The sequence below is a fragment of the Carettochelys insculpta genome, chromosome 2 (genome assembly GCF_033958435.1).
Source record: "Carettochelys insculpta isolate YL-2023 chromosome 2, ASM3395843v1, whole genome shotgun sequence".
NCBI classification, from domain to species: domain Eukaryota; kingdom Metazoa; phylum Chordata; order Testudines; family Carettochelyidae; genus Carettochelys; species Carettochelys insculpta.
In genome coordinates this window covers 132,057,001-132,345,358 of record NC_134138.1, presented here as the reverse complement: position 1 = coordinate 132,345,358, position 288,358 = coordinate 132,057,001, and the positions used below count along the sequence as shown (strand labels likewise).

Genomic DNA, 288,358 nt, shown 5'->3' with positions numbered 1-288,358 from the left:
GCTAGTCTATACACAGCCCAGGTTCAGTAAGCACCTTTGTACCAAACAAATGGTTCAGAGGATGATTCGCTTAACCCAACTCTCATAGGAAGTCTTTAGAGCTCTGCCATAGTAGAATCAAGGTCCCTTGACTCAGTGCTGTAATTACACCACTGGAACATAGCCTTGTTGATTCTCATTCCCTACAATGGTAGTTGCTTTTTGTGTTGCAGTGGGGCGTGGAGGAGAACTCGGGACCTGGCGGGTAAGAGGAAAGGCAACATTTTTAAAAAACTTTTAAGCTTGCACCTGTATTTTGTCTGTTTCTTAGCAATCAAACTAGTCGACATATGATCACATATCTGTGTGTGTAAAATATTGAAAAAAAAAAATCTGTGGCTATTAACTGCACACAAATAGAATATTGTGTGTCTGGGCACTTGGATTGTGTTTCTATCTCTGGTAGAAAGAAAAGTCATCTTGAGCTACTGTCTTGAGGAAAAAATCCTAGCAAAGATGAGGTAATTTGCTGTCTCTGCAAGTTAGCAGGTTGAGATCAGGACCTAGGGACAAACTTTCTACTTAATTTAGCTGAGATAGGCACTTAGGGAGATTTTCAAAAGTGCTTAACTTTAGGCACCTAATTTCCATTTATACCAATGGGAGACGGGTGTCTCAAATGTTTTAGGAAAACCCTCTCTCTTCAGCTTTAGACGCCTAAAATATCTTTAATCATCTAGCCCTAGCAGCCTCCCCTGTGGTCTTTTTTAACTCGTGTGGCAGCTACTAACTGCTATATTTTCACTGTGATTTTGTAACTCAAAATAGTAATGTATCTCTTGCTAGCAAGAACGGTGCCTTAGTGTCTGGGAGGAGTTTGAGCTATGGATAGAATAGGGTCTTAAATCATAGACTTCCCTCTTGTTTGTCTTTTAATAATGCTTGGTGTTTAGATAGCATCTTCTGGGGTTCCAAATACTTTTTCAAACATGGTAATGCAGGAGCAGCCACATTTTGCAGACAATGATACAACCCCCAATATGGATCATCGTCATGGTCTGCATTATTAACCTCCATGTTAGCCAAGCGCACAGATTCAAAATGAGCATGTCAAAAAGTAGTGCATCTAGGTATGTGAAATGGGGTTTCCATTTTAGAGACATGGCTTCTTACCTCAAATCGATCCAGAAGTGACTTTGTTTCTCTGCTATCCCCTCTAAAATGTGTGACGAATTCTATGCTTGTGTGCCTCCCAAAGTTGAAGTGTATGATCTCGTTTGTAATAGGGGTTATGAAGTGCACCAAGTTAACATGGCAACTTGTGGTTTCTTAGCTCACAGCCCAGTATTTCTTTCATTGATCTAAGGAGGAGAGGAGGTGCTAAAGATTCCACTGCAGTGCACCTTTCTGGAAGAGGAATTAGGGAGATTAATTTTGTTTTGTCTCACCTGAAATTTTATAGCTCTGTTTCAGGGTGTGCCTAAACAGCAAAGAAAACTCATGACTAGACGATGCCAGACAATTTGGGCTTATAGGACTTGGGCTAGTGGATTTTTTTATTGTTGTGCAGACTTCTGGGCTGGAGCTGAAGCCTGGGCTCTAGAACCCTGTGGGGGTCTCTACACAGCTCCAGTAAGCCTGGGGTTTTGTTGACAAAACTCATGGAGTGTCCACACCTAAAATGCATTCTGTTGAGAACCAGTCGACAGAGCACAGCAGTTTTCTCGGGAGAGTTGTCACTCCTGTACAAGGCATCATGCCTCTGTCGACATAAAAATTGCATAGACGCTCCAGGGAATCCTCTGTCGACAGAGGGCTTCTGGTTCACCAGGCAGCCCTGTTTGCAGAGCTTCTGGTCAGCCATTCTGTCGAGTGGATTCTTTTGTTCCATTGGGCCCATCTGTCAAGTCAGTTTTCTATCCCTCTTACAGTCCATATATCCAATCCCTACTTCCTTAACTTATGGGCAAGAATATTGTGGGAGACTGTATGAAAAGCTTTGCTAAAGTAAAGGTATATCACATCCATTGACTTCCCCATGTCCATAGAGCCAGTTACCTCCTCATAAAAACTAATCCGATTGGTCAGGCACAACTTGCCCTTGCTGAATCCGTGTTGACTACTCTTGATCATTTTTCCCTTTTCCAAGTACTCCAGAATGTATTCCTTGAGGATCCCCTCCATCATTTTTCCAGGGACTGAGGTGAGGCTGAGCAGTCTATAGTTCCCTGGATTGTCCTCCTTTCCTTTAAAGATGGGCACTATATTTGGCTTTTACAATGATCCCAAGCCTCTCCCAGTCTCTTGAAGTTTTCAAAGATAGTAGCCGAAGGCTCTGCAATGGTATCTGCCAATTCTATCAGTACCCTCGGATGCATTAAATCTGGACCAATGGATTTGTGTCTAGTTTTTATAAATAGCTCTTAACCTGTTTTCTTTCCCAACCAAGGGCTGCCCACCTCTTTCCCGTACTGCATTACCCAGTGCCGTGTTTGGGGAGCTGACCTTGTCTGTGAAAACTGAGGCAAAAAAAGCATTGAGTTCTAAAGCCTTTCTCACATCATCTGTCACCAAGTTACCTCACTCATCCAGTAACGGCCCCACACCCTCCCTGATAACTCTTATTGATAACGTACGTGTAGAAGCCCTTCTTGTTGCCCTTCACATTCCGTGCTAGCTGCAGTTCCAACTGTGCTCTCGCTTTCCTGATAACCCCCCCAGCATTCTCCAATCATATAGTTATGCTCCTCCTTACTCATCTGTCCAAGTTTCCATTTCTTATACACATCCTTTTTTGAGTTTAAGGTTGCCAAGGTAGATGACAATTTTCAGAGATTCAGAACTGACTAACTCTGGATAGGTCTTTCCAGGGACACCAGAAATCCTGCAGCTGGAGACTGCCAAGCTTCCAAATTTCTGTTCCAAACTATGCAAATAGTAGAGCTCGTCGAGAATTTTTGGCCCCTAGCCCATTCTCTGTGTTTTTTTATAAGCCTCCTTCCAATACCGCTGGACTATTTTTGCTCCGATTTTGAAGGAACAGTTTGGAAAACAAATTCAAGCTATTAATATGACAACTTTTTGGTATTATAATAACACCTCTACATACACACTAGTAAATAGAGCATTTGATTAGTAATTTGGGCTCTTAAGAGTTTTGAAAAAATGCTTATGAATGCCTCGTGGCTTCATTTTTATATCAACTTCAAAGCTTGTGGCTTTTATTTTTGGCTGCTTAGATTATATCATTCAAATAGTAAAGCTTTAGATTTGAAAATATTCAGAATCCATGAAAGAAAAAGGCCTCACTACATGATACCTCTCATTTGCTCTCTTCATTTCCATATATTATTTACCCCATATTTTTCAGTGTCTTTGTTTATAAATGCATCTAATTCTCTTTTGAACTCATTAAAGCGTCTTACTTCAATGACCGATGTAGGTAACCTATTCCACATGGATGTTTTTTCTTTTGTTTTGAAATGCTCTTAGTCTTTCTTTGACAGAGGTCTACGTGCAGAAAACCAGACATGTTCAATTGCTATTCTAAAGTCTAGGAAGCGCCTTTTAATTCTAGTAAACATTAATTATGTTCAAAACGCATTTCTCTTTGAGTCTCCTGCTGCACATAATACTACTTTGATTTGCTTAGGTATTTGCATATTCTGTGCTAATGGTTTTAGCACTGACAGTATGTTACTTTTACAGCTGGCCATGCCTTTGATATAAGGCTTCTGAAGGAGAAAGAAAATGATGGTGTGAATCTATGCATTTTGGCGGTATTCCTGACCCTATGAAAAGATAAGGGGGAGAATTTCTAACCCAGATCTGTAACTGAAATGGAATGGTTCTTCGGAAATCTAAAAGATGGAGTTGGAATTTTTCAGTAAAGGAAAAGAGCATGAAAAATACAGACCAATGCTAAATTAAACGAGTCCAGCTGGTATCCCTGGATGCACTGTTTATGGTACAAAAAAAATCTCTCCACCCTAGTGCATGATCCTTTTTGTTCTATGGAACTGCTAATTTCTTAGTAGCTCTTTATTGCGTGCGGCACCAAATAGGAGGCTAGAAGTAAAAGTGGATATTGAAAACAAACATGATCAGCAAGTTATGATCAAGAGGGAAAATTAAAACAGCAAAGTAAAATGCTGCCAATTCAGTCAGCAGATACTATTTTCTTAACAACTCCACTGCAGCTCTGGGCCTTTTTGTTCCAACATCAAGTTACATCAGTGAGAAACTGGTGCATTCAGTCTCCCCAGTGAAGCAAATGGTGGTCTGTAGGTACATTGAGTATGTATTTCTGCAGCAGCACAGTAGTAATTAAATTCTGTGGTGATGTTTCAGTGCCCAGCTGAGATCTATTAAAGCAAAGGCACTGCATGTTAAGGCTGAGGCAGTAAGATGAATAGAGGAATGGCACCTTAGCTATGGGCTATTTCTGCATTAGGAGAAAACAAATTAAATGCACGTCTGTTAACTAAAAACTCCTCACTTGTCACATCACAATGCCTGAAATGCTAAGTTCCCCTGCTCATAGGAAAATACAGTACAAATTGCATTTGTGCCAGTTTACAACTATAACTGCAAATGACTTTTAGTGGTGGCAGTTGTTTTCCTAAGCATTTCATGCTTGCAAGCAAATTTTGAAGCAGTACCTTGTCGCCTCTCTCATCTACTAGAATGGGGAGTTTGAGGAAGGGAGGAAGCATGGCGTGCACTGTAATTAGCAGAAATGAAGCATCTTGGTTGGGGACCTCCAGCTGCTGATGTTTGACAAACAGTAAGCAAAGTTCCCTGTCGGTCTACCACCATTTTTTTTTACAATGTTGTCTTCTCATATCTTGCAGTTACCCATTGTTTCCAAGCCATCCAGTCAGTCAAACTGTTGCTTTGTTTTGCTGTTAATGTGTTGTATTCCGTCTGTCAGCTTCACTCTCCCTGCTTTTTTCAGTGCAGTCACCTTAAAGTTCTCAGTCTCACACTTAATGCTGCTGTGCAAACATCTCTCGTGATTATTCCACATTCTTGCTTCTTTATTTTGTTACCTTTATACTACAATGTTGATAGACTATAGTTTTCTTCATCCTTTCTTTTTAAATTCTCTTTTCCTCCAGCCAGCTCTTTGTTTCTTGTGTTGCTTTCCTCATAAGCGCAGCTGTATGGTCTCTCTCCATGCTACCTGCTTCTGCGTGATATATTGCTATATTCTGCGGCAGATGGACCCTGCGCTCTGATTCAAGATACTGGCAACTGTACAACAGTGTAATGTGGGGTGATGGGGGGGGGGGGTGCACAGATTGGAAGAGTGGCACCAAAGCATGGGTGTCATTCTAGCCTGTACTTGGTAAAACTGATGAGAGGAAGATGGATGAGAGTGAGGGGATCAATTGCTGAAGGATGTGGAACAAAGCAAGGCCTCTGTCTCTGAGGGTAAGACTACACAGCAGCTCATCTGGAATAGCTTAATTCGAAATAACGCTGCTACACACACAATGCTTTTCAAAATGGCACTGCGCTATTTTAAAATCAGTGTGTAAACATAATAGAGCCTATTTTAAAATAACACTATTGGATGCGCTATGGCTTATTTCGAAGTGCCCGTATTGCCTGTCCACACAGCCCCTATTTCGAAATAGCTATTTTGAAATGGGCACCATTCCTCATGCAATGAGGTTCATCTATTTGGAAATAAGTCAACTGCTATTTCAAAATAGCGCTTGCATTTTTGCGTAGAGGCTAGGATAATTATTTTGATAGAAAGGCTGTCATTTTGCAATAACTTTGCTGTGTGGTCCTACCCTCAGAAAGTAGCATAAGCATAGAAGGAAACTGGGTGGCAAAAGGAGGGGCAGCAGCTAGCTCGGCAAGAAGTAGGGATGTATTGTATTCTGGGTCATAAATACAGTCTCAGGAGTACATCCATGTGTGGTTCAAATGGTCTCAGGCTGGCAGCATAACCAACACTGAGACATGCTGATAGTTGTACATGAAAGGGTAAATAAATCTTGGATTTGAGGTCAAGCGGGTTGCTATCTGCGGTTGGGGACAGTGTCCTGAACCAACTGTCATCCTCTGACAGTGTCTAGGTGGGTGAAGGGCTGCTCCTCTAGCAGGAGCTTTGATTGTTTTTTACTTTGTAAAAATTCAACAAAAAACTTTGTCAAGTTGAGAAGCAGCAAATTTACTTGTCCTGGGTCTCAAGTCCATGTCCTCACTTGGACAGTTGAAGAGAACAATAGAGCAGTATGAATATGACAGCAGTAGAAGTAGTCTGAAGAACCTAGTTACAGTTCATTTCCCTCCTCTCCCATTTTAAAGATCTATAATGTGCTGCACTGGAATGGCACCTTTCACCTTACCCTTCATACATCGTTTCATCACCGCACTGATATGAGGAAAGTAGAAATTCATCCCATTTGACAGATGAGAAAAGTGAGGGATGGAGTTTGAAACTTGTCCAGGGGCAACTCAGGGGGTAGATTATCTAATATTGTGTCTACTCTAGTCAGTATCTCACCACTCTGTCTTGCTGAGTTCTAAAAACCCACAACACTCTCTTTTTGTCAAGGCTTCCTGACAGCTTCTCTGGTCCAGTTTCCCATTGTTATACCCAGAGCCTGCAACCTAAAGAAAATGTAAGGGTAATGTCAAATAAATCTGAACCTGATCTCCAGTGGCTGACCTCAACTGGGGAATGGAGCTGTGAGTAGGGGAAGGGCAGAGAAATGTGGGAGCCCATCCATGGAATTTGTCTAATGTGACAAATAGGACATGGAGTCTTGATCAATATACTGGAATGTACATAGAAACCTGTTTCCTTCTGCAGAAAAGAAATGGGTCCAGTAAGTGATTTAACAGTTCTTAAGTTCTCTCAAGTCTGCATTTTAAAAATATTTTCAGTGTGTTACTCAGGTCACATGTTTTTGGAAGTTAACTTAAAGTTGATGATTGTTTTGTGGTCGAGGGAAACCAGTTTTCTCACAGGGCAGGAAGAGACCTTCAGAGGTCATCAAGTCCAGTCCCCTGCAGGGCCAAGCACCATCCCTGACAAATTTTTTTAATTATTTGCCCCAGACCCCTAAATAGCCCCCTCAAGGATTGAACTCACAACCCTGGGTTTAGCAGGCCAATGCTCAAATCGTTTATCACTCCCCCTTCTGCTCTTACTTCAAAAACTATTAGAAATCCGTATTAGCCTCTCCCTGTACCTCATGGTTTTCATAGTTAGATCTTTTTACTTTGGTTTTTAACAAAACAAAAAAAGGCCATGGTTGCTGCACAGCCTCAGCAATGGCTTTTTTTTTTTTCTCCTCACAACATTTGGTGTTCTCCTGGAGCAAAGAAGTGCCCTCATGGCAAGAGTATGCCAGCAAGTGCAAGGAAAGATTGGGAGGCGCAACTAAAGGTGCTACTGTGGGAAAAGTCCCTGTCGTTCTGAGAGGGCACCTTTATAGCCCTGTGAAGGCTCCCAAAGGGTATTGTATTGGGTGGTGTGGAGAAACGCAGGTCCTCCTCAGCTAGAGGTTCTGAGGTGAGCCACATCAGTTGGTGCCATTGAACCATCAGCTTCTGAAGAGCTACACATGCCTCCACCAGGGACGTGTCAGCCACGATCAGTGATGCCTCAGGGGCTCCCTGGCCAATGTCAACCACCTGGTATGTCCATGTCTCTCGGCTGGCCCTACTGGGAGCCCTGGGTACCTCTCTGAACACACCAGCAGCAACGTCAACATGCTGCTCAGCCCTTTTGAGGCACACTTCAAACACGTCTTTGGATGTGTCTTAAGATTGAACTGCGTCAGACCAGTTCCTCAGTGATGATGACTGCTATGATTCATCATACACACCATTGCAGCTCTCCTCCTCTGAGTATATTCTGATGCCACTGCCTCCCTTTCAGGCAATAACTTCAAACTATTCCAATATCTTTTTAGGACAGCTGACGTTAGAGATTCCACTAATGCCGTAGCCTGATAACCAACAAAGTCACCAGCATACTCCATACCACGCTATCAGTAAAACGGGTGTTGCCCTCATGGATCCAGCTAAACATGTGTGACAACACTTGCCACCATTTTGCCAGTTGGCAGCAAGGCAGATGGGAAACATGTTGCCTTGCAGGGTGTGGAATTCCTTTTTGCATACACCTCTGCTATTCCCTCGTTGTTGCTACTGCCAACTGGAGGGCTAAACAGATTTTGATTCGCATGGTTAGAAAGGCCTTCTCTGCTTTCCTCCAGCTACGTATATAAAATTAGACAACATAGCTGGCAAAATATATGCACCACATATTTGAACAAACATCTACCTTTATTGAATACATTCCGGATCATAAAAGAGAGCAATTCACTGCCAATACACCCCTTCCCTTGAGTCTGCTGACACTGCCTCACGTCCCCTGGCAATGGTTATGAGGAGAGAGTGTCATGGTTCCATGTTTCTGGCTTCTCAAAGTTCAGGCAAGGGTGGAAGACCTCCCCTTCAAAGGTCCAAAACTCTTGCACAGTTCACAGACACTTCCTTGCATTTCCTGAAAGACTCCAGAGCCACCAGAGCATTCAGGTCCCTGTGCAAAAATGGAAGCAATATAATAACCATAGTTACACTATAAAGCAGTTATTCCACTTCCAGCATTTCGCTGCTTGTATTGTACATATGGTGATGTTAGATAACGCAGCTGCTGCTGTTCCAGCTGCGAGCTCTGCAACCTCTAAATAATCTAAGAATGTACATGCAGATGGTAGCAGGGAATCCCCCTCACCCAAGAGAGGGCGATCCCACAGTTCCAAGCCTGTTCTGTTCCCTTTGAGGGCTCCAGACAAGAGATTTACCAGGGCTACTATCACCTAACATGCCCCAGAGGTTGAGACCTGGCTTCAATGCCCAAGCAGCTGGGCAAGCCTCAGACCAATGTGGCTCAAAAACCTAAAACCGTCGCATCTCTGGCACAAACACCGTGCCCTGCTACTGGCAGAATAACGTGTCTAACAAAGCCCCACACTTGACCCTGTCAGCCTGAGCAATTGTCCTGCTACATGGCAAGGTAGAGGGTTCACAGCTGCAGTACAACTGGCTGGTGACTCACAACCTTCAGGACACGTACTTCCATGTCCCATCCATCCCCCATACAGGAAATAGGTCACTTCTATGGTAGGTGGACAGGACTTCCAATACATGGTACTTCCCTTCAATCTCTTCTTTGCACCCAAGGTGTTCTCCAAGGGGCTGGCAGTAGTGGCAGCTCATCTGCTTGAGCAGAACATACGCATCTCCTTGTATTGGGACAACTGTTTCATAAGGAGACTCCCTGCAAAAGACACAAACAGCAGTTTGTAAACATATGTAGCAACGTAAAGTAAAACTTTCCTAGATACGCTTACCAGGCCACCCTTTGCACCACTAGTCACTATGCCACCACAGCACCTATCTGTGGAGGTGGCTTTCAAAGTGGCAGTAACATCAGCAAGAAGGGTAGCAAAAATTGTGGCCCTCATGGCAGACTCTCTTATCACCACTTTCACCAGGGACAAAGTGATACTCAGGCCCCATCCAAAGTTTCTCCCAAAAGTTATAACCCATTTTCACTTAAAGAAACCCATCGATTTACCTGTTTGCTGCCCTAAACTACACGCCTTCTCCATTAATCACCCTTGATGCAAGATGGGCAGCTCCATTCTAATTTGGGTGAATTAGAGCAACCAGAAAATCAGATTTTTTGCGGCATGGTCAGGGCCTTGTGCTGGACCGTCTGTTTCAGCACAATGCCCGTCCAAGTGGATTGCAGGTTCCATATGCACCATGTACCAACTGATAGGCAAACAGCCACCATGGACTATCAGGGATCACTCCACATAGGTGATAGATGCTTCCTGAATAATGTGCCTTTAGTTGACCTCTGTATGGTGGCCATGTGTCTTCATACCATATGTTCACACAGCATTACACTTGGGCAGTTGTGGTCCTGCCTACTACATAAGACTCCAATACCCACCTCCACCAAACAGGTACTGCTACAGAATCACCTGCGTGGAGCACCCATGCAGACCACTCGTGCAGTAACAATGGTTCTCTGAGATGCTCCACTGCCTCTCTCCCCAGCCTCCCTTCTGCTTGGGGTCTTCAGGGACTTCAGGTAGAAAAGGAACAGACGAGGGCTGCACTGCACGCACACGCCAGCAGAGAGACATCAGCTCAAGATGGTAATTGCGCAGATGTGGTGTGGGGTTGAAAGTTTTCCAGTCTGCAGTGCCAGGACATGCTGCTTCCTTATCCATTATCTATGGAATGTTATCTGAGGGGATATTCATCTGGCTCATTCCTTGCTTTAAATCGTACATTGGAGACTCGGCACTTTAGGTTTGTACTGGTTAGCAGCTGTTTGGCTGACTATTGTAAAGGGCCTGGCTCTATGGCATTGGGCCTCCACCAGACAGAATGAAGGAGAGTTCCTGTAGGTTATGAAAGTATTAACATGTGGTGATGACATAATTCATCCTCTCCTGCTCCAGCTGATTGATTGATTATTTACACAAACAGAAGCTGACTCAAACATGGCTTGTAACAGCGATCCTCTCTGTTGACAGAGAGCAGCCACACAGGCCAGCTGCTCTGTTGACAGAACGGGGGCAGGAAAACTGGAGACACGATCATATAGCCAGCAAGCCCTTCTGGGGCTGCTGGCCCTGCATGCCCTTATAAGGCTCCTACAACTGCCTCCTACACACTAGAGGCTTTGCAACGCCCAGAGGGGGCAGTGCAGCCTGTACAGAGAGTGCATACAGCCTGGGTGAGACTCCCATACCATGCCGCTGTCCATAGACCCAGAGCAGCCCCCAGCCATGCCCTGGACAAGCTGCCACTGCCGCTGCTGATTGTCACAGCAGACATGATTCACCAGCTGTGGGAGGCTCTGTGCCACCCCACTGTCAGGGTCCCTGTCCCTGCTGTGCTGGGGTGCCACCCCCCTGTGTCATCAGGTGGCTGTGACTTTACACGACCAGCGCTGACTGGTAGAACCACATTGTCATGGGTGAGTGGGATGACCAGCAGTGGTTGCAGAACTTTAGGATGAGTAAGGCAACATTCCTCAAGCTCTGTGCCTGGCTTGCCCCCGCCCTCTGCAGACAAGACACCCACATGTGTCCCGCAACGTGTGGCCATAGCCCTCTGGAAGCTTGCTGCCCCAGACAGCTGCCGGCCCATTGGGAATTAGTTTGGGGTGAAGAGATCTACTGTCGGGACTGTGCTTATGCAAGTAAGGCACTCTCAGTCTGCAGATGCCACGTGGGGGTGGGGGAGTTCCTGCCATGGGGGACCCAGGGATGAGGGGGAAGCCCCACCCCCAGTGGATCACATCGTCCCACCCTTGCACAGACCCACAGATGGGGGTCATCGGGGGAGGCCTGGATGGCTCTGGGGGCAATGGGGGATGGGAAGGGGGCAGGGATCCCCCTCCAGAACCTGGGCCCATCTCCCCCATCACACTCACCTGCATTCAGTCTTCTCCCCTTGCAGGTCATCAGGGCCATCATTGACACTGTGGTCTGGAGGGTTGTCCACGTTGGGGACATGGATGTGGCGGGGTTTGGCACGCTGGGCTTCCCGCAGTGCTTCGGTGCTATCGACAGAATGCACATCCGAATCCGAGGACTGGAACACCGTACTTCCCAGTATATAAATCGCAAAGGCTACCGTTCTATAGTTGTGCGGGCCCTCGTAGACCACTGCAGCTGAGTTGTGGACATCTGTGTGGGCTGGGCCCGGCTGGGCTGGCTGGGCCCATGTTGCTCGGGTTTTCAGAAACTCCATCTTCTTCCAGCAAATGGAGACAAGGACATATGTCCCCCACTGGGAGCTAGTCATCGGGGGACACCAACATGCCTCTATGCATTGTGGGTGGTGCAGCTTACCCACTGCTGCCCTGGCTCATGTGGCCATACACCTGTTACCTGGACCCCACACAGAAACTGTTTTATGGCAGCCTTAACTGGGCCCTGCTCCCCTTGTGCATTTGCCTTGTCAGGGCAGGGTAGCTTGTGTGCTCTTACAGTTCCAGGAGCTATGCTGGTGGGAGCTTAGTGCTCCTGGTAGGTTCAACCAAGCCAGAAAGGTCAAGTGGGGAGGACCCAAATTAAGCATGCACACTGATCCTCCAGGATTGGGGGTTTGGCTCAGGGCTAACAACCCTGACCCAGAAAAGGCCCATTGTTGTGGAAACAGCAACAAAGAATTCCTCCTCAACAATGTGTGATGGCCTTTCGGAGTGACTTGTGTGACTACCAGTGGTGAAAGCAGAAATGAAGCTACTGACGTGAAGATGGAAGTCCTGAGTACCAAGACCAGAACTGGATTCTGGAATGTACGTATCATGTATGAAACAGGAAAGCTAGTGCAGATCACAAATGAAATGAGATGCTTCAAGCTACATATCCTTGGTATCATCCTGAAGAAAAGCATAGAGAAATGCTTGCTGGAATCGAAACCACTCAACAGTAGACTGATGAGAGCCAGAATGAAAGGTAGACATGCAAACATTACATTAATCTAGTGCTACGCCCCAACTAATGAAAGTGAAGAAGAAAAGATTCTACAAACACCTTCAAGCTGAAATAACAGCATTACGTCATGATCTTATAATACTCATGAGGGATCTGAATGCTGAAGTTTGGAGGGAGAATATCCACAATGATAGAACCATGGGGGAACATGGGTGTGGTACCATGAATAAGAATGGAGAGAGGCTAGTGGAACTCTATACTTTGCACAATCCTGTCATCGGAGGTACACTCTTTCCTCACAGTGAAATTCACAAGCTAACATGGCACTCATCAAACGGTAGGTATAGTAATCAGATTGACCATTTGATGATCAATGGAACATGGAGACGCTCGTTACTAGATGCCAAAGTGAAAAGAGGGGCTGATGTCAGTGATCACCACCTTGTGACAGCATTCATAAAGTTTAAGCTAAGAAGCACTGGTCGCAAGATACCCATGCAGAAATACTTTGATGTAGAGAAGCTACAAGACCCCAAAGTTAAGAACGCTTTTGTCCTTAAGGTGAAAAATAGGTTTGAAACTTTACAAGAGCTTGAAGAAGAATGTTCAGCATCAAAGAAAAAATAAGAAATGGGAACAAATTACAATATACATAAAAAGCACTGAAGACTGCCTAGGTTTCAAACAAAAACAGAACAAAAAAGTATGGATCATGCGAGACACATGGAAAGCAATCAATAATAGACAGACCTTAAAGAAGAAACTTAACAGATGCCAAATCAGGAAGATTGAAAGAAAGATACTAGCAGCAATACCAAGAAATAGACGAGCACGTCAAGAAACTGATGAGAGCTGATAAGCGAGCTTACATAGAAGAACTAGCAGCATAGTTGTATTGCATAACATCATTGAGCAATGCATCCAATGGCAGAGGCAGTTGTTCATCAACTTTGATTTTGAAAAAGCCTTTGACAGCATTCATAGGGATAGTCTTCAGTGCATTTTGAGAGCATATGGAACACCACAAAAAGCAGTAGAGCTCATCAAGAGTTTTTATAACAGTTTTACTTGCAGTGTGGGAAACAATGATCTGTGCTTCAAAGTTAAGACTGGAGTAAGGCAGGGATGCATCATGTTGCCAATGCTTTTTAACTTAGTCATAGACTGGGTTATGTGATGCACAATAGAAGATGAGTCAAGATGCATCAGGTGGTCTGTCTTCTCCACACTAGAGGACCTTGATGTTGCCAATGACCTCATGTCACTCTCCCACACACATCGTCATATGCAAAAGAAGACAAATCAACTCTGCGCCTTTGGAAAACAGGTCCAACTTAGAGTTAACCAAAAGAAGACAACAGTCATGACCCTAAATGCTTAGGCACCAGCATCAGTCAAGATCAACGGCTATGACCTACCTGCCACAGAGAGCTTTACATACTTGACTAGTATCAGACAAGATGGAAGTGTAAGAAGCAATATTCAGAGCAGACTCGGTAAAGCCAGAAATGTCTTTGAGTCTGAATGCTGTATGGAAGTCATCAGAGTAGAGCATCCACATCAAACTTAAGTTTCATCAGAGCTCTATCTTATCAATTTTATTATATGGATCAGAATGCTTGTGGATGAGAGTATGACCCTGGTAAACTGTTAACCTTTCACACCAGAAGCCTTTGGAGGATCCTCCCTGTTTTTTGGCCAAGACTAATTTAAAATCAGGACCTGCTTGCACCGTGCAAGCAAGATGACATGGCCCCCATCATTATGAAAAAGTGCTGGAGATGGATGGGGCACATGCTCAGGAAAGATAGAAGCTCCATCACAAAAATTGCTATGCACTGGACTCCTGAAGGGAAGCAGAAATGAGGACAACTGAAGACAACATGGCGTCAGACTGAAGTAGAAATGGAGAGCATGAATCACACTTGGGGCACTATTGAAAGGCTGGCTAGTGACAGAAGTGGAGGACCTTTGCTGTCCTACATACCAGTAGGTGTAAAAGACGATGATGATGAACTGGGCCCAGAACCTGGTGGAGTGTGCCTTTGGGTATTTGAAGGCTCACTTCCAATGTCTCCTCTCCCATCTAGACATGGGAGAGCTGAACATCCTGCACATGGTGGGGGAGTGTTGTGCTCTCCACAATATTGTGGAGTGCAAGGATGAGGCCCTCTCCCAGAGTGGCTAGCCAATGCCACTTGTGGATACAAGGACCTGGGCATGGCCCCTAACCAGCAGGCTAACTATGAGGGGCTGTGCATCAGGGAGGCCCTCTGGGACAGCTTCTCCCATGGCCCCCAATTGTGCTCACATAGGGTCCACAGCCAAACCTTGACCCCACTCGTCCCCAGACGCCCACCTCCTACCTCACCGCTTTCCCCAAGAATGAAGGACAAGAGGGTGTTAGAACCATAGGTTTTTAATATGAGGGAGTGTCAGGATAGCAGCTTTTTGGTGCACAAATATAACTAGGGGTATCTTGGGAAATAAGCATTATTCATGCTAATCTATGCAGTCAGTGCTTAGGAGAGAGAAACTGTATACAGTGGAGACCATGGTAGCTGTGAGATGCCCTCCTGCCATGGGTATGCAGTCCCCACTGGGGCTGGGATGGGGCTGGGAGCGAGGGGAGGGTTTGACAGGCTTGGGCTCAGCAGGTATGGTGGGCAGGGGCAGCTCAGGGATGGGTTCAGCAGGGAGGCAGGAGGGAGGGGCCTGGTGCGCAGCCAGGGCCATAATCCACCCTGCCAGGTCAAGGACCACTGGGGGATAGCATAGGTGGAGTGGGGCCAATGTGATTAAGGATAGGTTGTAGGTCTTTAATGATGTGTTGCAGCGTTTTGAGGTTGCAGGTAATGGGGGCTGTAGGTAATGACCAGTGGTGTTCTATTGTTTGGGTTTTTTGGGCCTATCTTGGAGTAGTTGGTTTGTGGGTATTCGTCTGGCCTTGTCAATTTGTTTTTTTACTTCTTCCGGTGGGTAATTCAGGTTTATGAATGTTTGGTAAAGTTCTTGTAGTTTTCGGTCTCTGTCAGTAGGATCAGAGCACATGCGATTGTACCTAAGGGCTTGACTGTAAACAATGGATTTAGTTGTGTGCGCAGGATGGAAGCTAGAAACATATAGGTAAGTATAGCGATCAGTGGGTTTCTGGTAGAGTGTGGTACTGATCAGTTCATCCTTGATTTGTACTGTAGTGTCCAGGAAATGTATCTCTTGCATGGAGTGGTCAAAGCATAAGCTGATGATGGGGTGCAGATTGTTAAAAATCTCTGTGGAATTCTTCTAGAGTCTCTTTACCCTGGGTCCAAATGATAAAGATATCATCAATGTATCATAAGTAAAGGTGGAGTAATAAGGGTAGTACTTGCGTATTATTTTGAATGCCTACTGTACTATTATTTGTGGTAAGTCATAACAAAATTATTTTACATATATTTAATATGCATTTAAAAGTGTAAAGCCCCCCATCTCCATTTTTGAGAAGGGGTGTGAGAACATAACTTTAAGAACCAAAGGGGTGCAGGCTACTGGAAGGGTTAAGAACCACTGCACTAGAGGAAGGCACAGTGTCGGAAAGCTAATTCCCAGCATGCCCAGCAGCAGGTGCTGCGGTGATAAGTCCCACACTGTTACAGGTCCCACAACTCAAGACGTCTCCATGAAGTCTCTGAATGGACATAAATGTTGCAGCATGAAAAAGAGTAGTTTGATTTAAAGAACTTTCTGACATCAGCTCCAATGCTGCAGTTTTTTGAACCACTGATACTCATCAACCTCTCAAATGCCTCAAAAGCAGGGCTGGGAGCATTGTTTACTGGGACTGACTGACTGCCCCTTTCATGCATCAAGGGCTCTAACCATTGCAGAGATGGTGCACGCACAAAGTGAAAGACACACTATGCCTGAAGTATGGGATATACATGATGTTCTCTCTGGTTTAGCTTCAAAGTAGACAGGGAGCACAAACCACTGATGACAATACACAGCCCAACTATCAGGAACAAGACGTAGGCATGCATGTGAGCGTAAGAGTCACGTGCTGTCTCTCCAGGCATGCGGGATGAATTAGATTGAAGGAAACAAATCAACACTTCCCATCTGCCTGTTCCCACTGTATGAATGAGCTTTCAGGGATCTCATAAGCAGAGGTGCTTGAACAAGTTGTATAACAGGGGTGCTGAGAGCCATTGAACCAAACTGTAAACCCTGTATATTACAGAAACTATTTTGACCAAGAGGGGGTAGCAGCACCCACCCTGCACCTGTGTCTAGAGCCTAGACACTCATCCCTCGCCATACGAACAAAATTGGTTCCCAACTTTCTGCTCGTAGGTGAAAACTCATAAGAGGGACGCTAAATTCCCATTAAAATACATGTACAAGTCTCTGATTGGTTCCTAGTGCTTCTAACTCGGGGAAGGAGTGGCAGCAGGTGGCGCTGCTTTTGAAAGGTAAGTGAACCTTGGGTTTAGGATGGGGTTGGGGAGGGTTAAAGGCTGGGGGCAGTTTGGGGGCCATGCACAGGTGGGAGGGTTAAAACCTGGTGGCGGGTTGGATCCGTGGGGGAGATGGTGGGGTGTTAAAGCTGCACCACGTTCGGTCCATGGGGCAGGTGGGGGTGGGGGTTAGGCTGCTGCAGATTGGGTCTGTGAGGCCAGCAGGGTTTCAGGTTGCAGGGGGTTCAGGCTGCAATGGGTTAGAGACATGGAGCTGGTGGGGGGTCAGGCTGCAGCAGGTTGGGGCCACGGAGCCAGTGGGGGTGGGGTTAAGGCTGCAGTGGGTTGGGTCTGCAGGGCCGGCGGGGGGCTCTGGCTGCAGCAGGTTGGGGCCACGGGGTTGGCGGGGGGAGGTCAGGCTGCAGCAGGTTGGAGCTCCAGGGAGGGAGGTAGGGCTCGTATTAGCAGGGGGAGTTCACTCGTCTAGTGAACAAAGATAGCTACATGTATTCCTCATTTTAGCAAGTACTCGTAAGTAAAGTACTCATTTAATGAGGGATGAGGGTAGTCGGAAGTTTCCTTGAAGGACACGCAGATTGTGGTTCCCACAGTGATGAGAAGACAAACATTGGAACAAAAACACAAAGAGCATCTGGGAAGGACCAAATAAAAAATGAGAGCGAGAGAAATTGTATTTTGGCCACAGCTGAGCAGCACTATTAAAGAAATCATGCGTAGGCATGAACTTGTCAGTACAGAATCCTAGCAGAAAGAATCAAGCCTATGGCGTTCATGACCTGAAATTCCACAGAACACAGTTGGAACTGACCTGTTCAGCCTGGGGAGAGGTGATCAGACTACTTTACTAATTTCCAGAAGATACTACAACAGCAACAATTGTCAGGCACATTCAGTCTGTTTGCATATCATGGAATTCCAATGCAGTAACAAATGGTAACGGTCCACTCTGACCCTGAGCATCCTTTACCCCAATGTCCAGGGGTTTCTGGTATGTAACTGTAATTCTTCAAGTGATTGCTCATGTGCATTCCAGTATGTGTATGTGCGTGCCACAGCACCTCTATGGCACAGTATGTAATCCCCTGCTGACCTGGCTCCTGCTCAGTTCCTCCTTCCTGCCAGTGACAGTCGTTGGACCTTCTGACCTCTTGCTTTGCATATTGTTCATACTAGTGCATATAGTTGTTCTTCCCAATGTAGTTGTATTAATATAGCTAGAAATTAGGTTTTTTGGGGAGTTCCTGCCCTTTTTTCTACGAAACTTTCCCCCTTTTGGGACATGCGGTGACCCCAGGGCTTCAAACAGTGCAACATGTGGTCTGCATATGTTCAGAGTAGACCTGCATGCTGCTTCCCTTAAGTGCAGGGGAAGGCCATTTACAAGACAACTGCAGTGGATTTAAATTAAGTAAACCTATATTAAAATTAGGCCTTAAGCGCTACTGGGATTTGATTTAGCCCCCAGTTATTGCTATCTCTAAAATGGGTATTTATGAAATGCTGTGAAAAATCAGTTCTGTAGTTTGGGAACATAAGAACAGCCACACTGGGCCAGACCAAAGGTCCATCCAGCCCAGCATCCTGTCTGCTGACAGTGGCCAGTGCCAGGTGCCGCAGAAGAGGTGAACCGAAGACAGTGATCAAGCGATTTGTCTCCTGCCATCTATCTCCAGCCTTTGACTAAAGGCTAGGGGCACCATACTTTACCCTTGGCTAATAGCCATTTATGGACCTAACCTCCAAAAATTTATCAAGCTCTTTTTTAAACTCTGTTAGAGTGCTGGCCTTCGCAGCCTCCTCCGGCAAGGAGTTCCACAGGTTGACTGTGCGCTGTGTGAAGAAAAATTTTCTTTTATTAGTTTTGAACCTACTACCCATTAATTTCACTTGGTGTCCTCTAGTTCTTATATTATGGGGAACAAGTAAATTACTTTCCAATATTCACTTTCTCCACACCATTCATGATTTTATATACCTCTATCATATCGCCCCTCAGTCTCCTCTTTTCTATACTGAAAACTCCCAGTCTCTCTAGCCTCTCCTCATATGGGACCCTTTCCAAACCCTTAATCATTTTAGTTGCCCTTTTCTGAACTTTTTCTAATGCCAATATATCTTTTTTGAGGTGAGGAGACCACATCTGCATGCAGTACTCAAGATGTGGGTGTACCATAGTTTTATATAGGGGAAGTATGATATTCTTTGTCTTATTCTCTGTCCCTTTTTGAATAATTCCTAAAATCCTATTTGCTTTACTGACTGCCGCTGCACACTGCGTGGATGTTTTCAGAGAACTATCCACTATAATTCCAAGATCCCTTTCCTGATCTGTTGTATCTAAATTTGCCCCCATCACATTGTATGTATAATTGGGGTTATTTTTCCCAATGTGCATTACCTTACACTTACCCACATTAAATTTCATTTGCCGTTTTGCTGCCCAATCACTCAGTTTGCTGAGATCTTTTTGAAGTTCTTCACAGTCTGCTTTGGTTTTGACTATCCTGAACAGCTTGGTATCATCTGCAAACTTTGCCACCTCACTGCTTACCCCTTTATCTAGATCACTGATGAACAAGTTGAACAGGATTGGTCCCAGGACTGACCCTTGGGGAACACCACTAGTTACCCCCCTCCATTGTGAAAATTTACCATTTATTCCAACCCTTTGTTTCCTGTCTTTTAACCAGTTTCCAATCCATGAAAGGATCTATCCTCCTATCCCATGACCACCTAATTTACATAAGAGCCTTTGGAGAGGGACCTTTTCAAAGGCTTTCTGGAAATCTAAGTATATTATGTCCACTGGATCCCCCCTGTCTGCATGTTTGTTAACCCCTTCAAAGAACTCTAATAGATTAATAAGATGCGACTTCCCTTTACAGAAACCATGCTGACTTTTGCCCAACAAATCATGTTCTTCTATGTGTCTGACAATGTTATTCTTTACTATTGTTTCTACTAATTTGCCTGGTACTGACATTAGACTTACTGGTCTGTAATTGCCAGGGTCTCCTCTAGAGCTCTTTTTAAATATAGGCGTTATATTAGCTGCCTTCCAGTCATTGGGTACCGAAGCTGATTTAAAGGATAGGTTACAAACCACCATTAATAGCTCTGCAATTTCACATTTGAGTTCTTTCAGAACCCTTGGGTGAATACCATCTGGTCCTGGAGACTTGTTACTGCTTAGCTTATCAATTAGTTCCAAAACCTCTTCTACTGACACTTCAATCTAGGACAGTTCCTCAGATTTGTCACCTACAAAGGGCGGCTCAGATTTGGGAGCCTCTGTAATATCCTCACCCATGAAGACTGAAGCAAAGAAATCATTTTCTCTGCAATGACATTATCTTCCTTGATTGCTCCTTTTATATCTCTATCGTCCAGGGGTCCCACTGCTATTTTAGCAGGCTTCCTGCTTCTAATGTACTTAAAAAACATTTTACTATTGTTTTTTGAATTTATGGCTAACCGTTCCTCAAAATCTTTTTTGGCTTTTCTTATTACATTTTTACACTTAATTTGGCAGTGTTTATGTTCCTTTCTATTTTCCTCACTAGGATTTGACTTCCACTTTTTAAAGGATGCCTTTTTATCTCTCACTGCCTCTTTCACATGGTTGTTAAGCCACGGTGGCTCTCTTTTAGGTCTCTTACTGTGTTTTTTAATTTGACGTATACATTTTAAGTTGTGCCTCTAATATGGTGTCCTTGAAAAGTTTCCATGCAGCCTGTGAAATGTGGAAGTGTTTTTGTACAACATTTTGTATAACATTTTGGGTGCACCTACATTAGGAACTAACTTCAAAGTTAGGCACTACTTCAAAGTAGCCAGCGGAGAGTCTACACACATTTTCCCTTACTTTGAAGTAGGGAACCCAACTTTTAAGTTCTTACTCTATTCCCGGGAATGGAGTAGGGCCCTGCTTCAAAGTTTAACTTTGAAGTAGGGGGTGTGTAGACGCTCTATTTCAAAGTTGCTTACTTCGACCTAAGCAACTTCAAAGTTAGTTTGGTAGTGTAGACACAGACTTTGTGTTGTAAATGTGTAGGTTAGCTAACACGAAATGTAAGGCCTGCTCTGTACCATCTCCAGTAAGTATAGCCAAATGTTCTCTGCTGTCCAGTTGATGCTAAGAATCAAAACTGAGTCAAACATTTCTGCCTTGTCCAAACAAGTAAAAATAGACTAGATCAAAAATGACAGTTCTCAAAGATAAAACGCAACCACAACCAGTACCACATAATTGGATATATGCCTCCTGAACCAAGTGGCTTGAAACACATATAAGAAGGGGTTGCAATGTTTCCTTGACTACAGATCCATTTCTCTTCTCTAGATTGTCCTCAAAATGGGTTTCTTGTCAGCCAGAAAAGAAGGAAGTAATGAGGAGATGGCAGTGAGTGAAGGAGCATTTTCAAAGCTCACTGTGATATGCAGCAAGGTACAGTGAGCTATCCCAGTTTGTTTGTAAGTTTGTTCCTAGCTGATTCCTATGGCTTTGAGTTTTTACCGTTCACAAGAAGGCACCAGAGAAGGAGGAGGAGAGTGAGAGAAGGGATGGAAGGAGGTGAGCGCTGTGAGAGAGCTAAGAACATAAGAACATAAGAACATAAGAATGGCCATACTGGGTCAGACCAAAGGTCCATCAAGCCCAGCATCCCATCTGCCGACGGTGGCCAATGCCAGGCGCCCCAGAGAAGGAGAACAGAAGACAAGTGATTTATCTCCTGCCATCCATCTCCTGCCCTTGTTATGAAGGCTAGGGCACCATACTTTATCCCTGGCTAATAGCCATTTATGGACCTGACCTGCAAAAATTTATCAAGCTCTTTTTTAAACCCTAATAGAGTCCTGGCCTTCACAGCCGCCTCGGGCAAGGAGTTCCACAGGTTGACTGTGCGCTGCGTGAAGAAAAATTTCCTTTTATTAGTTTTGAACCCACTACCCATCAATTTCATTTGGTGTCCCCTAGTTCTTGTATTATGGGAAAAGGTAAATAATTTTTCTATATTCACTTTCTCCACACCATTCATGATTTTATATACCTCTATCATATCGCCCCTCAATCGCCTCTTTTCCAAACTGAAAAGTCCCAGTCTCTCTAGCCTCTCCCCATATGGGACCCTTTCCAAGCCCCTAATCATCTTAGTCGCCCTTTTCTGAACCTTTTCTAATGCCAATATATCTTTTTTGAGGTGAGGAGACCACATCTGCACGCAGTACTCGAGATGTGGGCGTACCATAGTTTTATATAGGGGAAGTATGATATCTTTTGTCTTATTATCGATCCCTTTTTTAATAATTCCTAACATCCTATTTGCCTTACTAACTGCCGCTGCACACTGCGTGGATGTCTTCAGAGAACTATCCACTATAACTCCAAGATCCCTTTCCTGATCTGTCGTAGCTAAATTTGACCCCATCATGTAGTACGTGTAATTTGGGTTATTTTTTCCAACATGCATTACCTTACACTTACCCACATTAAATTTCATTTGCCATTTTGCTGCCCAATCACTCAGTTTGCTGAGATCTTTTTGTAGTTCTTCACAATCCCTTTTGGTTTTGACTGTCCTGAACAACTTGGTGTCATCTGCAAACTTTGCCACCTCACTGCTTACCTCATTTTCCAGATCATTGATGAACAAGTTGAACAGGATCGGTCCCAGGACTGAGCCCTGGGGAACACCACTAGTTACCCCCCTCCATTGTGAAAATTTACCATTTATTCCCACCCTTTGTTTTCTGTCTTTTAACCAATTCCCGATCCATGAAAGGACCTTTCCTCCTATCCCATGACCACCTAATTTACATAAAAGCCTTTGGTGTGGGACCGTGTCAAAGGCTTTCTGGAAGTCTAGGTATATTATGTCCACTGGGTGCCCCTTGTCCGCATGTTTATTAACCCCTTCAAAGAATTCTAATAGATTAGACAGACACGACTTCCCTCTGCAGAAACCATGCTGACTTTTGCCCAACAATTCGTGCTCTTCTATGTGCCTTGCAATTTTACTCTTTACTAGTGTTTCTACTAATTTGCCTGGTACTGATGTTAAACTTATCGGTCTATAATTGCCAGGATCTCCTCTAGAGCCTTTTTTAAATATTGGTGTTATATTGGCCGTCTTCCAGTCATTTGGTACCAAAGTGGATTTAAAGGATAGGTTACAAACCACTGTTAATAACTCCGCAATTTCACATTTGAGTTCTTTCAGAACCCTTGGGTGAATGCCATCTGGTCCTGGAGACTTGTTACTATTCAGCTTATCAATTAATTCCAAAACCTCCTCTAATGTCACTTCAATCTGAGTGAGTTCCTCAGATTTGTCGCCTAAAAAGGCTGGCTCAGATTTAGGAACCTCTGTAACATCTTCAGCCGTGAAGACTGAAGCAAAGAAATCATTTAATCGCTCCGCAATGGCACTGTCTTCCTTGATCGCTCCTTTTATATCTTTATCATCCAAGGGCCCCACTGCTTTTTTAGCAGGCTTCCTGCTTCTAATGTATTTAAAAAACATTTTACTATTGTTTTTTGAATTTTTGGCTAGCTGTTCCTCAAACTCTTTTTTGGCTTTTCTTACTACATTATGACAGTTAATTTGGGAGTGTTTATGTTCCTTTCTATTTTCCTCACTAGGATTTGACTTCCACTTTTTAAAAGCTGCCCTTTTCTCTCTCACTGCCTTTTTAACATGGCTGTTTAGCCATGGTGGTTCTTTGTTAGGTCTCTTACTGTGTTTTTTTATTTGGGGTATACATTTAAGTTGGGCCTCTAGTATGGTGTCTTTAAACAGTTTCCATGCAGCTTCTAGGGATTTTAGTTTAATTACTCTACCTTTTAGTTTCTGTTTAACTAGCTTCCTCATTTTAGTGTAATTCCCCTTTTTGAAATTAAATGCCAGAGTGTTTGACCGCTGCGGTGTTCTTCCCAACACAGGAATATTAAAAGTTATTATATTGTGGTCACTATTTCCAAGCGGTCCAGTAACAGTTACCTCTTGGACCAGATCCTGCGTTCCAGTCAAGACTAGATCGAGAATCGACTCTCCCCTTGTGGGTTCCTGTACTAGCTGCTCCAAGAAGCAGTCATTTAAGGCATCAAGAAATTTAATCTCTGAATCCCGTCCTGAGGTGACATGCACCCAATCAATATGGGGATAATTGAAATCTCCTATTATTACTGTGTTTTTTATTTTGATAGCCTCTCTAATCTCCCTCATCATTTCAGCATCACTATCACTGTCCTGGTTAGGTGGTCGGTAATATATTCCTAATGCCATATTCATATTAGAGGAATGAATTGTTATCCATAATGATTCTATGGAACATTTTGATTCCTTTAGGATTTTTACTTCATTTGATTCTATATTATCCTTCACATATAGTACCACTCCGCCACCCGCACGACCTGTTCTGTCTTTCCGATATAATTTATATCCCGGTATGATAGTGTCCCACTGATTGTCCTCATTCCACCATGTTTCTGAGATGCCTATTATGTCAACTTCCTCCTTTGATATGAGGTACTCCAGTTCACCCATCTTATTAGACAGACAGCTAAGGGAGTGAACTTTACCTTTGCTGTTACCAAGCTTCCTGCATTCTCCTCAAAGGGGTTCTTCAGGTATAAACCAAACGGGCAATAACTATTAGAAAATCAGAGGAACCAAATTCTAATTTAGCCGAGCACCTCATGATTCCTGCTACTGTTCCCAAGAAAACTCCATGGGCCTAAAGCATGCTGCTAAGGACAGGCTGCTCAGAAGAGAAATTCAAAGTGGGCAATGCCTCTTCTGCAAGAGAGCTCTTATTTCCCAGCTGGTACACTACGCTGCAGTTCTGACTACCCCAGGTTATTACCATGACACAAGCTCCGCCTCTACTTTTCTTCATGCCTACCCACAATATCTGCTCTGCTCCGCTGAGATCAATGAAGTCTTATTTTGGCAACTATATGCTTGCTATACAAACTTCTACTTAGACCCCAGATTAGCTGAAAACCATATTGCTTCATTGCTTTGATCTGGAAGGGCACTGAATCTTCAAGCATCTCCTGTTACTGATTTTCTGCAAGATGCATTTCCATAGCAGGCTGTCCTCTGAGCCCTGGATGTTCTTTTTTTAATCCTTCAATATATACTGTTGCTGGGTGCTTTGGGTTCTGTTTCCATGTACAGACGCCTCACAAGCCCGTGGACTGTTACATATCTGCATTTCATGAGTTGAGTGCAATCTGTGAATATGCAGTTTCACAGTTAAAATGATCAGGAATCAACTTGTCATGAAGTTCCAAGATTTGTAACTGACATCACATGATAAAAGTCCTTACCTTGATGAAAGCTGCAAAAACTGCTGGATGAGTGGAAAGCGCTATAGACAGTCTCTTTCCAGATGTCTTCCACCCTGCAGAGGTTAATGCAGCCCAGATACAAGTCTGTCATCTGCAAAGTCCTAACTCTACATCCCCAGTGTCTTTACCTGTTCCCTACACACTGCATTGCTATCAGAGCTGTGGACAAGGCAACCTTGGTCACAAGGTAGACTTTCAAGGGTGAGTGCCAAGAAATCAGTATACAAGAAGTGTAGTTTGCAACAAAAAAGGACATTTTGCTGAAGTCTAAGGCTGCTGTCAGTGTTGTCTGGAGTTTGCACAGATAAGGATGGTGGTGAACTGAATTCTGATGGTGTTCCAAACATGACAGATCATCACATTCCTGCACGCTGCCAAGTTAAGTCTGCTGCTGTGAGATGAAGATATTTGTGGATTCTGGTTCCCCCACACTAGAATTCTCAACCAATTCTATGCTGTGCCATGTGCCAGCTCCACAAGTGAGCTGTATCCTCAGACATAAGCCTTGGGTGCCGTAGTGCAGCGGTCTTCAACCTTTTTTTTTGCCCAAGATCACTTTTGGGATTTAAGGGCAACCTAGGATCTCCTGAACCCTTTCCCCAATGCCCCAGATGCCACCACCCCTCCCTCACTTACTCTCCCCCACCCTCACTCACTTTTATCTGGCTGGGCCAGGAGGCTGGGGTGCAGCAGGGGAAAAGCTACTAGGCAGCTGCTTCCCTCTACTACTGTTCCCCCAGCTGTGCCAGGTGGGAAGGGGGAAAAACAGCAGCACACAGAGCTGCTTCCTGCGCCCATCAGGCAAAGCCCATGGTCTCGATGTGGCCAGTGGCTTCCCTGAATCGGGCCTGCAAGATTTGGAGCTCCCCGACCGGCAGCAGGGAGCCAGCACTTGCACTTCAGCCCTGAACGGTGGGGCTCAGGGCTGGAGCATGAGTGTGGACTCCCCAGTGCAGAGGGAGAGTTACCCTAAGCCTCACAGGCTGCCTCCAGGCAAGTGCGAACCGTAAGTTCCTCACCCCTGTAATAAACTGTACCTTGGCCATTATGAAGTTTTCTGGGTCTTCTTCAAAATGGCCTAAAGATACAAAAGTCACTTAACAAATCTGTATGATGATGTGGAATCCAAGAAACCCACATACTCAGCTGGGTCAAAGGTCCAAAGTATGTATTAAAAGTCCAGGAATACTTCCAGTTGCATCAACCCCCTCAGACGCATTAACTCATAAGCAATATCTAAGGACACGGGGGAGCGTTCTCCAACATAGTGGAAACCACTTCAAGCCAGTTAGAGGCAGCACCCTCACCCAAACTCCTAGGTCCAGCATCTCTGTCTTATATAATAAACTATTTTTGGCAAGTATCATTCTTCCTGTGGATTGACACAGCACTTAGCACAAGGAAGCCTTGCTCTTTGTTATGGTCCCTGGACACTATTGCAGTACAAATACTATGTTACAAATAATAGACTAAATAATGCATTTTAATGGTTGTCCCATCTAAAGATTTCATAGTTCTTTATTGCTAGGATGTGTGGCAGACTGAAGGCAGGGAGTTGGAGAAGCCTGATTAGAGGGCAGATACTCCGGGAACTGAGTGAGTAGGTTTTGTTCCCCGCATAAAAAATACTTGAGGCTTAGTAAGAGCTGGCTTGCAGCAGCAGCAGCAGCAGGCTGATTAGATACCTACAGCCCGTGAAGCCAACAAGGCTCATCTTTAAAAGGTTCCCCTCAGGGAAAGTTGGGGGGAAGGAGAAGAGGAACGGACCAGGAAGTGACACTGGAGAATTGAAATCTGGAGGAAACGGGAGGGTCATCCAGGCACACAGGGGAATGTGATAGACAGAATGGTGGAAGAAGTGGCCCAGGAAAAGGCTGCTGTGATTGGGACAGAGAAGATTCCCCATCAGCTGGTGCTATTTATGGTCCCTGAGTTGGAGCCCAGATTCATGGGTGGGCTTGGGCCCCCCCCACCCTTCCCTTCCTTTCCCTTCCCTTCCCTTCGAGAGCTGCCCTAGCAGAAATGCAAAGAAGTAGGGCCATTAGAGGAATCTTGCCCAGTATTAGTGATTTTCCTATGATGATAGTGGCTCAGTAAGTGAAGACCCTTGCCTCTGAAAATACCTGAGGAAGTGCAAGTGTCACCATGATCCTTTGAGGCACATGAGAAAAGCTGCGAGGAATCCAGAGGGCATGGCTGGAGCCTTGCTACAGATGTAACTGTGCTGAAGCGTGACATATGTATCTTTATGGAACACAGATACCAAACACCACCTTTGTGTTATCTCTATTTTATGTACTGTGTCTGGAGATTTCTAAGAAATTTCATTTTGTTGTCAAAATTGGACCAACTTCTACAAAGGAGGGAGACGTGCAAGCCATACTTTTAGTCTTTCCTTTTCTTAACTCTTACATTCCTTAATCTAAAATAAAAGCCATTTAGCCCAAAAGAACATGGTTTACAGCTGAAGTTTGAGGAAAACTCATCAATGCGTAAAGAGAAAGTAGTTTCAAATAGCCTAGACATCAACTGTTACAGTGCATTAGCCGACAAACACACACAGTATCCCATGATGTAGTCTACTCTAGAAGAGCCCCTCAGGGTTTCAGATCGCACACGATCTGCAGATGAACTCCAGCTTGGTTAAAAAGGCTGAGCCTGTAGTATTAACAATTTCAAATGTTTCAAAAATGCTGAGTGTGGCTCTACAGAAATATAAGAAGCTTAATCATGGGAACATTTAACCCTACATTAACTAGATTCTCTCCATTTACCTTTTTGAGCCTTGAGGGGGCACTTTGCTTACATTTTGAAGCTTTTCATAGCAGCCTTTCTAAGGTACTGGCAGGAGGCAGAGTTGCATGCCTACTTAAAGCCACTACCATGGCTTAGCAGCGAAGGGTCCTGTGGCACCTTATAGACTAACAGAAAAGTTTTGAGCATGAGCTTTCGTGAGAAGTGAGTCTGTGCTCACGAAAGCTCATGCTCAAAACTTTTCTGTTAGTCTATAAGGTGCCACAGGACCCTTCGTTGCTAAGCCATGGTAGTGGCTTTAAGTAGGCATGCAACTCTGCCTCCTGCCACTACCTAGTTGCTGAGAGTTGATGAAAGGTGATTTGTGCAGTAAGTCAGTCAAAAGTCTATGGCTCTGACCCCCAGTTGGGGCAGGGCAACTTGCAGTCTTTAGCTCAGCTCCTACCTGGAGCAGACAACCATCACAGTCAGGCTCAAGCCCTCTGCAGCACAGAGGAACAGCAGTCTGTAGCCAACTCTACTGGAGACAGTCAGCACCCAAGCACAGGTGTAAGGTGGGGAGCATGCCTTTCCAGAGGAGGGGTTGGCAGCAACGGGGTAGTGAGACTCAGGCCCACCTTATTTCACTGGGGTCCAAAACAGGCCCCTAAGAATATCGGGGAATCCTACCAATGGGTAAGTGGGAATTCTGCTGAAACACACTGACCATTGTTTTGCAATATTAATGGACTAAGGTCTGGTTTCTCTGGGCTGCTTCACACTCTGTCTGTTTGTAAGGCTTCATCACTCATGGGCCCTTGAACTCCTCAAGGTAATTGAAAGCTTGGGGTTTAAGAGCTCCTCAGGGTATTCCTTAAGAGATATGGGGTTGATACAGCTTGGTCCCTGAGTCAGGGGAAACCAGCAAGACAGAGGCTTCCAGTTGATTCCCTTGGTGCTCCCTCACTTATACTGGGGGCCCATCTCTTATTCTTCTATCCTTTCTCTCAGCTCCTAGTGCAGGCTGTGGGTTCTCCCTGGCTCTATCCACTGCAGGTGGGTCGGGGGGAGTTGCAAACAAGTTCCTCCCTGTCAGCATTAGAGGGAGGCCAGTCCACCACAGCCATTCGCATTTCAAGAATGTTGTAAATTTATTGATATAGCTTCTTTTCAGTTATGTTGTTCCTTGAATTCTGGTTTGCATACAATGAAGGTATCTGTTGGAGTATTGTGTCCAGTTTTGGGCACCACATTTCAAGAGGGATGTGGAGAAATTAGAGGAAGTCCGGAGAAGAATAATTAAAGGTCTAGAGAACATGAGCTATGAGAAGAGATTGAAAAAAATGGACTTTAGTTTAGAAAAGAGAAGACAGTGGGGGCATGATGGTCATTTACAAGTACCCTAAAGAGTGTTACAAGGAGGAGGGAGAAAATTGTTGTTCTTGCCCCTCTGAGGACAGGACAAGAAGCAATGGGCTTAAACTGTAGCAAGGGAGATTTAGGTTGGACATCAGGGTAAATTTCCTAAGTGTCGGGCTGGTTAAACTCTGGAATAGATTGCCTAGGGAGGTCATGGAATCTCCATCACTGGAGACATTTAACAGCAGGTTAGATAGACATCTATCAGGGATGGTCCAGATGGTATTTGGTCCTTCCGTGAGGGCAGGGGACTGGACTCTATGACCTTTCAAGGTCCCTTCCAGTTCTAGTGTTCTACAATTCTATATTAGGATAAGGTTATTGCTTTGTAAGTAGAGTGTCCTCAAGTTGCAACAGTCCACTCTATGTTCCTACATATAATATCCTCCATCTGTGAATCACAAAGCACTTTACACATCTTAAACGGGGCTTTCAAAAGGTGAAAAACAAAACAGTAGGCTAATGACCCAGTCTATCCTTGAAAACTATATGATGATGGATAACCAGAGAAATAATGACAAGACATATGAGAGTGAAACCTGAGCAAATGAGGGAAAAGGACTTTTAGTGAGACTGCTCAAAACTCTTTTTTTTTCTTTTTTAATGCCTATTTAACTTAAATGAGTAGCATGTTAAGAGGAAGGCAGGCATTATATGCACTTCCTGGCCACTTCTTTTGTTTATTTGTTTTCATTTTCCCCTATATTCATGCTCATCATATAAGAGCTAGTGATGAGAAGGGGGAAAGAAAGAGAGGGGAGGGTGGGTGGATGTGGGGGTGTGTGTGTGAGAGAGAGAGAGAGAGAGAGAGAGCACTTGAAAATATACAATTTAATTAACTCATTATTGGGTGTTAAATATTACAATGATTAATGCTTCATGAATTACAAATGGGACTAGGAATTTAAACTGAAAGCAACAAAGATAGATGAGGTCAAGGGCATTGTAGGGTAATGTAAAGTTCAGGTAACCAAGTTTGTTGTGCTGTATTATTCTGTACAGAAGCTGTATTGAATCAGAGTACATATTGTAATTAGAAACAACCATAGTCCTCAAGTGGAATCTGCCATTATGAGTCTGATCCACTTGAGGACTGAGTCTGAACTAAATTGGCCTCATGATTGGCTGCTTTTGGAGGGGAGTATAGTTACTGATAAATTGCCACTGGTTTGTTACTCAGTAGAGCATCCTATTGTTCTGGACAGCTAAGATGGCCCCATTTCAGAAAAAGTCTCTTTAATCTGCAGCGAATAAAGAATATTATGTAAATGAACAGCATTCAAAGGAAAGAAAAATCACAGAAAAACATTAATGACAGGCTCTCCTGCGGTTCTGAAGCAACTCTCTCTCACACTTTTTCTAAAGTAGGTTGCATAAATATTGATTTTCCTTGGGTATGCCCTACATTCATTTGCACAGACATGATAAATGTGCTTGAGAACAAGAGATCAAGCTTACTTTCCTGCACAGTAAAGATATACAAATTTTGGTGTGCATGTAGATGATGCAAATTCTCAATCCTGCCACTTAATCACTGAGGTATATAAGAAAGATATGTTGTTCTTAGCTTTTCAATTTTTTTAAAAAAGATATTTGCATTAATCCCAATAAAAATTCAAATAATATTTTAATTATAATGCCAAAGTTTCCTGTATTGTCTCTTCACATTTATTCATCTTATTTGTTTATGAAAGACTCTTTTTCTACTGAAATTGTAACCCATAACTTTAATAAAACCATGTTGCTTTACTCTCCTTATTGTTTCTGTTGGTTCAAGGCCATGGGCAGCCATCTTTGACTCCACCCAGTTTGCCTCTCTTTGCTATTATTCTCCCTCTCATAACACAAACACAAGAGAATTTTCAGTGAAACTTGATGAAAAGAGAGATTTGTTCACAGAATGACATGGCAGAACTCATTGCTACAGAATATGATTGAAGCCAGCATCTTAGCAGTATTTTTAAAAAGGACTAGATGGCAAACATACCCAGCATTACAATAATAAATATTACAAAAATAAACAAGAGTTCTGAAAGGTATATACATTCTCATGCTTCAGGAGATAAGCCAACCTCCAACTGCAGGATTATGGGAAGAAATATTCTGTGGAGCAGCTCATCCCATCATTTTGTTTCGTTTTGTTTTTTGTTTTTGTTTTGCATATTTCCCTAAAATGAATGCCATTGTTGGTGACAGGACACTGAACCAGAAGGACCAATGACCTGATCCAGTTCAGGAATTTTCTTCTTCTAAATAAAAAGACACAGTGCTTCTTTCATTCTGAATACTGGCATTCTTCAAATTCATCCCAGTATGAGCAAACGTGCTACACCTGAAAGCATCTGAAAACTCCAGATAGTGCAAGAAGGGGTTGCCCAGGTACTTTGTAATCCTTCATTACAGCCAGGATTTTCTTCTGCCACTCTGATGTACACTGTGTAAGTTCAGAAATGGTACATGCAAGCTAGCAGCCTTCAGTTTTGACTGTCATTGAGGCACAAGATTCCCAAGATCCCTTAATCTGGGATTTTACTCCTCTACCACCTCTTGGTTCACGAAAGCTAGAATGCATTGTTGTATTTCTTTACTGAGGCTCTGAGAGGGTTAATTGAGAAGTTTTTGTATGCATGAAGGGGGGTGTTGATTGTTTTGTCATTAATTGGTACATATTGATAGCTAACGTGTGTTTACTTTTTTATTTTAATTCGTTTTACATTAAAGTCCCTTTTCCTAAGGTATATCTTTTCTCTGCTTTAAGCAGCTAAACTAAAATAACTTTTGAAAATGAACTGAAGCATTTTGTCCATGCTTTTAGTTAAATACTGGAGCTTTTAGTTAAATACTGGAGAAGCAGCTGAGATGGGTGATAGGCACCTTGCACAAATGGAAAACAATAAACAATAAACAATAAACACCTAGAAAATTTTCCTTCAATTGTGCCCACCTTTGCATCAAAATTTACTCTTTTCTGACTTAAATATGGGAATCTCTAAATTGGAAAAGTCTTGTGATGCTGTAGAGAAAAACTGCTGAATACTGTGAGTCATTCCAAACTCACTAATATTTATTCAGGTTCAACTGATGTTGAAAACAACTGTGTTTGAGTCAATCAATGTGTTATGTCATATCTTTCTGAATCCATATTATACCTGTTCAGATTTAATAATGGTGAACTTCTACTTCAGGAAGCTGGAGAGTTCTGGAACCCAACAAATGTTTGAACAAGCATATAATAACATGAGGAGGTTATGAGATTCTGGTTCTTTGAGGTGGGAATCAAAGTTTCCCCCCCCTTTAAATAAACAAATACTAAAATAAACAAAGTTGTAGTTAAAGAGAAGAGAGTAGATAGCTGGGATGATGAAAACTTTCTGTCAATCTTTCATCTTAAGTCTGGGTTTAAGATTAATCCACTGCAAAGCAAAACCAAAATCTTTAATAAACATTGCTTTCATTTTAAGCTGTTACTTACTGTAATAGTTTGGAATATTTGATATATCAGTTAAGCTACTCCTATAATTTCTGAGGCTTAGTGGTTATTTTCTCAGTTTGCTTCTGCAGGTGCTATTTTTAACAGCACTACAACTCATCCTCAGTTGCTGTCTTGAACAACACAATGGAAAAATATATAAAAGGGGCCTGATTTAATTTGTAGCTCTGGAAAATCTCTCCCTATGCACTTGTGATGTGATATTGCTCCAACTGCTGATATAGGACCAACATATTTGTATGGGGAGGTTATAATCAGACTAAACTGAGGCTTTCTTAAATTTGCTATTGCACCCGCACTTCTAGACTACTTCTTGACAAAACTAACCCAGAACTTCAGCCTGGGAAAAAAGGCAGTTGACTGTACTGATTATTTAGGAAATCCTTATCTTATTGCAAACTGAATGGTCTAGCAGCTCTACCCAGAACCAGCTTCAAACACTGGTGGAAAATGTGGGACATTTCAGAAGCAGCATCCTCCCGTCTTGCCTTACCAGAGACTCCAACAATGAGTAATGAAAGCGATGAGCTTTTCAGTAGAGCCCTATCCAGCCTCCCAAGTCAGAATGAAGTAAGTGACATGAATCCAAATCTATTAATGTATTTAGGCTCCTAACTTCCACTGATTTCAGAAGAATTTAGGATTGTAATACCTAGGATCTAGGCTTTGATTCCCATTCAAAGGTCAGAGGCAAGAGCAACATATTCATGCTCTCTTACCTAGATTTTACTACTGAGACGCAGAGGGTCTGGAATCCACTTCCAGCTTTGAAAACAGATTCACTGTGAACTAATTGTGCTTATCCATCCTTTGGTAACATGCTTAGAGCTCTAGCACACTAACTGGTTTTTCTGTCTGGAAGAGGCTATGAATTTGAGAAGACCATTACCAGAAATTATTTAAGGAGTTAGAAACAGAAGACAAATACAAAAGAAAATTTCAAGATCTACTCCACACCCTTAATACATACATACATGGCACATATGTAAGTGTAGTATGTGTGTTATAATATACGGCCTAATTCTTTTTAGACACCAATTGAAGAAAGCATACGTGCTGAGGAAAGGTCTTTAAGCTGATGCTCAATGTTAAAATGATATATGTTCTCATGTGCTCTCCTGAACAATGATGGCCATAAGCACCTTCTTATTACTTTCCTAAATAGGGGCTTTAGACTACTAGATTAGCAAAACAGGTAGTGAATATATGTGTGTAATAAATGTGGCTGAACACACAATTTGAGTAATTGCCTGTACTGTCAGTTCTGATAATTTGCACACTGGCATACCTGATTTATTTTTATGCAGTCATTTTGCACATAAAGTTTAGGTGTACAGTTCCAAGTCTCGCATTTTAGAAAAGGAGGCCTATATTTTTTGAAAAAATAAATGTTACTTGGATATCACCTTTCATATGAAAACACTGAAATGCTTTTACAAACTAATGACATTAAATTGCTTTATTTTACATGGCTTCTCTTCTCCTCCTTTCCCTACTTGGATTATTTTTACACTTGTAAATGCTGTGCCTTCTTGTTTCAACATGGTAATACTTAAGTCTCTTGCCTCTTTCTCTTTAGGGAAATTCTCTTTTTCTAGCAAAACTAGGCTATTAAAAAACAGAGCTGAACAAGGCTCCAGATGCCTTACCAGAGAGCTGATGAATTTTAATTCCTCCTTTCTGAATGGTATGCTATTTCTTAGCTCCAATATTTATTTTTTCTCTCTTCACAAGTTAACTGGGATCACTTAAATATTCTCCCCATTGCTTCATATCCCTCATGTTCTTAAATGTAGGTCCTCATTAGCAGCAGTATTGAAACCTACTTATGGCAGGGAAGCGAAGAATATGATCTTTCCAGTAATATCTGTCAGCCTACATCTGCTTTTGATCCAGCACTGACTTGCCAGTAGCATTGTATTTATTTAAGGACTGGAGAATGAGCAGCCACTCCTGCTTAATGAGAGCATAATACTTTTAAATACTAAACTTAAAAATAGCATAATAGAGTAATTTTATATTCCATATGACAATAAATGTCTTGTTGCATGTAGTAGATTATCAGACTAATTATTTAACAAGGACTGCATAATATAAACTATTCTGTTCTGAAGGATAAAAAGACAAGTTTGAAATGCAAATCAAGGCATTCATTTTAGCTAAAACCAAGAACTGTACAATCACAAGTGCTATAAGTTTAATAGGTTAAACACAACAAAGTGGCATTAAATTGAGTTGACTGTGGGACATATTCTCCCATCTATTTTTGCAATGAAAGAGGAGCAAAATTGTATAGAAACCAACTCAGGCTCCTACCATGTTCCCTGTATGGTAGAAGAACCCCTCCTATAGGTTTACTTTAGGCTCAGGGCTCAGATTTGTGGGAATCACAGAGTAACTGCTGTGCTGCAGACTTCACAGATAGCTGAATCATAGTTAATAGTACTCCAAGCATAATGCATGCAGCTGGGTTCCGTTCAGAGGCGTTACTATGCATGCGGCTGATGAAAGCAGGCAGTAGGGAAGTGCAGGCAGTATCTTGGGCATGGTTTACCTTTAAAAGTTAGCTTGATATGACTGTGGTATTTAGAAATGTGAATGATTCACACCCCTGAGCACTGTAACTCAACTGACATAAACCCTGCCCTTCAGAGCTGGCTCGGTTAAGGGTCACATTTTTTCATTGACCTAGCTATTGCAGTTCAGAGAAGAATTTGCTGGATTAATTATGGTGAAGTTGAAAACCCTTCTGTCACTAGAGGAAGCATCTGCACTACAGCAAAATGGTGGCACTTCCAGAGCTGTGCTGCTGTAGCTGCCTAGTGTAGTTATGCCCTCAGTGACTTTTGACTCGACTGGGTCCAGCTAGGACATCTGAACTATCTTGTGTCTCCTTTGTTGCCTCTAATTCTCCTGCCTCTGACAGCTGCATGTGAAGGAAGCTCCAGCAGATCAATCTCAGGCTACGGCTGCATCTACACTGCGAGATAAAAATCGAGTTTCAAGCCGTTAGCTCGATATTAAAACATGGCTGTCTTCACTGTTAATACTAGTATCTTGATTTGAGCCATAATACTGATTCCAAAATATCCACATTATGGGACGGGTGTAGTGTCAAATTTGAATATAAAAATCTCAACTCAAGGCTAGCGTGGAAACGCCATATCCTTAATTAAAATTTGTTAGCCGCCAGAAGTGTCCCGTATGCATCCCACAAAGCTACACGGTGACCCTCCAAGTGTGGCCGCTTTGTTGTGCACTGCTCTCCATCCAGGTGCTCAGGAAAAAGGTCAAAGGAAATCTGCAAAGTTTTGATTGAATTGGAATTCAGCAGCCCAGCCCTGCAAATATAAAGGGCACCCCTTGTGAAAAAATTCCTTTGCCCACCACATCAAACCGCATCAGTAGCCATCGCACCGCACAGGTAACAGTTATCGGTAGCCTTCTACTGCAATTATGAGCACTCAGAGTAGTGTTCTGACTAGCAATTCTCAGGCTCGCAAGAGCACCCCAGCTTGGACCCAGCAGGGGATTCTGGATCTGATTGCCATCTGGGGAGACCAATCGGTGACGAACAGACTAAAGGTGGCAAGAGATGTGCAGCAATCTATGAGCAGATGTTGCATGAGATGACTGCCTGAAGTTACTCCCAAGACACTATGCACTGCCAGGTGAAGGTGAAAGAACTCCAGCAGGCCTTTCAAAAAGTCAAGGAAACCAGCCAGCAGTGGGAGCGGTTCCACAGACCTGCCACTGTTATCAAAAGCTGCACATGCTTATAAGGAGCAATCCCACCATGGAGCCCGGTCTGAATTGTGACATTTGCGGAGGCCGTGGTATGGAGTTTGTGGAGAGCCCAGAGGAGCTGGTGGCACAGAGAGAGAAGGAAATGAGCGGGGGACAGAGCAATTAGTGCCAGACAGCCTGGAGCTCTTCACCATAGACTTGGAACCAGTCCCCTCCACGCCGGGCTCCTCCACGCTGGTCACCTACACACCTGCCCCTGAGTCCCCTGGACCAAGCAGTTTGGGCGACTGCTTATTCTGCATGCTAGAAGTGGACTGGAGGTGGTATAGCTATAGGGTTGTGCACAGGTACAGGTTTGCCACCTGTAGTTCTGTGCCCCTCAGTATAGAGTGTTAATGTTTACTGGGATGGATCGCTTCTCCCTTTTGGGGATCTCCTCCAAGGCCTCACCCAGGCACTCTTGTATTTTTTTCACAAGGTTCTTGGGCAGGCCTGACTTCTTGCGCCTTCCACCATAGCACACCTTGCCATGCCAGGCAACCAGATTGCGATCTGCTGTCATGGCGCCACACAGCATTTTAGCAAATTTGCTAGGCTTTTGGTCACACAGCATAAGCAGGTGTTCTTTGTCCATATCTGTTAGTTTCAGGAAGCCAATATCTTCTTTGGCAACCTGCAGAAACATGAGAATTTGCATCTGTTTTTTTTTTTAAACATGCTTCCTGCCCCTTTACATTTGTCTGCAGCAGCCAGCAGGTTCCCCCACCTGCCAATGTGGTTTGCAGGCTCAGTGGGGCATGTCCCTTTCCAACCAGCATTTTTCAGGAATCCCCCACACACCGCAGCCGCTGGGCTCCACTGAGCGTTTCCTCTCCCGTGTACCTTTCCCCCAGCATTTATTTTCATTTTTCAGGACTTCCTGGCACCACACAGCTGCCAGGTTCTGCTGGGCAGTTCCCCTCCCCTGTCCCTTTACATCCAGTTTTTTTTTAAATTTTTTTTTATCTTGTACATCGAACCCCCCTATGCAGCCCTCCATGTGGCTGTAATCGAACCCTTCTCCACCATTCCCTACACGTGGCTTGATCACTGGGGAGGATTGCTCCAGGAATGGCCAAAGTTTTTTTTCTCCTGCCCCAGGATGTCCCCGAGACACCTGATGGCCTCCCCTGTTTTGCAGCCCTTCCCTTCCCATGAAAACTGGACAACTGCTTATAGCTTACAATGTCCACAAAAAAGAAACATGATGGATAAGTGATGGCAAGTGATGTATTGTGAAATACATGCTTACTGTCCCATCCTTAATAAGCCATCATAGAATCATAGAATAGTAGGACTGGAAGGGACCTCAAGAGGCCATCGAGTCCAGCCCCCTGCCCTCATGGCAGGACCAAGCACTTTCTAGACCATCTCTGAAAGCCATTTATCTAACCTCTTCTTAAATATCTCCAGTGATGGAGATTCTACCACCTCCCTTGGCAATTTGTTCCAGTGTTTGAGCAACCTGACAGTTAGGAACTTTTTCCTAATGTCCAACCTGAAACTTCCCTTCTGCAATTTAAGTCCATTGCCTCTTGTTCTATCCTCAGAGGCAAGGAAGAACAAGTTCCCTCCCTCTGCCTTATGACACCCTTTTAGATACCTGAAAACTGCTATCATGTTCCCCCTCAATCTTCTCTTTTCCAAACTAAACAAGCCCAATTCTTTCAGCCTTTCTTCATAGGTCATGTTCTCTAGACCTTTGATCATTCTCGTTGCTCTCCTCTGGACCCTCTCCAATTTCTCCACATCCTTCCTGAACTGCGGTGCCCAGAACTGGACACAATACTCCAGCTGAGGCCTAACCAGCACAGAGTAGAGCGGGAGAATGACTTCTCGTGTCTTGTTCACAACACACCTGTTAATGCATCCTAGAATCGTGTTTGCTTTTTTTGCAACAGCATCATACTGTTGACTCATATTTATCTTGTGGTCCACTATAACTCCCGGATCCCTTTCTGCTGTACTCATTCCTAGGCAGTCCTTTCCCATTCTGTATGTGTGACGCTGATTGTTCCTTCCTAAGTGGAGCACTTTGCATTTGTCCTTATTGAACTTCATCCTGTTTACCTCAGCCCATTTCTCCAGTTTATCCAGATCCTTTTGAATTATGACCCTATCCTCCAAAGAAGTTGCAACCCCTCCCAGCTTGGTATCATCTGCAAACTTAATAAGTGTACTTTCTATGTCAATATCTAAATCGTTAATGAAGATATTGAACAGAACCAGTCCTAAAACTGACCCCTGTGGAACCCCACTAGTTATACTTTTCCAGCGGGATTGAAAACCATTAATAACTACTCTCTGGGTACGGTTATCCAGCCAGTTATTCACCCACCTTATAGTAGCCCCATCTAAGTTGTATTTGCGTAGTTTATTGATAAGTATATTATGTGAGACCATGTCAAATGCTTTACTGAAGTCTAGGTATACCACATCCACCGCTTCTCCCTTATCCACAAGGCTCGTTATTCTATCAAAGAAAGATATTAGATTGGTTTGACATGATCTGTTTTTAACAAAACCATGCTGGCTGTTCCCTATCACCTTACCACCTTCCAATTGCTTGCAGCTGATTTCTTTAATTACCTGCTCCATTATCTTTCCTGGCACAGAAGTTAAGCTGACTGGCCTGTAGTTTCCCGGGTTATTCTTGTTCCCCTTTTTATAAATGGGTACTATATTTGCCCTTTTCCAGTCTTCTGGAATCTCTCCCGTCTCCCACGATGTTCCAAAAATGATTGCTAAAGGCTCAGATACCTCTTCTATCAGCTCCTTGAGGATTCTAGGATGCATTTCATCAGGCCCTGATGATTTGCAGACATCTAATTTTTCTAAGTAAATTTTAATTTGTTCTTTTCGTATTTCAACTTCTAAACCTACCCCTTTTTCACTAGCATTCTCTATGTCAGGCATTCCTTCAGATTTCTCAGTGAAGACCGAAACAAAGAAATCATTAAACATCTCTGCCATTTCCAAATTCCCTGTCACTGTTTCTCCCTCCTCACTGACCAATGGCCCTACACTCTCCTTGGTATTCCTCTTGTTGCCAATGTATTTGTAAAAAGCCTTCTTGTTTCCCTTTATGCTTGTAGCTAGTTTGAGCTCATTTTGTGCCTTAGCCTTTCTAATCTTGCTCCTGCATGCTTGTGTTGTTTGCCTATATTCGTCCTTTGTAATTTGTCCTAGTTTCCATTTCTTATACGATTCCTTTTTTAGTTTGAGATCATGCAAGATCTCCTGGTTAAGCCAAGGCAGTCTTTTGCCATGTTTTCTATCTTTCCTACGCAGCGGGATAGCTTGCTTTTGGGCCCTTAATAATGTCCCTTTGAAAAACTGCCAACTCTTCTCAGCCGTTTTTCCCCTCAGTTTAGCTTCCCATGGGACCTTACCTACCAGCTGCTTGAGTTTACCAAAATCTGCCTTCCTGAAATCCATTATCTCTATTGTACTGTTTTCCCTTCTACCCTTCCTTAGAATTGTGAACTCTATGATTTCATGATCACTTTCACCCAAGCAACCTTCCACTTTCAAATTCTCAATAATTTCCTCCCTATTTGTTAAAATTAAATCTAGAACAGCTTCCCCCCGGTAGCTTTTTCAACCTTTTGGAATAAAAAGTTGCCTACAATGCAATCCAAGAATTTATTGGACAGTCTGTCCCCTGCTGTATTAGTTTCCCAACATATACCTGGATAGTTGAAGTCCCCCATCACCACCAAATTCTGGGCCCTGGATGATTTTGTTAGCTGTTTAAAGAAAGCCTCATCCACCTCTTCCACCTGGCTAGGGGGCCTGTAGTAGACTCCTAGTAGGACCTCATCCTTGTTTTTCACTCCTCTAAGTCTAACCCAGAGACTTTCAACCCGTCCATCTCCACCTCTGTCCAAGTGTGTACGTTTTTAATATACAAGGCAACACCTCCTCCCTTCTTTCCCTGTCTGTCCTTCCTAAGCAGGCTGTACCCTTCAATACCAACATTCCAATCATGATTATTATCCCACCAAGTTTCTGTGATGCCAACGATATCATAGTTGTATTCATTTATTAGTACTTCCAATTCTTCTTGTTTATTTCCCATACTTCTTGCATTTGTATATAGGCATCTCAGACATTGATTTGGTCTTGCCTCCCAGTTTTGCCCTGGCCCTCTTTTTACTCTCCCAGTGTAGTCCATACTCTCTCCCATTTCAAGTTCATCTCCCAGGTATCCATGCTCTCCACTTACCTGCAGGCTTTGCTCTCCTGTCCCCGTCGAACCTAGTTTAAAGCCCTCCTCACTAGGTTAGCCAGCCTGTGTCCGAATATGGTCTTCCCCCTCCTCGAAAGGTGAATGCCATCTCTGCCTAGCAGTCCTTCCCGGAAAAGAATCCCGTGGTCAAAGAAACCAAAGCCTTCCTGGCGACACCATCTACGCAAGCAAGCATTCACCTCTAGGATACACCTGTCTCTGCGTGGGCCCCTACCTCTGACAGGCAGGATTGAAGAGAATACCACCTGCGCCCCAAACTCCCTGACCTGTGCCCCCAGAGCCCTGAAGTCACTCTTGACCTGCTTAGCGTCACACCTTGCAGTGTCACGCCTCGCATCAGTGTCCTTCAAAAGCAAACTTTCACTGATAGTAGACACAGAGACCCATTCACTGCACTTCAAAGCATATTATGTGAATTGTATCTTAATTTTGACCTTCATTTTCCAGAGCCTGTGCCCAGCGTACCAAAGAAGAACTGTAGATGAAAAAATGCAAACAAGATCTTATCCTGCAGCATATGGAAAAGACTGAGGCAGAGCGCACCAAGCTGACAAAGGACGCTGCTCAGTGGCATCATAGTCCAGCTGAGTGGCATCATAGTCAACCATTGAATGCTTAACCTCCTGCAGCAGCAAGTGGCAAAGCAGAGTGAGGCTATGACAAAGCTCATAGCAGCAGTTACAGAGCAAACAGAGGTCCTGGGCTCCCTGCTGTGGCTGCAGAGACACTCCCAACCAGCAGTGCAGCAGTTGATACGTGCTGGCCAGAGTCCCCTGAGGAGAGGTCTCCCAACCCCCGTTGTTGCAGTCCCCACAGGCTGGGAGGGAGGGCAAGAATAGCCTGTTGCTCCAGCCCCAAGGGCCCCTGCAAAAGGCTAGTCAAGCACCGTTGAGAAGGCTTCTTTTCTGGGCTATTTAAACATCTCTGCTTGATATTTTTAATGCATTCCTTTATGATCAGCATGGCGATCGCATCTAATCATGAAAGAGATGGAGCCTTAGCATGAAGCCATCAGGAGAGCCATGGTTTCAGTTCGCCTGGCAGCCTAGCCCCTGCCCCAACACACCACATGGTGGCTTGGCTGTTGGGACCAGACAGAGGCATATCAGACAGTGGGGTGGTATGTCCTGCCCTACGCAGGGTGAAGGCTTCTCCCATGCAGAGGATGTAGCACGAGAGGCCAAGAAACTTTTCTACACTTCACATTTATGTGAGCCACCCCCGCAAGGACCAGGTAGTCAGGGGTCTAGTACAGGTCTAGTATCCCCATTATGTGACATGACTGGTCCTTGCCCCCTCACACCACATGTCAGCTGTGCGTTGTGGACCATGCTTCCAGACAGCAGCATGTGCTGGCATGCACAGGCTGAGACTTCTGCACTTCACATTTTCTGGGTGCTCACCAAGCACCAGGGGCCTGGTTCCTCCCACAACAGCAAACATGTTAGGGGGCTGGCTGGTCCCTGTGAGGCATCATTTGCTGGTGGGGATGGCTCCCTCTGCAGGAAATATTTTTGGGAGCTGTCGCTGGGGGGATGGCTTCTCCCATGGCAAAGATTTTGGCGGGGGGGCCGGGTGGCTCCTGTTAGGCAACATGTGCCAGAGGGGTGCAGGGACAGATGGTTAATAAGACACCAGGTGACCGCACCATGTCAACAGGAGCCTCAGCTCACTCCTGCTGGCTTGGGGGGGCGGGGGCTGGCCCCTGGCCCCTGGCCACACCAATTTTTCAGGCTGCCTCCCTGCAACCTTAGGCACGCCACTCCAGTACTCTCCTTTCCCAAAGCATGTGGCTCAGGAGAGCCACAGTCTCAGCAGTGGTCTGTTTGCAGCATTTTTACTGGGTGAACACCGATGTACATTGATTCTCTCACCACCTTTCAGCATGTAATCTGGTTTTAATCCACTGTTAGCGAAAGCATGTATGATTGACAGTTTCCTACATCGTAAAAGGTGCTCTTTCACTGAGGGAAAACTGAGGTACCTGTTGACGTGGCACAGTCAGCTGCGTGCTCCTAGAGCACATTTTCGAAGAGTGCTTCAGCTTCTGAAGCCCACCGCCTATTTGGCTGTCTTTCCCTTGGGATTCCCTGTGAATAATATTAAGCCCTTTCCTAGTCACATGGATCCAGATTCATCCAGTGTTTTGTGTTCTTTCACGGGGCGGGGACAAGTTCAGCAACCTGTTGATGTGGTTTAGGCATGGGTTTCTTTCCCCTGGGATTCCCTAGTTTTCCTTCTGAAAAATGGCCACTTGCTTGAACAGGAGGGGAATGAGGGCAATGCAGTTTGGAAAGGTGACAGTGGGTGCTTTCAGGACACATTTGGTTAAAATGTCTGTAATACAGACCACTCAAACAATTTCTCTCATTGGGGAAAGCAACTTCTGAAAAATGGCTGTTTTCAAAGGGAGGGGAATGTGGGCAATGCATCATGGGAAGATGACACAACCACTTGCAGGGTACTTCCCCCCCCCCAGAGAACCAGTGAAAAAACCCAGAATGCAACGGGGCTGAGGGAAATGTGGAATATGTTCCCACAGTGCACAGCTGCAAAAGTTGACCTTTGGCTACATCTACACAAGATAAATTTGAATTTATTAAAATGGACTTTGTCATTTTGTTTAATTAGATTTTGAGTACCCTCACTTCCCACAGGCTGCCAACAAATTCAACATATCGCTTCCACACTGAAATCACCAAACTTCGACTGTTGCAACAGTGCATTGTGGGGAACCCATCCCACCGTTCCCTCAGCCCCGCGTTCTGAGCCGGGAGCCAGGTGCAGCAGCGCTGTCCATTTCCCAGGTCCCTGCAGCTTGGCAGAACTGTGAAACTGACAGTGTAGCAGCCCTGGTCAGTTTCCCAGCTCCCACTAGTAGTGAGGAGCTGGGAGCCAGGGGCAGCAGCACTGTCAGATTACCAGGTCTCTGCAGCTTGGGGGACCCGGGAAACTGACAGCACGGCAGCCCTGGTCAATGTCCTGGCTTCCTCAAGTTGCAGGACCTGAGAAACTCACAGTGCAGCAGCCCTGGTCAGTTTCCAGCAGGGAGCTGGGAGCCAGGTGCTGTACCTAGCTTTGTGGGATACATACAGGACACTTGTGGAGGCTAATAAATTTGATTTTAAGACATGGTGCTTCCACACTGGCCTTCTGAATTCAAGTTTGACGCTATACCCATCAGGTAACTGCGATATTGTAATCTCGATATAAGTGCTCCCAAAATCAAGCTAATAGCATTTACAGTGAAGACAGTCATGTGGTAATATCAAGCTAACTGCCTTACATTCAAATTTATCTTGTAGTGTAGATGCAGCCTTAGTGGGGATGCAGTAAGTAGCTTTGTTGGGAGGTGTGAATGCTCAACTTCAATTTTGTAAAACTGGGTTTTACAAAGTCAACTTTAATAAATTTGACTTTATTTTGCAGTGTAGTTTTAGCCCAAGTTTCATTGGTCTCCGGTTCTCTTCATTTTTTTTTCATGGAAGGGTATCTATGCCACCCAGTTTAATTTGTCAGAATTATTTCATAATGACAAACTATTCAGAAAATTGTCTCAGAGGGGTAGTCTGTAGTTTCACAAAACAAACCAAGCAGTCCTGTAGCACCATAAAGACTAACAACTGTATTCATTAGATAATGAACTTTTGTTGGTAGGACCACTGATTAAGTGGGTTTTGCCCATGAAAGCTCATTACCTAATGAATAAAATTGTTGGTCTTTACGGATACTAAAGGACTGGTTGGTTTGTTTTGTTCAGAAAATTCTTCCTCGGAACTGCCAGATTCTGCTGGGAAGTCTCGAGATTGTAAATCTTTCCCATTCCCACCATTCCTTCTTCTTTTAAATAATTATGACTCAAAATACAGGACAAACAAAGAAAAATGAATATTTTATTCACATGCCCTGAGCTTCAAAGATTAATCTAGAGAGTATCCCAATATAGCAGCAGTTAATTTTTATCAAAATGTCCAATTCCAAGTAAAAACAGTTAAGAGGAGAGTTAAGGTTATAAATATCTCCCAATTACTGAGAAATAAACCCTAAAGAGAACAGTATGGTTTTGCTAAAGATACAAACCTGAGTCTGAATGTGCAAAGTTAAATTATATTTTTAAAAGTACAAACATATGGGGAAAATAAAACTAGTAAAATTTACTTCCCCATGTCAATTGTAACTAATCAGACTTTATACACATGACACATCAGGAGGTAGGGTCATCAGACAGAATCTTACTCATTCACAATGTGAAGGCCCACAGACATTATTTCTTCTTTGCCCTTGCACCACCAATTCAGAGGGATCATATAGTGCTAGGGGACTTGTGTTAGTCTTTTTGTACCTGAGTGAACTGGACAGCGAGGCTATCCTAGACTCCAGGCTTCTTTCAGAGACTGGAGGCCTCTCGTCAGAAGTCTGCCATGTTGAGAGCATTCTGTCAACATCCCTGTGCAAAGAAGAAGGGATGTCTTGGCAGAGGGGATTTTCCCAACATTTGGTCCTGTGTGGATGGGCCAGATGTCAGGACAGCCTCTCTCAAGAGAACTGTTGGCAAGAGACACACAAATACAGTGGGATATTTGCATATCTTTTGTCAACAGTTCTCAGCCATCTAGACACAGCCCAAGTGGTAACCCAAACAACTTTAACTTTGATCCACTCTACCTTGTGGACTTTAGTGGTTTCCTACAGTGAGACAGACTGGAGTAACTTGTTTCAAGTTCTACAATAATGTAAAGTCAGCCTATCAACAAGGGCAAAGTATTATATTCAGTCACTACTGGTTTAACAGGGTTGTTTTATTTATGGATTTGAGTAGTTCTCTGGGCAGTCATGAGCTGGATTCACAGCTAATGTCAATTAGCATAGCTTCGCAGATGCTAATGGAGGTATGCCGTTTCACACCAGTATATCTGAACCAAGGTTGTTTAAATGACTGCAGCCATGCATATGTATACTATCTGATAGTGGATTTTCTGTATGTTATGGAGCATAGAGTAATCTTAGTTTGGAACTTCCAAGTGCTCTAATAGTTGTTGTATTTGAGCAGTGGTTCCCAAATGGTGTGCCGCAGAACCGCGGGATTCCACAAAGTGAAAATATGGGTTCTGAGGGAAAATTCCATTGCAACATCATTTTCTGATTTAAAAAATAATATTTAAGCATTTATGAATTTTATTAAAAACCATTTTCATTTGTGTTTGCCACAATAAGTGTCCCTGTGTAATGCCTGCTTAGTCAAAGAGTGGGGATGACAATGTCACACCTATGCGCTGTGTGCGCAGTCAGTGATGCGAATGCCTGTTATGTACCACCGTAAATCCCTGTAGTTGCTCTCAGGAAGGGTGGATCATGTGGGTGACTGAAAACGAATATAGTCACGTGATTTCTTGTATTTAAAAATTTTAACTGTGACAAATATAAACTGACTATGATCTGGGGTTGACAATCCGTGGCTCTGGAGCTGCATGCAGCTTTCCGAGGAGTCATTTGCAGCTCCAGATGCTTCCGCTGCTGACTCCTGTGTGGCTCTCTGCCCGGCTGCCGCTGAAAGAATAAAACTAAATGTAGCTAGGTTTAAGAGCCAAGAGAAGGAGTGTAGTAGCTGAAGTAAATTGTGAGTTTCGTTGAAAACTGACAGTATCATGCATATTAGTTTTTGAACTTTATTTTAGTGCACATCAGATGTGATTTTTGTTTTGAAGTATGTGCAATTAAACTAAATGTTGATCTCATGACCTTGTTTAGCATTTGTTTATTATTATCCTTATTTATTTGTGGTCTACTTTTCCAGCTCCATATATAAGACTGTTTTTAGGGGTTCCACAAAATTCTTTCATGTTTAAAAGAGTTCCACAGCCAAGTAAAATTGGGAAACACTCCTTCTTACTTGCCCCTAGACAGACTCATGAAGCTCTGCCTCCCATGTCCTTCTCTCTTTTCCTCCAGCTTCTCCAGACACATACGCCATTTTATCGCCACCCCACACACCTGCTGCACTTCAGATTGGGCCATCAGTACTGGGCCTGTGCTGTCTTTGGAAGGACCACACGGTGGCTCAAACTGTTCAAGGAAAACACCCCTGATACCTAAATAAATCTATTTGCACCCTTTTTGTTCTCCTACCCGCCCAAAAAAATCAGACTCCTATCACTATGTGCAAAGCATGTTTGGTCCTGACATTTTGAAGAAAAGAGATGATTAAGGAAATATATTCTAATTTGGACACAATTGTATTTATTTTGATACTATTTTAGATCTTGTGTATAATAAGAATAAAACCTGATTCTCCTTTCACTTTCATTGGTTTAAATCAGATCAGGAGTAACTCCAGTTAGATAAGTGGTATCATTGTAAAATCAGCAGAAAGGACATGAGAAGAGTGTGGAAAGAGGTGGAGAATCAGAGCCTAAATATCTGGACTGTGCTGTCCTCAGAGCTGCTTTTTATGCTGCATATTTCCCCTTTCAAAGTCGTTTTGGACATAAATCTGAACCTTTAATGGCTGAGTGCATCATGCAATTGCTGTTTATGTTCTGGATGTGAGTCTGGCTATTTATCTTAGAAAGAATTCCTTTAGACTCATATTTTACAATAGTTAAGATACACTTACATCATAAGTTCTGTAGAGAAGACCTTGAGTGAGTTCTGTGAAGTGCGCAGCTCACTTTACAGCAGTGTTTCCCAATTTTATTTGGCCACGGAACCCCTTTAAACATGAAATAATTTTGTGGAACCCCTCTTAAAAATTGTATAGGGAGCTGGAAAAGCAGACCACAAATAAGTAAGGATAATAATAAACAAATGTTAAACAAGATCATGACATCAACATTTAGATTAACTGAACATACTTTAAAACAAAGATCACGTTTAATGTGTACTAAAATAAAGCTCAAAAACTAAGATGCATTATACTGGCAGTTTTCCACGAAACTCACGATTTACTTTACCAACTACATTGCTCCTGCTGACTGTTAAATTAATTGAATTTAATTCTACTGTTTCAGCAGCAGCATGGCAGATAGCCGCAGAGGACTCAGCAGCAGCAGCCTCTGGAGCCGCAAATGATTCCTTAAGGAGCTGCATGTGGCTCCGGAGCCACAGATTGCAGACCCCTGATCATAGCCAGTTTATATTTGTCATGGTTAAACTTTTTAAATACAAGAAATGACATGACTATATTATATTTGTAATCAGTCACCCATGTGATCCATGCTCCCTTAGAGTGACTACAGGGATTTACAGTGGTCTATAACAGGCAATCGCACCTTTGACTAACTGTGTGTGCAATGCTGAGTAGTGACATAATTGCCCCCACTCTGGCTAAGGTGGCATTACACAGGGACACTTATCAGGGCAAACGCAAATGAAAATTGGTTTTAATAAAATTCATAAATGCTTACATATTATTTTTTAAATCAGAAAATGTAATGGAATTTTCTTGCAGAATCCTTATTTTCACTTTGTGGAACCCCACGGTTCCATGGAACACCATCTGGGAAACACTGCTTTATGGGATAAAGATGATAATAATGATAATGTATATATGGGTGTAGCCTGTCATTTTTACGAGTAATGAACTTAGTTTCTCTTTACATTATAGATTTTTTAAAAATTACAAGTTTTACAGTAGGTTTCATAATCAGTGTTGTTTCACTGACACCAGAGATGTTATGTAAGGGCTGTTAGCGGTGAAGATTTGTTTCTTTCTCCCATTATGTTACTGTCACTTCGTTAATTGCCAAAAGCAATTAGTTTAGTGCAGTCCGTACCATTTTTAACAAATACTTGGCAAAACATTTTACTGTACCTTTACAAAATGTACTAAGTGGGACAGATTTCAAGCAGTTAGAACCTGATCCTGGGAACATTACTCAGCTACAACTCCCCTTTAATTTCAGGAACAGTTTTGCTTTCATAAATATTGCAGGCTTGTGACCCTACAATAATATAATGCATGCTTTCATATCGTTATGTGTGTTTACCAGATATTTATGACTTTAATTGATTATGATATTTCGAACAATATACTTTGAACAGTTTTGCAGCATTATTTTTGCTACTAAGCGTTTTTTAAAACGAAGTATTTTAGTTTAGTTTTCAGGGCTTGAAATGGGTGCCAGATCAACAACAGCTTCTCTGTGAAGCAAACACACATCTGCTGTACAAGTTTTTCAGAAAAGTATGTCTGTTTCTCTCTCTTGATTCTGAAGAGATCATCCTCTATAGATGAGACAAGAAACAGGATTCTCATTTTAGATTTTTACCAATTGTGTGGCTATGGTAAATGGAATTGTAAGATTGTTTTATACAGGCCCTCAAGAAGCTATCCACTAGTAATTACTTTTGAACACTGACTTAACCCAGTTTCAAAGTCTAGGGTCGCCAGATGTCCAGTTTTTAACTGGCATGTCTGGTTAAAAAGAGATCCTGGTGCTCCAGTCAGCACCACTGGCCAGGCCATTGAAAATTCAGTCTGTGGCACAGCAAAGCTAATTCAGGCTCCCTGCCTGCTCTGGTTCCACACATCTCCTGTAAGCAGCAGCATGTCCCGCCTCTGGCACCTGCATACAGATGGGGGCTGCGTCTGCTGTCCCCAGTCTGACCGCTGTCGTCACAGCTCCTCTTGGCCAAGAAAAGCAACCAATGGGTGTTACAGGAGTGGTACCTGTGAAAGATCAGCACAGAGAGGCATGCGGCCATGCCTCCACATGAGACCTGGAGGAAGGGTCATGCCACTTCAAGGAGCTGCTTAAGGTAAATATTGCCCAGAGCCCTGCTGCACTCTAACCCGCTACTCCAGTCCTGATACCTCTCCTGCAATCTGAACCCTTCAGTCCTGTCCTGGAGCACTGTCCTGTACCCCAGACCCCTCATTCCCAGCCTCACCCCGCATGTGTACTGCCAGCTGGAGCCCTCAGACATCCCTGCACCCCAATTCCTTGCTTGAAGTCTTCTCTCGCACCCTTTACTTATTTCTGGCCCCTTGCCTGAGCTTGCACCCCCAGCTGGAGCATCACCCCCTCCCACACTCCAACACCTCACCCCAGCCCACTGAAAATAAATGAGGGTCAAGAGAATGAGGGAGCAAGCAATGTGGGGATAGAGTGAACAGTGGGGACAGGGCCTCAGGGGAGAGATGAGGTAAGGGTGTTTGGTTTTGTGTGAGTAGAAAGCTGGCAACCATATATCAAACTAATTGAAGGAGGTGCATATCGGTTTCATTATCGATGCCTTGGGCCACACAGGCTCCTCAGAACAGCTGGGTTTATTTTTGAGAAAACTCTGGAAGAAACATAATCGTTGGGTAAAAGTCAAAGTCCGTCCTGGTACACATTTTAAAACTAATCATGCATCGTGAAGAGTGGTGATGGTGATGTTCCCCTGGGAGTTCTAGCTCGTCTAGTCTTTAATCAGTTTCATAAACCTCACTGCTGTATCTGAGAATAAATTGATCTGTGTTCAAGTCATCTGGAGAAAGTGGGAAGAGAAGTTTCCCCGTGACACTGCATAAATATGAGTCTGCGGTACATAAATATGAGTCAACTGCATGACACTGTTGCAACCCACTGCATAATTCTGGGATGCATTAAGAGAAGTCTTGTAAGCAGAACACGAGGAAATTCTTCTGCTTTACTCTGTGCTGATTAGGCTGCAGTTTAGGGTGACCATCCGTCCAGTACTGGGCGTAACAATCTTGTATTTCAGGTGCCAAAAAGCTGTCCCTACTTATTTTTAAAAAGGGGCTAATTGTCCTGTGTTTGGCTCCCCCACCAGCTGCTCAGGTGCAACGGCTGACCAGAGAGCACATACTGCATGTGAGTCCCTGCTCTCCAGCCACAGGAAAAGGGAGCCAGCAGGGGGCCCTAAAAGGCTGGAGTTCCTTCTCATTTACCTGAGGCTCAGAGAAGCTGGGGGGAGCTCCAGCGGCTGCTGCCTCCTTGACGCCCCCCTCAAGGCTTGGGGAAGCCAGGAGGAGCACCGGCACCACTGCTGCTTCTTTCCCAGCTCCACAAGGCACAGGGAATAGGGAGCCCACCTTTGTGGCTGCCACCCAGTTCCTGTCTCCCTGCACCTTGGGGGAGCTGGGAGGAGCACAGGTATCAATGCTGCTTCCTTCCTGGCTCCCTGAGGCACGGGGCAGCCACCGAGGCAGCCCTTGGCAGCTGCAGCCAGGGAGCCAGGCCCACCCCCCATATCTCCGTGTCCTGGGTTTGGGATAGGGAGATATGGTCACCCAACTTCAGATGAAGTATTGTCTGCTTCTGGGCACATTTCAGGAAAAATGTGGACAAATTGGATAAATGATCAAAGATCTAAAAATATGCCTTCTGAGGGAAGATTGAAAGAACTGGGTTTGTTTTGTCTGGAAAACAGAACACTGAGAGGGAACATAAGAGCTTTCAAATGCCTAAAAGTTTGTTACAAGAAGGAGGGAGAAAAATTATTATCCTTAATCTCTGATGATAGGACAAGAAGCAATGGATTTTAACTGCAGCAAGGGAGGGTTAGGTTGGAGATAAGGGGATTTCAAAGTGTGCAGGTCAGGTGGTTAAACACCAGAATAAATTGACCATGGAGACAGTTGAATCTATATCACTGGCAATATTTAAGAGCAGGTTAGATAAACATCCAATAGCAATAACCTAGATCAGTGTTTTTGAAGCAGGGGGTACGTGTACCCTTGGGGATACACCGAGGTCCTCCAGAGGGTACATCAACTCATCAAGGTATTTACATACTTTTACAACAGGCGACCTAAAACACTAGTAAAGTCAGTATAATCTAAAAGTTCATTCAGACAATGACGGTTCTACTGTTTAATATGCCTGATGCAAGAATGTAAGTACAATATTTCTATTCCAGTTCATTTATTTACCACAGTAGTAGTCTTCTGTGGTATGTTTGCATATTTTTGTAAGTAGTTTTTAAGTGAGGTGTAACTTGGTGCTAAGCAAAATAAAAGCAACTCCTGAAAAGGGTACAGTAATCTTGAACGGTTGAACAGCGCTCATTTCAAGACCTCCCACTACCTTAAGACTAAGGTGACCATGCGTCCTGGTTTTGGAGGGAAAGTCCCGTATATAGGATGCTAGGAGGGCATCCCAATTTATTTTGTCAAAGGGGCTAATTGCCCAGTATTTTCCTGGGGATGCCGCCTGCTTCCCCCAGCTTCCCCATGTCAGTGTGGCTGCCCCGCAGCATTCCCCAGCTGGGGGAGGTGGGAGCCGGACCCACACAGCAGCATGGATGCCCTCCAGCTTCTCCTGGATCCCCTGTGGTGTCATAGTTGCCACCCACCTTTCCCCAGGTGGGGGAGCTGGACCAAGTTGCAGCTGCCCCACCCCGCCAGCTTCCCCCAGCCTGGGGTAGCTGGGAGCTCCCCAGCTCCCTCTGGTTCCCCTGCCATGGTGCAGCTGCCCCCCAACTCCCCGCCCCACTGGGAGACCCGGGAGCCAGACCTGCACTGTTGCTGTCCCCCTCTAGCTTCCCTTGGCTGGGGGAGCTGGAGCTGGACCCACACAGCAGCATGGCAGCCCCCTAGCTTCCCTCAGCTGAGGGAGCCGGAGTGGCAGCACAGTGGCCCTCACCTGGTGGAAGCCAGGAGTGTCACTCAGAGGGTGACAGCCCCCACAGGACAGTCACCGCCTGACCCCGTCAGGGTAACCATCCGTCCCATTTTGGCTGGGACAGCATCATTTCCCTTGTCTGATGTTTGGCCAGTGGAGATTTGGTCACCGTAGTTAGGACCATGTTTCTCAGCTGGTGGTAGGCACACCCTTAAGGGTATGTGAGAGAAGTTTGGGGGTACTTTATTAAAAAGGTCAAGAAAGGTTGAGTCTGTTCTGGTATGGCTATGGTATGAACAAGCGGGTCTGTCCCACGAAAGCTCATCACCTAATTAATTATTTTGTTAGTCTTTAAAGTGCTACTGGTCTGCTTTGTGTTTTGAACTGGATTGTTCTTGGTCTGCTCCGACTGCAGCAGGGGACTGGCCTTAACGATCGCTCAGGGTCCCCCCTTCCAGCTCTAGGGGCCTACGATTCTAAAGGAGGGGAGCCAGGCCATTGCTGCTAACCAGGCCCTCGGGCATGCTGCTGGAACCAACAATTGCGGAAAACTTCAGGTCGTACTACCAGGCGCTCCGGAGCTGATCAGTGCATTGAGAGGGAGGCAAATGTGACTGAGCCAAGCAGTTGTCAGCTGCAGGGGAGAGGGGGCGCAGGGGCACCCGCGGCTCCCCGCATTGCGCAGCCAAAGGCACGGCATTTGAACGAGTCAGTCACAGCAGCAGGTGCAGCCGCAAGAAGCACCCGGCGGCGCCAACAGGGCGCGAACCTCGCCCCCGCTGGAGGAGGGAGCGAAGGCTGCTGGGAGTTGTAGTGCGTGTGTGGGTGTTCGAAAATGGGAGCAGGCCGCGGACTCCATTTCCCAGAGTGCCTCGCTCGCCCCCTGGCCGTCACCTTGACTTTCGCATCGGAGCCCCGCCCCAGCGCGCCGGCGATGGCGTCAACCTGGAACGAGTAGTCACGAGCCCGCCCCCTTCGCTCCTCCCCGGATGCGCTTGTAAATAGAAGCTGGGGTTGCTTAATATTCATGAGCTTCGAGGAAGGGAGGGGAGAGGAGGGGACGGGACGGGACGCGGGAAGGCGGCTCCTCTCTCTGTCCCTAATGGCGCTCGCGACAGCTGTGGAGCGCGGCTGAGCCGAACGCGCGCGACGGAACGCCGAGACGCCGACCGACGGAATGTTCCCCATTGCTACATAATCCGCCTCTGGAACGCGGCGCCTTTCTCCGTTCTCTTCCCCCGCCCCCTCCTCCGGGCTCCGAGCGGCGCTGCCCCGGGGAGGAGGCGGCGGCGGCGGTGGCATCCCCCAACGCCGGCAATGGAGCCCGCGCAGCAGCGAGCCCGAGAAGCCCGGGCGGCTGTGCGGAGCAGCAGCGGGGAGCAGCAGAACGGCTCCCCGGGCGCGAGGAGCCGAGCATCGCCGGGCGCGGAGAGCAGTGCGGAGCAGCCGGTTGGCGCCGAAGCTGGCCCGCTAGAAGGCAAAGCAGCCAGTGGGCCACGGAGGAGGCGGGGGGCCGCAGGAGGCTTCGCTCCCCACGCTGCGCGGGTGGCCAACGGGACTCAGGCTGTTCCTAGTCGGGGCAGCAGCGCCAACTCCCTGCTGCTGCGGAGAGGGAGGCTGAAGAGAAATCTCTCTGCAGCAGCCGCCGCCTCCTCCTCCTCGGCTGCTGCCCCTGCCTCGCTGGGTACCCGCAGCCTGGATAGGAAAGCGCTGCTGCTGAAGCCACCCCGGCAGTTACAGCCGCTGCAGTCCCCGGAGCGGGACTGGGTGCGGCGGGACCTGCAGCGGGGCTGCGTTCATGTCTACGAGCGCCACATGTCTTACCTTCGCCCTGTGCTCTGCACGCTGGAGACCACGGCGGCCGAGGTGGCGGCCCGGCTACTGCAGCTGAGCCACAGCGGGACTACCGGTGTGGTCCGAGTGCCGGGGAGTGTGGTCCGGGTGCTGGGGAAGGCGAGCGCGCAGTCCCCACAGGGAGCGGCGGCCTTCGCGCGGGAGACGCACTCGGGCGCCGCGGCTGAAGCTGACCAGGGCAGTCTGACACCTTCCGACCCCCCGCCTCTAAGGCCGGAGCACGAAGAGAGGCTGAGAAGCCGCTGGGGAACCCGGCACGGTCTGGGCCGGCAACCGCCGGGAGACAGCGGGGAAGCGGCCCGCCCCAGCCATCTGGCCCTGAGCTGCAGCGTTGGGGAGAACAGCTGGGCAGATCCTCGGCCGAGTCCCTTGTCCTCCGATTTCAGCCCCAGGGCGCCGCCGCCCGCCGAGCTCTACCTGGCTGGGCCGCCGCTGTCCTGCCCCTCCCTCCTGGGCGAGCTGGGACTGGCCGGCTCTGACACCGAGAGCTTCAGCCTCAGCCCCAGCGCCGAAAGCGTCTCCGACCGCCTGGATCCCTACAGCAGCGGCAACTCGTCGTCCTCCGAGGAGCTGGAGGCGGATTCCGCTGCGCCAGCTGGAGAGGGGGTGGGCGCTGGACCGGGCAGGAGCCATCACCGGCCGGGCGAGTTCCCCTCGGTGCAGCCCCCGCCGCGGGCAGGGCGTGCGGGAGAAGAGCCCCCCGGCGTGGGGCTGACTGCGGCAGCCCCCGCCACCTCCAAGGCCTCTCACTTGGGAGGAGAGGCGGGCGCCTCCTCCCCTCTGCCCCCGGCCTTGTACGTGCAGTTCCACGGGGAAACCAGCCGCCGCCTAGAAGCACATGAGAAACCGCTGCAGATCCAGAACGACTACCTCTCCCAGCTGGGCTTCCGAGACCTGTGGAGAGTGCAGGAGGAGGGCATGGACTCCGAGACTGGCTGCCTCATCCGCTTCTATGCAGGTGAGGAAAGGGGGTGCGTCTAACGGGGCTGGCTGCGGGGCAGCTCTGCCTAACAGAAGGACAGGTATTGACTTGTGTGTGTTTGGAGGTTAAGCATCTTGGGGCTGGGACCAGAGCCCCAGCCGGGTACCCAGCGGAGTTACTTTAAATTGACACGTTCATTATAGTCATATCGGAGACATCTTGGGGTAGCTCTTATTTATTATTTGGAATTATATATGGACCCCATAGTGCCAGGTGCTTTTACAAAATCATGATGTATCTCTGCTCTAAACAATCATTATTTCCCCTCACATGTATTTACCTTACCAAATTCTGTGCCTAGGGAACACCACCCCACCAAAAAACCTGATTAATATTCTGTTATTTATGTGGCCAGACTGTCATGAAAACTGTAAGTCAACTTTGGCAAAAGCCCATCCAAAACACCCACTGTCTTGCCTTATTGAGTGGTTCTGGTGGTGATTGGGTCATGAACTGTGGTGTTGAAGAGTTTTCATTGAGTGAAATTTAGAATCTGCATTTGAGGTTGGATCACGCTTTCCAATGTATTGTCTTCTGTATTTCACAACAATCTGTTAGACTGAAAAGGCAAAAAATTATCTTCTATATTTGCATCATACAGCTATCAGTGATGTCACTGAACTGATTCTTAAAAGGGGAAGCTGAGGGCAGGGCACAGATAGGTATAGTAGAGAGAGAGCTTCAAATTGAACCACTCTAGTCTCTAAATTGTATAGGGTGGCATCGCTAGTTTCTCAGAGTTGAAAGAAGTGCATGTTGCTCAAAGCTAAATGCTGTACTTAAATTTAAAAAAAAAAAAAAAAGGTGAGTGTGTGAGCAGTTTATACCCAACAGTCCTGTCTGTATTGGAAGAATAACATGTATATGCAAAATAATCTTTAAGAGTACGTATGTGTTAAAATTTTGGTCACCTAAAGAGTAAACCTTTTCAATGAAACTTTGCTGGGTGGCTTACCAAGTAGAACTTGGGGATGTTTACCTCTTTTTATTCCACTCTAAATATGCCTTGTTTCGCATTTTGTGATACCTGTTTTAACACACAGTGCCACTTGAGTTACTGGCATAATGTAAAATGTGAGCCATATAGGTGCATAAACAGTCTGCTTCCTTGTCTGTTGCTTTAAAAATGAGGGGAGAGAAGAGAATTATCAAACATTCTAGTACTCACAGCGTATTTGAAATATATCGCCTCTAATAAGTGAGTTTCGGTGTGCTGGTCTTGCATCTTACAAGTTGATGTTGTTAGCCATTTAATAGAAAATGACACAGTATGTAGTTATTGCCACTATTGGACCTGACTGGACCATGAAACTTATTTTCTACTGTGTACTACTTAAACTTGCAGTACTGAGGCAGCAGTTCTTGTGCTAAATGAACACTTCAGAGAAAAGTCTACTAGCAGCAGTGCACCAGATAAATTCCGCTTCCTCTTTGGGTGGTCTGATGGTTCCCTTAAGTCTTTAGCATGCCCCATAGTAGTATCTTCACGGCAACACAAATGACTTCCAAAGGCTGTGTCTGCAATAGCCCCCTTCTTCAAAGGGGGCATGGTGGTCAGCCTGATCAGAGAATACTAATGAAGTGCTGCGCTGAATATGCAACACTTCATTGGGCTAATTCTGCTTGCAGCAACTTTGAAGTGCTGGCATGCCATGGAATAAGGGCACTTCAGATTTGCACGGGTACTTGGAAGTGCCGTTGGCTACACAGCATGCCAGCGCTTTGAAGCTTGTAACTCCAAAGTAGCTGTGGGGATAATTTAGCCTAATGAAGTGCTGCATATTCATCGCAGCACTTCATTGGTAATCAGCCTGATCAGAGAATACTATGTCCCGTTTGAAGAAGGGGCTAGTGTAGACACAGCCAAACTGTATTGGGAGCCCAAAGTGGGTGGTAAACCCATGTTAATGGAGTCACCAGCACTGGCTTATGCTTGCTCAGGCTTTAGCTGTGGGTGTTGGGCTGCAGGTACCCCTCCCTCTCCACCCCGGTTCCCTGGCTTTTGGGATGGCTCAGGCTTCAGTTCCCCCTTCTGGGGTCATATAATAAATTTTATTTTTCAAAGGTGTCATGGTGCAACGAAGTTCGCAATGAAGAGGACCCTCGAATATTGCTCAGTACGGGAGTTAGTTAGGAGGGAATGAATACCTTGGGATCAGAAAGAAAACATTAAAACTGTTTCAGGTAGCTGCATGCTGAATGCCTTAATAATGCAATAAGGAATTAGGCAAGTGTTTCTGACAGGAATGTCTCTTATATAAATTCATTATTTCTACTTCTACAGTTAAGTGAGAATATACAAAGTTGGTCCCAAATGGCATAGAAATGGTGTTGCAATTCTGTAGACTTCATAAACTGCACGTTATATAAATGGAAAAAGAAAAAGAACCCTTTTATGTGATGCCCTTGTTTACACCCACTCACACATTTTAATGTTGACATGACTATATTTTAATTAAAAGTCCATAGAATGCTAAAGTTCTGAGTCCATAAATCAGTTTGGCTTGGAATAGTTGTTGTGATTTTTATTCACTTGACCTGAAACTTAACGACTTGTAAAAACAGAATTTCATGGTTTTAGAAGACAACTTAGTAGAATAAATTCATACTGTGGTGTATGTGGTCAATTGCGTAACTCAAATTTAAGTTTGCTTTAATTTCAGATACTGATTTAGCATGCTGCTCTTGAGCATTTTGGTAGATTTGTATTTCTTAGGATGACCTGTTTCTGTAATCAAATTATAAAAGCTCTATAAAGTAAACCTTCAATTCTGTGGACCCTGAGTTAACAGGCACATAGGCGGGCAGGGAGGAGGAGTGTTTGACTGGTCCTGTGGTGGCAGCCCCAGTGGTAGCTACTGTAGGTACTGTTGGCTTGGGTGGTTGTGGCTCTGGTGAGTTGCCCATTTACTTGGGAGAGCTGGAGTAGGGCCACTATGGCAAATACAAGTATCGGAGGTGTAGCAGTGTTAGTCTGGATCTGTAACAGCAACGAAGGGTCCTGTGGCACCTTATAGACTAACAGAAAAGTTTTGAGCATGAGCTTTCGTGAGCACAGACTCATTTCATCAGGTGCATCTGATGCACCAGCACCTGATGAAATGAGTCTGTGCTCACGAAAGCTCATGCTCAAAACTTTTCTGTTAGTCTATAAGGTGCCACAGGACCCTTCATTGTTCTGGCAAATACAGTAAACCCTTGCATTTAACAGACTTCTGGGATTAATGAACACCTGTCTCCCCCTATTAGTCTTCTAAATCGAGGGTTTACTGTAATGTGTTTTTATAAAACAAGGGGTACATTATTTGGCAACTACTGCCATCCAGTACTAGTGACTAGTAACTATTATTTTCATAGACTACTTTAGTCAAACAAATTTCACGTAGTGGTTTTGGCTACTCAAATACATTTAATCTTCTTTTCATACCCTATTTCTCATTGGGTGGGGGGGGGGGAAGCATGGAGAAACAGGATGGCTGAGGTAATATCTTTTGCTGGACCAGCTTCTGTTGGTGAGAGATGCAAGGTTTCAAGCTTACATGGAGCTCTTCGGATCCATTAAGGGCTTTGTCTTGCACTCTGCAGTTTTTTGTGCCATAGGTGTGTTGATTCAGCCGTGTCTCCTAAAAGTCATGTGGTGTAGCTACTGTTTGTCAGTTCTTTTGCTGACAAAAGACTTCTACCCTCAGCGAGCAGCATTAAGTTTGTGGTCAGGAAAACCCTTCTGGCAACAGAGTGCAGTTCACACCATTGTTTGTCATTGTCAAAACTTTTATTCTTTTGCTGGGGGTGGGGGTGGTAGTGGTATATAAAGACTAGAGTTTTGTAGTTTTGTTGTCAGTGTGGACCTAGCCTGAGGGAGATTACCTCACCGCTCTTACATCTCTAATATTCTGAGACAAACTCAGCTACAACAATGCATATAGTAAATGCACAGAACAGAATTAACAACAGTTGGCAGAGGGGGTGTGTTTGAATTACTCCCTATGCCAGTTTGGCTCTCTGTGTTCTAGAGGAGGGTTTCCCCTAGGAGGATGGAAGGAGAAGAAACTGCTCATTTCAGGTGTTTTTATCATAGCTGAAATAAGCAGTATGGTTATGTATGGGGACTCCTAAAGACCCCGATGACGGAGGGTTCTGAGAGCTGTTCTAAAACTGTGAACCTTTGCTTGCCCTGGCTAACATTCTGTTGGATGGTGTACCAGTAGATAGACAGGTGTTAGTCTCTATCTAGTTCCACAGATATAGAAGGAATTTGTATAGTCTTCCCTGGTTGCTTTCATCTTTGCCTCCTTGGTGTACTAAAACTGTGTTACCAGAAATGTGGCTGTCCTGTACTAAGTGAACATGAGTAATAAGCTGCATGGTTAAACAGCAGAAACTTAAAAAAGGCGTAATGCTGAGAAAGGTATTACTGTTAGCACTCAGACTGCAGTGATCTCACTAGGTTCAGAACATGAAAAAACTTATTATTTTAAACACTTTCTCTCCCCCACTTCTGTGTGCAAAATGAAACCCTGGGAAAAATGAGGGGAAAAAAAATCTCCCCTTTAATAGAAATGCTCAGTGCTTCAAGGGGAGGAAGATGTTGCAACACTGGTTCTAATTTGTACGTAGCACAGTATAAGCATTCAGTATTTTAAGTACCTTTCTCTGTGTGGAATTTCAACTTTAAAAAACAAACAAAAAAACAAAGTGCAGAAATCTGTTGCTTGACATTTTTTATGGCAGTTTTATGTTCTACATGTAAGGAGTAGGAATCATGTTTACCTTAGCTCATTTCAAGATGTGGCTTGCACACTTTCATTATTTCTCCTGCTCCTCCCTTATTTTTAAGATCATGGAGGTGTTTAACTCTTGTCTTAAGCTCTATAGCATTTAAAGTTACAGAATAACTGAAGTGAAATACGTATTTTTGGGCCCATAAGGCCCATGGATTTCATTGTGAGCAGAATCAGGCCTCAATTGACTAGTCATACACAGTAACTTCATGCTCGGTGGGAATCTGTTTTTAACCGATTTTCCTTGAAGTCTGAAATATTAAATCTTAACTTAAAAGGATGTAGTTAAATAGCTTTCTGCTGAGGTATTTTACTGGATTATGGAACTCAGTAATAACCCATAGTGCAATTATACTCATGATATTTTGGCTGTGAGACTGATTAGATCAGAGTTACTAAATTATTCCTTAAACCATAAAAATCGCTTTGATCCAGTATGATTTTTTTGAACACAAAATATACTCCCTATTCTCAGTTTACCCACCCCAACCCCAAATTGTTTTGCAAAAATTATTCTCCCAGTGGACTGGACTTAAATTTCCCATAAGGGCAAAAATGTGATAGTTGTAGAAATTTTGAAATGAACCAATCAGTGTTTGAGTTTTCCGGTCAAAAGAAAGCTTAAAAAGATTTCCTTTAATTTATTTATGCTGCAGTTTGATCTGCGCACTGTAAACAATGTGCTCTCTGAAATGGTTTTTGAAAGCTTGGCTTTTGCATTTATTTTGGGGCTTCTTTTTGGCACTTGCTGAAAAGTGGTATTACTTTTGACCCTGACGCTCATTCTGAGTCATGAGGCCTCCATACTGCTGTTGTCAACCAAATACGGTTTCTCAATAGGATTGCTCATAGGCAGAATACTGAGAAATGTCAGTACTAATACAAACTTTCATTTCAAACATGCTTGTCAGATCTAATTTGAGAGAGATTTCTTGTCCAAGTGATCTTTCAGAAAGTGCTGTTGAGAAAAGTCTGTTCAGCATTATAGCAAATTTTATTTTGATGTAAAATTTCTGTTTTCCATTCTTGTCTCTCATTTCAGAAGATTAAGACATTAGTCAACTGGAATGATCTAACTGGATTAAAAATAGTCAGTTATTAAAGCAACTAAAACCTGTTCCTTCCACCAAAGCTGAAAATGTTAGACATTTCATGTTAGTTGTGACACATGGGCTTTCTGCTGTGTGGCACATATGGAATTGACTAGACTTAGATTTATATATTTTAAGCATTGGGTGGAAGTCATGATTCTGAAGTTGTGCCACCTTGTGACAAAGAGAATGAATAACTTAATACCACGGTAGCAAACTATGGACATCTTTTTATCTTCAGGACAAGTGATTTTTAAATTGGTGAACTCAAACATGGAGAATGAGCATAAAACTAGAATTATGCTCTTAAGGTATCCTCCATCTTTGGTTTTGCATCACTGTTTGTTTTCAGCTCCATTGTTTTGTTTAATGTAATACATCTCACTTTTTCCAAAGACATTATTGAGAAAGTGAACTCTTTGGTGTGTTAAGTACAACTGTACTAAAAAGTTTTAGCCTATAGTTTCCTACATATTTCCTTTACTTTTAATTTTCCTTCCTGTTTGATGTAAATTGTAGGTACCCTGACGACTTACCCTCTGGCCATACTTCAGTATCAGATCAATGATCTGTTCATCTTATCTGGATTTCTGGTAGTGGCTTGTGCCAGATGCACCTGACAATGGGAGGTTTAAGCATATCTGGAGCACGGGGTTGTGTCACTGAGGGTCTTAATGGCCATTGATGGATCTGTTCTCGGTGAATTTACCTTATTCTTTTGTTGTGAACCTGGCTGTACTTTTGGTCTTCGCAGCATCTCTTGGAAATGAGTTCTGCAGTTTGACTATACATTGTGTGAAGGACTTCCTTTTCTTGGTCTTAAATCTGTTGCCTATTAGTTGGATTGTGTGACTTGTGTTCTATGAAAGAGTAAATTACACTTACTGACTTTCTCCACACCATCCATCCTTTTATAAACTTCTGTCATATCCTTCCCTTAATGGCCTCTTTTCTAAAGTGAGCAGTTCCAGTCTTTCATCTCTCCTCGTTGGAAGTTGTTCCATGTCTTTAATCACTAGTTTTTTCTTTTTCTAATTCTAATGTATTCTTCTCCATTTTCCTCCCTCCCCGCCAACCTCCCCCCACCTTTTTGGAGCGAGGTGACTGAAACTGCCTGTAGTGTTCAGGGTGTGGGTGTACCATGAATTTATATAGTGGCATCATGGCATTTGCTGTCTTAGTGGATTAATGGTGCCTAACATTGTTCGTATGGGGGTGTGTGGCATATTGAGTGGCTATCTGTGATGACTACAAAAGCTTCCTTTGGTGGTAAGAGCTAATTTGGACCCCATTTTGTATCTGTTGTTGGAATTATGTTTTTTTGATGTGCATTACTTTGCATTTTAGAACACTGAATTTAATCTGCCATTTTCTTGCCCGAGTCATCTGGTTTTGTGAGATCTCTTTGCAGCCCGCTTGAGTAATTTTGTATTGCTCACAAAATTTTTCACCTCGGTCTTTGCCTCTTTTTCTAGGGCTTTTTTTTTTTGTTTTGTTTTTTTTGTTTGAACATACAGAACAGAACAGGTTCTAGTATAGGTGCTTGGGAACCTGGGATCCTGTTGTTTACCTCTGCTAATACTGGGCCGTTTACTCTTGTTCTTTATTTCCTGTCTTTTAACTAGTTAATGATCCAGGAGAATACCTTTCCTTTTATCCCAAGATAGCTTACTGTGTTTAAGAACCTTCTGTATGGGATCTTATCAAGGGCTTTCTGAAAGTTCAACACACACATTGACTGGATCCCCTTTTTCCACGTGCTTGTTGATTCCTTCACAGAATTCTAATAGATTGGTAATGCATGATTTCTCTTTGCAAAGATATATTGATTCTTCTCCAACATTTTGTTTTGTTTGATAATTTTGTTTGTTGTAGTTTCAAATAGTTTGGTTAGTATTGACATTCAGCTTACTGGCCTAGAATAGCAAAGGTCACCTTCAGAACATTTTAGAAATAGGTGTTACATTAGCTGTCCTCCAGTCAACTTGAACAGAAGCTGATTTAAGTGATAGGCTACATAGTGCAGTTAGTAATTCTGCAATTTTGTGTTTGAATTCCTTCTGAACTCTTGGGCCAGAACCATCTGGTCCTTCTGACTTATTTAGTTTTATGAGTTTCTTCCAAAGCAGTTTCTGTTGACACATTAGTCTGGGGTGATTGCTCAGTGCTGCAAATAGTTAACTTATTCGCAACAGCTGTATCTTCTTGAAATGACTTTTCAGCACCTTGATCATCCATTAGCCCAGGGACTGGCAACCAAAATAGCAAGAAAAGCCATTTTTATGTTTGTTTGTTTGTTTTTTTTTGAAGCTGGTAAAAAGCTCAATGATTTAAAAGCCACAGTGCATGTGAATACGAGGTGGGCCTTCACAAATAATGCCAAACTGTAATTTCTGAAACCCCTATTTTAAGAACGGTGCACACAATGATTTATAATACGATGCATGTTTACTGCTGGATGTTCAGAAACTTTGTACATGTTCTGTTTCCTCACACTTTGCACGCACGTATGTGTATGTTTGCATCACTGTCTTCCTGACTTTCACTCCTGAACCCACATTATGACAATTTTACTTAGCATTTAATTTCAGTTTTCTTTCTTAAAATGCGCATTGCTCTTCACAGTAGGAATGTTGCAAGCTTCTTTTTCCTTTCCAAAATGAGGACTTTATTAGCAGCACAGTCAAAACACAGCTAAGTATCATATCCCACAATGCACTGCACATAATAGAGTGGGCATTATTCAACATTTTGAGATTGTATAGTTTGCTATTTTGATAAGAGTTGCTCATTTTTGGGCATTTAGATGTTCACTGTTTATCAAAAATAATCAGGAAGATTTTTTTTTCCCCCCCCTCCAGGAATAAGGGTTCTTTCAGAAAAACGTTTTTTCAGATGAACCCTGTCTGCATTTTTTCCCTCAGAAAAAACTCTATTCCCAAACAGCGGTCAATGAGATTATGCAAATAAAGTGTGAAATGTGTAAATGATTTTGCTCTTTTGAAAGAGGGATGTAGTGTAGACATAGCAAAAGTGTTTACACCTCTAACTCTGGTACGCACTTGACTAGTTTGCATTATTTATGAGTAAATGTGAAGAATTCCAAATATAAATATCAAAATAAATCAATTTTAAATACTGATATATTCTTTGACTGTTTAGTACTTAAAATGTTCAAATTCTGAATATCACTACTGATGCAGTAGAGAACGTGCTATTCTTTTTCTCAAGGTGTGTGGTTTTTTTTCTCTGCCTCAATCTTTCATATGTGGTAAATATCCAGATATTCTGACTCGCCCTTTTCCAAATCCCCAAAGCTCTCACTTTTGGAATTCTGTGCATAAATCTCCTCTTGGTGATGGTATTATAGATGTACCTAAAAATCCTTTGTGCAATTAAAACATCCATCTGTTCCATTAGAACATTAGGAGCTCTAAGCAATCTGTCATAGAAGAACACAGCCTCATAAAGACAATTTCAATGGGGCAAAAAGAAACCAGTGTCCTCATTCAAGACTGTATTAGCAACTTGTTTACTGAGTATTTTATTGGTCTAATGAAACAACGTGAAGGAAGTTTATGTAATTGTCTTAAAAATTGCTGTAGTGAATGCTTCTCTAGAGTTGTCTTAAAATGGATTATTTCTGGAAAATGTAGAAAAAGTGCTTCTTACATTATTTTCCACTTTAATTCTCGAATCTTAAAAATCCAAAAGAGAAGTTCCCATTTGTATTGTTTTTGAAGTACAGTTTCACCTCAGATTACCTTCAAATTAAGTCCTCACTTCTTTGCACTTCCTTTTGATTTTTAAAGGGCAGACAATTGAAGAAATTTACATGTTTTGATTTCTTAAGTGAGCATTTTAAAAATCAAGTTACTTGTGCCTGTGCTGACTGTTCAATTTCCTGTCTTTTCATGTTCGAGACAGTGAGAATCAATGGAAAGGAGCTTTGGTTTTATAATCCACCATATTTTGGTTAATTTAATTTTTACTGGTTGTTTTATTTCATTTGTTCTTGGGTGTTCTTAATTTAAAACTGAAAAAAACCCTAAACCTTAACTTCTTGGCCAAAAATACGTGTATCTGAACAACTCTTGAACTTTTCTGTTGTTGAATAGGGAGCTGTAATGTCTTCACCATCAGCATCTATGGAATAAACTTCCAATTTCGGAGCACCGCGGCCGCCCGCATGCTAATGAAGCGCTGAATATGCATTTCAGTGCTTCATTAGTAAACTTCGAATGGCCATTTCGAAGTTTGGGGCTAGTGTAGACATGGCCAAAAGGGATTTGGAGCTTGGTCCAACTCCTGTAGGAACTGAATCTGCCCCTCAGCCAGACTGATGGGACCTTCCTCTGTGCTAACATATTTTAAAGGCTGATTTTTTTGGGGGGATGGCTAACCTGGCACCTGTTTAGAAACACAGTTCCAGCTTCATGAGTGGCTTTTTTGGAGCAGGAAGGAAATGTGACCCACTTCCACCAACAGCTGATCATTAATGTCCTTCATTTTTAAAAAGACTGCCTCCACAGAATAAATGTATTTGAGCCCTAAACAAAGTTTTAGGACCTTCAGAAACTTTTGGTAATCAGTTTAATGGTAGCTGAGCTATTATCCTCTCATGTAAGGTAAGTTTCATTTGCTTGTTCAATTTGAAACTTTTTTTATTGCTTCTATGCTCTTGGGATCCATACACTGTTTTATACAGGACTTGCCTCAAAAAACAAAAAAACAAAACAAAAAAAAAACCCTGTGTGTGGCTTTTTTTTTTTTTTTTTTTAAATGGACTGCTATAGCTAATGATTGAGTTTAAGGTGTTACGCTGTCTAAACCACAGCTTGTTTTTCTTTTGTGGTATAATTATATTCTCACCATAAAACATGTTATGAATACAAACTGCATTACATGTGTAGATGAGGAACAGCATCGCATCAGTGGGTGCTAGAATGTGACAGCTGTTTTAACAGCACAAAGGAATATTTGTGGCCTGGCAGTGACTCATAATGTTTTTTGTCCAGTTGATACCCCAGGGGGAGTTTAGCTAGGCAGTCACTACCCAAACTGTAACTTGCTGTAATGTACATGCTGTCACATCTAGTTTAAATAATAACAAAACCTCTGATCCCTCTTATAGTCTTTGTCTGTAAGATAGTACCTGTAGTAACATCCTGTGCCCCCCTTCTCCAAAATGCCATGCACAGTCATTGACTCAACCACTGGTTCATCAACTCTACTTTTGCCACAACCTGGAGTTTCTTATGGCAGCAAGTCTGACCCTGATCAGCTTAGATATTGCGACTCCATGACTGTGTATGGTGGAGCTGCAAATACTGTGCCTTGTGAATGAAGAAAACTGTCTTAAATGCTTGCTCAAAATATTTCTTTATGAATGGCATATTTGAGAAGAAACAAATCTGTATCTAAAACATCTGTTTCAGCCTTCAAATAAAAGCTTCTTGTGGTGGGGGAGTTGTTGAATTTGACAATGCAGCATGCCTGTCCTGTAGGGCTTCTATTGCTAGGAAAATAGATTTCCTCCCAACTGGCTTTTGTGACCCTGGAGTGATTGGTTTTTTTGGTTTAATTCATAGTCTCACATGACCTGCTTATAAATAATGTAAGGAAATATAACCGAGATGGAGCTACTGTAAGGTGGGTGCCTAATTAGTGGATAACCATTCTTCGAGTAATTTTCAATGGTCTAGTCATCCTGAAAGGCGTAACAGGTGGGGTTGTGCAGGGATCAGCTTTGGGACTGGTTCTGTTCAACATCTTCCTCAACAGTTTAGTTAATGGTGTGGATAATGTACTTGTGAAATTTCTTGATGATATTAAGATGGCAGGGATTACATATACTTTGTGGGACAGGATTATAATTCAAACCTATCTGGACAAACTAGAGAAATGGTGGGAGGTGAAATTCAATAAGGATAAAAGCAAATTTCTCCATCTAGGGTGAAACAAACAGTTTTATACCCTGTAAAATGGGAAATGACTGTCTAGAAACGAATACTGCTGAAAAGGATCTAAGGGTCATGGAGAACTATGAGCTAAATGAGTCAACAGTGTGATACTGTTGCAAAAAAGCAAACATTCTGGGCTGTGTTAACAGGAGTGTTGTAAGCAAGACGTGCTCTACTCTGTGCTGATTACTCCTCAGCTGGGGTATTATGGCCACTTCTGGGTACCACATTTCAGGCAAAAGATGTGGACAAATGGAAGATGGCTCAGAGAAGAGCAACAAGAATGATTAGAAGCATGACCTATGAGCAGGGCTGCAGAAATGGCCATAGACTGCAGGCCCCCACTCTGACCTCCCCAACGGTCCTGGCTCAGGATTACGTGGGGCTGTGTGCGTGCAGATGCAGGCAGCAGCAGCAGCAGGGGGTTGCCTCCCTCCAGCGATTTACCACCCACTGTACTTAACAGGTGGCGCATGCGGCAGCTTGCTCCACTCCACCGCACCCTCCCAGCCTGCGGAGTCTTGTTTCTCCGGGGGAGGTAGGGAACTGTCCAGGCTGCACTTGAGCCATGCAGTGAGTGGGTTGGGGGCAGGGTGAAGGGAAGCACCTGCGTCTGCTCCTGCCACTTATCCCTGCTGCCCATGTTCTGATGCCAAAGATCCTTCCCCATTCCATCATCCATAGGACAGATGATGCAGCTGCCATGGAGCCCCAAAAATGCATAATGGGACCGACTCTGTCTGAGAGAAAATGGAAGGAATTTTTTTAGTCTGGTAAGGAGAATTGGCAGGGAGCGTAACATCTTTCAGGTACCTAAAAGGTGGTTACAAGGAGGAAGGAGAGAATTTCCCTCAAACTCTGATGACAGGACAAGAAGCAAAGGGCTCAAATTGAAGAAAGGATGGTTTAGGTTAGACATTAGGAAAAACTTCTGAAGCGTCAGGTTGATGAAGCACTGGAATAAATTGTCTAGGGAGGTTGAAGAATCTTCCTTATTGGAGATTTTTAAAGAGAGGTTACACAAACACCAGTCAGGGATGATCTGTGGCACTTGGTAGTGTCATGGGTGCAGGGAACTGGACTTTGATGACCACTTGAACTCTCTTCCAGGTCTGTTTGTTCTATGAATTTTGCAGAAAACATTCACTTTCAAGTGAGTCCAAACGTTACTTCATGTGAGTTGACAATTTATTTACACAGGCCAGAAAACTTCCTCACAAATGTTCAGAAGCAGAACTTTTTTAAAAATTGCATCAATGTTTGTAGGGTAGGAACAGAAGAGTGAAAGTAATACGGTGTATACATGTACGCTTGTCTTCCTAGATGAACAAACTGTGTGAATTAGACGTGAAATTAACCTCTGATCTGAATGTGTGGATTTCCATTTTGGAACTTGAATTTGGTCTTGAACTTGTACTCCCTCCTGAGGTACTTAACGACTCGTGGCTTGAAGTGATTGGGACTATCTCAGTTAACTTCTTTGGCCTTTGGATCAGCTTTATAGTTATGACTTATATATTTTCTTATGAAAAATTAGTTTAGATGGTGTGCTGGTTAAACTCTTGTTTAAACCCAGTTTACAGTAGGGGGAGAATTGCATTGGTGTTCATCAGGCACATAACATCTGTTCAGTTTGAATGCGGTAAACCCTTGATTTTTTTTTTCCCCCCCCTTTTATGGACCCTGATTTAGCAGACTTTGGGAATAACGGAGCTCTTTGTTCCTAAAGTCCACTTAACCAGGGCTTGTAAAATCCTAAATACTTGTTTGCCCCCCGCCCCCCCCACCCATGGGCTTACTGTTGCAGAGCTGGAGCCACTGTCTTTCCCCAGAGTCCCCAGGCACTCCTCCTATCAGGGGTGGTGCATGAACATGGGCAGATGGCACTCGCGTATGTGTCCCACCACTGGTGGGAGGAGTGTGTGGCAGTGGCTCTTCCAGGCAGCGGTGGCTTTTGCCGCTGCACGCAGCGGGGCCACCAGCTATGATGACAGAGTCTGGCAGCTCCTCCTGTGGAGGTGAGTAGCAGGCATTTTGAGGGGAGGGGTTGGGGGAGCCTGGAAGGGGGTTGGTTGTGTTCAGTCAGAATTTACAACATGTCCAGGTTTAACGAACCCCCTGTTAATCTGTTAAATCGAGTGTTTACTGTGCATCAGTTTAAAACTGAGGAACAGGATCTGTGTATCCAAGGGCTCCTCGGTTTTTTGTTTTTTGTTAAACTGATGTCCTCCTGCCCAGAAGTGGGGCAGAGGCTCCAGGACATGAGACACAGTTTAGGTAAAAGGACTGAGGCTGGGGTGGGAGGGGAAGGAGTGGAGCTGGAAGGTGCTTCCTCCCCATACCAGGTGCTGGCTCGGCTGGCCTGCCCCCCGCCCCCCCACCAGCCATGCCTCTGAAGCAGGTGTGTCCCATATCATTAAGGACCTTTTGATCTCTGATACCTCAGATTTGCTTTTCTGCAACAGAATATTACATGACCAAAGGGCCCTAGACTGATACCCTGTAAATCTGTGTGTTCTGAGTGCTTAGTGCTTCAAGTATACAGTTCTAAATTACTGTTTGGTTTTTTCATATAATTGCATGTTTTTGGCTTTTGTTTCGATAGTATCGAAAAATGAAATGAGTCATGACATATATTATTTCCTTGAGGAAAATACAAACCAAAATGTATTCAGACATTCCACTGCTCACTGCTATATTTTAGTGGCATGCCACTGAAGTTCTGCATTTTCTTTGTGCAATCCCAAATCTCTGAAATGACTGCCTAACGTAACTTCAGTTTGGATATGTAACTAAAACTAAGCATAATATGGCATGAGTTAACAAAACAGTTTTTAAAATAGAAGATGCCTTAACCTGGAACTAATTTAGTTTTTCCTAGGGCAGTGAAAAATACAATTTTATTTGGTAAAAAGCATCTTTGATAAATAGGATACTATACCAACCCGTAGTTCTGAAAACCAACCCAATCCCCCATAGCTATTTCCTTACTACAGTTTTCCAAAGTTCTTATTCATTTACTTAACTGCCCTTCGTAGAGTAGTATGAAGTGGGGGGAAAAATTGACCAATGTGTTTAGTTTGGAAATGTCTCTTACACACCACCAGACATGAATAAGATTTCTTTACTATAAAACCAGTATTTAAAAAAAAAACAAAAAACCAAAATACCTGAAACTCCTGAGCTTAAAAAAAAAAAACAAAACTTCATCCCACTATGAGCGGAACGGAATAGAGCTGTTGCTGGATAATGTATTTTATCAAAGATCTGAGGGATCTTTCTCTTACACCACAAAGTTGGGGGGGGGGGGTGTGTGTGTGTGTGTGTGTGTGTTAAAGCTGACTTTTACCTATAAGCAAATAGAAGTGTCCATACTGCTTCTCCGGGCATGTTCCTAAATAAACTAGTGTAAAGGAGTAAGAGACTTTTTTCTTCCATCTTCATGTGCACCACATGTCTAAAATCTGGTGAAACAGTGTAGTAATTCAGTCACTAAACAAGGATTTTGAAAAGGTAAAGATGACCCCTTCTCGTCCATCTCCTGTAATAGGCTCTTTGTGCATGGAAGTCATAAGTCTCTGGTTTCTCCCTCTTCCCGTCCCCATTATGTTTCAAAGTTTAAATTGAATTCATTTAGCTCCTCTCTTCTGCAAGCATTCAAGCTGCTGGACCAACTTTATTTTCAAACAATTGGTTGGATTCCACGAGGTGCTAAGTATCTGCCTCTATTTTCAGGATCAGTCTCCAAAGTGGTAGATGATAATTTGCATAACATTGCTTAAACATAATTGTTTTCAAAACTGTATTATATAATTTGAAGGCAGACTGGTTTTATTGGTTTGTATCCCTCTTACGAATCTTCTTTTTACCTTAAGAGAATGAGATAATCAAGACCTATAACTAAAATAAATGGGTGGTCATGCCCTTTCTAATGGGTGTTCTGGTCAAAGAAGAGTTGTTGGAAAGGCAGTAGAAAATAAAACTACATACTTTGTTCTAGTGTACCCTAACCTCCACAACTTAATTTATTCAAAACAATATCAATACTGTTTTTAATTTTAGTGAGTAGAAGAGACCCCTTTTAGTTGTGCTTAAGTTGTTTAAACGGCCTTGTGATGTTCAGTTCAGCACAACTTTTCTGCTTAAGATAAAGTAGAAAAATTATGAATTAACATGTTTTTTTACATGGATTACAGAAAGTCTTCAGCTTACCAGTTAATGAGAATTTCATAGTTTTAATATTTGAAAGTTAATTAAATTAGTGGGGCAACTCTTAACTAGAACTTTATATTGTGATATTGCTTCTTTGACAAATACTTATTTTGGGCTCTTTCTTACCCTGACCCTGCAGAACATCTGAAATTGTAGTTGGATAAAAAAAGAAGCCATATGTTTATTGTATTAAGGTTATGATTCAAATATGATAAATATGGGGGAGGGATAGCTCAGTGGTTTGAGCATTGGCCTGCTAAACCCAGGGTTGTGAGCTCAATCCTTGAGTTGGGCATGTAGGGGTCTGGGGCAAATAGATTTAAAAAAAAAAAAAAAAGTGCTTGGTCCTGCCAAGAAGGCAGGGGACGAGCATAATGACCTCCCAAGGTCCCTTCCAGTTCTATGAGATGTAGATCTCCATATATTTGTATTTATAAATAAAAAGTGGATTTTGAACTTGTGCACAGGTTGCCCGTTAGCTGCATGATTGCCGTTGTAGAGCTGCCTAATCATTGTTGTTAAGATATAGAATAACTACACTGATTCAAATAGTGATGTTACTTGTCTGTGATACTTTGTGCTGTATGTTACTTGGTGCAAGAAGAGGCCTCGTGAATAACTTCCATTAATGCAGACAATTTTCTTTGCTGCATATTGGTATCTAACATTGCAGGTCTGGACTATTTTTGTGGCTAGATGTTTTCCCTCTGTGGCTTGTTTTGATGTAGGTAATGAGATGTAGAAGACAAGATTGTAAAGTAGTGGTGGTTAACTTGTGGCCCCAGGGTTCTGTGTGACCAATGAGACATTTTGTGTATCATTTGCCATGATGCAAGGGAGTCAGATTCCTTTGGTTTTCATCATACAGAGAACGCTGATAAGGCGTCATGAAATTGATAAGAAATATGCTCAAGTAGAACCCAGCTTCTCTCTTTCCTGTCCTTTCCTCCTTGTTTTCTCTTAGAAAGCTGGGTGGCTGAACCCTACTCCTGATGGGAAACTGGGGCAAGAAATCTGGATGACTTCCAGCTTTTTGCTGGTTAATCTTGTCTGTTTTATCAATTCATGGTTCCACTTTGGGAGCTGTGAAACTGACAAGACTGTCTGGTTCCTGGTGGGAAGGTGGGTGGGGGCAGAGAAGCTAGGGAAACTAGGTGCTGCTCCCCGGGAGATAACTAGCCCTGACTGGCTTCCTCTCTAAAGGGAATGGGAAAGAAAGAAGCCATGGGCATCTTCCCCACAACTGGTAGAGAATGGGGCAGCAAGTAGCCCTGAAACTGGGCTCTCTAGTTCCCCACACTGACCCTGCTAGGTTGCTGGAAGTGTTGCTAGTGAGGACAAGCACCACTGGCCCAAAAAGGATAGTGTGGATATGTACCCACTCAGTTGTTTGTGGTGACTATAAGCTGACCATAATAATTATATATTACACTGTATTAATATAGGGCAACTTCTGTTTTAATGTAGACATACCGTGGTTTCTAACCTGGAGCTATCTGTCTCTCTGATTCATAGGGTGATGTTGTTAAGTAGTCATGTTGATGTGACTTGAATGTAGTCACTTTAACTGAAATCTTAGTGGGGTTTTTTTTTTCGGTGTTCCTTTTCTCCCACTGTTATCTGGTGACTATTCAGAACTGTACGCTGTTCATGCAAAATAGCTTTCTGTGAGACTAGTGAATACACTAGCACCAAAATCAGAAGTTTCTGTAGCTTGGAGAGAAATGTTTCTCTTCAGGTACATGCAAGGTCCATTTTATGAAGATCTGACACCTGGCCCTCCTTTAGGTAATTGGAGGTGTTGGTCTTGTAGGTCGTGGAAATGTTCCCTCTGTTTTCAAGCCCTGTATGTGGATTGCAGTCTGCAACAGAGAATGCTCCCCTGTTGCCTAAGGTTGGCAGCGAATAGGGTTTTAGGTATTCCTTTTGTCCCCACTTCAGCAGCAGGGCTATGGTAACTCTAGCTGCCAGTTTACATTTGAACCTTCCTGACAGGGTTGTGACCTGATTTCATTTTTAGATAAACAGGTTGAGTATAAATAACATAGAACATCTCTCAACTCCCTTTAAACAGGAATTGACCGGCATGCTGCTCCTGTGAAGACGTAGCTATTACGGAAGCAGTCAGAAATTGATAGTGAACTTCCGCAACTCTTGTGGTTGGAGGTCATAATTTTTTAAAATGATCCTCTTTAAAACTGATGCCCACTCACTCTTTGTATTGTTGAAAATGAAAAGCTGTTTAAATGTGGGATTGAAATTAATGAATCCAGCCATGGTTTCATCAGCTGTACATTTTTGGTGGTGTGTAAGGTGCAGGCTTTGCATTTGAATAGGAGGGACCAAAAAAAAAAGTTGATTTGGAAGAGTGCATGAATAACTGGGTGCTTGGGAAACCTTCTGATAATTTGGCTCGTCACTTTCTCTTCAGTTTTTTGCTCTCCAGAGCTAATAGATTTATGGGTGGCACTCTGACAACTCACTCAAGCTGGTGAGCGCTAGAGTTGGTAGAGGGTGTCAGTGCCCCCTTGAAAGGAGCATGGCAGCGTGCTGTCCTTTAGGTAAACCAGCGTATGGTCACAATATAAGAAACCATTGCTTGATGCATGTGATCTGGCCATTTACTTACGTCTGGCTACGTCTACACTTCAGCATAAAGTCACTTTTAAGGGAGTTAAATTATGAAATTGACCTAACTGTCTTCACTACAAATATCATTAGGTTGATTTTTAAGGGGTCCTAAGGCTGACTTTTCTACTCCAGCTTTTTCACGAGGAATGCCAAATTTAACTCAACCTTGTAAAATCAGTGATGATGTAGACAGTGTTTAATTTGATTTTATTGGCCTGCAGAAGTATCCCACAATGCCCGCAATGTGTCCGTTCTGACTATTGCTTTCACCTCTGCTGCACTCCAGATGAGCAGGAATCAGCCCTGGCTCTCCAGCTGCCTTCTGCACCACACCGCTGCTAAACTCTCTGGCTGACTCCTGCACCACGTGGCTGCCTCCCCACCACACAGCTGCTGGGCTTTCTGGCTCCCTCTCCCAGTGTGCAGCTGCTGGGTTGAAGTGAATCAAAATAACGCTTTCAAAATGAAGCATTTCAACAATACCCAAAAAAAGCTTTTCCATAGCTCCAGATTGAAACTTTACAGACTGATTTCTGCATTTTACATTTCTCAGGACTGGCCCGCTAGCCTTGCAACACATATACCAGGGCAGGCTGTGGAAAAGTGTCACAAAAATTGCATTTGGTAGTTGGTTTTCAGTGGGAGTAGGGAGGGAGGGCAGTGCATTCTGGGATATGGGACATCCACAACCACTTGCGGCTAACTTTTTTTTCCCCATAACACACTGGCACAGAACCACAGAATGCAATGGGTGCAGGAACTGTGGAATAAGTACCCACAATACATTGCTGACACATTATCTTTGCTATGTTGACTTTCTAAGCATGTGGACACTCACCATTGACTTTATAAAATCTAGAGATATAAAGTCGACTTTAATTTGATATTTCCGAGTGTAGACATAGCCTCTTTCACTTAAGGCACTTGAAAAGGTTGTGGCAAGGTGGCTTTTCATACAACAGTAAACCCTCAAAGTGCAATTTCGATTTGTGCTTAACTCACATTAACATGAGTTAAGGGCAAATCAAAACTGCCCCTGCCCCCCTTGAGTCCACAGGCTCACCCAGCTGCTTGCAGCAGTGTTTCTCCCAGCTGGGAGGAACTGCCCTGCAAGCAGCTGTGTGGCTCTTCCCCACCCCCCAGCTGGGAGAAGCCAGGGGCTGTGTGGCTCTTCCCCACCCCCCAGCTGGGAGAAGCCAGGGGCTGTGTGGCTCTTCCCCACCCACCAGCTGGGAGAAGCCAGGGGCTGTGTGGCTGCCCCCCCACACTTCCAGCCAGCCAGCCACCCCAATTTACACAAAATCTGATGTGCTCAGAAGATGCCCAGGACAAAAACTCTACATAAATTGAGGGATTACTGTATCCTGATTTCTTTAGGTTTCGTTGACCTTTGTCAGTATGGCTACAAATTCATCATGGAAGGTAATTGACGTTGTTTGCATAGGTGGGTTTCCTCCTCTTGGTGACACACAAGGTGAATACCCTTGCTGATATTGGATCTGAAGAGACCATGAAGCCAGAAGTAACTTTGACTTGCAAGCCAGATTTGCAGACTTAATAAGGGTTAGGAAAGCCCATAGTGTTTGAAAAATGTTACAGAACTGAGAACTGAATTGTTGCAAAGGAAATGGGAGTTGTCCACCTTTTAAACTTAAAGGACTTGCTGGTTAGGAGCTTTTCGGAAGACCCGAGTTGGTTATAATAGACTGTGATTCTTCACACTTAAATGTAAAGGATGTCCACAGTATCCTCCTCCTTTTACTGTGTACACATCCAAAGACAAATAAATGGTGTATTTCTTGGGAGGGGTTTGAAGGTCCAGGAGCAAAGTCAAAATGTATCTTGTTTGGGAATGTGGCAGGAGTTTCACAGTGTACTAAGTGGAGTTTAAAAAATGAGACAATAAAGAAGCCTAAACAAGCTGAAAGCTCACTTGTAAGGTTCCCTCCTTGCAGGTAAAGTGACTAAGATTTCAGTTAGCTCTTTCCTAAAACATATACAGATGTGGGATAATGACATCACCTCAAGAGAAAGGGAGAATGTCAGGAGAAGTCACTGGGTCTGCTTGTTCAGCACAGCCACTTGGAAAAGGCTTTCTTTCGTATGCTGCCTAATTATATTATAAAATAAAAGGCTGAATGCATTAAATAGCCAAGCCTTTGTGAAGCTCCTGAATTCCTTTAATTTAGCGGCTACACAGAAGCTGAATTCAGAGCATTCATAGGCTTGTACTATCTTCCTGACTGGTTGCCAGGTCTATTCATGTTGTTCTGAGTGCAGGAAGTTCTCACATTCATTCAGGAATGGGGGTGGGGGAAGTGGAGGGCTTTTTTTAAAGCAAGGGAAATGGTTATAAGGAAGATTCTTCAGTGATTCCATGGGACCAGTTCACCAAGTATTAATCTACGAGTAAATAATGCGAACTGTTTATACATTGAGCAACTTTTGAGAAGGACCTAGGAATCATGAAAATTCAGTCCACACTCCCATACCTGAACACTTTTTGATTCTTTAGGATTTGTCTTACTGAGGTATAAGATCTTTTTTAAGAAGGTGTAAGTCAATGTATTCTAAAATGCTAGGGAAGATGTATGTTGCTTTGGCTATCTGGCTGAAGTTCTGTCAGCTAATGTGTCAAAGTACACCTCCCATGTCTCTGTAGAAGTTTTAAGCCAGGGCAGATTCACTAGCTGTGCTTTTTATTGTTCTAAGAAGGGGTTAGCTGAAAACTTAATTCAGCTTTTCCTGGCAGTCGCGTATGCTGTAGTGGCCAATGTTGGCTTTTCGGGGACAACTAGGGAAGTGGGGGAGGGTTAGGGTGGATGGAAGAAGAGCAGAGAAGACAAAACAGAATGAAATGATTTAAAAGGAAAAGAATTAGATACAAAATACAAATACGTCAAAAAGCTTGTTTCACTTCTGTGAACTCATCCATTTCTAATCTGTGGTGTATATAATTGCCCCCAATGGCAGCAGTAGCTTTGTCACTATCAGAGAGTTTTCAGCTGAGGAAGTGCTGTCCATACCAGCGCCGCCTTGTCATTAAAACTTGTTTTTCTCAGTAGTGTTGAAAATTTTGACAAACACGAGTGCAGTGCAGACCAAGCCTAAGGAAAGTTGTTCCACTTGTTTTGTAAAATATCTGTCCAACTTATCTGCTTCCTCTCTTTTAATCATAGCTAATTTCTGATACTGAGATTTTTAACTTCACTCATTTGCTATCCGCTCAATACCAGTAATGACTATCGTGCTACCACAGAACTTCTCTATTACCAGAGAAGTAAACTTAAAACCCCAGTATCAGAAATGAGTTATTTAAAGCTCTGAGTCTGGAAAACCCTGTCTTCAAGTGAGGATTTTGTGTTGGTTGTCATGGATGGAATATAATTCAGTGTGCCAGAGGAGTTCCCAGGATCATGGTCTGCTAAATGCATTACTTATGTACTGATTATGGGACACTAAACATGCATATAACGATGTGAAAGTACTGTCAAATGTCTGGCTTGCACCCACAAAAAATAAGGAAATGAAGAGTGTAAAATTACTGTCATTAGATCACCTCTTCACATTTGTAAAGCTGTTTTTGATTTGGAGCTGAGTTGCTTTGTGTTTCCTTAATAAAGGAGATCATAGTTCTGAAATCCTGTGGTGGTAAGGGAGCTTTTACTTTGAAGACTAGTGTTTCATAGTATCTAACAGTACAAACTTACTTGTTTTGTACATAGGAATGCAAAAATTGCATTTTGTTTTTTAAAAGCAGCTTGCCATGTTAAAAAAATAATAGAGATGCTTTGAGAGGTCACTTGCATAGTAAGACTAGAAAAATATCTAAATATGCATTCCTGTTCTTCACTAAATTAAAGATTTCTCTTTGGGAAGGGTTGCAGTAAAAACAAAAGCACAACGGCATCAGCTGTTCTACAAAATCTGCTGGAGTATTTGGGGAGGAGGGAGAATATTTAGCTTGCCATCTCTCTCTGAACCTACAACAAGTGGTGTTGCCAGACAGCCCAAGAAATGAGACTTGGCACCACTTGAAAAGAATAGTTTGGGGGATGATGTTAGTGTGGGGTGAAGGGAATACAGAAACAGAACTTGAGCAGTATTCTTCATGCATTTGCTCCTGTTTGCAAAATACTGAACCATGGAAAATGAGTTGCAGTAGATTTAATATTGATGGAAAAATAGGCAGTCTTCCACGGGGTGTGACCAATGGATGATAGAAATATGACAGTGGATCACAATTGAAAATGTAGTTCTCACCTGTTGGGGGGGGGGGGTTTGTTTTTTTTTAAACTAACTTAATGCCATAACTCAAATAGCAATTGGAAGAATAGAGTGTGCTGACTTTTGGGTAGTAGTGGAGAGTCAGTTTACTTAATCTTCTCTCCAGCAAAAATCTTGAATATTAAGATACTTTTAGGGAATCTCCATCACTTTTGTGGTGTTAAACTTTTAAAATTGTCTTTTAGTATTCTGTCTTTTAAATACAAAGGAGTCTAGCATTTAACGCAGGGCCCTGTAATATGCCTATTACTAGGTGTGATGTTTGTATGTGAGAGAGTATTGTTTTCTCAGTATGATCCTTTTGTTTCCTTCATCTTTGAAATACTGGATGAAAGCTTTAACCTGCTTGTTGAATGCCTGAAGAAATTGCTCTGTGGAATCACACTTTTGATATCCTAGGTTATAAATGAGAGCTACCCCTGCTATTAGTGCAGAGCTTGCTACAGTGCAGTGTGTGTAATTCCATTAAACATGGTAGTGCACATTTTTCATTGTAAACTGCTTATAACTAATAGTGCACTTTTATCATAGGTGCTCTGTAAAACATACTGTAATCGCATATGGAGGTGAGATTGTTTTGTAAACATTTCTGTGAAAGTAGACTCTTCAGAAGGTGGGAATAGAACACTGAATTCTCCTCAGGTTTTGGTTAACTTTCTCATTCCTATGATAAGAAAAGGTCAATTACTGTCCCTGCAACTTTCCATTACCTTTATTGGTGGTGGTATCTTTAACATTTGTAGTATTGAACAGTGAGTCAGAATATGGACTTTCTACTTTTGACAGCCATTGACATTGTGCCATAGGCGAATCTTAATTTTTCTGCCTTAGTTTTCCCATCTGTTAAGATTGTTTCACCTTTGAACTTGTTTTCTTTAAATGTGCTTTGAAATCCTCAGTTTAATCACGAAGACCTTGAAAGTACATTCTTTGTCTTGCAGTGTATAAAGGACTTGTCAAAACAGGTGTGGGGTTTTTTTTTGTTTTTTTGCTTTTTGGCTTGGATTTAATTAGATCAGGACAAAAAGTTAGTGTTATATCTACAATTTTCACTGATTTGCCTAAACTGCCTCAAATCTTATTAAATTAGTGCAAAAGCTGTGTGTAGTCAAGCCATAATGCTTCAGCTATATTTTTTGGCTGCTGTCCAGTCTGCAGAATATTTTATCTTTGCTTATAGAACTATTCTTGAAGCTTGAAATTACTCTGAAGGGCATTGACAGAGGGTTTTCATTGCAAAATTTTAGACTTGGTTTCCATGCCCTCATCCTGTGCCGTAAACCCCTCACTTCCCCACTACTAGAGGGTTGTGAGCAATGCTGTTCTTGGGCACTTGTGGTTTTCTTCCAGAAATAAGTGTTTTTATAACTTCATAATCAGAATTGTGATGTACAGGAAAGGTGCTTTTCTCCCAACGTCTCTTCTCTTCCTACCTGTTAGCCATTCATCTAGGAGATCCTAACCAGTGCTTGTCCCAAGGTGCTCGTGTATTTTGTAACAGTCCAGAATACTGTAATGAAAAGTGAGGTGATGAAAATGTTTTATGTCTGTTTTACATGTCCTTTCTGAGCACCACCAGTACGCGCAAACAGCTCTAACAGCAAATATGTGGGAGTAGGGAGAGGACTATTGGGTTGTTTAACAGCATGGCAGAATTGTGTGTGTAGTCCTGGTTTGCTGTTAAGAGAGTGCATGAAGACCATTTACAAGCTCTGGCTTTTGATGGTTATGGGAGGGTGACTGTGCCAAAGTGTATTTCTCAGTTCATAGCATGTGTACCCAGTTTTGCAATGCGTGGGATGCTGCTGAGGATGCCATATGGAAATCAGCCCATTCAAACTTTAATTTTCTGAAGACCTCTCAAAGGGGACAAACGTTTAAGAGTTGAGTGTTAAACTTCTGAATTGTTTGCTGACTGCTCAGAGTTGACAACTTGTATTACATGCTGTTGCCAGTCTCCTTTTTATACTTAATGTCCTCCAGATGTTTTCTGTGGTATTTCATTCATGCATAGTGCTTGTAGTGGTTGTATGTTGCATGTTCTGTTGCTCCACAGAGCCTTGAAAGCTTTCCTAGGATCTGCTGCACTGTACGCACTATTGGGGCTTGCTGTTTCCTCTCCTGTGTAGATATCCTACACACGCACAGCACCCTAATGAGATGTGTGACTGATTTTCTGTTGGGACTCCTGCTCCAGCATCAGCTTCCAGTTTGTATAATAGTTGGAGCTTCACCTTCCTGTGCTCTGGGACCTCCTCACACCAATCTGTGAATGGGCACATAACCCTGTCACTGAAAGAAGACATCTGATCCTTATGTATGTTTTTAAATGTCTATAGAGCAGGATGTTCTGCTGTGAATTTTGTCACAAATCACGACGCCCTCCCCATGCTCCTGGCTGACCTTTGTCTGAATTTGTCATAGCTTCTCCAGCTTTGCATTCTACCTTACAAAATTAAATTTAGTCCTGAATTTTTGTGGACATAGTTCCTCTCAAATTAACCTTCACCCTCTGCTGGTTTTATTATAGTTATCTGCACAGAATCTGTTTGTGGTGGGCTACAAAAGGAATGAATGACTACTCTTGCTGAGTTTCACCTTCATTGGAATGAGATGACTATTTTTGTCTTTTTGGTAGAGATTGTGTCTAGGGACTTTAACTTTTTTTTAGATGTTAATTTTCTTAGCTGAAAAAGAAAAAAACCCCTCCAATCTGTTTGTATTTTAGTAGAAGGTGAAAGTTTCCTGTAATCCTTTTTTTTTCCCCTCACAGGCAACAATGACATTACACATTTCTGTCTGCTATCCAGGTTGAGGAGAGGGGCTGGCTGGGCAACTCCCCAGCCACCCCTGCTGGCTGCATGGCTCCCCTACCTTAGTCACCAATCTCCCACCCCCAACTCCATCCCTGGCACTGGGTCTTCTCCACATCTCCAACCCCCTCATCTCATGTGCTGATGAGAGCCATTACTTGGGTCTTGGAACCCTAATGACTAGGTGATCACCTTAAGGACTTGTAAACAGCCTCCTTTGTCCAGTAAGTTGAAAAGGTGATTGGTGCTAGAAAGACATGTGGCCACACCATTTTGGCCCACTGTTTTTTCCAGGGGGAAAGGGGGTTGTAAAGCAAAGATTTCCTGTCCTGTGAAAGAGACTGCTTCCCATTGATTAAACAATCTGTTCTTGGCTTCAGCCTGCCTTGGGAGCTGCCTGATACACCCTCTCAGGAAACACAGACCTATGAAGTAATAGTGACCCAAACCAGAGAGAACATCTCTGTTTTGAAGATTTTACCTGAGAAAAAGTATCTGAGGGGTAACTGTGTTAATTTACCTTCGAGAACAACAAGTTCCCGTGGCACCTTTATATATTAACAGATATTTTGGAGCATAAGCTTTCGTGGACAAAAACCTGCTCATGCATCTGATGAAGCAGGTCTTTGCCCACAAAAGCTTATGCTCCAAAATATCTGTTAATCTCTAAGGTGCCACGGGACTCCTTGTTGTACATGACAATAGTTATTTAGGGTAAGAATCTACATGTGATGAGTTCCTTAATGGAGCTAGAAGTAGCCATGCCTTTTTCTTTTTAATTTAGTGACTGACTTTGATCTTCATTTTCACTTATCAGTATTTTTAAATACTGCTTTTTTTTATGCTTCGTGAAAAATTAATTTATGATCAAGCCCAGTGTAAATAATTGTTACCTAGGGGTTGGGGACACACCAATGTGCATGTCTCCCTTTCTTCGATAAAGGGGGCTTACTTCATGCACCAGCTAGGTGCTGTGCCCTAGAACTGCACCTTCCCAGAGTTTGTTGGTCAGTGTTTGCATTGCTCTGCAGGGGGGGCTGGTAACCCCAACTCCATGCTTTGTCTAGGGAAGACTAGAGGATATGGCCCAGCAAGATGGGGTCTGTAGGGGAGCCCCAAAGAGGAAGATGGCAGGTGTTAAGGGCGTGATCAGCACACTAAGGAACAATCCAAGGAGGCTTCTGTGGCTGTACCCTGTCACAGGCTGCACGTAGTTTAAAAAAAAAAAATGCTAAAAGCAGCTTTGGCAGCTACATGAATTTAAAATTTTACCTTTATTTAAATTACAAATAACATCCAGTTGCATAGTGAATTCCTTTTTCTTGCCCAGTGCATAATACAGAATCTGTGCCGAATGCAACTTTTGCTGTGCTGCAAAAATACAGTTTTCAGGATTTATTTTGAGCAATTTGAGTTTTGTATGGATATCCAAAAATAGGTTTGTTTGTTTTTTTTTTTTGGGGGGGGGGGGAGCTTTCTTTTGTGTATTGTAATGAATAAGGAACAGTTAATGTGGGACACATTTTAGTGTGTCTTAGGAACTGCACCTCTATCTAGTCTGCATTTCTGCTTCAAGTAGTCAAGTGCTTAGATGCAAGGAACATTTCCAGTGTTTTTCTGAATAAATACTGACTTGGCTTTTATTGTATGTTTTGTCAGTATTTTTTCCAGTAAACCTTCTATCAGAAGCCCTTTGTATGTGTACATTTAGACCAGGGAGCTACTTTGAATTTACGCTAAATGTAAATAGAACTTTGCCCTCATTAGGTAACGATCCTCATCTCCTGCTTCATCCACTGTTCACCCTTCTTTGCTGTGTTTTCTGCATGCTTAATGAGATGGGGTTATGTGGAGTCCTGTGTGATCATGTAATTAAAAACTATTGTATAATCACAAGGAGGCATTATTAGGATTGCTTATGCAATCTTCATATGGAAGTTTAAGTTTCTCTCTTGGAGAAATGGGAATTGTAAAATACACTGCTTTACATGTATGTCTGTCGTGTCTTTTTGTCTATATAATCTCGATTTGAAACTGTTGAAAGGAAGTTTAGGTAAAGAGAAGCATGGTTTCCCATTCCCCTTCCATGAGGCTTTTTTTAAAACCTCTCCCTCTGGGAATTGAAGGTTGTGAATAAGACCTGGGTCCAAGAACACTTTTGCATGTGATTCACCTGAGTACTAAGTAATGTCCAGCAGGGTTTTGTTAACATACCAGCACGTGAGATGTTTTGAATTGAAAGAATAAAAGAAAATTAAAAAAGCTTATTCGATATTTAGTGTGCAGTGGCAAGACTTTTTCCCATCCAAGCTTAGTAGTATGGTCATCAGACCGTTCTCTTCTCTCACTCTGAAGAATACATTTAATGTTCTTCTGGATTTAAGACAAAACTAAGTTCTGTGTTACCACAGAGAATATAAAAAAAGTTTAATGTTAACATATCTCACATGGGCCTAGGGGAAAGTGGACTAAATGTTTTTCCCAACTTGATAGAAATCAGTGGCTGTCTTTCAAGAGAGCCAAAAACTTTCTTACCATTCAGTGTAATCTCTGCACTTGGATTGGGCATAGCCCATCTTGTCTTAAGTTATGTGGTTAGCAGGTGGTAGCACATCCTCAGTTGTGTCAAAACATGCATCTTGCCATTTAAAGACAATACAGATAACAGCCCCCTCTGTTAGATATTTTGGGTAGCAGGAACGAATGGTATCAGGTGACAGGGCAGGGTCTTACTAAATGTTTGTTGCTAAACCACATGCTTTCTTGGCTAGAGCCTGTGTCCAGTGAAGCTATATTCTGCAAAATAAGAACCTGGCGTACCTAATTGGTGCAGTTCAGATGTGTAAGGAACTGATGGGGTTTAGTTGTGTTTTGGGGGTGGGGTGGGGTTGGGGAGCTGGAGAGCAGAGAGGATTACACTGTTAAACAAATCTAAAACAAAAAAAGCAGGATGAGGACAGAATTGTAGCATGCACTGTGGGATAAGTTTTCCAAACAAACGTGGATCCAATAAAGATGTCCATGGCTTAAATATTAAAGGTTGCTCCCAGAATGGAAAAAAACAAAACTCAGTTCGTGATCTGTGCCAGCACCATTATCATATATAAGCCACGTCTACACGTGCACGTTACTTCAGAGTAGCGGCGCCAACTTCGAAATAGCGCCCGTCACGGCTACACGTGTTGGGCGCTATTTCAAAGTTAACATCGACGTTAAGTGGCGAGACGTCAAAGTCGCTAACCCCATGAGGGGGTGGGAATAGTGCCCTACTTTGACGTTCAACGTCGAAGTAGGGAACGTGTAGTCGTTGCGCGTCCCGCAACATTGAAATTGCAGGGTCCTCCATGGCGGCCATCAGCTGAGGGGTTGAGAGACGCTCTCTCCAGCCCCTGAGCTCCAATGGTGGCCGCGTGGAGCGGCCCCTTAAAGCTCCCCGCCCCCTCCCTTTCTGTGCAGGAAGCTGAGAGAACATGCAGGCGGCAGCCCAGACACGCGGCCAGCCTGCATGTCCCTCAGCCAGCACAGACACCCACCCCAGCCGCGATGGCCGCACGGCAGCCCCCCAAGCGCCCCCAGGGGACCCCCCCCCAAGGGGAGCCAGGGCTCCCAGCCCAGCAGCCAGGCGGGGAAGCAGCAGCAGGGCCCCTCCTGGATGGAGGCCGAGCTTCGGGACCTGCTGGGGCTCTGGAGCGAGGAGGAGGTGCTCCAGGTAATGGGGAGCAAGAGGCGGAATGCAGATGCATTCGCTCGGCTGGCCGAGGGCCTGGCTGCCCGGGGTCACTCTGCCCGCATTCCGGATCATGTCCGGAGTAAAGTGAAGGAGCTGCGGCAGGGTTACGCCCGGGCCCGGGATGCAGCCAGCCGATCTGGGGCCGCCCCCGTCACTTGCCCCTTTACAGGGAGCTCAGGGACATCCGGGGCCCCCGGCATACCACCTCCCCTCCGGCCACTCTTGATACCTCGGTCGAGGAGCCCCAGCAGGCCCCGGAGGCGGAGTCGGCCCTGGAGGCGAGCCCACCCCCAGGGCACCGGAGGAGGAGGAGTCCTCCTCCAGCGACACCGGCCTCCAGATAATGCTGCTGTCCTGGAGCTCCAGCTGGGCATCCGAGCCCCGGGTGTCCCCCGACTGTGGGAGTGGACCGTCAGGTATGTACCCCCCTGATGCACACCCCTGGGGTTGAGGGGCGGGGGTAATAGATATGACCAGGGCCCTCCACATGCCCAGATGGCCATGGCCCCAAGGACAGCAATGGCATGTCCCTCAGGAGAGTGCATCAGCCCCCACCCCCACCCCCAGTACGACAGTGCCATGGCCCATCCCCCAGGCTGGGGGGAGCGGAACCTCTAGGGTCCCCCGGGGGGAGAGGGTGGGACACCCAGCAGCAGCATGTGATGGAGTGGGAGGAGTGCAAATGCGAGACTCAGGCTAGATATGAGAAACAAGCTGAATAGTTCCCAGTGGCTAAGGATGATCCTGGGGCTACAACTGGCAGGTAACACCTCTGCCCTGAACAAAGAGGAGGGAGGAGCCGAGCTGGGTTTGAATCGGGGGCGGCAGTTAGAGGCTAGGGGAAGGGAGAGCTAGAAGGCAGCCAGCCTGAGGAGGGGGAAAGCTACACCCCAGAGGGGCACCCCTCGGGGTCTTCTCCCGAGGACGGGTTGGAAGGACTGCCTCTGACTGCTGTACTGTCACTTCTGGGAGAAACTGGGCACCTGTTGCCTAATAAACCTCCTGTCGTACCTGCTGAGTGAGAGTCACTCCTGCCAGCGGACGGGGTGCAGTGCAGGGGGACCCCTGAACCCCCATCACAGCAGCATCTCCCGGGGATGGGGAACCTGCAGCAGAGGGGTGGGGGGACAAGGGCCACGGCTTGGGGTCCACACTAACAGCTGTCTCCACTCTTCTTCTTCTCTCCCCCCCCACCCCGTGTTCCGCAGCTGCAGCATTGGAAGGACCGGAGAGTGCCGGCGAGGCATCAGTGGTCCCGGAAAGCCCTCCAGGGCCGTCACTCCAGGCCAGCCCCTCGGCGGAGGACCGACCGGCCCCACGGTGGGGAAGACGGCGGACCCAGCACCAGCAGCCGATGGCGATGGACGCCCCCCCCACCCCCAGCTGCTGGCCCTCCACCATCGGCAGCTGGAGGTCACCGAGCAGCGGCTGTGGGTGGAGGAACGCCGCCTCCAGCTGCAGGAGCGGGCGCTGGCCTGGCGCCAGGAGGCATGGGGGGGCCTACATGCAGACCCTCAACTGCATCGCGGACTCCCTGGCCCCCCAGGCTGCACCGGCCGCCGCAGCGCCCTCCCTGCCTGCTCCACCTGCTGCTCCAGCTGCTGCGCCATCCGCTGTCGCACCGCCACCGAGGGCCATTCCGCTGAGGGGGACCTGGGGCCAGCTGACACTCGCTGGCTGTATCTCCCGGTCCGCCCAGTCCCCAGCCAGCCCCGGCCAGGGCTGCGGCCGAGGCGGGGATCCTGGCCGCCCACCCCCAGCTCTGGACTGTAGAGGCGTGGTGCCCCCTCCCCCTTTGTATATATTCCCCCCAGTTTATTATTCTTTTCTTGTAAATAGTTTGTATATGTGACCCGTTACTATGCTGATCCTTACCCCGCCATGTAAATAGTTCTCCCCTTCCTTGTCTTCCCCTTTCATGTTATCCCTATTTTTATAATGTATATATATTTCAGTTAGATTTCCCCTGTACATAGTTTGTCTTGTTCATAATATTAATAATAATAATGAGTTCTAGTAAAGATGTTTGAGTTGACAAACTGTCTGCTTTCACTTTTACAAGAAAAGGGGGGGTGTGTGCTCTTGGGTGCTCTGTGGTGTGGGCGTAGGGGCAGGGAGTGTTGTGGAGGATGTGGGGGGTGTGCAGTGGAGGGCCTGCTAGTGTTCACCCCGCGGCCTCATTGAACTGGGCCCGCAGGGCCTCCCGGACCCGGCTCCCTTTGCGGTCCACCTGGCAACTGGGGGCAGCGGGTGGCTGCACATCGGCCCTGCCGGCCTCCCCCTTGCTCTCCACCAGGTTGTGTAGGGCGCTGCACGCACCCACAATCTGGGGGATGTTGGTGGGGCCTGCATCAAGGCAGGTGAGGAGACACCTCCAGCGCCCTTTGAGGCGCCCAAATGTGCACTCCACCACCTGGCGCATATGGTTCAGGCACTGGTTGAAGCGTTCCTGGCTGGCAGACAGATGGCCCGTGTACGGGTGCATGAGCCAGGGCTGGAGGGGGTATGCTGTGTCTGCGATGACGCAGAGGGGCATGGTGGTGTCCCCCACAGGGATCTCCCACTGGGGGATGTAGGTCCCCGCCTCCAGCCGGCGGCACAGGCCCGAGTTCCGGAATACCTGGGCATCGTGGGTGCTGCCAGGCCAGCCCACATAAATGTCCAGGAAACGGCCCTGGCTGTCCACCAAGGCCTGGAGGACCACTGAGTGGTAGCCCTTCCTGTTTAAGTAGCGCCCTCCACTGTGTTCCGGGGCGCGGATGGGGATGTGAGTCCCATCCAGAGCCCCGAAGGAATTGGGAAAGCCCGCGATGGCGGCATCCGGGTCCCCAAGCCTCACGAGCCTGTGGAGGAGCAGGGCATTGATGGCGCGGATGACCTGCAGGGGAAGCCCATGGGAGAGCACCAATGAGGGGTGTGCAGGGTGTGCGTGGCCCTCCCCTGCTAGGGCTGCCTCCCCCGCCCCCCCCCCGTGGGTCCTCTTACCTCCATGAGGACAGCCCCGACGGTGACCTTGCCGACGCCAACCTGCTGGCCCACGGATCGGTAGCTGTCTGGAGTGGCCAGCTTCCAGACAGCGATGCCTACCCGTTTCTCCACGCTGAGGGCACACCGCATGGCAGTGTCCTGGTGCCTCAGTGCAGGGATGAGCCACTGGCATAGCTCCAGAAATGTCTGCTGGCTCATGCAAAAGTTCTGGAGCCAGCGGTTGTCGTCCCACTCTCCGAGCACCAGCCACTCCCACCAGTCGGTGCTGGTGGGGTAGCTCCACAGCCGGCGGCGGGGTGCTGCAGGGTTGGGGGTTGAGTCCTCCTCCCCTGCGGGCAGCTCCTCCCCTGTGGCAAGGAGGTGCTCAGCTGCCTCCTGCATGGCATCGAGCAGGGCGAGCACCACTCCTACAGGGGCGGCTGGGTGGACCTCTGGCGGCGGCTGCTGCTGCTGGGGGTCCATGCTTGTGTCGCTCGAGGTGTGCGTGCCTATGGCTCTGCAGACTGCGTGCTGTGCAGGCTGCATGTGTCTGGGAGGGGCCCTTTAAGGGAGCGGCTAGCTGTTACCCCGGAAGCGCTAGTCCGCCCTGTGACCCTGTCTGCAGCTGTTCCTGACACCCTTATTTTGATGTGTGCTCCTTTGGTGTGTAGACGTTCCCTTGCAGCGCCTATTTTGATGTGGTGCTGCGCAACATCGATGTTGAATGTCGAAGTTGCCAGCCCTGGAGGACATGTAGACGTTATTCATCGAAATAGGCTATTTCGATGTCGCTACATCGAAATAAGCTACTTGGATGTAGCGTTCACGTGTAGACGTAGCTATAGTGATCCATTAAATAGAACTTGTTATAATTGTGTTAAGGCAGATACTTGAGGCTCTCCAGAGCACAGAGAGGATTCAGGGTTCAGCCACAGTAACTCAGAAGCAGTGGATAATGTAGGATGGTGTTGAGAGACAAAAAGCTGGTAAGAAGTCCCCTTCCTTACTTGTGCCTCAGGGAAGCTTCCCCACTCTGAGTAGCTGCAACTGCTTTTGGAGGTGATGTTCCTGTTCTTGGTCACAGCAGTCCTGCTTTTTATTGCATTTTTTCCCTATTGGAAATGGGACTTGGTTGTTCATTCTACCCTTTAGTCAGTACCTGGTTGGGCCCCCTTCAGCTCTCTGGCATTCTGATAGAAGTGAAGAACCCTTGGCTGCTTAATTCTTTCAAGGACTTTAAAAAGCTCCTTATTTAAGTAGGGCTTCACCACAATTTTCTTATTGGTGAACATGCATATTCCACTGTCTAGCAACTAGAATACTTCCTGTTTGTTCATTAAGATAAGCTGATATGTCAGCTTCACACAGATCTTTGATCTGGGATTGGGTAATATCACTCTTCTCTAGTTTATCTGTTGGCATTGTCTGAGCTTCGCTCCCTCTATCTCCTTTGGAAGTTAAGATTTAGTTGGCTTAAAAATTTAACATGCAGGTACTCTTGTACTCTTTTTGAAGGTTGGCTAGTTACAAATGGAAAGTTATTGCTAAATGAGGCAGTAGAATTCAGTGACATCCTAATCAGCGGTTTTGTGAATGTGCAGATGAGTAGCACCCACTGAGAGGTGACTTGTGGAATGCCAAGTGTGGCATTTTACTGGTGAACGCTTAATCAGATTAAATATAGACATGTTACTTTTACCAATCTGAATTTATTAGGTGTCGAGCTTTCATGGGACAAACCCACTTCTTCAGATCTGGAAAATCTCAATGAATCCTGAATCATTCATCTAGAATTTTCCAGATCTGAAGAAGCGGGTCTGTTCTACAATAGTTCATCACCTAATAAATTATCTTGTTGGTCTTTTAAGGTGGTACAGGATTGGTGTGTGGGTTATTGTTTTTTTTTCTCTTTGTTTAAAAAAAAAAAACAAACCGAAACCCCCGATTTAGTGGACTTCAGGAACAACGGATGTCCACCAACCCCCTCCCCCCACAGGGTTCCCAAAGGCCACTTAATTGGGGTCCGTAAAATCTTAAAGGCTGCCCTCAAACACCCCCCCCCACCCCCACCCCACCAAAAAAAAAGACAGAAAAGAGGGCAACAGACTTAAGTCTGCCGTGGATGAAACCTCCACAGCAGCCTGGAGCTGCCATGTGCTCCTCCCACCAGGGATGGGGTGCATTCACGGGCAGATAGCACTCACATGCACCCTATCCTTGGTGGGAGGAGTACATGGCAGTGGCTCTTTCAGCCACTTGGTGGATCCCTCCAGCCACAGCAGTAAAGCTCTAGCTCTATGGCCAGTCTGAATTTGACTGGTACAGGCAATGGGTATTAAGTCCTCCATTTTTCTTTCTGTTTTTGTCCTCATGCAGTGGAAGTTATCAAATGTATTTCAGGCTCCTTGTGTCCAGTGCCTGCTGTTAGGATATTCTGTAGCATTTGCCTGACTGTATGCCATGAAGCTCTATTTTGGGGGGGTTGGTCAGGCACTAGTGAATCTGTGGGGAGGAAGAAGTGCAATTCTCTCCATTACCCCAGTCTCTTTGGTGAGAGACACCAGAGCAGCCTGCTGTGCTGGGCAGGATATAATCCAGGTGGGATGTGGTCTGTTTTATCCCTTACATCCTTGCTTTCCCAGGTTGAGAAAAGAACAGCAGAAAAAGAACATGGCAAGCAGCCCCTTTTCCCTCTTCCCCACGTGGGACGTGAAGCCAGAGGCGGGACAGATTGCTAGACGGAAGATTGCACTTGAATCCCTGTAGCTCCTACCAGCAGCGATGCATCTGGCTATCCAGCTTAGCCACCACTCCCTTTGCTTCTGTGTTTGTCATGGGTGGAGGCTGCTGGACGTAGTAGGGAAGCTACTGATGCCAGAGCCTGCTATAAGAGGACTTCATGACTAACGCACTCTCCCTGTTGCTATTTCTATAAACAGGCAACCCTCTTCCTCCATCTCCCAGAATCCGCTTAATTTCCTGGGATGAGGATATCTGGGGGGAGCAGGTAACAGATCTGATTGTCCCACAGGATGCCTACGTAACTGAGCGGTAGAGCTTCTGGTGGAGCCCCTGGCCATTATCTTTGTTGAAAGACTCAGAAGGGTCCCATGTTGGGAAAGATGATGATTTAAGACCAGCCTCCTTCAATAGACTAGTTTGGTAGCCATTTTAAATATTTTTGGAGCACTCTGAGTCCCTTTGTCTCCCCATTGAAGCAAGATTATAGGGGCAAACTCCTGAAGGAGAAGTGGATGAACAATGAAATCATTGGTCATTTCTCCTGTTTATCTGTTCAGAGCGCAGCATGACAGATCAGTGCAGGCAGAGTCAAGACTAAACATATGTAGATTACACTAGGTCTACGTGCACTGCCTCCTGCCACCCACAAAGAGAAGTTTTCCTGCTGGTGGGGAGGGGAAGGGTCCACATGAGTTGAAGAATCAAATACTAAAATAAGATTTAAAAAAAAATGTAAACACTAGAGGATATGCTTTCAGGCAAACATTTTGAAGCTATTCCTTTTAGGTCTTTAGTTACTTTAGACAAACTGTTTGCTATATAGCACTCATGCCCTTGAGGCATGTAGAACAGAGGGATAGCTTGCCACCCAGAATGATTGAGTATGTACAAGTATGTTTTCCCCGGGTCTCACTGTGAATTGCAATACCACAATTACCGGGCTGTCATTTCCAGCTCCCGCACTTGGTCATCTACAGAAGGGGTGAGCAACTTTTTACATCAGGCCCCCACTTTTCATTTCTGCAATTAGCATCTCCTCCCCCACCCCCAGTCTGTTTAAAGTAATCCAGACCGATAAATTTTGGTTATGGTCCTATGAAAATAAACCTTTACCACATTTGTGAGTAAATATGTAGCATGTAAAAACATTATTAATGGGTTATGAATGTGACTGCACATACATAAACAGTAACATCTTGATATTTTTAATGAAATGGATGTGCTTGAGACACTACAGCTAATCCTGCTGCATTCCCTTCCCCCCAACCCCATGAAATGTCATGCCCCACTGGGGGGGGGGGGCACACCCCACTTTGCACACACCTGAGCTACAGCATTGATCAAATGAGTTTACTGGACTTTGTCTGGTGGGGTTACTTTATGGAGCAGTGCAAGAAATTCAGCAACAGCTTTCTCATTTCCACTCAGCAATTTTAAATCATCCTGGTTGTCTGGTTATCAGCTTCTTTTGGATCTGGACACAGTAAATAAAATGTCTGGAGCCTCTCCACATGTGAGAACCCAGGTTATGATTTGGATGAATGACCTCTTGCAAAGTAGGGGAAGGTTTCTGCTATTAGGTCTTCACTTTTTTCACTGTCCATGAGACAAAAGATTGTTACTCTGTGTTCCAAAAACATCAAGTGAACCGTTTGACATTGTCAGACCTTTCTGTTTTAGTTCTGAAGCTAAATAGTGGTGAAGCTAATGTCGCAAAAAGCTTAGGTTTTTAACGCAACTGCATGGTGTCAGTATGTTGCCATTCATGTTTCTTTGACTTGTGTTAGTGATATGTGGTGCTGATTGACGAGATACTAGCTTTGGCTAAAATTGCCTGCATTAGTGAAGAACGGACAAACTCGTAGCTGGAGACCAGACCAGCGGACCTGTATGTTTATGCACAAAGTAGGTATTAGTGACAAAAGAATGTAGAGCTTATTTTGACAATCTGAGATGTTTAAGTTGTTTCATGGATTAATTTCGCGTGCAGTGTCCATATTCCATACTGTAAGAAAATATGAAAATTTTTGCTTTATAATTTTGAAAATTGCTGTGAACTTGAGCCCACATGCAGGAGAATTCTTTTCCGTCCCAGCCATGACTATTAAAATGCGAGGGATCATTATAAAACACGACCCATAGGAGAAGTAAGTGTAGAAGGGCTGTTTCAATCCCTTGGAATCCCAGAAGAGGGACATAAAAATAACTATGAAGATTTTTATCATTTTGCTGTTTGAATTCTCCCAGGGCCAAAGAAACTAAACTGTAGCTGGAGATCTCAGGAGTTACTTACTGGGTGTGCCTTGAATGACGCTTTGAGTTGTCAGATTGCTACAACTGTGTCACTCTTAAGATTTAGGTGGCAACTCATTTGTGTGTGTTTACTTGCCTTCATCTGTAAAATAACATTACTTGTTCCTAGTTAATATTGGGCTTGCTAAAGATACCATCTTAAGATCTCGACTACCAACTGATGTGGAGGTAAGGGGTTGGTGTCTTGGGACTGGAAGCAATCTAAATATGATGTGATTTGCAGTATAAGTGACCATGTATCACTAAGTCTAGTTTTCCAGGATAACAAAATAGACTGGAGAGTTTAGGAACCATCTGACTTCACGGCTGTGGCCACACTTGGCCAAAACTTCAAAATGGCCACACTAATTGCCAAATCAAAGAACACTAATGAGGTGCTGAAATGAATATTCAGCACTTTATTAGCTTGCTGCTGGCCACGGTGCTTTGAAAGTGCTGTTTTTGAATGCATGCGGCTCGGCTACATGGGAGTACTTTTCGAAAGGACCCCGCACATTTCGAAATCCCCTTATTCCTCTCAGCTGGATTCAGGAATTCAGTGTGGCCACAGCTATGAAGTCAGATGGTTCTGAAACTCTCCAGTCTATCTTGTTATCCTGGCAATCTATTTACCATTCTGGATGGCATCCAATACTAACAGTTAGGTCTTGAGGTTGTCACATGGGCTGCAGCTGTGTTGATTGGGCTGAATGTTGGGACCACTGTGCCCTAGTGAGGGTTACAGTGATCCAGGAGTTTGCATTTGTTAGAGTTGGTGATACGTAATTATAGATCTTACTGCCATTTTGGGATCCTGCAGTGTTTGACAGTCTACTTGGAGAATGGTATTCATGGTCTTGAGCTTCACCAGACAGCATGAGAGACAAGGTTCATGGCTTCAGTCTGCCATAGAGACAAATGGGTCATCCTCAACAGAGAAATTGACATCCAAGGGCTTGAGTTTGTCAATAGGTAGAAATTACCATGCCCTTCAGTAAGATAAACTGATACTTTTTTTCACAGTAGATCTAGCAACATTTTTCATTTACAAGAGGTTTGAGTTATCCTGGCAGCGGACATTCTCTCAGCTTCGCTGAATACCAGGAAGCCAGGCATACCCTTCCTGTCACTGACCCACAGGCATGTTTTAACTCCCAATCTGCAATCAAATTGAAGCACCCATTGTGCTACGTTTGTGGACTTCAATACTCAAAATTTTCAGATAAGCACAAGTCTCTTTCTATCGCTGCCTGTTTTCAGGTTGCACTCTGGGTGTGCCTTGAATGAGAGTAGGAGCGAAGTTTGATTGTAAGATCTTTAGAGGTAAGGCTCCTGGCTCCCGATCTGTTTTGTAAATAGAGGAGCTGTGTGTGTGACCTATGGTAGAATTAATTATACTGGAAATTTCCATTACGATGCTACTTTGCATAGAGCGCTCAGGGCAGTGTGGAAGTTAAATTCATTCTCTTATTGCATAAACCTAACTGATAGTTTAAGTGCTTTGTAGCCCCGGACAAATTGTCTGGGTGTAAATATTCACAAAGATCCTGGGCACAGTAGAGAGCTGTGGCACTGTAGGCTCTAGATATAATCCCAGTATCCATGGAATGCATTTGTTTTAATTTGGGCTTTGGAAGTGTATTGTAATTAAGAGCTTTAGTTAAATATCTATTGCTACATAGGAGACACTTGTTGCTTTGATAGGATGAGCTCCCGAATCTAGCTTGAATTAACCCACCAATGTGGGTTAATCTGAATCTTGGAAGCTACATCAAAGAAATTATCTGTGTTGTGATGTATGATGAAATTCAAAAAGAGTACTTTTTTAAGAAAAGCAGATAAGCATCAGAAGTGATAGTAAAATATTGCTAACTTCCAGCTACTGTAAGAGATTAATAGTGATAGTTTCCCCTCTGATTTGTGTTTAGTTGGCTTTAAATGCAAGAAGTAATCAGAGTGACTAATTCCCTGTTTTTATTTAACCCATGGTGTAGTGTATGGATTTTATGTAGTATTAAGATAATCATAGTTCCTGAGAAGAAGTTGGGGAAAGGATAGAGCAACTTTCGAAATGATGTCTTAACCAATAAACCATGGTTGAAGCAAAGCTGCTACCTCAGCCTCTTCTGCACCAGTCATGTGTTTGACCTTTGACTTAACAGTTGCTAGAGTGCTTGGCATGTAGCTAAGGTGTGGCATGAGAACAGTAGGAAATGGAAGGCATATGTTACTCCCTTACATTTTTGGAAAAAATACTTCTTTCTTTGGAAAAAATCACACTTTTTTCACAATTGTATTTCACGTCTAAGTGCTATTTTTCTCAGCCACGTGAAATCTCACCAAACTATTTATGCACTAAGGCTAGGTCTACACTGCAAAATAAAATTTGACTTTAATAAATTTGATTTTTTTAAACCTCAGTCTTATGCGCTTAAATTTATTTGGCCACAGACATTCCAGAAATTCAGTGTACTGTTTCTCCATGTCGACTTCCTGCATCTCCATTGCCTTATCCAAGTTTGATTGCATGAGCAATGCATTGTGGGTAACTATCTCACAGTGCCTTAGCCCTCTTGCATTCTAGGGGTTTTGTCCCATTGAACTGGGGAGGGAAAAATATTGCCACAGTTTCTTGTGGGTGTTTGGTGTCACTATCCCAGAATGCAAAGCACTCTCAGAATTCAGAGCACCCACTCACTATGCAAAAACAAATGGGAGATGGCACCATTTTCGCCAGCACAGTGCTAGCACAAGAATGGATCCTCAAATGCTCTGAGTTATTGCACAGACCGTTACGGCAACTTCCTGGAATGTCGTGCACTTTCTTTCCACTACAAAGGCAGTGGGCTGATATGATGGTTGAGGGTGATGAAGATTTTGAAGAGGAAATCACTCACCTGCACCTGATAACATAGAATTGCTGGCTGCCCTGGATGCATTGCTGACAGTAGTCAGTTTTGAACTTGTGAAACCAGCACATGCTGGTGGAACCACATCATTTTGGAGTCCTGGGATGACCAATAGTGGGTTCAGAAGTTTCACATGCACAAGTCCACTGTTATGGAAGCTTGTGATTTTTCTGGCCCCCGCCCTCAAGCACAGCAGTGCAAGAATGAGGCCGGCTTTACTGGTTCACAAGCGAGTGGCACTTGCTCTCTGGAAGTTTGCAATGTCTGACAATTACTGGTCAGGTAGTCAGTTCAATCTGTTGACATCTTTTGAGGAAGAGCATGACCCTGGGAGATGCACGGGTCATAGTGGATGGCTTTGCTCCGTGGGGTTTCCTAACTACGGTGGGGCAATAAATGGCATGCACATCCCTATCAGGGCACCAAACCACCTGGTTTCTGAGTGTATCAACAGAAAGGGACACTTTTTGATGGTGGTGCAGGTGTTGGTAGGTCACAAAGGTTGTTTCACTGACATCAACTGGGATGGTCGGGGAAGGTTCACGTCATGCATGTCTTCAGAAGTTCTGCTCTGCACAGAGAGCTCCTGGATGGGATTCTTTTCCCAGACTAGAAAATAAAGACTGGTAATGTGGAGATGCCTGTAGTAATACTGGGTGACCCTGCTTGTCCTCTGCTTCCTTGCCTCGTGAAGCTATACACAGGTGCCCTGGACCGCAATAAGGCTAACTTCAGTTTCAGACTCGGCAGGTACAAATGGTGGTGAAATGTGCCTTTGGCCAATTACAAGTGAGGTTCAGATGCCTATTGACCTGTTTCGACCTTTTCAGAAATGAATGTCTCCACCGTGGTTGCAGAGTGCTGTATTTTGCATAACATTTGTGAATCCATGCAGGAGAATTTTATGAGCACCTGGAGTGCAGAGGCTGATGTTCGCAGCCACCTACACTGCCATTCTGTGATACCAGTGTGGAGGCAGCGGCAATCAGGGAGGCTTTGAAACAGCTTCATGAATGATCGGAAGACATGATTGCACTGTATTTCATTGTTGTAATACCACCCCCAACTTCCCAAAATGATTTGTGCTCCCCATCAAATGTGAACCAAATAATCAGACCATGGCTTTCACAGAAGAAATACTTTTATCTGCAGGAGAAGGGGATTAAGGGGGTTAAGAAGGAAGTAAAAGGAGGATTATTTTCACAAAGATGGGTAGCTGTTCTATATGCCCTCTCCACCCCCACGTGGGTTCTTCTCCCATGAGTCCTCTGTAGACCTTGGCATAGCAGCGGGCAGCTGTGCTATCAGCCCTCTCCAACCCTGCCTGGGTGCCTCTGCTCTGAGTCCTCTACAGATCTTGGCATAGTGGCCGGCAGCTGTGCTATTGGCCCTCTCCACTCCTGTGAGTCCCTGCCACTATTTGTACCTCCCACCACAGATAGGTATCGGTATCACAACGGTGGTCATCAAAAGAATGTTGTTTTGGCAGGGTTAGGGAGAGGGTTAAGCAGCAGGGAAAAGGGCTGTCAAGGGTGGTGGAATAACGTTTTGTAGTGGCTCTTGGGGGTGGAGTGGCAGACTGTCATCATCCTCTGTCCCTTCATTTGGGGAATGCAGTGACTTGGCCCAGGGGGTGGGGGGCGGGAGGGGGATGTGTGTGACCTGGATTCAGGGCAGTCTGGGTAGCAGGGAGTGGAGCCCACAATGCTGCATAGGGAGTCCCTCTGCAGCTCCAGCAGGGAGTGCAGGACAACAATTTGTTTGCTGATAGGTGTTATGTGCTTTGCCATGTCCTTTCTCTCATGTACTCAGATTGCTCTCTCTCTTGACCTCCAGCACAGTCTGACGCCACTGTGCTGTGTCCCTTTTGCTATCAGCAGTTTGTTTGAATCTGCTCCGGGTGCTGCAGGATAAGGTCATGCTATGACCTTTTTCAATTCCTCACCCTGTCTCGCATGCTGAGGATGCCTGCTGAAAGTGAGGGTCAAAACTAAGATACGATTCACACAAAGTGTTTACCTATAGAATGAATGGGTCTGTATCTTCACAATCAGTGAAACCTTCTTCTTTGCAAGGTTGCTTGAGGCTTCTTAAGGATGACACGGATTCAAGCTGTGCATCGCACAAGCCATAACATGGCCACACCATGTCATTGTGGACATGGTAAGCTATTGAGAACAAGAAGTTCTGTGGCACCTTATAGACTAACCCATATTTTGGAGCATCTTAGTCTATAAGGAGTTAGTCTGTAAGGTGCCACAGGACTTCATGTTGTTCCCGAAGATACAGACTTACACGGCTACCTCTCTGATAATGGTAAGCTATTGTTCCTTTTACTAGTGGTGGGGTTGGGGAGGATGGTGCATATCAGGGGAAGCTGAACAGTGTCCTGGAGAAGGTGTAAAAGTTTTTTTCAGTCATTCCCTGGAGCAATCCTCCACAAGGAAAACCCTCCTGTGCTGGACATGCCAGTGTGTGGAGCCAGGGTCTGCAGAGCCTAGCAGCCTCATAGCGAGGGGAAGGGTTCTGTTCCATCCACATGGACAGCTGGGTGCTGAGGGATCCGAATAAAGCACAAAGCAATGTGGGGTGGGGGTGGGGGTGGGGAAGCTTTCCAGCCACATAGCAGGGGAACGCTATTTCTCAGCAGTGCCCGAAGCAACTCTCATCAGGGAAAAGGCAATGTAAAGCTGCAAAAAACAGTGCTAGACATGCTGGTGTGCGGGACCAGGATCTGCAAAGCCTGGCAGCCACATGGCCAGGGTGAAGGGATAGATTCCAGCTGTATGGACAGCTGGGTGGGGAGAGATTACTGTTAAGTTCAAAGAAATGTTGGGGGGAAAGCTTTCCAGCTGCATGGTGGGGGAAAAACATTTATCAGAGCCACTGATAAAGCCAGCAGCATTATAAGAGCATGGTGCGAAGGGAGAAAACCCAGAGAGCCTGTCAGCTATGTGGAGGGGGAAAGATGGAGCACCCACCAGCCACATCGTGCAGCAGTGTGGTCCAGGGAGATGTAAAAGGACTAGGAGCATTGCAAAGAAATCCAATCCAAATTCCCGTCCTTCCATAGATTACCAAAGAAGACGATATCCCCCTAAGAATAACAGAAAGTGGGGAAAAAGAGATGCTCATCCTGTGTGAGAACAAGCCTGGAAAATCCGCTAGAATTCTGTGTCGACATGATACCAGATAACTGTCTGATTGCCTGACATGGCCAAGGTATGCTGTCATGGAAGCTGCAATAACATGGGCCTGCCCAAAAACCTTGTGCAAAAAATACAAGAATATCTGGATGAAGCCCTCCTGGAGATCTCCAAAAAGGATAAGCGTTCCACCCCCATAAGCATTATCATGCTGCTCTGAGGGACATAGATCCATAGAAAACCTATGCCCGGCTGCAACCAGCTTGTAGCATTCAGAAAAAAATACTCTCCAGAACAGCTGAGCTCCAAGAGTCCAGGGAATGGTGTAGAGGGGACCGGTTCCAGGTCAATGGTGAAGAGCTCAGGGCTGTCAGGAAAGTTTCCTCAGGCCTGCCCTATCCTCCTGCCCATTGTCCTCTTCCTCTTGGCCCCACCACTAGGCTCAGCTCCTCTTGGCTCACTCCTGACTCAGGAACAGGGACTGCTGAAGTCCCAGTTAAGAATGGGCACCATGGTTGCCTGTCGCCCCCCCGCCCCCCCACCCCCAAGAAGCACCTGCAGCTGTTCATAATAGCAGCATGTCTCTGACACAGATTGCCTGTTAGCTTCCTGGACTTTGATAGGCCTGCTGGAGTTGTCTCATCTTCACCCAGCATTGCATAGAGTCCGATGCATAACCTCTGGAGATCATCCTGCATGACATTCTCATGTTTTCATTTCACTTGGATACCTTGAAGTCTGGTCACCATTGACTCCTCTCCCCAAACAGCAAGGCCATAATCTCCTGATGGCTCCATGCTGGAGCACTCACGCGACCCTTAGAACTCAGGTCAGTACCCTGAGTGCCCATGATTGCAAAATATGGCTGCTGATGCAGTGTGATGGCTAGTGTTGCGGTGTGATGCGATGGCTAAAAGAAATTATAGCTTCTGGGTGCCCCTTATATTTCCTGGGCTTGCTGGTGATGAATTCAAAATTTGCTGGCTTCCTGTGACCTATTTCCTCCTCATCTGGAGAGCAGCAGAGATGAAAGTGGCCATAGTGTGTAACTATGTAGCATTGTGGGATACATGCGTGACAATTCTGGAGGCTAATAAAGTCAATTTGAGACATGGCATTTCCACGCTAGCCTCAATTCAAACTTCAAAATTTGAACTTTATGCTACATTGACTAGCTTCCCATGGTGTTCTCATATCAACCTTAGCACCGCCTAAAATCGACATCATGATATTTACAGTGAAGACAGTGACATTGTAAAATTGAGGTGTCTTAAATTCCACTTTCTCAGGCTATGTCTACAATACATGATGATCTGGGACTGATCTTCAGGGTACACTGCAAGATGCATCTGTTTGTGTGGGCTACTGTAGAAGTGGGTTTTGAAAAGAATCAGTTGTGTGGAGATGGAAAGGATAACATTAGGATCTGCTGCAGAGTGAATGGATTTAAATCAAAGCAACGTAAATCAACAATCAGGAAACCTTGTTTTAAGTCCTCAGTTTTAATTGCACTTTGCTGTACTCTTCAGTTCTCTTCCTAAAGAAAGATTGAGTCTCACTTGTTGCTAATCATTAAAATGTATGTTAGCATCTAAATACAGCATTTACATTGAAGTTGGCGCTCCTGCTAATCAGGAGTGTATGTTCCACCGCCACACATTTTATTAAAACAATAATATAGGTCAGATGAATTTATTCATTACTCTTTTTTACTTTTTATTATGTTAAAACATAGCAAATGATGCATTTCTTTACTAGATTTCTTTAACTTTTGGCTTGCATTTAGATGGAAATTCAAATTCAGTTAAATTCCTAAAACAGTATTTTAAATAAAACTACGTTGAATGTGCTGGATACTTTCTTTTTTCTTGTGTATCAGTTTTTATCAAAATTTTGTTCTTCATTTAAAATTAGTTTATTAAAAGAGGTATGCTCTGTAGTTAGTCATTATGTTAATGTGAATTTATAAAAGCTTCTGTAAATAGTTAAATTGTTTGCCATCTTGTTTGCTCTAGCAGGGCAAATTCCATTTTGAAAGGGGTTTCCTCTTCCTTCATCAGCGAAAGAGCGGGAAATTGTTGCTAGGCAACTTGAATCCATAACTAGTGTGTGCTCACAGAGCTCTGGGCTCTCTCTCTGTAGCCTGGTCACAGGCTGCAGGTTCTGTCATAAAGCTGCCAATAGTGGGATTGATTAGGTGACATCTGTGACATCTAAGGGTATATCCTCAGAGGGAAACATACCAGCAGTCAGGGATTCTTTTCTTAGGTAGGGTTAACATCCACGCACAACGATGCAAATGGTTTAGGGAGGTTACTTAGATAGGATACTGCCTAACCACCTGCTAGTATCCAGTGATTCCTGACCGCCATCAAGACAGTGTGCAGCAAGATAGGGTAGAAGTACAGCATCAAGTCCCCTTCCCTGTGTGTATGCTTGTCATCTGTTTAGCAGTTTCCAGACTTGGTTATTTCATTCTTTTCTAGTCCCTTTTCCTATCTTATAGCTAATAAAGAAGAATTTGGTTATCCCTGTGTGAGGACTCCTCATCTGAACGCTCTGAATAGACAGGCGAAAGGGGGAACCTACTAAAAGATAAAGTGGATCTTTTAGAGACATTCTGTTGCAAATTGAACTCATTATTTCAGGTCATTGTGTCCTTTAAGATTTTTTTAGAACTTGTAATCTCATCCTGTCACCTGGTTGTGGACTGGAAGAGGATGATAAACTTTTTTCAGCTCCCTTTTGGTTTCTTAACTTTGAGCGAGCTAGTCATTACAATAAACTAGCAAAGAAATTAGTATGAAGAAAATATTTTTTCTGAACCTGCAAAAGAGGCCACTGGTGTCAGAAGCTGTTTGGTACTTCAAACTCTGATTCCAGTTGCTTAGCCAGCGACTTCCACCAGTTCAGAGGTTTGAGGTACTTTAAAACTTGGCAGCAAGAGTACTGCATAATATTTTCCTTTAATTTCAATTAGTTTAGTAGATGGTAGTAAGCTTTGGCTAAACTTAGGACTCCTTTTTTCAAAAAAGGCTATTAATTTAAAAAAGTATATAGTTTATATTTAAAATCCATCTTTGATTTCTTTTAAAGAAAAATGAACTTGTCCAGCCTTTTCTGCTAGCTGCTGAATTTTGGTTTTTAAACTTTTTTGGTGTTCCTTTAAACTTGAATAGCTGTCCTTTCATATAATCAAAATAAATACATAAACACATTTTTTCTGTAAATAACCATGCCTTTTTTCCATCTTCCATCTATGGTCAAATTTGGCTTTACATGCTTGACTTATTCTTGCTGTATGTCTAGCTGCCTGAAAGTCTTCCAAACTCAGTGGATTTGATGGCATGACTTGTTTCCCTTCATTGGAGTACAGTAGAACTATTTGACTTAAGTAGGTTCTGTTCTAATTTAACACAGTAAGAGAAGGGGTGAAATGATTCTAAGCAACGCGCTTCAGGAAAAAACAGTAGGACTTTAAATTATCTGAAACCCACATCTGGCTTCAAGAACACAAGGTATATACTTCTTAAAGATTCTGCTTAACTTCCCCTTGTTTTTTGTTTGAATTCAGTTAAGGGTTATAAAAGCAGCGAGCTTGTCATCGCTCAAACTATACTCAAGTTAACTTCTTTCAAACAAGCAGAAGAGAGAGTGCTTCCTTCCTCATGTTTGGGTAATGTTATTTTAAAGCTGGTGTTCCAGACTCTCATCCAGTTTTCTAAAACGTGTCCTGGCAAATGCCGTTTAAAAAAGTAGAAAATAGCATGCAGCAGGAAAGCAGGAGGGAAAACCAAAAAGCTGTATATGGTGACAATATTTGTCGATTGTTAATGTGAATACAGTAGTCTATATGTAGGAAGCTAATGAAATTCTACGTGTCCTTTTGCAGTAGTTTGTTTTCAATTATGCTCATTGACACTTTAGACTGAGGCTAACGATAATAGTCCAATATACTGTGTATACACTGCTTTTTAAAGTTCTGTATCTGAAGTTCTCTAAGATTCCTGAAGTAAAGTGATTTTCCTTTTCCTGCAGCATTCTGAAAATGGTGGGTTGGGTAGCTTCAAGGGAAGTGGGGAGACTTTCAGATTTCATGTTAGTCATCTTCATGCATAGAATGTTAGAACTGGAAGGGACCTCAAAAAGCCATCAAGTCCAATCCCCTGGCCTGACGTCAGGACCAAGCACCATCTATATCATCCCTGTTGGATATTTATCCAACCTGTTCTTAAATACCAAACTCACTGGAGCTATTTTCTCCAACCACCCCAGGCAATTAATTCCAGTACTTAACCACCCTGACAGGAAATTTTCCTTATGTCAGATCTAAACCTCCCTTGCTGCAGTTTAAGCACAACGCATCTTGTCCTAAAACAGTAAAGATTTCTTCTGGGTAGGAACTCATGTTCTCACTTCTAGCTAGGACTCTGAGTGAGGATTGAGCTTTAGTCTGTATGTTGGCATTGGATGACCTTTTGAGTCATCTCATTTTTCATATTCTTCTGGTTTGTAGGTATCAGAATTTTGCAAACTGTCAGCTCCATAGTGATTTGTGTAGATCTGTTAAGCAACAGCCTGTGTTCTTATTCAAATGCTTGCTCGTGTCATTCCATTCCAGGTTTGTGTATACACAGGGCACGTCTACAGGGGAAGGTTGAATTAAGCGGTGCCATTTCAGCTACGTTAATTGTGCAGCTGAAGCTGACGTACCTGAATACAGGCTTCCATGTCAGCCACACTAACGGAGGTTGACAGGAGCCTGTGCTCCAGTCAACTTCCCTTACTCCTAATGGGGCAGGAGAACCGTGGTCGATGAGGGCATCTACTTAATTTGGTTTAGCACGTCCCTGCCAGGCACACTGAATTGAACTCCGGAAGGTGAACTGCATCAGGGTCTATCTTCTCCACAGTTGTTTGAGGTTTTGCCCTCAGTCGTATTCAGTGGACTAGCTCCAGCAGCCTCTGGAGTTACATGTTCATGTGCTGGCATAAGGGTGGCCACCAGTTTCACACCATCTCGGTTTCTTCCTGCCCATGACAGTTGCCTGGAATGATGCTTCCTGCTCTTACAAGTACATTGAATAGTTATCGTAGTTGGTGTATGTAGTTCTTAGTGTATGTCAAGGGTGGGCAATCACTTTTGATGGGGGCTACTCCAAGAATTTGGTGAGTGGTCAAGGGCCAAACTCATCTGTGATATTAATGGAGGAGGTGTGGGGTCTGGGTTGGAAATTGGTTGCAGAAGGACGCTTGGGGTAAGGGACTCAGGTGCAGGGTCTGGGAGTGGGTAATGACCTGTGACGGGGATTGGTGTTTAGGATTTGGGAGAGGAATGGGTGCAGGAGAGGATTCTGACCTGGAGGAGGTGTGCAGGAGGGCAAGGGCAGAGGATTGGGTGGGTCAGGAAGACAGGTGCTAGGAGACTCTGACTAGGAGGTGCTTACCTGGGCAGCTCTGGAGGAAAACAGCTGCAACCAAGACCTCAGTTAGGCTGTGCACAGATGACTCCTTCCAGCCCCGAGTTTGTAGCAGTCCTCCTCAGGAGTTCTGGATGGGCCCTGAGTTATCAAAAATGGAGTGACAAGGTCTCTGCTGCTGCTGCCGCCACCTCCTCTGTGTGCACCATGTTGGCTGGGGACATTTCTTGAAATGAGGTTCCAGTGCTAGACAGGATGACACGACAACTCACTTGTTGGATACCACAGAGTAAGTGTGGTGGGGAAAAGGGGTCTTGCCCATGGGGGAGGTCTCAGCCAGGCTCCAATGCCTTTCATACCCCTGCGTGTTGCTCTGAGCAGCCAGCTGGAGCTGTGAGCTGCTCTGAGTATTGTGGGCCCAGGAGTTGCAGGTGGGGGGTGGGGATACTTTTGCATGCTGCATGTCCTGCTGCAAACAGGAAGATCCTATAGACCAGAAACCAGCCAGTGTGGGCTGTGTGACATGCCTCTCTCCAACCTTCCTCTGGGCTGACAGCAGCATGGTACCATCGCAGCTGGCTTCTCTGCATGACACACAGGCAGACCGGACACTCAGGCAGGGAGCCTGGCTGGGGCTCCTGTTGCATTATGGGCCGGATCCAGCCCATGGGACATTTTGCCTGACCCTGGTGTATATAGTAGCCTGTGAATAGTTGCTTCTGTCAGAGGGACTTGTGCCCTGGTCCTGTGCTTCCAGCAATGTTCCTCCTGTGGCAAGCTCGTGTCAGGGAGTGATCTGCACCTTCGCTGTCTGAAGTGCCTTGGTGATACTCTGTTCAATAGACGTGCCAGTCTTCAGGGGCTTCAGTTTGTGCACTCTAAAGGACACATGTTCATCTGAAGGCCCTAAGGAGGCAGCCCTCTGACCACTTCTTGAACACAGCATTTGATCTTCCATGGAAATGTTTCACTGGCACAATGCTTCTCCCAGCACCCTTATCCATCCCCAGTATTGAGAAAGAAGCATAAGAAAGAGCATCCCAAGAGAGGGTGCTCTCTAGTGCCAAGGACGGACAAGCAGGGAGTGACTGGCATGGTACACCCAACTATAGGCCAGTCATCTTCCTGAAAGCCACTGTTGGCTCAAGGCACTGCCCTCAGTGTTAAGTCTGGTCTGGGACCCACTTCTGACTCATGGGAGTGGCTGTGCGACCTTGCACTTGTGGGTACCTTTGATTCTGGAGGCTTTTCAGGGAAGGAAGGACATTCTGTCTCTCCTGACTTCAACTTCTCAAGGACTCCTGCCAGCCACAGTGACCAATAACAGACAGGATCAAGGAGAGGTGAGATCAATCACTGCACCAACTACCATGGCACCCTCCAGGGTCAAACCCTCAACAGTTCCAATGGAACCATCTCCACCCTGCTGCTCACAGGTTACCTGGCACCACATGGAGGCAGAAGCGGGTACCATGCTGCCATGGTATTTTGGGGGACGAATTCTCTTTTGGCTGAGCAAAGGACTCCCCTTTGGACTCTGAAGACTCTGGTATGATATCCAGCCCATGTACCTGACTTCAGTACCAGCCTCCCAACTGGCTCATGGCCACTGGGGCGTGAAGTGGCAGTAGTGGAATTCATGTGGAGTTTCTCTTCGTACCAGACCCTTTCCCCACCGCTCTTACTCTGTGGTATCCAAGAAGTGAGTTGTTGTTGTTTCATCGTGTCTAGCACTGGAACCTAATTTCAAGAAATGTCCCCAATGGACATGGTGCAGATGGAGGAGGAGGTAATGGCAGCTGCTCCTTTGGTGAAGACCTTGTCCTCCATTGTTCCTGGATGAGGCAGCTGCAGATTCTAGTAAGCCACTCTGATTTTGATAACTCACGGCCTATCCAGAACTCCTGAGGAGGATTGCCACAAACTTGGGGCTGGAAGGAGTCATCTGTGCACAGCCTAATTGATGTTTTCAGTTGCAGCTGTTTTCCTTCAGGGCAGCCCTGCTTATGTAATGAGACTGTGTTGAGACCTGGCAGGGCACTGTGGCAGACTTCTTCATCTGTGCCCCCTACCTCAAAAAGGATAGAAAAGTCTTATGCCCCAGCCAGGGGAGGGGGTTGATTATCTTTACTTGACCCCCAGTGCTTCCACCTTGGTCCCTGCTGTTGGTGGTGGTGAATGAGTGAGACAGATGAGTAGTAAGTGCTAGCCTCAAGAATAAAGAGGCCAAGAGATTGGAGCTGTTCAGGTGCAAGTTTTATTTGATGGGCAGCCTTCAGTTACATATCTACAGCAAACAGGCTGTGCTGGCAATATATGATTTTATAGCTGGAGGGACCCATTGGACAAGTTTAAGGCCTCCCTGCTGCAGGAATTTGAGATTGCAGTTCACCACCATCCTGGAGGAAGATAAGCTAGTGATCAAGACCTCCCTGTAGATGGCTCTGCATAGGTATAACACACGTGGTCGGGACTAGAGTGTCAGTCACCATGAAGCACTGTTTGTGGCTCTAGTCATTGGGTTTTTCTCTCTAATTGCAGCAGTCTGTCCAGAACTTACCCTCAGAGGGGACAGACACCAGGCTTCATAGCCTGAAGGACTTCACTTCGTGGGCCTTTACATGCCTCTTTCTGCAAGGAAGCAGTTTAGGCCCTAGCAGCTTCTCAGGTTCATGGCACTCCCCAGGCAGGAGTCGTATTTTTTTTTTTTTTTTTTTTAAATATTCGTATAGCCTTTCCCTGTTTGCCTTCTCAGTTCCCTGGTGGGCTAACATAGATCCCCAGCAGGGCCAGGTTGTCCTTTTGAAAAGGATGCCTGAGGATGGATTACTACTCTCAGCTCCACATCCACCCCCGCCCCATTGTTTTTGGACACCTCCCTGTCACCCTCCAGGCCCATGTGGCCACACAGAATATTAGTACTATAACATTTTCGTTACACCCTTCTAGTTTTTAGCATCTTGCTCCCCATACTGTTTTTCTCTTGGAATTTCACTTTTCTGCTGGCAATCACCATGGCCAGAAGAGTCTCTGAGATGAGACCAGAGAAGGTTCAGCTGTGCACCTTTCTGGCCTTCCGCCCACAGTTGGTGTCCCAGTTCCATAACAGCCAGGATGTGTTTTTCTTCCTGTCTTACGTGTGAAATCTCATGAGATGGCTGAGGAATACCCACTTCCTACATTAGATGTTATGTGGGGACTCGCCTTCCATATTGAGAGAACTGAGTCCTTCTGCAAGTCTGTGCAACTCTTCATAGCAAAAAGGAGGAGAGGGCTGTTTTCGTCATCCCAGAGAATCTTGTCCTGGATAACCACTTGTATCCAAGCTTGCCAGGAGCAGGTGAAGGTTCCACCACGAGCTGGCTTGTTCCGCTGGAGCCCAGACTTTGTCAGCTACGTCTCTCTTGCACAAGTGCCAGTGCAGGACACCTGCAGAGCCCCAGCATAGCTGTTGCTTCATGCCTGTGTTCCACTGTGATGTCACCCAGCAAGCCTGTGATTGTACCAGCTTTGGGAAAGCAGTGTTGCAGGTAGCATGGTCGTGATGATTTCAGCCAACCTCCGGAGTGCTGCTTGTGAGTCACATAGTGTGGAATGGTCATGAGTAAGCACTCGAAAATACGATTACTAATTGTTGATAACTGATCTTCCATGGCGCTCTCTCCTTCCTCTCTGTCAGCGCTACTGGCAGGAAAGAACGGAGGCTGTGCAGAGCTGGCAGCACCCATTGTATTGGCGTGTGTGTGCACTGCTGCAGCGGGTTTTACAACCCTACAGATACCACTGAAGGAAGGGTCTCTAACTGGGCATGCAGCCTGGAGTGGACAAATGTAACGTGTCCCGAAGAACAGCACTTACAAAAGGCTGGAACCATTTTTTCCCCCCATGTTTTTGTTCTCCGATTCCCACATAAACAGTGGGTTTACTGTACAACAGACCCCAGTATAATGGATGCTTCTGCCAACCCCCTCTGCCCCTTCCATATAAATGCTGGAGACTCACCAGAGCTGCCTCTGGGGTTGGAGCTTCCGGAGCAACTGGAGGGACCACTGCAGTGGCTAGGGCAACTGGGGCCAGAGAAGGGTGGGTGGGGGCAGGGCATAGGAGCTCAGCTTCCCCAGACCCATATGCATGGAGCATGTCAGTGCCCAGCTTTCACTACCTGCAACAGCGCTGATCAGTAGCCATGGTGTTGAGGCTGCTGCCCACTGGCAGGTTGGGGACGGCCATGCGCTACCTTCCTGTGAGCACCTCGGAGCCAGGAGCTGGAAGAGCTGCAGTGCTGAGCGCTGCAGGAGGTGGAAGGAGCCAGGCCGGCATTCAGCTCCTTTTCTGGTAATTGGGAGAGGGAGATGGAGGTGTGAGGGGAAGAATGGGGGAAGTGAAGTGCAAAGGCAGAGGATAGGAGTGAGTGATGGGCTGGGAAGGTCAGTGCATCATTGTACACCATAACCATTTGGATATAAGGGACTTTAGGCATTAATGGACACCCCTTTCCCTTATTAGTCCATTAAATTTGAGGGTTTACTGTAATAAGGATCCTTATCAAAACACCAACTGTGACTGTCCAGACCTCAGGTCAAGTGGGTCCTTGAAGTCCAAAATATCTTAAGGCTAAGCTCAAAATTACCGAGGTGTTTTCTTTTTAACATGAGTAAACCATTACGTTTATCTGGAAAGAACAGACTTCTGGGGCAAGGAGAACTATTTAAAGAATCAACTGGAAAGCCATGAGGCCACTCATATTTTTCTCTACATAAAGAATCTGATAGTACCTAAAATGTGTTAGGCATGTTGACATGGAGGAGAGCAGAGTCCCTGCTCTGGACAGCGTAATCTGAAAAAGACCGATTGGAGGAATCGAGGACGTGGATTTCTCTTTATGTAAATGGTGGTTGAGTTTTTCAGTTAAATGTACCTAGTTGCCCTTGTCTTCTCCATTCTCTCTTCCTAGCTTCAGGTCATGCCTTTCCAGCTCTATACCTAACCCCCTTTTCTCCAAACAGGCACAGTGACTCCTAAATGACTGACTTGCTGGTTTCTGGCAGACCTAAGAGAATAGTGTTCAAGAGGGATTTACATTAGGAGGTTCTCTGGCTTTGTGGACCAGTGGAGGGAGGACAACTGGATAAGGACAACTTGGAGAAAGTTGTGAAGGTGGTCTTGGGCATAAATGGCAAATGGAACACTGAAGTTATAGTTGGCAGAGAAGAGTGGGTAAGAGAGTGTAATGGGTTCAAGAATGGACAGGTAGTCTTGTGGGCAGTTTCTTGGGGGAAAAACTTATTTGGAACTAGGTGCTGGTGAAAACACTGGCTTAAACCTGATTTAAACTGGGAAGCTGGCAAAAACAGTTGCATCAGTCCAACAATTTCTTGTCAAACCTTGAATGCATCTGTTCAATACTGAGGAATGGGCCCGGTCTTTCCACTAAATCCAAGTTGATCTTCTGATGCACAATAATGGCTAAGTGGAGATATACCCACAGTTTGATTGCTTTAATGCTTCAGGCCTACAAGTCTGCATTTTCATAAAAAGATGTTAAAGTATTTGATACTGCAAAATGAAATTAGTCACAAGATGTATAATTTCCTTGTGAAAACATGAACCAGGATGCCTACTGACATTCTAATGGTCTGTATTAAAAATGTATGCCTGCTGCAGTTTTTCACTCTTTATTTCTAAACTATAAATTAGCCTCTTGTAACCACAGTTTGAGTATTTAACTACAATGAAGTATAGTGTGGTGTGCTTGAACAAAACAGTTTTCAGAGATGAAAATGCTTTGTACTGGAACTAACTAGTTTTTCCTGAGACAGCTTAAAAACTCTGCTTTTTGGAATCTGTCTCTGGTGTATGCCATGCCCTTCTTGCTCATGCTTTGTCAGTTTAGAGATTCCAATGTAAATTGTGTGAGCAGATGATGTTGGCCAAAGATAGTGTGGAAAGAGAGGGCTCTGGGTGAAGTTTGCACAGAAAAAGCACCAAAAGAGAGAGAGACTAATGGTTCTCCCCTTGTATGGGGTAGCCTAAACTAAATGAAGATAAGTCAAGCAACGCAATTTTGTATATGCAAAATGACCATCTTTAATTAGTGCTGACTGAGGTGGTGGTTTTAAAAAAAAAACCAAAAAAAAAAACCCTTAGATTTGCCACAGCTTAAAGCTACCTTAAAAGAACCTCTTATCTTTACAGCTTGTTGTTAATTGTTGCTAGGTTCCTGTTTTCTTAAGCTTGAAAATCAGGGCTGCTGTGAGAGAGTAATTTTCCTACATAATCTCTTAAAGCCAAAGCTTTTAAGATGCTACACTAATTCTCCATAAAATATTTTCCCTCCAAGTTAGTCTATTGATGTTCAGTTGAAAGTCTGGCTAGATGTGCTCCTGTAAAGCTGCTTACAGCTATACTCTGTAATATGTAATGAATGTTTTTAATTTGCTTCTTCCTAAGTATAAATAGCTGTTAGGAAATGGGTCCAGCAAGACAGTTACGATTCCAAGAGGAAACTTCATCATGGATGGCCTTCCTCTAAATTCAAGGGGAGCCAGTCTTCTTAAGGATGAACTGGCTGGAGTTTTTTTCTTTAAAAAAAAAAAAAAAAAAAGGCAATCATGGAGCACTTTAAAGACTTACAAAATACTGCTGAGCTCTCTTCCATATTCAAATTCGACCCATTAACATGTGGTTTGACCCAGGATGCAAATTTTATGGGACACTATAGTGGATCTTTTGCATAGTTGGCTTAATCTAATTCTTGACACCTGCCCCTCTGCTCTCTGATTTCCTCACTTTGATAATTTTTTTTCTGATTTGTCAACCTTGATTACTGCTTTTGCTTCTCTGTGCCTTAAATATTGAGTCTGTTCTGGTCTGGCTATGGTCTGAAGAAGTGGGCCTGTCCCACAAAAGCTCACCTAATAAATTATTTTGTTAGTCTTTAAAGTGCTCCTTTTTTGTTTTAACAAAATAATGTATTAGTTGATGAGCTTTTGTGGGGCAGACCCGCTTTCTCAGATCTGGAGATAATGTTGTACTGGAAATGCAGTTAGTAAGGGTGTTAAACTGATAACATATGGGGAAGCTGAAAAGAGGGAACAGATGAGCAATCAGCACAAATCATGGTGTTGAGAACAAAATTCATTTAAAAAAAAAGACATGAAGAGAAGCATTTTTTTTTTTTTAGTTGCTTGTATGGTAATGCCAAGATGCTGGGTAATAGGAGGAATTCATTTATGAGCATAAATTCAGTAACATTACCTAGATTGAAACTGGTGGGATGACTTGCATAATTAGCATGTTCAAATTGATGGTTATAATCCACTTAAGAATCGAGTGGGCAAAAGGGGAGGAGGTGTGGCACTTCATCAGATATCACTATCTGTTTGAGTCACTGACAGCTTGGCAAAAATGATCTCTCAATGCCTGAAGTGGGAGAAGAACTTGCTGTACATCAGTGGTCCTTAATCCTATAAATAACCATTTCAAAAACTGAGGAAAAACTAGTACAAATCTATTTTCTTACAAAAGTTTTCTCACTCTCAAACATTGCTTAATATAATGTTGTATGGTGCAACTTAATACAGTTTTGGTTATGGCATACTCAATCCTTTATTTCCTTCTGAGGCCTGATGAGATGTCAAGGGCATATGAGTCAGGTAAGCAATATCCCTAAAGAGACAGTAACTTTTTAAAACATTGGAGACTTGTCAGCATGCAGCATTTGAAATCTATCAGATTTTTTATTTTTGTTGTAAGTAATTAACAGGATGGAACTAAAATTGAATGTTAAACTAATATCTCAAACTTAATATGGCTGGTAATATACATAACAGAAGATTCTAATCCAGTCATACTCAGACCTCATTGGTGTCAGAGCCAAATTAAGAATCCAGAATTGCCCCAGAGAACCACAGTAGTGTGAATTCATTGTTTTGTTTACTGTTTTTATATATCATTTTTGCAACAAAATGACTGCATGTGATCGGCTACAAGTGGTTAATAACCTATGCAAGCATCCTGATTGGCTAATAATTTAAATTGGCTAATTAAATTACCCAGAGTGTGGTAATATGTGATGCAAAGAGCTGCAGGAGCTGCATTCAAGAAGCAGTTCACAGACCTTAGTTTGTCACTTTTATAAGTAGGAAAAGGCTCTAGTATCACTGACTTCCTCTTTTGATGTTAAAATCATCTTACATTCTGAACCCAAGAACTGAACACAACTCCCTAAAATGGTATTCAGTATAACTTCCTAAGTAAAAAGTAATTGGCAGTGATTTTTAGCCCATCTGGAGATGTATAGGGACTTCCCAGGTGTAATCAGTCTGGAGTGCTAGCCCCATGCTTTATTTTGGGTTGGAGCAGGATTCCGAAATTCTGCGAATGCAAACCTAAAGTATAAAATACTCTGGACTTCCATTGAGGGTGTTTTTTAAATAGACGTGCTGCTAGCCTTAAATACCTCTTTATCCTGTATTAGGATTCTCAATGATTTTAATAAATGCTCAGATAAAGTATTTCACACAGAAGATGTCTGGGTGTCTGAATAGACTGCTTAGCTTTAAAGTCTAATCTTTTAGCCTTCAAAGTTTGTTTTTTGTAGATGATACTCTATGCAAGGTGCTTAAATTATTCCTTTTTAAAACTGAGTGAAGATCTTCAACTTCGCTACTCCAAGGAATTAGCACTGAGAGAATACATCAGTTCAGAAAGTCCCAGAGTCAGATCAGATTGAAATGGAGGCTTTTTTCTTTCTTTAAATCCCCCCAACCATATAAAATGATGCCCATATTTCAGCCCTGTCAGAATGCTTATACTTATCTCTTTAGTGGTGAATGTAATTGATTCACCTTTTTACTGTGCGGCATGGAATTTAATTGTGGTAGGAACAAACTGTCTCTGGAGATGGAAGCTTGAGTGGTTATACGAGATCCTGGCTTTTGTCCAGCAAATCATGCCACAACCTCACTTGCTTCTGTGCTTAAAATCTGGTATTATTTGGTACTTTCGTGTACTTTATAAAAAAAAAAAAAAAAAAAAAAAAAAACCCGTATTTTACGCTGTGTTTGTAGCAACACACTATCATTTTACATGTAAGATAGTATGCCTTTTGTTATAACTATACCTTTTTCAAACTGCTCCATTAGCTTGCAGGGGTGGGTTGTGGGGCATGTAAACTGTTCACAATATTTCTCACACATAGTCCATCTGCTGGAGTCCTTGTTAATGCCAGTTTCTAGAGTATAGAGAGAGCTTTGTTAAACTCATTTATTATGGAATTTGCTCTTCACCGGGAAGACACTTTGTCTGCCATTCCCTTCATTTCTTGTGTTCTTTCTTTCTCTTTCTCCCACCACTGAGTGCTGCAGCTGTTTTTGTCTCTCAGCCTCTGTTTGGTTTTTTTCTCCTTCTCCACTGGGAGCCAGATTTAGTTTCCTGACTTCAGGAATTCCAAATTCTAAATGTATTTCAGAGCAGCATATAGACCCTTGAAGCAATACAAATACCTGGTATTATGCCTGGAGTGATTCTGAGCTGCTTATTTGAATTAATTAATTCCATTAATTTCCTTTGCCTGCTCTGCTGTCCCAAAGACTACACCCAGGTGAGCAAACTTTTTTTTTTTTTTTTTTTACATCAGGCCCCACTTTTCAGTCAGCAGTGCTGCCCCGCCTCCCACGCCAACCCATCTGATGTAATCCAAACCGACAGAAATTTCAGTTACGTTCATATGAAAAAATAACTTTTTTGGCATATGTAAGAAAATGTCTAGAGCATAAAGTCTTTATGAATCAATAGATAAATGTGACTAAAAATGTTAAAAACAGTAACATTTCATGTATGTATAATGAGGTGGTTGAGTCTGAGACCTAATAGCTAATTGTTTTGTGCCCCCTTACAAAATTTCATATCCTTCCCCCCCTGTCCTGAGGGGACCTGCTGCCACTTTGCACACCCCTGCATTACATCAGTGTCTTCCAGTAGCAGAAAGGATAAGATTGTGTCCTCAATCCTTCTTGGCTCCAAAAGGTAGGCAAAAAGCTGTGGGGGGGGTGGGGCGTAGAAGCATCTTAACTTACATGGTAATGGGGGTTTCTGATGTCTGGTGTATAGGATACTTTCAGAACGTAAGCAGTCATTTATCCAGGACCCTCTACAGACTGACTTGACAACTGGTGTCTTCCCCGAGCTGTCCTTTTGACTGAATGGGGATGAGAATCTAGGGATCCTCTTACCTCTGTTCACCTATAGAAAGATACTGAAAAATGTCATGTTCCTTTTTCTTCCAGACTTTCTCTGCCTATTTTGTTAGAAATTGTCCTTCTGACAACTTTCTTTATGCTCACTGGTGGACTGTTTTCTTCCAGTCTGCTGCTTGGGGACCTTCTAGTCTCACCCTACCCCCAGGGTCAGGGGGAATCAAAGCAGAAACATAGGAGATCTCATTGATTTATATCTGTCTCATATTCAAAGTCCTGTTGTGAATCTCATAGAATAGCAACTCTCAGTCTCTCCTGAGTGCTGACCCCTTTCAGGAATCTGATTGGCCTTGCATACCCACAGGTTTCCCCTTTTTTATTAAATCCAGTGTCACAGCATGTTACTGAAAGGCTTATTTTTTCATTTTTACTATAGAATTATAAAGTAAATGGATGGGAATATAAATATTGAACTTGCGTTTCAGTGTGAACTCTTCAGAGCAGTATAAAAAGTCATTGTATGAAATTTTAGTTTCTGCTGATTTTGCTGGTGTTTTTATATAATCTGTTGCAAAATTTAGCAAATATCTAAATGAGCTGATGTGGCGCCTGGAAGATGTGTCTGTACCCTGGATTGAGAAATCACTGTCCTAGAACATGCTTTTGGAAGAGCTCTAGCAGACAACTGTCTTGCGTGCCTGGTCAGGTGCTAATGTGTACGTGGGGGTGGGTGGGTGGGGGAAGAGACTGAAAACAAAATTTGATGCTTGAGCTGAGTAAATTTCAGAAATTAGGGATTTAGCTGTTACCAGAATTCTATATGTGCTCCCTATCTTTCCTTGGTCTTCCAGACCCAGTTAACGGGACAAGATTTTCCTTTTTTGTGCAGAAACTTGAGGCATTTGGCACAGTTAGAGGCTTTAAGGAGTTATTGTGTAGTTTCCAAGGAGACTGGTGGTTTGTCATCTTCAGGTTTCTTGGTTCAGACTTTCCATCAGAAAAGTAAGACTGAAACGTTAATGTTTTAGATTTACGCCTTCTTCAGGTCCAGTAAAGCACAAAGTCTTTAGTTGTTTCCTTCCTCTCTCTCTCCCTGTAAATTGACCGCTTCTTTCATTTTGCTCTAGTGACTTGGATCATTTAGACTGTCATTAGCATCTAGGCTCTCTGATTAAACTACTGGCGATTCTGATTTCCAAACTCTGAAAATGAGGAGAGCACAGCGCAACACTTAGTTTGAGCACCCAACTTCAAAAGTTATCAGAGCTGCATAGTTTTACTGCTGGACCAGTTTGACTGTTGTTGAACTTTCTCCATTGCAATGTTCCCTGTGGTCTCAGTGCTTGGGTGGCCGCCCTAGGACAGATTCAGGTGCTGCACAGCTGATTAACAGAGCACGTACAGTTGGCGGAATGATTTTATTGATGGTGCACATCCCCACATGCCTTGGTGTACACAAAAAAATTTATTCTGCCCATAGAGGGAGCATTGCTCCACTGTGCTACTTTTTTGACTGATCAGTGGCCAGATGATGAGGGTGAGAGTCTGCACAGGTTGTGTATTAAGTCATGGTTCTCCTGTGCCAGTGGTTTTCGACCCATGTGTGGTGACACACTAGCATTCCATGAGAACTGCAAGTGTGCTGCGAAATTTTGCCTCTCTTCCCTCACTGTGGCTCTGAAAAGAGCCTCCAGGGGGTTTGTCAATTTCACCTCACAGTGGTTCTTTGCAGAACCATGCCGAGGGGAAATGTTAACTCTGCAGGAGACCATTTGTTCTGGGAGGCAGCTGAAATGCTGCTTCCTGCGTCAAACAGGCTTCTGGGGAGCACCTCCCTCCCTGTTATGGCAAGGGTAGGCAAGAGCCTGGTGGAGCTGGACCATGGGTTAAAATAACATGTCCCAGCTCCAGTGGCCTGGCAGAGAGGAGAGCCTGCTCCCTGGAGCTGCTGCCCCTCCATCCCCTGCCATGAATAGTTGAGTAATCACTGGAAATGGTTACTCCATTGCTCGGCATCCCATTTGATTCCCTTGAGCTTGTTGTATGCACTGCTATGTTGCAAACCTCTCTAAGACTAACACAAGTAAATGTGATGTTTCTGAGTAATTGATTCAGCTAAAAAAAGTGGGCATGCTGTGGAATTTTCTTGTGGAAGTGTGCTGTGTTACTGAAAAGGTTGAGAACCACTGGATGCAAATCCAGTTTTAATAAATTATATTGTTCGTCTTTAAAGTGCTACATGACGACTGCTTTTTTGTTCTGATAGAATTCAGACTAACACAGCTTCTCTCCGTCACTAATTTTAAGCATATATAAGATGCTGTTGGTTTTGAGCCTAGAATACAAACATGGAGGTCCTGGACCTCTACCTGTACGTGTCACCACAAATAAGAGCTCTGTGGTTGGGAGCATAACTGGAGACTTGCCTTCTTGCTTTTATAGCTACAGGCGGTTGATGCTCTTTTCTCTGAAGAATCAGCATTAAAACAACTGACCGCAAAAAACAGCTACAGCTCTGCTCAAGTAGCAACTGGAGAGAGCTTGGCAGAAAGTAGGGCCCCTTAGAAAATCCTATTCCACCTGGAAAATGTAAGTGTAGAAGCATCTTCTGAAGAAGGTGGTGAAGTGCAGCAGTTGGCCCATGGTTTTATGAGATGAAGTCTTGATCTTGCAATAGTCTTATCTGCAAATCCATAAAAGCATAAATTTGACACAAGTAATTCATGTAATTGGATATTACTATAAGAAACTTTTAGATGACAGGTAATAATTTTCTGTATCTGAACTGAAACTTTGAGGTGCTGAAGAAGTATTTAACGATGTGTTCCTTCAGTCAGATTTCATTGGTTTGATTTTTAACTGTGCTTGCCTACGTGAGGACGGGAATGGGAAAGAAACGTTTGTTCTGCGTGTCACTGATTTCTGAGGGCTAAGTTTTCAGACATGCACTCTGACTCCTTCATTTGCAAACCTCTGTGGTTGTGCATGCATTTGTTAGCAACATGCTCAGTTGAAAACATACGGTTGCATCTCCAAAGAAGTGAATCAAAAGAGTATTTAGTGCTTTTGTAGAGGAGGTGGGATTTCTACAGCCATGGTCTGTCTCTGTTTGTTGTTCAGTTGTATATTACATCAAGCAAAATTTTCTAGTCATCGCACCAGTCCTCCCTGCAAACTGAGTGGAGAAGGAGAATCCAGAAGAGATTCCAGTGTTGCCCAGCTGATAAACCAGTAGCCTGTGTTTCTGTTTGTGATGCACATCTGCACGTCTGGGTACACAATCAAAATTTCAGACATGAAAAAAATTGAAGGGCACGTTGCCTGATATCATCTTTATCTCCTACCATTACTGGAATCTGTTTACACTCCCCCTCCTTTACTGCACAGCTAGGGGCTTCCTCATCAGTGAATTTTGGAGCCCAGTATGGAGCTGGTATGAGGCAAAGGGAATGGGATCAGAGTTGGACTGTGGGGCTTGGAGTGTTGTGTGACCTTCACGCTCTTCCCACGGGATATTGCTGCTGCCTTGTCTTCTGAATGCTGTAAGGATCTTATTCATCTTTGAAGTGTTTTGAAAACTGAAGGACATTTAGCTTAATGAAAGAAACTAAGGCAATCAGGAGAGACGGTGTCCCTTGGAATTTCTTCATCTAGGTGCAAGGACTCAATGGCTGGCAAAACTGTATATCAAAACCATGGAATCCAGATGTATTCCAGAAGGCAAAATAATCATTGCCAGGCTGAAACTGAGTAAGCAACTAGTGATCCAAGAAGCTATAAGCTGCTATCATTGCTCTGCACTGGCGACCAACTCTTGGAATGTATTATTCTCTGGAGTATAAGTCCTTTTGTTGAAATGGTGGGCTCCCCAAACAATAAATTGGATTCTGGTCTAAACACAGTTCTTGTGATCAAGTTTTGGCCTTTGTAATGCCTACAAAATTTCCCTTGATTTCAGGGGAAATGTAAGCTTGTCAGCCTTTGCAGACCTATCATTGGCCCTTGTTTCAGTGGGGATTAAAGGCCTAATGCTGAAGCTTACAAAGACCTTCATGACTGTAAAACGCTACACCTGTTACGGATAATGCTGAGAAACAGGTGGTAATGTATCCAGTTGGGGGAAACAGAAGTCACCCTGGTTCCTGAACAGTGGCGTTTTTAATAGTTACACAAGGGACATGACTCTTAAAAAAGTCATGCGGATGTGCACATGAGGATAACCTTGTCCTGGCAGCACAAGCGGTCACCTTCAGTGACAGTCCTCTTTGAACAGGTACTAACACACCATGGAGGAGTACTTCCAGAAATAAAGGCTCAAGTCATATCCTCACAAAAGTCACTGCATTCCATCTTCATAACAAGAATGCTAAGCACAGTGACCTTCTGTGGCAACAATGTGCAACATGACCCCCTCCAACTGGTCTTTGTGTGAAGCTGGATTCCATGTTAACCTCCCACATCCCTTTAAAGAAGGCAGCTGCCAAGATGAAGACAAGGATCAGCCTGATTCAGAAACTGGGAAGGGCAAGCTGAGGAGCCTCAGCATCCAAGTTCTGGGCAATCATTAATGGCCCTTATGTCCTCCATAGTCGAGTACTGTGCATTGTTATGTACCAGACAGAACCAGCACATCTCCAGTAAACTTACAACCAGATGATTAAATTAGAAGCTTTGTGTATAACCCCGTAGTTGGCTACTTAAAACTTCTTGGGGACTGCATTTCAGTCTTTTCTTATGGCATCCCCCCTTTGTAGATTCTCTTTGTAATTCTCTCAGATAAATACTGGATTGTAATATTGATTTTAACACATGGTTTATACTGTGCTTTTGGGATGAATGTTGTCTTCTCTCGGTAGTAGGAACAAAAAAGGGATATTTGAGTTGTCATTTTCTACATATCTACCTTTGCTCTAATTGCTTTCTTTTAATCTCCTCTTTTAGAACACTATCTTTCGGATTGCAAGAACAATGAAAGTGATTTAGGAGTCTTGGTGCATTTCACTTGAGGAAATGTGGAAACTGGAATAAAATGCTTTCAGTTTACACAAGAGACCTTGATATAGTGGCTTCCTGGGTTATTCCAGCTACCTGCTGGTCGCTTCAGTACCTATACATGAATTTGATCATTCAGGGCTCCTGTCAAAAAGTTGCTTTAGGTATGATGCTTCAGTAAAGGGTATAGCAGAATGGGTAGCATAATTTCACTTCTATAGCCACCTGCTGTAACACAAGAGAAATGGAAAAGCAAGAAGCTATCAGTGGTTGGCCATTTTTTTCCCAATACTTGCCGTTTATTAGCAAGTGTGGTCTGCCCCCTGCTTTTCAGATGATTGGCTCTGCAGTAGTTCTAGAGTGTTTTGTGGTGAGAGCTAGCTATGGCAAATCTGACTGGATTTTCTTTACAAACACAACTCCTACCAAGTCTGTTTCAACCATTCTCTTCTAATTTGCATGCATGCATGCTGGCATTAACCAGAATCCCTAAAAATTCTGAGTCAAAGACTGCAGTCATGATAGTATCTACCAGAATAAGGAACTATGCTTCGTATCAGGAGAGCCTGATCTTTCAGGACTTCCACATTAGATTAAGCTAAGGCATTCCACTTTTGGGCTACTTATCTGAAACTAAACATCTGGCTGTCAATCATAACTGTTTACTCAAAAGCTCTTAACATTGTGGCTAACAACTTAGGGTAATAAGTATCAGAGAGGTAGCAGAGTTATTCTGTATCTTCAAAAACAAGAAGTTCTGTGGCAGCTCATAGACTAACAGATATTTTAGAGCATAAGCTTTCGTGGGCAATGATCCACTTCATACATCTGACAAAGCAGGTCTTTGCCCACAAAAGCTTATGCTCCAAAATATCTATTTGTCTAAGGTGCCACAGGATTTCTTGTTAACTTAAGGTAATCTTATTGCATTGTGTTCAAGACAATAAAGCATTTATTTCAGTAGGATCTAGAAGTCAGGAAGGGTAGGTAGTGAAGCATGAAATATTTTTAGCACTTCCTGTAAGCATTCATCTTCTAGCTGGAATATTGGCCTTCTCATTCTAGGGTATAAGGTATGTAATTTTTTAAAATTCGTGATATGCAATAATATAAGGTATCCAGCATGGCATCTTTGTTCCCTTTGGACTAGATAGGGAATTTTTCACTTCCCCTGTAACAAGGATGGAGTACTTTATCACATTCCATGACGAGGACGTTTTTGAGGTGCTTTTTTTATCATAGTGTCTTTTTTTTATCATAGTGCTGACTGTGATACAGATCACTCGCTAGTTTGCTCCAAGCTCAAGCTGAGACCCAAGAAGCTGTACCGCTCTAAACCTGCTGGAAGGCCCCACATTGACGCCAGAAAGATGGCGAACTCGGAGAAAGCTGAAACGTTCAGAGACACCCTCCAGGAAAATCTGCGCAGCGGCCCCAGGGGCGCCGATGTGACATCCAAATGGCAACATCTGAGGGATACAGTTTACAACACGGCCTTGTCGGTGTTTGGAAGAAGAGCTAGAAACACGAACGACTGGTTCGAAGCTAACTCCGATGAGATGATTCCAGTCATTGAAAAGAAGCGCGCTGCACTCCTGGAGTACAAACGCTCACCGAGCCAGAGTACCCAGCAAGCACTTAGAGCGGCCAGAAGAACAGTACAGCAGACAGCCAGACGCTGTGCCAACGACCACTGGCTCCAGCTATGCAGCAGCATCCAGATGTGTGCTGACTTTGGTAATCTCAGAGGAATGTATGAGGGTATGAGGAAGGCATTAGGACCCACCCAGAACAAGATGGCACCTCTGAAATCCAAATCTGGTGAAGTCATCGCTGACAAAGCCAAACAGATGGAGCGCTGGATTGAGCACTACTCCGAGCTGTACTCACGCGAGAAAGTTGTGGTTGATGCAGCCCTCGATGCCGTCGAGCTCCCACCAGTAATGGACGAACTGGATCAAGAACCGACTGTGGATGAACTGAAGAGAGCCATCGACAGCATTGCAGCAGGAAAGGCCACTGGTCAGGATGGTATACCACCAGAGGTAATCAAGTGTACCGCGGACACACTCCTGGAACCCCTACATGAGCTACTGTGCCTGTGCTGGAAAGAAGGTGAGGTTCCACAGGATATGCGCGACGCTAACATTGTAACGTGTAAGAACAAAGGAGACAGAAGCGACTGCAACAACTACCGTGGAATCTCCCTCCAAAGCGTCACTGGTAAACTGTTTGCTCGTGTCATCCTTGGCAGACTCCAGAAGATTGCTGAGAGGGTGTATCCCGAATCGCAGTGCGGATTCTGTGCAGAGAGGTCTACCGTTTGACATGGTCTTCTCTCTAAGGCAGCTGCAGGAGAAGTGCAGGGAGCAGAGGAAGTCACTCTACATAGCCTTCATCGACCTGACCAAGGCCTTTGACTTGGTCAGCAGGGATGGTCTGTTCACACTGCTCCACAAGATAGGCTGTCCTCCACGGTTACTCAAGATGATCCAGTCATTCCACGAAGACATGAGAGGAACCATCCAATATGACGGCGCATTATCGGATGCTTTCAGAATCAGGAGCGGCGTCAAACAAGGATGCGTGCTTGCTCCGACATTGTTTGGGATCTTCTTCACACTCCTCCTGAAGCATGCCTTTGGATCTTCAACAGAGGGCGTCTTGCTGCACACAAGATCTGATGGGAAAGTGTTTAATCTTGCAAGGCTGAAAGCTAAGTCTAAGGTGCGGGAAGTCATCATCAGAGACATGCTGTTCGCAGACGATGCTGCTGTAGTGTCCCACACAGAGGACCAGCTTCAAAAACTGCTGGATCAGTTCTCCAAAGCGTGCAAGGACTTTGGGCTTACCATCAGCCTAAAGAAGACGAACATACTCGGTCAGGATGTTGCTGAATCCCTACCGATCAGCATTGACAACTATACGTTAGAGGTCGTCCACGAGTTCGTTTACCTCGGGTCCACCATCACTAACACCCTGTCGTTGGACACTGAGCTAAATAGGAGGATCGGAAAAGCGGCCACAACTCTGTCCAGACTCAGCAAGAGTGTGGAATAACAACAAGGTGTACACTCACACCAAAATGCAAGTCTACAGAGCCTGCATCCTCAGCACCCTCCTTATGGCAGCGAGACTTGGACCACCCTGTATGCCCTCCAGGAAAAGAGGCTGAACGTCTTCCACTTGCGCTGCCTCAGGCGCATCCTTGGAATATCATGAAGCACAGAGTGACCAACACAGCCGTCCTCGAGCAAGCTGGAATCCCAACCATGCACACCCTCCTCGAGCAACGTCGACTCCGCTGGCTTGGCCACATCCACAGGATGAATGATGGAAGGATTCCAAAAGACATCCTGTATGGTGAGCTAGCCTCTGGCAAAAGACCTCCCGGACGCCCCCAGTTGCGCTACAAAGATGTCTGCAAGAGAGACCTCAGAGAGGTAGACATCGAGCTGGACAAGTGGGAAGATCTAGCAGACGACCGCAGCAGATGGAGGCAGGGGTTACACAAGGGACTTCGGAAGGGCGAGATGAAGATCAGACAGCTAGCAGAGGAGAAGCGAGCACACAGAAAGCACACCAAGGACTTGTCAGACACCCACCACATCTGCAAGAGATGCAGCGAGGACTGTCACTGTCATGTGGGCCTTCATAGTCACAGTAGACGCTCCTCAATTGAAACTATAAAGGGCGTGATCCATAGTCTGTGCAGACTGAAGGATGCCTACTACTACATGACAATCAGCCCAACTTTGCGAGGATTGTGTAGTGAATGACAGACTGAGTACTGGGAGATTGACTTGGTGTTAGCCTGACTTGTTTCTTGCACTTTGATCTAAAAGTTGCCGGGCTTGAAATTAACTGTGCTGACTCTCAGCTGCAGATGCCTTTCCCTAACACTTGTGATCTTTGAGATTAGGCAGATAACCAAAGCATTCAGTTACTGTAGGAGTGTCTTGGACTGAGGGTATGTTTTTGAGGTAAAATGGAATTAGGCCACTTAAAGTTTTTGCCTGAATCCTTCCCATCCTCCCCAACCCACTTTTGTGGAATGCTTACAACAGCTGTAACATGCTGTCATGATCTCTTAGGAATCTTGCATGAGTTGACTCTTCCAAGTACTGCAGTAGTGTCTTCTCAATATCAATGAATACTCAGGAATGTAGCGCGCTCAGCTGAGAGGGCTAATTACAGTCTCTTGGCCAATCAAAGATTAAAAATTTCTGGTCACCCCTGAAAAGTCTAGGAGGATCTGAACACTGAATTGCTTTGCTAGGTGGACACATGCTCCCTATAATTCTCCTGTCCTTTGAAACAGTTTTGGGGTTAATCTTACTACCATGTTAATGGGTTGCTGACCCCTGCTATAATATATTATGTTCTGTGGCAGAGTGCTGATATTTGACCTTTTGACATCTGTGTATGGTCCGAGAGCTGGTGATGCTTTTTAAAGTCACTCAGTCCCCTTTGTGAGGGTAATTAGGAAATGTGTCAGTCACAAGCTCACCTCACCAAAGAACTGTTGCATTTTTACAAGGCAGTATGTTTTGTGGCACCCTGCTGGGTATTAGCTCTACATGCGCAAAGAGCAGTGTATTTCTCTTCCTGGGCCATGAGGCAGGAGTCCAACACAGCAGGTTGCACCTTCCTGATCCAGCATGGTTGGGACCTCATAGGTCCCAGACAAGAGAATTTGCTGAACTGGGGGAGATCCAGGGCTTCTGCCCCAGGCATGCTGGGCTGCCATGGTTCTCCAGCCCCACACTCCTGAGGCTCCCATAAGGCTTTGGCAGGTGGGGGCTCTGATGCTAGTCCTATGGTGTGGCAGGGGCTCTAGTGGGGCTGGTCCCAGCCCCGGGACACTCTTCATGGGGAAAGGAGGGGTGGGACTGAGCTCCTGCCATGTGCCACTGAAAATCTGCTCAAATGCTGTTCTTAGCGTGCGTGCTGGGGGTTGCCAGCTCCTGTGTTATAGGCTATGTTCTTCTAGTGCCTTCATGTATTTTAAGGATGATGTGGTTGGACTTCATGACAGCCCTGAGAGAACAAAGAGCATTTGTTGAGCAATATCTTCTGTGATTTCACAGAAGGGAATGTATGGGGTCACTTTAAGACAGTTCTGTAATCTCTCTTCCAGGCCCTACAATCAGGTTAGGTTTTCATGATCAGTGTTTAAAGGCTACTGATAAATCTGGTAGCATTACCATGGAAATTTGGTAGCAGGAGTGTGTTTTGTTGCCTGGAAAGGAGAAACTACAAAATGATTGGCTTCTCCTTTGCTCATAGGTCAATTTTTTTCTGCTTTAATCTTCTTCCATCATGTAAAAAAGATGCTCTTTTCCACGTTGCATAAAGGCCGATCATGAAGTCGGGGTTTGCATTTTCCCTCCAATCCCCTAAGGTGAGCAAATAACAAATCTCAGTCATGCAGGCTGACCTGACTATCCAGTGAAATGGAAAATACTGTGAGCTGCTGTGAGCAGAACTAGCAGCACTGTAGGTAGAACTGTCTGTAGGTAAAGCTGTCTTACGCATGCCTTATAAGATATTTGGGGCGGGGGAGGGGACGGTTGCATATGATTTTTGCCGAACTTCAACCATTTGGGCTGAAATTTCCAAAATGGGGGGACTGCCTCAGCCTTGAGTTGTTCTGGCCACGTTTTAAACTCTTGCATCAGCGGTGTTGAAAAAACTGTAATGCAGTGGTCTCCAACCCTTTTACACCCAAGGTCACTGTATTGAATTTAAGGGCAACCCAGAATTTACTCCTTTTTCTTCCTCTGAGGCCCTACTCCAAAAACTCCATCCCCTCCCTGGCTTGCTCTCCCCCTACTCACTCGTTTGGCAGGGGATTGGAGTGCAAGCTCTGTGTACAGTTTGGGTGCAGGAGAGGGGTTCAGGAGGAGTTATGATATGCTGGCTCTTAGAGGGATAGGGGGACTGGGGGACTGACCACAGGAGGAGCTGCAGGTTGGGTTGCAGTCTCCCGCTGGGCAGCACTTCCCGCAGGCAGCTCCTACTAGTTGGTGGTAGCAAGGCTAAGACAGACTTTGTGACTTGAGTGTCCCAGCCCCATCCTTATTCCCAGAAAAGCAAGTGTGTTCCCAGAGCCATGGAAGCAGTGCATGTGGACGCAAGCAGTACGCAGAGGCCCCTGCAATCCCTGTGGGGCCACACTGGCTGCTTTCAGGAGCAGCATGGGGCTGGGGCAGGCGGGGACTTGGGAGTATGCCTTAGTAGCACCCACGCTATACCACCAGAGATTACAATCATCTGGGAAAGTCTCCAGGGCTGACCAGACAATCGAGATTGACTGGTTGGTGACTGATGCTCTAATGCTTGTCTTTTTTGGAACAGGGACTTGATATTTGGTGGTAGGAGTGCGTTTTGTGTCAGACATGAAACTCTTGCTATTTCTGTGAAGAGGCATCAAATCTGGTAAAGTTATAAGCCTCTGAAAAATCACTTACTACAGTAAACTTTCATATCAGACAAATCCAGGACTGGGAGGTTGCTGCGTATTCAAATATTCTGGATAATAGAGGTTTAGCTACTAATATATAATACTAAAGAAAAACAAATTAGATAGTAACAAACAAAAATGTATGCAGAGTACTTCAGAAGAAGTGGGTCTGCCCCACAAACTCATCACCTAATAAATCATTTTGTTAGTCTTTAAAGTGCTACGTGACTGCTTTTTTGTTTTACTGAATTTACTGCATTTGTGTTTACTTGCACTATCCTGTACTTAAGTAAATTTTGTTTCGTTTTCCATATGTTAAAATGCCAGTTATTTGAAAGTTGCAGATGATAGAATGCCAGATATGAAAGAGTTCTGTGTATGAGCAGACACCTGGTAGTTTGGCCATTTAAATTCATGGAGGGTTGCAAAGGTACTGAGAATCCTGCATCCCAGAACTGTAGCTGTTGAGCAGGATGTTTTACCCTGCTGCGGCTTGTCTTGTGTGATAGGGTCTACTGTGGTGCTGGGCACAGGCAGCAGGAGTGGTACGCTGGCAGTGCTTTTCAGGAGTTGCAAGGATCCCAGTGGCAAGGGACAAACATCTCCAAGGTGACCTTTGACCTTACAGACTATTTTTTTTTTTTTATTCATGATTCTGCCGAGCGTCAGTGTAGTGCTTGGGGTTTTTTGTATTCTGGTTCTGTGTAGCCAGGCTTCTGAAAAAGGGAATTTAAAAAGCCTTTTGATGCTTACTGGGTAGTTCTTCATATCACTTGCCTTTTGAGCATTGCCATACCTTGTTCAGTGTTATACGTGCATGGGAAAAGCTGATCGGCACAGGGCACAAGACCCAAACTCAGTCTTGCCTTCTGTGATATGTGTAAGCCCTGGATAAGTTATCCTGAATGCAAAATGTGAAGAAACAAATAAAAATAGGAGAAAACAAGGAATTGCACCAAAGTTAAGGTTGTGGTATGGCTTCTCGTACTCAATCCTCATGTACGAGTAGATAACCTTAAACTAAAAATATGTTCTCCGTTTTAAGGACCAGAGTAGAATGTACTTGCACATCTGAGCTTCTTTAGGCTAGAAGTTCTGGAGATTGTCTACCAAGAATGTGGCTTGAATTCAGTAGCAAAGCATTAACTTCCTTGGGAGCTAAAGTGTCCATCTTAATCTTTCTCCCCTGCCCTTTGGCTAGCAGAGACGCACAGAACTTTATTTCCCAAATTGGCTAGCAGAGACCCACAGAATTTGGTTTCCCAAATTTGTCCTTTCTCCTTTTCCTCACCATGCATTTATTTAATAAGTTTTCTGCTGTGTTAAGGTGTATACATAACTATCTTTATTTTGGACATGCTTTTTGGAAGAAAGACTTTTTTGTTTGTATTTCGCAGAACCTCATATAATCAACTTAAATTGCATCATTTTCAGGAGGGAGGTGATGTCTGTTTCATTAAATATTTTAATGTAAATAATCTTTCCAACAGTATCTTAGATAAAGTATTGGTCTTACTAGAGCCATTTGATTTTTCTAAAACTCTCTCACTCTGTGTGCATCCTCATAAATAAGGATGAGTTTGAGATCTCATATAATTGGGTGGTGGGTTAGGTTGACCTATATAATTACGGATCACAGGTGTAGAGTAAAGTCTGGTTTATTTGAAGCAATCAGCTGCATGTTCTCATTTCTTCAGATAAATTAATTTCTAACACGATTTCTGTTAAATTAGGCTATTGGTGTAGTATGTGGCTTTCTTTTGTTTGGAAACACATTTTGGTTACTCAGTTTAGAATAGAGGCTATTCACTTCTCTATCTAAAACAGCAGTTGAAGTCTTTAAAGATCACACCGTGAAAATGTCTTGAATTTTCTAGCAAAGCTTCATTTACTTTGTCATCCTACATCTTTCAAATAATATTAAGCATCTAAGTGTAAAAAACTGTCTACTCAAATTCAGAAGCAAGGTGTTCTATGTGAAGAGATGGAATACCTTTATGAAGAAATAACACAAGTTCACTGTTACTTATAATGTAGCTTAGTGGAACTACCAACAAGGATTTGCCCTCACTGATGGCACTTTCTTGATTATTTTTTAACCACACTGTGAGCAAATTACATTTGAGTTTAGCTATTTTCTGTCATTTAAAAATGAGCAGAAAGATTATAGGGTTTTGTTCTTGTTAAACCATACAATTATCTCTTTTTTTAAAATGTAGCTATTATAATATTGAAATAGGAATATAGAAGCCATGAGAAGAAATGAGTCAGGAAAACATATAGGTAAGAATGTTTGTGAAAATCACGGCCTTTGCTCTGCTCTGCTTTTTGTAATGTGAAAAAGCAGATTTGATTTTCCATAGACTTTTTTCATGTGTTCATAATTTTTCAGAACTTCACTTACAGAGCTGGGAAGTTAGCAGTTATTAAAATTTCTTTGTCAGATCTTTAAAAAATAGTAACTGTTTCCATCACTAAATCAGTTGTCTGGGTGACAGTGAAGGACACAGATAATATCTCAATGGCATGCAGTATATTCTCTCAAACAATTAGAGGGTGAAATTCTGCCATCAGTGTTGAAATGACGGCTTTACAAAGTCTTTAAGACTATGTTTTATAAAAAGCAAGAGAGAAACTTGGAGGAAAGCTTTAGCAATTTTTTAAGGGAATGGGTACAGAAGTGTCTATCCTCCTACTTCCCCTCCCTTGCTGATTTGCAAGTTGATAATAGGTTTGATTACTTGATACAGCATTATAAAAGTAATTACCACCATAGTCAATCAAAGAACAAGAGGTCTGACTACATGAATGGACAGTTGCTTTGCATGCTGGAGACCTAGACTGCGTTGACGCTACGAGATATATTCAGTTTTTAATAAATTCAATTTTTAACCGTGTTCTTATGAATTTGAATTTAAGTGCCTACAAACCTTCTTGAAATTCAACCCATCATTTTTCTGAGTTTCCATGTCCCCATTGCACTATGCAAGTTCGACAGCATGAGCAGTGCATTGTGGGTACCTATCCCGCAGTGCCTTAGCCCCAGTTGCTTGTGGGTGTTTCATGCTAGAATTCTAGAATGAAAAGCACTGTCACAGAATTCAGAGCACCCAGTAACAGAATTCAGCCCTACCCCAAACCTGCCCGGGTTTCTTGTGCTGCACATCCTCTCTGGACATTGGTGTAGCGGCAGGCAGTTGTGCTGTCAGCCCTGTCCACCCCCACCCAGTTATGTCAGCCACACATCCGTACCTTTTATATTTGCAGGCGTGGGTGCTGCAGAATTCAAATTCTAAGTTAATCAGAAATTTCGCAGGCTTCCTGTGACCTGCTTCCTGTGTACCTGGATGGAAAGCAGCAGAGAAGGAAGTGGCCATATGTTGCGGGTGGGGTGGGGTGGGGTGGGGGGTATCGCCAAATAGCTTTCTGGGACGCATATGGGACACTTATGGAGGCTAATAAAGTCAAATGAAAGATGTGGCACATTCACACTAGCCTTTAATTGAACTTTTAAATTCAAAATTTATTGCTACACCCATCCAGTAGTATTGACAGTTTGTTATTGGTATTAGGGCTCACTAATTTGAGCTAATGGTGCTTACATGGGAGACAGTGACATTTTAATATCAAGCTAACTTCTTTAAATTCAATTTGATCTCCTAGTGTAGACGCAGCCCTAGGAACATTGGTGTATGTCACATGCCTTCTCCCTATTCTTCCCAGTGAGAGAACCAGATTTCATAAAACCCCAGACAATGAGTAAATACTCATCTATTTTAAGTTTACATTTTGCTTATATTCAGGTACTTGGGGAGAAAATTATATAATGTCTGATTTCTTGTTTAAGGGATATGTATGCTTATGGTCCTATTTAAGACTGAAAATATACTGGGAAAGATCTTTGCATTTTGAAAAGGGAAAATACACAACTGTCCATGTAACTATATTTTAAATGGACCAGAATTTTTGTATGTACCTCTTAACAGCGGATTTGCTTTTAAAACAGCCACACTGGGGTTTCAATGTCAAGTTCTGACTTAATAAAAAATAAAATATAAAATACCTCAGCTTTGTCCGTGAGTCTCAGCAGATCAGGGATCAGCAGTTATTCTCTGCTGTTCACCATTGCTCTTTAAATTGGCACATGGAAGATTTAAAGTTCCACAGCAGCTACAGTTCTTCGTCTCCTTAAGAGTTTATAGGCCTTGTTTAAACAAGTAATTTTTTCCTTTTCTCCTCTGTCTTTATGCAGCCCAGCTATCATTTTCTTAAACACTCATTGTGTAAGCTTTGCAAAAGGACTTTCCCAAGGAAGGGAAGGAAAGTGTTGAAGAGTGAAACCTTGCTTGTTTTGAATTATTTAATAATGGGTCTCTAGCTGGGGTTTTAACGTATTAAATTTTAATAGTGGCTTCTATATCCTCTGAGCATTCATCTGGGTCACTGCCTCTCCAGCCGTCATCTCTCCATCCACGTAGAAACAGCTACAGAGAAGTGTGTGTTTGTCTTTTTTTGGCAGGGAATCTGTCCTTTTGGGCTGAATGTGGCTTGTCTTTTAAAGTGCTGCAGCTTACTTAGTTTGTATCAAGTTGTGCTGTCATGGCTCTCCAGTCATTAGGATGCTGCAGGTGGATATGAAAAAGCCACCAGTGCTCTAATGTAGTGTTGAATGTTGGGGTTTCCTAATCGCCATTCTTCATCCAAAGCCTGGGGCTGCAGACCTTGAAGAAAGCTCAAAACATCTGTGCTGAAAAAGAGAGCCCTACAGCTATCTGGTCAGCTTATGAGCTAGAAGAGGATCTCATGGGTCTTTGAAGCAAAAGAGAGATTCTGCAGCAGGAAGACTCTTGATCCAGCAAAAATAAGCAGTAGAACTTGCTGGGATTCAAAGTATGCTAGAACCAAATAGGGCCTACCTGTCAACCAATGTTTACCTTTCACTTGCTGTCCCTTCATTCCCCCCCGCCACCCCCTTCCCCCCCCCCCGCACCAAGAGAGAAACACTTCACTTCAGTTTTGGCACCATCAGCTTAAAATGTTAATGGGTTATTGCTCTTTTTGGTTCCAACTGACTAAAAATAGGCCATTTGCGTGGCCTTTTTGACAAGAGAATTTTGTCCTGTCATTTTTCTGTCTTTACAGAAACAGAGGAAGTGAGCTGAAGATGTTTTATTGAAAACAATGGGACATGCCAGCTCCTGGGTTTAAAGTGATATATTGGCTACATCTACACTAGCACACTACGTCGAAGTAGCCTATTTTGATGTAAGAACATCGAAATAGGCTACTTCGATGCGTATCATCTACACATCCTCCAGGGCTGGTGCCATCGACGTTCAATGTCGAAGTAGCGACGGAGAACATCGAAAGGAGCTGCCCCGGAAGGAAATGCGGAGCATCCACATGCACAAGCGCTCCCTGTCGAAATAAGGGGCCAGCAAAGCCCCAAGCTGCTCCCTTACAGGGCACCTCCCAGACACACTCGCCCTGCACAGCCCAAGATCCACGGAGCCAACAACTGGTTGCAGACCCTGTGCACACAGCATGGACTCCCAGCTGCAGCAGCCAGAAGCCCTGGGCTAAGGGCTGCTGCACACGGCAACCATAGAGGCCCGCAGGGGCTGGACAGAGCATCTCTCAACCCCTCAGCTGATGGCCGCCATGGAGGACCACACTACTTCGACGAAGCAGGATGCGGATTATCTACACGCGCCCTGTCTTGACATTGAACGTTGAAGTAGGGCGCTATTCCCATCTTCAGATAGGAATAGCGATTTTGACGTCTCACCGCCTAACATCGATTTCAACATCGAAATAGCTCACGGCACGTGTAGACACGACTCATACTATTTTGACGTTGTGCTGGCTACTTCGAAGTAGCCAGCTAGTGTAGATGCACCCATTGAGATACAGGAACCTGAAAGGTAAGAACTAACTCTTTTGAGACCATCCCTTGGGCTCGGAGAAATATTTCTGACAGTTGGGATGTTTCCTGTCACATCTAAAAGCATATGATGTCGTAATATCCCTTGTCATGGCACTGTATCCTAAGGGCCTTCATTAGACTGAGGAGAATGCATGAGCAGACCTGAGACAATTTGTCATCATATGTTAAGATGTCTCACAGATAAAAACTTTCCCTCTTGGCAGCCAGCTCATCAGGCATACATCATTGTTGCCAGATATTAGCTCTCTATGGCTACGTCAGGAACTGAAAATAGGGGTTCTCAAGTACATCAGCAAGTTCCCTGATCTATGGCATTCTTATAATGTGTTTTTCCTCTACTGAAAAGCATTTGTCTCCTGGGGCACTTGTCCACCTTGTTGGTGAAAGTCAACTATCTGCTCTAATAGTTCTTCTTTTCCTCTGGGGGGGGTGTGTGTGTGTGTGTGTGTGTGTGTGTCAGCTGTGGTCTGTGGCAACCTGCATCTGAGTTTCCACTGGCAGACTCACTTCAAGTGCTGGTTATCTCACAATTTTTTTAAGTGTTGTTGGAGGCTTAAAAAAAATGGAAGAATGTTTTTGGGGAGATAGCAAGATGGAAACTGTGAAAACTAATGTAGTAGGCATAAGGTACAGATATCTAAAAGACCCCGTTATATTTCCAGGGGATAGCCAAACTGTGAGCAGCAGTGTGAGTAGCGCCTCTGCCTTGGCATCTAAGTTTCGCTGTTGATAAGGTGCGTCAGCTCCCTGAGATATCAGCAATTCTGTCTCACCAGCAAATCCTTCAAGACTGCCAGTCTAAATATTGCCTGGCAGGTAACAATCTGTAAATCCCAATTCAGGTTCCCAGAGATGTCTCCCTGAAGTGTCTGTTCCCTCTTGTTGCACACTCAAAATGTGAGGTTTGCTGCCTCCAAAGGGAGCACACATCAACTTGTTAGGTTAGCTGAAGTCTCTCACTTGGCTTGAATACACAACGCTGAAATGTTTTAAAACAAGAATAAATTGATTAACAAAGAACAGAGAATTTGTCATTGTAAACAAGGGGTGGAGAGACAGGCGGATAGAACATTGTTTCTAGGGACTAAAACATTCTCTCTGCAACTAAAGCTTTGTCTAAGCACTTTGCATATTCACATCAACTTCTCAGCATCTCCGTCCCTCTAGGCCAGAGACTAAAGGTACACAGAATCAGAGTCGTGTATAGATCACTGAAGTGGCTTTTTGCTCCCTTGCTATCGCCCAAAATTCATTGTCTCTGCCTCGAGAGCCATGAAGGATTCCTAAGGTGCAGACTCGATTCCCTTGTGACCTCACTAAGCTGCTGCTAGTTAGCTTGATAATTTTCTTTACTATATATGTAAATGTACTCTCTGACTGGCTTGATTAGTCCGAGGACAACGAGAGGTAAATACACGTTTGGCTAGGGCAGGCAGTGTGTATTTACTAGGTCCCAATCACACTTTAAGACCACATTTTTGGCGCGCACAGTTTCATACACAATGCCCTAGGTGCATCACAGTGATGTTTTCAGGACCAGTTTACATGTGCCTTACATGACATCTTTGAACTACACAATATACCAGCAGTTTTGGGCATAATGCACGTGTCAGGCTTGGTCTGAATCACAGTATGCTAGCTGGCATTGAGGAGCTTACCAGGTCAGTCTTTCTTGTAATCTTTATAACGAGACACTTTTATGGAATACAAGCGTGATATCTGAATAGAATATTAAAGCCATGTTTGATGATAGTGTTCCATTGTAACTCTTCAGAGATTTATAAGTTGTAATATTTCGATTCACAATGCAAATTGATGCTCAAGGTGCTTTTACTAGAATAAAGAAAGATAAAACTCCTATCTGCACCTGGAAATCTTGCAGAGAACAGAGTAATTCAATTATGAGATGCATTTTGGAGTGCTGTTTAAATGTAATCACTGAATACAGGGTGGTCTTTAAGTGTTTCCTTTGGCTTACAATGAGTTGTGTGATCAGTATAGTGCTCACATAGCCATCTTACCTTGGGGTCTGCAGTTAGCTTCTCTATCCACCCCTTCCCCCCTATTTCTGTCAGCTATACCTGAAGTGACTTTAAGCATTTGTCAGCAGAGGCACTTATTGATGTGGTAAGAAAAGCCCATATGGTTTAAATGGGAAAAAACCATATCAGGGCTCCAGCTTCAAGGCCATAAATCTGCCAGTAAAAATTCCTAATATTACCTTATGTCACGTGTGTGAAGGAGAATCAGGGTTGCCACTTAAAATATACAAGAATATGTCCTGAAAGGCAGGAGACACAAGTGTATACGTGCATGTGTGCGCACACACAGTATAACCTGTATTTCCTCCCAGTATAACCTATATCGCCTCCCAAACTTGATATAGTTCCTTATTGAAATGATGTTGTGCTTAAATAAATTCTTAATGCAACCATGGGTCACTATTATCCAAAGATGAACTTAGCATCTCTGAATTTTTTTCACGTCTTGATATGATCATTTCACTTGGATTAAAGAAGCAGTTGATAGTACACAAAAAGCACAAATCCAGTGTCTGCAAAAATGCTAATAACGAAGTTACTGAGAGAGAGGTTTCTTTTCAAGACTCTTCATATACAAAAGCTACATTTAGAGAAAATTATTGCAAAGTCAAACATTCCACAGTTAGGAAATACCAGAATTAAGATTGGATGTATAACCTTAGCTTAGCCCTTACTGTATGTGCATTATTATAGTTTTCAGCTATGTCACATACTATCTTTTTTTCTCCACATGCAATCGTGCCTCAGTCCTCTGAAAGGATGGGCAATAAATACTCTGAATGAATCTGGGCTGTCTAGTGAAGGCGATTGTTTGCAGGATCTATTCCTCATTTGCTTATGTAATTGAAAGATTGGTGGAGAACAGAGCCAGGTCTGCAGGAAGAAAAGGCTGTATTGTAGTTCAGGCAGATTGGTTTTCCAGTGGCATCTTTCTGTGCCTGCCCATGCTACAGTCTTTCCATGTGATGCTGACCAAGTCAAACACAACTTGGTAATAGCCACTAATGGTTGGTTGGTTTTCTCAGTATCCCGCCTGAGACAATTAGAGATGGATATGAATAAGTGCTGAAGTCCATTGGGAATGGTGGTATCTCAGCACCTCTTACAATGTTGCTGGGAGGAATGTTGGGAATCATAAAATCATATATTCTAAGGCCAGAAGGGATTATTGTGGTCATTTAGTTGGACCATCTCTATCACTTCCTCAAAAATTTCTGGAGTGCGTGTTTCAGCAAAACCTACAGTTTTGATCTTAAAATTGAAAGTGATTTGGAGCCTCCACTGCAACCCTAGAAGACTGTTCCAGTGGTTAACTACATTCACCATCAAGAGTTACACCTTATTTTCAGTCTGAATTTGTCTACATTTTAGTTTCCAGCCATTGCCTTATATTAGATTTTCTCTGCTAGATTGCAGAGGCCACAATTATTTGTTCCTCATGCAGTTGCTTATAGGTAGGGCCTTACTTGAATTGCAGGGCGATTTGTCAAAAAAACTCCAGGGGAGTCCTGAACAAGTCATGGAAGAATGCAGAAAAGTAATGTGGGATATTCTTATTTGTGGTAGTAAAGTCCATGGTTTTGTGCATGTTCTGGGTGACAGAGAACCTGGCTGGTTTCCCTGTAACTTGTTTCCCCTGTTGGCTGCCTGGGGCTGAAAATGGGCGCTCTCGCTGGCAAAATTGCAGTAGAAGCTTAGTATAGAGAAATCCACAGTTCCTGCTATATGGAGACTTGAGGTGTTTTTATAGACTACTTGCTTATTAATAACTCAAGCTTATGGGAATAGAGTGCAACATGTAAGTGGAGTGATCTAGTGACGGAGGCAAAAAGTTAAACGTTTTATTTGTTTTGGAGTATTTTTTGGTTTGGTTCTCTTTCTTTGGGGAGGCAAATGAGTTGGGAGCTGGGGTGGACTTAATTGTAGTGGATTAAATGGAAAGGCAGATGGTGAGGGTGGGATAGCAGGTGGGTGGGGGCAGAGGAAAATTTTAAGGGGTGACTATGGAGAGGTTTGAAGGAGAGGGGGACTGGAGGAAGCTTTGAAACAAGAGTCAGTCAGCATAGGCACAAACCATAAATCAGTTCAGAAATAAACCATGGAAAGTCTGTTACACAGTATTATGGGGATCAAACTAATTTATAAGGGCAGTGAACATATTAAGCTGTCAGAAATGACTGTACACAGGGCAAGGTTTTTTTTCCCTTTTCCCTGTTTTCTGATAAGTTTTTTTCCTAACCTGCTCTACTTAATCTCTAATGTGAGTTGAAGTAAAAATATTTGCCCTAATTAAAAAAGTAATCCCTTTCTGAGCAGTACAAACACTGATTCAGCTGTTAGTAGCAAGTCATTATTATGTATTCCCAGGAATGATAAATAGAGATGATTAGCTTATGTGGGTCTTTTTTCTATTCTTTCCCTTTCTCCAGTTAGTCTGTGATGCCTTAAAATAACTTACCAGAAAACCTACAAATTTTATAAATGGCACTTAAAAGGGACAGATTTTTTTAAAAGCATTAATAGTGTGTCTTAATTAACGGGGGAAATTTGATCAATGTAGTGTTAAGCCAGTATGTCTAAGAACTGGTTACTGAAGTCTTTTTCAAATGGTGAAATTGATTTTCCCCACCCTCCTGTCTCATTTGTTCCTGAAGTTCAACAGCTCCGTTGAACATAAAGATTTCCCTGGAGTGTTTTCTGCTTTAAACAGACCTACATTTAAATCATAATTGTCACTCTTGCTTTTGTGGCAGTTGTGACATTATTGTTTTACTAATGACTAAATTCCAATTTGTTCACTGTCTCCTGTGGTTTACGGTAATAAGATGAGTCACATAAAATGTTGCTTAATCATGTTAAAATGTTTTAAAGTAATTTTCTTATTTAAGTTATTTATTCTGAAAGTGATGCTAATTATTTAATCTTCTGCAATTTACAGAATATCCACACACTGGAGAGCTCTGTTTATGGATGCAGATATCCAGAACTTCTTAAAGAGAAAAACAAAAGATAGACTTGCCCACTGTTTATATTTAGCCTAGCTATTCATTAATCAAGCAACTGATCCAATCCAGTGTGTTCCCTGAATAGTTCAGTATGGCTGAACTGCGCTGGAAATGATAAATATGATACTTGATCCTTAACCTTTCCATGAGTTGATAGATGAACGTGAAACCTTTTTGTGTTTTTGAGAGTAAGGAGTGGAATATGTGAAGGCATGTAGCTCCCCAACCATTCAAAGCAATCATACTGGCAATTGAGGCAGCACAAAGGCTTTGAGGGCTTCAGTTGTGACAGTTGTAGGAGGAGAGGGAAGTAGGGTGGTTTGAATTAGGAGTGAAAGACGCTAAAGGTCCAAGTAAGGATTCAAGCCCTTATTTTGCTATCAGTATGGTATTTATCTTGGTATCAAACATGCCAGCCACATGTATTTTTAGGATGGCAGGAGGTTACCTACACATCCCCGTGGAACTTCTGATGATGGTTTATGGGGAAAAAATGTGGGTTTTTTAAATAGGATTGGATGCCTTAAGGCTTGCCTACACTGCCACTTTGCAGTAGCTTTCTCAGGGTAGTGAAAAATCCAGCTCTTTCTCCCCACCAGCAAGTTACAATGCTTTAAAGTGCCAGAGAAGACAGGCTCCCCAGCACTGCAAGGTGCTTCCCTCCTGGAGGTGGTTTAACTAGAGTGCTGAGAGAGCTCTCTCCTAAGACTGGCGCCAAGACCACACTGCTTTGGCAGCACTTTACACTTGGCAGCGTAGAAAAAGCCTGAGAGTGTCTGAGCCTGCTTTATGCAGGGTGTCTTCAGTCAACCTCCTCTTCTAACAGAACTGTGTACTTATGAAGATGAGAATAGAAATTGTTGGGTGGGGGTTGGGGCCTTCTCACATGGTTTCTTCTGACTCCAGCAGCCTTGCTGTTTCACTTTTGACCCTTCCCTGAGTAGAAACTAGTTGTAGTGGCCTACATTTGGCAGGCACTGTTGTTTTAGATTGGGCCACTATACAGCCTAATACCCTTGGATTGTGAAAGATCTGGGGCATATTTATTCAGAGGCGGTACCTGGAGGAGGAGCCAAATTGCCTTCTCTAGATAAAGTAGGTGGTGCTGTGGCTGTTCAAGTCCTCTGTGCCTCATCAGTAATGTGCTATGGTATTTGTAGTTCACGTGGTTTCTTCGTAATGCAGCAGGGACTTACTGATGTGGTTCTTTGCTGCTCTGTTAATCAGTGTCAGTGCTGTTCTCAACTTTCTTTCTCTGTGGTGGGCATCTCTTGCCTGTTCTAGTCTGAAGATTGAGGTGATTCTCCTTGTCAGTGCATCCATGGGCCAGCAGGAGGAGATAGGGAGGGCATCCTGTGTCTAGGGAAACTTTTGCCGTTGGGCTGTGTGGATACTCCATTGTCTGTCTCAATAACAGTGGATGACCCAATGGGGGTTAAGAGGGGGAAGGTGGTGGTCAGCTCTTGTATATGAGAGTGTGGGACTTCAGCACGTTTCTGGGGCATGTAAGTGTCCAACAAAAGAAGCAATGTCTTGCCTGACTTTCAGCATCGCTTTGGCTCACTTTGTGGCCTACAGTCTCCAGATAGCATTGAATCATAGACTATTACAACTGGAAGGGACCTTGAGCGGTCAGCGATTCCAGCCCCTTGCCCTCATGGCAGGACCAAGTACTGTCTAGACCATCCCTGATAGACATTTTATCTAACCTGTTCTTAAATATGCTTGTCCTGGAAAAACCTTTGGAAAACCTGGTAGCCAGGATGGATGACAGCATCTGTCTATCTCTTCCCCATATATTTTTCCTCCTTCCTTTTCTCCCCTTGTGACAGTAAATTCCTTTATCCCATTTTTTCTTATGTACCCATATATTCTCAAAAGCTGTGCTGGAGGATTACATCCACAGGCTGCTGTGAAGGATGGGAGGCCCAGTATTCAAAGTCACTAACCCAGGTGAGGAGGCAGTAATCTTCTCTCCCACTCCTGAATCTGGCTGCTGGGAAGAGAAGTGGGTGTTGTGTGGGTGGTGCATAATCTCTCATTGGCCAACTCTTTAAGGCCAACAGCAAGTACCAGGAAAGTGAATAATGCCTCTGCTCCAGGAAAGTGTGATTGAATGGGGTTTAAAGATGTCTCTAGCCTTTGTAGTAGCAAAGAAGAGCTGGAATCCATGAAGACCATATTCTCAAATACCAGAAGGCAAATGAAGATAAGTTGGCTTTTTTGAAAGCTGGAGTTGACAATACTTGTAAAACGTTCTTAGATGTTATGTTACTTGCCTGGAAGTCTGTTTGTCATGGCAGTAAATTTCTAAATCTTTGCTGAATAGATGTGATGCATAGGTGCCTTTTTTAAAGAAACGAAGAATATAAATTGACAGAATGCTCACCTGAACCAAAAAAATCTGTCCCTGAATACCCTGTGAATTTCATTCCTGTTAAACCTGTCCTTTAAACTTGTTTGCAAATATTCGCTCAATAAACTTGTCAATCTGTTAGTGTTTGTTTTTAAATTTCCTCTCTCTTTTATAAACTGGTTTGTTATGTGTATCACTTCTCAGCCAGTGTGGAGGCAGGAGAGTTAACTGACAGTTTGAATATTTGTCCAAAAATATTTTTTGCTAATAGTCTTAAAATGTGGGCTCTAATCACATTAAGAATTCTTCTGAAAACTGCAGGCTTTATTTTCTGTTTATGGGGGGAATTACTGGCATCTTCCTCCAAATAGTGGGTTTTTCACAAAGGCTACATCTGCCCTTGAATTCTCTTTTGAAAGAGGAGTGCAAATCAGGATAATCGAAACTGGAAACGAGGCACTGATTTACGTGTCATGCTTCATTTGCATAATCTTTTTTCAGAAAAGATTCTTTCGAAAGAGCAAAAACAGTGTAGACAAGCCTCTTTTGAAAATAGGCAGGGTTTATTTTCTAAAGAACCCTGTCTGCACTGCTTGTTTTCTTTTGAAAGAATCTTTTCCGAAAAGAGATTATGCAAATGAAGCATGATACGTAAATCAGTACCTCATTTGCATTTTTGATTTCCCTCATTTGTGTTCCTCTTTCAAAAGAGGAATGCAGGTGTAGATATAGTCAAGGTTAGTATAGATGTCTGTGATAGGTTTTTAAACGAAGAAAATTTGAACTTCAGGCTCTTTGGAATCATGTTTTATCAGTAGACTGAATTTCTTTGTGTTTTTCACAGCTGACAGTATCATTTAAATAGAGTAGTCTCTGCTAGTTCATTGGCTGCTAGCTTGTTGTGTAAGTTTATGAATGCTGTTGCTAAGATGGACACTTTTTTCGTGGGGAAAGAGAAGGGCTAGTAGAGCAAGATGAGGAAGAAGAGCATTTTGTAGAATTTTGTATCATGACATTAGAAATAACAGGAAACTGAAAAAACATCTATATTGGTTAAGCACACACTAGGTCTAAATGTCACCTTTAATCTCTGGGTATTTCTGATCTTCATAGTACCTGTTGAAAGGTGCCATAAGTGATACAATCTAAGGATTGTATCTACATGTTAAGGATGCCTGAGGGTGTATTGGTGAAACCCTGGTGGGTTTAATTTGGATTTTGAATCATGCTGTAGGGTTAAAGTTACCCAGACCAAACATGCTTGTCACTGAAGGTAGAAATCAGATTTGGAGTGTCATTTAAATAACTTAAGAATGAGTGGCTACCTGTCATACTCGTGGTGAAAATGCAATTAGCAGCTTCAATACAAAGCTACGTTACAGTTAATAAAACATCCCTTTGGTTGTGGTAGCAGTTCATTTGGCTTTAAACAAAACACATGCTACAGAATTTTGTCTATATATTTGTGTATCTGTTGTGTATCCTAGTTTTTACATGGTGTTCTATAAATACGTTATTCTTCTGCATTGTCAAATAAAAGTTCACATTTTCAACTTGAGTATATCAAACTAATACTGCTCAGCCCTACTGGCATGTGATAATTTGATTGATTGTTCATTTAGATGTTATGTGTTAGTACATGCATGCTGTTTCATTCGACAGCACTCGACTACCTTCCTTTAGCTCTTTTGGTTTTATATTTTTAAATCTTGCAGACTGGCTAGTTTTCCTCTGCTGCCACCTCTACTGTTGATCTGTTGAATCCTGAACTGAGTGTCAGACTCATTAAGTGGTTTTGAATTGTTCAGTTTCTCCTTCTGTGCTGCTATTCAGCTTGAAGGGCAATAGTGTTGGGGTTCAGGCCAGAGGTCGTGGTGTGTGAGAAGAAAGATGTGGTTCTTAGTACTCAGGATATATAGCTGTCCAGTTAGAACTGGTGAAACTCTTGAAGCATTCTTTACCAGACTTTGCAAACTGAATTGACAAATTCATGCCTTACCCAGATTGCCAAATGCAATTAAACCTGTTTTTCTTAAAAGGGCGACCAGTTGGTTTAGTAACATTACAATAGGCAACAGAACTGTTTCACATTGGGGGTTTACCCTGGTATATTTTGGAGGCGGGGGGAAATAGGAGTCTAATTTATGTTCTAATTAAATACTTTTACATATGTCTACAGACCATCCCAAAACTAAACAGGGTCTGGATCAGGCGTGTCCAACCCATGGGCCTCATGCGGCCCTAGACAGCTAGTAATGCGGCCCCACAAGATCGTAAACTTTTAACATTATTATGTGATTTATATACATTAACTACATTATATATTTTATATGCGGCCCAAGACAATTCCTCTTCACTCAATGCGGCCCAGGTAAGCCAAAAGGTTGGACACCCATGGCCTAGATACTTTTTCACAGGGGAGCAGGAGAGAAGGGGACTAGTCAAATAGCTGTTGATTAGCATTCTCACTACGCAGTAAGCCCACAAGTTAGGCAGGGGTTGCAGTCTTGCAACCCCTGTGTAACTCAGATTTTCACAAGTCAGTGGGGAGAGGGAATCGGGCTGCAACAGCTTAACTCATGTTAAAGTGAGTTACACACAACTTGGAACTGTGTATTTTGAGGGCTTACTTTAACTGTAACAGGGTACGTCATTTTATTTTTCTCAATCCAAGAGGACTCTGATCTTGGCTGGCTGAAGTCCCTCTTTCCCCACAGATTACCAGAATTGTGGTAAATAGAACCACGTTGCAGGACTGTCTCTTGCAGAAAGCTGGTTCCTTTCTTCTGTGGCTGGGAAATTGCTCTGAAGCTAGGATCTCCTTTTCTCTGTATGCCTGGCCGAGTTTTGTTTATCAGACTTCTCCCACTCTTTGAGCAGCCAGACAGGCTGACTGTATCTCTTGTAGAGTATTAGCAAATTTACCTGGTGTTGCTTGGGTATTTAGGTAAAGTAGGAGGCTGGCACTGGGCTCCTGACGGGTGCGTGGATGGCTATGGGGGTGTGCAGGGAAGGGCACCTTTCCCTGTCCAGCCTGAACTCACAGGTGGGGGGCATTGTTGCACTTTTCCCTGGCTCCAGTGAAAGGTGCAGGGCTGGCCCAGGATTTTGTCGCTTGTCTTCGGCCCTGGCAAGACGGGCAGGGATGGAGTGGCAGACCAGGCTGCTTTCCCTGTCTCCCCTCCACCTAAGCTGAGGTGGCAGGGCCCCAGTGTCACTGAGGAGGATTGTTGCCCTGGAGCAGGAAGGAGCACGGTTCCCCCTGTGTGGTGCTCTGGCCCAGTGCTGGGAGGTTGGGACAGAGGGCACTTACTGGCTGAAGGCTAGCAGGGCGGAGAACCCTGTCTTCACGTGGCCACTGTTTTCCTGCTGTGGCTGTCCCTAGTGTTGAATCTGAAGTAGGTCGTCCATCCTCTCAGCACCCCTCCCTTTCCATGTTCTGGAAGACCATGTGATTTCAGGCACTTGCCACTTTCCAGGCACAGCCAAACCCTGACCTTGGTTTAAGTCCTAAGTAAAAAAGTTGCATATCAAATTTCATGGCCATAGCTCTTGTAGTTTGAAGTGTTCTTGAGCAAACAGAGTGCAGATGGACACACTATGTATGTTGAACCCCCCTCTGTCTGCATAAGGACTTGCATTAGGTTTAACCAGCTGCAACCACTCTGGGTTGAATCCCAGGGCCTCCGGATTAGGTCTTTTCCTCTTTCGTGTCCCCTCTACCTGTGTAAGATCCATGAGCTATTCCCACAAAAAGTTGGGAGAGGCCAAACATATGGAGCCCATGATTCTTTTGTGCTCTGCTTCTGCAGTGACTCACCCCAGACCCATCATGTCAGGCAATCACATTCCCTGTAATTAGTCTTATTTGTAGTCTTTTCCTTGTCAGTCTGAGTGAGAGAGAGGAGCCTAGTGGAGCTGCATAAGCAAAATATAAACACAGCTATTTTACTGGTGTGACCAGCTGATCAGAGTTGTTTCATTTCTTCACTCTGGACTTCTCTATAAAAAATGCAGACACTATAGAAACCCAACAGGTCAGCTAAATGTCCTTTTTACCCGATGGTTGCATGATTTTTTATTTTGCAACTGTGTGCTAATCCTGCTGGTGGCGTACAAAACCATGTTTTCAAGTTGCGAAACTGAAATCACACAAAACATGGCTGAGGTGAGAATAGAAGTAGCCATCATATTGCAACAGTTGGTTCAGTAACACGGAGGGCTCATTTCCATTTTAACTAGGATCAGTGCTGTGGCAGCCAGTCCACGAGGGGTTGGTCTAGTGGGTCTATACACTGAGCCCTCAGATGTGGACTCTGATAAGCCTCTGGAGCATGATGAATTAAGGGAGTCAACAGAAGTGTCTCCATCAACCCACCCAGCATGGACTCTGAAATAAATACACGTAAGTCACATTGACTAGGTATGCAATTAATGTAACTCAAATTACAAAGCTTAGATCAGTGGTTCCCAACCTTTTCAGTAACACGGCACACTTCAATGAGACAAACAGTTCTATGCACACCCGCTCTCTTCAGCTGAACCCATTGCTCATAAATGTCATATTTACTATGTCTATAGTCTTACTAGAGAGGTTTGCAACATAGTAGTGCACACAGCAAGCTAAACAAGGATTAAATGTAGTAATGTTTGAAATCTACCACAGAATATGTGGTCTTAGACAGCGAGCACAGACACACTTTCAAAATCTCCTCAAAGCCATGTTAGGGATGTCAAGTAAAGTAGTAACTTTAAACCACTTCCCGGTGCCAACAGACTCCCATGCTCCCTTGCCACAGTGGAGAGCAAGGGCAGGCTCGCAACCAGCTTGTTCAGGCCGGGAAGCAGCATTTCATTTTTCTCCCAGCAAATGGGGCCTGTGGTGTCAGCATTTCTCCTCACAGTGGCTGCGTCTACACTGCAACAGTTCTCATGGCACAGCGCACAGGTAGAAAACTACTGTCTTAGATCGACTTCTCCCTGTAGCGTAGACCTGCTCTAAGCTGGTTCCCCTGTCACCAGAAGCAGGAACCAAATGCCAGCTGTTTGAGACTGTTGGCATTCCTGAGGCACCTTAAACTGTCTGAATACTTTGGGAAACAAGACTTTTACTGCTTCTCCTGGCTTGATTTCCTCCTTTCCAGTAATTTTCATTATTCTGAAATTAATGGGAATTAAGTGCATGGCCATCATTGTACAGCTTGCAAGTGCAAACTCCTTTTGACTAAATACAGAGGAAGCTTTCACAGAGTAAGCTTAGATTCTCTAATTGGAAAAAGGCTTGAGAAATCGGAGAGGCAGCAAGCTGCTTCATGTCACCACAAAACCCTTATTATTCTTCAATAGACCACAAAGAATGTTGGTGACATGCTATTTTTGTTCTCTCCAAAGAGAAAAAAGGGTGTTGTTGAAAATACAAAGTAACATATGCTGTCTTGTCTGACAAGGACTTGCACTGCAAGGCCATTGTACCAGACAAGCTGAAAATAAGTCATTCTGTAGAGATGTTGACTGCAACTTTATTCAGATGCTTTTATTTGCAAGTCAGCTTTGCGCCTGATATTTCGAAGTGGCGGAGCGTCCCAGACAAACTCTCAATTCCCATTCTGAGAATTTCTGGCATAAAATTATAGTAGCTGAAACTGACTTCTTGAATAAAATAATTATGCTTCATGCCTATGAATGAGTGGATGATTTAAATATTTATGAAGTTAATTTAATTGTACAGACTAGCCTGTGCATCGGTGAGGATAATATAGATCTTGTTATGTCTACATTTACGCCTCAGTTATTGACATGGACAGTTCTATAGCAGTGTTACTAAGAGGGCAGATGCTTGTCTTTTGTGGAGCAAAGATATTGCAGTAGGAGTAACCAGGAGCCAGATGTTCTCATTTGTTACAGGCATGCATTAAACTTGACATACTAGATGCTACTGAACAATTACTATCCTAAGAATTATGCCTGAAACTATTAAAATGATCCAGGTGAGATGCTATATTTTCACACCTGAAGTATGATGTTTTATGTACCATCATGAGGTATTTGTCCAACAAAATAGACTCCATGGAGAAGCTTTGGCTTCAGCTTGAGAATTGGCTTGTATTGGGCACCACTTGCATGGTTGTACAGGCTGCAGTGGAAGACCCTGTAATGAACTCAGGTTGATGAGGTAGCAGCTCTGACTGAAGTGTCTCTTTTTTTTTTTTTTTCTTTTTATGTTCCTCTTTGATATTGAGCTCTGTCAATAAGTCCTAAATGTGGTCAATTGGTTCAAAATTCTGCAAGGGTCAGATGTTACATTAACATGTGGGCCACTCTCTTATGAAAACAACACATAGTCCTGTGGCACCTTATAGATTAACAGATATTTTGGAGCATAAGCTTTCGTGAGCAAAGACCCGCTTGATCAGATGCATGAGAGGGAGGTTCCAGAGGAGGCTTTAAATATAGGCTTATGAAAAGGAGGGAGTCTCAGTCAAGGGGAGGACCAGAGTTGACAAGGTCTGTTCAGTCAGGGAGGATGTGGCCCATTATTGGCTAGTAATGTGGAGGTGTGAACATCAAGGCTGTTTCTACACAGGCCACTATCTTCGAAAGTGGCATGCTAATATATGCCCGAAATATGCTAATGAGGCACCGATGCAAATTCCTCACACCTCATTCACAAAGGTCACAGGATTTGGAGTCCAGAAGACATTCTTCTGGACTCCAAAATGCCGTTTAGAAGTGCGGCCAGCTGCGCCTCCCTCCCCGCCCCCCGGGGGGGGGGAGGGGTGTCTTCTGGAAGGAAGTCCTTCTTCCGGAGGCCGCTTCCTGACAATTTTTGGGAAGAAGGTGCCTCTGGAAGAAGGACTTCCTTCTGGAAGACCCCACCCCCGGGGGGGGGGGAGGGGCGGCACTTCTAAAGGGCATTTTGGAGTCCAGAAGGACATCTTCCAGACTCCAGATCACATGACCTTATGCTAATGAGATGTAGGGAATTTGCATGCATGCCTCATTAGCATCCCACTTTCAAAGAAAGTGGCCTGTGTAGAAATGGCCCAAGAGTGGAGAAACTGCTTTTGCAATGGCCAGCCACCCCCAGTTCCTTCCACATCCTCCCTGACTGAACAGACCTTGTCAACTCAGGCCCTCCCCTGACTGAGACTCCCTCTTGAAACCCTCTCCCCCATGTATCTGATGAAGTGGGTCTTTGCCCACAAAAGCTTATGCTCCAAAATATCTTAGCCTATAAGGTGCCATGTGATCTGTTGTTGTTGTTGGTTTCGAAGATACAGACTAACTTGGCCACTCCTCTGATTCTTATCTCCTATGAAAGAGGTAATTAACTTCAAGCCATCTGCTTAGATGCAAAGGTTCAACCTTTTCTGGGAGCAAATACACTGAAAAATCTTGAAGTTGGCGGTAGTCGAAATGCCTGTGCTTCTCGGGAAGAGAGAACCCAGCAAAGATATTTTAAAGTATATCTGCTTTAAATTTTAAATCTTAAAAATCAGTGTGCAGAATTAGATCTAGATATGAACAGTGTATAAAATTTAGTCTTGAAGCTCTTAGCTCCAAAACAAAACAAAAAAAAAATCAGTCGTGTAGCACTTTAACAAAATAATTTATTAGGTGATGAGCTTTCATGGGACAGACCCACTTCAGATCTGGAGATAGTGCTGTGCTGGAAATAGTGCTGAAAGTGAGTTGGCATGATGGTTATATAACATACAAAACAAAAAAAGATTTGAACTGACAAATCGGGTATGTAGGACGGGGGCGGAAGGGAGAAAATTACTTACTGTGAGTGTCTGTCTGTTAAGTGACTTGCCTGAGATCACTACGAATATCAAAGATGGGGAAGCTGTCTCTGTAATGCATAAGATAATTGCTGTTTCTATTGAGGCTAAGTAGCAAAGTATTGAATCTTCACATGAAGATGCACTACAAGCAATTAAGAACCCTACCCTGATGTTACCACAGCAAATTTGGTGGCTGACCTATGTAATTTCGTTCTCACCCACAATTTCCAGTTTGGGGACAATTTATACCTGCAGATTAGCAATTTTTTTGTTTATATCTGTTACGCAATCATCAATTCACATTCAGCATTATTTCCAGTACAGCACTATCTCCGGATCTGAAGAAGTGGGTCTGTCCCACAAAAACTCATCACCTAATTGATAATTTTGTTTTGTTACGGTACAGACTAACATGGCTACCTTTCTTTTACTATTCAAGTCTAAGATGTGCTTTAGGTATATGGTCCTGATTTGGCATAATGAACTGATTTTTTTACTCCGCTTTTGTCACTAGCCAACTGTCAGTTTGCAGAAAGATGGTTGCTCAGCCAGAGCCTAATGTCAGCTGTTTTTGAAGTGGTGAGGCTGTCAATGGTACAGGCAACCAAATACTACAAATGTCGTCCCAGTACTCTACATCAGCGGTGAGCAAACTTTTTTCATCGGGTCCCACTTTTCATCCCTGCAGTTAGCAGGGCCCCACAACTTGTCTAATGTAATGCAAACTAGAGAGAAGTTTCGGTTATGTTCCTGTGGGGTGTAGGGGAGAGCCCTTTTGGGACGTGTAAGGAAGTAAGTTCGTAGAATGTAAAAACTTTATAAATCAAGATATAAATGTGAATACACAGACACAAATACTAAAATATTTCAACATTTTTAATGAGATGGATGAGCCTGAGAGCCCAGCAGAAGATCATGCTGTGCACCGCCCCCCTGGTTGCCCGCCCCACCACTTTGCACGCCCCTGCTCCACATCATATTAAAAAGTAGCTTTGATCCACAATAGGACAATCATGGTTTCCCTGGTGTATGACTTCCTATGGACGCTACGACAAAAGTGGCCTAGTGCTTAAAGATCTTGCAGCAGAACTCATTTCAAGAAACCTACAGAGACAATAATTCATCAGAACATTTTTCTTGTTTTTTTAAAGTAATTTTTGAAGTACTGCTTTTATGAATGGTCTTGTACCATGCCTAAACTAAACTCCACTTTGCTTTATTAACAGAATGCTGTATGTGAGTGTGTGAGAGAGAGAATTCTCCAGCTGGCTTTATCTTTGCTATTTTCTGATAAGGAATCATTAGTATGAAACTGTTCTTGCCTTCTGCTGTAAGCCTACTCTGTGCTCAAGTTCAAGGTGGTTTACTACTTTTAAAAAAAAAAGAAAAATAACCAAAAAAAAATCATTGTCATCTTCTCTCTCTCCCTCCAACATGCAAGTGGTCAATGCTGTGGAAGTTTAACTGCAAGGTTCTTCAGAGGCGTTTACATCTTTCATAGTGAGAGATCTGATTTCTGTCCCCATGGCTGCAAGTGGATGTTGTGAATCAGGAGTCCCTACTGATTGAAAATGAACTTTTTTTAACCAATACGATTGGATAAGCTATTCTGTTAGTGTTGCTTTGTTTTTCATTTGCACTTTGAACTTCTTAAGAAACTTAATGAAAGAAGTAAATGGAATATGGTATTTAAGCAGAATATAAATCCACCTTTACCCCAGTCTAGTTACATTTCAGTTCCTTATCAATACTTATGAACTTGTAGATGGTCTCATTGATGGCGTTGTCTTTAGCGCTGGTGGAAAATGAACTTTAATGCTGTTTTTATTGTACCTCTTCCAAAGCCAATGCAGCAACTCTTTGAAGATAGTTGTATTGTGAAATAGGAGGCTCTGTAGTGTTCCCACTTCAGTTCGTACCTTAAACTTTCATAGAGTTCAGCATATGTGCATGGAAATTGAATTACATTGTTTCTTTGTCTGCAGTATATAATTTTTGCCCTTTTCTGGTTTCATCTGTATGTTTTGTGGCTTCAGAAATCACTTAGAAAGATGCACCTATTTGAGTTCCACCTTCCCATCACGGACAGGGCATGACATCCACCTTCCCTGGTATATGTTTTCTTCCATCTGCCTCTTTCTCCCATTTAAGGACATCTTTTTTGGGAGTGGGTGGGAGAGAATTGTGTGATGTGTTTGTTTTTTGGCCACATACTGACTTTGTTCAATAAATATATTTCTAACCTTGGCTTGAATCTTAAATGGCAGGAGTTGCTGCTTTTGAGAGTGTCATTGACACTGGTTTTCTCAGTACTATACTTGTGGTACCTAGTAGTTTAACTATCAGAATGTTTGAAATATAAATGTTTTCCTTAAAGAATGAGTTGAAGTAGAAAGCAGCTGAAATCACCTTAGATATAAATCTGTCTTGCTTTGTATTTTTACTTTATCTTTTGAAGGGGAAAGTATTTAGATTGCAATCATTAAGATGTTAAATATAATTTTTACACTATATTTTGTACCTCAGTAACATAAATTAAGATTTTAGTAAGTTTAGTCCTTATTATAGGTGTTACACTTCCAAATTGAGTTTTGTTTTATATTTTGAAAATATTTTGATATGAATAAATTCTATGTAAATTGAATCCAAAATCTGATTTTCATAAATTTGTGGCTGTAGCTACAAGTATTTATAATCTACTACCTAGAACAGTTTGCTGAAGTTACTCAATAGGTGATATGTGCAGCTGTACGCTCGTAAGCTGAGTAGTTTTTCATTCTTCACTTCAGAACAATTTGAAAAAAATTGAAAAATATTTTCTCCCAATATTCTAGTACTGAAGTTGGTTAGAAGTGACTTTGTTCTCTTGAGTGTGTAGCTCTTATAGTCACTGAGCCACTGTTAAGCCAAAGTCTTCTATCAGAATTGCCAGTCATATTTTGTATTCTAAAAGTCCAAAATAAAACTCTTATAATCAACAGAGAGGAAGCTGTGCTGGTCTATACACTATCAAAACAAAAAGCAGTCAAGTAGCAGTTTAAAGACTAGCAAAATAGTTTATTAGGTGAGCTTTCATGGGACAGACAAAAGCTCACCTAATAAACTCTTGTAATCAAGCGTGTAGCGCCAGGGAGAGAGAGAATTCATAACCGCTGCCTGCCATATACATACCCCTTTGTGTCTGTTTTTAAAAAAAAAAAAAAAAAAAAAAAAATTAGAGCATTGGCCTGCTAAACCCAGGGTTGTGAGCTCAATCCTTGAGGGGGCCATTTAGGGATCTGGGGCCAAAAAGAGAGAGAGAGGGAGTGGGGGGAGGTGCTTGGTCTTGCCGAGAGGGCAGGGGCTGGGCTCAATGGCCTCCTAAGGTCCCTTCCAGTTCTATGAGATGTGTATCTCCATATATTATTATAACTTACCAAGCTGGGAACTCGCTGGCTGTGCGTTCTGATTGGCTCAGAGGCTGAGGTTGGGGGAGTTTCCTTGGCAGCAACAGCAGCAGAGGGCTGGCAAGACAGCAGAAGCCGCAGTGGGTTGTGGGGAGCCAATCCTGCTGCGCACCCCTGATGTGGAGGATGAAATACCCTGTCGTCTGTAGAATTGTTCCCTCCCACTGTGCCTTGTGTATGTTGTGGAGCAGTATGGGGAAGCTTCCCGTGAATCCGTTTTGTGGTTTGAGGATCCAGGTGGTTAGTCTGGCATTCTTCACAATCACTAAGCTGACTGTATTTAAATTGGACCGTTGTATGACCTGAAAACGTGTTTGCCTGAAGCCCAGTGGGTTGGTCAGTCACTATCGTCTCTCCAGTATCTAACACATGGGTCCATGATTTGGTTAAAACCTTTCTGTGCTGCTGCAATATAAATATTTAATAATTTGATAGACTTGTTGAGACTTTTCTGGACTGAATACTGTAACTTGCTAACGGTGTATCGTTAACTACAATGAGATCTTGCATGAGTGAGCTAAAGCACTATGTGAGGTGTTCTTCTGTGGAAAATTTTCCTTTTTAAAAAAAAATCTCAATGAGATTAAAATTTTAATTAAAGAAACATGTTTCTCGGCGCAAGAACTCTGAAAGTACTAAGCTGGTAAGTGCAGCTTTTTATGCAAAGCCTTTTTATTAGGGCTGTTGATCAATCGCATTTAACTCACGCAGTGAACTAAAAAAATTAATCCTAATTAATCACATTGTTAAGAAATAGAATACAAGGTAGAGTTTATCAAGTTATGTTGGATGTTTTCTATATTTTTGAATTTCAACAAAGAATATGAAGTGTAGAGTGCTGACTTTATATTTTTGATTACTGTATAAATATATACATTCTAAAAATAATAGTATTTTCAAGTCACCCTACAGAAGTGCTGAAAAGCAGTCTTGGTTGCGAAAGAGCAGTTTACAAATTTAGATTTTTTTTGGAGGCTGGGAGGTGGAAGGGAAGTTATGTATCGTACTCAAAAACAAAGTAATGTGGAGCCCTGCAAATCCATGGATATCTGCAGATCATTTTTAGGTTCTACTTACAAGTCCCTTCAGTCCTGATTTCTTTTCCGACAGTTGCTAAGACAAAACAAGTTTGTTCACATTGCTGGGAGAGACTGATGCCTGCTTCTTATTTAAAATCTCACCCAAAAGTGAGAACGTGTTCACATAGCACTTTTGATAGTCTGCATTGCCCGGTATTTAATGCCAGATATGCTCAAAGATTGGTATGTTCCTTCATGCTACAGCCACCATTCCAGAGGACTACTCCCATGCTGATAATGCTTGTTTTTTTATATATATAATATAAAAAAAAGGATAAAATTTGTGACTGAACTCCTTGTGGGGAGAAATGTATATCTCCTGCTCTGTGTTACCTGCATGCTGCTATATATTTGGGTCATAGTCTCCCAAACTGGGGGGTGTGCCCCCCTGGGGGTGTGAAGAAATTCCAGGGGAGGGGCACGAGTCAACCTCCCCCCCCCCCCCCAATCATTCCCCCCACCTGCAGAAAGATCTGGCCTTCGCTTCCGGCTCTGAGCCCTGCCATTTTACGTGGGTGACCTAGTGCTGTTGCTATAAAAAGCAGGCAGCCGGCAAAGACCCATGTGGAGCTGGCTGCCTTCTGCAAATGAGTGATGTAGTTTCGTGGGGAGGAGGAAGATTAGGTTAGATAGGGGGCTTAGGGGTGCCTGGGTTTGTGGGAGGGCAGAAGAGGGGCTCAGGTGGGCAGCTCACAGGGTTTGGGCGGCTGGCCAGCTTGTGGGACTCATGAGGGTCAGGCACCTGGCCCCGGCAGAGCAGGGCTTGGGCAGCTGGCCCCAGCAGCATGGGGTTTGGGTGGCTCAGGTTGGTGGCTGGCTCTGGCAGCACAGGGTTCGGGTGGCTGGCCCACGACAGTGTGGGGCTCAGGATGGTAGGTGGGCTGCTGTCCCTGGCAGCATGGGGCTCGGGCAGGCGGCTCGGGAGGCTGGCCCGTGGTTGGAGTGGGTGGCTGGTGGGTGGGCAGCTGGTCCCAGCAGCACGCGGCTTGGACAGCCAGCGGGCAGGTGGATGGCTGGCCCCACAGGTGAGTGTGTGGCTGGCCCTGGTGACATGGGGCTGGGTGAGCAGCTCTGACAGCAGAGATCTCAGGCCGGTGGGCTGCTGGTAGGAGCAGCTCTAGAGGCTGGCATGGAGCTCGGGCAGCTGATCACCTGGGGTTGCACCAGGCAACCACAAGAGGCCAAGAAAAACTATATGCTTATTTTTAATTTTAAATAACATTTTTATATCAAGCTTTTGTATTTATTTCAAATTATGAATTGAGTTTTTTGTTAAAGCAGGGGTTGGATGATGGTAAAGGAGGTGGTTGGGCATGAGGTTTCTCAAAAATCAAAAGGGGGGTGGGGCATGATGCCAAAAAGTTCGGGAACCGCTGTTTTAGGTTGTAGTGATTTTCATGTGGTGGTCCAGCACATATTTGTTTTAACAACACTTTCACTGCAGATGTGGCAATGCAAAGAAGGTACCCATGTGAGGTTTGCTAAGAATAGGTACAGCGCTTGACCCAAAGCTCGATTTGTGAATTGCTGCTCAAAATCTGAGGCATGAACTGTGGCACGTGCTTTCAGATGGCTTAAGAGTAACACACTCTGATGCAGACATTACAGAACCAAAACTAAAAAGAAAATTGATGTTCTGCTGGTGCTGTTTGACTTAATGATGACCATGAACACCTATCAGTTTGCAGTGCTCTGGAATGTTATCAAGCAGAACCCGTCACTTGTATGGTAACGCTCTCTGGAATGTTGGTTAGATCATGAAGGGATCTTATGAATCTTCAGCAGATCTGATGCACAGATATCTTGCAGTGCCAGTGCTATGTGAACAACTCCTTTTGCTTTTTGGGTGTCCTTGTAAACGAAAAGCAGGCAGCATTATTCCCTGCAGGTTGTAACCAAACTTGTTTGAGTGGCTGAAGAACAAATAGAACTGAGTGGACTTGTAAGCTCTAAAGTTTTATTGTTTTGATTTTTTTTTTTTAATTCAGTTACTTTTTTTTGTACATAATTCTGCATTTGCATGTTTCACTTTCATGATAAAGAGCTTGTACTGCAGCAGTCATACGCGGTGAATTAAAAATACAATTTGTCTTTTGCAGAGCAGATATTTATAATCAAAAATAAAGTGAACACGGTATGCTTTTATTTCATATTGTAATTGAAATCAATGTTCAGGTTGATCCTCTCTAGACTGGCAACCTTGGGACCTGGACAGTGTTGAATGCCGAAACACAGGAGTTAATGATGTCTAGCAGCATTACCAACACTTCCACTGCTTAGTGGACTCTTAGAAGACAGTTAGGGGTAAATAACAGCACAGAACACAGAGCCAAGACTCATGGCCATAAACAAACTTTATGGGGCCACAGGAAATTTGACCACACTCCTGATGAAGTGGATAACAGTCTAAAATCATGTCAGACTGTGGATCTTGCTGGATGATAGAGTGCCAGATTAGAGAGGTTCACCCTGTATATGAAAATATAGAAAACATGCAAAGATTTAAAGTAAAGGATATTCTGTTGTTCAACAGCACAATTAATCTCAATTTTTAAATTGTGGTTAATTTTGAATTTTTTTGTGGTTTGACAGCCTTACTTTTTAGCTGAACAAGTTGGAAGAGGCATGTATTTTGAAAAGGCTTTGTTTGGTGATAGAAATCACTTGCCGTAACTTATTTAAAAAAAAAAATAACCATTTGGTAGTGTGTTTGAGACCAGGCATGTTGCTATTCTTTTCTTTTCTCTTTTCCCCTTCATCCTATTCCTCCTTATTTATCCTGCTACGCTTTTAGCCCTTGTCTAGTTTTAAAATGTGGATTGACATTGCTGTGGCTTCAGGTGTGCTTTAAATGCATGCCCACGAGTGCCAGAGCTATGCTGACCTAGTCCTGCTGTAGCAGCCGTGAGGCCGACAGAAGAATGCTGATGGTCCCTCAGGGAACCTGATATTCCTACAAGCAGCTGAAGAAAAATGTTTTTCCCTATTGCTGTTGGTGGCATTTATACCACAGGGTTGTGCTGGTAATGGCAATGGTGCCATATCTGTGCTTTGTAGTTCCTCCAATGTAGATGTGGCCTTCAGTATAATAGTTCGAATCTGTCGTCTAAAACGTCCACCTGAACTTTGCTCCCTGAAGAGCTGCTCACTGCAGTTTGCCAGATGTAAATTACCCATAACAATATCCAAAACACTGAGCCTGTTATGGTTACCTTCATCTCTCATACAGAGGTGCAGAATTGCTGGGATCAAGGAGGACTGACACAGGCCACAGGTTGCACTGCTGTATGTTTTATTTTTTTTTTTTTGTTAAAAGAAAGATAAAGTGGCTATTCACAACTATGTAGACTTTGCCCATAAGCTGCACTTTGGCCATCCATGTGTATCTGATGATAAAAATGAATGGATTTAACTGCTGGTTGCAGCTGACGGGCTGAAGCAGCATGCTGTATTTTTGTAAATATGATTTGGAACTAATGAAGCATATCAGGGAGCAGCAGCCTTTTACATAATGCTATGGCTTCAGCACTAATGTGACTAATGCGTTTCGACAAGTAACGATGAACTTCTGAATGGCTCATTACAGGATGCTTGAGTAACTCTGTTGGTTGGAAACAACAACCTTTATGTTGGCATGACAATCTCCTTTTTATGTGAACAAGTGGCTAGGTTCTCTTCAGAAGCACGTTGCTTTTGTTTCAGAACACTTGGATGAGAAGCCCCAGGGCCATGCGTTTTTAAAAAAAAAAAAAAAAAAAAAAAAAAATACTCCATTATAGTTGCAGGCTAGAAGATGTTATCTGGGGCATCCTCTGTGGGTAGCACACATGAGGGTAGTAGGGGATGGGGGGAAAAGGAAGAAATGGAAACATACGAAGAAAGGAGGTTTTTCAATCTGGAATGAGTTAGATAGTGGCAATTTAATATTAAAATAGGGGTGGAATTTTTTTTTTTTTTTTACAGTCCAGTTTTTCTTTTCTCACTGAGTGTGGTGTTTTAAATGCCTGTCAGTGTTTTGCTCCGCTTCTGTCATCTCTTTAATTACCTTGATTTTTATTAGTATGAAATGGAGACTTGCATCTAGCAACAGAACATGACGTCTTTGTTACTACCCAAGAAAATTCTCAGTGGACCATGAAGAACCCAGATTGGTCCCAGGTTTGAGAGTTTGGCCTTTTTCCCTCATTTTTAGGTTTGCAAACTCTTGTAGTAAGCATTTGTCTTTGGCAGCTCTAGCTGTTTGAGTTTCTTGCATAGAGTTAGAAAGCTAGATCTCTCTATGATTGGACAGCAGATGTGATTAATTCAGTTTTCCACAAAAGGCCACTGTTGATTTGATTACTTTAAAATGTTTTAGTCCTGATTTACTATACATTGTTAATTAACTCTTAAAGTTATCTGGTCTAATTTGCATTTCTTGAATTTCTTTTCCCCTTTGATATGGTAGATCCTATTTTGCCAATATAGTAGGAACAAAATATCTGTTAGCTATGAGTCGTCTGTAGAGCAACTGGCAGACATATAGATTTATTCTAGAAGAGGAGGATGATAGAAATCATATAGCCAGGTATTACTGTCTCCCCATTTTGTGTATTTGGAAGACAAAGCTCTTGCAGATGTGCAATAGCTTTTCATATGTCAAATGTTTTAAAATTATTAATTAGAATGGCCTTAGATAAAGATAGCCTTGTCAATACAACTGTAGCTTTCTTAAATGTAGGATTGGTGTGGTGTTAACTTGCATGAAGATGGGGCAGCACATAATGGTGGGAATATTTAATATTTTTCTGTAAATAGTGTGTCTTGAGAAGAATGCCACAGGATTTAAATTGTCTTGTAATTCAGAGGCATTCTTCTGTTATAATAGACGTTAATCCCTTTGTCTATTAAAGAAGATGTTGGAGCATAGACTTGGTATGTTGGCACAGGTACTGCACTCCTAAATGCATAGTAACCAAATTTCTTGACATGGTTCCACTTGTAGTGAAGGCAAGCCTAAGGTGGCTTGATAGCAAACAGACCTTAAGTCTTCCAAGAATTATCTGATGTATTTGTACTCCATTCAGAATGTCGTTCTTCTCTGCATCAGAAACCCTGTTTAATCTTTCCCATTGAGGTGTTGTATTTAGTTGCAGGGGAAATTGTTTGGAGTTATTTCCAGGAAACACAGAACAGAGGGTACCAATGAAGAGCTGATTTCTTTCTTGCTTGTTTGTGAGTCTACCTGGATAGGAATAGTGTTCTCCAAAATATTCATTCTGAAGAGGTTCTGGCCTTTTTGTTGTATTTGAATTAAACTTGCATTACTTTAACTTTTCTCCTAATGAGAGAAATGGGTGAGCAAAGCTGCTATGCTCTTTCTGTATAGATTGTTTGTTTAAAAAGCCGTTCTATTAGTTATGTAGTTTACTTCTGAAATGGCAAACATGGCTTGAAATTTAGGAGATGCCCAGAGCCGGTGATAGTGGTTTTCATTTGAGCCTATGATACTAAAATCCAATACAGCGCATGCAGCACCCTTCCCCAATACTGACAAATTCTGAAGGAATTGGAGAAATTAATTTTAATACCTTTATATTGTGTGTTGAGAAGGAAGAATTACACCTCAATTCAGAATGTCTTTTTTGAATTATTGTAACATCATAGAAAATTGAATCTTTTTGTTTATGAACATATATCACTTCTGATTAGCGATCCCTGTGCTAAATTTAGAAAAATCTAAACTAATAGTTTATCTTGAGCCGTTTAAAATGTGGGACTAGATTCCCTGGAATTAGCTCACAGCTCTCTGGTTAGATTCCTATTTACCACAGTCTTCATGGGGCCAAGACACCTATTCTGAAGGGACTGAAACAAGTTTGCCCATCTCTGTTCGGAGGTAGAGGACAAGTACATTTTGTCCAACGATTCTTTTTTTTTTTTTTATCTGCGTTTAGGATCTGGGCGAATTGCTTTGTTCTTCCAAAGATGTCTATGAAACTTAAAATAACCTGAAGTCTCCTGTCTCTTCTTCAGAAGACTTCCAAAAAAAGACCCTCTAGGCCAGCTTAATGTTGGCTCTGGAGTCTAGGAAATAGGCTATCCTGTTCAGAGTAGTGTTTGATACCGAGTAATGGACAGATCTGATTTTTAGCTCTTACAAGATCTCATTGAGCCATGTGTGGCAAGGCAGATAATTTGAATGTAGCCCTCTTCTCCTGTTCTCAAAAAAAAAATTATTCAGTTTTCAACTAAAAGCTTTACTAATTTGTTTGTTTTGAATTGTTTAATCTTTGTGAACATTCATTTAATTATTCAACATGTTTTGAATTCCTCTGACTGGTTACCTAAGTCCCATGGCCCTATTTCTATTTCCCATTAAATGACTTAATCCCTTATAAACCAGCTCTTTCTGAAACTAACTTAGTCAAGATTGACTTATCAAGAATTGTTAGTTCAATTTCTTCTCTGCCAGCAGTTTGATGGACTTTGGGTACACTTTTCTATGAGCATTCTTGCAAGCAATTACCTGAATAGATGTCATTACGCAGATATATTTGTGTATGCATCCCTGTTAGTTGTGCAGGTTTACTTTTCAGGATGAAGCGGGCTAGAAAAGAGTTTTGTAATTTCCAAAAAGATAGTCTAAAAAAAATCTCATTTTCTTACAGCAGTTCGTGACTTCATATGTGATCTGACATAAAACTGGTTTTTATAATGTTGTTCTTTAGCTTTACTTTTCCAAAAAGGTGCCTGTAGAAAGGTTATTCTTCTCCAAAGCCATTTCTCTTGCTTCCTTACAACTAAATGTGATTGTCTCTTCTGTGGAGTGAGAAATAATAATAAAACCCATAATAAATAATGTAAACGAGCATTTTTTAAAGCAGATTTCTCATGGTTTCTCAGTTTTTATTAACAGCTCTTATCTAGCAGCAAACAGTTTGCTGACTGGCAAGGCAGTTTGTCCAAGCAGCCTTTTATGTGGTGATTGAGTATGCAGAGTGCAAATCAGATGCCGTAAACCACAGAGTCCTTTTCTCATAATTACATTCTGGGTCATTGGTTCAAATAAGCTCACATACCAGCAGGAAGCCAGTGCACAAACCCAGACTTGTGAAGTAAGACTTTGAATGAGATGAGCTGGGACAATTGTGGAGGGATGAGCAGAGGACTCTGATTTCTGTGATGAAAATACACAACTTCTCTTGAAAAAGCCTCTTCCTTCTCATTAATTTGTCCCATGCATTCCACTGTTGCAAACCCCTCTGCCCGCGCCCCCCTTCCAATCTAGAAGTAATGGTAAGCCCATCTCAGTCTGAATTCCTTAAGAGCTGAAAACAAACAAACAAAACAAAAAAATCCTAAGACGTCTCCTCCACACAGAGGAGATCCTCCAGACTTGAGGTGTTTTAGACCAGGGGTCGGCAACCCCCGGCACACGTGCCAATTCTCTCTGGCATGCAGACAACATGGGAGGGAACTGGAGCCCCCTCTGGGGCACGGGGCCAGGCCTCGAGCCCCTGCTGCAGGGCCCCCTGGAGCACCGGGACAGGACCAGAGCCCCTGCAGTGGATCCCCCTCTGGTAGTGGGGGATGCAGGGCCGAGGAGTGGGGAGGCCTAGGCAGGGGTTTGGAGGGTGTGGAAGTTAGGGCATGGGGTTGTAGGGTGTGGAGAGACCATGCTGCCCAGGGCCGGCTGGGGAACCACGCTGCCCAGCTCACCAAGCACTGGAGCTGGGTGGGACCACAGGCACCCAACTTCTTCTTCGAGTGTCCCCGTGGGTGCTCCACATTAGGTGTCGGGCTCGCCCGGCGCCGCAGATCGGATCTTCCAAGCAGTTTCTGCCGGACCGCGCATGCGCCGGTGCGCGCCGCTCCCCCGCGCGCTCCCGGCCATGTGCGCGATCCGGTCCCCGCCAGTTCCTCTTAACCGCCGTCGGCTGCAGACGGAATCCAACTAGGCTAAGGCCAAGTAGTGTATTCAATGGCTTTATCTGTTTTTTCTTAAAGTTTTTTCAGGCACTTAGGCTACTATAAGCTAGCCGTTTGTTATTTTGTAAAAATAAAACAAAAAAAAAAAACAACAACGAACAAGCTAGGAGAGGGACAGCTCAGCCAGTCCCAGTAACAAGCGCCGGAGGCCAGGAGCTAGGGCTATCAGCCCTCCGGCTAAGGCAGACCATCGGACGGGGAAAACGGCACAAAGAAGGTGCTAAGTACCCACTTAAAAACACAAAGACTCACCAACAATGTCCTCTTCAGGCTTTAAAAAAAAAAAAAAAAAAAAAAATGCTGCTTCTTGACAAGGCCCTCCAGCCAGAAGTGCCGGAGCGGCGGCAGCAGGAGGGACCCTCCGGGGCCCTTAAAAGGAAAGCTGCCTCCCTCACCCCATCAGCGCAGAAACGGAGGAAAGTATCTCCAGCCCGATCCCTGCCGGCAGCAACAGCGAGCGGGACGGGAGGAGCAAGCAGCCCCCAGCCGCAGCAACAGCTGATCGGCGGCGGCACGGAGAGCCACGTGGAAGCGGCTCAGCCTCCAATACTCAGCCAGCCGCCCCGCACCGCAGGCAGGGCGGCGGCTAAGCAAACGCCGGTACTGGCGGCACCGCAGGCAGCGGCACCGACCCCCGGGGAACCGGCGGTGCAGAGCGCGCAGGCACGCAGCCTGCTGGCACCGGAGGACACCGCACATGCGGCATCGCCCTCGAGCGTGCCGAGCTCGGTGCAGACGGGGCCGGAATCCCCTGTATGCTCCCCAGCCCGATCCCTGCCGGCAGCAACAGCGAGCGGGACGGGAGGAGCGAGCAGCCCCCAGCCGCAGCAACAGCTGATCGGCGGCGGCACGGAGAGCCACGTGGAAGCAGCTCAGCCTCCGATAATCAGCCAGCCGCCCCGCACCGCAGGCAGGGCGGCGGCTAAACAAGCGCTGGTACCAGCGGCGCCGCAGGCAGCGGCACCGACCCCTGGGGAACCGGCGGTGCAGAGTGCGCAGGCACGTAGCCTGCCGGCACTGGAGGACACCGCACGTGCGGCACCGCCCTTGAGCGTGCCGAGCTCGGTGCGGACGCCGGAATGCCCTGTATGCCCCCCAGCCCGATCCCTGCCGGCAGCAACAACGAGCGGGACGGGAGGAGCGAGCAGCCCCCAGCCGCAGCAACAGCTGATCGGCGGCGGCACGGAGAGCCACGTGCAAGCGGCTCACCCTTCGATAATCAGCCAGCCGCCCCGCACCGCAGGCAGGGCGGCGGCTAAACAAGCGCCGGTACCACCTACCCCCGGAAAACCGGCGGTGCAGAGCGCGCAGGCACGCAGCCTGCCGGCACCGAAGGACACCGCACATGCGGCACCGACTTCGAGTGTGCCGAGCTCGGTGCGGACGTGGCCGGGATCCCCTGTATGTCAGGGGCGGAGTTACCTCCTCAAGGGAGGGGGAAGACTGCACACAAGAGGAGGCATTGCAGCCCCTCTCCGCACAGGGCTGTGTAGTTGCTTTCTCACAGCCCTCCGCTATGTTGCAGACTCCAACTAGAAGGCAGGGGTCCCCCCGCTCCTTGGCCTACCCAGAGCCCCCTTCTCCATTTCTGCAACCAGCCTCACCCTGGCCGGGACCACCTCCACCCTTCCTGGGATTTGAACCGCTGGACTATTAGGCAAAGTCGCTCTCTCCAGGGTCTCGACGGTCTCCCTCCCCCAGACGCAAAGGGTATGCACCAAGGGAGTGGTCTAGGTCACCTTCCCAAGACCAGTGCTTATACTGCCGTGGTCGCCCCTACCACGCAGGGCATAGACACCATCGGCAATCTACTAGGGAAAGATCCCTACGAACGATCTCGTACCCCCAAGGGCAATTGTGACCGGGGACAGAGACTTAAGCATCTCAGGGGGGACTGGTTATGGAACCCCGAGATTTTTCCTCGCACACCTCTAGTGAGAGGGTGTACCATCATCAGCAGGAACCGGAAGGGTCCAGAAAGACGTACCCCAGCGGTTCCTCGCTTTCCTCCCCGGATGAGGCTACGGCCCCGGGGGGCGTCCATCCTCCGGACGATCTCAAACAGTTCCAAGAGCTGTTTTACGAGGGTGGCCTTCACGCAAGGCTTCCAGACAGCAAAGGTGCAAGAGCAACACCATAAGCTCCTCAAAAATCTGAGACCTCCGGCCTCCTCCAAAATAGCAATACCGCTGATGACGCAATCTTGGAGCCTGCCACTATGATATGGCAGACTCCCGCGACTATTCCGCCTGTCCACAAAAGAGCGAAAAAAAAAAAAAAAAAAAAATACTTCGTGCCCACGAAGGGCATGGAGTTCCTGTTCAGCCACCCACAACCAAATTCTTTGGTGGCGGAGTCGTCGCAACGTGGGGGAATAAACAAACATGCCAAAAAGCTAGAGCTGTTGGGCAGAAAGGTCTACTCCTCCTCCACGCTACTGTTGCCAATGGCAAATTACGCAGCGCATCTAGCGAACCATAATTTCAACAACCACATTAGGTTGACCTCCCTCATGGACTCGCTTCCAGAGGGCACGAAACCAGTGCTCAAGGCCATCATCCGACCATTTTATAACCAGTGGCAAAGGATCACCACAGACACATGGGTGCTGGAGATCATAGCCACGGGGTACGCCATCCCCTCCCAGTTGCTCCCACCGCCATGACCTCCACCCGGGGCCCCACCTCCAGGAGACCTCCCATGTAGCGAGGCTCAAGCAGGAGGTAGACCATCTCATGCTCGTAGGGGCAGTGGAAAGAGTGCCGGAGCAACTGCAAGGGAGAGGGTTCTACTCGAGGTACTTCCTCACGGGGAGGTCCATCTTAGATTTTCGAGGCCTCACCGGTACCTGCGCAAGCAACGTTTTCGGATGATCACAAACGCCTCCATCCTTACGGCACTAGACGATGGAGATTGGTTCGCAGCCCTCGACTTACAAGGTCCTACCGTTTGGGCTCTCCTCAGCCCCCAGAGTCTTCACCAAGACCTTGGCAGTGGTGTCAGCCTACCTGCACAGACAGGGGGTATTTATATTCCAGTATCTGAATGACTGCCTACTCAAAGGGGCCTCAAAGGAGGAGGTACTACGCATAATATGTGTCACAGCAGGCACGTTCTCTTCGCTCGGCCTGCTTATCAATCTGACAAAATCAAAGACAGACCCCACACAGGACATAGAGTTCGTAGGGGCACGCATAAATTCTATTACAGCGAGGGCGTATCTACCAGAGACTCGCTTTCGGGCCATCGGCTCCCTCGCGCAAGGCTTCACCTTCAGCCCTATGGTGCCGGTTCTGACGTGCTTACAGCCGCTGGGCCACATGGCAGCAGCAACGTTTCGTACAACAGAACGCCAGGTTACACATGCGCAGCATGCAGCATTGGCTGGCGAGCGTATACAAACCGGCAGCACACACTGTTCACAGGATGGCGTCGCCCACAACGGAGGTGCGCAAATCCCTGCAATGGTGGGTAAACCCAGAGAACCTGCTAACAAGGGTACCCTTCCACCAACCACACGTATTGGTTTTCCTTACTACAGATGCCCCCCTCATAGGGTGGGGAGCACACATGGGCGAAGAGGTGACGCAAGGGCTGTGGTCCTCTATGGAGCAGTCACTGCACACAAATATACTGGAGCTCAAAGCAGTGTTCAACGCCTGCAGACACTTTCGAGACCAACTGAAAGGCAAGGTAGTCGGGATCAGTACAGACGATACCTCCACCATGTTTTATATAAATCGGCAAGGAGGAGCTCGGTCCCGTGCCTTATGTGTAGAAGCAGTCCGGTTGTGGAACTGCTGCATCGCCAACAATGTAACCTTGAAAGCCTCGTACTTACCAGGCGCTCGCAATGTGAAGGCAGACCAGCTGAGCAGGCGTTTCGCACTCACGCACGAGTGGCAGATCCGTCCCGATCTGCTGCAACCGATTTTTCCACGCATGGGGTTTTTCCCCAGATAGACCCTGTTTGCTACTCAGCACAACAAGAAGTGCCCACCATTCTGCTCCAGGGCAGGACTGGGACGGGGGTCCCTGAGGGATGCCTTCGCGATCTCATGGAGGGGCCCCCTGCTTTACGCTTTCCCTCCCACAGTGCTCATCCACAAAGTGTTGCAGAAAGCCAGGAGGGAAGGAACCTGAATGATCCCGATAGTCCCAACGTGGGATCGACAGCAATGGTTCCCCCTATTCCTGCGCATGTCGGACCGGCCACTGAGGTCCCCTCCGGTGGCGCGGGATCTGCTCACGCAAGCCCAGGGGTCCATAGTGCATCCGCACCCCCAAAGCCTGCGACTACAAACGTGGTTAATCCATGGCTTAGCTCCCTAGAGAGCACATGTACGGAGGAAGTGCAGCAAGTCCTAGAAAGTAGCAGGAGGACTTCCACCAGGAAGACCTTCAAGCAGAAATGGACTCGCTTTACGACATGGTGTTCTACCAAACAGCTAGCCCCCTTTCGGTGCCTATGGCTGTGATATTAGAGTATTTACTGGACCTCAAGAGAGGAGGACTCTCGCTATCCTCGTTTCAGGTCCACCTGGCCGCCATTTTGGTGTTCAGACACGAAGAGGAAGGGCACACGGTGTTCGCCCATCCCATGGTTACCAGGTTCTTCAAAGGGCTGGTAAGCCTATACCCCCCTCAGAAACCGCTTCCACCTCTGTGGAACTCGGACCTGGTGCTTAATGCGAAAAGGGGACCACCGTTTGAGCCTTTGGCCACGGTTTCCCTCCGCCTCCTTATGATGAAGACGACCTTTCTTCTCGCAATCACGTCAGCTCGCAGGGTGAGCGAGCTTGAGGCAGTTATGGCAACGCCGCCCTGCGCTGTTTTTCCAAGGAGGCGGTAACCATACGGCTGCATCCAGCCTTTGTTCCTAAAGTTTCTTTCTGAGTTTCATACTAACGAACCTATTGTTTACCCTTGTTATCCAAAGCCTCATAACTCTAACAAAGAGGTGCGCCTACACCTCCTGGACGTGAGCAGGCGCTAGCTTTCTATATGGACAGGACCAAGTCCTTCCGGAGAACGGATAGGCTCCTAGTCTCTATCGCTCCCAAATCAAAAGGAGAATGTCTCTCTTCGCAGAGAATCTCTAAGCACATCGTATCTTGCATAAAAATGTGCTACAAACTCAAAAAGACTCCTTTACTGGCCACGCCCAGGGCTCATTCCACTAGGGCGGTGGCAGCATCAACAGTCTTTTTTCAAGGGCGTTGCGCTAAAAGACATTTGCAGAGTGGCGACCTGGTCATCCTGTGACACCTTCGCCAAACATTACGCCCTTCACAGGGTATTCCAAGAGGATACCCGTCTCTTGGCAGCGGTCCTCTCGGGGACAAGCTGCACATAATCCGATTACCCACCTCCTATCTTGGGTTACTGCTGGGTAGTCACCTAATGTGGAGCACCCACGGGGACACTCGAAGAAGAAAGAAAGGTTACTCACCGTAGTAACGGTGGTTCTTCGAGATGTGTCCCCGTGGGTGCTCCACTACCCGCCCATCCTCCCCGCTCCGGATCTCTGTTTAGTGTTTTGCAGGAGCATCCGAGGCGGTTGGTCAAGGAACTGGCGGGGACCGGATCGCGCACATGGCCGGGAGCGCGCGGGGGAGCGGCGCGCACCGGCGCATGCGCGGTCCGGCAGAAACTGCTTGGAAGATCCGATCTGCGGCGCCGGGCGAGCCCGACACCTAATGTGGAGCACCCACGGGGACACATCTCGAAGAACCACCGTTACTACGGTGAGTAACCTTTCTTTCTTGAGTAACAAGATAGGAGCCTACATGTTTTGTGGCCACACAGCACAGGGTGCTGGCAACATTCAGAGCCCCACCCCTATCCAGGCAATGTGTTATGGGTAAACTGCACCAGGACATGCCGGCTTTTTCACCTTAGGGGAGAGGGAGATCCCTGCATATAAAATCCATTAAATCCGCAAGTGTTTATCAGGGCTGTGTGTGAAAACTAAGCAAGTGTGCCTGCAAACAGCTGTTTAGGTACTAGCCACTGGCTAACAGAGCTATACAATTTGCTTTTCAAATTGTGGCAAATGTGCATGTGGTATGCGACTATTAGTAAAACTCGTCCTATGACTTTTATATACAAATCTGATCCTCACTTTGAAAATTCTGACATTTGACTGTGGTGAACTAGAAAAAACAGGTATGTATTCTGTAATAATGGGAAGCCTACATGCTAAACAGGAAAGCTCCCAATATTAATTTATTTACTAATGAAGCTGTTGGAAGTAGGACTTTAAAAAGTATCATCTGATGCTCAGGCTGAACATAAAGGTCAAAAGGTCACATTTCAGCACTCTCCTTCGGAAAGGTTGCTGACCCCTGGTCTAGAATAAACTAACAAGTATTCCACAATCACTGCAGGTAGTTGTAACCTGCTTAAATCTCCTACACCTCTAAGTAATTTCTTGGCATTCTCCCAGTTTCACAAGGTATCTGTGAAGTAATTACACCTGAGATTTTCTTTTCCATCTTGGTGGGAGTTATCATCAAAGGTTGCTGATACAATAAATATGAGTATGACTTTCCTGCAGTCTTTTTTCCTGTGGAAACTGAAACTTGTACGCCATGCCAAGTGAGGTCTGTCTTGCTTGTCTATAGTACTAGCATTTTTTTTTCTCTTCATTTCATGCTCTTTTGATGCAAAGTTTAAACAAGAGTGCTCACAAGCACATCCCTCATCTTCCTCAACTGTTCACATCCAGCCTCTAGCCACCCTAATCCCTTTCATGTTAGTTTTGGCAAAAGCTTTTGAATTTTGCAGTGTTTCAAATTTAAATCTTGTTTTCATTATTTACAGCCAGATTTAATCTGCTTGGTTATGGGAAAGCTATTCATATTTAGGTTTTTTGTACATCAGCAGTTTTTTATTATATCAGTTCATTTGACTGTGCAGCAAGGTGACTTCAAAAATAAATTTTATAACTTGCACACCACTAATTAATATGAAGTAAATGTGGTTATATGGACTCAGCTGTGCATAAGTTTTTTGCATTTTGTTGCCATTTCCAGGAAAAAAAAACTGAATAGTAACTTCTAAAAATTGACATTTTAATTTGTTCCCTGATATTATAAGAAGGAAGTGCCTTGGATGGCTTTTTATTTTGGTTTTTTTGTTTATCGTTCTGTAGAAACATAATTTAAATGTTGAAAATCCACAGAGGTTTTAAAAAACATCTTGTAAGCATAATATATCTTTGACCTCTCCCTTCCCTTTCTTGCCTGGGTGGAGATGTAGAAATTTGGAACATAAATAGATTGTGTCAAAGTAAGATCTTTGAGTTCCAATCTTCCTAACCCAGATGAAAGGAAGAACCAGTAAGATTGTTTTTATCCAAAGGGCAAGGATTACTTTATAGTTCTATTTGAACAAAAGCATGTTAAATGGTGAATGTTGCTGAATTTGATAGTGCTAGAATCTCAGTATAGGGTAAGTCCAGCACAGACAGCAGTACAAGCTTCCCCTTTATTGTCCTGCCAGTATGCTCCATCCAGTGCTTAGTCTGTACCAGGACTGAGCCCTGGTACCGCTGGGCTTGGCAGTCATAGCTGCAGCACCTCCTGGGCTTTCCCTATCGACTATGAAAGGTTGTGGGGTTTTTTTGTTTTTGTTTTTGTTTTGTTTTGTTTTGTTTCAGGCTTGAACACCAGCACCTCTTTCATTCCAAATTAACACTGGCTTAATTCCAGTTATGGAGGAACCATTTCTAGGTAGGAACAGTTTAAACTGAACTATTCATCTTGAGTAAAATGATTTATCTGAAATAAGACTAAAAAAAAAAAAGGCTATTTCAACCTACTGTTCTGTAGCTTGCTTATTTACTTTAGTAGTATGGCATTTGGGACACTAATTGAAGAGAATTCTTACTGCTAGGACACCTACATTTAACACTCAATCCTTGAAGTGTTATGTACAGAAACTGACAGGTAGTGCTGGAGAGGACCCTGAGATAAAACTACTGTAGTGGCTGATTTTGATGAATTTAGGGAGGCTGTGTTAAGAGTTTATAGCATGCAGATACTATGGTATGTGTATCTTTCATGTGACTCCCATATACTGTTTATGCTTTGTCCAGCGCCATGCTTTGGGAGAAATAACTATAGGCTCATACAGACAGAGGTGAGACAAAGTAGCGTCACACTTGTAGGTGAATGTTAGTTCTCCCCCAGCTGACGTTTTAGAGAATGGAGAGAGCATCAGGTCTATTCCTCTTTAAATTTCTTTATGGTTCACCTATCTCTTCTCCGTCCTCTCGATTTTTGTCCCCACTCCCATCTCTTCTGCTTTCCTTCTTGATATGCAGACTTTCCCATAGAAGTGTTGAAGATGCAGCTGGTGGTGGGTGAAAGCTGACAGATAGTGGGACAGATAATGGGGAAAATAATGGAAGGGATCCTCAAGGAATCCATTTTGGAGCACTTGGAAGAGGGGAAAGTGATCAAAAGTAGTCAGCGTGGATTCACTAAGGGCAAATCTGATTAGCTTCTATGATGAGGTAACTGGCTCTGTGGACATGGAAGTCAGTGGATGTGATATACCTTGACTTCAGTAAAGCTTTTGATAGTCTCCCATAGCGTTGTTGCCCATAAGTTAAGGAAGTGTGAATTGGATACATGGACAATAAAATGGGTAGAAAGCTAGCTTGACAGTCGAGCCCAATGGGTAGGGGTCAATGGCTCAGGATCTGGATAGAGATCGGTTTCAAGCAGAGCACCCCAGGTCTTGGTTCTGGGGACCGTGTTGTTCAATATTTTTATTAATGATCTGGCTGAGAGACTAGATTGCACCCTCAGCAAGTTTGCAGTTGACTCCAAGATAGAGGGAGAGGTAGATACATTAAGGTTAGATATAGGATCCAGAGTGACCAAGATAAATTAAAGGATTGGGCCAAAAGAAACCTGATGTGGTTCAACAAGGAGAAGTGTAGAGTCCTGCACCTGGGATGGAAGAATCCCAAGCGTTCTTATAGGCTGGGGACCAACTGGCTAAGCAGCAGTACAGCAGAAAGGGACCTAGGGATTGTAGTGAATGAAAAGCTGGATATGAGTCAATAGTGTGCCCTTGTAGACAAGAAGGCCAGTGGCATATTGGGGTGCATTAGGAGAAGCATTTTGGGCAGTTCTAGAGAGGTGGTTGTTCCCCTCTTTTCAGCACTGGTGAGGCTGCATTTGGAGTATTGTCCAGTTTTGGGCCTCCCAGTATAAAAAGGATGTGGATGTGCTGGAGCAGGTTCATCAGAGGGCAACAAAAATGATTTAAGGGGCTGGAGCACTTGACCTATGAGGAGAGGCTGAGGGATTTGGGGTTATTTAGTTTACAGACGAGAAGAGAGGGGTGATTTAATAGCAGCCTTCAACTTCCTGAAGGGGTGCTGTAAAACGGATGGAGAGAAATTGTTCTCAGTGGTCACAGACAGCAGAACAAATTAGTATACACTTCCTCATAAGCGTGTCTAAACGGTCTGCCCTGTGCAATATATGCTTTTGCTGTTTGTGTTCTTTTGGTTGTTTGTCTCCTCCTTTGTACAGTTTAAATAAGGCTGACTTGTCCATTTCACTTTCGTTGAATAATCCAGTTTCACTTTTAGATTTTTGCATAGTAACAATATTGTGGTATATCACAAACTGCTAGGTTCAAATCCAATAGAATTGGAATTATGGAAAACCAAAAATATGGAAACACTTCTTTGGGTTTTGTAAAAGCTTGTTATTTCAAAACCTTAATTTTGGGTTGAGCTTGACTGGACAGCCTCTTTCAAAACTTGTTACATAATGAATTTCTAAACATTACAATATAGTGCTGCATTTTTCCCAGCACTTTCATAGCATTTAAATGTTTGGGAGGCATTTTAAATGAGAAGTAAAGTAGATATGCTAGTCATGGTCTTCCAAAACTGCACAAAATAGCTCTGACCCAAATTGTTCATCAAATAAATCCCAATACATAAAACTTTTTCCTGATTGTGCTGTAATGTTGATGCAGCACTGCAGGGTATATTATTTGAAAGGATTTAAATTACTAACCTACTTTAGAACACAAAATATGTTTACTTTTTTGAAAGAGCACAAAAATATGAAATCATAGCTGTACATACACTCAGGTATACTGTACTCGGAACTCTAAACCAGTGGTTTTCAACCTTTCCAGGCTACTGTACTCCTTTCAGGTGTCTGATTTGTCTTGTGTACCCCCAAATTTCATCTTTCAAAAATCAACGACAAAATCAAATATGAAATGCAAGTGTTGCAGCATGCTATTACTGGAAAAAATGGGATTTTTTGTTATATAACTATAAAATCAAGTGCTATATATTATGCTTACCCTTCAGTATGTCTTCTATAGAGCAGTATAAATGTCACTGTATGAAATTTTCATTGGTGCTTTTTTATGCAGGCTACATAGAGTATGTAAGTAGGCTAATATCTAGATGAGATGATGTACCTGCTGGAAGACTTCTGAGTATTCCTAGAAGTACACATACCCTTGGTTGAGAACATCTTTTCTAGAGGACTTTGAATGGCCAGATGATACACTTACATAAAACAACAGAACAAAACAGACTAACACAGGTACCTTTCTGTTATATAAAACAAATTATCTTGTAGTATACAAACATCAATCAGGTCTATTACCCTGTTTTATTAAATTGATAGACGCCATTATAACATCAATGTAACATTTTAACATGGTGGTGTCAGCAAAGAGAATAGTTTTCAGGAGAGAAAATATTTCATAAGGTTTGTAAAGTTCTGGGGGGGAAGTAAAGGGTGAGAGTATCTTTGGGCCTGAGGGGTGTGGGGTTTTTTTGCGCTAAAGCAGCATGCTTTTGTGTTTGTGATCATTGAAATACTCCTCCTTTTTGTCTGAGACAAGCCAGATTGTGATGTGTCTTTTGTTTCACAGAACATAGATATGCCCCTTCATTTTCAGTTTAAAACAATTTTTACTGAAAATTTCCTGGATTTTACAATAGTATAATACTTTTTATTTTTCACCCTGCTCTTTATATCATTCAAATATGTGAAAAAATCACTATTAGAAAAATACAGTACAATACGTTGAATATGTGTATTATGGTGGTTGGTCTGTGTGTGTGTGTGTGTGTGTGTGTGTGTGCGCGCGTATATGCAAAGCTGCCTGTTCAAATAAGGCTATGAATTAGTCTAGAGCACGCATCAGTAACCTTTCCAAGGCAGAGTGTTGAAATTTGACCCTTTGACCTCTTATGTACAGACCAGTGATATTTTTTAAAGTCACTAATAGTCCTACTTAAAAGCTTCATTAATAAATTAAGATGCAGAGCTTTACTGTTTAGATGATTATTAGTAGCATTAGCTGATCTTTAGTCAATCACACAGGTGTTGTGGCTTTGAGCAATCTCCTGGCTGCATGAGGGAGGAGGGCGGGGACTGAGTTCCTGCCCCATGTGTTGATGAAAATCCATTCACATGCTGCTCTTTGCACCTGTGTCAAAGGGTTGCTGACCCTGAGCTAGAAGACTCACCCAAAACCAAAAAGGTGTGCGTGGGCATGTGAACATACTGATGAATCTGACCCCAAGCATTTACATATCTCAGGCATTTAGCAGATGGTATTTAAAGATCTGACATGGTGAAATGGGAAGAAAATAAGTTTCAGAACACAAGTATTCAAAACAAGAACTGGAGCAAAGAATGAGTATACATGCTGCAAATGGTCTGGCCTAAGCAGATGTAAATATAGGCTTGTTATTGCAAGTCTACAAGAGTAAATTGTTTATTTAAATAAAAAGTTTCATTTGTGGGTTAGAGATATATGATGAAAAAGGGGTACAATATAAGATTGGAAATGTCATACTGCATCTCTATAAATCCATGGTATGGCTTCTTGAACACCGTGTGCAGAGCTGCTCACCCACCTTGAAAATATGTATATACACCCATACTAGAATAGGTTCAGAAACCATCAACAAAAATAAGTGATATGAACTGCCTTTCATTTGAGGAGAAATTAATAAGACTGGGACTTTTCTGCTTGGCAAAGAGACAATTAAGTGGGGGTCATGATAGAGGTCTTTAAAATCATGCCTGATGTAGAGAAAGTAAATAATGATGTCGTGTGGTCTCTTTCATAACACAAGAACTTGGGGTCACCAAACGAAATTTAGTGGGCAGCAGGTTTAAAACAAAGGAAGCAATTCTTCGCACAACGCCCTGTCAACCTGGGGCACTCCAGATGTTGTGAAGGCCAAGTCTATAACAGTGTTCAAAAAAGAGCTAAATAATTCATTCAGTGTTAACCAGAGAGGACAGGGATGGTGTCCCTAATCTGTTCGCTAGAAGTTTGAAATAAGTGACTGGGAATGGATCACTTGATGATTACCTGTTCTGTTCATTTCCATCTGGGATCCTTGAAATTGGCCACTGTTGGAATACAGGATGTGAGGCTAAAAGGACCTTTGGTCTGACTCACTATAGGCATTTTTATGCCCTTAATCAAACACTGTTCCTTCTCTGGGGAAAACAGTTGATTTTAAGTTGAAACAATATAGTTGTTGAATGTGTTTTATGTTTCATCCATGACTGCTAATTGTGGATCATCAATATATTTATAAAGAAATAATTTCCTCAAATTCCAGCAATGGTACAGATTTTTGTTTAGAACAATGGGTTATATTAATTGGTTTTGCCACTATAGCAATTGCATTATGGAGAGAGCGTCATCTGGGATATCAGGGATTTTAGTCTGCTTTGTGGCTTTATTAAATGTTGGAAATCTAGCAAACAGTTCAGTTTTGCATGACTTCACAGAAATAAATCTGCATTGTCAGTACTCTGTATCTGTTTTTAAGGAAAAAAGACCAGACTGAGCTGTCATTGTTGGCTATCTCACTGAAAATGTTATGATACTTTGAAATTCAAGATGCTTCTCCATACCATTAAAGCTTAACTTTTTGGCCAGTGTTGAATAAATTTGTTTTTTATATGCATTTGAGTGCAAATGTGCAATTTTATTTGGAATATCATTTACTGAGATCACCTTAAAACATGGATAACATTCAGGTTTTGCCCAAATATTCTCAGCATGAGCCATGCTGTTGCATAAGGTTTCACTTTGGGGATGTGAGAAGGTGGAAAACGTTAATTCTTGAGGTTTAGGTTTTAAATTAGAATAATTCTATTACAAGAAGAAATATTATTCTTCAGAGGTTCTTGGATTGAAGAATGGTGTATTATTCAACAGCATTTTTAAATAAGTCCAGTCCGTAATTGTTATGAATGTAGGAAGAAAGTTCTGTTAGGTGATCAGTCCAGTTTATTCCTAAAGAATGATCTTTAAAAGTTAATAGGGAGAATGAGGATTGCTGTATTAGTGGTTCTTACTCGTCGCCTGTTTTAAACACATGGGTTTTTTAAGTTTGTTTGGGGTTTGTTTGTTTGTTTGTTTTTTTTGTCTTTTTTGGCTGTATGAGTTGTGGATCTTGAAGTACAGGTTGAACACCTCTCATCCAGTAATATCCGTAATCTGGCATGATTTTAGTCAGGCAGCCACTTATGGGTCTGGCCAAATTTCCCATGCTTCCATGAAGTTTTTGTAATGCTGCCAGACAACATTGCCATCCTGTGTTCTGGTCCCAAGGTTGTCAAACTAGAAAGGTTCAATCCTGTACTTTTTTCTAAAGCTGGGAGTGGGTTATCACAGGGATACCTTAAGCAGTAGGTCTAGTTAGCTTAAAAGTCATTTGCTTTTTCTCTTTTAAGGAATAATTACATTTGTCTTCTCCTGAGTAAGGTATGTGCATAAAACACTTTGATACCAAAAGTCATAAAATAAGGCTTCCCTGATTAAATTCTTTATCTTTGTGAGTTTTACAGTACAAGAAACTTAGCTGCTCCAGAATTTGGGTGCAGGTGTCTGAAGCTTCCAGTGTTTAAAACTGATTACACTCAAATGTGGGAGCCATTTTTTTTCTCCTTCTGGCCCTTCTTGTGTTTTAGTGAGATCTAAACTCCGCTTTCTAAAGTCTCACCTGGTACTTCAGAATCCAGTTCTTCACTAGGTATTTCGGTACTCCTCTTTCAACCTCCAGTGTGTATCTAATATTCAGTTTCTTTTGCGCCTCCTTTATCCACTTGCCACCCTGTTTTTGTCTGTCATTACCCTGTGGCTTTGCCTGCTGTTTTTTCTGCGTTGTATAATGTTCATTTGACACACTTGGTGGGATAAGGAACCTTAAATACTCAAAATGGCATCATTAACTTTTATTGGACCACTGAGGGCCTATTCAGCAAAGCAAAGCCCTCATCTCTGAGGTCAGTTGGGCCTCTGTATGCTGGGCTAAAAATAGAAGTGTAGACGTTCTCACACAGGCTGGAGTCCAGATTCTGAAACAGTGTGGAGGATCTTGGACCCTGAGTTGGGAATTTCTACATAGCTATCTGGTCCTGCAGCCTGAGTGCCAGGAGCTGGAATCAATTGACTTGGGCTGAGAGACCCAACACCATAGGTTTTTCTTTGCTGTGTAGACATACTTAGATAAGGACTTGCAGAAGTACACACTATTCTAGCTCATCAGGTTTTACCTTTCTGGTAAATGGGCAAGGCTCAATTACCCAAATCAGTGCAAAAGCTTAGCATACTCTTGCAGCTTAAAAGCACTAGTAGCAGAATAAAAATGATTATGCCTCATGAACCAGGTGTGATGCATTCTGGAGTGCTCTCATCTTCGGTTCAGATTCATGGGCATGGTAAGGAAGCACAAAACTTGGATCAAGGAGATGAGTGCCTCTTAACAGTGCAATTCAGGAGTATTGAGAGAGGGTGGGAAGATTCTAGGCTTCATATAATGGATGGTGGGATAATTTCTCAGGAGTAACTAGTGATTTGGGGTGGCCATGATTTTTGCGTACCGAGCTGATTTTTCTTTTTCCCAAAAAGTAATGTAGAGCTCTGTGAGCACCCACTTTCAGAAAGGTAGATTCCTTTGAGGCATCCCAAATTGAATGGCCTCACAACAATTGCCAGTCAGCTGTCATTGTTGAACCTTAAGCCTATTCCAGCAGAATGATAGCTACAGCAACATCTATGGCGCAAGTATACACAGTGTATGCTTTTATGGGCTAACAAAAATCTGAGTTTGTTGAGAATGTACTAGAATAGCCCGTATGGCTGGACAAATACCAGTCAATGTAACATACACGTTTTGTATTTGGGGAGACTCTTTAGCACTGGCCTTAGACAAAATAAAACTTAGTTCAGTTATACAACGTAGCTAGTCCAATATATCAGTGCTGACTACATTTATTTCCTTTTGGTTGGTAACTTGTGTACAGACTTGTAAAGTTAACTTGACTACAGCTTTAATTTCACATAAATTCAGACACCTAAATGTTTCTAGTTTCCTTGTACTTTCTGGAAATATTTCTGTCCCATTACAAATGGGTATTTTATGACCCCTCTCTCAGCAATGCGTTGCAAATCATGAGTGTCTCAAGTCTTATATGACTAGGACAAATAGCTTTTCCCCCTCCCCTGTGACAAAGCCAGCTGTTGTGGGTTCTCAGAATGAGTTGAGGTCTTTTGCAGTCCTCAAGTAGATTTACAGTGTCTTCACAGTCTTAATAGCTTCCTCCAGCCCAGTCAGAGAGCTTCTCGGTCTCTCTACACTATAGCATTCTGCAATAAGCAATCCGCCAGTGTAGAGTATCTTAAATTAGATGCAGTTTTTCTAGTAAGGCCAAAATGTGCATGCCCAAATCAAGCAATTTTGTAAATTGACTGAGGGTGTGACTTATATAATTCAGTATCATCATACGTTATTTCATCCAATTAATCAGTTTGTGGGCAACAGCTGTTGCTTGCAGAGTTCGTTAGTGTTGGTTACAGTGTGAATAAAAACAAACACTAACTTTTCTGTAAACACTGCAGCTCCCCCAGGATAGTCAAACTTCGTGGTTAGTAATTGTTTATAAAGCCAATTCATTTTTTTTTAAATTTGGAAATCTGTTGCAATTCCATTACAAGTGTCACAAGTTTCTGAAGAATGTAATGGGGCTAGGAAGACTTCAGAAGATAACTATTAATCCAGCTTTGCTTAATGTATACTCTTCCGTGTGAGAAGGCATGTCTAAACTGCAACGACAGACTGATGGCACTCTGTGGCTGCCCAGGTTCTCTGACTTGGGCTTGTGGGGTCAGGCTGCAAACATAGTGCACAATGAAAGCATAATGCACATGCTCAGGGCTGGAGCCTGGACTGAGACTTCAAGGGGGTAGGTGGGTCTAAGGCTGGATCCCATGCTTTAAGCCTGAAACCTACACCGTTATTTTTAGCCCAGCAAACCAAGCTCTAGGATTTTGAGTTTGCTAGTCTGGCCTGGTTGTGGCTGTGCTGCTGGGTTTTGTGTGGCAAGTCTAAAGTTAAAATCAAAGCCCAAGGTTTTATACTCTTATTCTAAATGCCACCAATTCCTCTCTCAGTTCTGGGACAAATTTAAAACAAAAGGTGACATAACCATGAGTGGTAGTTTAACTGATTTGGTCTGTTCTTCAGTCTCAGACATCTCTTTAAAGGGTTGCCCAGAATGTCTGTGTATGGGCGTTTTCAGGGTTGTACTTTTGGAGCTTTGACAGCAATGAAAACAGGTTTTTCTTGCCAATGTACCCAAACTGTTTTTGTTTTTTTTGTTTTTATTTTCCAAATGGTAAACCCATTTTTTTCCTAGTATGTGTTTGGGATTTGTTTTGGACATAATTGTCTTTTCATCAAGCTCATAATTTCTGCAGAAGTCTCTTTTTTAAAAATTATTGAATTTTTTTATTGGTGTCGTCATGAAGCATCCTTGTACTTCTATATATGAAAACCTGTGAACTGCAGTGATTTTTCTGAAGTTCTCTGAAATTCACTAAACTGGAGTGCTGTCAGGCTGCTCAAGGGACCAGATTCTAGGTGTTGCTTTCCAGCAAGAATGTGTTCTTTCCAGGTGTGGATAATTTTAGTCCTGGCAGAAATCTGCAATTGTTGCATTTGGAGCCATAATAAAATTGCAGAATTCCTCAGGACTGATGATTGAAGCCATTAATCAACAGCATCCTGGCAGAGAATATGGTAACGCCTGTGGTGACAGTGGGGTATATCATAACTTTTGACTCTTGCTCTGTATCCAAAAGAAGGCGTGTAAAGCTTGCTCAGAGTTCACATTCGTGAAACAGATGGGACAATTGAACAACAAAAGAAGTTATGTCCCCATGTATAGTAGATCGGAGACTAACTTCTGCTTTCAACACCTGATTTATTGGGGGGTTTTTGGTCATATGAGGTGCAGATGAATTCTTGTTGGTGGTGTACTCTTCTTTCTACTTAATGTTCAGTATTCTTGCTTACAGTGATTGATCTGTTGAGGCTGTATTCTGCCACCTGTTGCCTTGATAAGTGCAATGAGAAGCAGCAAGTATGATGAGTTTCTTCACTCTGCTTAAAAAAAGTTTGTTCTTTCGTTGTCAAACACTCTAGGTCGCTGTTGCTGAGACTTTCCTGCCTCTTGCACGCTTTGGCAACTAATAGTCTTGATCTTTTTAAAGTTGCAAGCTGTTCAAGCTAATCTATCGACAGACAGGATTTATTCTTATTAAACAGTTTCTTGGTTGGCACATGCACTCTGGGAATGCAGCTATCGGGTAACCCTGAACTAGTGATGCATTAACTCCAATGGTGCATAGACAGATTCAAGTAAGCGCAAAATAATTTAGCATCTCTCAGCATCTTGTAGAATTGTCTCCACGTTTTGACTTTTTGCACTGTAAATTGAGCTCTGATTGAAGTTCCAGGTGACGTTAAATATTCAGGAATTAAGAGCCTGTAGGAGGAGGTGACCAAAATATCAAAGCAATTTCAGCTGCAGGAATTAAAGGGAAAGGTAGCATTAGTATCAAATTATAAACTCAAGAAAAGATCACCATAATGGAGATACCAAATGAGGAAGGAAAAGGACATAAGCAAACACTTGTGCTTATTTCATTAAAGAAAATTAAATTTTTCTCCTCAAACTGTTCCAACTTTTGCATAAGTGTTTGTAGTTGCTAGAAAAGGTTGGTTGGCTTTTTAAGACCAGAAGGGACTATATGACAATCTAGGCTGTCTTTCTGTTTAATGCAAACCACACAACTTTACCCATTAAATTCTTGAATCAAATCTGGTGGCTTTTTTTAAATGCTCTCAACCAAGTATCTAGTCTTGATTTAGAGACCTTCAAGTGACGGATTAATTACCTGTTACATTAAGGCTAGAGATATAAAGAAATTATTTAGCTTTGCAAAACCAGAGATGTTTGTCAGAAGTCTCCTCATGTATCAGAGAGGTAGCTGTGTTAGTCTGTAGCTTCGAGAGCAAGAAGTCGTCTTGTGGCACCTTTATAGACTAACAAGTATTTTGGAGCATAAGCTTTCATGGGCAGAGACCCGCTTCATCAGATGCATGAGTGGGGGAGGTGGTTTCAGAAGGGTATTTAAAGAGTAGGGTCCCAGTAAAAGGGAGGGCCAGAGCTGACAAGGTCTATTCAGCAAGGTCCACATGGCCCAGTATCAATAGTGCTAGTCTTTAAAGTGCTACTTGACTGCTTTTTGTTTTGAGGAAGAAACAAGTTAGATCACACAGGGGGATGTGAGCCTTTGTCAGAGTCTAACAGGGAGATATCAACACCCAGAGTAGAGAAGCTGTTTTTGTAAGCTGCGAGCCACTCCCAGTCTCTGTTTAATCCGTGGTTAATGGAATCGCATTTGCAAATAAATTGCAGCTCAGCGATTCCTCTCTCCATTTGATTTTTGAAATCTCTTTGTTTCAGGACTGTCACCCTTAAATCTGCCACTGAGTATCCAGGGAGATTGAAGTGTTTCCCCCACAGGCTTCTGTGCATTACCGTTCCTGATGTCTGATTTTTGTCCATTTATTCTTTTACGGAGAGACTGTCCAGTTTGGCCAATGTAAATTGCAGTGGAGCATTTCTGGCACATGGCATATATATAAAATTGCCTTTGAACTCTTTCTTGGGTGAACTAAGTATATTGAGCATCTTTGTCTCATGTGGTAAGGCATGCTTTCCAGACACTTCTTCATTTTGTATCTTTTTTTCTGAACCCTTTCCAATTTTTCAACATTTCTTTTCAAGTGGGTTCCCTAGAACTGGAACCTTGTTACATGAGTCAGTACCACTTCCCCACTGCTGTTCTATATTTTGCCCTAGCCCTCTTAGTTGGAGCATCCCTCTGAGAACTCATACTCAATTGGTTATCCACAATAATCCCTACATCCTTTTCAGAGTCACTGCTTTCCAAGGTACATTTTCCTATCCACTTACATGTGGCCCATGTTCTTTGTCTCTGGAGAGATAGATGGTGATGTATTAAGTTATAGTAAAACGTGATGGTCAAATGAGTTCAACTTACCAAGTGATCCATATCCTTCTGTAGCACTCTCCTGGTTTTCATGTTATCAACCCACCAAGTTCCGTCAGCGCCATTGGCAAGGATTTTGTATGTTCTTCTAAATAACCGATTAAGGGCTAGGCCAACAATATGACGGCTTATATTGACCTAACTCTGTACAGGTTGGACTTCCCTGGTCTGGCACACTCAGGACCTGACTGTGCCCAAATGAGGGAGTTTGCTGGATCGGGGGGGTCAATGCTGGCCTCTCTGCTGATACGCTCCGAGCTCTCCAAGGGTACACCCCCAGTCCAGCTCTGCTGCCAGACCTGTCCACCAGTCCAATTCCTCTCTTAGGCACCAGCTGGGTTTTGCTGGTGACCCTGGCCTGAAGCCCTAGTGCTGTGCTCCCAGCCCATGGCTGGGCTTCATTGCCAGGCCTCTCTGATCCACATCCATGATCCTACCAGACAATGGGCATTACTGAACTAGAGAGGTTCAACCTGTGCGCTAAAATGCACCTGCTCTAATGTAAACTGTCCATCACATTGATTTAGCTCTACCTCCACAAGAGTCATAGTGCTTTGGTTGATGTAGTTATAGCGCTACTTGCCTGTCGGCCCCAGGCAGGGCTCACAGGTGGAGTCCTTCCCCAGTCCCTACCCCATGGCTGACAGGTGGAGTCACACCCTTCGTTGGATAGCTTGATTCCCCAGCCCCTGCGTGGGGGAGAAGAGGACTGCTGCTGTCAGGGTCCCATGAGATGGTTGGAGGATGCACTTCTGGGGAGGGCTCCTACCACCAACAGAAGGAGGATTATGTGGATGTGACCCACAAATTTAGTTACTCCAGTGGCTTAGGTCAACTTGTTGACTTAATTTTGTAGTGTAGGTGTGCCCAAAGATACCGAATGGCATTGAGACCATAACAGATCCCTGAGGTGCTCCTTTAGAAGAACTGCATCGAAGAGGATAATTCACCATTTACATTTGCCTTTTGAGGCCGATCAGTTGGCCAGTTTGAAATCCACGTGATGGGCTATGGGTCCCAAATGAGAGATGTTGCCTGACCAGTAGAGGTTCCCTGCCACCAGCTCCTGCGCAGGCGCTGCAGAAATGCTGCTTCAGCTCCCCACTCCCGGCTGGGCTCTTTGGCCTGCTGCTGCAGGTGCCGTGGGTGCCCCAGACTCTGCCGCCTGTTGCAGGGCCCCTGCCCTTCAGCTCCTGGGCTGTCTGGGCCAGGAGCATACATGGCCTGATGTTGCCAAACCTGAGGGTGCCAGGTTTTGGAGGCACAATCTGTATCAATAAATGCCAGAAATCTGTAGGCAGTGGGGTAGCCTTTAAGTTACAGCAGCATTCTTGTAGTTCTAAACAAGCAGACAGTAGCCTAAATGCCACTGTTAATTAGAGCATAGCGAAACTGGAACTGTGTGCGCCAAGTTTGGACTTAATAAACTGATTTTTAAAGGGAGAAGATAGTTACAGTAGGCATGGGGGGAATCACTTTGAGGTAGACGAACTGCAAGTTTGTTTTGTTCTGTAAGCATCAGGTTTCTCTTATGCCTCTGGCGATTGGGGCTGCAGCGAAGCTTCTCCATTTCTGTCTATTTCTGCCAGGTCTTTCTTTGGTTCCCCAACTGTGCCCTCTGTGGTAATGTATAAGAGCTGACTTGGTGGGAGGTAACAGCCCTTAGGTTGTGATATAGAAACACTTCCTATCTTTTTCAGATATGGGTCTTGCTGGAGTGATCCAAAATCTGCATCTGCTGTTAAATTCCCCAGAATTGTGGGATTTCAGGTTTTTCTTTTCTTTAAAAGAATTAAATCTTAACTTTTTCTCATGATCTGCATATTTACCAGCCTGTTGTCTAGGCATGAGGAAACTGGAGTTACTGAATCTGCTGTTTTATCCACAGCAAACTCCTTTTAAAATACGCTGTCAGAAAAGCTGTACTAGAACCAAGCACAGTACTAACAAATTTAGCCATTGTACCATACATCCGATTGCATCTCTGTCCTGACTTGCAGCAGCCTTGTTATTTCAGGCCTAGGCTTGTCTTTAGATGAGTAATAGCAGATTTGGTGGTGATAATTTAACAGGGATAAAGGCTTCCTACTGTAGCGAGATAAAGAAAATCCTTTCCACCTGAGCCATAGGGCTTCATAATCTACTGCACCATGTGGCCACTAAATGTCACTGTCATTGGTATCATCTTATGAAAGAGAGCTTTGTAATAGTTTTCCCCCTTAAAATGGATAAGCCTGGTCACAGATTTGGACAGCTCATTTTTTACCACTGTCTGCAATTTGCCTGCAGTACTGAAGGTAAAACATCAGAAAGTGCTATTGGCTATTTGAAAACATTAACAACTAGAGATGTTTGAAATGGATTCCAACCTCCAAAGAATAGAGGACATTCAAAGTCTGAACACTTTTTTTTTTTAATACTGTTAAATAACTATTCAAATTGCATATTACATGGTCTTTGAGTATAATTACTAGGGATGGGTTAGTGAGGTTTTGGCACTGATTCAGAAGAGAGGCAAGCAATGGTATTGTATGTAAAAAGCAGAAGATGGAAAAAATATTTTTGAAATCTGGGCAAATATATAAATGTACCAAAACTTCAAGACAAATATGAAGAAAGGAAATGATACCAGTCTGTATCCGTGTATTGATACTGCAGTGCTCACATCCCCTATTTAGTTGTTTGGCTCTGGAGTTGGTTGTCATTTGTCAGGTTGTGCTCAACATTATGAAGAGTGATTGGAAAAAGGAAAACCTCTTTAGTGGTAAAGTGCCTGTTCTTGTTTCTGTTTCAGGAAAGCCTCACAGTACTGGCAACTCTGAACGGATTCAGCTCTCAGGAATGTACAATGTTCGAAAAGGGAAAATGCATTTGCCAGTCAACAGATGGACAAGACGCCAAGTTATCCTTTGTGGGACGTGCCTAATTGTATCATCAGTGAAAGACAGCCAGACTGGAAAGATGCATGTTCTCCCTCTAATTGGTGGAAAAGTAAGGTTTTTTTTTTTGTGGGGGGGGTGGGAGGGTAATGTCTGAGACTTTTAATTCAATCCTCTTCCCCCAACTGCTATAGGATTATACGGTGATTTTGAGACATAGGAGTTCCTTGTAGTGTTCCCTCTAATTTCAAGCAGAATGAATTTGGTAATGTGTGACAGGAGACAAAGGCGGGATATAATAGAGGTCTATGAAATCAGGACTGGTGTGGAAAAAGTAAATAAGTGAAACTTACTTATTCCCATAACATAAAAACTAGGGGTCACCAAATTAAAGGAGTGGGTAGTAGGTTTAAAACTAGCAAAAGGAAGATTTTCATGGTGGACCTGTGGAACTCCTTGCCAGAGGATGTTGTGAAGACCAGGACTTTAACAGAATTCAAAAAGAAGTAGATAAATTCATGAAGGTTAGGTCCATCAATGGCTATTGGCCAGGGTGAGTAGGTGTCCCTAGCCTAAGTTTATCAGAGGCTAGAAATGGATGATAGGAGAGTGATGGCTTTGGTGATTACCTGTTCTGTTCACTCCCTCTGGGTGTGTGGGGTTGGCCTCTGTTGGAAGACGGCATAGTGGGCTAGATGGACCTTTGGTCTGATCCAGTGTGACCGATCTTATGTTCTTATGTATCACTTTCATATTGGTGCAAATAAAAATTAATGTGGCAGGGTAGGGCCAAGGGGTTCTGAATCGGAGGGGAGGGGTCTCAGGCCTGGAGCAGAGGCTTAGGGTACATGGGTGTGAGGGGCTCTGGCTGGGTTGCCAGGGCTATGGGGCTGAAGGACTTGGGGTTCAGGAGGGTGCTCTGGTCTGTGGGGTGGTGGGCTGAGAGGTGTGGAAAATGGGGCTGTGGGTTGAGGCCGGGGGTTGGTGTGTAGGATGAGGTGAAGGTTCTGGGATAGCCCTGTAGATGAGGCATTTGAGATGCAAGAGGGGCTGGGGGCTGGAATGCAGGAAGGGGTGCAGACTTTGGGCTGGGAGTTGGGGAGCAGAAAGGGGGTACAGGCTGTGGACAGACTTTGGGTTTTGGGGTTGGACTGTGGATGAGGAGTTTGGGTGTAGGTGGTGTCTCTGGGTTAGAGGGGGCAAGGAATGAGCTCAGACTTACCTGGGCAGTGACGCTAAGGTAGACTGTGTTGCTTGCCTGTCCTGGGGCACTGGGGCATGTCTCAGAAATGGTCAGCAAGTCCAGTCTGAAGTGGTGGCATGAGGTTCCACTGTGCATAGAGTCCTATGTTCCCCCCCCCGCCCCCCCGCCCGCCAATACCCCACCATGTGGCCTAGGAGCTGAACCTGTAGTACTGGCTGCTTCCCTGCTGGCCCCAGCACAGAACCGTCTTGGCCAGGGGAGAGGGGTCCCTTTTGTGCTGTGTCCAGCACGCAGCTGCCGTGGCCACAGCAGCTTCTTCCTGGGGCCAGCAGAGAGGGACCCTCCAACCCCACTGCAGACCTTAGTGGGCCCTAATGAGAAGCTGCACAGCCTAGCAGGAACTGAGGTTCCTGTCCCTGTTAAAAAAAAAAAAATCTGTATAATCAGTGAAGGAAACCCAGATTGGAAAGATGCATGTTCTCACTCTCGCTGGTGGAAAAGTGAGGGTTTTTGGGGTAATACCTGAGGTTGCTCGCCTAGCTTACCCTTTCCATGCTGAAAGGATACGTGGAGATTTTAAGACCCAGGGGTTTCTGCTCCAAGGAGCTTGCCTTCAGTGGAGTTTGGTGTTGAAACATTTATTGTTAGACATAACATTTTCTACCTGGCTATTCCTGTATCTGCTACATTTTATCTCATTACCAAGCTCTGATATTGAAAATGGAAAAATCAGAGAATAGCAGTTTTTTGGGGGGGAGGGTGAATATTCTCTTCTTTTCACATAGTATTAATTGTTCTGTGGATGCAGAATTTAGTCTTCGTTGCTCTTTGCTCATGCTACCTGCTTGCTAAGAGGTTGCATGGGTTTCTGTTCCATTATGTGCATCAGCACAATTTATCCCAATCAGATATGCCTGTGAAGCAACACTGAAGACAATGGGGTGACATGGGAGCAACTGGAGATCCGATAACAAACCTTCATAACTAGTTGTGATGCACAAGATGAAAAGAATCTTTCTTGATTCTTGGGCTGCCAACTGATTTTTTTGCAGGGGTGGTCACTGACTGTCTTTTCTTAACCTTTTGTACTAACAGGTGATACTGAAATTGATGGTGACAATAAAAATGGAAGTTCATGATGGCATAGTTACAAAGTCAGTTTTCGGAGTTCCATTTTAATATTCTGTATTAGGACATTGTATGAGCCAAATATAGTTGTGTGGCATTTACCCTGTCCTGCAACTCTCTTCTCCCTTCACTCCACCCTCTGTACAAAAATGGAGTGTCCTTTCCCTCAGCCCAAAGAGATACAAGTGGTTATTCCTAACAACCCTCCTCCCAGTAACAGATGGCATTTCTCCTGGCTGCACACCAAGAGGTGCAAGAGACAGGCATGTTGATATCTCTAAGGGAGGCCACAGGGGAGGAATAGGGTAAAATCATAGCATCCAAGATAACAGCTAAATGACTGCTGAGCCTTTAAATGGAATTGGCAAAAACTATGTCTTCGCATTATCTGTCTCCTGTATGTTGTGGGAGTTGACTATGTGCAAGGGGTGAAGTTGAAGGTTGAATGCAAGCATAAAATGAAAATTGAATCAAGGCTGGAAACAGTGCAGGCTTTCAGCAAACATCTAGCCATGTCTAGGGAGACATTTGGAACTGAATAAGTTTATTTAAAAAAAAATTAAAATATTCTCCCCTCACCCACTTAAATCTTCTTTCACGTCCTGGTTTGCAAAGGCATTCCAAAACGTAGTGTCACAGGAACATCTTGGAAACCAAACAGTTTTGTTCTAGAGCATTTTTTTTAAATATATTCTTTTCACTGCCTTGTTGCATGTATAAAAGCAGCTTAAGAGTCTTTTACAGGGAAATGCTTTTCCATAGAGTTCTTTTGGGGTCATCCATATATATGCCTCACAAAGAGCTCCAGGAAGAAAGAAAGTGCGGACTTGTTTGTACACATTTGGAATATCTCAGCATTTAATGATGGTGCTTATAAAAGGAGTAGCAAAGGGCATGAAATACTTTTTGTTTCACATTCCGCAGTTTAAGGCTTATCAGCAAATACTTGTTTAAACGGGAAGAGAGTTATTGCCTAACTGCTCTCCATTCCCTACCCTACCCACAACCCATCTGATTTACATATCTCCCATTTCACATTAAGAGGAGGCATATGATAAATACATTTTTTAAATGCCAAAATTGGCTTTATGGCAGTTTAGTTTTGGAAAAGTCTTAAAATATCCAAGTCTTTACAGTTATACAGATGTCTAGTTCTAACATGTTTAACTTAAATCAAGAGTCCTGTTAAACTGTTCCAGAATCTTAAGCTGTTATTTGCATGAGTTTTGTGGTTCCTTGACACAGGGTTAATTAGATTCCAGGCTTAGCAATATTTAAGAGGTTTTTTTGAGCAGCTCCTCTTTTTCACAGCTTCATTTTTGCTCTTGCTAGTTGAACACTGACACTTTCCAGATTTCATGCAGTAATTATTTTGTCTTTTTAAATACAGGTGGAAGAAGTGAAAAAGCACCAGCACTGCTTAGCATTTAGTTCCTCTGGACCTCAGAGCCAGACTTACTACATTTGTTTTGATACCTTCACAGAGTACTTACGGTGGCTTCGACAAGCATCGAAGGTAAGAGCACATCTAGCAATTAGAGTTCTTCTTAGTTTTGTAATTAAATGTTCCTCACTTTCAGCAGAATGGCATTAGTTGTTGCAAGCCTGTGGGGAGTGAAGCTTTTTTGTTAAGCTACCGCATGCAATGGGTAAATAAAGAATACTTGCCAGATTTTTCTTCTTTCCCTCGTTTGGTGTGGTTCATTAATGTCGGGAATAAGGCCATTAAAGTAGAGAAGCTTGGTAACATTTCTCTTTCCAAAATTTCAATAGAAAGAGTTGATTTTAAAAGTCACGAAAGCTGTGGTAATGTAAGAAAGGTACAGTAGCCAGAAAGAGTGCTAGAAACTTACAAGTAGGAATTGGAGGAGGTCTTTTTTTGTTTGGAGTATTATGCTTCTGTTTTTAAGACAGATAAAGCTTAGTGACTGGCAAGATAGCAATATATTTCCTATTGCTGATCAATTGTGGGTGTTATCCAATGTACTCGATTATGAGCCAGTGCATACTTATTATACACCTACCTGCTGGGTCGGTGTCTTTGCATTTGCCTTGTTGCTGGGAAGAAGGGGAGAGGTGAGGACCTTGTTTAGCATGATCTGTTCTCGGAGTCTCAGAGTAGCTCTGAACAGTAGTTGTGGAAGTTCTGACCATCCTGCTGTTTCTCCTGCCAGTCTTGATAGCAAAAGATGCACATGGTGGTGCAGCAGGAAAAGCCACACAAGGGTACTGAGGATACAAGGGACCCTCAGACTAAAAAAAAATACAAAATGGCTGAATAGAAATCACAAAATGCAATGGGCAGGGAAAGGCAACTAAGGAGAGCTCACAAAGCTGACAACTAAAACATTGAGCATCAGTCCTAAAATTTGTGGATCAGACCAAAAATATTTTAGATTCCTCTCCAGACCTTAATTTGTGTGATGGGGAGGTCCACTCATGTTTAGGAAATGAAAGCTCAGAGCACATTCAAGTAGAGTTCCAGACTTAGACATTGTGTGCTGGAGCAGTCTTTGCCAAAAGAATTTAGTTTTTTTTTTGCTGTCTACACTATTTGCACTACTCTTTCGTGCCATATTACCATGTCCTGAGAGATGGTGTCTGCAATTGTCTTTCTCTATTATACTAATGCTTCCCACCTTCTCCATTAGTTGGGGTCTTTGCAGCATTTGATAACAGCTCATATTTGTGTATTTTGTGCAGCAAACAGTAAAGAAAATTTCAGTTATTTTGTCACCATGGGTTATATGTTTTTCTCTTTGGTTTTCCATAATATATTTTTAATGTGCATTGATTCCATATCTAGTATGCTCTTTATTGTATCAAGGTAGTTTGCTTTAATGCATTGTGAAGAGACTTAGATTTATGGCACTCAAGATCACTTTCAATTTCTTTTGCAAAATGCAATCTACTTCAGTTAGTGAACGTTTGAAGTATTGGTATTTTCAGAAGATGGTTAATTTTATATTCCTGTAGTAAACTGTTGAATTGTATAATAGTTTTCTTTGGGCAATAAATGTTCGGTTTTTTTTCTTGGCATAGAATGTCCTTTGTGCATTTTCTAATAGTTCATCTATTTTAGGATTTTGTATCCCTCAGACACTGGAACACCAGCCTAAATCTTTCTCACTACTTAGTTGTGAAGTCAAGATATGTATGGTTTTGGGCAGTACTTGTTTAGGGCTTTTCTTTTTTTAAAAAAAGAGGACCTACGGCTCCTCCCGACTCCTCACTGGATTCCTGCACTTGGGGCTGTTGGAAGGGTGGTGGGGTCTCCGGCTCCTGGCCCCGCAGGGGGCTCTGGCTCGGCTCTGCTGCAGGGCCAGCTGGGGTTACAGCTCCTGGCCTGTTCTGTAAAAAGGTGACAATATGCCAGACTGACACATACCATCACAAAGAAACACTGGTTTAGAGTATAATCTGACTGCAGTTTTCAGCTTGTTCTTGTTACTCACTGAGTCTTTATATAAGACAAGTGTTCTTTCATCTCCAGTGGCTCTGACGTTGGGTGAATGAAGGACAGATCTCATGAATGAGGATAAACAGCATAAAACAATGAAGTTCAGAAGTAGAAACAAATGGCCAGAAAATCCCATTGAGTTACTGGCAGCATAGCCTTATTCTGTACCATGGTGTACTTCTCTCTTTCTGTGTCTCACTCGCTCCCTAACAGTGTTGGGAAGGTAGCCAAAATGAGGACATCTCCCCATATGATCGTGACATCTTCTCTTTTATTAAATGTAGGGAGGTGAACTCCAAGTCTAGAGTGCTAGAAAGCTTTGAGTGCCAGAACTGAGGAAAGTCACTAATATTTAATGGGCAGCTCAACACTTCAGTAAGTTGACAGTGTATAGTAAACGTTCATTTATCCCAAATCTGAGTTCCAATAGTATAGTTGCTTTGTAGATTTGTATCTTTCATACAAAACTAAACTGTGTTACAATGAAGTTATTCTGTATTGTTTTGCAAGCTAATGTGGAAAACAAGTGATACCAGCTCAGCCAAATGTATTGCTGTGAGAAATACCACACAACAGAATAGTATGTTACTGAAACAGCCAAACTAAAAATAAACACAAATGTAAATCTCTTTGATTTTTGATATCACTACTAGCAGAAATCAATTTAGAACAGTGATGCCAACCACAAGTTCTGAGTGGAACGCATAAGTGGCCAGCCTTTGTATCAGTGGGCCACAAGATTGAAAACCAGTGGTGGGCAGCCTGCAGGCCACAAGTGATACATTGGAGTCCAGCCTGCGGGCAGTCTGCTCAACCACTTCTCCATCCCCTTTCCCTGGTGCACAAGAAGCAGGGGAAGGGAGCACTTGGGGTGCGCAGGCCTCAGTGGAACTACAATGAGCTGCATGTGGGTCACAGGCTACAGGCTGCCTACCACTGATATAGAAGTTGAAGCAAACAGGCCCTGCGTTACATGTACAAAGAGGAAGAATGGCAGGAATCTACAATTCTGTGGGTTAATCAAAGGGTCCCTGTGTAGCAAAATAAACCCTAGTCTTGTAATTCCATTTCTGTATTTATCTTAATGGATGCAATTAATTTGAGAGCTAGTCCAGCTGGTTTCAGGAGCTAGCAACACCCCTGCAAATGGGGAAAAAAAACACTGGGTACTGTTTAAATGTACATAGTGAACAGTTTGGGGTGAGGGGACGCAGGGCATTTAATCTTTGATTGTTAGTCTTTCAGAGGGAATTATCATAAATTGTGTTCTGTATAGAAATGATAGATTTAAAATCTGTCACTTTTAAATGAATGCGTTTGCGGTTGGAGATGTGCATCACTTCTAACTATAAGGAGAATATTCAAATGTACTCACTGAAACTGTTCTTGAAATGCGTTCATTACATAGTGTAAACTGTTTGGATTTTTATTAGTACTCAACTTTTATATTCACTAGTGTTCAAAAGCATGTTAGCATCTCTAAAGCATAGGCTGAAAGTAAACTCTGAATAGTGTCTAGTAACAGAGGAAGCTGTGCTAGTCTATACACTATCGAAACAAAAAGCAGTCAAGTAGCACTTTAAAGACTAGCAAAATAGTTTTAGGTGAGCTTTCGTGGGACAGACCCACTTCTTCAGACCAATAGTGTCTGTCTTTGTCCTGCGAAATGCTAGTGAAAACTTCCATTTCTTCTTTGAGTCATTTGCTCATGTGCATTCCAAGTTGGATATGTGCTGGTGTGCTCCCAGTCATGGGAAGCTTTTTGCTGTAGCCAGTAGTCATAGGCTCGGTGTGGTGCCTCCTGGAATGGGGCTGATAGTACGACTAATATATACACCGCCCAACCCCTTTCTCCAGCCGCCCCTCACCCCCCACTTCTCTCTCAGTGCTGCCAGTCCTTGGAGCTCTTGCTTTCTGTGTTCAAATTGTTATCTAGTAGCCTATTGTAGTGTAAATAGTTCTCCAAGAAGTGTAAATAGCTTTAGTGTTTGATGGTTAGTCTTTAGTGTCTTAAGTAATAGCTGAGGTGGGGTGTTCCGTCCCTGCCTTTCTCCCCAGGGTTTAAGACTTGTTCCAGGTGTGGCAAGCGCATGCCCAAGAGCAACCCCCATTCAGCTTGTCTGATTTGCTTGGGGGAAGGACACTTGCATGCCTGCTGCTCAATTTGTAAGGCCTTTAAGTTCAGAACTTTGAAAGGTAGGGCCCAACGCCGTAAAGTCGTGCAAAGGGAGGTGTCCCTTGAGCCTCCAGAGTCTCCAGCAGGAGCGGTGAGTGGAGCCTGCTTGGTGCAGAGTGCACCAGCATCCCCTACGATGGTGCTGTCCAAGCACTCTCAGCACCGGGAGCGGGCATGGGCACCATCACCTTCTCAGCACTACCTATCTCCAGTGCCAAAGAAGAGGAGGAACGATAGACAACCGTCACTGACGTCCACGCATGGCAGCCTCAAGTCGAAGGCTCCAGCGTGCACTGGCAAAGGGCAGGAGGTGCGTACATTGAGGCCAGTGCAGCGCCGGAGCCCGCAGATGCTAGACTTGCCCCCAACGCCTGAGGCGTTTCTAGCAGCACGAGGCCTTCTCCAAATGACGGTCCTGGGCCCATCTCCATCTGTGGAGGACTGGCACCACAGCATTGAGACTGAAGAATCAGGGCTGAAGGAAGTGACACCGGCAGCAGCCCCTGCACTCACATCAGTGGTGGCACCAACACTGTACTCAGTGCCAAGCACTCTGGTGCTGACCCATCAAGGAGTGACATTGGGCCAGTTTCAGGTGCCCTGTGCTTCAGTACACTTGACTTTGTTGCCAACACCGGTGGCCCCACCCTGATTATCTGCTTCCAAGTCGGTGTCTGAGTTGGACTTATTCTACTTGAGCTCCAGACACAGCAGAAGCTTGAGAAGGTCACACCATAGCCATCGCAGACACCGTAATCGTCATTTGGACAATATGGGCTGGCCGCCGGCTTTGCAGGCAACACAACAGTGGCCTTTCCGGATCCCCTGGGTATTTCATGAGGTGCAGGGCCAGAGCATATGAATAACATCAAAGGTGCTGGGGGCCCTGCCAATCCTGTGCTCAGCACCATCGGCGTCACTGGACGCCCTGCCACCAAAGCAACAGCAGAAAGTGGTGAACATCTGAGAGCCACCTACATCGTTCTCGTTGGTGTCGACCTCAGCATCATCGGCGGTGCTTTTGTAGTGGGATTGGACCCCATCGGAGCCAGCACCATCAGTGATCGTCCCCCTGGTGCCAGTAGGGCAGGCAGCAGCCCAGGCATGGGCACTGGCTCAAGTGCAAGGCACATACTGGCACCATTTGTACTGCCTGTTTGGGGTTTTTTCTGGCCAGCCAGTATCCACGCCAGCTCCATCCATGGTACCTCCTGGTTATGCTGTAATTCTCAAGGCAGGGGGCAGTTGACTAAACAGGTCCCAACTGCCCTTCCCCCTCCAAATGGAGACTCAAGGGCTATCATCCTCTTCCTCCCCAGAAGAGACGGTGGTGGGCTCATTGACCTCACTGGTTTTGGTAGGGCATTTAAGCATCTCCTCAGGAGAGTGGCCCAAAACTTGGGGGTGCAGGCAGAGGAGGTCTGGGATGAGACGGACCTGTTACGGACATTTTGCTGTCCGCAAGTCGCACCAGGTTGGCTCTGCCCAAAGCTAAAACAATTGCCACTATGGCTAAAATGGTTTGGCAGACACTCGCTTTTGCCTTTTCTCGGTCCCACAAGAATGAGAGACAGTACTTTGTCCCATCTCAGGAGAGTGAACATTTGTTTACCCATTTGCTACCTGACTCACTGGTAATGGACACTGCAAACCACAGAGCACCAGGGGTTCCAGGGTCCTTCCCCAAAAACTAAAGACACTAAGTTCTTAGACTTCTATGGGAGGATGATTTACTCAACAGGAGGGTTACAACTAAGGATAGCTGACCAGCAGGTTCTGGTTAGCAAGTACACTTATAATACAGTCAGTGCCCTCTCGAGGTTGTCTGAATTGGTACCACCTGAAGCCAAACAAGACTTCACAGTGGTGGTGGTGGTGGAGAACAAACTGGTTTCAAGGGCAGCCCTGCAGGCAGCACTGAATGCTGCGGACAGTGCCATGAGGATTATGGCTTCCGGAGTGGTGGTGCGTAGTGGGGCTTGGTTGAAGGTTTTGGACCTACCACATGAGGTCCAACAATTGATCCAGGACCTCCCCTTCGATGGCCCTACCCTGTTTTCAGACAAGACAGATAAAAGGCTGCATAGCCTGAAAGACTGGACCTTCATATGCCTGCCAACCAAGCCAGGCATTTTAACCTGCGTCCTCAGCAAAGATAGTTCCTGCAGCTACAAAGAGACAGTAGTAGAAAATAGAATGGAACGGGCAGGCACCGTTCAGGCCAGCAGCCTCAGGGCCACCAAAAGGGCCTGCAGGGGCATAAGCCTCAGTTTTGATGTCCTCTGAACCTGGGGAGAATTTCTGTAGCTCCGGAACCCAGGAAGGATTGCAATTCCTGCCATAACAGGATCTTGTGAGCGGGTCCCTGAAAAGGGACAGGGAAGGGGGTAAGAAGAAAACTGATTAGCATATCTCCTAATTCTGGAACCAAAGGGAAGGCTGGAGACTCATTCTAGACCTTAAGAAGTCTCAACCAGTTGGTTAAAAAAAAAAGATAAGTTTCATACCATATCCCTGGGTCTCATACTTCCGATTCTGGGGTGTGGGGATTTGTTTGCGGTTCTCGATTTACAGGATGCATATTTCAATCTACCCTTCTCACAGGAGGTTCCTCAGGTTCAAGGCAGACGGAAACCACTGTCAGTTCGCAGTGTTGCCTTTCAGTCTGTCTGTCTGGCCCCAAGGGTCTTCACCAAATGCATGGCGGTATTAGCAATGCACCTGTGCAGGCAAGGGGTGCAGCTGTTCCCATACCTGGATGACTGGTTGTTCCAGGGAGCGGGAGCTTCAGCATGTACAGTTGATCCATCAAACTTTTGTAAGCCTCGGTCTCGATCAATGAGGCAAAGTTGGCGTTGCTCCTGTCTCAGTCTGTAGAGTTTGTAGGTGCCCGACTAGAGGTCAAGTGTGCTGGGCCGTTCCTGCTGGTCGACAGGTTTGTGACCATGGGGGCTGTCGTCTGAGACATCCTGGCAGTTTTCACCACAACGGCCAAGTGCTGCCTGCATTTGCTGGTTCACATGGCAGCATGCACTTTCATGGTACCGCATGCCAGGTTGAGAATGTGCCCCCTACAGCTATGGCTGGTGTCGGTGTATCGCCCTGTAAGAGACAGTTTAGACTTAGTGGTTATGGTGCCGCTGTGGACTCTGTCGACCCTGCACTGGTGGCTGGACGAGCAGGTCATCCTCGCAGCAGTCCCCTTCACCCCTAGAACCAGGGGTGGGGAGCGCACCTGGGTTAGTTATGAACCCAGGCTCTTTGGAGTGTTTTGGACCTTTGGCATCACATAGATGTGAAGGAGCTCAGGGTCATCAGACTAGCATGTGTGACTTTCAAGGCCAATCTGCTGGGGCATTCCGTCAGTCACTACAGACATGACAGCAGTGCCCTGTATCAGCAAACAGGAGTGTGTGGCTCCTCTCCCCTGTGTCACAAGGGCCATGATGCTCTGGGACTTCTGCGTACAGCACATCATCATGCTGCAGGCCCTTTACGTGCCAGATGCGCACAATTTGCTAGGGGGCCAGCTCAGCAGGTCCTTCATGGAACACGAGTGGTCACTCGACCTGACGGTTGTTCATTCTATTTTCTGGAAGTGGGGTTATCCCCAGGAGCACCTGCTCGCCTCCCACCTCGGTGCAAAACATGGGACATTTTGCTCCTACTGCAGTTAGAGCTTGCGGTCCAGGCGGGACAGGCTGATGTATATGTTCCCTCCAATTCCGCTAGTCCCCAGGGTCCTCAATGCCCCATCTGAGTGAATGTTGATCGTCTTGGTGGCATCAGCCATGGGCGTGCCAGCACTGGTACTCAACCCTCTGCCACTGGTTGCTTCACAAGCCGATGACACTGCTGATCCAGCTGCACCTGCTGATGCAGCGGGAAGGGAGACTGCAACACCCCAATCTCTAGTTGCTGCACCTCACAGCATAGATGCTCCGTGGCTGAGGGACCAGGTGCTGGCTTGTTCAGATCCCATAAAGGAAGTATTGTTAAATAGTAGAAAACCCTCCATGAGGATGACTGACTTGGCGAAGTGGAAAAGGTTTTCGGTGTGGGTGTCTCACAGAGGGCTATGTCCCTCGCAAGCCCCCATCGCGATGATTTTAGATTACCTATGGGGTCTGGTGCAGGAGGGCTTGTCCCCCTCCTCCGTTAGGATGCACTTAGTGGCTGTCTGAGCCTTTCACTTGGATCATGGAACATCTTCTGTTTTCTCAGACCCAGTAGTCAAAAGCTTTCTGAAATGTTTAGAAAGAATCGAGCCCCAGGTTTGGATGGCACTGCCCCCTTGGGACCTCAGTTTGGTATTAGCCAAGCTTATGGGGCTCCCCTTTGAGCCCCTGTCTCCCTGCTCCTTGCTGTTTGAGTTACAAAATGGTGTGTTTGGTGGCAGTCACCTCAGCCAGGAGGGTTTCTGAGTTGTGGGCACTTTCAGTGGGTCCGTTGTGCACAGTGTTTCACAGGGTTAAGGTTAGGCTGAGACCTCACCCCATGTATTTACCCAAGGTGGTCTCTGTGTTTCTCATTAACCAAGACATTTCCCTGCTGGTATTCTAGCCCAAGCCTCCTGCTTCCCTGAGGGAGCAGTGTTTACATACCTTGGATGTTAGAAGGGCACTAACCTTCTATATGGATAGGGCTAGACCCTTGAGAACAGTGGTTCCCAAACTTTTCAGCATCATGCCCCCCTTTTGATTTTTGAGAAACCCTCATGCCCCCCCATCTCTTCTTTAACAAAAACTTCAATTTGTAATTAGAAATAAACACAAAAGCTTGATATAAAAATGTTGCTTAAAATTAAAAATAAGCACAAATCATTTTTCTTGGCCCCTGGGGTTGCCTGGTGCAGTCCCAGCTGGCCAGCTGCCTGAGCCCTATGCCAGCCTCCAGAGCTGCCTGCGTGCCAGCTGCTCACCTGCCCAGTCCCTACACTGCTGGGGACAACCACCCATCCCAGCCACAGGCCAGCCACCCAAACCACCCATCCGAGCCCTCTGCTGCCAGGGCCGATCACCCACCTACCAGCCTGAGCTGCCCAAGCCCAGCACTGTTGGAGCCAGCTGGCTGGCTGCCCGGTGAGCTGCCCATCCAAACCCCTCCCTTGCCCTCCCACAAAGCCAGGCACCCCCAGCCCTCATCTAACCCCATCCTCCTTTCCCTGCAACCCATACTCTCATTTGCAGAAGGCAGCCAGCGCCACATGGGTCTTCGCCAGCTGCCTGCTTTTTATAGCAGCTGTCCTGGGTCACCCAAGTAAAATGGCAGGGACTGAGAGCTGGAACGACTGGGGGGGGGGGGGGGGGGTTGGGCTTCCTTGTGCCCCCCCCCGGAATTTTTTCACACCCCCCCAGGGGGGCACATCCCCCGCAGTTTGGAAAACCATGCTTTAGAAGAACGCAACAACTGTTTGTTTGTGGCAGTAACTGATAGGATGAAGGGCCTTCTCATCTCTTCCCAGCGGATTTCCTCCGGGTTAGTGATGTGCATCAAGGAGTGTTATAAGGTCGCAGGGGTTTCCCCCACCCCTGCTGGTTGGGGCTCACTCCAGTAGAGCACAGGCATCCTCTGTGGCGTATTGGGTGCAGGTGTCTATCCAGGCCATCTATACGGCGTCCACCTGGTCCTCAATTCATATGTTTACAGCACATTACGCTTTGATGCAGCACGCACGGGAAGACGCTGTGGTGGGCAGAGCTGCCCTGCATTCCTTTTGGGGCTCCGACTCCACCTCCTAGGCCTTGGCTTGCATTCACCTACATTAGAATGTACGTGAGCAATCATTTGAAGAAGAAAAAATGGTTACTTGTTTTTTAACTGGTTTTCTTCAAGGTGTGTTGCTCAAGTCCATTCCAAAACTTAATATGAACAGGAGGTAATCACTGCACTAGACATCTGCTTAAAAATTCAGTTCGGTTTTTAATAGATTAAAAAATCATTAGATAATATTGTTTATACAGTCAAAGCTCTGGTATCTGGCACTCAGTTAACCAGAATATTCAATTAACCACCATTTCTGTTATCTCCCAATACAAATCTTCAGTCTACTAACTGGAACTCTCCAACATGTTATGCAATTGCATATCTTGCAGTCTGCTTTTATTCAAAAGAAGAAAAGTCAGTAAGCTGAACTCAGGGATTTATTCAAAAAATAGTAGCTTCCAAGGTTTGTTGCAGAGTCATTAGTCAGCCCATTCTTCTACTCATATATGCTCAGTGATGTTGATAATGACGGTGAGACACTGCAAGATCCTGAAGTGCTTTCTGAATCTTCAAAGATTATATTATGTTCAGTACAGTGTTAGTGTTGTGTATTTTTAGTGATCTGGGTGTACATCATTTGCTGCCCATAGCGGTACATGTTGTCATAAGATAACTTACTGTATAGAAAACGTTACCTGTATATAACTGCGTGCTTCAAGTGTGTGGAAGATTCCTGTATGACTGTTTTAATAGAATATCAAAAAATCCCTAACACACATTCAAGCTTCCAAATGTTTAGGAGTGGGAGAATTATTTGCATACAATAAATGTGAGTTTCAGTTCCATTTCTTATTTTATTTCAGACACCTAAATAAATTCCATTTCTGCAATCCCTATTTGTCAGCTGTCGACTACAAGTCAAGATCATGGCAAACATGTCCATGCTGTTACTGCTTTGTTATAAAACCAAATTCTTAATGTTAACTAATGCTCAAAATAAAAACATGGTTCAGGCTGAGACAGCCCTTAGCTTCTCTTCCCAAAATACTTTGTTTCTTTTTAATGGCTTTCATAAACGTTTAAACACATGTACACATATGACACTTGCAGTTAGTGAGGTCACTGATCATGCGTTGACTTGTATACGGAAAAAACTCAATGGGGGGGTGTTAAAAGTGGAAGAAATTACATTTTCTGCTCAATACAGAGATTCAGTGGGGATCATTGCAGAAATGCTGACCTAAATATGGAACTTGTTGACATACTTACTCCAAATAGGTCAGTTTTAAATATGCCGGTTTTGCCTCAAAAGAAATGTGTTTAGAAGATGGAAATGTGCAGACTCTTCATTATTGATAGACTTTTTATACACTGTATCATAACTTTAGTTTTAATTTATAAATGTTGTAATTATAGTGTAAAGATTATAAGTGGTACTGTGGCACCCTGTGGACTAACAGATATTTTGGATCATAAGCTTTCGTGGGCCAAGACCCACTTTGTTCGAGAGAGAGAGAGAATTTGGTTTTATTAATCAAGTTCATTTACCATATTGTGAGGCTGAAAACAAATACATGAATGTTTGCGGGAGCGGTGAGGAAACTTGTTTTCCATACTCTTTATATTAAAGGTATTTTGTGTTGTCTGTTTTAATCTGCAATAAAAATGCTGACACTTGTATGATTCTTCAGTACAGGTAATTCAGGTTAAAGAGTTGATGCTGGACAATCGTACACATTTTCAACAAGCTACTGAAGGCAGAGGAGAGAGATTGTGATGGTAATAAACAGTAAAGAAAAGCAAACATTGAGTTAGAAAGGTCAATGAGGAGAAGGTCAGAATTTTTATTGCGTTGGACAGCTTGTACCTTACTTCATTAACTTGTAGGCAGAAAAAAACTAAACTCAGAGGCCTGGTAGAAGAAATGCTGTATATTTAATGGCTTTTTATAAGACATTGGAACTCAAACGTTTCTCTGAACACTGTGTGGGACTTGCCTTAGTTTGAAGGTACCAAGGAAAATACTAATACTCCTGTTTACAGAAAGCATGATTACCTACCATATATGTGTTTAGATCAAGTCCCAGATGCCTGCTGTGCCATTCTGCATCATGAAGAGAACATGAACATGGATTCTTTTCTTAAAAAGTCTGTTTATGCTTAGAAAAGGCTAACCTATCCCACATTCTTGGTACACCTGTTTAAGTCACAACCCTAATTAAGAGACTGTTACTGAAACAAGCTGTCAATGTATTTCTTTCATCCAGACAAGGACACCAACAGTACATCTTGATTAGATGTCCTGTCTTAAAGTACCGACTGACAGACACAGTACCTGGGGACAAACCTTCATGTGTGTTTTGCAAATTGTGGTTGAAGGAATTTCATGATTGTTTAGGAGTTCCTTTTTTGAGTGACAGTAAACATTAGAAAAAGTGCTTGACATGGCTTTAGTCAACCTTTTAGTTAATTAAAAGGTTAATTATCTTCCTGTGTGCATTTGTGCTGAGGAGTAGTTGTCAGTATTGATCAAATTTGTTAATGGGGCTTGAAACCACGAAAGGTGTATGTTTCTTGATTGAAAATGTTTTAGTGCACGTGTGCATGTTGTGTGTGTTTTGAAGTCTAGGGACAAATGTATTAGCTGGGCATATACTAGAAGAGATTGAGGTTGATTGTTTTGATCTCTCATCCAATGTGTACACTTACGTTGAACTTAATCATAATTTTCAAACCAAAGGTAAATGATATATTTTTTGCTCCAATTAAAGAGCACAGTCTACGCAAGGTAAGGGAAAATAAAATGGGCACATTGCTATAGAGTTTAGATGTCCTGCTTTCTAGGATCCATCAGCAGCAGCTTCATGAAACCTGTAAAATGTCTTTTAAAAATATTTCAAAAGACTTCTACTATGTACTAGCTGAGCAGATGGCTGTTCTCTTTTATCCCTCTTCCTTTTTAATAGGGTAGTTGATTTCAAGGTAATTTTGAAGGCATCAGTGGGTCCTGTACAACCAGGTTTTGCAGTGTCAGTTTAAATAGCAGGGAAGGGAAGTGGCTGTATCATTACTTACTTGTATCATATATGCTTCTGTTCTGTAACCTGCACAGAAGGAAATTACTAGGGTACTAGCTCTATGTTGCTTGGAGAATTCTGGGGCAAGATCAAGCATTTATATGGAAATAAACTATTACATTATTCATATCCTAAAATAACTTTCATCTTGGTTTCGATATCGTAAATATGTTCTTAGATAAGTGACAGAAGTGTAATCAGTGTGTGTCCCTACGATGTGCCAATTACAGGAATAGTGCTGAAGAACTCAAAGAAATCAAATGTGTTGCTGATTAGTAAAGTAGCTTTGATTGCCAGTTGCACTTTGTTTATTTTTGAGGGAGCTAAAGATAATCAAGTAGGTGAACATTTTTCATTGGGACTCTCTGCTCATTAAATTAAAAATTGCATGTAATCAAACTCAAACTGTGTCCATAAGCTTCATGTGCTAGACCGAGCAGTTATCATTGGCATATGACTTTAAAACTCATCATACGAGGCCTGGCCAAATAAATACACAGAATTTTAAAATTTGATTCTGTTTCAAACTGATCAGAAGCTTGGGTTTTACAGAGCTTAACTGACTTTCCAAATACAAATTACCAGTCTCAATCCAGAATGTAGTGGTGGCTTGGATCAATTCAGCTTGTGCCTGAATAAACTGAAACCACTCCAAAAGTTTTCAGGTTGGCATCTCTCTCTCTCCCATTCGGCTGAGCTGGTCTTGCCCATTCCTGGTGGTTTCCTCCACCCTCCTATTTGAATCCTCAGAAGCTACAGGGAGCTTTATTATTGCTACATAATTCACGGTTTGAGGAAATGGTAGTCAGCTTGGGTTATTTTAAGGTGTCTGTGTGCATGTTGCATACAAGCTGCTTTCTAGTGGTTAATACTCAGAGCCTAACCTTGAAAATTATTGTTCAAACCCTTGGCCATATGTCACATAAGTCAGAGGAAACAGGAGCATACCATATACAAAATGTGCTAGAGGAAAAATCCTGTATAACTTAACATATTGTTTGGGAGAGTGCTTTAACATTCATAGCTTTGATGATACAGCTTTATTATCTTCCAGTGGAAAAAATAAGCCCTGAAGTGTACTTCCTTGCGTTCTGCATGGTAATTATGAGAGAGTTATTTCTCTGAGTAATTGGATTCAATTTTCATTATTTCTCATGCTTTTCACTTTCCTGGTTGAGACATTGTTTGCTCACTCATCATGGAATAGCATCATTTTCATTAAGTAAGGCATACCGGTCTGTTTACTACCCTTGGGATTTTCACTCTTGTTACAAATTACGTGAAAACAAATCAATAATGCATTGAGCAGCATTCAGGATAAGATACATTGAACAATAGCAATATATAGGCTGTTTCTTCACATTCAGATTGATGTGTCTTTAATTTAAAGTATCTCCTCTAATTTTGACAATAGGTTTTTTGTCTTTTGAGATTGCTTTTAGTAAATCAGACTCCTCCACACACAGACATATTGTTCAGATAATGCTTCTCTGGAAGTGGAGGTCTAAAAATAAACCCACGGTTTCCTTTTTAGTGGTGATTTCAAGCTCTGAAACATAAACAAAACCGCCAGTTTCCACACAGGATCTTAGCATCCTTTATTGTGTATGTATGAAATCTTGAATACTAAGACCTTTGGTCCCTGATGATATCTAGGAGTTCCTGTCTTTGGTAATTTATAGTAGTCATTCATTGGTGACACTTCCTGAAAAAAATATGCAGTTCAGCTCTTTGAATGCAATTCAGACAGGAGGTCTCGTTTTTGTGTTTTGGAAATAATGGAGATGAAAACCTCACATTTGCCCTTCAAGTTTGTTTCCATTTTACGAACAGTATTCATCAGTTATAGAACTAGGATGTCGGGGTGGGGGGAGGGCGCGGCTTGCACCCTGTCTTGGAGTGCATTTTACAGTGGAGTTCAAAGGCTCTCAGCAATCCCCCCTGTGCAAATGGCTCCAGCAGCCCTGACAGGATTTACACTTGGGTGAATAAAATAGATGCAAGAAAAATAATTGTGGTGCCAGTGCCATATTTGGTTTCCTGGAAGAACAAAAGAATGATCAAAAGAGCTTTAAAAATTGCTGTGTGAAATTAGGAATAGACTAGGGTTTTATTGTAATCGTAAAGCACTTGGAAGTGATTTTCTTCCTCTAATATCTATTGCTCTGTTCTGTACCCAAAGAGTTGTTAGAAGTTAGTTGCCATTTCAATTGAGCCTCTTTTCCAGGGTTTATAACATGTCTGTTTAGCAGTGTGGAAGTGAAGCTTTGTATTCAGGATGAGGCTACAGTGTTTCCCCATCTCTTGTAAATATTGGAGTCTTACTAGTCACAGATTTCAAAGTGAAATATTCAGTGTTTTGAAACTTTTAATTTCCTTGTTCCAATTAACTGTGGCTTTTTAACTGGAGGGAAAAACAAAACAACTTTGCAAGCCTGTGATCCCTTTTCTAGACTGCTGCCTTTAGTTAACAATATACACAAAATGTTGCACCCGAGAGTGAGAATATGAAAAGCAGTTAATCTTATGCTGCCATCGGATGAGTCCTGATGGGGTTGACGTCTTTGCAATATTTTAAAATCCGATACTCCAGCTGAGTGCTGGAAACCTCCCCCATACCACCTCTCCCCCTGAGGCCTTGTCTCCGTTTGCTCATATTCCCTTTCCTCCCCCAGTTGCTTGCCACTCCCCTGCTCCTTGCCAGGCGGGACTGGGTGCTGCGGCTGTCTGATTTATGTAGGAGGCAGCTCCAGCTGAGTAGGGGGTAGTGTGGGAAATGACCTGCTGCCTCTGCTACCCACTGTAATTTTGATTTTTGAGTATCCAGTCAGTAGATGAGACCAGACACTACCTGATCAAAATTTGAACACCTGGCAAATCTAGTCCTGATAGTGAATGTGATTATACAAAGTACGCTGTAAATTTAGATACAGTATACCAGACTTGCAGATTTTTCTGATTAGTTACAAAGTGCATGAGGTGCTGCGTACAGTGATTTTAATGTTTATGTGGCACCTTTTAACACAGAAAGATAGCAAACTATTGAAAAATGCGCATCTTTCACTGACATTCTATCATCTTAGATAATTTCAGATAAACACGGGTGTGTGGCTTTTGGTAGGGGAGGGCAATAAGAAGGGGGAATCTTATTCAGGACATGGGGAAAAAACACTGTCCTTACCCAGTGCAGTGTAATCATGAATGTCCATGTGAAACAGATACGCCTTCCTGCGTCTTTGTGAAAGTCTCACTTGAAAGACCCACAAACACTGAAGTGTGTGCTACTTTAGTATCTCTTTAGAAAGACGAAGTGCTGAGTTAAAGCTGAGATTTGGATTGCTGTAGTTTGGGGGGCATTCCAAATCTAAATTTTAGATCACTTGCTCAGCTCACTTAGGACTGGTCTGTACAACTGTGGTAAAGTGATCTAATTCACGCAACTTGAGTTATGTGAATAATGGAAATAAAACTGACATTAGATCCACTTACTGAGTGGCTACACTGCACTCTGGTTTGAGAAGTAACCGAGAAAGCCGTGCTAGTCTGTATACTATCAAAACAAAAAAGCAGTATTTTAAAGTGCTACTTTACAGCTTTTTTGTTCTGATTTGAGAGTATCTCATGTTGACTTCCTTATACTTCTCAGGGAGGTGCAATATACAAATCAATGGGGGAATGTTCTCCCATTGTTTTTATTATATCTTCACCAGACTTGGTAAATCAACACTTGCTGTATCTATTTGCAGTAGTGCCAGTCTATTAACAGGTGTGGACTTACCCTTAGATGTGGTGGGGGGGGGGAAAGAGTGTCTGTGATGATGAGTGTTTGTAGAGCCCCACAATTCTGCTGATATCTCCACCTGCAGATTGTGTTTGTGGATAGCAGATGTATGTGAATCCACATTTTGTAGCTAGAACCTCGCAGATCTGTGGATATGTGGGGTGCATGTCTGAGCATGGCTCTTGATATTGGTACAATGTGAGGAATTGTTGAGTAATATTTTTAATTTGTGGAATTTGATTGGTGAAGGCAGCCTCAGGAAGTAAATATGTCAGACTCTCAACTTTTAGTCTGAGGGTGCTTTCCTGGGAATATACTAGAACCCTGACTGACTTGGGGGTAAGTTGAATTTTTGCATAACTTGGGAGAGCCATCTCACTTGAGTGGTGGGGAACTGGGAGCCAAGATCCAGCTCCCCACAGCTCACAGGAGACAGGAAACTGACCAGTGCTGGAGCAGTGAGGCAGGGAGATGCCACACTGCTGTGGCTGCCTGCCCTGCTTCCCCAAGTGGGGGGAGCCAGGTGGGCAGACAGCTGCAGAGCGGCTTTGAGTTGCATTACATGAGTTAAGTACAAATTAAGTGCAGTTCAAAGTCACACATTTCATGAAGCCATGAAAGCCTGAGGGACTCTTACTTCATAAGGGCAGATCTTTGAAAATCAGGTTAATGGCTTGCACAGAAAGGTAGATGGAACCTTTAGCATCCATGCACAAGCTAACTTTCAGAGAGTGCAATTTTCAGTCTTAAATTTTATTTCATTCATCAAGGGTTAGGCCGCCTAGAGCTTCAGCTGGCATCTTTTTATTATTTATCTAAATCTAAATAAAATAAGTAGTGTAAAATAACCTGCCCAAAATCTTGCAAGTAACTTTGAACTAACTCCCTAAATACAGAAGACTCATATCCGGCAGCCCTGGGACCAGTAGGTTGCTGGATATTCAAATATTCTGGATAATAGAGAGGTATGCCTAGCAATGTATAACACTAAAGAAAAACAAGGTTAGATATTAAGAAACAGATGTCTGCAGAGTACCTCATTTACCAACAATGGCAGTATTGCACACTAAAGTTATACAGTAAACTCTCAGACTTCGGAAATAACAGATGCTGTTTGCCAGCCGTGCCCCTGCCCCAATGCCGGAGACTCCTCAAAGGCACCAGTAGGGCTGGAGGAGCCAGGGGGAAGGGGCTGCAGCAGGGTGCAGGAGCTTTCCTTCCCCTGTCCCGTGGAGCATGTTGGTGCTTGGCCACTGCCGCCTGCAATGGCACTGAACAGCAGCTGTAGTGTCGGAGGCTGCTGCCCACTGGCAGGCTGAGGGCAGCCATGTGCTACCTTTGCATGGGCAGCTTGGAGTTGGGGGTTGGAGGAGCCGCAGCGCTGAGAACTGCAGGAGGCATGTGGGCGTTCAGCTGCTCTCCTGGTGTTTGGAGCTACGTCTACACGTGAAGCCCACATCGAAGTAGCTTATTTCGATGTAGCAACATGGAAATAGGCTATTTCGATGAATAACGTCTACACGTCCTCCAGGGCTGGCAACATCTACGTTCAACATCGATGGTGCACAGCACCACATCGAAATAGGCGCTGTGAGGGAACATCTACACGCCAAAGTAGCACACATCGAAATAAGGGTGCCAGGAACAGCTGCAGACAGGGTCACAGGGCGGACTCAACAGCAAGCCGCTCCCTTAAAGGGCCCCTCCCAGACACAGTTGCACTAAACAACACAAGATCCACAGAGCCGACAACTGGTTGCAGACCCTGTGCATGCAGCATGGATCCCCAGCTGCAGCAGCAGCAGCCAGAAGCCCTGGGCTAAGGGCTGCTGCACATGGTGACCATAGAGCCCCGCAGGGGCTGGAGAGAGAGCGTCTCTCAACCCCTTAGCTGATGGCCACCATGGCGGACCCCGCTATTTCGATGTTGCAGGACGTGGATTGTCTACACGTGCCCTACTTCGACGTTCAACTTCGAAGTAGGGCGCTATTCCCATCCCCTCATGGGGTTAGCGGCTTCGACGTCTCGCCGCCTAATGTCGATGTTAACATCGAAATAGCGCCCAACACGTGTAGCCGTGACTGGCGCTATTTCGAAGTTAGTGCCGCTACTTCGAAGTAGCGTGCATGTGTGGACGGCTTGGGAGAGGGAGATGGAGGTGTGAGAGGAAGAATGGGGCAGGCGCGGGGAAGGAAAGTGGGGAGCAGCAGACAGAAGTGATGAGCTGAGAAGGTCAGTGCATCATCATACAGTGCAATCATTTGGATATAACAGACTTTTGGCATTAATGGACACCCCTTCCCCCATTAGTCCATTAAATTGAGGGCTTATTGTACTGTATTAGCTGTATTTATTTGTGTTTACTTTCACTATATTGTACTTATGGTAAACATAACTAAAATGTACTTATGGTTAAATGCTGGTTATTTGAGAGTTGCTGGATATAAAGGAGTTTACTATGCTAACCTTTTCTAGTAATAAAAACATCTGGTAATGTACCATAGTTGGAACGGTTAGTTTGATATATTATTGTAGAATAAAACTGAGGGTTTTAGATCAAGAAGTCTAAACAGAGCCAAGATCAGGGAGCCCATTGAAGAACAAAACCTGCAAAGGAGGGGAAAAAAATACAACTGCAGTTTCTCAAAATATCCTGTGAATTTACCACTGCATACATTGTGTCAAATAATGTTTGGGTTAGTACAGGCCTCTGACTGACACTGAGTACACAGCTGCGTGGAAGTGTTCCACCACAGTTGTGGTGGGTAGTTAGCTTACCTGAATAATGGTTTTTACATTTGTCAATATCCAATAGAAAGCGTGGCTAAGGGAAAAAAACATTTTAAGTTTGTAAAAAAAAAAAAAAAAAAAAAAAAAAAAAAAAGTCTTAAGTTCGACTTTTCTGGCTCCCACCCTGAAGCACAGCAATAGAAGAATGAGGCCAGCTTTAAAGGTTTTCAAGCAAGTGGCAGTCACTCTGGAAGTTTCCAGTGCCTGACAGTGATCGGTGAGTGGCATATCAATTTGGGGTGGGCAGATCGAGAGCGGGGGTGGTGCAGGTAGCCAGTGCAATCTGTTGGTGTCTCCTGAGGAAGACCATGACCCTGGGAGATGTACAGGCCATAGTGGATGGCTTTGCTGCCATGGCATTTCCTAACTGCGGTGGGATAATAAGTGGCACACGCATCCCCATCATGGCCCCTGACAACCTGGCCTCTGAGTATATAAACAGAAAGGGATACTTTTCGATGGTGTTGCAGGCATTGGTGGAGCACAAAGGTCATTTCACTGACATCAGTGCGGGATGGTTGAGGAAGGTTCACAACGCATGCATCTTCAGAAATTCTGGTCTGTACAGAAAGTTCCTGGATGGGACTTCTTACACAAATTGGGAAATCAAGATTGGTGATGTGGAGATGCCTTTAATACTAGGTGACCCTGCTTACCCTCTGGTTCCTTGCTTCATGAAGCCACACACAGGCCCCCTGGACTGCAGCAAGGATTACTTCAATTTCATAGTTGGCAAGTGCAGAATGGTGGTAGAATGCACCTTTGGCTGTTTAAAAGCGAGTTTCAGGTACCTAATTGACCTGTTTTGGACCTTTCAGAAACTAATGTCCCTACCATGGTTGCAGCATGCTGTATTTTGTGAACTTTATGAATCGAGGCAGGAGAATTTCATGAGTGCCTGGATGACGGAGTCTGATGCCATGAGCAGGCAGCTAAAGCTGCCTACGTGGGCATTCTCCAATACCAATGCAGAGGCAGCGGCAATCAGGGCAGCTTTGAAAGATAGCTTTAGGAATGATCTTGCCAGCTACATGATTGCACTGTATTTCCTTGTTGCAAGTCCACCCCCACTCTCCAAAATTTCTGCATACCACCAAATGGAAAGCAATAAATCAGACCCTGTCTTTCACAGAAAGAATACTTTTATTGTGGTGGAGGAGATTAAGGTGCAATTAGAAGAATGGATGTAAAGGGAGGGTTATTTTCACAAAAAGTGTTTGTATTTTGGGGAGTGTGAAGGATCATGTGTGTTTGTTTTTTAACTGAGGCAAACACAAGCATGAAATAAGCCGGCTTTGGCACTCTGGGCATTGCCTCTGGAGTCGCATCAGCTTTTGCAACCACCACCCCAGCGCTCTCTGCCATGATTCCTCTGCAGGCCTGGCCATAGCAGCAGGCAGCTGTGCTATCAGCCCTCTCAACCCCTACCCAGGCCCCTTGGCTATGAGTCCTCTACAGTTCTTGCCATAGCGACGGGCAGCTTTGCTATCAGCGCACTCCACCCCTCAAAGACCCCATAGTGATTGGTGCACCTCAGCACACATGGGTACCAATAAGTCACACCGTGGCTGTCATTTAAAAGAATGTTTATTTGGGGACGAGAGGGTTCAGTAGCAGGGAAAATAAGGGATGTCAAGGGAGGTGGAATAACCTTTTGTGGTGAATCTTGCGGGGTAGAGCGACAGACTGTCCTTGCCCTCCCTCCCTGCATATGGGGACTGTGACAATGAGGGGGTGGGACCTGGATTCAGGGAAGTCCAGGCAGCAGAGCCCACAGTGCTGCATAGGAAGTCGCTCTGCAGCTCCAGCATGGAGTGCAGAGCCTCAGTTTGATCTGTCACAGCTGTTATGAGCTTTGCTGCATCCTCTTTTAGGTGTGCCGATTGCTCTCTACTGAGCTGCAACACAGTCTGCTGCCACTGTGCTGTCTCCCTGTTGCTGGCAGCGGTTGCTCTTTGAGCCTGCTGCAGGTTTAGGTCCTGCTTGGACCTTTCACTTCCTCACCCTGTCTCCCACACTGAGGATGCCTGCTGGTTTACAATCAGTGAAACTTCCTTTTTCCAAGGCCACTGTAGGCTTCTTAAGGAGGACAAGGATTCAAGCTGTGCATTGTACAAGCCATCACTTACTCACACCATTTCATTGTGGACAAGTTAAGCTGTAGTCCACTTTACTAGGGGTGGCAGGAAGCAGACCGGAAAGCAGGGGAAGCCGGCCAGTGTCCGGCGGGGGGGAGGTTTTTTTCAGCTGTTCCCTGGAGCAATCTTATTCAAAGCAAACCCTCCTGTGCTGGACGTGCTGGTGTTCAGGAGCAGGGTCTGCAGAGCCTGGCAGCCGTGTGGTGAGGGGGAAGGGTTCAATGACAGCTGGGTGGGGAGGGATCCCTGTCAAGTGCAAAGAAATGTGGGGAGTGGGGAGTTTTCCAGCCACATGACAGGGGAACAAAGTTTCTTGGTAGTCACTGGAGCAACCCTCATCAGGGAAAAGGCCATTTAGAGCAGGGAGAACCAGCTCTGGACATGCCGCTATGCATGACCAGGGTCTGCAGAGCCTGGAAGCCACGTAGTGGGGGAGAAGGTAATGATTCCAGATTTATGGACAGCTGGTTTGGGAGGTGTCCCAGTAAAGCACAAAGAAAAGTGGGATGGTGGGAGGGGAGTTTTCCAGCCACATGCAGAGGGAAAAATGTTCCTTGGTGGCTCCTAATCAAGCCAGCAGCAGGGTGGGAACAGAGAAGGCCTGGAGAGTCTGCCAGCCATGTGGAGGGGGAAGACATAGCGCCTGCCAGCTATGTGGTGCAGCAATGCTGTCCAGGGAAATGTAAAAGGGCAAGGAGCATTGCAAAGAAATCCAGTCAAAATTCCCATGCTGCTGTAGGTTGTTAAAGACATCACCCTCCTAAGAATAACAGACAGCGAAAGAGAAGAGATGCTCATCCTGTGTGAGCCTGGAAAATTTGCCAGAGTTTTGTGTGGCACCATGATACCAGATTACTATCTGGTTGACTGGCATGGCAAGGTGTGCTATCATGGAAGCCACAAGAAATTAGGCCTCCACAGAAACCTTGTTCAAAAAAATACATACCCATACCCATACCCATCCACGGCCTGTTTTGTAGCATTCAGGAAAAAAATACTCACCAGAACAGCTGGGTCCCAGGGATTCAGGGACTGGCATAGAGCGCACCAACTCTAGATCAGTGATGAGGAGGTCTGGGCTGTTGGAAAGAACTTCCTTGGTCCCCTGCTGGTTGCCCTTGTTCTCCTTTCCATTGTTTTCTTCCTAGCCCCGCACTAGACTCAGCTCTTCTCAGCTCCCTCTGGACTCTGCAGAAGGGCCTCCTTAAGAGCCCAAATTAAGAATGGGCAACATGGTTGGGTCTTTCCCAAGAAGTGCATCCCGCTGTTCATAATACCAGCATATCTTTGGAGATAACCCAGACTGCTTGTTGGCTTCCTGGACTTTGTGATAGACCTGCCAGAGTTCTTTCACCTTCACCCAGCATTGATAAGGGTCCCAGGAGTAGCCTCTATCAATCATTCCATGCGTAACCTTTTCATACGTGTCCATGTTTTGCTTGGACACTCACTCTGCTCACCACTGACTCCTCTCCCCAAACAGCAAGGAGATCCATAATCTCCTGAGCTCCTTGCTGGAGTTCTTCTTTGACCCTGAGAACTCAGATCACAAACCTGAGTGCTCATGATGACAGGAGATGGTTACCAATGCAATAACTAAAAGAAATTATGGCTTCTGGGCACCTTTGAAATTTTCTTGGCTTGTGGGTGATGAATTCAAATTTATGGGCTTCCTGTGACCTACTTCCTGTGCACCTGATGAGCAGCAGAGGTGGAAGAGGCCTGAGCGAACAACCATGGAGCATTGTGGGATACATACAGGACACCTCTGGAGCATAAAGTAGAATTAAGATATGGCATTTCCACGCTAGCCTTAATTTGAATTTGGCGCTACATTGAGTTGCTTCTCACACTGTTATATTGAACTTTAGCACTGCCTAAAATCGACCTAATGGTATTTTCAGTGAAGACAGTGAAATTGTAAAATCAAGCTAACTGCCGTAAATTTGACTTTAAGGCTATGTCTACATTACATGATGATCTCCTTTTGAAATATTAGCAGGGGAAAGCCAAACTTCCATAAAACTTATTGGGACGTTTATCTTTGAAAAGAATATAGCAAAGTGTTTTGTTTGCATTCACGTATTATTGTAATGGTTGGCACATACCTGTCATATATGACCCCTCTGATTGGGTGCATCCATGGTCTTGAAACCAATCCAGCCCTGAATTGGTGCTGTCTCTCCCAGGCTTTCCTGGAGATGCTGTTTTCCTACTGCCTTCCCCAGGCTCAATCCCTGTTCAGTATCCACAGCGCGCCAGCAGTGCTTACTCCCCCTGTCCTTGACTTCACTTAGCTGTCATTGGTGCTGCAATTCACTCACATAGCCAAGCATGCCATAATGTCTTCTCCAGCTTCCAGCAGCAACTACATGCAGAGCTATTCTGTTCTGCAGATTCTTTTTGTACGTGGGACCAGACTGACTGCTTCCCCTGCAGCCACTCTGGCCAGCATTGCAGGACCTCTCCACTGCTCCTTATTTGGGTTGACTGTGGCAGGATCATGACTTCCCTTCCCCATTGGGGTCCTCTGTGCTTTGCATGATGTCGAGGTCACAGTTATGAATAAAAAACAGTTGAAAATCAGGACTTCTGAAGAACAGATTGTCTGTAACTTCATTAAAAGAAATGTAAGCTACTAATGTTCCTGTTTGTGGAGAAACTGCTTTCCATTCTGCAAGCAAATGAACTGTTTTGTTGTTTGTGGCTAGGGTAACTGGAGTGACAACCAAAACTGTCAATACTATCCTTAGGCTTCCAGTGGTGGGTACAGGATCACTACCATTTCTGTTACAGGGTTATTGCTACATTCTGTTTTATGTGAACAATAGCAGGCATCACTTCTACATCTATCTTAGGTTCAGGTAATTGAAGAAAATTCAGGAAAGGTCAGCTGAACCATGGGTTTTTTCACAGTGGGGATTATGAACAGATCTGATGTCATGGTTATCATACTCTTTGCATTGATAAATGGGGAAGAGGAGGTTGAAAAGCACTGGCCTGATGCCCGCTCTCAACTTACATGTGTGTGTGCACACAAACCAAACAGCTTCCCCCCATATTTTTTATCAAGGTACTAGTTGTATTTAAATGTAGATTTATTTTTAAAGTAATCATGCCGGCGTGTAGTTCTCATTCTGCATCAAATATCTGCAGTAAAATTAAGCTCTCCCCAAGAAATGTCTTTTCTCTAGAGGGGCTAGGTGGGGAAGTAAAACTATGTAAATCTTGTTCTTTTTGCAGATGTGATTGTCCCTAGCTGCAGTGCTTTTTTTCTTACCCTTTTCTATGATAATCACTCTTGTCACCTGATATTTTTGTGCTATAAATCCATTGCTGTGATTTTTAGCTGTGCCTAGAAATGTCATGTCCCCAGTGCAGTAGGTTTTAGAAGAATACTGTGATTTTAATAATCCAGTAGCAAGTACAAAAGTCCCAGGCAAAATTTCTTTGAATCTAGGTTGATGGAAGCACACATTTAAATCCCCTTTTAATGCGGAAAATAAGACATCACTTCAGTGTTAAAGCAGTTTTGAAGTTGACTATAACAAGCTTAAAAACTGGCTCTTGTGAGCTGAGACAATATATTCTGAAGAATTTCTTGTGGGTTTTTTGTATCTTTCTCAGTGGAAATGTGGTACAAGAAATCTACCATTCTGTTGAGTTCTTTAGCAGTTTGTGGTATATAACAGTTAAGATGTTTGAGTCAGTAAGAGCTATGGAAGTGAGCTGTTACAGGTTGAACCTCCCTAGGCTGGCACTCTCTCTTTGCTTGGCAACATCCATAATCCATCATGATTTCATTTAGCTGGATGACCACTCATCATGGGTGTGACCAACTTTCCTGTGGTGCCATACAATTTTTATATAGCCACTACTCCTGGATCTGTGCTCTGCACTGTTTTTTTAGCTGTAATTTACCCCAGAATGTTTTCTAAGAGCCCAGTAATCAGTGGAAGTGTTGGTAATGCTGCTAGACAATATTTACCAGATTTTATGGGATTTTCCAGATCTAAAGAAGTGGGTCTTTCCCACAAAAGCTCATCACCTAATAAATTATTTTCTTAGTCTTTAAAGTGCTCCAAGACTGCTTTTTTGTTTTGTGAAGAGACAGACTAATCCAGCTACCTCTCTGATCTGTTGCTGTGTTCTAGCCAAAATTATGTTTATTCACATGGCGCCTCAAGGTCATTTTCTAACATTGATTGAGGTTTCTAGGAAAGACAAACCTGTTTTCTTGTTCCTATAACCCTGTCTGCATGACCATGTGAAAAGGATTTTTAAATAGTTTTGGCAGAAGCTGTGTTGGGGATAAGGTCTCTTCTTTTTTGAAAACTTTTTGCTGTCACTCCAGGGTTGGCATAGAATTTGCTGAAATCAGCATTAATCCACCAGTGACCGTTGATAGCAATCCTGGAGATTTTAATAGGGTATTTTAAGAAAAATGACATTAAATCATGTTAGGGAGAGGGGAGCCTCCCAGAATTGCTTCAGGCAGAGTTAGCATCCCTGCGCCTTTATTGGTGTATAATGAAGCAGTGTGTGGATACAACACAGGGTAAGGCAAAGACTTCTTGCTAACTGTGGATAGTAAAGGGGACTCGGTTGAAAGGGTATGGTGATATGCAGCAGGGTTCAAGGCAGGTAATCATGAAACAAAGGAGTTTTGGTTTCTAGCGCTACTTTTGATGTCATGCTTCACAATACTATGTGATATCAACAGGAGACTGTTCTAAAAGAGAGCTACATATGAAAAAACCTTTTGTACATACATTAAAATATTAGTTGTCTTATTATATGGCTAGCATTTAGGCCAGTCCATACATTGCTGGCTCTAATATTTGAGATTCTTAAAAGAAAACATACTCACAGAAATTCATATCCATTCTGTCATTTGCTGCTTTGGTGTAGCTTGCTGCTACCCTACAATAAAGTGCCAGAATTATTCTTTTGAATAGATATAATGCCAGCACAAGTGCATACAGCTTTTACAACCAATCTTTGGGGTATCGATAGAAAAATGACCACCTTTATTTTAATAAAAACCCGGTTTGGCATGAAGTAACAGTTTTGCAGAACAGCATTTTTTCTCCTACCGGAGTTTTGTGTAGAAGTTGTGTGCTCCCATTTGGTTTGAAGAACCAGCATCTCTTGGATATAAGTTACAATATAAATGACTTCATAAACTATAAAAATGCAGTTGTTGCTACACATCTCTGGCAAGTGTAATTTAGACATTGTTGAAACAGGGTTTTTTCCCCTCTTGTTCCCTTCCTCCCATTCCTGCTCCCTTCTGAGTCCTGACATGCCCTTTTCCCCCCCACCCAACCATGAAAGCTCCCCAAACCAAATAGTGACTCGCTTCTCTGCCCCCAGTCTAACCTCTAGCCTGGGCTTAGTTGTCCCTTGATGTAGAGATGCCTAGTCCATCTCTGGCACTGCAGACAACCACAGGGATTGGAGAGCAGAAACACTGAGGAGCAGCAGGCAGGTGCTATTCAGCACGTATCTCACCTGCACAGCACAGTTAACTCACCTCACCCTCGTGCTCTGGAATGCCTCCTCCCCCCAGTGTCGGCAGGGCAGTGTGTCCCCCATGCGTTGGCCATTCTTGTTGCTGCTCAACATAGCATGTCTGAAACCATGTTACCAGCCGTGAGCAGTGGCTGATGGTATTTCTTTAATGGTTCTGGATAGTATTTTTTTTCTTCTGAAAAAGCTCAAGATCTCAGCATCTCCTTTGTTATACCTCTATAGGTTACTCTAGGCTATTTTCTCCCTTGAATTGTAGTGGAAAGGGTGGGTTTGAAATATGAGCAGCAATAAGAGTTCCTGTAAATTACTAGTCTATTTTGTTTGAGTGATGTAATTTTTCTCTTATTCCCCTTATTAGTGCTGCATTAAAGTGCTTGAGATAGGGCATATGGATATGGCATCTCTTTTGTGCGGCTAACCTTTTTTCATCTCTCTGGTGTATTCTCCACCCATGCAGCAATAAAGACAACTACCCTGTCTCATTTACTACTATTATGCACCTGCAGATGTCAAGCCAATTTCTGATCTTTCCTTCAGGTCTTCAAGTATTGCTTCCAATTTTTATATGCCTTCTATTAAAAGGTATATAGTGTACATTTTCATATGCACTGGTCACTACTGGAGCTTAAGTGGCTTTACAACAGAGCAAGGGAGGGGTGGTGGAAAAATAGGGCAAGAGATTAATTGAGGAGAAAGTAATTATGCGTGCGTGGGTTGTGTACTGGCAACATTAACCAGTGATTTATGCTGTTCAGAAAAACTTAGCTTGCGTTCATAGGTGTAAAGGATGGTCTTCTGTTGTCACCAAGTTAATGTGTTTGGTATCTTGTTTTATAGATTGCCTCTCAGCGCATAAGCTCAGTGGATCTCTCGTGCTGCAGCCTGGAGCATCTGCCTGCCAACCTCTTCTACAGCCAGGACCTCACACATCTCAATTTAAAACAGAACTTCCTGAGGCTAAACCCTAGTCTGTCAACAACCACAGGACTTAGTGAAGTACAAAGGTAAATCAAAAAAAGCCACATGCTTTCAGGCTCATCCTCAGTTCTAGTTTCACTCGCTATGTGCACATTTAGTTTGTAAGAACTTCTCTAAAGGTGTATCTCTAAGAAGGCCAAAATGTATGTACAGTAGGGTCTCAACATTCGCAAGGTTCTGTGTTGAGAACCCTCACGAATGTTGAATTTTGCAAGTAGGGCAGCCTGCCCTGGGGCCCTGGGTGAAGCGGAGGCTGCCAGCGTGCCGTGCCTGGGGGAAGCAGTTGCTCGCAAATAATTGATTTCGCGAACATTAAGTTCATGAGTCTTGAGAACCCTGCTGGATTCTGGGCAGGAGAATTTGCTATGGTGTGCTAGATTCCAGTCTGTCTTGTAGTTAACTAATTTGGAAAAACCATGTACAGGAGACTGATAAACATCATAAAGAATTGGAATGTTCTCTGAATTAAGGAAGGTTAAGGAAATAGTTTTCCACATTTGCTGTTTTTCCTTACATGCACCTGAGCCCAATTTTTGTGTTTTAAATCCATTGATCTTTCACTTTCATATTTTGCCTATCAGAAGGGTTCTGTACATGAGCTATGAAAACAATGGATGACATCACATAGATGTCAGGAAAACCAACTATGTAAATTAAAAGTGACCAGTGGGGCCAGCAGCCCCTGGGGGACGTGTGGCAAGGTGAGAAGGGGGGCTTTAGCTCTGCATCGCAGAAGGGGTGGGGCCTTGGGACCACCCAGTCCGTGGTGCTGGCTACCCCACCCAGCTGTGCAGTGCAGTACTGCCATGGTGTTTCAAAGGGACCTGGGGCAACTTCCCTCCACCCAGCAGCAGGCCTGAATGTGAGATCTGCTCCTCTTCCTTTTCTGTACTACCAACTTCTCCAGCAGCTGTGACCTTATTGAATGTCTGGATTTAACCACTAATATATGTGACTGTTTTCTGATGGGGATAGAGCAGAAAGGAACAAATTGGTAGTAAACGGTATCATTGCTTAGTTGTGACAAGAACATTGTGTTTGTGTACATCCCCCCAAATTATGGAACCAGACATAGTCCAGTAGGTGGATATTTCTATGTAACAAGTAAATCTGTTTTGCAATTTGTGGTGCCTGAATTTCTGAATGCAGTGGACGATTTGTAAATGGTTCTTTATACATCTATTGTAATATATTATAGCCAGCATTTCTGATCCTTTTTGTTTTTGAAAAATACCCAAAAATACAAAATGGATTATGGAGGCTGATGCATTTTTACATAATCTCCAATTGACTTTTAGAAAAACAAAAAATTTGGCACAGTAAGAGATGAACAAGCCCAATAAGTCTGATTCACAAACAAAACAGACAGTATTTCCAGGAACAGAAGAGCACAGTCAGAAGTAAAATGGAGTATAATAGTTGTATCGATACCCTCTGAAACCAGAAATAATGTACTACCTAATGTTGAAAGTTGGAAATGAACAAACTGGTAACCATAAGAACTAATTTTCACTTTCACACATGAAACAGTTTTGCTCTCTTTTTTTAATGTTAGAAAAGGTACAAAAGTCTTTTTGCAACAAGTGGCTTGGTTCCAACTGCCACTGAAAAGGAAAGTGTTCAAATAACATGGCGTGCTACTCCTATTGTCTGCCACATTTGTGCTCTGCGGTGAGATGTGGTGATAGGAACTGCTAGAATGTCTCAGTGAAAGACAGCAACAGGAGCCAGAAAAAAAAAGGCCCTCAGACAGACCTGGGGATGAACCACACAGCTCTGAGAGCTCCTTTGACCAAATAAAACTTCTTGTTCTCTCCCACTCCTCCTCTGGTCTCAGTTTCTGCTTTACAGCAGGTCTGGGTAAGCCATCTGAACCTGAGGATGCTGTATAGAAAGTTTGCCTCCTGCAGGAAGGAAGCCATTCCTTCTCTGCCAACAAGTGACAGGGTGAGCTGCATCTGAGGCTCAGGCTTGACTGAAGGTGAACTGTTAAAGGTCTGTGGATCTTTTCAAAGCAGAAGAATGAATTGCCAGGCGAAACAGTGCTCTGGGCATGGGAGCCCTGCCCTTTCAACCGTCCACCCCAGGCTGTACAGTGTCCTTTTTTCTGTCTCACAGGTCTTACCTAGATTGTTGCCCCCTGAAGGGCAAGGTTCCTGAGGCAGATGGAACTAAATCAGGAGCCTTCACGCTTATCGGAGCCTGGCTGGAGGAATGCTGTGCTCCTGCAGTGCTGATAGGAGCAGTCACAGGGACCCTTTAAGGAGCGTTCACCCTGACTCTGAAGAGATTCTAGTTCTACAATGCACTCATTCTGTTCTATACAAAAATGAAAACACCAAATACGTAAAAAAAAAAAAAAAAAAAAGAGTTCTCCTGCTGTTCGTTGGTCACTGACTTATAGTTGCCTTCTTGGTGGTGATCAGCTGGTCTCAGAGATCTCTCTGTTAGAGTCAAGGGGGCTTGCACTTCTTTGGTAATTTCTTGAGGTGGTATTCAGATTCTGCATTGGCTGGCCCTCTAGCACCAAACGTGGGGCATAGCTTCTTTCTCTTAGGTTGTACAATCAAAGTGTTGGGAAGGTTATAGTACTCCTCCTCTGGTCCTCAGCAGTAGCTTCTCTTAAGTGAGCACCAGCTGGGCAAAGGTCATTGGCGTCTCGTGATTGTCTACATTTGTGTCTCAGAGGTCATGGAATTGATGACTTCCAGAGCCTCTGTGACCTTTTCTGCTTCAGTCCGTGGATTTGCAACCATAGCTGGAAGTCAGCCAGGCCCTGGTAGGATTACAGCCACAGGAGACAGCCTCCTCAGGGTTCCTGTGATTGGTGGCAGCTTTCTAGCCCACAGTGGGGGCAGGGCATTGATGAATCTGGCCCAGAAACTAATTAGCCAGAAAGGAGAGTGACTTGATGGGGCTTAGAGATCGACATGGTGTCACACAGAGATCAGGCTTGTTGTTTCAATCTTGAATCAAATACATTTGGCAGGGCAGTCTTGGAGAGTTTCTACTACAGCTTGTGATAGTACTTGTGCTGTGGATATATAGAACTCTTCACCTCTCCCAGATATTAAGTCCTGCACCCCTCATGAATGCTAAGTTCACTGACGTTAAGTGTCTTACACGGAGAGGCACTTCACAGTACCAAGAAAACACAAACTTTTCCATTAACAATGAACTACACATAACTTGCCTTAACTGAGACCATCAGGTAAATGCAGTGCTGCCTGGGTTGCCTCCCTATCAATTGATAAGCACCAGGTGAACATTTTAGATGCTACTGTAATGTAATGTATGCTCAGTAGCTTCTGAAACAAATCAGGTTGGACTGCTGCTTGAAGACTAAAGTACTGTAAAGCTATCATAGTTTGGTGTTTCAGTTTTCAAGATTATGTACCTAGCAGGGCTGAACAATACATAGTCAAGACTCTGGTTCAGCATGTCATGTGATGAATTATTAGCTTAGGCTTCCAAAGTTTTAAACATTTTTGTTTGCCTGCCTTCCTCAGCAACTTATTCACATTAATGTAAAATGCCAGGTTTACTTGTTTCAGTGAGGGGACAGGACAGAGGAGATAAATATTTTCACTGCAGCCCTCAAATATAAACATGCATTGCTGCCTTCTGTAGAAAAAAGCTTTCAAGTAACTCTGCCCTGGTCCTGTGCACCTTGGAAAAGTATCGTAAACGAAGAATTGAGATGAGTCCATGAAAACTTGACAACATCATGCATCTCTTTTGGGAGGGTGCATACGAGGCCACTGGCGAATAATTGAATTCACAGATGTGACACTCATGAATGTTGAGCCATGCTGTATTTGCTTGAGGTATGAGTTAGTAAACCTTGTATTTGGCAGTTCGTCTAACTTGTTTTATTTCCCACTTAAACTTATTACATCTACTTTGGACTACCAGAAACACACCACAAAGTTATTAACAGAACTTTGAGTACAGAGGAGGTCTTGTACTAATGTTTATAGTTTTCATTTCTTTGTACATGCCAGAAAACAGGGAACAAATATTTGATTCTAACTTTCAAAAGTAGGTGGTGTAAAAATTCAGCTACAGCAAAAGATAACAGGCCTGTTCCATGAGCTGGATTTACTTGCTCCAATTCCCAAAGCATGTACAGCATGATGGTGCCTTACAGGAAAAGTATCTTTCAATAATTCTTGCAGTAATGGAAGTTCTTCCTCGAATGTCCCCGTCGGTGCTCCACGATAGGTGTCGGGCTCGCCCCGGTGCTGCATATAGGATCTTTCCAGCAGTTTCTGCGGGACCGCACATGCGCCGGCACGCGCTGCTCCCCTGCGCGCTCCCGGCCACATGCGCGATCCAGTCCCCGCCAGTTCCTTCTTAACCGCCATCGGCTGCAGACGGAATCTGCTCAGGCTGCGGCCAGAGTCCGCGTATTTAGAGTCTTTTTTTCAGAGTTTTAGAGTTCTCTTTCAGAGTTCTTAGTTAAATTGTTTCTTTCTTTATTGCAAAATATAATATAAAGTAGGAAGTCTTAGAAACGAGAGGAGGAGCGGAGGCACCCTGGGGACGTGAAGGCCAGTAGGCCTTCTGCTGCGGCAGGCTGGAGTCCGTGAGAGGGGAACAGGCACAGAGAAGGTGCTAAGTACCCTATTAACAGCTCAAAGCCTCACCGCAGTGTCCTCTTCAGGATTCAAGAAGTGAGAGTCCTGCCGCAAAGCTATGCTGGCCTCTGATGGGCACAGTCAGTGTATCAGGTGCCTGGGGGAATCGCACGTCACCCAGAAATGCTCCTTCTGTGCAAAGCTCACGGCCAGAGCCAGAAAGGACAGAGAAATGTGGCTGAAAATGCTGCTGTTTGATAAGGCCCTCCAGCCAGACGTGCCGCAGAGGCCTCAACCGGAGGGACCCACAGGGCTCCATAAAAGGAAGGCGGTGTCCCTCACCCCCTCAGTGCAAAAACGGAGGAAGCTCTCTCCAGCCCGATCCCTGCCGGCGGTCACAGCGAGTGGGATGGGCGTAGCTCATAGCCCACAGCCACAGTCACAAGCGAGCGGCAGCGCGGCAGCGCACGTGGCAGAGGCTGAGCCTCTGATTACTAAACAGCCGGCCCGCGCATTCAGAGCGGCGGCCAGGCAAGCGCCGGAACCGGCGGCACCGCCGCAAGCGGCACAGACCCCCGCAGCACCAATGGTGCAGGGCCAACAGGCACGTAGCCTGCAGGCACCAGAGGAGACCACCCACGCGGCACCACAGAAGAGAGTGCCGAGCACGGCGCCGACAGTGGGGCCGAGATCCCTGGCACGGAGAGGGGCGGAGCCAGCCCCGCAGGCGAAGGGAAAGGCAGCAGCGAAAACCCGGCACCGCAGCCCTTCTCTGTACAGGGCTGCAGGGCTGCTCTCAACAAGTCCTCCCCTTATGCTGCGTACACCAACCAGGAGACATGGGTCTCCCCTGGCCTACCCAGAGCCTCCTTCCCCGTTCCTCCAACCAGCCTCACCATGGCTCGGGCCACCCTCGCCTTTTCTGGGATTTGACCCTCTGGAGTACTACCATGAACCAGTTTCACCATTGTCTCAATCGTCCAGACGATCTCACTCCCCCAGACATCAGGGGTATACACCTCGAGAGTGGTCCAGGTCTCCATCCCAGGAACCGTGCCCATGCGGCCACAGTCGTCCTTCCTTATCACGCCGGGCATAGACACCACAGGCATACACCCAGGGGCAGGTCCCCCTCGACTGCCCAGTACCCCCATGGGCACTCATGGACGGGGACGGAAACACAGCTGTCTCAAGGGGAGCTGATTCTGGAACCCCGAGATTTTTCCCTCGCAAGCCTCTAGTGAGAGGGTGTACCACTGGCAGCAGGACCCTGAGAGTTCAAGGGAGGTCTACCCTAGTGGTTCCTCCTTGTCCTTCCCCGACGAGGCTATGGCCCCCGGAGATGTTGCCCCCCTGGACGACCTCAAACAGTTTCAGGAGCTGTTTATAAGGGTGGCTTTCACGCAAGGCATCCAAACAGCAGAGGTGCAGGAGAAGCACCACAAGCTCCTCAAACACCTGAGGCCTCCGTCTTCATCCAAAATCGCTATCCCGCTCGACGAAGCAATCATGGAGTCTGCTACCACCATATGGCAGACCCCGGCTTCTGCTCCACATATAAACAAGAGGGCGGATAAGAAATACTTCGTGCCGGCGAAGGGCATGGAGTTTCTGTTTAGTCACCCACAACCAAATTCTCTGGTGGTAGAATTGTCTCAGCAGAGATCGAAGACTTCCCAGTACAAAGCAGGGGGAACGGACAGAGATGCCAAGAAGCTAGAGCTATTTGGCAGAAAGGTATACTCCTCCTCCACCCTGCTGCTGAGAATGGCTAATTATGCAGCACATCTAGCGAACCACAATTTCGACAATTACTCCAGGCTTACTTCTCTCATGGATTCGCTTCCAGAAGATAAGAATCCGGTGCTGAAGGCCATCGTGCAAAAGGGCTATGCAGCCTCAAGGACGGGAGTCCAGATCGCACTGGACGTAGCGGACACGGCAGCACGCTCAACGGCTACGACAGTGGTCATGCGCAGGGAATCCTGGCTCCAGATGTCGGGTATCCTGAGGGATCTGCAGGCAAAAATTGTCGATCTCCCTTTCGACACACAGAAGTTGTTTGCAGAGTCAACTGATTCGGTCCTTCATTCCAGTAAAGACTCTAGCTACACTCAGAACCCTAGATATTTATACCCCTCCATACAGAAAGAAAAAGTGTTACCCTCAACAACGGCGATACCCCTACCAGCCTCAGCGTGCTCAGTACCAACGGGGCTACGATCAAGGGCGACATCAACAGCAACAACAGTATAGAACTCCCAGGCGACGTTCCCAACAAGGCCGTGCATCCTCGGGGCAGGCCCAAAGGCAACAAGTTTGACGGACAGATCAAGGGCTGCACTATTACTACCATCGCGCAATGTCATCCACGATTAATGTTCCATCATCGCCTCTGACCATTCCACTCACAATGGCAAAAGATCACCACAGACAAGTGGGTACTAGAGATCATGGCCACGGGTTACATGATCCCCTTTCAGTCACTCCCACCGCCAAGACCTCCGCCCAGGCTTCATCTCAGGGATGCCTCCCACGAGGCAAAACTCAAGCATGAGGTGGACCACCTGATGCTTATAGGGGCGGTAGAAAGAGTGCCGGAGTGACTCCAAGGGAAAGGGTTTTATTCACGATACTTCCTCACAGAGAAGAAAACAGGAGGCTGGAGGCCCATCTTAGATCTTCGAGGCCTCAACCGGTACTTGCGCAAACAACGCTTTCGGATGATCACAGTAGCCTCTATACTCACGGCACTGGACGATGGAGATTGGTTTGCAGCCCTCGACTTACAAGATGCGTATTTTCATATAACGATCCACCTGGCACACAGACGTTTTCTCCAGTTTATGGTCGGCAAAGAACATTTCCAATACAAGGTTCTGCCGTTCGGCCTCTCCTCGGCCCCCAGAGTCTTTACTAAGACCCTGGCAGTGGTGTCAGCCTACCTGCACAGACGGGGTATTTATATTCCCATACCTGGATGACTGCGTACTGAAAGGGGCCTCAAAAGAGGAGGTACTACGCATGATACGCGTAACAGCAAACACGTTTTCTTTGCTGGGCCTGGTCATCAACCTTGCGAAATCAAAGATCGACCCCACACAGGACATAGAGTTCATAGGGGCATGCATAAATTCTATCACAGGAAGAGTTTATCTACCCGACACTCGCTTTTGTGCTGTCAGTTCCGTGGTACAAGTCATTACATACAGCCCCACGGTGCCAGTTTTAACGTGCTTGCAGCTGCTCGGCCACATGGCAGCGGCAACGTTCGTGGTACAGAACGCCAGATTGCATACGCGCAACCTACAACATTGGTTGGCAAGCGTTTACAAGCCGGCATCCCATACCGTCCGCAGGGTGGTGTCGCCCACGACAGAGGTGCGCAGATCCCTGCAATGGTGGGTAAACCCCAAGAACATGCTAACAGGGGTACCCTTTCACCAACCACAAATCTCTCTTTTTCTCACCACCGACGCCTCCCGCATAGGGTGGGGAGCACATATTGGCGAGAAGGTGACGCAAGGACTGTGGTCCCCTACGGAACAGTCACTGCATATAAATATTCTGGAGCTCAGAGCGGTGTTCAACGCCTGCAAACACTTTCAAGACCACATACAAGGCAAGGTAGTCGGAATCAATACAGACAATATCTCCACCGTTTTCTATATAAACCGACGAGGAGCTCGATCCCGTGCCTTATGTGCGGAAGCAGTCCAGCTGTGGAACTGGTGCATCGACAACAATATAATGTTGAAAGCCTCGTACTTACTAGGCGCTCACAACGTGAAGCTAGACCAGCTGAGCAGGCACTTCACACTCACACACGAGTGGCAGATCCGCTCCGATCTGCTACAACCGATTTTTCAGGCATGGGGGTTTCCCCAGATAGACCTGTTTGCCACTCAGCACAACAAGAAGTGCCCCCAATACTGCTCAAGGGCAGGACTGGGGCGGGGGTCCCTGGGGGATGCGTTCACAATTTCGTGGAAGGGCCCACTGCTTTACGCGTGTCCCCCCCCCACGGTGCTCATCCACAAGGTCCTGCAGAAAGCCAGGAGAGAGAGAGCCCGCATGATCCTAGTCGTCCCCACATGGGATCGACAGCAATGGTTCCCCTTGCTTCTCCGCATGTCGGATTGTCCACCGCTTCCCTTTCCAGTAGCACCGGACCTGCTCACGCAGGCCCAGGGGTCCATAGTGCATCCTTACCCCCCGAGGCCTGCGCCTACAAGCATGGTTAATCCATGGCTCAGCTCCCTAGAAAGTACATGTACGGAGGGAGTGCAAGAAGTCCTGGAAAGTAGCCGAAGGATCTCCACCAGGAAGGCCTACAAACAGAAATGGACTCAATTCATTGCATGGTGTTCCACCAAGCAGTTAGATCCCCTTGAAGTGCCTATACCTGTCGTACCAGAATACTTACTAGACCTCAAGAGAGGCGGGCTCTCCCTCTCCTCGTTGAAGGTCCATCTCGCTGCTATATCGGCTTTTTGGCATGAAGAAGAAGGGCCCCCGGTGTTTGCCCATCCTATTGTTACCAGGTTCCTGAAGGGGCTGGTAAACCTGTACCCGCCTCGGAAACAGCTTCCACCATCGTGGAGCTTGGACCTGGTGCTCAGCGCGCTAACGGGACCACCCTTTGAACCCTTAGCCACGGTTTCCCTCCGTCTCCTTATGATAAAGACAACCTTCCTTCTTGCAATCACATCAGCTCGCAGGGTGAGTGAGCTCGCAGCAGTTATGGCAACGCCGCCCTGCACGGTATTCTCAAAGGAGGCGGTAACATTACGGCTGCACTCAGCCTTTGTTCCGAAAATTTCTTCAGAGTTCCATCTTAACGAACCTATAGTTTTACCCTCCTTTTACCTGAAGCCACATAGCTCCAACAAGGAGGCACGCCTGCACCTCCTGGATGTGAGGAGGGCGTTGGCCTTCTACATAGACAGAACTAAGTCCTTCTGGAAAACGGACAGACTCTTAGTCTCTCTCACTCCCAGATCAAAAGGAGAGGGTCTCTCTTCACAGGGAATCTCGAAGCACATTGTGTCCTGCATAAAGATGTGCTACGAACTTCATAAGACTCCTTTACTGGCCCCGCCTAGGGCTCATTCCACCAGAGTGGTGGCGGCATCAACAGCCTTTTTCAAGGGCATCGCGCTAAAAGACATTTGCAGAGCGGCGATCTGGTCATCCTATGACACCTTCGCCAAGCATTATGCCCTACACCGGATATTCCAAGAGGATACCTGCCTCTCGACAGCGGTCCTTTCGGGGGCAAGCTGCACATAACCTGATTACCCACCTCCTTTCTTGGGTTACTGCTGGGTAGTCACCTATCATGGAGCACCCATGGGGACACTCAAGGAAGAAAGAGAAGTTACTCACCGTAGTAATGATGGTTCTTCGAGATGTGTCCCCGTGGGTGCTCCACCACCCGCCCATCCTCCCCACTTCGGATCTCTGTTTGGTGTTTTTCAGGAGCATCCGAGGCGGTTGGTCAAGGAACTGGCGGGGACTGGATCACACACGTGGCCGGGAGCGCACAGGGGAGCGGCGCGCACCAGCGCATGCGCGGTCCGGCAGAAACTGCTGGAAAGATCCGATCTGCGGCGCCGGGGTGAGCCCGACACCTATCGTGGAGCACCCACGGAGACACATCTCGAAGAACCATCGTTACTACGGTGAGTAACTTCTCTTTATGGAGGTACTCGCAAGGCTGGTATTAGAGCAGAGGGCGGGAAGGGATCCTTTCAGTCACTCTGAAGCACTATGTCACAAATGTATGTGAGATATTGTAGGATACATTCAAACAATTTATATGCCACAAATTTTTGCTTCGTTTTTAGCACTAAAGCTAAATTTCAGGTGAAAAATGTTAGAAGTTACACTTGCACTGGCATTCATGCTCTGAAACTGTTCTAATGCAGCTTGCATTTGTATCAGCAGTTTCAGAGGAGCTACATCCAAAACATTACATTTGGAACTAACCTGCTCTTTTGCCTTTATTTACAATTAAATTCCTCAGACCCTTTCCTGAAAAGCAGAAGTTGACTTTAGTTCTGACAGATGAGGCAAACTCATGATTAAAATTCATTGTTTCCTGCTGATCCATTTCACTGTGGCAAATAATTCAGATTGAATGTGTCTCCTTAAGTTAATCACTGATGCGAGATAGATTAAGAACACTGTTTGCTTGTAAATAATGGAAAGTCATTCAGTCAAACCTTTGTTATTAAGCAATTTTAGTGAACATGTGCAAATGAATACAGAGTATATAGTTTTGGCAAAAACATTTTTGTCAGCATTTTCTAGCAATTCTTCTTATGAAACCAAGGAACGAGTTTTTTGCCAATCTCTTACATTGTAATTAAGGTTTAATAATTAACACTGACACTATAGGTTTTCTTTTAAAAATACATACATGTAGTCATTTCTGGTTTTCTAGGGGCCTTCTCAGAAATCTAATCTCCTGTCAAGCATCTGTTACTTGAAATTTCTTTGGACAGGTGACACAGCTTTAAATCTTTCAGCTTTCACAGGGTATGACAAAGCAAAGGTTTGTGCATCATGGATGCTAGCAGTGAAAAAGTGTGTGTTTGGAAAGAAGCTCAGGAATTGAAAAATAAGCAAATGCCCCCAAGGACAGGAAAAATGTTGTTCTCCAGAGAAAATATAACCTGAAAAGGGTGTATTCAGGTGCTACAGTTGTACACAAGAGGAGTGAGGGGGAAGAGGATAAGGAATTTTAATAACTCAGTCATGAAAATAATCTTCGTATAAGGACCTAATTCAACACCCACTGAAGTCTATGGAAGGAGTTTCTGTGATTTCAGTGGGCTTTGGTTCAAGACTTAAATGCTGAAGCCTTTTATTTTCATAGCTGGAGATGCCAGGAAGGATCTTATTTTTACAACTGTAATAATTGCTTTACCAGTAGGCGGGAAAAGTAAACTTTTTAAAATAAAATCTTATTTTGCAAATACTAGCAGGTCATCAGTACAAAGTTTTTTCACATGAACTTCTTAAACGAAGTAAAAATAGAGCAGTCCTTTCCTAGTCTGTTTTCCCTTTGCTTTGTTTTGCAAAATACTGCAGTGTTTGAATTGCAATCCTTGTAAAGGGTTGTTTCAAAAGTTACCATTTTGGAATTTTAAAAAACATAAAAGCACTCATTAGCTTTTGGTCAGTGTCAGCCTGTGGCCCATCAGGTTCTATGTGTGACCTGCGAGACGTTTTATTTATCATTGCCCACATGCAGGGTGACCAGATTCTGCTTGTTTCCATCTGCATAGTATTTTTCCTTCTGGTGTTACTGAAGTGACACGCAAGTAAAGCAAAGACATGTGAATGGAGATATTGATTGACTGTGAGGCCTGTTTATTTGCCAAGATGACAATCCTACTAAATCCTGTATTCTCTGCCCCACAAGATTACAGTGATGAGCATGGTAAAATATGCCAAAATAATAAAATTCTGTGTTGTAACGTTGCATCATTGTGACAGGCCGCATAATCATACTGTGCTTCAAGAGCACGAGCTGTAAAACATGTTAATACAAAAATACATAAAAGCGGTGATATGTGAACCCCTCAAAGGTCAGTCTCCCTAAGCAGAATAAAATGTGGCTGACAGTCCTCTTTGCCGGCACTGTATCACAGGCCTCTTAATTATGAGGCCCTTTAAAGTTCTGGTCATGTGAGCAGCACCAGGTGCCTGGCTCAGGAATCTGAGCTCAGTTACCAGTTGTTCCACATGTGGAACAATGAGCTCTTCTCTTCCATCTTCTGATGGGCTATTGCCTGTAGTTCTTGTGTGTCTGTGTCCTGCCTGGGTGGATCAGAGAGCCACTATCACCCTTCGAAACAAGGTATTTAAACCCTTCTGCTACTTGCAATGCGTTAATTGTGGATAAAGGTCTTATTGTTTGGGAAAGCTGGAGAAGGGGACAAATGCGCTGAGTGTAATCCCCAGAATATTTTGCCCCTCACTGGTATATCTTCTGGGGTAGTTCAGGTGCCCTCTGGGCCGATGTGCACACAGTGCCATTATAAGGGCCAGCTGGACCCATACCCCCTCAGTTTGTTATTACCATCTCTGGTGGTTGCTAGAACTGTTGCACTTGCTATGAGAAGCTTTTCTCAGTGGTCTTTGTTTTTTTTACCACAGTTGTATATAGTTAATGTTTGTACATAGTTTTTAAATCTTAGCGTAGTTGTGTTCCCCCACCCCCCATTAGAGCAATTTCACTTGCTCCAGGTGCCATGGTGTGGCTCAGTAACTGGGCTTCAAGCCCTTTGCCTCCTGCAGCAAGGCAGTGCCTCTGAACAACGGTGCTTGGGTGATGCTCATGCTGGGGATTGTTCACAAATCTTCCGTGAATTTAAGCCCTATGTAGAGGAGTACCAGGAGCACGGATGAACGTTTCTGCCAAAAGAGGTGATGCTGAGAACTTCCTGTGAGACCAGCCAGTCAGATTTGGCAACAAGCACATAGGAGAGGAGTGTTCCTCCCACCAGATGGGCATCCAGGCACTGCTTAGCACCCCTGGTGCTGAAGAAGCAGCACAGAGAGCTGGTGGTTGAATGGATGTTTTCCCCCACATGGAAAGAGGTCAGCACGGGGAGCACAGACTGTCAAGTGTAACATAGGTCAGGCCACTCTGCCTCAACATCACGCCACAGAGGTTGATACCAGGTGAATGGCTTGTACTAGAGGGATGGTGCAGCACCAACAATATATTACTGGAGGCATTTGCTGCCACCAGAAACCTGCTGGTGCATTTGGTAGCAGTACAGGAGTCAGTGACATCTGTGCAAATGGGAAGAAGGGAGCGTGTAGCCTCTGCATGTAGCTGTGCTCTGTGCTCTACCCTTCTACCAAGAAAAGACCTAACCATTCAGTAAAGCCACCCTCCTCTTCACAGTAATCTCTGACAGGTCTCCATCTCTGCCTGGAGAATCACCTCTTAGATCGTGTTGTGCATCTGCTCTGCTGGCTACTTACTCCACAAGAGTTGAGGCATCCTCTGCATTGCTAGCACAAGTCCTTATTCAGGATGTTTGGAGAGCATGTGCTTCATTGTTAGGTGCCTGAGTTTTCTGCTTGTCACACAGTTACTGACCAGGCTAGGGATGACCCCTGTTTCGCCTGAGCTTTTTTGCAGTTGGCATGCTGCTGTCCTGCTGCTTGTGGAATGAGCATGTGCAAGCACTCGAAATAAAAAGACTTACGTTCTTTCTATGACCTGCCCTAACCCCTTTCTTCATCAGAGGTTGGCTGTAAAGAAGGAACTGAGGGGGCACATGATGGGCTTGGCCTTCCATACCAGAAGCAAAAGGAGAAGGCAGAAGTAGAGTTTTAACCACCATAACAGGTATCAGGAAGGAGGAGGGGAAGGGAAATTTCCAGTGACACTGCACACACCCACAGTGGAATGGACGTACACAATACGTCTAATGTGTAAAAACCCAACAATTGTAAACAAAAATTTTAAAATTCTGGACAAAACTACAGTCAAAACCCAAAATAACTATAATTGACTAAATCTAGTAGCAAGACCTGTTTTCTGGCTGAAGAAAGTGGTTTTTTTTTTTTGTTTTGTTTTTTTGTTTTTTTTAAAATAACCAAAGCCACCTGGAATCAGAAACTGGTTAGCATTGCATTTCTGTATAGCTTAAAAATGAAGACTAAATTCAAGATGCTGTGAAGAATGTTACAAAGTAAAAAAAAAAGTTTTAGTCTAATGTAGTTTAAGTGCAGCGCTTAGGTTGCATCTGGAGTCGTGTGGAATTTAATGAACCTGTAACACTAAATAGGATTTTGCCTCTGGAAACGCTAGCTTTGGCGTAGACAGACTCCTGAAGCCTCTCAAAATAAGTAATAGAGACTATATGTTGATCTGCTTCTGACTCTTTTTTGATGCAGCTTTAAAGCTCCTAATATGTTTTTGGTGAGCTTATGATTTCATTCAGTCTTTCCCATCCCAAAATGATAATCAGAGACTTTGTATAGTTTGCTAGCTTCTAACTTCAAGGACATTTTATTGCCATTTTAGTACAGCATTTGAAGAAGAGTGGCTTGTAATGGAAAGGGTTAGTGACCTTCAACTAAGTGTTTGCATGTGTCACTATAAAACTACTTTTATAATGTGTTAGAGATTCAGATGAAGTGGAAATAGAAGTGGCAAATGTGTTAAATCAATCTCAAGTTGTGAGCTGGCAGTTACAGTAAACTACATTTCCTTTTTTGAGTTGATTAACATAGCTTAACATACTCCCTTTTTTCTTTTTTTGTGAACTGGATGAAGCAGGGAGCGAATGACCAAAACAGTAAATAAAGCACAAGGCTCATTAAAAGATGGTCAGAGAAAACATGTTAGGCATTCCAGGGATTCTGCAGTATGTGTGGAATCTTTTAGATCTGCTTTTAGTTTACCATTTTGTATTATCCATCTCATTCTCCCTTCCTGTATGGTTGAGTTGAAGGAGGCATCTGTCTCTTTAATTATAGTTTGTCGTCTCCTCTCTTACTCTGCTTGTGAGGATATCACATCACATTCATTGAAAACAAGCAGTCATGTAGCACCTTTAAGACAAACAATTTTATTTCTTAGGTAATGAGCTTTTGTGGGTGAAACTCACTTCATCAGATTTGGAGCAAAAATAAGAATCCAGGGTTTATATAGCAGGGAGGGCGGTTGTAGGAGGAGAACTAGAACTGGGAAGTAGGAGGTCACCTGTCAATAATAGGACCTGTGGAAGAAGTAAAGTAAGTTAAATGGGGTGGGTCTCCTCCCCTTCTCCCTGCCCCCCTTCTTTTTCTCCCATTTTCTTTCTTCCCTCTCCCACGTGGTATAAATCCTGGATTTTTATTTTTGCTCCAAGTCGGATGAAGTGGGTCCTGTGCATGAAGGCTCATTACTTCATAGAATCGTTAGTCTTTGAGTTGCTGTAGGACTGTTTTTTGTTTTTTTGTGAAGCTACAGAATAACATGGCTACTCGTCTGAAACTGTCACATCTATTGTTTGCCCTTGTCTGTGTCCTCATGACACGAAGCTAGTTCTAAATTTTTATGGGGTTTCTCAAAGAGACAAGTAAAAATAAAAATACTTTTCTCTTTTCAGCAACCGATACCTAGTAAAATGAATCTGGGTACTTAGCTCTACTGTTAAACCTGCTTTAAATGTAATATCTAGACCAATAAATTAAATAGCAGAAGCATATTGCCTTCAGCACTTGTCAAAGCAGTATATTAAAAGATTGCCGCTGAATTTCCTGAGCGGAAAATGTTCTGCTACTTGCTGTTAAATAGGAGTAAGAAAGAGATTAAAAAATAGTCACTAGTTTTAGTTGAGCTGAATATTTTCCTTTTTCTTGTAATTGCACATGGTTGGTGTGAAAACACATGGGTGTCCTCAACCACTGAGTTAATTAGACAGCCTTTCTGATTTACATATACTTGGCAGGCTGGGATTCTGCCCAAACCTAGCTTAAACCATGCAGTAAACTTTTTTTTTTCTTGATTATACTTTTTTAGAAAAGTATACTGCATCCTGCAATAGAGGGTGGAGGTTTGCGCTCTCATTGAAATTCTGCATGTGGTAGTTACATATGCTTAACTGAATACTGTTTTTATTTTGGTTACAGTAGTAGCTGGATTATTTGCTTGTTAGCAACAGAAACTGGGTGTCAAGAAAATTTGCCATACCAAAGGAGTTGGAGATTTTTGAAAGAGCCTTTTGTCAGGGGAGCTTTGTGTAATCACAGTAATTTGAAAACTTTTCCTAGTGTCTTTGGCACTCCTTTTATTTAAAAAAGAGATTCCTGAAAGAGAAGGGTCCTCTCCAAGTGGGCTTCTTGCAATTTAAAACACTTGTTTCATAAATCTCAGGTTGGCAATACCCATCACCTCAAATCAGCTGGGTAAGAAACTGGAGTCCCTTTGGTTTAGCATCTGTGATTATTTATGTATTTTGAAAAGTGATCACCAAGGTTTGAAGCTGTATGCGACACACAACATTTCCTATGTATAATCTTCAGTGAAAGGATAGGGCTGTTAACTTTGTCTGCGTGTGCTGCGGCCAGCAAACTATGTCCCATAGTCCAAATCAGTCCTGCCAAAAGTTTAGATTTAGCCTGCTGCGGATCCATGTGTCGCTTAGCTGCTAAGACCAGACTCTGTGTGTCTGACACTGCTCTTTTCCCCCAAAGAGGGTGCTGTGCAGCCAGGGAGCCTGCCTGAGTGTCCCACTGGCCGGGAGCTGCCTACGGTAAGCACACCTCAAACAGAGCCTGAACCGAACACCTTCCTGCACCCCCCAACCGGTGTTCCCTCTGATCTTTTCCAGCCGTGCACAGTTTCTCCCATCCACGTGTGGAGTAAATTTTTGTGTGCTCAGAGGCACAGGCTTGTGCACCACCAGCAGAAACACAAACCTAGCTGTGGGCTCTGCCAATCAGATGAGCTGCCACACAAGCACCCATCTTACACATAATGCTAACTCCAGCCCCCTGCAGGAGGCACCTCTGGTGTTGGTACATATGTAGGTAAGCTACCAAGGACTGGGGTTTAACTTTTCCTTTTAAATGGGGGTTCAAAGCTATTTTCAGGAGGCAGAATTTTTTTTGAATTTTACTTGCTCATTCAGTTAACTGTAATTTGTTGTTTGGTTTGGTAGCCAAAGCAAACTCAACATTAATCAATTATCTCTGTTCCCTGTTTTGGATCCCCTCCCCCTCTGGTTTTGTGTGTTGCCCTCCCTGTTCTCTGATCCACTGGAGCCAATATAATAACTTTGCCTTCAAAATGGAGGGCAAGAGAGCTGAAGGACTCTCGCTCTCAGATATCTGTGGTGAAATCCTGACTCTATTGAGCCAATGGGAATGTTTCTATCGACTGCAGCAGGGCAGTATATATCTCTCTCAGCAGCTGGGTTATTGCTGAAAGACTCTAGGGAAACCATTTGGAAAGAGCTACAGTAGCAGGGACTTTCAGAAAGCTTTGATCCCAACAATTGTGTGGCTACTTTAAAGCCTCAATGGCTATACCTTAAAGTGAAAAGAGATGCTGTCTTACATATATGAGTAACTCTAGAGGGCTAACTAGTCCCTTGGAGAGGCATTAATACTGTGGCCCAGTAGGGATAGGTAAAAGACAATAACTTGGATTATTAATAGCTAGAAAGCTTATATGCTTGTTTAATTTCTATCTGCCAAATTCTTTGAGGTTACCATCTGGAGTAGCAGATCTTTAGCAGGGAGATAAGTTCACTTCCAATACTTAATTACCACATCCTGCTTGACTGGTAGCTCCTGCTAGAGAACTTCTTCTGGAATCGAAGAACTCTTTTTTTGCTGTCTGAAGTGATCATTGTGAACATAAAACACACACACAAGAAGACCAAAGAAATCAGTCGGGCTCTCTTCTTTCAGCTTGTTCCCTTATTACACTAAGTATCCTGGTTGGATGTAGTAAAAATCAACTTTTGTATAAACACTTTTGATAAGCAAAAGGATAAACTGGATTGTCCAACCTCTGTGGCTTGGCTTAACTAGAAACAGGTAGTCAACTTTCCTGTAGCACTTCAATCATATTGGAACCAAATCCTGTGTAGTATAATCAGTGTTCCTTTTTTGTGCTCTTCAGGTGCCTCAGAATCCTGAAATGAGAAGCAATGATAAGTGTGCACATATTTCTGTGATAAAGAACTTGGCTTTTTAACCCCCATCCACCTCCCCACCTTTGTGTATGTCAAACTAGAATTTATTCTCAATTGGGGGCTTTGAGAACAAATAACATGGAAGTTATTTGAATCAATTATCACAATTAGTGTTCATTTCTTCTGCATGTTCAGACATCAGGGTTGACACATCAGCATTTTGATCCAGCTTCACGTAGGGTTCTTTTTGGTCAGGGAAATTGTAGAAGGCTCGAAATTGACTTGTCTGATCATGGGGTGTTCAGGAGACTGAAGGAAGCACAATGATTCCAAAAAGCCCCTCCTGTAGACTGGCAAAGTGTAGAGCGTGGAGTGCTCAGACTTCATGGCACCATGGCTGACTTCTGACAGAAAAATAACTATGCCACCCAGGAGGTGAGGGACCAAAGCTTGAGCCTACAGACCTGGTCAGCTTCCCAGCTCTGCAACCTGGTTCCCAGCTCCTCACCACTCCTGGGAACAGGAAACCACTCCTGTCAGGGGCAGTAAGAGTCAGGCTGCCTCCCTGACAGGAGTGGTTTCCTGCTCCTGTCAGAGGCAGCAGTCATGTTAACCCGAAACAAGTGCAGCTGAGTTGCGCGTATCTCAGGGGTTTACTCATCTTAATACTCCTGAGCAACTGTCCACCAGCCTTCACTATTTATATAGCTGCCTGTTAATTTACACTACTGTATGAAAAGTGTGACTTTAGGATCTTGGAACTGAAAAAGCAGGGAAAAACAGCAACTATTCTCCTATAGTCATCTTAAATCACCCTCTAATGTGGGGGTTAATTCTAGGTATTCTCTGTAATGTTTGAAAAATACTTAGGAAGTATCTGTTAATTCATGTTGTTCAAAAAGCACTATTTTTTTGTTTTTTTGGGTTTTTGTGTTTCTTCATGATGATTTCTACAGGTTGACCCTTTCGAATCTGGAACGCTGTCATTCAGATGACAACTTACCACGGGTGTGGCCAAGTTTCCCCGCAGTCCCATAAAGTTCGTTTACAGCCACCAATACTGGCTCTGTGTTCTGTGCTGTTATTTAGCTGTAATTTAAATGTCTTCTAAGAGCCCAGTAAGCAGTGGAAGTGTTTGCAATGTGCTAGAAAATGTAGAAATATACATTGATTCATTCAGTATATGCTCTGTTTTAACTAGAACTTCCAGTTCATTTAAATACAGCCTTTTTTTGTTTACATGCTGTCTCCTTTGAGGTAGATTAGTTATATTTTAATGTTCATAAATTACCCTATGGTTATATTCATCCCCAATAATTGTGATTAGGTGATAGGCTTAGACAAGCCTTAATCTCTCCCCGCCCCATCCATGTGTGTACATACACATTGAGACTTGTATCCACATGCTGAACACTAAGTTAAAGCTAGCTGTCATAATCGTAGTTAGTGCTTTCCTCCTCTTTCTCGTGCATTGTTGTACTCTATGCTTGGTTGCCGGCATTTTATTTAAGGTTTGTACTTAGCTTTTTCTAGTAAATCCTGATTTCCACTTGCTCACTAGGTAAATGTTCTGAGTCGTCTTTTCTAAGTCTTCAAGTTTGCAACACCCTGAGGAGATGGCCTATGTGCTGATTATATAATTGGCTATATATATAATTTTTAATATATGTTATGGCTTATATAACTGGCTAATTTTCTTCTTTGCATCTTAATAGCATTTTCCTATTGATCAGCTAGAGGTGTGAAATGAGCCTGGCAGCTGGAAAACTTACACTGGTGAACAAAGGATCTCAAACAATCTGTTTATCATAAAACTGGGAGGGCAGGCAACAAAATGGCAAATAAAATTCAATGTTGATAAACACAAATTAATGTATGCTTAAAAAAAAAACTATACGTACAGAATGATACATTAGCTGTTACCACTCAAAAGAAGTCTTGAAAAAGTCATGGTTAGTTCTCTGAAAATGTTGCTGAGTGTGCAGCTTCCATCATAAAAGCTAACAGTGTTTTAAAAACTTTGAAGGAAGGGGTAGTTAAAGAAAATATGATAATACCATGGCGTAAGTCCATGGTATGCACACATCTTGAATACTGCATGCAGTGCTGGTCATGTCATTTCATATACACACAGGTATATTCAAATAAAAAATAAGTGCTAAGAAAGATGAGAAAAATGGTTAGGAATATGGAACAGCTTCCATATGAGGAGAGAGAAAAAGGACTGGAACTGCTCAGAAAAGAGGCAACATGCTAGAGGTCTACAAACTCACGTATGTTCCAGAAAAAGTGAGCAAGGAAGTATTATTTACACCTTCATATAATACAAGAATCAGGGTCACTCAATAAAATTAATAGGCAACAGATTTAAGACACGCACAAGAAATACTTCTTCACACAAACCTGTTGGTCTGTGGTGCTTGTTGTCGGAGGATGTTGTGAAGGTCAGAAGTATAACTGGATTCAGTAAGAATTAGTCAATTTCCTAGAAGATAGGTGAATCAGTGGCTATTAGCCAGATGATCAGAAATGCAGCCTCTTGTCCTGGATGTGCCTAAGATTGAGTGACAGAAGCTAGCGCTGGATTTGAGGGGATGGGTCACTTGATAATTTCCGTGTTGTGTTCATTCCCTCAGAAGCACTTGGCAGTGACCGCAGTCAGAGAACAATATATTGTGGCAGAGGTACTGCTGGTCTGACCCAGACTGGCTGCTGTTGTTTCCTGGGTGCCTCTCTAAATGTTACACATCTTCACTATCTCAGCTTCCAGTGACACAGCTTCTCCCCCCGTGCCCCGACCCTTCATATTTAAAAATGCTGACTGAAGGCATAGTTTATATCTTTATTTGGGATATTTCCATCAGTGGCAGTATTTTGTGTTCATCAACAATAATCTTGCATGTGGAAACTGGCTAATTTGGAAAAATTTGCTAAAAAAAAAAAATCACTTCTTTGCATTTTTTATTTTGCAATACTGGTTTTATTGCTTTACTTGCCCTGGTTTTCTAATTGGCATTTTATTTCATGTGTGTGTCTGGGAAGTGCCAGGGCTGCAGACTTTTAAAGGCATGGTTTTAGAACTCATTTTGGTGAGTAACGTGAGCGTCATTAGATGTCGTACTGTGTTCACTGACTTCATCTAAAGCACACAAACAAACAGAGATTTACTGTTGGGAAAATGAAGTCCGAATAAAACACATGAGAGTTAGCCATGCCAAAAAAGAGCTTCCTCTCGTCCATTGGCTCTGACACAGACCTTCTCATTCGTCCAGTTAGTTGTCTTTAGGCACTCCCCCTGGTGGTTGTTAGGCAACCATAACAGTGTTGCTGTATATGCAGGCTGACTAAATGGATTGTCCTCTATTTTTGTCTTTTTGCATTTTTAACTTAGCAAGATGAGCATAGGCTACATATGGAAGTTTTCCTTTCAAGAGATATGAGAACCCTGAGATTTTAGGAATTCCGTGACATGCGTCGGAGGATAAAATTATGGAATCTTTCTGTAGTTGCAGACCCCCTTGTAGATATGCACAAGTGAGTTAAGAAAGCACTTCTGCCATTACCAGAAGTGGTGTTAAATTAAAGTTTACTGTAATGGATGTTCCATTTTGGTTCAAATAACATAAAATTTTTATGAATTTTCAGTCACGGTAAGACATCTGCACAGAGGAACAGAAGCCATGCAGCAGAGGCTTTTCAGTCTAAAGGACTTGCTCAAAGGGAATTATGGACCTGATAATTGATGCTGCTATAGGGGCTGTCCGTTAGCAGGAGTGTGTTGGGGTATGACGGCACTTCAGTGCAAGATCAAATGCCGTAAAAGATCACGTTAAAAATAACCTGCCATCATAATCTGATGGGGTCGGAGATAATCTGTTGCACTCGGATACACTTGTAGAAATTGTTTTTAGTGTTTCACTCTGGTTTGCCTCTTCTGATATGCCTAGTAGTTCTTTGTCATCAAGGGAACTGTCAAATTCAGTGTCCTTCTTGCATGTCTTTAACTGATCTTCCAAATCTGTGTAATACACCCTGAAAGTAGAGCCGCATTCAATTAATCAAGCATAGGTTGTATTTGTTACTACAGGGCAACTGCCATAACGTGGTGCATTTCATATTCATTTCCTTAGTGTGTGTTATTCTGTTTCTTATTACAGGTTCACAAAGTTGAAGAGCCTTAACCTTTCCAATAATCATTTAGGAGATTTCCCCTTGGCAGTTTGCAGTATTCCAACCCTGACAGAACTCAATGTGTCCTGTAATGCCCTCAGAAGCATTCCAGGAACAGTAGGTGATATGCACAAGTAGGTATTTCGGAGCTTAGTTTGCATGCTTATAGGGATCCTTTTGGTACAGTCACAGAAAACTGTGACCTCCATCAATGTCTTACTGTCTATGCTTTTGTTCCATTGTTGGTTCTTTCTTGACTGTTACGGAGGACTGTCTTTTTATGCTCATGTTGAGCAGTCAGAAACGAGGTGGAGGAAGGCTCATTGGTATTTGTAGCTTTTCTACACTCAGTCTTATTAAGGTGGGGGAGACAAACTTAAAATCCATTTCATGTAGAAAGAACTGTGAAGAAGGTGGCAGTATGTGCAAGCAGGAGGAAATTCTGGGAACCTTTAAATGTGTGACATAACTGTGGTCCAGAGTTAAGAATTAGCAGGGCTTGAGATTTTTATGGGTTTTGGTTTTGGGTTTTTTTTTGTGTGTTTTTGCTAACCTTACATTATGCTTGTCTTTAAACTTTTTTCCCCAATAGTCCATTTCACATACATTTTGTTCACTGTAACTTCAGTTGTCACTGTGCTGAATGCATGCTTATAACCAGGACATGTTTAAGGGTCACTTCTTTTCCCCCCTAGTTTGCAGACGTTTTTGCTGGATGGTAACTTCCTTCAGTCCCTTCCTGCCGAATTGGAGAATATGCATCAGCTCAACTATCTGAGTCTTTCATTCAATGAATTCACTGACATTCCAGGGGTGTTAGAGAAGCTAACTGCTGTGGATAAACTCTGTATGTCTGGAAACTCTATGGAGACCCTCAATCTACAGACATTAAGAAGAATGCCTCATATTAAACATGTGGATCTCAGGTAGACGCTTGTGACTGGGGAAATAAGCCAACCTGGATTATTTGTGTGAAGTCACTTTCTTACCTGGTGGTTGTTGTTCCTGGGTGTGGTTTTTGTTTCAGGTCATACAATAGAAACTTGCTTAGTTTGCAATGACTAGAATTCTTATGGGAAAAAGAGGGGTTAGGGATTTGATGTTTTTAAAAATCTGTAAAATTGGGGTGGATGTGGGGGGAACCTTGCAATATCACCAGTAGCCTCAAACTGGTCAAACTTTTGTCACAGTCATGTATAAACACAATAAATGATAGCCCCCTCTCTGAAAGAGCATACAGTCTAAAAGACAAGAAATAACAGATGGCTTACATAAACAAGTAGGCAGCGAAAGGGAAAGAACCAGGAACAAAAATATGATTTCTGTACTGACTAATTATCTGGACAATACCTAGCCAAATTCAACATGTGTAATATTTTATTAGTGATTTCAGCAGTGTGTTAAGTCCTCTACTTTAACAACTGTGGTGTGGCTCCTCTTTCTGCAAGATGGTTACAAATTCCTTGGGGAAGCATGAATTTACAGCCTCTTGAAAACTCAGCTTCAGTCATGGATTAAGTCATCCTTCCTTTTGATAGCAGCTAAATCTTAACCCATTTTCAGATTCCTCTTTCGGCTAGTCCGCAGGCCCCAAGTTTGGCTTGCTGTGTTACCTTGGTGGTAGCATGTTCCCTCTCCGTCACTTGGGAGAGAGTTAGCATCAAAGGAGGGATGGAATTTCTTGCCAGGCTTCCAGTCAGCCAGAAATCTGTGGGTGGAGAGGCCAGTTGCTCCAGTCTCTGTCCACTCCTAGTGAGTCACAGGATCGGGGAGGGGGCCAGCCTTCACAGCAACACTGCTGCGAAGGAGTACGAGGGGCCAGAATTTGGTAACTAGGTTAATACAGTTAATACATGAACATTATAATGTCAGAGAGCTCTGCTCCTTTGTACTGAAGAAGGCCCAGTTAATGAATACTTCCCTCATGGATCCATCAGATATTGCTTAGTCTGGTTTAAAAATGCTCTTTCAAATGGTACATGGGCTTCTCTTTCTGGGAATAACTTTCCACATCCATTATTAGAGCTTGAGTTTTAAGCTTAAGTGCTGCTCATTTAGGAGAAGTTAGATGGTTCATCGTGAAACAGGGAACAAGTGCAGGGAACCCTTTCTACTCAGCATGAAAGAGGCTTCGGCTGGAGTACTCTTCAGTTCTGGGCACCCTGTTTCAGAAAATATGTGGACAAAAATCAGAGGAAAAAACAGAAGTGAGCGATGCAAAAAGGATTAAAGGTCAAGGAAACACAACCTACAAGGAAAGATTGGAAAAAGATGTTCAGAGAAGAAAGGAGACAAGTCTTCCCTAAAAAGGGACATTACTTAAAGGAGAATGATAAATCGTTCGTCTCCACTGAAGACAGAACAAGAAGCAATGGGCTTAAACTCTAGCTTGGGAGATGTCAGTTAGACCTTAAGAAGATTTTCATCACTATAAACGTAGTTGAGCAGTGGAGCAAATTAAAATGTGGAATCTGTCATTTTTAAGATTAAGTTGGACAAACATCTGTGAGGCATGGTCTAGATACACAGTCCTTCCGCAGTGCAGGGGACTGGAGTACATTGGCCTGTTGAGACTCCTTTCAGTCTTGAATTCTTTTAGGAGAAAAATTTAAGATTTGGTTTGTACTGAAATGACCCTTCTTTTTTTCATTTGGTTGAAATATCAATAACTGTATATCCTGTGGTAACAGAACAATTTTGGACATGCAAGCTGTCACACAGGAACCAAATTTTGTTATAATGTACCAATCTTTTTTTTAAACTCACTAGTTAATATTTGTAGGGCCCTATCAAATTTATGGTCTATTTTGGTCAATTTCTCAATCACAGAATTTTAAAAATATTAAATTTCATTATTTCAGATATTCAGATCTGAAATACCAAGTTCTAATTGTAGGGGTCCTGACCCAAAATGAAGTTGTGTGAGGGTCGCAAGGTTATTTTACTGGGGTCGGGGGGGTTGCCACACTTACTTCTGCGCAACTGCTGGTAGCAGCATTTTCTTCAGAGCTGGGCAGCTGTGGAGTGGTGGCTGCTGGTGGGATCTAGCTCTGAAGACAGAGGTACTGTCAACAGCAGTGCAGAAGTAAGTAGCATGGCATAGTGGTGTCACTCTTGCTTCTGTGCTACTGCCTGCAGAGCTGGGCAGTTATTCAGCAACTGCCACTTTCTGGCCACCCAGCTCTGAAAGCAGCAGTAGAGAAGTAAGGGTGACAGTTACGGAATTGCCGCTCTTCCGCACTGCTGCTGGTGGGACGCTGCCTTCAGAGCTGGGCACCCAAGGAGCATCACAACCACTGCTGTCCAGTTGCCCAGCTCTGAAGGCAGCACAGCAGGAAGGGTGGCAATACAGTGATCCTCCTTAAATTAAAAAAAAAAAAAAAAACACCTTGTAATCTCCCAGCAACTCCCTTTTGGATCAGGACCCCCAGTTTGAGAAATGCTCGTCCCTCCCGTGAAGTCGATGTTTGTTCATAGGATAAAAGCATACAAAAGGCCAGATTTCATAGGAGGACGCCAGATTTCATGGTCCATGACGTGTTTTGCGTGGCTGTGAATTTGACAGGGCAACAGTCACTTGGCTGTAGGGAGAGAGGGAGAAGGAAGCTCTTGAGCTGTAGGAGAAATGTGAGCATTCACTGTGCATCCATCAGGGAGAGCACTTCAATCAGTGGCAGATTTAAGGGTGACAGACCTGAAACCAAGAAATTTCAAAAAACAAATGGAGAGAGAAATCCTGAGCTGCAATTTATTTGCAAATGTGACTCCATTAACCAAGGATTAAACAGAGACTGGGAGTGGTACTCACCTTACAAAAGGAACTTCTCTGCCCTAGGTGTTAACATCTCCATATTAGACTGACAATGGCCCATATCCCCCCTCCCCATCCCCCAATCTTATCTGACCTGTTTTTTTTCCTCTTCATACATACTACTGATAATGGGCCTTTTCCACCCTGACTGAACATACCTTGTCATCTCTGGCCCTCCCTTTTATTGGGACCCCCCTCTTTAAATACCCCTCTGAAACCACCCCTCCCCACTCATGCATCTGATGAAGCAGGTCTTTGCCCACGAAAGCTTACGCTCCAAAATATCTGTTAGTCTATAAGGTGCCACAGGACTTCTTGTTGTTCTCACTTTGTATCCAGTGATCTGGTCAGTTAGCCATGATTCTCACTGAACTTCTGCACCCTGTTAGCCACCTAGTTTTTTTGCGTAAGAAAGGAAAATCATGAAATCCGCAATGACTATAACAAGTTCAGCTTTTGAGCATTATTATTATTATTACTACTAATCCTCCTCCTCAATGGCTTCATAGACTGACGCTCAGTGCCGATGGGCCTGCGCCAAAATAATGCATAAAAAACCTGAGCTTTTTGGAAAGTCGTCTGCTCAGGGCCCAGTTCTATCATCTGCTTCCTTGTACTCCAAGCAATGAACAGCACTTTCTTAATGAATGTAATACTCTAGCAGCTCAAGTGTTTTGTGTGTGTGTTCATGAACCATATCTGCTGCATGAAGGATATAAAGTGCTGCAGAGAAACCCAGGGTGCAGCATTTCCTTTCTAGTGCAAAACACCAGAGAGAGCAAGCTGTGCTCATCCCTGCTTTCTTTTCTTAAAAGTTGGGAATCTATGGCAAATAATTTGAGTGCAGCACTGAAATCTTCTTGTTGGTCCTTTTCATACACTTTTTTATTTTCTTAACAATTCCTGGGGAAGTCATTTAGAACTGGCAGGCACTGAAAACAGTAAGGAAGCAGTAAGAACTCTTCTCGTCCACACAGTGCATTAGAGAGCAGCAGGCTGTTGCACAGTAGATTCATGCCAAGACCTGCTGCACACTAATCTGGGTTACATAAACTCTTACTTCCAAATCCTCTCCCCCTAATTAGCTTCTGAGTTCAGTTGGCTTTCTTCTGACTTAATGCTGAGCTGCCTTGGAAGGTCTAGTGGTGATACCTGAGTGTGTGTGGAGTTTAGAAAATTGGATCTTGCCTTTCCGTAAGTCAGACTGCTGGCATGTGCAGATTCTCACTTTGGTACCTGAAGTACATGCTTGTATTTGCTATGCCTAGCCAGCAGATCATTACTGTGGTTCCTTTCAAGGCCAGCAGAACTGCAAAGCTTTTACTTTTCTGTACTACTTAAGAGGAAAAATCACAGAACGATCATGTTTGACACCATAATAATAGCCCTAACTCTTACATTTTGCTCAAGAGATCTGAAAGCATTCTACAAAAGAGGTCAGTGTCATTATCACAGATGACAGTAGATATGATGTAAGAACATAACTACCATATTTAAAAATATCCCCAAAAGAAGAGAGAAGAAAAAAACAATTACAGTTAAAGTAGGTCAGGAACCTCAGGCTTATCATTTTGACTCCACCACTGGGGAATAACTTATTTGGAAAGCCACGTTTCTCTTATCCTCTCCTATGCACTCATTCTGACAGGGTAATTGTGTACTAGCGATTTTTATTTTTCCCTCCCTTTGTAAGATTAAATGTAATTAGGAGGCTGGCAGTGGATGAAGTTGACTTCCTGCATCATGTGACCCAGTTAGACCTACGGGATAATAAACTCTGCGAACTAGATGCAACAATTTTCAACAATATTGAAGTGCTGCACTGTGAACGAAACCAGCTGGTGACCCTCAAAATCAGTGGATATTTTCTCAAAGCTCTTTATGCCTTTTCAAATGGTAAGGCTGTTTCAAGACAATCATGGTGAGGTCTGTCTCTTTGTTACCTGTTTTTCTTACAGCAGTGTGAGTGCTTATTAAGCAGAATATTCGTAATTGGGCTTAATCAAGGGGTCTGTTGACGTGGCCTTTGGATAAAAGGGCACCTTATGCCTGTATTGCGTCAATGGTAATTAAGTTTCAGATATTTTTCAAGTACCACTAAGTTCCTGACTTGATGGACACTGCATCATAGAAATTTAGCATGAAGGATGTAATTCCTTTCCTAACCTTCCCCAGTATATTGAGACACAGTAATTAAAGTACTAATTACGCTCTATGCTGTGTGTTGCATGACCAAAACAGGGTAGGCAATATGCTGCTCTTTTCTGGAGATAAACAAATTTTGAACAATTGACCTTTTTATGAAATCTAGTAAAGTGATGTGATGGTTTTTTTTGAGTTACAAATACTTTTTCCTATTTTTTTCCTGATAGACAATATGTAATATCTTTAACCTACATAGGTTCTCTAATCCCATTAAACAGAGAATACAATTAATTGAATGGGTTGTAGAATTAAATCATTTATATTAAAAAAATACACAGTGACATTTGCTAGTCTGATTAGACTTGATTGTTCTTAGTAGATGTTAGATAATCCACACTTTCTGTAGAAAGAAGGATATCTTTTAATCAAGTCACAATGCTGGGTGATGAGTCTTGACTGCTTACAGAAGTTAACATAAATATAGCTATGTGCAGTAGCAGATGTTGAGAACCCAAATGGTTGTGATCAAATGCTTATTTCTGTCACAAGTGATAAGGAAGAACTATACTGAAACAGAAGGAAAAGACTCTTTTCACAAATGATCCTGGGTGAACCAGCAAGCATAATTTATTACTATCCTATCTCTCAACTCCTTCCCTAAGCTTTTTTACTACCTTATTTTGTGTAAGTTTAAAATTTGAAGGTATTGTATTGTGTATGTATTTCTTCATTTTAAAATTTAAAGTGCTAACTTTTAAATGGTTTGTGTTCTCTGCTGCATAGAAAATGTACCTCGTATGCACTACACTCACACAATCAGTTAATACAGGTATTTAGTATACTAAATGACTGTTGGCCTTTCATAAAATTATTTTTTTCCCCCTCTCACAGAACTTGTTCATCTTGATGTGTATCCAGTTCCAAATTATCTGACCTCTTTGGATATTTCTAGGTAAGAAAAGTGATGTTTTCTCTTGCCATTTAAAGCATCTACATCCATCAAATAAGTTCATGTGAGACAGGCTAGGGTCACAGTATTTTAGTTAGTGTTAAAACTGAATTACGGAAAGGTGGTGATGTTGCCCAGTAAGTATCAGGAATTTTGAATTTTATTCCCAATTCTGCAGTAACACCCTGTCTCTGGGTCTAAGTACTGGCCACTCTGTTTCTCTTCAGTTTTGTTAGAAACATGCTGCTGAAGTCATTCAGAGTTGCTTTCATATAAACTTAATTGGTTAAAAAGGTTTGCTGCCCACGAAGGCTGGATTTGTAGAGAAGTTTGAGCTTGAGCACTTCCTGTGCATCAGTTTCTTCCTTATGAAGCTTAGTATCTTTAAAAAAAAAAAAGAGTGAGCATTAGTCTACATTGAGCTCCTATTATACATAATTGAATCCAGAAAGCACTTGAGCATGCGTTCAAGTAGTTTCCTAAAGAGGGACAAATTAAATTTGTGCAGCTTTTGCGTGCTTGTCCCTCCTGTGTTTGCCACACATGGGTACCCATGCGCCTGAGTCTGAAGAGTTTTAACAAGCAGTGTCTGTTGTCCTGCATGTGCGTAGTTAGCGTGCTTCATGCTTCTGACCAAGGGTATATGAAATGGTGAGGCTAGACATCCTTTTAGTTTCTTCTTACCAGCACGTGGCCTAGGTCGATTCCAGTGCCTCCTTTGCTTTCAGCCCTTCAGAAAACTAGAAGTATGGTTGTAAATAGTTATCCTTTAGTTTACTTCAGTTAGTTTTTAAATGTAGTTTTGCTGCTTAGGACAGGAGATTCCCTCCAAATGGTTGGGAACTGTGGTTTGCACTACAAAAACAATATTTCCTGTTCTAGTTCCTTCTCTGTCAGTGACTTATCGCAACACTGTCTGGGCAAGACGCATTTCAGCAAAGTGCAGCATTTGTTGCTTGTTTCTTTTGAGAACTCAGAGCTTGTGAACTTCATCTTAGAAGGTGTTTGATGGAAAATGAAGCCCATTTTCAGTCTATGCCAGAGAGCACTCCCTGTACATCAGCCTCACCAAATGAGCATTGCCCACTTGGGCACATGTATAGGGAACAGAGCCCGAAGACACTTTTTTCCACAGCTGCATATGAGAACAAGGGACACTCAGACAAAAGGACAGATCCCCTTTGAGGACTGTCCATAAGAGATGTGCTGATTCTCCTCCAAGCCCATCGAGGTTGGACAAACTGTTGTGGACAGACAATAAATAACATAGCTCCTACAAAAAAAAAAACCACTACAATGGAGGCTGAGGTGCATAAGGAGGAGGATCCTCTAGTTCTTCCTGTGATTCCATCTTCAAAGCCTATGGACTCCCATTTACCAGTTCCATCCGCAAGTGCAGCTCTTGACTCAAGGATACTGTTGCATCCTCCCAAAACAGAGAGATGTACTGTCGCCATCAGTGCCAACCGTCAGAACTCCCCTCTTCTCTGGCTTAGTCCTCCTGAGGAACGTAGCTACACTGGAAGATGCTACTGCTAAGAAATTCTAGGAACCATCTTATTTACAACTACTAGGTGGGATGGCCTCATTACTGACCGCTTCACTATTACAAACAGAGCAATTTTGAGATTCAAACAAAAATGATTAAAAAGCTTCTCTTCCATCCCCACAGAGATCTAAGCCCCAGCAGGTGAGATAGGGTTTTTAATATCACCTCCTTAGGAACCAGGGGTTCCTCATGCCATGGGGTCCCCTTCAAGCTGCTACTCCCTCTTTCTCATCTTCCTGTGGACCATGGGCTCCCTATTCCTCGTATCCAGAACCGCCCCCCCCACCAAGGAGTTTCCTCCCCATAGCTCTGACAGCTGGTTCCATCAGTGTATCAGGAGGAAAATGTTGAACAGGGAAAGCAGTTATCAGGGCTTCTGGTGGGCATCTCCTCTTCCCTGGATGAGACTGTCTTACCTTCTTTCTTCTCTCCTCTAGATTGCCATAGGCAATAATACCAGGACTTAATATAAAGAAGGGCCAGTGACCATATATTGCTGGAGGAAAGTCCTGGACCATACCTCCTGACAGTTGAACATTTTGTAACCTCTAAGTAAGGTGGCTCACTCTGTTAACTAGGCCCTGTTGGAGCTGGTGGCAAGATTTGGTCTGGCATACCCCTGTATCCCGTCCGTTGTGTGTAAGAGGGCTGAGAAGTGCAATTTTGTTCAAGCAAAATAATCTTAATTCCTATTCTTCCATTCTCCTCTCAACTCCCTAATGGTAAAGGCTGACACACAACCTAATAGTTCTAAATACGTAAGAACCACCCCTTCGGAGACAGTCTCTGACAGGACCTGCTGAGGAGAAATGTCTTCTCTGGAGTTTTGCATTTTCCACGTGGCCAGTTACCTGGCCTTCCTAGCCAAATATGACTGACTACTCTAGGCGTGTAGCCTTTCAAAACAAGCTTTCTTTGGGGGACCAAGAGCCAAGTTTCTCTCCTCTCTAGAAGACAGCAAGCAGGTAGTGAAAACAGCTCTTCAGGATGCAGTTGGTCACTGGCATTTCTATGCGAAGGGATTTCTGGTTGCAATCCTTGTGCTTCCCCCAAGAGATGTAGAATATATCAAAGATCTTTTCTTTGCATCCAATGTCTTTTTAACACAAACAACTCTTTCCACTCATTAAAGGACTCATGGCCTGTTCTCTGCCCTTTGATGATCAACACACCAGCCCCATGGAGAAAGCACTAGACACAGACCAGTGAACCAAGACTGCCAATCCCTCCTCATGCATCTTACTGCCAGCATTCTGCCGAGCTTCCCAGCAAACGTTAGATGGCTGAGACACTGCTACCTAGTCCTCCTCTGCCACCATGACAGTGGTGCATTCCCAGCCCACTGCTTGGAGCCATTTTTGACATTTTAGTCAGGCCAATGGCTGCTGCTTGTTCAAGTCTATAAATGTATGTGCATGGTGTACCTGAGGACAAAGAACTTCCAGTTGCAGTGAGTAACCTCCACTTAAGTGCCATTAACTTCGCAAAAAACAGCTTAAAGCACTTCTAAGCTACTGAGCATTTAAATGGCAGCACAGTAGTGAACGAGCTAGCCTGGGGCTGTGACCATCAGTTTTTAGATGTGCAAGACCATAAATCAGTGTAATTGGGTATCTTAGTCAGTGTACTTGCAAGAGGAGGTATGATTTACTGAAGAGTGCTGTTGTGTAATGCTTTTTTCTCCACTTCTTACAAATCCTGTTGAGGAATGTTTGATTTTGCAATTGTCAGACATTTTTTGACTACTTCATTTTTTGTGTTTGTATAATAAATTGGCGTACAATTAAGAAATGGGGCCTCTTCCTTTTTTTTTCTAGAAGATTGCGTTTGATTAATTTGGTATTGGTGATTATATTTTTAAGGTAATTGATTTTTAGTAAAACTATGGGCTTAGTTTCTGCTGGTTTTTTTGGGTTAAGGGCCATTAACTGAATAAATGCAAAAACGATTCGAGCACACTAATGAGAAGGGAGAAGTTGGGGGGGGGTTTAGTCAAAATTTTTGCTTTCTAATTGTAAATTCTGCATGCAGCTACCTTACATGCCTAGTGCTTATCTGAGCATTCAAGTGCTCAAGTGGGTGTGTTTTAAATCTGTTTCTCCTTGTCATATCCTTTTACAGTTGCCAAGAGGACAGTATTCATTGTATTAATATGCCCAGCTGCCCCTTTCTGCCCACTTCCAGTGCTGAGTTTAAAAACTTACCTCTTTTCCCCTAAATATTTAGTGAATTAAAATAATTGACTGCTTTCTTTTCTTTCATCAAAATCTTAGCATACTCAGTATTTTCTCAGTGGTGAGAGGATCTGCATTTCCCATTGGATCTGTATGTGCAACGGGGGGGCTGGGGTGTGCGTGCGCGCGCCTGAACATGTGCACAAACAGAGGAGTTTGTGGTTGTGTTAGTAGTAGTCCTTAAAGCGTAGCACTTGGTTTCATTGCTGTATTCATCCCCATAGAAACCACCTGGAAAGCCTGCCTGAGTGGGTTTGTGACAGCAGGAAGCTAGAAGTTTTGGATGTTGGCCACAATCAGCTATGTGAACTGCCTGCCCGGTGAGTCCTTTGGACCAGATTATGCAACCTGGGACAGGATATGCCATTCAAAAATAATTGCTGGTTCAGTGTTCAGTATGTTCCATTGACTAACAAGCTTGCTTTATCTTGTATGGATTTTATTTTTACCTTATGGGGTGTCATCATGCCATAAGCTTCAGCACTGCCTTTCTTCTTTACTTTGAGGTAGAAACAGTGCCTTTGAACTCCAGACAGAAGTTCTGAAGCTGTCTGTGCAGCTATTCAGAGAGGAAATGTTATTAAATATTTACAGCCATAACTTGGCACATTGCATAATAGATTTCAAAGCGATAACTTAATTCTGTTCACCTACAGGCCCCAAACAAGTGTCCCTGGGGCAAAGTACTGAACTAACATAGAACAATCCACACCCTATGGATGTTGCCCACCTAAGATGTAACAAGACTCAACAAGTAGTTGAAACAAAGGGCTGAGACTGCTCTAGGTTTATAGAGTGAGTTGTTGGACAGGAAGCAGGAATCTTGGAAAAGAAGATGGACCGTGACCCCTGAAGTTAAGGATATACATATAAATGATAAGGAAGAATAGAAAGATCTTAATATATTCATACGTGTTTTAAAAATAGCACCTTGAGACAGAAGCAATTAGATGGTAAACTAATGGAGGTCAGTTTGGAACTCCCAGTGAAAAATGGGTTTTGAGGAGCAGTTTGAGAAACAGCTAAAACGTGAGTTGTTGAGGGTGAGTGTAAGTTCCTGTAAGTTGTGCATTTGTGCAGGTGCTCAAGAGATTCAGATGTCACCAAGCAGGTTAGCAGAGCATCCACAGCTAGTTTTGTGTTTCTACTGGTGGTGCATATGCCTTGGGGCACATAACAGCATTTATGTTTTGCCTGGATGAAGATTTGTGGGAACATTGTTCAAAGGAAGCATGTTGTACTTGGCACAGGGAGCAGCACGGAAAAAGACTGAGTGTAGAGACACAGGCCAAACAGAGAGTGGATGAAGTGGTGGTTGGGGAGAAATGAGGTGCAATGCATAAAAGTGAAGATAAGTTCAGACTTTGTGTGGAAAAGAGAGGAAGTTGCTTTCATTCACATGAGAACTGTAGTGTAAACCAAGGACTTGGCATTAGGAATGAAGAATGGAAAGTAAAGGCAGAATTAATTTGGGAATATCAGCTGATAGGAATGATAGATGATGACTTGAGCAACTGAGCAGGCTAACATACATCTGTCAGTTCTCTACGTATCAGGTAAATCTGCATTACTCAAAAGGAAACCAAGTTCAGTTACCTTTCACTTGTATTGTACAACAGCAAAAGCTGTCAGGGCACAAACAGGGCATCTTTGGAGATGAACGGCTGAAACTATAAGGTCCAAAGCACAATCAATGTGCATCTTCTCTCATCTTTCCATCAAACAGGAAGTGTCTTAAACTTCAACAGCTATTTCTGGTAGCATGTGCTTAGATACTTAACACTATGGCTACATCTACACTTACCTTGAAGGTCAACAGTTGCTACGCAATTTTTGGTATGCCAATTGCGTACCAAAATCCACTTTGCAGCCGTCAACTTTTTTGTGCCTGTCTTCACAACAGAAGATTGACCCTCCCATCAACCTTCCTTAATCCTCACGGCTCACAAGGAGTTCCGGGTTTGACCCAGAATCATCAGCCTTCTACGGTAAACGTAGATGTAGCCTTAGTGTACACCAGGCAAAGTAAGTTGACTGCAGATACACAATTCTAGCTATGTCAGTTGCATAGCTAGAATCAAGGTATCTGCACTCTACTTTCCTGGCCATCCTTACTGAAGAGGGTCAATGAGAGAGTTTCTCCCATCAACCTCCCTTACTTCTTGCATATCATGAGGAGTACAGCGTTCAGCTGCAACTCCTGAGAGGTTGATTTTGTGTGTCCCTACCAGACATGTGCAATTAAACCCTGCCAGGTCAACCCTGAGCATATTGATCTTCCAGGCTAGTGTAAAGAGAGCCTGAGTGATACCTACCTTGTTGATGGGCCTTTCCTCGTACATCCGTCAACACAATCAACAAAGTCCTCTTAGGTATAAATGTGTTTGAAGCATTTCCCTCCCAAGCCCCAATCTCCTTTTTGTCCCTAAAGGAAGCCTGCTTGATCAAGCTTGGACAGTAGTGCCAGGACATGCTAAGTGGATGAAGCACTCACTGAAGTGTAGTACCATAAAAAATAAGTTTCCATACTTACATAAATAAAGATCTAGACTAGTCCTTTTCTGACAGCCACCCAATTGGAATAAACTGCACTAGGTTGTAGTTGCACTTACCTTTTATAGCTGAGGTGTTTGTCCTTCAAGTCAGAGATGACATAGGCAAGGCAGTGCATACAAAAAAGCTGTGGTCTCAGTGTTCCCCCTGCCTCCCTCACATACTGGGATGACCAGCTCCTGGGTTATCAGGTAGCTCAAGAAGCAAGCCAAAAGATTCCATTTTAGTTTCTCCAAAATTGAGTTTTTCTTTTTAATTTAGCTTCCATCAAAAACTTGAATTTATTTTAATATTTCATCCTGATTTGGTTTCCCTCTTTCCCCCCACAGGAGCTAATTTTTTTTTTTGGGACAGCTTTAGTTATTAATAAAAATGTCTGATCTTGTCCACATTGATTATGCCTATGAGAAACGAAAAATAGAAGGGAAATTCCGTAATTCTTTTTTCTGTCACAGGGGGCATTTTTAAATAAATTGAGTTAAAGCAAATCAAAACCACCGAAATAAATCATCTCAACAATATATGTCAGGTACTTATTGCTGAATTGTCTTGGCCTGGGAAAGTGGTGACATTAATTTGTATTGATTTATATAATGCAATCCTGAACTGTTGATACTGGCGCTCACTTGCAGTGTCTTACAGTCTCAGTCAAGGGAAAAGCCAGCATGCTTAATTATTTTGATGCACTTCCCCAGTGACCTACAATAATAGGAGGCGCATTGCGGGGTGGGAGAGGAGGACAGGATTCTTTGCTAGCACATGGATCTTGTGCGAGGGGGAGAGACATGATGCTGAGTAATATGTGACTCCACTTGAAAGCAAGGTCAGCAAGGGTCATCTTTTGATTAAAATGTATATTTACCGTGTCCAAGACAGTTGGCAGAAGAATAGTCTTATTTCCTTTATTTCTTCATGTTTAAAATTGAAATGTGATCAGATGATATCAGGCTTTTTATGACCATATTTAAATTCCTTTAACACTTTCCATAGGCACAATTAGTGGTTTTGGCTTAGAGATTATCAAAACAAGTCTCCTTTTCTTCCCTCTTCCCACTCCCAGCCCAAAAAGAGGTGGTCAGGGAAGCTTTCAGCCATCCACAGCTTGTAAAAGCTCAAGATAAAAAGCGGATTAGATAAATTGCATTCCCTGTAGGACTGAAAAGGAGTCTTTGTTTGCCTGGTATTAACAAGAAGAAAAATGAATGTGGGAGAGGAAACACATTGGATTGAGTCAGCACATGAGCATAGTACTACTACTACTACTTTTCCAGGGCAGTTGGTGATAACTTACTTTTTGAATCCTTGATTACCTGGAGAGATCCCACAAGTGTGAATTTGTGAAGTCATTGTTGGTAACGAGAGATGCACTGTGGAGTGAGCTGATAACCCTTCCATGCCCCCACTAAATCTCTTGACATTTATCCTTTTTTTAAGAGGTTGAGGGGACATGGGGAGACATTAGAAGACCTTGTGTACAGTAAACACTCGAAATACACAGCTTCAAGTTGTGCATAACTCTCTTTAATGTAAGCTAAGCACAACTTGAAGCTGCTGTGCAGGTGTCAGCCTGCCTAGCTACCTGTAGCTACAGGTAGCTAGGTAGGCTAAGACCCCCTTCTCCCTGCCTTCCCCCAGCTGCACAGCTGTTAGACCGATAGCAGCGCCAGTGGGGGAAGGCAGAGAGAACCAGCCAGGAAACTGACCAGCCACGGTGAGCTGGTCAGTTTCCCGGGTCCTGAAAGTGGCAGGGAGCTAGGAACCAAGCAGCAGCCTGGTTCCCACCTGCCCTGGCTGGCAGCAACTGGGAAGTTGACCAGACGTGAATTGGTTAGTTTCCTGGATTCTGCAAGCAGTGGAGAGATGAGAACAAGGATGCAGCCTGGTTCCCATCTCCTCCCTCCCTCCCTCCCCGACTTGCACAAAAGTTTTAGTTACATGGGGGTTGCAGGAGTTCAACCCCCACATAACTTGAGGGTTTACTGTATTATTAAAACCACTATTCTGCTAATCAGTTTAATAAGTACTTCTGGAAACAAGTTTTGGGTCGCCTTTCAAGTGGTAGTTCTTGGTGTGTCTTATCTAATTTAGATTTACTTACTTTTATGACATTTTTCCAGGTTGTTTTGCAATAGTAGTTTGCGTAAGCTGCTGGCAGGACACAACCAATTAGGAAGGCTACCAGAAAGGTTTGAACGAACACAACTAGAGGTCCTGGATGTGCAACACAACCAGATCCTTGAGCTCCCATCAAACCTTCTTCTGAAAGCTGACAGGTAACTAAAACAAATAATCTTTTTACATGAAAAACCTGTCTCATGTTATTTCTTAGTTCAACTGGGTAATTTGAGGGTTCCTTAACTTGAAAATTGAGCCTTTTGTATTAAGAAGAGGTGTCCTGTCTAACCCACTAAAACAGAAATAACTTTTTATTCTGGTTTTGTGCTGTCATATGCTTATTTTTTCTGTCCTTGAGCCTGTACTGTACACCTACATTTTGAAATCTAGCTACAAAATAGGATACATGCCTCTTTTTGCTATACATGCCCAAATATGTTGTTGGCAATTTCTAATTTAAGCATTTTAACAGAATGAGTGCAGAAGCTTCTTTCTGAATCACAAGCCAAAATGTATTAGTTCCTTTCAAACAAAATAAAGCCTGTCACATAAGATTGTCAAAGTAACTGACAGTGGTTTCTTAGGTTCATGCTTATGAAGCGTTCATGCCTTTTGAATGTTACTGATTTGGTGATATCACTAACTTTGATTTTTACTTTCATTTCTATACTGAATTTCACATACCTTGGAGTCTTGTAATTTTGTCTATGATCTAAAGATGTCTACTTTAAAATGTACTTGAATTTATGTATGGTCTGGAAGTATGAAGTATTAAAATGTTTTCATAGCATCTGAGTGAGGCAGGCTTAGAGGACTTGGGTGGGACTACCTTGCTTAGCTTTTCATATTTCCTGTACCTTAATGCATGAACAGTGGTGATAGGCTTATTGTTGTCATAGTGCTGCATGTAACTTGACATACAATGCTATTTAGTTGTTTGGGTTTTTTAACTATAAAGGTACACCACTGGCTCTGCTTTGGTGGGAAGTGGAACTGTTAATCTTAGTCATTATTTAGACATGACTTATCGCTAAAATATTGGTATTGAGACAGTAGGAGGGATACCCTTACTTTGTGCTATAAATCTTTTTATACAGGCAACATCAGGATTTCCCTGTTATATCTTCATTTCCAAGGTTTCTTCTGTGAGTGTTTATAATCCTACAGGTTTTGTCAGAGGAGGGAGTTTGCATATAAATTCCAAAGTTCTTCAGTAATTTGCTGTGGGAAAACTGTCCTTCAGATTAAAATTTGTAATTCCACAAGGTTAATTTTTATTAAGGAGGGGTTTTCTTCTGTTTGAGTTATCCAAGTATAGAACTTTGTTCTTCATGGTTTTAAGGAATCTTTCACGTGTTTTTGTGCTGGGAGCCAAAACTCAGTGTTGATTTCAAAATAGAAATTATTACAGTACATCTTCTATATTCAATCCTGTGTACATGCCAGGTTTGCTCAGTTTATTACAGTGTACTTTTTATTATGGTTGAAATTTAAAGCCACCAGACGTACAATTCAAGCAGGTTACGAAACTTAACAATATGGCTGCCCCAGCAACTGTAACTTATTGCAGTAAATTTAGCAGTCCATATAGTAAAGCAAAATATTACCTGTGTGCAAGAGGACAGATTTGTAGTTGTTGATACAGAACAACTACTTTAACTTTGACTTTTGTGCATATAAAATCTGCACCATAGCATTACATGAACATAGAGCCTGATTCTGCACACGTTTTCATATGTGCTCAAAGAATAGATCCCCTTTATTAAAAAGAAAACAAATAGGGAATATATATTATTACTCAAGAATTTTTAAAAAGGAAAGATAATATACTCAAACAAGGAAAGCCCAAAAAAAAAAAAAGGGGGGGGGGGGGGAAGTAGAAGTTTCAGAAAACTAGGCACATCTAGAAAGAGGGCACTAGAGAAGTAATCCTTTTCTAAGTTAGTTACCATCTGTTAGTCGAAAATGCCGATTAGTGCAATTTTGCAGAAAGACAGAGAAGCTGCCTGTGGAGATTGTTTGTTTATTTATTTAAATTAAATAATAATATTTTTGTAATTTATTTTAAGGTGTCCTTGTTATGGAACACTCAAAAGAAAATTCAGAATTTAAAGTAAAAAATCATATGACCAATTCCAAATGTTCTCTTCTTTTATGTGCTAATATCAGCATTAGGTCCCTTAAATGCTCTGCTACCTAGATATCCCAGTGCATTGTAAAGGAATATGAAAAATAGTTCCCAACTCTCCTTTACATACTAGTAATGTAAAATATTGTTGCCTTCTCTAGTCAGAGCTTTTTCCTATCACCTTTGCAGCTCCACTCATTTATGTAGACCTGTCTTGGGTGTGCGTTACCATGTCATCTAACCCTACTCACAAAAGATATAGATGACAGTAAAAGTGACACACTGACTAATCTACTAGTGCTGCAACTGTGGCAATTATCGATGGAAAAACTCGATACTGCACATATGTTGAGGGATTTGAAGTACTAGCACGATCCTATGTGTTCTCTAAGATGGTGCTATATTTTGTATTGGTGCATGATTTCAAAAAGTGACCCTTTATCAAAGGTGACTTACCTCAACAAGCACTGAATGTTTTACCCCAGAGGAAACTTTGCACTCTGTCAAAGCTCCAGAATTCCTCTCTCTCCCCCAGCGATTTAGTTTTTTCTCTCTGTTGTTAATTCATGTGGTGGTAATGCTCAGTCCAGTCATTGAGGCAGTTTTGTGTAGTGTTGTGACTTTTTCTGCTATGATTTCATGTCAATGTGAAAGGAGGGTGACATCATCAGCAAAATCAATATCTCCTAAATGTTTAAAAAGTGTTCACTGAATGCCCCATTGATGGCCATCTGTTGCCCTGCTCATAATCCAGCCCATTGCGATCAAGAACAGGAACATTAACAAGGGAAAGACGGAGAACGACTATCAACCAATCCAACAAACAACCATCACACTGGGCTGGGATGACGTGGAACCTGTGGAGCAGTTTACCTCTTTGGGGAGTATTATGAGTGGAGACAGAGAAACAGAGAAGGATATCAATGGCAGGGTAGGGAAAAGTACCAGAAGTGTAGCTGTGTTACTCTGTGTCTGCAAAAGCAATGAGCAGTCCTGTGGCACCTTATATACTGACAGAATTCTTGGAGCATAAGCTTTTGTGGGCAAAAAGCATCTGATGAAGTGGATCTTTGCCCACAAAAGCTTATGCTTCAAAAAATATTAGTCTCTAAATTGCCACAAAACTTCTAGTTTTTGAGGGCAGGGAAAGCAATAGCTTCATTCAAGACTGTCCCATTTGGAGTTCACAAATAATATATGCGAAGATGAAACTGCAAATCTACAACACATGTGAAGTGTGTGCTCTTGTATGGAAGAGAGACGTGGTGTATTAAAGAGTCTTCAGATCACAAGCTACAGATGCCTGAGGTACATCCTTCACATCAAATGGCAAGACTTTGTCACAAACGAGGAGCTTTGGAACAGAGCAGGACAAGAACCACCTACCATTCAAATCAAGAGAAGAAAGTAGGGATGGCTAGACCACACTCTCAGAAAACCATCCTCCAGCATAGGTTGTCAAGCTTTCATATGGAATCTGCAAGGAAAACACGGAAGAGGAAGACCTTGGACAATGTGGAGGAGTTCTACTGAGAGTGAAGGACAACTGGGGTACTGCTAGGGTCAGCTAGAAGTTTTGTCCTGAGACAGAGTGAAGTGGAGGAGTCTTGCAAACCATCTGTGCTCCCCTTGGAGTACAAGGGTTCAAGTCAAGTAATTGATGTTTACTTGCTATTGTTTTCTGGTGTGGACAAGGATTGCTGAATCAAGTTCTTCTGGTGATGCTGTACGTTTTCATGTGTTTGTGGTGTCGTGTGTGGGCAGAGTCTTAAAGGGAAGTAATTAAGTTTGTCAAGCAAAAAGCCTAGTCCATTCTGGTTCCATCAAGTAGTGATATGACTGGGATATTTGCAGACACGAAACAGTTTTGAAGACAGGTGGTAGAAAGATGGCAATGCTTGTTATCTACAAGGGGGTTTTCTACATTGGCAAGTGACTGTGTTGTAACTTTCTCACTCAGTGATGTGAGGGCACACACAGCAAGTCACTGTGCTTTAAAGCACCAACACAAACAGGCTCCCAGCACTGGGAGTCCTCCTAGAGCTGTTAGTTACTCCCCTCATGGAGGTGGTTAACATAAAATGCTGGGAGAGCTCTATTCCAGTGCCATGGCCACAGCCACACTGCTGCATTAAAGCAGACAATGTAGACAAAGCCTCAGTAAATTCCCAGCACTCTGGCAACAGGGCATGCTGGACCGTAAAATATATCTCACATGATAGCTGGCAGTGCCACACCCATGTGGGAAGCTTAGGAGGGATGAACCTTAAGGACTCAGGCTATCACTACACTGTCATTTGTCCCAGTAAGAACTCATGTTGCTTCAGGGTATGAAAATCTCTCTCTCTCTCGCACGCACACAACACAGCGTAAATTACACTGACTGAAGTGCTGATGTGTACAGTGCTGTGTTAGGGGAAGAGCTGCTCTTGCTAGCTACTGGCAATTATGGGGGATAGATAAATTAAGTTGACAGAAAAGCTCTTTTCCATGGACTTCAGGTGGCTACGTTACAGAGTTTACAGTGAAGTAGTTGTCAGTTCTGTAGTATAACCTTAGCCTTAGTGTAGCCTTGGGTAGGCCCAGCCATTTTAATCAGCATGATGGAAATTTATCTGCAAATGCTTATAAACTCATTTTCTGTGCAGCTGCTTTAGAATTAATGTTGTACATTGCATCTGTTCATTAATCCCTCTGCTCTGAGTATATTGTCCTTTCATGGTGTTAAAAATGGCTCATGGAGGGTTCTTTTTTTATGGATGCTTCAGTGTCTCAATCAACATCAGTTTGGAATGACAGCTTCTAAAAGGAAATATTGATGAGCGGTGAAATGTTTCTCAGTTTCATTTCAAGTTTTCTGGACACACATACTCCAAAAATCCCCCAGGTGTACTTTCAGATTATTATGTGATAGTCATCCAGACAAAGGCTGTATCTTGCTTTTAAAGTGGATGTATTTGATGATCTAAGTCCGTGGTGTCCAGCGTGTTAGCCGCTAGCCATTTGTGGCTGTTTGGCCAGTTGAGTGTGTGCAGTTGGCTTGAACAATGAAAATATTTTCAGAATATGGCTGGTGTGCTTCAGAATTGGTTGGAGACTACGGATCTAAGTTATAGATGTGGGAAGGAAAGAGGAAATGAAAAGCACAGGCTCTGATCTCCTCAGCATAAATGTGGAAACTGTAATTATGTACACAATTTTTTTTTAACCAAACTGTTGTACTAAGGGAAGGAGACTAGAACAATGAGCATAGATGCGAGGTTGGGGTGGGGAGGGACCGAGCCAGCGTTCTGTTTGGCACAGAGGAGACCAGTTTGTGGGATCACTTAACAGTGGGAAGTGCAGTGTAGGAGAGTCAAAGCAGAGGCCCAGGGGTCAGGACTCAGGCTTTTGTTCCTGGCTCAGCCACGTGCAGCTGATAGAAGAATTTTCAGTGGAACGCTCTCTTCCATTTGAAAATGCTGTTTGTTTTTTCAGAATCAAAATGTTTCCTCAGAATACATCTGTATTAGCAATATTGATGAGGAAAAAATCTTGGATTTTTCTCATTTCATTGTGGTGATATATAAACATTTTGCTGTCCATTTTTCTTTCCTTTTGACTTGTATATCAAACTAATTTAATAGACAATAAATACATTTATACAATTTATTTTATATATATTTTCATATTATTGAAAAAAATTACCTTAGAAGGATCACCTTTTTGCTTTGTGGTAAATTTTAAAAATGCCACTTTCTCATGGAACAAAACTGACTTAACCAGCTCTCCTGCCATAGATTGCTGTGTAAAAATAGCTTATCCTCTCTGCTTTGTTTTCTGTATAGCTTATTTTGGATTCATTAAGGCATTGCAAATTATAAGAAGTAACATAAAAGAGCAGGTTACCCCTTCACACCAGTAGCACATGGTCCCTCTAAAAGCATACAACAGCTCTCCTCCATTGCACATTCCATATTCCCATGGAATTCATTGTCTGCTCCAGGCCCTGTAAATACACGTGCCTAGCATTGTGCCCTGAAAGTCACTAGGACTATTCTGAACCAGGCAGTCAGGCTGAGACTAGTTCCCAAAAGGCTCTACTGCCAGACCTCTCTTCCGTATCGAAGGAATCAATCTTGAGTGGCTCTATTAATTAAAACTGTAATAACACAGCACAAGGAACTCGGTGATTGCTCCATGGCTCAAACATTTTCAAAACCAGACATTCAATAGTGCTGATGACAGGGTTGTTCAGGCTTTGTAAATGTTAATAAATCACAGCACCTAATTCAAGAATTTATTTGGTCATACTTAAGAGACAGTGGAGGAAAAGAGAAGACAAAAACAATGATGTTGCCAACAGAAGCTGTTACATTTTAGCATTTGGTGTGCCTTCTTGTGAATCAATAAAGTGAAATGTGGTTGGTTCAGGATGCTTGTACTTTGTCCGTTCAAAGCACGATTACAATGTACTTTTGTTTGCAAAAGGATGAAATCAAGAGAATGGGGAGGAGTTTTTTGTTTACATTTAAAAAAAAAAAAAAAACTTTACAATGGCATGTTTTTTCCCATCAAGTCATGCAGCTGCTCTGAATTCCAAATGAGCCCCATGATTAAGCTTGGCTTCTCTGGAATCTGTAAATTAGCTAACCTAGGCTACATCTACACTACGAGATAAATTTGGACTTAAGGCATTTAGCTTGATATTAAAATTTCAATTTCCAGGGACCACTCTGCACCCAGCTGTCCCTGTGGCTGGAATCAAACCCTTCCCCCCTCATCTCACACATCTGCCAGGCTCTGCAGACTCTGTTACCGCAAACCAGCATGCGCAGCACAGGTGGGTTTGCCCGTCTGTACGTGGCCTTTTTTCCCTGATGAGGGCGGCACCTGTGACTGCCGAGAAACTTTTTAACCCTGACCCAGCAGACGGCTGGGAAACCCCACCACCAACACCCCGCCACCCGGGCCACCAGCATTTCCCCCCCCGCCCAATTTACAGGGATCTCTTTGCACCCAGCTGTCCATATGGCTGGAATCAATCCCTTCCCCACCCTTTTCCCCCTCGCCATGTGACCTCCAGGCTCTGTGGTTCTTGCTACTTATGGAGGATTGCTCCAGGAGCAGGCAAAAAAAAGTTTTTCCCCTGCTCCAAGACAACAGACAGCTTACCCTTCTTTGTACCCTCCTCCCAACCCCAGTGCCCCCAAAAGTGGACCATAGCTTACCAGGCCCACAAAAAAATGTTCTGGATAAATGGTGGTAAATAATGGCTTGTGGAATCCACTTGTGGAATGGCTCCTTGAATGCCATCCTTAATAAGCCTTAAGTGGCCTTGCAAAAAGAAACTTTCCCTGATAATAGAGACAGAGGCTCATTCATTCCATGGGCATATACTTAGTGTGAATTGTATCTCAACTGTGACCTTCATTTTCCAGCTGTCATGCCCAGCATGGGAGACAGGCTGAGGAAGTGCAAAATGTGCAAGCAGGACCTGATTCTGCAGCACGTGGAGTGGTCCAGAAACCAGTGACACAAAAAGGAAGACAGCAGAGTGGCGACAGAGTATGCTTGACTTCCAGAGAGAGCAAGCAGGAAAGCAGATGGAAAATGTGACACAGCTCATAACAGCAGTGAGCACACAAACGGAGATCCTGTGCTCCATGCTGGAGCTGCAGAGGGGCTCCCAGTGCAGCGGTTGGGAGTCACCTGAAGACAGGTTGCCTACCCCTCCTCTGTTGTCATTGTCCATGAATGGCGGGGGGAGCGGGGAAGGGTAGCTTGCCACTACAGCCTCAAGGGCCACTGCAAAAGGCTACTCCACCAACCTTGGCCACACTTCTTTACCCTGCTGCTTGAATCTTCTCCTCCTCCCAAAATAAACTTGTTCTTTTGAGCTTGGTGTGATGTTTGTTGCATGCTCAAGCAATAGGGTGTACAAATCGTTGCTGGGAATAGGGCGTGGGTGGGGATGATTGATAGCACAGCTGCCTGCCGCTACGCCAAGGTTGGCAAGAGGACTCATGGCAGAGGCACCCAGGGTTGCACAGCTGCCCCCTTTTTTAAAAAGAAAAAACCCTCCCTCCACATCCATTCTTCTGCGTGCAACTTAACCCCTCCCTCCAAGTAAAATCATTTGTGTAAGATGTGGTCTGATTGGTTCACATTTGGTGGACAGCACAAATGTGTTCGAGTGGGGGTTGGATGTTGTTGCAGAAGAGAAATACATTGCCACAATATGTGTGGCAGATCATTCATGAGGCTATTTTTTAAAGCCTCCCTGATTGCTGTTGCCTCTGCATGGTTATTCGTGAATGGCCATGTAGGCTGCTGTGAGTAAGCCCTGCCTATGTCCTCAGCCTCAATATTCCAGGCATTCAGGAAATTCTCCCACCTGGATATACAAGTGTTACACAAAATAATGCACGCTGTTGTCACAGTGGGTACGTTAGTTTCCTAAAAGTCCAAAGTGGTCAATAAGCATCTGAACCTCGCTTTTAAATGGCCAAAGGTGCATTCAACCGCCATTCTGCACTTGCTGAGACTTTGACTGAAGCTTTTCTTGCTGTGGTCCAAGGCTCCTGTGTAGGGTTTCATAAGGCAAGGGAGCAGAGGGTAATCAGGATCACCCAATATTATAATAGGCCTCTCCACGTTGCCAATCATGATTTTTCCGGTCTGAGAAAAAAGTCCCATCTGTGAGCATTCTGTACAACCCAGAATTTCTTCAGATGCCAGCGTCGTGGACCTTTCCCAACCATCCCACTTTGATGTTGGTGAAACAACCTTTGTGATCTACCAATGCCTGCAGTACCATGAAGAAGTACCCCTTTCTGTTTATATACTCAGGCTACGTCTACACGTGAAGCCTACTTTGAAGTAGCTTATTTCGATGTAGCGACATCGAAATAGACTATTTCGATGAATAACATCTACACGTCCTCCAGGGCTGGCAACGTCGATGTTCAGCTTCGACGTTGCACAGCACCACATCAAAATAGGCACAGCGAGGGAACGTCTACATGCCAAAGTAGCACACATCGAAATAAGGGTGCCAGGCACAGCTGCAGACAGGGTCACAGGGCGGACTCAACAGCAAGCCGCTCCCTTACAGGGCCCCTCCCAGACACAGTTGCACTAAACAACACAAGATCCACAGAGCCGACAACTGGTTGCAGACCCTGTGCATGCAGCATGGATCCCCAGCTGCGGCAGCAGCAGCCAGAAGCCCTGGGCTAAGGGCTGCTGCACACGATGAGCATAGAGCCCCGCAGGGGCTGGAGAGAGAGCGTCTCTCAACCCCTCAGCTGATGGCCGCCATGGCAGACCCCGCTATGTCAATGTTGCGGGACGCGCAACGACTACACGGTCCCTACTTCAACGTTGAACGTCGAAGTAGGGCGCTATTCCTATCCCCTCATGGGGTTAGCGGCTTCGACGTCTCGCCGCCTAACATCGATGTTAACTTCGAAATAGCGCCCGACACATGTAGCCGTGACGGGCGCTATTTCGAAGTTAGTGCCTCTACTTCGAAGTAGCGTGCACGTGTAGACACGGCTTCAGAGGCCAGGTGGGCCGGGGTCATGATGGGGGTGTATGTGCCATCTATTGCCCACCACAGTTTGGAAACCCCTGGCCAGCAAAGCCATCCAGTATGGCCTGTGTGTCTCCCAGGGTCACAGTCTTCCTGAAGAGATGTCGACAGATTGCATTGGCTACCTGCATCACCACAGCCCCCTCTGTAGATCTGCCCACCCCAAATTGATTTGCCACTGACAGGTAACTGTCAGGCCTTGCAAACTTCCACAGAGCAATTACCACTTGCTTCCAAACTGTTAAAGCCATGCTCATTCTTGTGTTGCTGCACTTCAGTGTGGGCGCCAGCACAAAAGTGGACTTGCATGTGTGAAAGTTCTGCAGCCACTGCTCCTCCTCCCAGGACATCAAAGCAATGATGCCCAGCCAGTGTGTGCTGGTCTCATGAGTCTAAAACCGCCACTCCACTGTCAGCAATGCATTCAGGACAGCCAGCAGGTGTGAGTTCTTGGACCGCAGTAGAAAGATTTCCACTTCAGAACCTTTGTCGTTGTCATAATAGTCAACCATCATCTCACTTTGTAATAACGCAAAAATTGCATGACAGTCCATGAAGTTGCTGTAACAGCGTGTGCAATGACTTGAAGCATTTGAGGGTCCACGATTGTACTAGCGCTGTCTCCCATTCATTTTTGCATGGTTAGTGGGTGCGCTCAATTCTGGGACAGTACTTGGCATTCTGAGATAGTACCATCAAACACCCACAAGCAACTGGAGCTAGGGCACTTTGGGATAGGTACCCACAATGCATCACTCAAAGTCAAACTTGGATAAGGCAGTGGGGACGTGGAAACTCAACAAACGAAGGGTCAAATTCCAGAAGATTTGTGAACATATCAAGGTTAAATGTAGATGTAGCCTCATTTCAGTTCTTTAGAACTTCTGAGTTTTGTTTTGTTTTAATGGAAAGACTTTTTAATCAGTCAGCCTTCTGTAAGATTTTTCTGTAAATAGGCAAGTTTGAACAGGTTGTGGCTGTGGATGCTCATGGAAATCAGTTTTTCATTAATACACCTTAATGTTTGGTATGAATCCCCATGCAGCTGGATGAACAGGGAAAGATTTTATCAATATTTCACACCTTTCTCTTTAGTCAGTACTGCTTCAGTCAGACACAAATCCTTTATTTTTTTTAATTTGTGTTTATTCCCCTGTTTTCTGGGGACAGGCTTGCTATCTTACTTATCAAATTAGCATCATTTATGTTCTGTTTGTTGAAAATAACTTTGCTGCAGCTGCCATTTTTCAATAATTGACAAGACCAGTCCAGTTTGGTCTCAAGAGACTGTACGCTGTATACTGGCATACCTCACTGTTCATCAAAATGTGTTCATGAAGCCAGTCTCTTTGCAAAGTAAATAGTGGGGTAAATGTTCTTCTATTTATCTTGTAAAATGTGTTACGTTAAGATATTTTTCAAATAAGAATCACTTTGCGAAATATCTTTGATATTAAATATATAGATAGATCTAGAGATCTAGATTTATAAAGATAAATGGACCGTAGATGAAGTTCCTAACATGCACTATGAAACACATTATGCAACAACCATCTGCAACTAAACTGAGACTTTCAGCTCATTCCACGCAGGGCACGAAACACTTGTATAATAGTAACTACTTCTTGTCTCTATTAGTATCTGCCAAATTCTAAAAAATGACACAGAAGTGAAAACTCAATTCCTGAGCCACCCTGCTCTTACTGCGTGGTACACCTTTACCGTTCTTGCATGTCCATATAACCAACATTCCCATGCTGTTTGCAAATGTTTGTACACTATGAAACTCATTATGCAACATAAGAAATATCATCTTTGGTCTAGTGAGTACCAGGAAGTTTTTTTTTAATCCAAGTGTGCACAGTCTTACTGTTTAATCTAACAGTTTAAATGGAAAATTGATATTACATCTATAAAACTCAACTGTTCTCTGGCTACTTCCAGCAATTTGCTACTGTTGAATGTAAACATTCTGTAAATATCTTGCGGTGGAGGTTATAAATGAAGACAGCTGAACAATGTAATAACTCTTAACGACATGTACAATCTTGTTTTGCAGCTTGAGAAGCTTGAATGCCTCTGCCAACAAACTCGAAACACTTCCTCCAGCCACCCTGTCTGAAGAGACCAACAGCATCCTACAGGAACTTTATTTGACCAATAACAACCTCACAGATAAATGTGTGCCCTTGTTAACAGGCCATCCACACCTCAAGATCCTTCATATGGCCTACAATCGGTTACAGAGCTTTCCTGCAAGGTAAGGTAACTTGGTGCTGCTTGCCTCTTAATTAGAAAGGAGACTTAAGAGGGAAGTATGGACTCCGTTTTTATAACAATGTTTTGTTCACAAATTGGAGTGTTGCATTTCTTTAAGCACACATACATGTTTTCTGCACAGTGGTGTTTGTCGATTGCCACTTGAACATGTGTAACTACGTGCACATGTTGTACACAGAAACACGCAAGTTAATTCGTGCATTAGCTCTAGAGATTATGCGCACTTTTTTCAACTCAGGTAAATTAGTGCAACACAGCCAACTCGCATATCACTGCCACATTATAGAAATCAGAAGCTTTTTCCTGCATAGTTATCAAAACTTGGTCACTTTCTACACATACACTGAGGTCTTACTTACCTGGCAGAACTGACCAGAATAGCTGTTCCAGAATAGCTATCCATGTACAGGTTTACTGCAGAATAAGTGTGCCTTTTTCTCCGACATAGTGTTTTGGAGCTGAATTAAGCTAAAACAGAAAAAGTCACTCTGTGGAACAAGTGTCGTCTGTAGGGACAGCTATTGTGGATTATCTGCTGTGCTTTAAATTGACACTCTGCCTTGATCCAGAATTCCTCTTAAATGTGAGCCAAATGTAAGGTTGGGAATGCCACCCAATTCTAGAAGGCACATCATGTCTGTCCGGGTATGGTATTTCACATAGCCAAGCTACTGACCTGGTGCCCATCTCCCGACTCCCTTCAGATTTTTTCCCTCCTCCTTTCAGTGCCAGGAAACTACATACTTCTCCTCTCTGCTGTACTGCTTTTGGGGATTAACACATGGGCGGGGGGGAAATTAGAGTCTGTGTTACTCTGCAGAGACAAACAGAATGGGGGGAACTGAACAAGCATTCAATGAGAGGGTGTGGAAATAGGATGTCAAGGGAAAGGAGTGGGAAGAGCGTTGAACAGGAAAAGAAAAAAACTAATACGAAAAAAGAAACAGATGTGAAAATAGAAATATACACAAGGAATTTTTATCAAGAAATCAATGACACCAAAGAGAACACGTGAGACCTTGTTTCATAACCTTGGTGACGTGATAGGATAGGAGATGCTGATCTCTTACAACACTAAGGGTCTACAATTAAAACAAAAAGTGACCATGCTGTTAAGATAAAAATTTCAAAAGTACATGTAGAAAATGTCCTCATCCTCCTTTCTTTCTTTTCATAGTAAAATGGCCAAGCTTGAGGAGTTGGAAGAAATTGATCTTAGTGGGAACAAACTGAAAGCAATTCCAACAACCATTATGAATTGTAGACGTATGCACACTGTGATCGCTCACTCTAACTGTATTGAAGTCTTCCCAGAAGTAATGCAGCTTGTTGAAATAAAGGTATGGAATGGATGCACTTTAAAAACAGGAAAACAAAATTTTTGAAGTCTCTAGGAACTAGAAATACTGTACTTTAAATGCACCAAGAACAAGACCTCCATCCACACAATCGGTAGTACAGTGTGTTTGTAACCAGGCTGAGTTGTCCATAGAAGCTTGTCACAGCCTACATTTTCTATTTGAGTATGTAAATCCATTGTACTGCTCAACTAGTGTGCAGAGTTTTACATTCTGTGAAAACCTGGGAAACTGTGACTGCCTCATGAGGACACGGTGCAAGAGGAATTCACTTTGGGAGGGGCTGCTCCACAAGGCAAGAAGGAAGGACCTGCTAACTGGTGTATCCAGCACAGTTAAGGTGGTTTTATTTGCCCAGTACAAAATTTTTAAATGTCATTTTTGTGCGTTTTTAATTTAATTCCAGTTTCCGTTTGCGTAGCTCCCAATACAATTCACAAGTAAGTAAAATGGTCTCTTGTGAAGAAAGAAAAGATCATTCATCATTTTCCAACACTTGTGTTGCTGGAGGTGCTGAGACAGGAAGGTTCCAGAAGGGAACAAATATACTTTCTGGTGTCTTGTGATGTTTTCACGAGCTTTTGTAATCTTTGTACAGTTTTTGTACTGTTTAATAAGAATTGTATATAAATGATTTATGTCAGGTTTTGGATTCAGGCATCATCATGTATACTTTTAATTTAACCAGGTTCCCTCTCCAAGTTCTCTCCCTCTCTTCACTTTTTTCACTTCTTTCTGCAGTGTGTGGACCTGAGCTGCAATGAACTGAGTGAAATCACGTTACCTGAAAACCTGCCTCCAAAACTACAGGAACTAGACCTGACTGGAAACCCCCGACTAGTCCTAGATCACAAAACACTAGAGTTGCTGAAGTAAGTATGTCTTTTAATAATGCAGGAGGCAGAAGGACTGACTCCAAATGTGCGTGAGACAAGAATGCAGTATGCAAGATGAGATGTACAGTCCTTTTCAAGGAATACTGCTTTTCTTATTGGCAGAGCAGCAAAAAAACCAAAAATCTGCAGGTAATGCAGAAAATTAAGCCTTTTCTAAAGAGAATTATTTTACACACACACAAATACAGTTGTTGTCAAATACCATTCCAAATCAAAACATCTGTAACGACTGTTGGGCTGATTTGACCTGTTTTTTTGACTGTACACATTTTATCCAAACAAAATGTTTGTTCTACTATCAAAAAGCCTATAACTTGAAACTGTTGGTTTCCTCCCTTGTCCACTCACTGTCACTTGTCAAAATCACTTTTTTTTCCACACAGCTCTGCTTTGTCTGTTTCCTGTTGCACTTACCCATTTCATACTTGTCTTCTACAGACCTGTGTCTGTTATACTGCCTGCAGTGAGGCTCAGTTATTTTCTATAAAAATCAGTCCCCTCTTTTTGTTCTTTCTGTCCTTTGATTGTGAGCACTTTCAAAAACAGCACTCATCCCTTATTGAGTGTCTGGAAAGCACCTAGCATGTTACATGTGCCATCCTAAATAACTGGGTTGCAGTGTATATGAGTAATTTATTTTGAGTCTCTATTGATTTGTTCCATAGTGCGTCTTGGGTTGTTCCCTTGGGCATTACACGTTCATTTTCTTGAATATTCAGAAGGGCAGAGCTGTTTACACCAACTCTGAGGCTCTTTGCCTGCCTGATCCATCCAGCTTGTTAGCTACTTATGGACCAGCTAGATATCCAAATCTTAAATGTGTTTCTGGGAACAGTTTGTGACTATGCTTGAGACAATTTTCAGGCAAACAGTGCAGTATTATATTTCACCCGTCACAGGTGAAGCATATTCACACTACATTAGTTTACTTTTTAAAATTAAATTTTATTGCATTGAACTTAGCAGAGAGAATTATTTAAGACAAGTAACCTAGGTTAAATGGGACTTTTGGGCCGGTGTTTAATAGTTAAAAATAAATGTCCATGCTGTATAGCAAACAAAGCAAGTGAACAGGAAGACTTAATCTTTTCTATTTTAGGAGTTACCATACCTCAACACTTGTGCAGAAATACATCTGTTCTGTAGATGACTTCTGAGGATGATGATTAAATTATTCGTAGTTCTTTTACAATGGCAAATCTCCCTAATCCACATGTAGATAAAAAGTGCAGTATGTGTAAAAGAGAACTACCTTATAGATTGCATGGAGATTTTTTGGTCCTAAAATTGCTACACCTAAAGGAGTAGAAATGTAGTTTTATCCCTCTTACAAAAGCACCCCACAAATAATGTGAGGTAGCTGTTATTCTCATTTTACAGATGGGTAATCTGAGACAGAAGTTATGGCTTTTCCAAGGTCAGAAAACAAGAGGTTGAGTTCTGATTGTTTCTAAAATTTTCATCAGTGACTTTTTCTGTTAACTTTATTTCTCTTCACTAAAACTTGAGTATGTTAAAAATGTATTAATTCTTAATTTGTTACTTTTCACTGTTTAAGTATTGGTTCAGTTTCTTCTTCTCAGTTTGAACAATGAAACCAGAGTAGACAATTTTACTGATGTCCTTACCAGTTCCTTAGCATTTCCAGGCTACCATGGTGCTGCTCTTTTAAACTGGGGGTTGTACAAAAGAAATGTCTTAATTTACAACTGTTTACATTGGTATATTAGTCTTTGAAATTTCATAGCAACTTTCCTTCTGGCTTTAAGATTTTTAAAGGAGCCAAATGTTGGTTAACATTAGACATGCCTCTGTCCTGCTAACAGTGCAACACAAGATTGAGGTCTTGCCACAAGAGTTCTTAAATTGTGTTGATGAAGTAATCTTGCTGCTTTATATACTTATTAGCCTCACATGCTGCAGTTACATAAAGCAAGAGGGCTAGACTTTTTGACCTTGGGAAAGCCACAACTCCTGTCTCAGATTACCCATCTGTAAAATGAAGGTAACAGCTACCTCACATTATTTGTGGGGTGCTTTCATAAAAGGGGTAAAACTACATTTCTACTCCTTTAAGAGTAACAATTTTAGGACCAAAAGTCTCCATGCAATCTATAAGGTAGTTCTCTTTTGTGTTCCTGCCACAAAACACTGCTGCATGTAGGGCTCCTTTGACAGGTCTCACTGGATTCTGAAAGGCATCTCTGTCCCTTGTGTGTTGTCAGTCTTCTAATGGGTAATGGACTAAATCTTCTTTCCATTTTTTTCCAAAAACCCTTCCGCAGTTGTGCGTGCCTGCTTTTTTATAGGTATGAAGATGTTTTTGGGAGATGTTTGGTACAGTTCCACAGATGTTGCCAAACAGATTAAAGGGAAACTTAAAAAATGCTGCAACGCTTGTTGCTACCATATTTATTTTAGACGAGGAAAGTCTTGGAGTTTAATTCTGATTTGTTTTTTGGTAGCAAGAAAATTACCACTGGTGTCTTAAAAGTCTGTACTAAACACATCACCTTTATGCTGTGGGAATGTGGTACCCAAACAGGCACGTGACTGAAAGCACTCTCAAGTTGCTGTCCTGCCTACATGGAGAAGTTTGGGCTCTTGCTGTTTCTTGGAGGTGTCTCGCACAGTTATACTCAGACTTCAGTGGTTCAGGAGCCAAATTAGCAATAGACTTTACCCAAAGAGCATCAGTACAGGTTGAACCTCTCTCGTCCAGTACACTTGGATCTGATTGGTGCCAGACCAGAGAATTTGCTGAACCACGGGCAGTCGATATTGCCTAGTAGCGTTATCAACATTTTAACTGCTTACTGGTCTTAGAAGACATTTATGGGTAAATTGGTGGTAAATAACAGCACAGAACACTGAGAGCCAGGACCGGTGGCTGTAAACAAACTTTATGGGACAAAAGGAAACTTGGCCATGCTCATGATAAATGGTCAGCCAGTTAACTAAAATCATGCCGGATTATGGACGTTGCCAGACGAGAAAGGTTCAACCTGTATTTTGTTTACTATAGTATGTACTCTTTACACAGAGACTCTCAGTGAGTGAATAACTAAGTGCAAGTTGACAAATTAATAGATTTTTTTTTAAACACGGAAAAGCACCCTGATTGGTTAATAGCCTTGATTAACTAATGAAATCGGTGCTTTACTATCGAAGAGCTGCAAGAGGGACGAGAAGAGCCACGAGTAGCTCTCGTCTATTAGGTGGCTTTCTAGCAGGAAGGACAGTTCTCTGACTTATGACCAGGGACTGGGGCTCCAGGCTGACATGTCAGCAGCAGAAGCAGCAGCAGCGGCTGGAGCCCCATGTATCATGTTCTAGGTAGTGCTGAGGACCGGCTTCCCATAATCCCTCCCCTTCTGCCTGAAGCCCTGCCCCATCTGGGGGCTGGAGCTGAGACACTCCCACCCACTCATTGCCTAGGGACCCGCAAAGTCTGTTGCAAGCCCTCCTTATGAGAAATGACTGAAGATGCAAAGGAGTCTGTGCAGTTTTGCCTGTCAGAGATGTAGTGGAGAGGTTTGAATTCTTCGTCTTATGGATCTGGTTCGTGACAAAGCTCATATTGTTGAAAGGATGTCTGTTGTAGATCTAGATGGACTAGGATTCTATTCTGGGCAGATGGCTGCCAATAAAAGTACCATTAAATATCCTAGGGAAGTAACTGTCTGGAGGGGAAACCTTAAAAAGGCCAAAACAAAAAGCAGTCAAGTAGCACTTTAAAGACAAGCAAAATAGTTTATTAGGTGAGCTTTCGTTGGACAGACGAAAAGCTCACCTAATAAACTATTTTGCTCGTGTTTACAGTGCTACTTGACTGCTTTTTGTTTTGATAGTGTATAGACTAGCACGGCTTCCTCTCTGTTACTATTAAAAAGGCCAGTTTTGGACCCAAGGTGGGAAGTAGTGCCATCTTGGAGAGTACAGGTGCCTACAAAGGGTCAGATTTAAAAAACAAAACTGCTACAGTCCTAGGTTTGGTATAACCTTTTCCAAGTAAGAGAAGGGAGTCAAAGTTAAAATAGAAAATAAATAGACCATGAAAATGCAAACCTCTCCCTCATCTTGTGTAACCATTGAAATTAAGTTTTGTGTAAAACTAATAGACTGTCCTTCTTGGCTTTGTTTCTGACTTTTTATGCAGTAGAAGATAACCTTAGCTGATTTTTTTAGAGGCTTACAGAAATGCAAAAAATTGTTTCTAATATACAGGACATACACAAATACTTCTAAAGAAGAGTCCCTCTTTCTTCTATGAGACTGGGAGTTGGAATTTATCCAGTACTGAATGCTGTTACTAATGCGAGGAGTGTCCTTGGCCTGTCAGTGCCAAAGGGGTGAGAAAGTGGCAAACTGAGTTCTCAGAAATTCATTTTGATCCAAGTTCCCACTTCCTGGAAAACAAGTGCAGTGTACATGAGCCACTTGAGTATCTGCAGTAAATTGAATTATTATATCGTTTATACAACATTGCGAGTAGCGTTTCTTCAGAACAGATCTGATTTTTGTTTCTTGAGCAGTGACAATTCTTATCAGTGCATTAGAAATCTATATTGAGTTTTTTCCTTTTGTTCAATACTTAGAAGGGTGTGGAACCCAGAGACTAATACACAAACATTACTTCGGGCGTTTTTGTTGGCTTTTAATGTGCTCTGGCCAGTGCATGTCCAGCTTATTTATTGGTGTAGGAAAAGACTGATCCAGATACAACAGACCTAGCTTAAGTTGTTTAAGGAAAATTTCCACACTCATGAATATTATGAACACAAACTTGCTTAGAGTTTCACAGTTTTAACAGGCAGTGAGAGTTGGGCAGATAAAAATATACATTTAAATCAGTGGTTCCCAAACTTTTTGACATCAAGCCCCCCACCTTTTGATTTTTGAGAAACTTTCACATGCACCCCGCCTCTTCTTTGCCATCATCCAACCCCCTTTTAACAAAAAATTCAATTTATAATTTAAAATAAATGCAAAAACTTGATATAAAAATGCTATTTAAAATTAAAAACAAGCCAAATAATTCTTGGCTCCTTGTGGGCCACCAGAGCTGACCACAACAGCCGCCTGCCCGCCTGAGTCCTGCGCTGCCAGGGCCACCCGCCCAAGCCCCATGCCGCCAGAGCCAGCCACCTGCCTGCCCACTGGCTGCCTGAGCCCCGCCCTGCTGGGACCAGCTGCCTGCCTGCCCCTGCTGCAGGCCAGCTGCCCGAACTGCCCACTCAAGCCCCACACTGCCAGGGCCAGCTGCCCACCTGCCACCCTGAGCTGCCTGAGCCCCGTGTTGCTGGGGCCAGCCATCTGCCTGCTAGCGCAAGCTGCCTGAGCCCTGCGCTTCTCGGGCCGGCCACCCACCCACCAGCCCAAGCCCCGCACTACTGGGGCTAGCTGCCAGCCTGAGCCACCTGAACCCTGTGGTGCTGGAGCTAGCTGCCCAAGCACCATGAGTCCCTCCCGAGCCCCTCCCATCCCACAAAGCCAGGCAACACCAGCCCCCCACTCTTACCCCACCCCCCTCACCTGAGCTAGGCACACACAGCCTCTAATCTAATCCCATCCTCCTCCTCCCACACCCAACCCACACTCACTCATCTTTGCAGAAGGCAGCAAGCGCCACCTGGGTTTTCATCGGCTGTCTGCTTTTTATAGAGGCTGCGACAGGTCCCCCATGTAAAATGGCAGGGGCTGAGAGCCAGAAGCAAAGGCCAGATCTTTCTTCGGGTGCAGGGCATGATGGGGAAGCTGAGTTCCCTTGCATCCCCCTGGAATTTATTCACATTCCCACTGGGGGGAGACTCCCCCCAGTTTGGGAAACCATGGTTTAAATAGTGTGGTAGTCAGACCTTTTGTGTTTGTCCTTTTTGTAATGCTTTGGTGCTTTTGAAGATGCTGCCTTGTGTGGGGAACTTGCTTCACTCTCGGTGGAGGCAAACAGGAGTCAGGTGTTTTCCGTCACATACAGTAGTAGTATGAAAAGACATGGGTCTGAAGAGATGGAGTTGGTCGCTTCTAAAAGCTATATTGTCCTTCCTACCATTTCAGAGATTTGAAATTCAGACCCGAGTTTACACTGATAGCTAAATCACAGGGAGGAGCAATCCAGTATCCTAACTAGGTACTGCCATTCCAAAGCAAGGGAGAAGAGAATGGCAGTTCTTGCAGCAAGCACACGAACCTGAAGGGGGAGAGTATCCTCATACTAGTTTTTAGGCCTGTTAATATAAGGTTTTGGAACATTGCTCAGTTATTGGCTTTTGGCCGCGGGGTAGGGAAAAGACTAGCTGGATATGATGGTGAGATGGGAGGTTCCATTTTAATACTGTAAAAATAAAATGCAGAAAGGCCTCGTTCTATAAATGGATAAAAGAAATGCAATAGTAGAATTGAGTAGAATTTCCCCTAGTCCCCCTGTCCATGTCTTCTCAAGCCAGTAGCAAATTCCGCTCATTTTCTGCAAAGACAACGTCATTTCCAAATAGCCAAGAAAAGATCAAGTTAAGGCAAACAAGAATGAAATAAGTGGTCCAGTGCAGGTTAATTGCTCACTCTTTTTTTCTGTTTGTGTTCTGACAAATAACATTCTATCCACCCTCTGAAGCATCTCCCCATACAGGGATACCTCTTTTTCTGAAATGTATTCTCATCTTAGCTTGTTGGCAGCATGCCCCAAATGGCAGATGACTAGGATAAGGGAGACAGTAAAAGCTTCCTTGCAATTTTAGAATAGCGGTAACTTTAGGCTGTGGTATTTTAACACATTCATCAGGCTATTTTCTTTTATCTTGTCGTTGCAGTAACATTCGTTGCTTCAAGATTGACCAGCCGTCAGCTGGTGATGCTTCAGGGGCCCCTGCTGTGTGGAGTCATGGTTATACTGAGGCTTCCGGAGTTAAGAACAAGTGAGTCCTGGTTTGGTATCCACACAGAGGTGCTCTTCTGCTGGAGCACTTCTGTATCTTTTTAAAAAGAAAGCCCTATAAAGAAACTCTTTTCTGGTGAGAAAGTTAGTTGGGACATTCATTTCACAAAAGCAAAGGCCATGGCATGACTTATATCTGTAAACTAGGCCCCTGCCTGTGTCTCATATTTCTTCTTTGTTAAAGGAGTTGCTAAGAGACAAGTGTAACTGACGCATTTTGTCTATGTAAGACTCCAGTATTTGCAAGAGACCCGAGTGCTTAAATGCATCTTCGCTCTCTGAAAAGCCCTTTATCTTCCACTGGAGCATGTGTTCCAAGCAAATCAGGGATGCTGCTGGGAAGAGGAATGGCCTAAACTGTGCATATTTCTGCATTGTCTCCCTTTTTTAACAACTAAATCAACTGTTGATAAATATCATCTGAGGGGCCTGGGATGTTAATCTGCTTGTGTGCCCTTTGTTATATGGTGCATCTCACTTTAATTATCCTGAAAGAACTTCAAAACCATTTTTGCACTTGCAGTTGCGGTTTTCAAACACTCAAGTCCAGTTCCAGCAAGCTTGTACTCAGCACTGTATTAAGTGTAGCAACAGACTGATTGTCTGAGTAACAATGACAATTTCTTAAGGGGTTAGAGGAGCGAAGACAGTTTAAACTATAGTGTTCTGTTTCCATCCCACTCCCATTTACACAATGCAGCATCAAAATAAGTACTGAAAAGAGAGTTAAGTGTGCAAAGTTTAGAGTTGAGCAGCTCACCAAGGCTTAGCTATTGTAGTGGTACCTTGCCTATAAGCTGCTAACCCTCTGCATATGTGCTTGCTTTTTAACACTGCATCGTTTAGGAGCTAGAGTCAGTGAGCACGAAGCCCTGCATGGGATTCTTTATACAACATCCTGAGGTGTCAGAAATTTTCCTCTTTAGCTCTGGTAGCTTAATGGAAATGGAAGTAGAAACCTACCCTTCTTTGTGATTTTGTGCATTGAATATTACTGTCTGACAGCTGTTCAGCTGATCTTACTCCAGCTGTGGGTGGGCATGCATCAAAATTGTAAAACCCATAGTTACAGCTAATCCCGTGGTGGTGGTCTCAGAGGGCCAAGATCTTAAAGGGTCTGAGCTACCTTCTCACTCTAAAAATACTAGTTTCTGTGCTGTGATGGAAGCATGTTCAGGGGGCACTATAGAGATTACCTTACGCATCTGGTGCTCAGTCTTCATGGGTAAACCTAAGCAGTAGCTTTCTCAGTATTTTCTCTTTTATTTTTTTAATTCACAAAATAAAGGCTGTACTTAACATGCCAGAAAAGTTGAATAATCATTAGAGTCTCTGTTAAACTTTGTTGCTCTCTCTTTACTGTGGAATTTAACAGCCATAAATGCTACTTGGGTTGTTCAGCACCAGGATCTGAAGCGAGACTTCCTAACTAATGAAAATTTTTGTGATGCTTTATTATAATCTGATCTGCCGTCAGGCTGCATATGCTGTTCAGAACCGTGCGAAAGGAACTGCAGAGGGTGAAAATGTTGTTGTACAAATGCTTGCTTATTAAGTATATCTGGGTTTTCCCTTTTTTCCTTAGATTGTGTGTGGCTGCTCTTTCCGCCAATAATTTCTGTGACAACAGGGAGGCGCTGTACGGAGTCTTTGATGGCGATCGCAATGTGGAAGTGCCCTACCTTCTGCAGTGCACAATGAGTGACATCTTGGCAGAAGAGCTGCAGAAAACAAAGAGTGAAGAGGAATACATGATCAATACTTTCATCGTGATGCAGAGGTAAATCCAGATCTTTGATATTTGTCATCTTCCTCCATATGCTGATTAGTCAGCTTACTTGCTTCCATCCCAGAGCTCTGTTTTCTGGTGTTTTCTAAATTATTTTATTTGTTAACTAATTGCTGCACATTTTTAACTGCTTGTTTCTTGACTCTTGACCTGCTGTTGCACACGTCCTGAAATCTTCGTGACCAAAGAATGGACAGCTGTACTCTCTCCTCTGAGATGTGCTTAATTTCTTGAAAAGTTCATGGCAGTAATTTTGCTAATATGTAAGACAAAGATGTGAATCTTGTTTCCTGAGACTGATGATCCTGAAACCTCTCCCTCCTGTATCTCTCAAACCCTAACATGTTTCAGCCTGTTTCTGTGCACAAGTTCAGATGATCGTTATCATCAGACCTGTTGGTGAGGATCTGCATTCTAACAGTGCAACTGCCTATTTTTAACCCTAAAATAGAATTCTTTGAGCCAGGCATAAAGAGACAGTATTATAAATAAGATGTAGTAGGTGTTTTTTGTGTTGTTTGAAAACCCCCCATATTCTGTTCTTGAGTGTACAAGAGACTGCCTTGGGGATTAGTTGAATGAATAAAGAGAATGAAGAGGATCAGACAACAGGGAAGCAAGAGATGGGGAAAGCAAAGGAGGAGACATACAAATACTCGTGGTTATGTGGCCTCATGCTGTGAACTATGGAGGTGTGAGTTGCAGTGTAAATCAAAGAACTGTGTTAACATGAACTAAGCCCTTTCTAGTTGGTGCTAGCCAGGTCTACACGAGCCATTAGAACACAGTCCTTCAGTGCATGCCACGCCCCACATACTCTGCACTTCAGAGCCGTGGATTTCCTTGGTCTTGAGGGCTTGTGTACAGCACGCTTGTCAGTCACTTCCTGAAAAGGTACAATTCCTTTGTCAGTAAGCAGGGACAGTAGACTCAAACTGACTCAGTTGTGCACAGAAAGAAAAGGCAGGTGTGCCCTCTGTTTCTGTAGTATTGTCACAGCTCCCCATTTTTATCATTGCTTGGGGTGTTGCCTCACTTTAACAGATGTTGGAAATTAATCCTGTAGTGCGATTAGATTCCCAGGCATTAGGTAGGGAAAGTACCTAACGGGAGGTCTTGTCCATCCCTTTGGTATAATTTTAAGGAAATTTAGTCTTTACGCAAAAAGATATTTCTTTACACACAGACTCTTCTTTGAGCTAATCAACATTTATCTATAACCCAGTAATAGTACTGGTTCTAGTTATATATGGGTTTTTGTTTCTCAAACGTTCCTGAGGTAAAGGATGCAGACCTACGTTAGACCTCGGAAAAGTGAGTATTGTCACCTCAGGGATCTGTAATGAAGTTCTGACTGCCTGTAAAACAAAAGAGCTAAGAAATCTAGGGATGTTCAATAGTCTAGATCAGTTATAGCCAAGAAAGATAAGCAGTGTTAAAAACCCATGCAGAGATGTGGAAATTGTTAAAATCTGTAATCAAATTGCAAAATACAGTCATGTAGATTAATTGTTTTAATATGAGCTATGCAATACTTTGCATGCTTGAAGCACAGGTTTGTCATTGAGCATTACCCAAGGCCTTCTAAAATGATGAGTTAAAAATATTCTTCAGAAGTGTCTACTTTTGGTGTGCCAGTAGGTTTGTGAATTTGTGATTGAGAGTCCAATTACAGTTGTTGAAAGTGTTGTTGGGTTTGGGTTTTTAGGGTGATAACTGCAAATGTTATAATTTGTTCAGGTTAGATACTTCTTGGTGGAGCTTTAATAGTCTGAAGGAGCAGAAAACCAATTATTAAGTACTTTAAAACTAAGTGCCAGTAAGCTGCAAACATTGGTTCTATCTCTTTAAAAAATATTTCATTTTTGGAAACTGAAGTTTCATGTTCATAAGTGATTATATTCTTAGGGGCTGCCTCTAGTTTTTCAAGAGCCTCCTAATCCTTAAATTACGCAACCTCCTTACAGATTTGGTGGGGAGGCAGGGGGCAGAGGCGGAACCAGAAGATAGACTATTTTCTCAATGGCAAGGGCCATCTGCAGTTATGAGGGTTTCTTTAATTTAGAATGGCTCTGATTTGAGGATGTGTGTCTCCTCCTCTTAACATGCTACCCATGAGTAGCACATAACTTCCTCGCTACTTTGGTATAAAGTGGCACAGTCTGAGCTGGATTCTTGTTCTTGTTCAATGAACCTTGAGATTGGGATTGTCTGACTGTAGTCTCCTAGTCCTCTCTACTCTGACCTCGTCATGCATCTTTTCTAGCTAATCAGTGAGTGTTGTCTTGTTTCTATTGCAGGAAACTTGGAACTGCTGGACAAAAACTTGGAGGCTCTGCTGTCCTTTGCCATATAAAACATGATCCCATGGATCCAAGTGGATGCTTCACTTTAACCTCAGCAAATGTGGGGAAGTGCCAAACTGTTCTCTGTAGGAATGGAAAACCCCTGCCTTTGTCCAGGTCTTACATGATGAGTTGTGAAGAAGAGCTAAAGAGAATTAAGCAGCACAAGGCCATTATCACAGAGGTAAGAGAACTGTAGTGCTGGTGGAAGGAATGTTACAAGCTGCAGCTTCCTCTGGAGACAGTTCTGAGCAACATACCAAACCCATTTTCTTATTTATATAATAATAAACTGTGGGTTAAAGGTGGGTGCGGCTGTGCTAGTATTTCTTCCTCCCCTTCCAGTATTTGTCACATGGTCCAACGGCTGTTGCTCTGACACCACAGTATTGGACCGAGCATGCAGATCTTAAACAGGTGTAGACGAGGAAAGCAGACTTCTGCTTGGGGGAGGAATTGCTGAAATAGGAATGAAGAGCCCATCCACTTTTAGGGTGGGAAAGCACACAAAGGACTCAGTGTGATGTCGTTTTTTGCATTGTCTCTCTGCTCCTTCCCATTCTCTGACCTGCCAGGTTGCTGAGACAGCTAGCTCACTTTTCTGTCTGACAGAACGTATTGTGTGGGCAGTGGTCTGTGCTCTGGCAGGCAGCTCAGTAGCAGAGAGACTGCAGCTTCTGCACAAGGAGTCCATTCTGCGTATTGTGGGTGACCGCAGGTTGGAGGTTGAATGAGTTACTGACAGAGTGGAGAACCACTCTGGAAAACAATGAGCCGGTAGGCAGGTATCTGGTGCAGAACGTACATATGGGAGACTGATTGCAAGCAGGAAGAGAGAGAAGTCCGTCCTTTTTGTTCTGTGGTGGTTGGTTTTGATCTGCTACATCCCTACTTAAGGATGTGTTGCTCAGCTTACTGCTGTACCTGCACAGGTTAATCCCGTCAAGTAAAGATGGTGGGTTATGAGATTCTAAAATGTGATGTGTTGGAAGTGAGCCACTCTCTCACATTACTCATAACCAGGGAGCACTCAGTAGGTCCCTGGGTAAAGGTGAAGTGAATTCCTGCTTTAAGTCTTAAAATGACTCGCCAATTCCACACGCTTTGGTGGCTTATCAATTCTGTCATGCTTATTCATGATATGGAACCTTAGCAGAACAACTAGGTTTTTCTGTTTTGAGTCCTTTTAAAAAGCCTATGTTTTCCTAGTCTTCATTCACTTTTCTTTTGGTTATTTGTTCTGTAGTGGCCCGTGCTGGCATCAGTTGGGCCACGTGAATATAAATCATTGTCGTTGCAGTTCTCTAAATTAGCAGGGGTTGCAGTAATCCCAGACAAGGCTGGCAAACGACCAAACATCCTGCCAGCTCAGATTGTAACCAATCCAGGATCTTGAGATTTGAAGGTACATGTGTACTTAAGAAATAAATCCCATTTCTAATGGTGTTTTCCCTCTCAGATATTACTCTTCTTCCCCTTGGGGAATGTTATATCTAAGAGGAAGTGTAGTAAATTGTGCAAAGTAATTGGGGCATGTGAAAGATTTCACTATAGCTCAGCTGAGTGAAAAACAGACTAGCACTCTACTGTATTTGACTTGCGTGCTTCATTTAAAGAATATTTTAAATTGTACTTTTCAAAGGGCTGAGCTGAGCTGAAAAAATTTACAGCTGCTGGAGAGAAGCCATATCCATGACTCCATAGTGATCGTTGATATGGAGTTGGTGAAGTGTGAGGGTGTGGATCATGCACAAGGGAAAGTAGCTTGAGATTTGAGTGGCTAACGTTGTTGCTGTAGATGTTCATTAGCGAGAGCAGTGTGACACCCCCCGCTCTCCACACCTGCATGCTCAATGTGTACCTTTGGCAGGCCTATAAGATGTGGAGGGGTGTAAAAGCCAGTTTACCTAGGGACCCAGATTAAGACCACCCACAAAGTGAGTTTCTAAAATGTTTTGGGTGCCACTCAGGCCCAAACCTGAGTGGTGTGGCTAACCCACAAGCCAGGCTGCAATGCCTGGAGCAGGCAGTCAGGCCCAGCCATGCGGTGGTAGGAGCCAAGCTGCTGCTGCAGACGGTGGTTGTGCAAACCAGGGGGTGCTTCACAAAATATTAAACCTTTTATTTGCACAATCGTGCTCCATTGTGATGTTGTTAAGGAGGCCCTTGGGCACCACACACATACACGAGAAATGGGAGCTGTGTAAGGTCATTGAAACAGCAGGGGGCAGGGAGCTAAGCATGAGCCAAGAACTTGCGTGTCCTAATCCCCAGGATTGCACTAACGCAGAGTAGCCTTTTGCAACGCTTTTCCTAGAATTTGAGTCCAGGAGGGATCACTATGATCTAACCTGTTCAGCTTATCAGCTTGGACCACAGAACTTCCACAACAATTGGTAGAGAATATTTAGAAAAAACATCCACTCTCTGATTTGAAATTTGTTCCGTGGTGGAGAATCTACCATGACCCCTGGTGAGTTGAGTGGTTAATTACCCTCATTGTTAAAACTTTACGCCTTATTTCCAGTCTGAATTGTCTAGCTCAACTTCTAGCCATTGGACCATATTATATCTTGCTCTGCTAGATTGAAGAGACCCTTTATTTCCCCTATGAATACACTCACAAATGATAACGAAGTTATTCCATAACTTCTGAATAGATTGAGGTCTTTGAATCTATTGCTGTAAGACATGTTTTCTAGTCCTTTAATGGTTCTCCTGGCTCTTTTGTGAACCTTCTCCAGTTTCTTAGCATTCTCCTTGAATTGTGGGCACCTGAACTACATACTGTATTACAGCAATGTTCAGACTTGTGCCCAAATATTAGAGGTAAAATTACTCCTTGAGATTTCTGTGGTTCTTGTTCCTGGAATTGCATTAACTGCTTTGGCCACGGTCTCACATTGGGAGCTCATGGTCAGCTGATTATCTACCATGACACCCACCCCACCCCCACCCCCAAAATCTTTTGCAAAGTCATTGCTTAATCCACTACCATGTAAATGACCTGCACTCTTTGTGCCTAGATATACACATGTACATTTAGTTGTATTAAAATGCATATTATTTACTTACATCCAGTTAATCAACCAATCCCAGAGCTCTCTGAATCAATGATTGATCTTCATTTACCATTTCCCCCCCAAGTATTTGTGCCATCTGCAAACTTTACCAGTAGTTTTATTTTCCAGATAATTGATTAAAAATATTAGGCCATAATGCCAAGAACTGATCCTTTTGTATTCCACTAGAAACATGCACAATGATGATTCCCTATTTTCATCTCTGTTTTTGAGGCCAATCATCTAGCCAGCTTTAACCCATTCAGTGAGGCATGTGAATTACGTGTTTGGTCTTGTTTTTTAATCTGTGTCCTTCACTACTATGTCAAAGATTTCCAGAGACTTTTAAGATATGTCAACCCTATTACCCTATCATCCAAACTTATTTGATCCAAAAAAATGGTTATTTTCATAGGACCTATTTTCCATGAATCCATCTTGAGTTGCATTATTTACATTGCAGTCCTTTAATTTCTATGTCACCCACACCATTATCTTGCCCAGGATTCACATCAGGCTGACAGGCTTAAAATAATCAGGATTCTACTGTTTTACCCTTTTGAAAATTGGCACATTAGCTTTCTTCCTGTCTAAAACTCACCCAATGCTCCAAAATCCGTGGAACATAAACAGTCCAGTGGGCCAGATCTTAAAATTCTTGGATACAAATTGTCTTGACCTGCTGATTTTAAAAAGTTTAGCTTCATTAGTTTCTGTTCAACATCCTCCAGAGATACCAATAAAATGGAAAGAGTGTTATCACCAGATGATGAGACTACATCTGTGTCCCCTGCTGGGGGCAGGGGAAGACCGTTCACCATTCTGGCTCCTTACGTATAAAACAGATGGGATGTTTAGCTGCCACACAGGGTGTTGTAAAGATGGAGGTTTCTAAAAATGCCTTAGAGATTTAAGCATGAGGCATTTTTGTCTTGGTTTATTCTCAACTTCATGTCTTCTTTTTAAAATTTCAGGATGGTAAAGTAAATGGCGTGACAGACTCTACAAGGATCTTGGGGTACACCTTCCTTCACCCAAGCGTTGTGCCCCGCCCTCATGTGCAATCCATCACCTTGACTCCACAGGACGAGTTCTTCATTCTGGGTAGCAAGGGATTGTGGGACAGCCTCTCCATTGACGAAGCAGTGGAAGCAGTCAGAAATGTGCCTGAACCACTGGCAGCTGCAAAGAAGCTTTGCACTTTGGCCCAGAGCTATGGCTACAATGACAGCATCAGTGCCGTGGTGGTTCAGCTCAACGTGACAGAGGACAGCTTTTGCTGCTGTGAGCTGAACGGAGTCCCTCCTCCCAGCCCAGGCATCTTTCCCCAGTCAGTCAATGTGGTCATTAAAGACAGACCTACGGATGCTTTGGGAATGCCGTCTTCCAGCAGCGGCATGGCCTCTGAGATTAGCAGCGAGATCTCCACCTCTGAAATGAGCAGTGAGGTGGGGTCCACAGCTTCTGATGAGCCCCCTCAGGTAGCCATGAATGAGAACAGCCCAGCCTACCCCAATGAACAGCGCTGCATGCTTCACCCAGTCTGTCTGTCCAATTCTTTCCAAAGGCAGTTGTCCAGCGCCACCTTCTCCAGCGCGTTTTCTGACAATGGCCTCGACAGTGATGATGAGGAGCCCATCGAAGGCGTCTTTACCAATGGCAGCCGGGTGGAAGTGGAGGTGGACATCCACTGTAGCCGAGCAAAGGAGAAACAGTTCCTCCAAGTGCCCGTGGAAGCCAGTGATGAAGGCATTGTCATTAGTGCAAATGAGGATGAAACTGGCCTTTCCCGGAAAGCAGATGGCTCCACCACTGGTACAATTGGACGCCGACGAGGCAATGGTTCTGTGGCTCCTCAGGAAAGGAGCCATAACTTGATTGAAGTAGCAACTGATGCACCTCTCAGAAAAACTGGTGGCTACTTTGCAGCTCCAGCCCAGCCAGATCCAGATGACCAATTCATCATCCCACCAGAGCTTGAAGAAGAGGTGAAGGAGATCATGAAACAGCACCAGGAACAACAACAACAGCAGCAGCAGCAGCAGCGGCAGTATCAGATGGATCAGCTGCCAGACTATTATGATACACCACTATGACCCGGTCTGCATGCTGCTCAGAAATAAACTAACGAACAAGACGACATGAGTGCAGTACCCACACAGGGCACACATTACAGCAGGGGTTTTACTACACTTTGTTTTCCTTACCCTACCACTACAGATAACTGCAGCTTCTCTTTCTGTTTGTTAGTTTTAATATCCACTGACATTGTCCTAGAGATGATTTACCAATAAATTTAAATTAGTTAATTTTCCCTTAACATATCAGTGTAAAAAAGGAAAAGGTTTAATATATTGCAGAGAGACATGATTATGTAATTTTTTAAAAAAGTGGCTCGTTTTTTGTTTGTTTGGAAAGCAGGGCAGTATGCCAGTGCTAAATGATTAAGTAATATTGTAATACTGTATTTCTTTGAGAAAGAAAAAGGCTTTTTTGGTCTTGAAAATGATAGACATTTGTAGACTATGGAGACTAACTCCTAGGAGTTGCTTTACTCTTTCAGATGACTTAAAGTCACTGAGATTCACTAATTTTCTCTGAGAGAACAGTTGTTTGGGAAATTATTGTAAATAGAGCTGTGTTGTATAGTGATGCTTAAAATGTTTTGTAGTCTTGGCATAAGGACACAACCTGAACTGACTCTTTGTTTTCTTGATTCTTTGGGCCATGGTTGTCATACTGAGTGACTGTACAAGTTACCTACAAATTTAGGTGGTTCTTAAACCATAGAAAACAGCCTGTTTTTCTTCTTCTTGTCTCTGTTTTTCTTCTTACTTTTACAGACACATTTTGTGTTCCTTATTGCTGCCACAACCAGCATGATTGTATAGCGCTCATTTACTGTAGATCATTTACATACCAAGAGTTATATTAAAGCAGAGTGCACAAATGAACATGTCATAACTTTTGTTATAATAAATAAAAAATTTACACATAGCGAATGTCTGCTTTTATGTCTGAGCAGCTGGATGTATGTGTATTTTCAATGAAAGTCCTTGGAGTTCTTTAGGTTCATCTGGATAGTGCCCCCTGTTTTAAAGAGCTCTGTATAAATTGTTCTGTGAAACTGGAGAATTTTACAAAGGTGTAAATCCTGAAAATGTAGAAATCTGCTATGAAAATAAATCACCAGATATTTCACAGTGAAATCATATTTCTTATAAAGGGGTTCAAATTCTTCTACTGACTCTTTGATTTCAGTAGCACTAATCCACTCTCAGCTCATCCTCTAAAACACTGTTCATGATATTGGAAGACTCAGGATCAGGTATGGGCTGGCTTCAGACCCCACCACCCTCCCTCAAAAGGATGGAGGAGTTGAGAGAAGTTGCAGGTTACAATGGTAAGGAAGGGGTAGTTTGGGGTGCAAAAGAGAGAGGCACAAAAACTATGAACAATTAGAATTTGACTTTAATGTTAGTTTGGCCTTATGTAACAAGGAAAAAAGTGGTTTCTGCTTAATGGTGACATCCGCCCCTCAAACTCACTTTCATTTGAGTGCTGCAGATCAGCCTTATTTTGTCTTTGATGGATGAACCGGTGTTTAGCAGCAGATGAGGTACCTTCCAGGGGCAGTGTCTGAGCCGACATCTAAGACTCAACATTTTATAACAGTGGGCTAATACAGGACAGGCTCCTTGGTCTGCTCAAGGACCTGGTGGCGGAAAGGAGAGATTTCCTTTAACGCAGCTTTTGTGTCTTAGTTTTCCCTCTTAGGATACACCAGGCAATTAAGAGACAGAGAATTGGGGAGGAAAGTACTGATTTTCGGTTTGGCAGACACTGATTCACACCACTTGCCTAGTGTACTTCTAATGCAGAAGACTGACATACATTTGTAGTAGTTATTTATTTCCCGTTAGTATCATTAACAAGATAGACAGAAACATGTACAGCTCTGGAAGTATGTTAATTTACTGCAGAATCAGCTCCACAATGGGAGCACAAATCACTGTTTTGAAAGAGCCATAAAATACAGTATTAAAGCAGAGACTAGGTTAGCAACTTTTAGGCATGTAGCACTTTGGATATTATTTGATAAATAATTCTGCAATCCAAAAATACACTGGTAGTGATACATTTTGCTCAGAATAATCAGACAATGTCCTTGGCACAAAGTGAGATTTTTCAGATATTGCCTGAGCCTGAAGGCAATAATGAGCAAAGGTTAAGCAAGGGCCTGGGCAAGTTGGGTACAAGTTAGGGCTTCCTAAGTAATTGTAAAACTTCTCTGGACCTTGGGAATGGAAATTTTCTCCATTGCTGAGCCTGTTGTTTACAGTACAATAATATTATTGCTGCTCTATCAGTGAGCAGGACTAGCTTGAATTGTTCTATTTCTGTTCAGTCTAAAATGCGTCTGTGAACTAAGATGACACAGACAGCATAATGGTGAGTGAAATTTGCTTGTCTATTAATTTCAGTTGATACCTAGGTGCTGAGTGCAGATAAGAGGGACAAAATGGTAGATTCTTTCTTATGAGCCTGTCTGACCCTACGCTCATTCTCCCCTGCATCCTGTCCTCTTTGGGTTTTGCAGAGCCTGTTCGACATAAGAGAAGGTAGAATAAAAAGAGAAACTCAGTCCAAGTATCAGCTAGTTCTTGCAAAAAAAAAAAAATGGTTAGACTTTTCTTTCAGTGCCCATACCTAGTAAGGTAAAGGCAGTCAAAATGGACAGACCATCAAGTTTTGCTGTCCTCTCTCCAACCACTCATTTTGTTTACATGAGTGACCGTCTGCTCGCTTGAGCAAGGGTTCTGTAGTCCAGGATCTGGCTGAAACTTTTGGATTTCTTGTTCTTGTGAGATGGGTTTTGTTTGTGCACTTCCTGCTGCTGTGCTGGCAAGCCTGAGATGCCAGGGACTGAATGGGTTCCAGAGACTGAGATCTTCGCTCATCCTTCCAGTGGGTCCTCCAAAGCAGAGGCTCTCAGCCTTTTTCCTTGAGGCCCTGCCAACACACTGCTAAACTTCCCATTCCAGCTCTGCCACAACAGCTAGTTTTCAGCATATAAAAGCCAGAGCTGACATTAGAAGGTAGCAACCAGGGCCCATGTAACGGGCTCCTGTGAAGCTACATTGCCTAGGCTTCAGCTTCAGCCCCAGGTGGGAGGACTCGGGGGGCTCCAGGCTTCCATCCAGTGTGGTGGGACTTTGACTTTCTGCCCTGCGCCCACGTAGGTCTAACACTGGCCTTGCTTATGGCATACCAGGGGGCCCTAGGACCCTCATTGAGAACTACTGCTCCAGAGCATGCTGAAATGCATCAGCAATGTGGTTCATGGTGTTAAGCCACCCGCTCACAAGCACTTTTAAATAAGAGTATTCTTCTGGTGAGAACACAGGGCTAGGACTTAGGAGATCTGGGTTCAGCACCTGCCTCTGCCATAACCTTCATAGGTGACTTTGGGGAAGTCACTTAACTTCTGTGCCTAAATATTCCACACTGGCTAGGCACCATGATGCCATAGCGATGCTCACCCCAGAAGAACCAAAAATGTGGAGCAGGGTGTTTGAACAGTTTTGAATTACCAACTAATAAAAATCAGCAAGCAAGAAGGGACATTTTCAGTGACTCATGAGCCCAGCTCTGTGGGATCAGAAACCAAGAAAATGCTTTGAAGGTGAACACAAAATGTTAAACTTAGTTCATCCGTTGAAATATGTAACAGGAGAAACTGAGACAAGCAGAGATGCATAACTTGAAAGGGGTGAAAGGCTAGTGTTGGAAGATAAGGTCTCCATTGTTTTACAGAAAAAGTACCTTTAATATAAAACTAGTGTGGGGGGCAGGGTGGAAGGTGGAAAAATAACCTGATTTGTGTACAGCATATATGGAAACCTTTATTGGAATTGTTAAGAGAAATATTATTTCATCTTACCTGCTGACAAATAGCTCTAATGGATTTTGTCTGATGATGAATCATAGGAATTTTTCTTGCATGTTCCAAACGTGACTCTTTAAAGAAACAAACTCATTTTCTTATCTCTCTAGATTTAATGCTTTCAGAATGAGCCCACTGTATTGGTGTACATTTATTCTCTTGCTCCTTGAACTAGTTACCTTCTTGAAGTGGCACAGGAAAAGCTGGGCTTGAGGGACAACAATTTAGGTGGTCTTTTAATGTGATCTCTGACATTTTTTTGCTTACAGATGCTACATGCTCAGTTGCAATAACTGCCTCTCCGTACAAACTGGATAGACATCTAACTATTCAGCTTACGTGTGCAGGTATAGTAATTGTTTATGTAGTTGTGTATGTGCACCTAGAATTTATGAAAATTTCCCAGTAGTGACTACCTGTCCTTAGAATGTCATCTCAATGTATCAATGAAATAGTGAGAGAGAAAGTGGAAGCCAAACAAGGCATGTCTACACAAACACTGGGCACAAGTGAGTTGTAAATCTACACTGATCCAAAGTGCAGCAAGCCAACTATGTGGTCTCTGCTGCTGCGCACTGAAGGTCCCCTATTGTGCACTGACCTACTTTAGTTGCAAACCACAGTAGGTCACTGTGTATTAAGGAACTTGTAGTGTGCAGCAGGCTAGTGATTAAACCCCAGATTTTCCCACATTAATTTTTCACCCAGACAAGCATTTGATTCAGCTATGCCAGAAAGATATGAAGTCTGAAACTGTTTCAGCTTGGGGTTCATTTAATCTCTGACAAATTTTCTTCCTGAAAGTAATTTAGTGCTTATTTTTACTAGTCAGGGAAAATATGATTCTTGTGTGGACCTAATGTCTCAGATCTTCTTAATATATTCACGGTGAAGTTTTTGTCATACATACATGAAGACACCCTAAATAAAAGCTTTTAAGGGCCTGGTGAGGAACACCACCAGATCTACCCATCCCTTTGCCATTGTAGCCTATAGTGTCCTAAATAAAAAATCAAGTTTGGGTCTGCTTTTGTAGAATTTGGTAGCAAAATAGTTGAGTGGAGTTTTCTGAACATAGGCCAGGTTTTCTCTCCCGTAAGGTGTCTTACTAGCGCGCTCTCGCTCTCTGGTAGAGTGTGTCCATCATGGTGCTGCAAATAGTTATGGGTCTACAAGAGAAATCTCTAAGAGCCTGGCTCTGTTGCTCTATTTTAACAATATTTGTGGATGGGCTGATGCAAGTGAGGGATTAATGGCCCATAAGAGGGCTTTTCGACTAATGCCTTATAACCAGAAACTAACTACCAAGGGGCTTCCCCTCACCACCTCAGTTAAGGGAAAACACCGAAATTCTGCAATAACTAGGACTTAGACTCCCCTAATTTCCCCTTTCTCCTCCCTCCGTCATGGGCTGCTCCTGTTTCAGCATGTCTGCAGTCTTGAGACTGCTCTTAATCTCCTGCCTATACTTGGGAAAAGAGGGAGATGAACTCCACTCAATGTCTCTGAAAGGGCCTGTTCCCACTCCAAGTCCCCAGAGTTTTATGGTCACGGTGGACATGGGATATATTGGGTCGTGGAAGGAATTTCTAACACTTCTTGAATTTTTCTCCACAAATAAATCAATATAAATATACACAGAGAGAGAATGCAGTTAGAAACCCCTCTGCCAACATTCATTTCCTTTTCAGGGGGGCGGGGCAGAGACTTGTTGTTCCTATATTTTCTGTTCTTTGGTTCACCTTTTCATTCACTTTCTTCAACTGTTAAGGGGCCTAGGACAAGCCCCAATGATAGAAGCAGGTAGGGGATGTTCCTTTAGACTAGTTCCCTTTTGGCCAAGTATGCCAGTCAGCACTTGTGTCTGCAGATCCTACTATTCCTGACTCATTCTTCAAGCACCTTTCTGTGTTTGTGTTGCTTATACAAGTGCTATTAAAAACTGAAAGAAAGTTTTTAAAATACTGTTCTACTCACAAAACTCTCAAGAAAAAAAACTTGCAAGGTTTCACATCTGTGTGTTGATGATTTACAAATCTAATGTGGGGCACTTTGCAGTACAAGTACAAAAATGGTTTCATTAATTGCCAGCTCTAAAAACTCTGGGACTTGGACATCTAGCTGGCCACTTTTCTCCTTTCGCTTTGCCAGTAATTACGGTTCTGCAACCCTCCTGTTATGCCTTCTTTTCAGGAGGGTTGCACCAGCAGCGTAACTGCAACTTCAGAATCAAGTGTGGTGGTAAGATGAACTAGCCAGTCTCTCTGCCTACAGAGCTAAACAGGAGGGTAGCAGAATAAATACTAAGAG

The 288,358-nt window shown here is 43.7% G+C and overlaps 1 protein-coding gene across 1 annotated transcript; it reads left to right on the top strand.

Moving 5' to 3' along the window:
• Positions 1–53,627: 53,627 nt before the first annotated feature.
• Positions 53,628–283,252, top strand: PHLPP1 (PH domain and leucine rich repeat protein phosphatase 1). The gene is made up of 17 exons (XM_074987780.1): positions 53,628–55,360; positions 181,908–182,104; positions 185,715–185,840; positions 213,826–213,992; positions 236,365–236,511; positions 237,073–237,303; positions 241,882–242,084; positions 243,225–243,285; positions 247,290–247,385; positions 251,736–251,891; positions 263,497–263,697; positions 264,895–265,057; positions 265,817–265,947; positions 272,781–272,885; positions 274,491–274,685; positions 276,995–277,223; positions 281,076–283,252. The coding sequence occupies exons 1-17, from the start codon at positions 53,866–53,868 to the stop codon at positions 282,195–282,197; spliced, it is 5,025 nt and encodes a 1,674-aa protein (XP_074843881.1). The 5' UTR covers positions 53,628–53,865; the 3' UTR covers positions 282,198–283,252.
• Positions 283,253–288,358: the final 5,106 nt, after the last annotated feature.

Bases quoted from the DNA above. Each gene is read 5' to 3' on its own strand.
- PHLPP1 (XM_074987780.1), top strand. From the start codon at position 53,866: ATGGAGCCCGCGCAGCAGCGAGCCCGAGAAGCCCGGGCGGCTGTGCGG. The intron at 265,058-265,816 runs GTATGGAATGGA...TTCTTTCTGCAG, and splicing joins TGCAGCTTGTTGAAATAAAG to TGTGTGGACCTGAGCTGCAA. The intron at 272,886-274,490 runs GTGAGTCCTGGT...TTTTTTCCTTAG, and splicing joins GCTTCCGGAGTTAAGAACAA to ATTGTGTGTGGCTGCTCTTT.